Source organism: Stegostoma tigrinum, chromosome 23 (genome assembly GCF_030684315.1).
Source record: "Stegostoma tigrinum isolate sSteTig4 chromosome 23, sSteTig4.hap1, whole genome shotgun sequence".
Taxonomy (NCBI): Eukaryota; Metazoa; Chordata; class Chondrichthyes; order Orectolobiformes; family Stegostomatidae; genus Stegostoma; species Stegostoma tigrinum.
Genome location: NC_081376.1, coordinates 9723456 through 9939655, shown reverse-complemented (window position 1 = coordinate 9939655; position 216200 = coordinate 9723456). Strand labels below are relative to the sequence as shown.

The 216200-nt window shown below is 42.2% G+C and overlaps 3 protein-coding genes across 9 annotated transcripts; 2 read left to right on the top strand and 1 right to left on the bottom strand.

Moving 5' to 3' along the window:
* The first annotated feature begins 63121 nt into the window (after positions 1 to 63121).
* LOC125462485 (guanine nucleotide-binding protein G(I)/G(S)/G(O) subunit gamma-13) lies at positions 63122 to 81130 on the top strand. 4 transcript variants are annotated; one of them, XM_048552557.2, is made up of 3 exons: positions 63122 to 63343; positions 73141 to 73290; positions 80790 to 81130. In XM_048552557.2, exons 2-3 carry the CDS (start codon positions 73193 to 73195, stop codon positions 80893 to 80895), a joined length of 204 nt encoding a protein of 67 aa, XP_048408514.1. In that variant the 5' UTR covers positions 63122 to 63343; positions 73141 to 73192; the 3' UTR covers positions 80896 to 81130. The 4 variants fall into 4 exon arrangements, with proteins under 4 accessions (XP_048408514.1, XP_048408513.1, XP_048408515.1 ...); XM_048552556.2 differs by lacking the exon at positions 63122 to 63343 and adding an exon at positions 63703 to 64069; XM_048552558.1 differs by lacking the exon at positions 63122 to 63343 and adding an exon at positions 65112 to 65234.
* On the bottom strand, positions 81118 to 184283 carry chtf18 (CTF18, chromosome transmission fidelity factor 18 homolog (S. cerevisiae)). Of its 2 annotated transcripts, none has more exons than XM_048552554.2 (22): positions 184125 to 184283; positions 169920 to 170174; positions 169414 to 169561; positions 166854 to 167049; positions 165814 to 165900; positions 162131 to 162183; positions 159809 to 159956; positions 156904 to 157119; positions 150070 to 150167; positions 148960 to 149083; positions 147081 to 147220; positions 144992 to 145085; positions 143379 to 143477; positions 135337 to 135467; positions 135046 to 135211; positions 133345 to 133569; positions 129451 to 129600; positions 118437 to 118567; positions 97430 to 97577; positions 93468 to 93584; positions 84966 to 85026; positions 81118 to 81771 (listed from the first exon to the last, which is right to left on the bottom strand). In XM_048552554.2, exons 1-22 carry the CDS (start codon positions 184243 to 184245, stop codon positions 81629 to 81631), a joined length of 3051 nt encoding a protein of 1016 aa, XP_048408511.2. In that variant the 5' UTR covers positions 184246 to 184283; the 3' UTR covers positions 81118 to 81628. The 2 variants fall into 2 exon arrangements, with proteins under 2 accessions (XP_048408511.2, XP_048408512.2); XM_048552555.2 differs by having other exon boundaries at positions 166854 to 167046.
* Positions 184284 to 184425: 142 nt separating this feature from the next.
* On the top strand, positions 184426 to 213328 carry rpusd1 (RNA pseudouridine synthase domain containing 1). Of its 3 annotated transcripts, none has more exons than XM_048552615.2 (6): positions 184426 to 184540; positions 191272 to 191477; positions 193873 to 193996; positions 195765 to 195867; positions 197459 to 197560; positions 210977 to 213328. In XM_048552615.2, exons 2-6 carry the CDS (start codon positions 191296 to 191298, stop codon positions 211366 to 211368), a joined length of 903 nt encoding a protein of 300 aa, XP_048408572.1. In that variant the 5' UTR covers positions 184426 to 184540; positions 191272 to 191295; the 3' UTR covers positions 211369 to 213328. The 3 variants fall into 3 exon arrangements, with proteins under 3 accessions (XP_048408572.1, XP_048408574.1, XP_048408573.1); XM_048552617.2 differs by having other exon boundaries at positions 195765 to 195876; XM_048552616.2 differs by lacking the exon at positions 191272 to 191477 and having other exon boundaries at positions 195765 to 195876.
* The last annotated feature ends 2872 nt before the right edge of the window (positions 213329 to 216200 follow it).

The following is a 216200-nucleotide window of genomic DNA, read 5'->3' as shown; positions in this document are numbered from 1 at the left end:
GGAAAACTTAGCTTCATTTAATCACTCCACTTTGTCTTTTGACCTTGGTAGTCTCATGCATAGTGGACCCTAGCTTTTCACTTAAACTTGTCTATTTTACTTGTAAATTTAATTATTTAAGGTATAAGAGAGAGCCACAAATCTGTCTTGGGAAGGAACCAAATGAGATGAATGATGCAAGAAGTAAAAACCGAGGAATGGTATTTGTAGTGGAGTATTACAGTTCAACTCTGATGTAATGTCTTAGTGGTATTATTGCTGGGCTATTAATCTAGAGACCCAAGTAGTGTTACGGGGACCTGAGGTTCAAATCCCACCATGGCCGATGGCAGAATTTGAATTCAATAAAAAACTGGAGTTAAGAATCTACTGATGACCATTTGTTGCAGGGTTGGGAAACCATCTGGTTTACTAATGTGCTTTAGGGAAGGAAATTGTCACCCTTAACCTGGTTTGGTCTCCATGTGACTCCAGACCCACAGCAATGTGGTAGATTCTTTGCTGCCCTCTGGGCAATAAATGCAGGCTTAGCTAACAATGCCTCCTCCAGTTATGTGCACTTCCAGAGGTAGGTTGTCTGGAGCTATGGATAGTGATGGTAGAGGGTCTGACATTCTTATCACATGACTGACCTGAAATCTTTCCCATTCTACTTGTCTTTGGCAAGTTTTAAAGGATTTTCAGGTCAGTGTATGGTTTGTTGAACTGTTTTTACGAACACTGTGTCCTTGGTCATCCTGGAGTGGGTCTTGAACACAGCTTCTGACCCAGCCAGCGACATTATTCGCTACACCTCAAGACCAGTGGGATAAGTAGAATCAAAGTGAAATGAAGATAATTGATAGTGATTGTAAGACAGAAATTAAGGAGGATTCCAAAGGTATCTGAGCTGTCTGATTTGGCTTAAATACAATTACACAGAGAATCTTTTAATTTTGTGGGGTAGGAAGCTATTGCATTAGCAATTTCCCAGAGAATCATGAAATCAAGGTTTGATAAATAATTTCTTAATAAACCATTCTTCCCCAAAGTTAGGCTTGAGGCATATATTTTGAATCCAGTCAGAAGAACTGAAAAGATTCAAGGAAGTAGTTATCCAGTCAGATGGAATCATCCCAAAAGTGGTTAATCAGGGATGGGTGGAAAGCAAAAAGTATGAACCCTGGGTGTAAAAAGGATATATTAGAAAAGAAAATGGTTATTGTAGTTTGGGTTTTCAAGTGGAACAGCTGTATTTTACTCCTTGGAACTGAAAGTAAAGCTCCATTGACACTGGCCCCACCAAACACTCCCAGGATGTAGACAGCACAGTATTAGAGACACAGCAAAGCTTCCTGTACTCCTTTAAACTGAATGTAAAGCTCCTGCCCTCCTTCAAGCACAGTAACAAAATGTAAAGTAATGCTCAGGAAAACTTAGTAAAAGAATGTTGTCCAGGGTGATGCACCCCACTGTGCCCATTTCTACGCGCAAAGTATCAATGTCTAACCCTAATAGTGTCATGAGTGCTGTAAAAAAAAACTGGACACCAATGCTAGGGCAAAAAAAAATGCATGCACCTAGCAGACGGGCCTTGAGGAATAATCAAGGTTTTTTAAACTTTTAGAGGCTATGCTTTGGACCTAGATGGAATTCCAATGGGAGGTCTCCCTATTTATAATTACCTAATGAGAACAAAGTATCAAATTTGAAGGAAAAAAATTGTATAATTGCACAAATGTGGCAGGTCAGACTATTGGACTATATGTATAATTTTAAAAAGAAGGGAAACATTAAGGAGGTAAGTACAGGAGAAAGCTAGATATTCAGAAACAGTCAGTGTTCCTATGGATATGTAAAAAAGGGAAAGGTTTAATTAAATGAACATTGGCCCGATAGAGAGTGGGTAGGGAATTAATAATTGGAAATAAGATGTCAGGTGAATTAAATAAGTTTAAATTTGAGGTTGTAGTCCTCAAAGTTGCAATCTTAAGTGAAAAGTCTTTAAGATATAGCATGGAGTTGTCTGGTACAGAGAGGTTGACGAAAATGGTTTCAATCAGGCCTGGAAACTTAGCACAGTAAGTAACGTTAATTTCCAAATTTTCATGACACTCAATATTTCTGGTCCTGGTAACAATCTTAAAGTGAAACCATGCTGACAGGATAAATATTAAGAGTGGGCTCCCTGTATCTTGCACCTGTCTTCACTGTATGGGATACAAAGGGAATCCCAAAACCAAGTTTATTAGAACAGTGATCATGGGAACTGCAGATGCTGGAGAATCCAAGATAATAAAACGTGAGGCTGGATGAACACAGCAGGCCCAGCAGCATCTCAGGAGCACAAAAGCTGACGTTTCAGGCCTAGACCCTTCATCAGAGAGGGGGATGGGGTGAGGGTTCTGGAATAAATAGGGAGAGAGGGGGAGGCGGACTGAAGATGGAGAGAAAAGATGATAGGTGGGGAGGGGATAGGTCAGTCCAGGGAAGACTGACGGGTCAAGGAGGTGGGATGAGGTTAGTAGGTAGGAAATGGAGGTGTGGCTTGGGGTGGGAGGAAGGGATGGGTGAGAGGAAGAACGGGTTAGGGGGACAGAGACAGGCTGGACTGGTTTTGGGATGCAGTGGGTGGAGGGGAAGAGCTGGGCTGGTTGTGTGGTGCAGTGGGGGGAGGGGACAAACTGGGCTGGTTTAGGGATGCGGTGGGGGAAGGGGAGATTTTGAAGCTGGTGAAATCCACATTGATACCATTGGGCTGCAGGGTTCCCAAGCGGAATGAGTTGCTGTTCCTGCAACCTTCGGGTGGCATCATTTGTGGCACTGCAGGAGGCCCATGATGGACATGTCATCTAAAGAATGGGAGGGGGAGTGGAAATGGTTCGTGACTGGGAGGTGCAGTTGTTTATTGTGGAATTTATTAGAACATAGAGGAAGGAACTTGAGCAACTTCCAGTCAGTAGAAAGTGGAACTGAGCAAATTGTTGGGGTTGCAGGCTGACTAATCCTCGATTACACAGACATTGTTGTCGGGTCTTAAAAGAAATGGCTAGTGAGTTGGTTAATGCAGTGATTTTAATTTTTCAAAAGTCACTACATTTGGGGAAGTTTCCATTAGAATAGAAAACAATATATGTGACTCCTTTAGTCGAAAAGGGAGTCAGGGAAACCAGAAACTACAATGTAACTGATCACAGGGAAATTGTTAAAAACTATTAATAAAGATGTTATAGCAGGTCGCTTTTTTAAAAATGCTCCCAAGTGATCAGGCAGAGTCAACTTGATTTTGTGAAAGGATTATCATGCTTAATATATTGGATTTTGAAATGAAAGTGAATTACTATGGATAAAGGCGAACTGCTGGATGTGCTGTACTTAAATTTCCAGCAGGCATTTGCTAACATGCTGCATCAAAGATTTTTGAGGAAAATAATAGTGTAAGTGGTAGCATATCTGAATATGTAGAAGATTGGCTAGCTAAAAGGGAATCAAGTATTCATAAGTGGGTGAATTTTCTGGTTAAATGTTAATCAGAGTCACAAACTGGTAAGATATGACTGCTGTGCCACATGGATCAGTGCTGGACTTTTTTTTACAATTTATACAAGTGACTTGGATAAAAGGACAGAGGGTATGGCTGCTAAATTTGGTGATGGCACATTGGTGAGAAAGTAAGTTTGTGTATAGATATAAGGAGGCTGCAAAAGGATGTAAACTGGTTGTGAGTGGACAAAGATCTGTCAAATAGAAGTTAATGTGGAAAATGTGAAGGGTGTTTTTATATGGGAAGAATTTAAAAAATATATCTAAATGTTGAAATATTGCAGAACTCTAAGATGTTTTCAAAGCTGGGTGTCCCATTGCATAAATTGCACCAGTTAGTATGCAGTAATTAGGAAAGCTAATGAAATATTACCACTTATTGAAAGGGGAGTTTAATACAGAAGTAGAGGGGTTAGGCTTCTTTAAAGTTTTAGCAATTATCTGTAGCTCGGGTTGTGGGTGAGGTTGTTGACTTGCTTGCTGAGCTGGCTTGTTCTCGTTCATACATTTTGTCACCATGCTAGATAACATCTTCAGTGAGGCCTCCGATGAAGCGATGTTATTCTACTCTGCTCAGAATTTACACTGTCTGGTAAATTTATGGTGAGGTCTGTTATTTCTGGTTTTGATCTGTATGGGTTTGAATATGGGGTCCAATTCTATATGTTTGTTGATTAAATTTTATGTGGATAGAATTGTACCCCATGTACAAACCCATACAGATCAAAACCGGAAATAACAGCCCTCACCATAACTGGACAGTATAAATTCCACTAAAAATCCAGAATGAAAAGTTTTTAATGTTACCGTGCAAACATTGTTGGTTGTCACAAAAAATGGATGAGCACATGAAGTACCATAACATTCAAGACTATGGACCGAGTGCAGGAAAGCAGGATGAGCATAGATAGTAAGATACTTATGGAGGTACAGATTTGATGGGCTGAAGGGCCAATCCTGTACTGTATGAATCTGTACTGGCTTAGTCATTGACCTGTACAGCATGGAAACAAACTCTTCTGTCCAATTTGTCCAGACTGACCAAATATTCTTAATTCATCTATTCCCATTTGCTTGCATTTGGCCGATATCCCTCTTAAACACTTTCTATTCGTATACCCATCCAGGTGCCTTTGAAATGTTGTAATTGTACCAGCCTCCACCACTTCCTCTCATTCCATGCACCACTTTGTGTTGAAAAGTTGCCCCTTAAGTCCCTTTTAAATCTGGCCCCTCTCATCTTAAACTTATGCCACCTAGTTTTTGCCCCCTGCCAATCCTGAGGAAAAGACCTTGACTATTCACCCTGTCCATGTCCCTCATGATTTCATAAACTTCTGTAAGGTCATCCCCTCAGCCCCCTGCACTCGGGGAACTAACCCCAGCCTGGCCCTAAAGCTCAAACCCTCCAAACTTGGCAATATCCTTGTAAGTCTTTGTTGAACCCTTGCAACTTTCACAAATAAGGTCTTCCTGCTGTAGGAAGGATTTATCCCTATTCAACCCAGAATGACACCATCAGATCGAGTAGAGAGTTCAATGCAGTGTCCAACATTAACCATTTCATAACCATTGACTATTTTACCACCAGTGTTATATTAGATATTCAGTGTGTAATCAAAAATAAAACAAAAAATGTCAAAGGCAAAAGGAGTCTGCCACGTTCAATCTCTCTGATCAATAATCAACAAAAGATGCCCATTCAATGGACTTGGTAAAAACAGCTTAAAATAAAGAACAACCTTCCGAAATGCAGGATGTTGGTAAAATCAGTTCTGGCCTGATACGTGTTCTGCATCTCAAAAAAGCATTGATTAGGAATTAACTTCCAGACAATTTAATGCAAAATTTCACTTACCATTAGATGATCAGCTCACTGCTGCCAGTAGAATACAAAATCAACAACCATTGATATCTTCATTATCTTTTTTACAAGAAGGTATTTTTCTTCTTCAAATAATCTTTCATCATAAGCAGAATCTGTAACTTTTCTTAGTTTACTGATGTTATGTATTTATTTTTAGTTCTGTCTTCTGTGCTGAGTTAAACTATGAAATGCTTCAGTTATATTAATTAATCTTCCTGAAGATCCTTCCCAGTTACAATTGGAACTGCAGACTTCAATATGATAAAGTACAATCTACGTAAAATTTACAGCAATAAACAAGGTGTTCAGACTGCTAGTTATTATCAATAGTAAAACAAAGAAAATGCTGGAGAAAATTCAGCAGATCTGGGCAGCATCTGTGGTCAGAGGGAGAATTAACATTCTGAAAACCAATATGATGACTCCTCAGAACAGAAGCTCTGCTGCCCTCATTCAAAACTGAAGACTAGTTGAGCTTCTCCAGCATTGTGTGGCTTTTTAATTTGACATTTGCAGCATCTGTAGTATTGTGCTTTTATAAGAGACTTAGGGTCCATATTGTACTCCCAGAAGTGAGATTATGCCACATTTTGATGATCATTTTAACCCATACAATCTTATTTGAACCTACTTCTAATACATCATTCCTATCACAGCTATAAATATTCTTTGGCCAATATTGTACCCAATGCTGTCAATTTATACTCTTTCTATTCATGCAGGACTGGCACGGTGGCTCAGAGGTTAGCACTGCTGCCTCACAGTGCCAGGGACCTGGTTCGATTCCAGTCCTGTGCATCTATCTGTGTGGAGCTTGCACGTTCTCCCTGTGTCTGTGTGGGTTTCCTCCCACAGCCCAAGGATGTGGAGGTTAGTTGGATTGGCCATGTTAAATTGCCCGTAGTGTTTGATGAAATGCAGGGTTATAGGGTAGGGGGTGGGTATAGGTGAGATGCTCTTTCTAAGTTGATGGGCCATATGGCCTACCTCCACACTGTAGGGATTCGATGTTGTTTGACATTCTAGTAAACAAGGACAGTTCGTGTCAATTCTTGCAATCCCACAAAGCCATGTTTTGCAAATAATGCTAATGTCTTATTTGCAAGTATCTACATGTAGAATTAGTAGGAAAGCTAACATTTTATGATTGATTTAGTTTAGTTATTTTCACACAAAGTATATTCATTGATTAATGTTTTAGAGGTACAGACATGGCCAAGAGGCCTCTGCTCATTCCCGACTCATGATTGTGAGAAGATAAAAACCTTAAGGCACAGTAAGAACAAATGCACTGTCCCAGGTCATTAGCCCCTTAACAGTCAAAAGAAAATCCCTGGGGGGGGAAAAACAAAAATGAAGGTCACAGCTGAGCTCGCTGTCATTCAAAAATGTTTTTAGAAGTGAGGTAATTATGGACAATTAATCTTTTAACTAAGTTTACCTTTGTATTCGAGTTAACTTTGTAGCAATCTATGTTCAACAGTTATAACTGTATAATCTTTTAAACTTTCATCAGTCAAAACTATGTATTTGAGTATCGGCTTTGGCAGGTTATGTTGTGGTTGAGAAGGACATTGTTGAGGCCACTTTTGGAATACTGCATCCACTTTTGTGCGCCCTGCTATAGGAAGGATATTATTAGATTAAAGAAGGTTCAGAAAACATTACTGGGACTGGAGGGCTTGAGTTATAAGAAGAGGCTGAATAGGATGGGACTTCTTTCCCTGGAGTGTCAGAGGCTGAGCGGTAACCTTATAGAGGTTTATGTGATCATGAGGAGCATGGGTAGGGTGAATGGCAAAGGTCTTTTCCCAGGATAGGGGAGTTCAAAACTAGAGGGTGTAATTTTAAGGGAAGCGGAGAAAGATTTGAAAGAGACAAGAGGGGCAACCTTTTCACACAGAGTGATTCAGATATGGAATGAATTGCCAAAGGAAGAGGGAGATGCAGGTACAACTACAACATTGAAAAGACATTTGGACAGATGCATGAATAGGGAAAGTCCGGAGGCATAAGCCAAATGCAAGCAAATGGGATGAGTTTAGTTTGGGGAATGTGGTTAGTATGGACGAGTTGGACCAAAGGGTCTGTTTCCGTGCTGTAAGACTCTATGACTGAATAATTCATAGTTCACTTTACTTATTTTAAATAAAGATGTATAACAATTTCTTTCAATTAGTACTTTGATCATTTGTATTAGTTCTATATAGATTTCGGGTTACAAGCAACTTTATACTTTGTATCTTTTGTCTTTAAATAAAATGGCGGGGGGAGGGGGACAATAAAAACTCTACCAGGTGTTCAAATATTTCAAAGGCTGGAACAAAAGACCATCTAGCAAATGGTCAGGGACAAATATCTGAGTTAATGGGAACTTCACCAATTAAGCAAGAATGGAGGCGAGACTCAAGAACAATCAATCAATGTGTTTGAAACATAACACTTTCTGAAAATCAAATGGCTGAAAAAAACTTTCATAACTTATGAGTTCTGAGAAAGGGACACTGGGCTCAAAACATTAACCCTGATTTCTCTCCACAGATGCTGCTGGACCTGCTGAGCTTTTCCAGCAATTTCTGGTTTTGTTTCTGATTTACAGCATCCGCAATTCTTTCTATTTTTTTCATAAATCATTCTCATATCTTATCAAAAAGCAATAAAATGTCACTAACCAAGCTTAATGAACTAGTTGTATCAGAGATAATGGGACCTGCAGATGCTGGAGAATTCCAAGATAATAAAATGTGAGGCTGGATGAACACAGCAGGCCAAGCAGCATCTCTCTCTGATGAAGGGTCTAGGCCCGAAACGTCAGCTTTTGTGCTCCTGAGATGCTGCTTGGCCTGCTGTGTTCATCCAGCCTCACATTTTATTATCTATTATTAATGAACTAGTTCCTTGGATAGTTAACAACTTCAGTCAAGAGATAGTGGTCAATGACGTTACTCAAAGCGTATCACCCTTAACAGCTAATTAAAAATTGATGGTGCACCCCTTAAACCAATTAGCTGCAAGCTTCGCTTCAATTAGGCCAATCAGAATGTAATTCTGTCATTTTTATATTTTTATTTTGTTTGTTCATTCATGGGAAGTGGGTGTTGCTGACTGGGCCAGAATTTAATGCTCATTTTTGGTGAGCTGCCTTCTTGCACTGCTGCAGTCTGTGGTCTGTTGGTAGACCCACATTCCAACATTTTGTCCCAGTGACAGTGAAGGAGCAGTAATATGTTACAGAGTCAAGACAGTGAGTGGCTTGGATGGCAACTTGCAGGGGGTGGTGTTCCCATGTATCTGCTGCACTTGTTCTTCTCGTTGAAAGTGGTTGTGGGTTTGGAAGGTGCTGTCTAAGGAGCCAAAGTGAATATTTGCAATAATGCATGTTGTAGATAATGCAGACTGCTGTTTCAGTGCATTTGAGGCAGAGAGGGTTTAAGTTTTCAATGTGGTTCCAATCAAGTGGGCTGCTTTGACCTGTCTTATGCCTTGTAGATAATGGTCAGGTTTTGGGGAAAATGGAGGTAAATTCCTCACTACAGGAGACCTAGCCTTGGAAGTCCACTTGTTGCCACTGTACGTATGTGGTTAGTCCAGTTCACCTCAGTTTCTGGTCCATGGTAAACCCACATATTGATAGTGGACGAGTTCAGTGACGGTAATGCCATTGAGTACCAATGAATGATGGTTAGATTCTCACTCATAGGAGATGGTCGTTGCCTGTCATTTGATGTGAATTTTACTTGCCACTTTTCAAACCAAGCAGTATCTGGCAATGGACACATCCAGTATCTGAAGGGCTGTGAATGGTGCTGGGCATTGTAAGATCATTGGCAAACATCCACACTTCTGGCCTTATGATGGAGGGAAGGTCGATGATGAAGCAGCTGAAGATGGTTGGGCCTAGGACACTACCCTGAGGATCTCCTGCAGAGATGCCCTGGAACTGAGATGACTGAACTCTAGCAATCACAACTATCTTGCTTTGTGCTGGGAAAGAGTCCTACCAGTGGAGAGTTCCCATTGAATCCCAATGCTCTAGAATTGCTCAGGCTCCTTAGTACCACCCTTAGTCAAGTATCACACTTTGTGCATAGCAGCTTGAAAAGAATTAATAAGCAGCTTTTACAGCAACAAGACATGCATCAAGTTAGAAAATGAAGTTATTCCATTATCCAGTTGGAAGCAAAAGGTATTGGAGAGAGACAAGAGATTGAATGCTAACTCTGCACCCTAAACGGAACTAAACTAAATTACAAAGCAGTGGTATTGCTACACCTACAAAACTATTGCCCTGCTTTGATGAGTGTTAACTAAAAAATGGTTACTCTCTCGCTCTCAACCTCTCCCCATCACCTCAGGCATATTTATGTAATGTTTCCTGATTTACTGTACCAGACTGCCTCCTGTTGGCTAAAATCTCAAATGAACAAATTAGTATTGGGATTTTAGCTTAAACTGTGACTCAGAACTCAGAGCCCTCTATTCAGTAGGCTGCTTGTGTGTATGTGTCATTAGTGCATGTGCCATGAATCATTTTAACTGCTCCTTTGTTGTCTATTTCCTGACCTTTATTTTCCCACTTATAAATTTTCAGCATTCTACTACCCACTTTGCTTCTGATTGTTCTAAATCCACACCTCACACCCTGGTCCACCCTGCCAATCTACTTTCACCTTTCCTCAACAATAAAGGCCTTTGAACCTGGAGGATGTAAGTGCATTGACTGAAAGACAAATTGCTCTTGGTCCTTGAGTTTACATTGAATTTCAGTGGAATAGTGTAGGAGCTTGAGGAGAGAGGGGCGAGAATGGGAGTGCAACGGCGAATTTAAATTTTATTTAATAATGCTTCAGGCAAAGTTTAAGTCTTGCTCTTTCTGTAGTTAGTAGTGGATGGCTTTGGTACAAGGGGTGGAAGTTAAAATACCTATCGGGCTTCAAGTGCAGATATAATTTGTTAACCTGGCACGTGTGGGGAAGACAAAGTAGACGAACGAGAGGCTGGACGGACGCAGAAGACCAGGCAGCATCTGGAGGAAAGGAGCAGTCAACATTTTGGGTATTACCCTCCTTCAGGACCTGTTTGAGGAAGGTTGGACTTGAACCCAGACCTCATTGCAAGAACTTCCTGAGTGCCAGTGTATAATTGGTAACTCCTGTTTAAAATGTACATTTGCAGAGATCTGTGGAACTGTACAGTAGGAAGGATCTGGCAGGAGGAAATTAGGAAAAATGTCATTAGCATTTCAAAACAGTAAAATGATTTTTAAACATCAAAGTGAAGTGGATGTCAGACAATTAATTTGCATTTCAAATGATTTGGTTCTTACAGCACTGGATCGTCAGTCAGAACTCCAGGACAACGTGATTCGGCAATTAACCCTGCTTTGTGCTTTGCATAACGCAAAGAGGAGTTTGGAAACTATCTCAATTTGCATGACTTAAAGCAATATCCTTTCGCATGTAAATAGATTGCAAGGGCAGAATATATTTGCTGTTTTTGCCTGGCATGTTTTCTATTCCATCCCTACATTTGATCACAACAACTTTGCATGTTTCAAATAAAGTCTGAGAAATGTATTTGCTGAACTGGACCTAGTAATGCATTGTCCTACAGTCCTATTGGTTTCTGCTTATTTTATCCCCCTCTACTTCTTAATGCTTTTGAATAGTACAATTCACTTTCCAGCTCACCAGCATAACCCTTTCGCTCGCTCATCATACCGGTGCAGCCATTATAATTATTTCTTTGTGCCATGCAGTTTGTTGACAGCTTTCACAATTGTTTTAAGTAGAGTGAGGATTAGAGAGCAGCCCTAGTTCTTGATAAGCATCAACGGTTTAATTGCAGAGCAACTTGTAAAATGTCACTCTAACCCAAATCGGCAAAGATAAACCTGATGAAGTGTCTAGGCCTGAAACGTCAACTTTCCTGCTCCTCGAATGCTGCCTGACCTGCTGTGTTCCTCCAGCTCCACCCTGTATCGACAAAGATAAACTTATCACCTTGCTGTGGTGAGAAAGTGGAGATTTAGCATTTTAAAAAGCCAGGGAATGGGTAGAAATAGAAATGAGTACTGTGAATCTTTAATAACAATCTCCCAGATTTTCATAAAGTTTTCCACATGTCCACTTAGGTGGGCTAGTTTGATGTCCCAAATGTTAATTGCGGTCAACAAGTATTAGAAGGTAGAAGAGGGTAATAGAAAGTGTGAATTTGGATAAACTGTGAGAAATCTAAAGATAATAACATCTACACAATGTTGTTTTTAGATTAGAATTTGTAGCCTGCCAATATTTAGTAAATTGGTTGTTCAAAGTCCTTTCTAAAGACGGCAACATGAAACCTGTTCTGAGGAAGGTCTCTGGGCCCGGAATGTTAACTCTGTTTCCTCTCCACAGAAGCTGCCAGACCCGCTGAGTTTCTCCAGCAATTTGTTTTTTGTCTCGAATCTGAGGGTGCCACTGAAATTGTCAGTGAACTATATGCCTGCCTCTTGACTACACCTTCCCCTCATCAGAGATGTGATGACACACCTCTGGAGCAGATGGGAATTGAACTCTGACCTCCTGGCTCAGAGGCCCACTGCTTTCATCACTCAGGTCATTAAGTGTACGAATTGGGACATCATGCACTTGACACTGGTGAGGCTACCTTTGGAGTACAGTGTACAATTCTGGTCACACTGTTATAGGGAGGATATTATTAAATTGGACAAGGTGCAGAAAAGATTTACAAGAACATTACTGGCAACTGTAGGGTTTGATTTATAAGAATAGACTGGGGCTTTTCTCACTGGAGCGTAGGAGGTTGAGGGGTGACCTTTTAGAGATTTATAAAATCATGAAGGGCACAGACCCAGGGAAGGGGACTTCAAAACTAAACTGCATAATTTTAAGGTGAGAGGAGAAAGATTTAAAAGGGGACCTGACAGGTAACTTTTTCACACAGAGGGTATTTCGTGTGTGGAATGAACTGCCAGAGGACGTGGTAGATGCTGTACAGTTACAACATTTAAAAGACATTTGGATAGTTAAATGAATAGGAAAGGTTTAGAGGGATATGCAGGCAAATGGGACTAGTTTAGCTTAGGAAACTTGGTCGGCATGGACAAGTTGGACTGAAGGGTCTGTTTCTGTGTAGTATAATTTCTTGACTGTGACCCTGGCTAAGCTGAACATCACTACATCACAACAGTCCTCTCTGTAATCCCTGCAAACTGTCTGTTTTCAGGTCAGATTATAACACCAGGCAAAACCGGCCTGCAATATGTCAATATATTTAAGGGTGGCACAGATTAAGGAATGACCTCCCCCCCCGCCCCCCCAACACAGGCTGCACTATTGAAATAAGCTTTGCTTTATTAAAAACCTGTATCAGTATTAACACCACCCCACAGTGTTTTACACATCTGGTCTAGGACCAACAATATTTGGCTGACTCTGCAAGAGTTAATAGATGTGATACCTGATCAAATATCGAACTAATCAAACTATACTATCTTACTCACTAGCCTGTTGATGACCTCTTCTCTAAGTTATTTCTGATGTCTTTGGAATCTATTGATCTCTGCAATGCCCATCAGTTATGAAATTTTCTGATAACTCAGCGTTCCTCCATCACTTACCTCTCGTGTAATCTTCACTTTCTTCACCATCAAAGAGGCTCTCCCTTCAATCATACAGGCCCCAAGATCCGGGATTTTCTCCACAATTTCTTTATCTCACCAGGATTCTTGTTTCACGTGAAATGCTCCTCTAAACACCCCCATTCATTGAAGAAGAATTTGTTCACCTGTCCTGATGTCTCCTTCTTTTGTCTGGTTATTTATTTCTGTTTGATTTAATTTAACTTGGGAAGTTTTACTACTACCCACTTTTGTTTTGGACAGTGGACCAAAAACGGAAAGATACTGCTTCAAACTAAGGAAACGGTGTGAGGTGTTTGCAGTTTTAAAAGCACGTTACTGGTAATTGTACATGCAACATTACCTTTTGTGGAAACCATCAAAACCCTACAGTGTGGAAAGAGGTCGTTCGGCCCATCAAGTCTGCACCAACCCTCCAAAGAACATCCCAGCCACCCTCATACCTCAGCATCTCTCACAGCTAACCCACTCAGCCCACACGCTATTTAGCATGACCAATCTGTCTAACCTGCACATCTTTGGACTGGGGGAGGAAACCAGGATCACTTGGAGGACACCAGCAGAGACGCAGGGAGAATGTGCAAACTCCATGGTGACAGTCACCCAAGGGTGAAATCAAACACAGATCCCTGGAATTTTGAGGCAGCTGTGCTAGGCACTGAGCCACCTTATTGGAGAACTGAGGGAGAAATCCAGGCAAATCAGTATTAGCTGGATTCAGTTTAACAGAGACTTTGTAAAGTGTCTGTGGCAGAAGTCATATGGTACTTTCCTTACTTTTGTGCCAGGGGACCTGGATTCAAGTCTCATCTGCTCCAAAGGCATGTGAGAAATCTCTGAATAGTGTGATTTAAATGTATCCAAAAAAAGTATTACAAGGCAATGGACTGGTCATTATCGCTGGGCTATCCAGAGACCCAGGTCATACTCTATGGGGCCAGGTCGGAATGAATCTCCCATGACAGATGGTGGAATTTGAACACAATACAAATCTATGAAGTACCTCTGATTAAGAGCTCTTGCGGTAGTGTCCGTGCCTCTGAGCCAGACGCCTGTGCTCAAAACCCATCCACTCCAGAGGCCGGTGATAATATCCCTGAACATGTTGATTAGAAAATGAATATAAAGTGTTTCTAACCCCAGCTGCTTTCAGCTCCTGTCATTCGGTTTCAGACCATTTCAGTGAAATGCTGGAGTATGTTTGCCAGACACTGCAGGGTCCAGATGCACAACAACATAATCGCTTTTGGGCTGTAATCTGCCACTTTCTAAGACCAAAAATGTAGTTATTTAGCTTTATTAATGCAGCATGTTTTAGAAATGCAAACTATTTATAGTGCTGGCTAAAAATAAACAGTTTTACCAATATGGATTAACTTTGATAGTCTTGTAGCTGCCCTGAACATTTAAAGCATGCAGGTCAATAATTATAGTATTTATACTGCGACCAACTGAATGTAATCTTGGAATTAGTTGTTCTGCTCCAGTGTGGATGTTTGCAGACTCGTCTTTTGAACCTTCTGGAAATTCTTGAAAATGTGAAACACCTACCCTTGAGCTTCAACAACTTTACCATCACTGAATCCCCCACGTTAGAAATCCTAGATATTACCATTGACCAGATCACTGTATAAACTGGGTAGCTACAAAAGACAGCCAGGGACTAAGAATTCTGAGACGAGTAACTCACCTAATGAATCCCCAAAATATCCGTGCGATACCCTTCAGGAATGTGATAGAATACTTTCTACTTGCCTGGATGTGTGCAGCTCCAAAAACACTCGAGATGCTTAGCACCCAATCCACCACCTTAAATATACACGCTCTCCAGTACTGATGCACAGCAGCATGTACCAACTACAAGATGCATTGTAATCATTCAGTAAGCCTCCATCAACTACACCTTCTAAGTCTGTGATCTCTGTTACCGAGAAAAACAAAGGTGGTAGATATATAGGAACGCCTCCAGCTGCACTTTCTCTTCCAAAGCACACACCATTCGGATTTGGAAATATATTCACTGTGGGATGGTCAAATTCCTCAAACTCCCTTCTTGGCAGCACAATGAGTATCCCTAAATCAGGCGGATATCAGTGGTTCAGGAGGCAGCTGATCATCACGTTCTCAAGAAGATTAGAAATGCAACCTGAGACTTGAACAGCCAAAGGTCATGAAGCAGGATTCTTTATTCCAAATGCATCAAATCTTTCTAAACATGAAGGGAAATTAATCTATACAAGGATGACACACCACATTTACATGGTATTACACCTATGGGTTATATCTGGTTGAGGAAATCCTAATCCTACACTCCATGAGGCCACCAAGCCCCAGAGCCACACTTTCCAGCAGAGAGGGTTCCCTAGACAGGCCAGCTATCCTGCTGGGTGGTGCTGTTACTGTGGCCACCTGTCTGTGGAGGTCCTCACCCAAAGCTCAAACTGTCCCACTCACAGCCCTAACTCACTATTGCCACCTACTGCTGAAGGTGCCACAGCGGGCAGCATGCTGGCTCAGCGGTTCGCACTGCTGCCTCACAGCACCAGGGACCTGGGTTTGATTCCGCGCTCGGGTGACTGTCTGTATGGAGTTTGCACATTGTCTGTGTGGGTTTCCTCCAACAGTCCAAAGATGTGCAGACTAGGTGGATCAGCCATGCTAAGTTACCCGTAGTGTTGAGGGATGTGTAGATTAGATGGGTTATGGGGAATGGGTCTGGCCAGGATGCTCTGGGGCTTGGTGTGGACTTTTGCACTGAAGGGATTCTATGATGATGCCCCTGCTTGGAATTTGCCACCCTACAACTACACAATGTTTTTCTTACACACTGATAATTGCAAGTAAGGCATCACCATCATTACTGAAGTGCAAGTGTACATAGAGGGAAATAAACATGATCCACTACTCATAATGGTGTGCTGGCTGCATGTCAAGGATTGGGTATTGAGGGGTAGATGAGCATTCAGGGAGAATAGAAGCTAGGAAAAGGTGGAGGGACAACAGTGTTAATTATGTTTACAACACTCAGAGATGACCTTAGTTTAAGAGATCAGGATGTAGAATCGGTTTGGATGGAGATGAGGAGTAGCAGTGGAAAGAAGCCACGATGAGGAGCGGTGTTCTGCCCTTTAGAGTAACTACAAGTGGGAACATGCAATTTGAAACATAAGCAGATGGTCTTATTGATGTAAAGATTGTGTTGAATGACATGATCTCACTGAATGACACAGCAGCTACTAATGTGCATCAGCTATCCTTCGATTCGAGGCTAATATCTCCTTGTGGTTGTCAGATTCTGCCATAGTTCTTCATGGGGCTATAGCGACAAAATCTCAACCCCCAGGCCGAATTATAGACTTGCCTTTATGAGTTAGTGCATCAAGATTATGAGTTGGGATGTCAAGTTATGGCGTACAGAATATTGGTGAGGCCACTTTTGGAATATTGCATTCAGTTCTGGTCTCCCTGCTATAGGAAAGATGTTGTTAAACTTGAAAGGGTGCAGAAAGGGTTTACAAGGATGTTTCCATGATTGGAATGTTTGAGCCATAGGGAGAGGCTGAATAGGCTGCAGCTATTTTCCCTGGAGTGTCGGGGGCTGAGAGGTGGCCTAGTAGATGTTTATAAAATCATGAGAGGCTTGGGCAGGGTCAATAGCCAAGATCTTTTTTCCAAGGTAGGGAATCCAAAGCCAGTGAGTATAGGTTTCAGGTCAAAAGGGAAAGATTTAAAAGGGACCTTAGGGGCAATGTTTTCACACAGAGGGTGGTGCATGTATGGAATGAGCTGCCAGAGGAAGTTGTAGAGATGGGTACAATTATAATATTTAAAAGGCATCTGAAAGGGTATATGCACACAAAGGGTTTAGAGGGATATGGGCCAAATGCTGGCAACTGGGACTAGATTAATTTAAGATTTCTGGTTGGCATGGACGAGTTGGACTGAAGAGTCTATTTCTGTGGTGTGCCAACCTCTGACTCTAAATAGGGCAGGCTGTTCAACAGAGTAATCCGATCGGAAGTTGAGGACTTAACTCTTAATTTCTCCCTTCCCTACCACTAGTCTGCCTCATCATTGTGTAACTGAAAACATGATGCTGTTTGATCAAAAAGCTTATGATGAATGAACCTTTGATGACAAGTCTCTCGCAGTCATTAAGTTCAATGTTGCTGCATGCAAGGACAGCTTGTGTGTGTGTGTGTGTGTGTGTGTGTGTGTGTGTGTGTGTGTGTGTGTGTGTGTGTGTGTGTGTGTGAAGTGTTTTTTGTTTGTCCTCCCCAGGCCTCTGCCCACTTGAGAGTTTAAATTTTAGATTCTGGGTTAGGTTTTTGAGAAAACAAAGTGTGGAGCTGGATGAACACAGCAGGCCAAGCAGCTTCTCAGGAGCGCAAAAGCTGACGTTTCGGGCCTAGACCCTTCATCGGAAATGGGGTGGGGGAGAGGGTTGTGAAATAAATAGTGAGAGAGGGGGAGGTGGACCGAAGATGGATAGAGGAGAAGATAGGTGGAGAGGAGAGTATGGATGGGGAGGTGGGGAGAGGATAGGTCAGTCCAGGGAGGACAGACAGATCAAGGAGGCGGGATGAGGTTGGTAGGTGGGAAATGGAGGTGCAGCTTGAGGTGGGAGGAGGGGATAGGTGAGAGGAAGAACAGGTTAGAGAGGCAGGGACGAGCTGGGCTGGTTTTGGGATGCAGTGGGGAAGGGGAGATTTTGAAGCATGTGAAGTCCACATTGATACCATTGGGCTGCAGGGTTCCCAAGCGGAATATGAGGTGCTGTTCCTGCAACCTTTGGGTGGCATCATTGTGGCACTGCAGGAGGCCCAGGATGGACAAGTCGTCTAAGGAACGGGAGGGGGAGAAAACACTCAACCATTTCAACTCTCCCTATTTATTCCAGAACCCTCACCCCATCCCCCTCTCTGATGAAGGGTCTAGGCCCGAAACGTCAGCTTTTGTGCTCCTGAGATGCCGCTTGGCCTGTTGTGTTCATCCAGCTCCACACTTTGTTATCTTGGATTCTCCAGCATCTGCAGTTCCCATTATCTTTGGTTTTTGAGAAGTTGGGTTGCACAATTAGTGCGTTCATTCACCTCTCACTTATTGGTGTGATCAGGTCTTTGTACCATGGGACTGTCTGACTGATTATAGTATTAACTATTCCGGAGACTATTTCCTTTAGACATTTAAAAGAAAAACTACAGGGTTCTTTAGGTGTTTGCTTTACAAGTAATTAACTCTTCAAGCAATTTTTGTGTTAGGACTCTGTCTTTTACCAGCATCTTGCTACCGGACACCATTTTCCTGATCTCTCTATTTCCTGTTATCTGGACGTAGTACTCTCATACAATGATGAGAAGTAAGACTGTTTGAAGACTGGCTCAATAGCAGCAAGAATTTGTACTTATAAAAGGCCTTTTAAGCAGTAAAATGCCTCAAGGTGTTTCCCAGGAGTATCATCAGCTGCAAAATCTGTCAAAGAACATGATACTCGCAACTACCTCCACCTTGCTCCTTAAAACATATCTCTTAAACAAAGCTGGTGATCATGTTTCTAAAAGCCTTCACACATGGCTCAGTGTTAAATTTTGCTTGATAATGTGACTTTGCAGTATCTTGAAACATTTTACCGAAGCATGCTGCTGTTTAAATGCAAGGTCTTATTGAAAGTTTTTCTCACTAAGTCAATACTATTTCCCAACAGCAGAGGGCACCCTCCCTGGTACTGGGCTTCTGCTCTAAAGCCCATAAAGTTGCTTCAATAATTTATGCAGTAATTGGCTTCTGACACCAGGGTGCTATGCAGCACACTCTGCCAACATTTTGAGAGATGTATGACAAGAAACTGATGATGGGACTGGCTAATGACGGGTAGATTAAATCTTTCAAAAGGGATTTTTTTCAGTAGCGCGAGGGTGAGAATGAGTGGTGCTCTGCATTGACAAATTTTAATTTTTAATTTATTGCTCCCTGATTACACCACAGCAATGCTTCCAGCTTCCCACAACCCAAACTTTTCATCTGTAGCACTTTTGTCCATGCAAGCCTGAACAACCCGAATACAGTGGATGTTGGGAAGATGTTTCCATTTGGAGGAGGGACCAGGGCATGAGGGCACAGCCTTAGAGCAAAGGGAAGACCTTTTACAATGGAGATGAGGAGAAACTTCTTCAGCCAGAGAGTGGTGAATCTATGGAATTCACTGTCACAGAAGGCTGTGGGGGCCAGGTCATTGGGTACGTTTAAGACTGAGATAGATAGGTTCTTGATTGTCAAGGAGATCAGGGTTCATGGGGAGAAAGCAGGAAAAGGGGGTTGAGAATCTTATCAGAGTGAATGGCGGAGCTGACTCAAAGGGTGAATGGCCTAATTTTTGCTCCTATATCTCATGGTCTTATAATCTTATCCCCTCTGAAAATACATTTTAAAAAACATTCTTGGAATGAGGCCGTTGCTGGCAAGACTAACGTTTGGTGCCCATTGCTAATTGCCCTTGAGAATCATAGAATCTCTATAGTGTGGAAGCAGGCCATTTGGCCCATCAAGTCCACACCAACCCTCTGAACAGCGTCCCACCCAGACCCGCCCTAACCCTGTATTTCCCATGGCCAATTGACTATCTTTTGACTGTGGGAGGAAACCCACACCAACACAGGGGGATTGTGCAAACTCCACACAGACAGTCACCTGAGGGGGGAATCGAACCGGGTCCCTGGCGCTGTGAGGCTACCCGCTGAGCCACCGTGCCGCCAAAGTTGTGATGAGCTACCTTTTTGACCCACAGCAGTCAGTCTGTTGTGAGTACTACAAGAAGTGAACATGCTTTTCTATTTGAAAAGTAAACAGGACAATGGTTGTTGGAATTATTCGTAGCTGTTTTCCTAGAAGGAGACATGGAATTCTCTGGTGTTCCTTTGCTGGGACTGGTTTTGACACTTTTTAACTGGCACCAAGTTTCTTTGAGAAGTAACTGCTCAGCAATAGGATTGGGATTGGTTTAGAATAGCAGCTGGACACTGGACTGAGAGGAGAGAAAGAAATTGGAGCACAGATCTCCAAAAAGCCTGTGAGCAAAGCACATCCCACATGCTCTCTTTTTCATTGGAAAATAGATAATACCTAAAGACTTTGCAAAAATAAAGAGAATACCTAATTCAAGAAATGACCTAGGTCCAACTGATTTGAGGACGGTTGCAGTTGACAACAATGTGATATAATTGCCAAAATACAAAAAACCATTTGCAAGGAAATCACCTCATTTCCCCATTTTGGTCTGAATTCAGATCCACTGACCTAATGTCTTTTGGTCTATATTTTTCACTCATGACATTCTGGAAAATGTGTCATCCTTCTATCCATTCTAGGTGTGAAAGAACATATGTGTGTGTTTAGATTGAAAGGAGATAAAATTTGCATCAGTAATAATCTGTTTTTGGCACATGTTAGAGGCTACACATTATAATAAATACTTTTTTTGTTTTCTGTTCATTGATGAAACCTTAGATTGTGGTGACAGTCAGGCATGAACCCTCCTCAAGATTAAATTAGCCATAGTTCAGAATGGTGACAACTTGTGGAACATCAGAGATTGAGTTATGTAGCGCTTTACCAACACTGCTATTGAGTGGGAGGTTTCAGGATTTTGTAGAGATGAAGTGACAATGATAATTTCCAAGTTAGGATGGTGAGTGACTTGTAGGTGGTGCTGTACCCATGTATTTGCTGCCCTTGTTCGTTAAGATGGTAGAGATCACTGGTTGGGGATGGTACTATCAGCCAAGGAGTTTTGGTGGGTTACTGCAGTGCACGTTGTAAATGGTACACACTGTGTGTGTCAATGTGGAGGGGGTGAATGTTTAAGGTGGTGAATTGGGTACCAATGAAGGAGTTACACTGTCCTGGATAATACTGCAGCTCCTTCTAGCTCCTCCAGCAAGGAGACTGTTGTCATGTATCCCACTAACCTACCTTACTCTATCCTCACATATCGACTGTCGCTCAGCTGCAACCATTCTGTGATATCAATCTTCCATCTAGACTTCAGTTGCCCCCTCTTTCTGCTTCCTTCCATTTTGCCTTCTAAAAGAGATTTTTATAGCTTTTAGGCTCTGCTGAAATGATAGAAATATTGACATTTTCTTTTCACAGTACCACTTTCTAAGAGTGCTTTTTTCTCTTGTAATTTCAGGTACCTCTTTATCTGTCTTATCCTCTTATTATTTGCAATTTCTCACATTTCAAAGGCCTGTATTTTTTCCCACAGATCCTTACTTGCTGTCCAGTGTTTTGAGACAAACAGAAAATGTACAGAATGTAGATTCTTACGAATTTTCTTTTCCTGGATTCAAACATGAATTTTCTTGTTGTTAACACATTATTCATCTTTGCAAACCTCCTTCTGGCTATCTCTATCCTTCTTCTGACTTCTGCATCACATCTGCTATCATCTGTTAGCATTTCTCTGAAATAGACAAACTAATCAACTAGTTCCTGTGGAATACCGTCCATTTCAATCTCCACTCTAATGTGTCTCATCTAACTACCATTATTTTTGTGATTTTGCTTTTCACACTGAATCATAAACTAGGCTTCTGGATTCTACTTGACCTAAAATTTTTTACAGGGCCTCTGCAATGTGGTGCTGTGTCATCATTGAAATGGAACTTTGTACTGCTCTTGCTGAATACTTGCTCCGTTTACAGATTGAATGAGTTTGAAGACAGTAATGTCATACTCTCCTTTTCAATTGAAACATTCCCAACGGTCCCTGTTCCAGCCTGATGCTCGGTATCTGACATCAGAAAAGGCTCCAGACAAATCTCATGTCTTTGCTGTCGATGTTACATTTCAGCAAGTATTTCATCACACTTCTGACTTGTGCCTTGTGGTTAGTGGACCGATTCTGGGAGTCTCCAAAGTCCGAGTCACTGACCGGCTCTAAAGCCACAATATTTATAGAGCTGAAACAACTTGCATTCTGAAGAGGGGAGTGGAGAAAGTCACATCGAGTCATACAGCACAGAAATAGACCCTTCGGTCCACCCAGTCCATGCTGAACATAATCCCAAACTAAACCAGTCCCACTTACCCGCTCCTGGTCCATATCCCTCCAAATCTTTCCTGTTCGTGTCCCTATCCAAATGTCTTTTAAATGTTCTAACTGTGCCCACATCCATCATCACTTCCACAGCAGGTTCATTCCACACGCGAACAACCCTCTGTGTAAAAAAAATTGCCTCTCATATCTTTTTCAAACCTCGCTCCCCTCACCTTAAAAATGTGCCCCCAGTCTTGAAATCCCCCATCTTAGCAAAAAGATACCTACAATTTACTATATGTTTACCCCTCGTGATTTTATAAACTCCCATAAAGTTGCCTCTCAACCTCCGACACTCTAGTGAAAAAAATCCCAGCCTATCTAACCTTTCTTCATAATTCAAACCTTCCTTAACCAGCCCCATCCTGGTAAATCTCTTCTGAACTCTCTCCAAATCGATAATATCCATCCTAGGTAAGACTGACCCATCTCCAATTACAGGGATACTGGCTCAGTTTCACGCATGTGTGCTAAACATCGCAGCCCTCCCTCTGATTGCCGTGACCTCCCACTCATCTTTCACCATCTCCCTCATCCCCTCTATACCCCCATGCCCATCCTTACTACCATATTTTATCTTATTCCTCCATTCCTCATCATATCCTATCATTGCCCCTCCAAATGCCATGTTCTCGCCATACCCTCATATCCACCATGCTCCCACTATTTCTGTCTTCATTAACCTAGTGTTGACAACAGACAGAATTATTAAGTTCTTTTAAAAAAACTGGGCAGTTCTTAAGATGCTTGTGGTACTGTCAAAGAAATTTGCTTGTCAATTTCGTGGTTATGTTAAATTTCTAAGCAAATCCTTATAATTAATCGTTGTGTTAGAACATATTTAACCAACGACACACCTTTCTATTATGACCTGTGATTTCATAAACACTTTTTGAACTGACCGGGAAAGATTACTGGCTCCAGAACGCAGTTTCACAACTTCCCTCAGAGGCTGTGAGCTGTATAACCGACCATAGAAATACTAGGGGATCTAAAATGCCCATCTCCACAGTAAAGTAGACAACGGCAGGATTGATGGGCATGGGGCTTGCTGGCTGCACTCTAATCCTGTTTTGTTAAAAATTCCATGGTATGGAAATAGAGGTTGGAAGCCCAGAGGAAGGGATGGGTGAGAGGAAGAACAGGTTAGGGTGGCAGAGACAGGTTGGACTGGTTTTGGGATGCAGTGGGTGGAGGGGAAGAGCTGGGCTGGTTGTGTGGTGCAGTGGGGGGAGGGGTCGAACTGGGCTAGTTTAGGGATGCGGTGGGGGAAGGGGAGATTTTGAAGCTGGTGAAGTCCACATTGATACCATTAGGCTGCAGGGTTCCCAGGCAGAATATGAGTTGCTGTTCCTGCAACCTTCGGGTGGCATCATTGTGGCACTGCAGGAGGCCCATGATGGACATGTCATTTAAAGAATGGGAGGGGGAGTGGAAATGGTTTGCGACTGGGAGATGCAGTTATTTATTGCGAACCGAGCGGAGGTGTTCTGCAAAGCGGTCCCCAAGCCTCTGCTTGGTTTCCCCAATGCCGAGGAAGCCACATCGGGTACAGTGGATGCAGTATACCACGTTGGCAGATGTGCAGGTGAACCTCTGCTTAATGTGGAAAGTCATCTTGGGGCCTGGGATAGGGGTGAGGGGGGAGGTGTGGGGGCAAGTGTAGCATTTCCTGCGGTTGCAGGGGAAGGTGCCGGGTGTGGTGGGGTTGGAGGGCAGTGTGGAGCGAACAAGGGAGTCACGGAGAGAGTGGTCTCTCCGGAAAGCAGACAGGGGTGGGTATGGAAAAATGTCTTGGGTGGTGGGGTCGGATTGTAGATGGCGGAAGTGTCGGAGGATGATGCGTTGTATCCAGAGGTTGGTGGAGTGGTGTGTGAGAACGAGGGGGATCCTGTTGTGGCGGGGGCGGGGTGTGAGGGATGTGTTGCGGGAAATGCGGGAGACGCGGTCAAGGGCGTTCTCGACCACTGTGACCGCGGCTTTCCCCAATGATGCCACAATGATGCCACCCGAAGGTTGCAGGAACAGCAACTCATATTCCGCTTGGGAACCCTGCAGCCCAATGGTATCAATGTGGACTTCACCAGCTTCAAGTTCTCCCCTTCCCCCACCGCATCCCAAAACCAGCCCAGTTCGTCCCCTCCCCCCACTGCACCACACAACCAGCACAGCTCTTCCCCTCCACCCACTGCATCCCAAAACCAGTCCAACCTGTCTCTGCCTCCCTAACCTGTTCTTCCTCTCACCCATCCCTTCCTCCCACCCCAAGCCGCACCTCCATCTCCTACCTACTAACCTCATCCCACCTCCTTGACCTGTCCGTCTTCCCTGGATTGACCTATCCCCTCCCTACCTCCCCACCTATACTCTCCTCTCCACCTATCTTCTTTTCCCTCCATCTTTGGTCCGCATCCCCCTCTCTCCCTATTTATTCCAGAACCCTCACCCCATCCCCCTCTCTGATGAAGGGTCTAGGCCCGAAACGTCAGCTTTTGTGCTCCTGAGATGCTGCTGGGCCTGCTGTGTTCATCCAGCCTCACATTTTATTATCTTGGATTCTCCAGCATCTGCAGTTCCCATTATCACAGCAACTGAAGTTAAACAGCTTTTCCACTTCCCACTTACGTTTTATTTTAAAGAACTAAGACACTGGTCCCCAAGTCTGTTTAAATCTGCCGGGACCTTTCGTACCCTAAATTTGTTCAAACCTGTCTGGATCTGTTCAAATCTGCCCAAATCCCAGACCCGATTTAAACGCCTATTATCTTCGTAAAAACTTCAGCTTGGCCTGCTAACAGTACAGCCTTTCGATACAAATTTTCAACTCAGGTGCTCGCCTGTGTACTTGCAAATTTTCAAGCTGCTTCTCACAGACATCTTTTTTCAACCTCTAATCACAGAAAAAACACGTCATCTTTTAAAGGAACCATGCTACTTTCTCCCCCATAGCATTTTACAAACAATTACCTTCCAGTCCACAAGTGCACTACCCAACTTTGCAAAAGAAAGTAGTAGCTTACTTAATAACAAAGTGTGGAGCTGGATGAACACAGCAGGCCAAGCAGCATCTCAGGAGCACAAAAGCTGACGTTTCGGGCCGAGAACAGCTTTTGTGCTCTTGAGATGCTGCTTGGCCTGCTGTGTTCATCCAGCTTTACACTTTGTTATCTTGGATTCTCCAGCATCTGCAGTTCCCATTATTTCTAGTAGCGTACTTAAGTGTGAGTTAGGGTTTGAACTATAGGGAGAGGCTGAATGTCCTGGGGCAATGTTCCCTGGAGAGCTGGAAGCTGAGGGCTGACCTTATAGAGGCTTAATAAATCATAAGTAGCATGGATAGGGTGAATGAACAAGAACTTTTCCCCATGGTGGGGGAGTCCAAAACTTGAGGGCATAGTTTTATGGTGAGAGGGGTAATATTTAAAAGGGGCCCAAGGGGCAACTTTTTCATACAGAATTTAGTGTGTGTATGGAATGAGGTGCCAGAAGAAACGGTGGAGACTGGTTACAATTACAACATTTAAAAGGCATCTGGATGGGTATATGAATAGGAAGGGCTTACAGGGGTATGGGCCAAATGCTGGCAAATGGGACTAGATTAATTTAGGATATCTGGTCGGCATGGACGAGTTGGACCGAAAGATCTGTTCCTGTGCTGTGCACCTGTATGACTCTATGACTGCATGACTTAAGCCATGGGGACATGATAAAATGAATCTGAAGATACTGAGTGAAATAAGGTAGAACGTAAAACGTAGAACATTACAGCACAGTAGAACTGCCATAGTATTCCAGTCCTGCTTTACTGTCTGTGTCCCTGTGCTGGAACATTGCAAGATTGTCTTTTCTGTTTGTAATATGTTTACATCCAGATGGAGGTGCCAGGGGACTGAAGAATTGCAAATATTATAGCCTTGACCAAAAAAAATTAAAGATAAACCATGCAACTCTAGTCAATCAGTTTAACCGTAGAGATGTGAAAGCGTTCGGGAACAATAAACTGAGGTAACATTAACAGTCACTTGTATAAGGACGGATTAATTAAGGAAACCCAGCACAAATTTGTTGAAGGAAAATTGTATTTAACTGACCTGATTGCATTTTTGATGAGCCAGCAGGAAGGGTTGATGAGGGTAATATGGTTGATGTGGTGCACATAGTCTTCGGAAATGCATTTGACAAAGGGCCACATCATCACTTGTCAGCCATAATCGAAGCCCATGAAAGGAACAGTAGCACCATGGAAACACAAAGTAGTGGTAAGCTGTTGTTCTGCACACAAGAGGAGGATCTGTACTCAGGCAGTGCCCTGATCATTCAGAGTCAAACTTCCTGTTATAAAATTTAAACAAAGCCTAGTAGTTAATCAGCTGTCGTTAATTAGTACATTCTCCCTGATAATGCCTCTATCCATCAAAATCTGCTGACTTACTTCTCAACACTCTCATCTCATGTAGTATTAATGTTGATTTTTCCCCTTGGATTGATATTCTTGCAAATTATCCTGATAAGTGCAAACAGCTTTGATAAAATTGTGTATTTTCTCAGTCATACGCAAATTCTGCACTACCAAGTATCTACTTGAAATGATTTTATAAAATGCACCAAACTGGATGGTTCTTGACGAGGCTGTGTGAGGACAGAGGGAAATATTTCCATTCCCCAGTATCGCACGAGACTTTCCTAATGCCATTTGCGTGAAAGGAAATATTTTTGTTCAGTAGGTGAATGCACTCAGTGGCTCAACCTGCAGGTATATTGATTGGTAGACCACAGAGGCCTTGCAGGTCTCTAACTATATTACCCATCTTTACTTATTTGATCTCTGGTGGGACCGAAAGCACATCGTAGAAAAGGTAAATAACAATCTCTGTAGTTAATATGTTTCATGTAATCTTCTGGACTCATTTAATTCTCATTGGGAATCAGAGAGGGAATATTCCTAAGGATTTTTCCTCTGTATTTTGTTTCCTCTATTTGTATTTTGAGTCCTTTCTTTGCCCTGGAAATTACAGTTCCTGTGAAGGAGGTGGGTGGTGGAGTAAGAAGTAGAAAGAGGTGACTAATCATGATACTCTGGCCATTGCTACACTGTTTGTGTCGCTGTGCTGGGATATTGCAAGATTCTCTTTTCTGTTTGTAATATTTTTACATCGCAAGTAAGGAGAGCTCTTCAAGATCTTTCTCTGGCCGCAGGACATGCAGTGTAAGATTGTTGAGACAGAGAGAGCATATTTATCATAATAATGTAAAGAAATTGGGGTGGCTCAGCGGTTAGCACTGCTGCCTCACCGCACCAGGGACCTGTGTTTGATTTCACCCTCGGCCGACTGTGTGGAGTTTGCACATTCTCCCCGTATCTGCATGAGTTTCCTCCAGGTGCTCCGGTTTCCTTCCATAGTTCAAAGATGCACAGGTTAGGTCAGGTTGGCCATGCTAAATTGCCCACAGTGTTCAAGGATGTGCAGGCTCAGTGGATTGGCCATGGGAAATGCAGGGTTACAGGGATAAGGTAGGCAGGGATGGTCTTTGATGGGTCAATGGGCCAAATGGCCTGCTTCCACACTGTAGGGGATTCTATGAAATGTATTAATTTACAGGATGCATTTTCTAGAATATAAAGAATGAGACCCGATTGGTAAACATCAAAATAAAAGGACATAGCTGAATAGATCTGAATATAATCTTGAAAACTACAGGTGAATATCAGAGAGAGACAGAGAGAGAGAGAGAAAGGGGTGATGCCAAATGGTTAATGATTTCCCAGCCATGAAATGAAAGGTCAACCCAAGGTGCCTAACATTAATAGTCTTCAGCCTCCCAGTTGCATTACTTCCTGCGGGACTATTGAATCTGTTTTGAACTCACAAACCATATATTTAACTGGGAGGTTATCTTTGATTTAGCATTGATATAATTTATTGATCATTCACCAAAGCATTCCAGTTCAGGGAAAGGAATCTCGTGAGAATTGTTGACTGTATTTCTCTGCTGCAGCTTTTGATATGATTACTAATGTTGCCATCTATAATTTATAGTTATGTACCAGAGATTGCAGAGAGCAGTGGTTCTATAAAAGTGAGCTTATGCCAAATCAACAGATGGTCTTTAATTATTATTATTACAATACTGGCCAGGTCAGTGACTGCCTCCAAACAAAGTCAGCACAGATAATACACAGTTCAGCAGCCGCTGAGCTTAGGACAGAGGCTTAACTCCTGTGATGAGCAGCACAGGAGGACACAGCATAGTGCTTGCCATTAAAATTAGTTCTGGCGGTGGGCTAGGGTTTGGCTAACAGATTGCACAGTACAGACTCTCTGGCAAGACAGAAGTGTTAGTGATCTGAAGCAGTTGCTGGGCTGCAGGTGCTGAGGAAATTCATGATGCTTTGTAATAATAAAGACTCAACCGTTGGAGTGGTTCATTAACCAAGCTCATCCCCGACATAAGAGAGAAAGTACTTGCATTTATGTGGCAGCTTTCAAACCCTCCGGATGTCCCAAAAGATTTAGCAGCCACTGATGCACTTTTGAAATGCTGCCACTTTTGTACTGGAGGGAACATGGCATCCGCTTAATGCACAGCAAGCTCCCACTACAGCAATGTAATAATGAATGGATAATCTGCGATGGAAATCGCAGGATGTATATTGTCCAGGACTTTGGGGAGAATTCCGCTGAGCTCCTTCAATGCAGTGCTGAGGGACTTTTGGCCAGATTTCTTTCACAAAGCCTCAGTTCCACATCTTACCCGACAGATGGCACCTCTGACAGTGCAACGGCCCCTCTGCGCTGCCGGAAACGTCAGCCTGAGTTATGTGTTCAAATCTCTTGTGCTTGGATCAGCAACCGAAGCGCTACACAGAAGCAGCTTTGTGACTCATGAGCCAACATTGACCCTTGTCAAACATTTCTGTACTTCATCAGATAAGGTCTTGGTGTTGGCATGAAGGGTATGGGACATATACGGCACCATTAAGTGAATTTAACAAAGACCTTTATATTCCTACAGAGCTTTGATGTCTAATTTTATACCCAGCGGCCTGAGGAGAGTCAGCTTCAGAAGCAATGTCCTTTTTCTTGTTTCTCAGACATACTGTTCTCCTTGAGATGTGACTTCCCTTGTAGCTGCCAGAAGGTGGTAATGTTTTTTTCCAGAAATGAACCAGAGAGCTCCCATACTGGCCCAGCTACAAAACGGTTGGATATTTTGTTGATTAAATCGAAGAGGGTGTAAATTATATTCTTGCAGAGACTCAGCGCGAGATTTCACTGCTGTCCTTGTTATGTTATTGTCCAGCTGACATTGGCTTAACAATTTGGGATTCACAACTGAGGTGTATTATATTCAAAAGACTTTGAAATGAAAAAGAGGAAGGAAAACAACAGTGAAATAGTTTCATGTATTTCTGTCACCTCTTACAATCTTGCCATATTGATGAGCACTTGACAAGAATAGAATTAACTGAAATTCGGCTGCTTTCTTTGACAAAGAAGTGCATTTAGGAAAGCACTGACTGTAACACTACCTAGCGATGGTGCCAGCGGGTGGCGATGGTGTGAGAGAATGCTGAGCAGGGCAGCTCGAGCAGGCCCACCTGGGTCTCCAGCAAGAAGTGGTAATGGTAGGCAGGAGCACTTTGCAGGGAGCTGAAACAGTCAAAGCAACTTTTGATAAGGTGCCTCACGGGAGGCTGCTGAGCAAGGTGAGGGCCCATGGTGTTCGAGATGAGCTACTGGCTTGGATTGAGGATTGGCTGTCCGACAGAAGGCAGAGAGTTGGGATAAAAGGCTCCTTTTCGGAATGGCAACCGGTGACAAGTGGTGTCCCACAGGGTTCGGTGTTGGGTCCGCAGCTGTTCACCTTATACACTTAATGATCTGGATGAAGGGACTGGGGGCATTCTGGTGAAGTTTGCTGATGATATGAAGTTAGGTGGACAGGCAGGTAGTACTGAGGAGGAGGGGAAGCTGCAGAAGTATTTAGACAATTTAGAAGAGTGTTCCAGGAAATGCCTGATGAAATTCAATGTGAGTAAATGTGAGGTTTTGCACTTTGGAAAAAAGAATACAGGCATGGACTATTTTCTAAACAGTGAGAAAATTAGTAAAGCAGAAGTACAAAGGGATCTGGGAGGGTTGGTCCAGGATTCCCTAAAGGTTTACTTGCAGGTAGAGTCCATAATTAAGAAAGCAAATGTAATGTTGTCGTTTATCTCAAGAGGGTTGGAATATAAAAGCAGCGATGTGCTTCTGAGGCTTTATAAAGCTCTAGTTAGGCCCCATTTAGAATACTGTGTCCAATTTTGGGCCCCACACCTCAGGAAGGACATACTGGCCCTGGAGAATGTCCAACGGAGATTCACACGGATGATCCCTGGAATGGTAGGTTTAACGTACAATGAACGGCTGAGGATCCTAGGATTGTATTCATTAGAGTTTGGAAAGTTGAGGGGAGATCTAATAGAAACTTACAAGATAATGTATGGCTTAGAAAGGGTGGACACTGGGAAGTTGTTTCCGTTAGGCGGGGAGACTAGGACCCGTGGGCACAGCCTTAGAATTAGAGGGGGTAAATTTAAAATGGAAATGAGGAGACATTTCTTCAGCCAGAGAGTGGTGGGCCTGTGGAAGTCATTGCCACGGAGCACAGGGGAGGCCGGGACATTAAATGTCTTCAAGGCAGAGATTGATAAATTCTTGATCTCGCGAGGAATCAAGGGCTACGGGGAGAGTGCAGGGAAGTGGAGTTGAAATGCCCATCAGCCATGATTAAATGGCAGAGTGGACTCGATGGGCCAAATGGCCTTACTTCCACTCCTACGTCTTATGGTCTTAACTGTTTTCTCTGGAGGGAAGGGACCCTTGGGAGAAAGGAAAGGGAGAGATCAGACTGACAAAGGAGCTCTTCAACCTAATGTAAACCCTGTGGAGATTGAAAGTTACCTGGGGTCGAAATGATGCAGATGGGGGTTGGGAGAGATACTGAAGGTACCTCTGTATCATTGGAGGCGATAAAACTGAATCTTTAGGTTAAACCCAAGTGGGTGTTCCCCATTTGAGCTCCCTTGATGCCCACCATCAGCAGTACTCCCGGTCAGATATTCTACTTGCCAATAGGCAGAAAGCTGCACAAATGTAGGGGAAGGCCAGCAATACCCATGGATCCAACTATTGCATACTGCATTGAGGACACACAGTGAGTTATGGCATCCAGGGGACACTATGTGAGTCAGCAGGGGGTCACTGGCATAGGAATGTTGACGTGGGAAAGCCCATCAGGAAGGAAGTCTGCAGGGGATCTTTGAGGTACCAACAAGGGCTTGTGGACAGCAGTAACCTGTGGAGGCATTAGGAGCAAAAAGTAGGTGGAAGGGAAGGAGCTGGTTTCCATATCCCTAGAATCGATGAAATAGTTCAGCTGCATTGTCCTCCTGGATCTTTCCTTCAAATGGAATTAGCAACTGAAGGATGGCCCAGCAGGAACAGTGACAGAAACAGACCTCCGAATGGAGTCGAGAAGACCAAATACTGACAAACCTCAGCCTTGTCTGACCACCCACCCCAAAAATCCAAAGCCTTCACCCTCAAATCAAATGGTATCCCAAAGATTTGCCAGCCCTATTTCCAGTCGTCCAACCTTCCCAGATCTGGCCTCCTCTCTCATATGGTATACCCACCGTTTCACAAGCCCCTCTCTATTCATTCATTGGGGGAGCAAAAAGTTCTAAATGTGCACCCCAGTCAATACAGCTATTGTTCAGTGGGCAACACACTCACATGTTAGAAGATTGTGCATTCAAATTCCAATGCAGCACAAAATGGAGGTTGACAGTTTCAGAATCATGCAGGAAACCTTGGATTGGCTGCCCAATTGCAACAGCACATTGTAACATTAACCCCATCTCCCAAGGACTTCACTGATTTGATGTTCAATTTCTCAATCTTGTTTTGATTTTTCTCTGTGCTCTTCCTGACCCAGTCTCTGTACATCTTGGTGTTCCTCCTAATCCAGCCTTATGCACAACACTGATTTCCTTCGAACTATCATTGGTGACCTTCCCCTTTGTATTCTGAGCCCACTGCTGTGGAATCCTCTCCCTGAGTTCTTCACCTCTCCGTCTCATTTTCCTCCCTTTAAGATATTGCATGAAAAAGACTTCTTCAATTCGTTCACTGAACCTAATATCTCCCTATGGCTTGCTGTTAAATTCTGTCTGACAGTTCATTGTGTGAAACATTGTATGACATTTTCATAGGTGAAAATGCTGTTTAATGCAAACTGTATCATTGCAGACCAGTTTGGATGTTGTTGTGAAAAGCGCTAGGCAAATGCAAGACCTTCTTGAAACAACATTAGAAAGCTCTGGCACATTTCGTTTGTCTATCAACTGCTTGTCTCCTCCTTTCAATGTGCTGCCCTGCGCTTGGTCCTGTGTCGTGTGGATGTTCCAGCTGACCACGCTGTCATGAACTGATGCTCATCCTGTAGGTCACTGCCCCCTTCCACTTACAGGAAACCTCAGGGGCTACTTACTCTAATGTGGGGTGGGGGAGAAAAAATACATCCTGGTCCAACTAGAAGAGTGTGTCATAGCTAACAAAGTATGTTTCGTTGTACATTAGCACCTAGTTCGCAGAGATTTAATGGAGGTGTATTAGATGCTCAAGTCAATTGATCAAGGAAGATGCAGAGAGGATGTTTCCCCTTATGGGCCAATCTAGAACGAGAGAGCTTCCAATAAAGGGGTGCCAGATGAGGGGGAATTACTTCTCTGAATGGATCTGTGCAGTTCACTACCTCAGAGTGCAGTGGATGTCAGGGCACTGAATGAATTTGAGGATTTTTAATTAGCAACGGTGTTAATTAGTAATTATTTATGAAGCACAGACAGGAAGTGGAGTTGAGGCTGAGATGACATCGGCCATGATTGTATGATATGGGAGAACAGGCTTGAAGGGATAATCTTAATTCTCAGTCAGGTTGATAAAACAGACTTAGTGACAGGAAGTTCAAGCAGGGCCTGAGGTTAGATTTAATTTCTTCAGGATCCTGAGCTGTACTGCCCACATTTTTTTATTCATTCACGGGATGAAAGCATCGCTGGCCAGGCAGCATTAATTGCCCCATCCCTAATTGCCCAGACGGCAGTTAAAAGTCATCCAACATGCTGCGAGTCGGAGTCACATGTAAAGCAGACCAGGTAAGGATGGCAGTTTCCTTCCCTAAAGGACGCTAGTGAACCAGGTGGGTTGACCCACAATGCCCTTCGGCAGAGAATTCCAGGAATTTGACCCAGTGACAGTGAAGGAACGGCGATATATTTCCATGTCAGGACGATGAGCGAGTTGGAGGGGAACTTGGAGGTGGTGGTGTTCCCATGTGTCTGCTGCCCTTGTCCTTCTAGATGCTAGTGGTTGTGGGTTTGGAAGGTGCTGTGTGAGGATCTTTGGTGAATTTCTGCCGTGCAGATCTTGTAGATAGCACACACTGCTGCTGCTGAGCTTCAGTGATGGAGGGAGTGGATGCTTTTGGATCTAGTGCCAATCAAGTGGGTTGCTTTGTCCTGGATATTGTCAAACTTCTTGAGTGTTGTTGGGGCTGCACTCATCCAGTCAAGTAGGGAGTATTCCGAGTATTCCATCACACTCCTGACTTGTGCCTTGTAGATGGCAAACATGCTTTGGGGAGTCAGGAGATGAGTTACTTGTTGCAGTATTCCTAGCTTCTGGGCTGCTCTTGTAGCCACTATATTTATGTGGTGAGTCCAGTTGAGTTTCTGGTCATTGATAATCCCCAGGATGTTGATACTGGGGGGGTTCAATGATGGTGCCACCATTGAATGTCAAGACATAGTGGTAAGATTGTCTCTAATTGGTGATGGTCATAGCCTGGCATTTGTGTGGCCTGAATGTTACTTGCCTTTTGTCAGCCCAAGCCTGGATATTATCCAGATCTTGTTGCATTTGAACACAGACTGCTTTGGCATCTGAGGAGTCATGAGTGGTGCTGAACATGTGCAATCATCGGCGAACATCCCCACTTCTGACGTTATGATGAAGGGAAGGTCATTGATGAAGCAGCTGAAGATGGTTGGGCCTGGGACACTACCCTGAGGAACTCCTGTCATGCCGCCCCTCAGCCTCCAATGCTCTCTTGAAAACAATTCAAGTTTGTCCAACATCTCCTTATAGCTAATACACCCCTATCTAGGCAACTTCCTCTTCTGCACCCTCTCCAAAACCTCCGCATCCTTCCTACAGTGCGGGGACCAGAACTGCACACAACATTCCAAATGTGGGCAATGTCTTCTATCGCTGCAACATGACTTTTAACCTTTAATACTCAATGCCCCGACTGATGAAGGTAAGCATGCCCTTTCCCCTCTTTACCACCTTATCCTCTTGTGTTGCTGCCTTCAAAATTCCCAGCCTCTGGCCTAGTCTTCTTGCCACCATATTCACAAGTGAAGGTTTTGTTTAATAGTGGCTGCCAGTATGTAGCTGGTGGGGGATTCAGAGACGATAATGCGACTGAAAGTCAAGGGAACACAGTCAGGCTCCCTTTTGCTGGAGGTGGTCCTTGTCTAGCTCTTGTATAGCACAAATGTTCCCAGCCACTTATAAACGCAAGCCTGAATGCTGTTGAGGTCTTGCTGCACCCAGGCACGGACTGCTCCATTATCTGAGGAGGTATGAATGGAAGGGAACAAGATGGAATCATCAGCAAGCATCACCATATCGACTTTGGATAGCCACTAATAAACCCAAAAGGCAATTCAGGAGAAATCCAAAGAGTTGGAAGGAGTATGGACTGCCTGTTACAATGTGAGCTACAGTGTGAATGCATTTAGGAGATTGTTGATAAGCACGTGAGAGAGGAATTGGCAGAATGGATACGCTGAGATAACAAGGTGTAGAGCTGGATGAATACAGAGAAGGGTCTAGGCCCGAAATGTCAGCTTTTCTGCTCCTCTGATGCTGCTTGGCCTGCTGTGTTCATCCAGCTCCACACCTTGTTATCTCAGATTCTCCAGCATCGGCAGTTCCCACTATCTCTGAATGGATATGCTGTTGGGTGGCATTTGAGGAAGCTCATGTTCTGCATAAATACCAGCATGTGCTGAATAGCCTATTCCAGTCATGTAGACACTATGTAACTCTGAGAATAAGGATGGCAAGAGAACAAATGTAAAGCCAATGCAATGTGGGATTTGAAATGTGAAAGAAGCGGTTGGATGTGAGCTGTGAATTCTGCTCATAAATGTGCTCCATGACACCAGGCCACCATATATCCAGAAGCTGATGTCACTGATGATGCTGACCGGCTATTGGTACACAACGACATCATCAAGATAAAGAATGTTAGCATCACTATTTCCACATTGTCAAACTCTTTAGGAGGATGGTGGGTAGTGGGACATAGGTGCTGGACAGAACTGATTATTGTAGCAAGATCAGGTGTGCATTCAGGTAAATAAACATTAACTGATATTTTTTAAGCATCGGTTAGCTCAGTTGTCTGGATGGCTGGTTCTCACTGCAGAGTGATGTCGACTGCATGGATTTGATGGCTAATGTTACCATGAAAGACCCTCCTTCCTAACCTCTCCCCTCCCCCGAAATGTAGTGACCCTAAGGATAAACTTATCACTACTTGAGTGTGTTTCTCTCAGATGGGAGAGCAGAGCCATGGTGACTTTATGTATCCCAGAGAAGGTTGAAGGAAACCTTCTCCTTCACTGATGCTGCCGGACCTGCTGAGCTTTTCCAGCAATTTTGCTTTTGCCCCTGCAATTATACGCTTAAATACAGAGTTATGCACGGGCCTCCTAGCAGCAGTTCAGGTTGTGGGCAGGAAATGAATCAGATGATCAAAAAGGTAGATAAGAAAGGTGCCATAACATGATATTTGGGGGACTTTTCAATGTGCAGATAGACTGGGAAAAGCAGGTTGTTAATAGATCTGAAGAAAATGAATTTGTGGAATGTCCACAAGATGGCTTTGTGGAGCACCTTGCAGTCGAGTCCACTAAGGGACTGGCAATTCTGGGTTTGTTGGTATAATGATGCAGATTGGATAAGAAAGCCCAAGGTGAAGGAATCCTTCAGGTGGTGATCATAATTCCATACAATTCACCCAGCAGTTTGAGAACGCGGACTTTGAATTAGATGTAACTTAGATCTCACTTGGAATATTGTGCACAGTTCTCGTCTCACTTGGAATATTGCATATAGTTCTGGTCACCCCATTACAGGAAGGATGTGGAAGCATTGGAAAAGGTGCAGGGGAGATTTACCAGGATGTTGCCTTGTCTGGAGCGAAGGTCTTATGAGGAAAGGCTGAGGGACTTGGCTCTGTTCTCATTGAAGAGAAGAAGGCTGAGGGGATTTAATACAGACACACAAGATGATCAGAGGATTAGATAGGGTGGACAGTGAGAGTCTTTTTCCTAGGATGATGACGTTGGCTTGTACGAGGGGGCATAGCTACAAATTGAGGGGTGATAGATTTAAGACAGATGTCAAAGGCAAATTCTTTACTCAGAGAGTGGTAAGGGTGTGGAACACCCTGCCTGCCAATGTAGTTAACTCAGCCACACTAGGGGCATTTAAACCGTCCTTGGATAAGCATATGGATGATGAAGGGATAGTGTAGGGGATGGGCTCTGATTAGTTCTCAGGTTGGTCCAACATCAAGGGCCGAAGGGCCTGTTCTGCACTGTATTGTTCTATGTTCTATATTCCTAAGACCCAACATCCTCAGGTCCAGATTCTATCTTATTATGATATCACTGATGACATAGTTCATAATTACTGAAATGAACCATCATACTACAACTACCTGATGGAGATATAGAGGAGGAAATCAGTCTCACTTTAGGAATCGCTAATGATTTTATGTGATTATAAATGCCAGTATTCAAGTTACGAAATGATGTTCTTGCAACTGAACTTGTTTTCATTTCAGATTACATCTAATGAATGCAGAACTAGATCAGCAGAAAATTAACAAACCTCACATTACACTGAAGATTTAAGTATAGCTTTTCCCCTCAGTAATCTTTATCTGGCTGTGAAAGTTTCAATTTACAATACCATTTTCTATCCATTCTATTCTCTGGTTCCTTCCATAGTAATTAATTGCTAGTACAGCGCATTGATAAACGTTTAAAAATCAAAGCATTATCTTAGCTCATGCATCAGAATAATGTATTTGTGAAGGGTCCAGCAAGCTAGTTAAACATGGCAGGGAGAACTTTCTAATAGCTCATCTCAGTAGCTGGCAATGCAACCTGGGAATTCCTTCTTATTCTGTAAATCCATAATATATATCCTTTAATGAGAGCTGCCTTTTTAGTTTATTGGCCCCAATTTAATTGTCAAAATAATGATGAGGATAATGATACTCACTAATACTTAACTAATTAGTACAGCAACATCTGGTGAAGGATAATTACATAATCAAATTCCAATACACAAAATGGACCATTATGCACTTAACTTCATAAAAATGAACCCTCACTGTTTGGCTCACCTTTGAAATGTATTGAATGATATGAAGTTGCTCTAAGTATGAGCTAAACTCATCATGTACCCATAATTCTCATCATGACATGCACAAGTACCTTTCTGTTCACATGATTTAGTTGTTGCCAATCACCGTCCCTGGAATAATAATTAACTATTGCAAGCATGGAGTCTCATTCCTTCAGAGATTAATTGTTAAACATGTACAAATTTTAAATTTTTATTTTCCTTTTTGTCCCCTCGCTTCCTTTATCTCTGAATACAGTATTCCTTTCCGTCTTTGTTTATCTTTCTGCATTTAAGCCAACATTGAATTCACCCATTCTCATTTACGCTGCTTACTCAGTCCCTTACAGATCCATTTACGCTCCTGCAGTCTATTTTTCAGATGACATTCACAGTGATGCTGCTTGTTCGAAACCCAGATGTCTAATTTCTCTGGTTGCTTCATTATCTACTCACAAGTTCAGCAACTTGTCAATAAGACAATTATGGAGCCTAAATTTGCAAGGACAAGTCTAACTAATGGCAGACTCAGTTGGATGCCCTGGTGCAGCAAATTCTAAGTGATTAAAACCTACTTTTTGACCAAGCCTTCAGTTTTCTGTACTAAAATCTCATTGTGCAGTTCAATGTCATTCTTGTTTTATAACCCTCCCGCAAAGCAGCTGGGGACATTTTCATACATTACGTTGCTATAGAAACATATGTTGTTGCTGTACCACTATCTTTCTTTGTTTCTGTATATGCTTACAATCCACCCATTTACCTGCTGATAGATCATAGAGTCCCAACAGTGTGGAAACAGGCCCTTTGGCCCAACAGGTCCACACTGGCCCCCAGAGCATCCCACCCAGGCCCATCCCCCTATAACTCATCTAATCTACACATCCCTGAAAACTATGGGCAATTTAGCATGGCCAATCCACCTAGCCTGCACGTCTTTGGACTGTGGGAGGAAACCGGAGCACCCGGAGGAAACCCACGCAGACACGGGGAGAATGTGTAAACTCCACACAGACACCTGAGTCTGGAATTAAACCTGGGTCCCTGGCACTCTGAAGCAGCAGCACTAACCACTGAGCCACCGTGCCATCCGTCACTTATAGTTGTGGTTGTGCTCTTGAAAATAATAACTATAAGTGAAATTGGCTCTTGTAGGAACTTAAGCCTAGATTTTTAAAACGCAAATCATGAATAAATAAAGCAATTCTAATGTGTGAACAATTCTAAACCTCCCAATGGTAGCAGAACAGTGTCTCAATTTTAACTTTCCCCTTTCTGTAAAATTTACTCAGAATTACAAGGTCTGGAGGACAACATTCAAGTTGTAAGTAAATCAAATAATGTTGATTTTTAACTTTTTTTCATATAGCAAAGCATTAACTTGATTTAGCAGCCTCTCAACTTTATACTTTGATAGGTCAGTGTGGTCAAACACCAAAGAATTAGTTTCTCTGCCTCTCTTTCACAGAATCTCTACAGTGTGGAAGTAAGCCATGAGGCCCATCGAGTCCACATTGACTCTCCGAAGATCATCCCATCCAGACCTACCCAACCCTCCCCCTCACGCTATCCCTGTAACCCTGCATTCCCCATAGCTAATCCACGTAACCTGTACATCCCTGGTCATTATGATGCAATTTCCCATGGCTAGTCCACCCTAACCTGCACATCTTTCGACTGTGGGAGGAAACTGGAGCACCCGATGGAAACCCACACAGGGAGAATGTGCAAACTCCACACAGACAGTCACCCGAGGGTGGAATCAAACCTTGTACTGTGAGGCAGAAGTGCTAACCACTTACACACCTTTCTTGCAATAAATCTTTATACTCACACCTGAATCTGTAGGACAACAGCAGACCCAGATTCCCCCTTTCACTCTTCCCAAGCTATCTAAAACCTTCAATGTGAGCAATTGACTTCACTCGTCCCTAACATGGACCGTATTGCCTTATGCATTCCCCTGAGATTCTATAATAATCTCCTCAGTTTCCAATGAATGCCTGGACGCAGATCATTATTTCATAAAAGCTGCTGTCTTTACATTTGTTGACATCTAACTGTGCATAAATCGGAACTTCCTCAAACAAATATTTGCAAAACTCTGAAAACACTCCGATGTGTTCCCACTGGAATACCACACCTTCATTGGCTCAAGGTTGATTGTCATGTCAATCATGCCACTGTGTAATATCTTGAAAAGTTTTCCTACATTCCAGGGTCTATATAAATGCAAGCTGTTCTTTCTGAAAAATTCCTGCCGAGTATCTGTTCCCCACCACCAGGGAAGTATCTTGGGATGTTTTATCACATTCTCTCCCTTCATGCTGTGTCCGCTGCTCTCCAAAGGTTGCTAATCTTAGTTCTCCACACATCTCTATATCAAGCAGTCTCTCCAGACTGTAATCAGCAGAGGCAGATTCCTAGAACTAGCTCAGTCAGCTGTCAATGTGCATGTGCGTATGTGTGTGCTGTTCTCATCCACTGCTGGTGTAGTTGATGGGTTGCTATGGACCCCTTGGTCTGACGTTTGCTGTGTGATCTGTGCAAATGGCATGTTCACCTCCTTCTGATCAGCCACCTACAGATGAGGAACAGCTTCTCCAGCTGGACTTATATATGTGTGTGCTATTGTCAGTTTATCTGGTTGTTCACTTCCACAATCTGCAAACGACAACTACTCCACACAGATTCATAACTGCCCCTTAGGCTGGCTTCCATTGATAATGTTGAATGTTTCAAGTTGCTGTAGCCTTACCAGATGTACAGCTGCCCTCTAATTAGAGAGAGACGGTGGTGGTTTAACGTGAGAGCCGCCACACCTCAGGCGAGGGGAGAGGTTGAGAAGAAGAGTCCCATTATGGTAACCTCAGCTGGTGCAGGGATTGAACCCATGCTGTTAGCATTACACTACTTCACAAACCAATGGTGTAGCCAACTGACTAAACCGATCATGGTTAAAACTTGTCCAGCACTCCAATGTTCAACTCTGGCAATAGTTCAGCAAGGGCAAAATAAAATTAGGCTTTCTGCCATTTTGCCTTAATTTTGTCATTCCCACCTATTACTACTCCTGGTTCCAGTCTTTTTTTTTAGCTCTTGGAAGAATAACATATGTGCAGAATGACATTAATCTTTGGTCTGGACTATTTTCAATGCAACCATGTATTTCTTTGCTTAGGGATTCCATTGAATACAACAATTTGAGATTTGTTCGATTTCTTTCTTCATTCTCAGGATGAGGGCATCTCTGGCTAGGCAGCATTTATTGCCCAGAGGGCAGATTAGAGTCAACCACATTGCTGTGGGTCTGGACTCACATGTGGGCCAGACTAGGTAAAGAGGGCAGTTTCCTTCCCTAAAGGGGATTACTGAAAGTTTTTATGACAATCAATGATGGATTCACAATCATTGTTAGACTCTTAATTCCAGATATTAATTGAATGCAAATTCCACCATCTGCTGTGGCAGGATTCAAACCCAGCTCCCCAGAATGTTATCTGGGTCTCTGGATTAACAGAGCAGCAATAATACCACTAGGCCATTGACTCTGCCTGCTAATGGCCTAGTGGTATTTTAGTGATCTCTATCGTCGCCTCAGCTTTTCCATTTGACTGAGGTAGCGTGAAGGTGACGTATGGTGTTGAATTTCTCAGTTGTTTGTGAAGCAACTGAATTCTTCTCAAAACGTGGGCTGTTGTCTCTCATGACGATGTCAGGAATTTGTTAACAACTGAAATGTGCTTTTGGGCATTTGACCATCTCAGAGGTAGTCATTGACATTAGCTGGTCTACCTCCCAGTAGCCAGAATACTATTTTATGACAATAAGATAATCAGTTCCTGTGATTGTGGAAAGGTCTACTCCCTGCTTCAACCATGGTCTGTCCAGGATGTCATGCATCATCCCGGGCTCTCTAGCTTAGTCCTCATTCCAATACTGAACTGGCTGATGTGCTCCATGATGTTGTTGCCACTTGCCTTCCTCAATCCCTTGCCAGTTTGCGTGGATACCATGTCTCCTCACAACTCTTGAGGGACAATGACTCAATGTTCTTTCCACAAAATGCCATCTAGGGCTGTCAACCTATTTCTCAATAGGCACTGAGAGCAACTTGACTGAATGCTTTCGGGCCAGCCTTTCCTCACTGTAATTTGCAAGCCTTGAAGGTTTACATGTTATATTGAGCTGATGTAGCCTTTATTGTCACGTGCATCCGAATGAGCGCAGCGAAAAGTTTATAATGTTGTCACTTTGGTGCCATCTTAGGTATGGGGTACCCAGGTACAGAATACTTAAGCATGCGCCACAGACTTGAAAGAATCATAAATAAAAATTCAGCATAAGAGTAAAGAATGAAGAAGTTTTCTTTTTAAAAAGTACTTTTTTTTGGCCTTTTCACCAAGTCCATGCCACACCGAGCCTTCAGACTATGCTGAGCTTCCAGCCTCAAGGCCTCAATTCCAGTACCGAAAGGCTTCACCTCTGCTTCAGAACTTGCTGGAGAGTGGCTTGTTGGGGAGCTTACTTGATTTGAGCAAGGCACTTGTCTGTTATATTCAGTAGGTTCTGGTGACTTCCACAAGATGCTGCTTCCCCTGAAATCTAGAAGGATCTCACGCTGTTTTGTAGTGTCCTGTAGTTTCTTCACTGGGAAGTCTGTTCTCAATGGCATGTCTGCAAAATGCCTTTGTTTCCGTTCCTTGTATGTCACAGCTAGATAGTTTCACTGTAACTGGAGTAGCATTATTTGAAGACTTTGTCTAGGAGCAGATAGTAGCAGATGTGGTTTTGAAGTGGTTTGTGATTTGACTCAACAGTCACATTGTCTCTTCCAAGTAGATATTGATGGGGAAGTGCTGACAATCTGGGTATATTGTCTTTCTGACTGTGCTAGTGTCCTTGTTCCAAATGCAAAGTTGATCTTGCTCCAAGCCCTGCCTGATTGGCATCACACTGCAGGGAAACATCATCAGTGGCAGCATCCTATTTCAGCACTGACAGTGCCATCTCTAATTGCTAGATTTTGATGAACAATGTTCCATGCCCTTGGACCACTGTATTTCCTTGGCCATAGATGGTGCAATGGTTCGCACTACAAATTGGGCAAGAATTTTGCCAAATAGCTGATGAATTAAGATAACAAAGTATGGAGCCGGATGAATACAGCAGGCCAAGCAGCATCTCCGGAGCAGAAAAGCTGACGTTTCGGGCCGAGACCCTTTATCAGAGAGGGGGATGGGGAGAGGGTTCTGGAATAAATAGGGAGAGGGGGGAGGCGGACCGAAGATGGAGAGAAAAGAAGATAGGTGGAGAGGAGAGTGTAGGTGGGGAGTTAGGGAGGGGATAGGTCAGTTCAGGGAAGACGGACAGGTCAAGGAGGTGGGATGAGGTTAGTAGATAGGAAATGGAGGTGCGGCTTGAGCTGGGAGGAAGAGATGCGTGAGAGGAAGAACAGGTTAGGGAGGCAGAGACAGGCTGGGCTGGTTTTGGGATGCAGTGGGGGGAGGGGATGAGCTGGGCTGGTTGTGTGATGCAGTGGGGGGAGTGGACGAACTGGGCTGGTTTTGGGATGCGGTGGGAGAAGGGGAGATTTTGAAGCTGGTGAAGTCCACATTGATACCATTGGGCTGCAGGGTTCCCAAGTGGAATATGAGTTGCTGTTCCTGCAACCTTCCGGTGGGATCCTTGTGGCACTGCAGGAGGCCCATGATGGACATGTCGTCTGAAGAATGGGAGGGGGAGTGGAAATGGTTTGCGACTGGGAGGTGCAGTTGTTTATTGCGAACCGAGCGGAGGTGTTCTGCATAGCAGTCCCCAAGCCTCCTCTTGGTTTCCCCAATGTAGAGGAAGCCACATCGGGTACGATGGATACAATATACCACATTGGCAGATGTGCAGGTGAACCTCTGCTTAATGTGGAAAGTCATCTTGGGGCCTGGGATGGGTGTGAGGGAGGAGGTGTGGGGGCAAGTGTAGCACTTCCTGCGGTTGCAGGGGAAGGTGCCGGGTGTGGTGGGGTTGGAGGGCAGTGTGGAGCGAACAAGGGAGTCACAGAGAGAGTGGTCTCTCCGGAAAGCAGACAAGGGTGGGGATGGAAAAATGTCTTGGGTGGTGGGTTCGGATTGTAGATGGCGGAAGTGTCGGAGGATGGTGCGTTGTATCCGGAGGTTGGTGGGGTGGTGTGTGAGAGCGAGGGGGATCCTCTTTGGGCGGTTGTGGCGGGGGCGGGGTGTGAGGGATGTGTTGCGGGAAATGCGGGAGACGCGGTCCAGGGCGTTCTCAATCCCTGTAGGGGGTAAGTTGCGGTCCTTGAAGAACTTGGACATCTGGGATGCGCGGGAGTGGAATGCCTCATCCTGGGAGCAGATGCGGCGGAGACAGAGGAATTGGGAATAGGGGATGGAATTTTTGCAGGAGGGTGGGTGGGAGGAGGTGTATTCTAGGTAGCTGTGGGAGTCGGTGGGCTTGAAATGGACATCAGTTACAAGCTGGTTGCCTGAGATGGAGACTGAGAGTTCCAGGAAGGTGAGGGACGTGCTGGAGATGGCCCAGGTGAACTGAAGGTTGGGGTGGAAGGTGTTGGTGAGGTGGATGAACTGTTCGAGCTCCTCTGGGGAGCAAGAGGCGGCGCCGATACAGTCATCAATGTAATGGAGGAAGAGGTGGGGTTTGGGGCCTGTGTAGGTGTGGAAGAGGGACTGTTCCACGTAACCTACAAAGAGGCAGGCATGGCTGGGGCCCATGCGGGTGCCCATGGCAACCCCCTTGGTCTGTAGGAAGTGGGAGGAATCGAAAGAGAAGTTGTTGAGGGTGAGGACGAGTTCGGCTAGGCGGATGAGGGTGTCGGTGGAGGCTGATGAATTAATACTGCTTTTGCATGGATTGGCTACTGCATTACTGCCACAGGCTGTTATCTTTTTGGGATCCAGGTGAAGACATGTTGCCATCAGCTCCCTGATTATGTACAAAATTTTGGGCATTTTTAATCATTTTTTTCTTCTTGTTGAGCTTCACATTCTTCTGAGGAACTGTGTCAAGCACTAGATTTTGATCATGGTCAGCAATGGCTTCTTCCACTGTGTGTCCATAACCATAAACTAGTAGAGCATTCAATATAGCTTCCACTCTAAGATCATAATTTCATTTTTGTCTGTGTTGATATTCTTCTGGAACAGTGGAAATGCCAAACAGCATGCACAATGCTTTGCAGACCCAAACAGTGTCCAGAATGTGGTTAAAAAGCTACTGCTTTCATCCAGGCTCACATGCCAGTGGTCATCCATCACATTTAGGCTGGTGAAGATTTTTGCCTTTGCACATTGTGGAAAAGTTCCTTATTTGTTGACATGGGATTTCTTCAAGGTTTTACTCAGATCCTTTCGAGATTGCAATGCTGCTGTCCACTCTATAGTAGCCATCACTTTCTTGATTGTTCCCTTCCTTTACTATCTTCCCTTCCTATCTTGTCTTTCAGGCTGGCCTTCAGTGACTCTGGTCAGCAGATGCTGAGTTGGGTTTGCATTCCCACCTGCTTCGCGAAGAGATTCTCCTGGATGACATCCAACCCTTTAACACATCGTTATACTCTTCTAGGGTCTGTTCCATGGTCAGTGGTTTAATGTACTGTGGTACAATGTGATGTTTTGGCACAATGAAGATAAACAATCCAAGTTTTATGCTTGGCCCAGCTGAGAAGAGTAGCATTTGTTTCACATCTATGATTTGGAACTCCAGATCCTCACTCATGTTATTGCAATGGGCTTGCAGAGTAATCTGTCCCTTTGTGGGTGCCAAAGTGTTAACCGTACTTTTGAGGTTTGGATTGCCTGAAGGAGATAGATGAGTAGTTAGTGGAGGCTTTAGTGGTAATCTTTCAGGAATCACTAGAGTCAAGGAGGGTCCCAGAGGACTGGAAAATCACCAATGGTACGCCCTGTTTAAGAAGGGAGTAGGCCAAAAGACAGGAAATTACAGGCTGATTAGCCTGGCCTTGGTCATTGGTAAGATTTTGGAGTCCATTGTGAAAGATGAGATTTCTGAATACTTGGAAGAGCATGGTAAAATGGGGCAAAGTCAGCACAGCTTCATCAAGGGAAGATCATGTCTGATAAATCTTCTGGAATTCTTTGAGGAGATAATGAGCAGGGTAGACAAAGGAGAGTCAATGGATGTTAACTACTTGGACTTCAAGAAGGCCTTTGACAAGGTGCTGTACAGGAGGCTGCTGAATAAGAATAGAGTCCATGGTGTTAGAGGCAAGTGCTAGCATGGATAGAAGATTGGCTGTCTGGCAGGAAGCAGACAGTGGGGATAAAGGGTCTTTCTCAGGATGGCAGCTGGTGACTAGTGGTGTTCCAGAAGGGTTAGTGTTGGGACCACAACTTTTGACTTTGTACACTAATGATCTGGATGAAGAAAATGAGGGCATCCTGGCTAAGTTAGCAGATGATACGAAGACAGGAGGAGGGACAGGTAGTATTGAGGAGGCAGGAAAGCTGCAGAAGAAATTAGACAGATTAGGAGAGTGGGTGAAGAGTGGCAGATGGAATAGAATGTGGGAAAGTGTGAGGTCATGCACTTTGGTGAGAAGAATAGAGACGCAGGCTATTTTCTAAATGGAGAAAATTTCAGAAATCTGAAGTGCAAAGGGTCTTGGGAGTTCTAGTTCAGGTTTCTCTTTGGGTAAACTTGCAGGTTGAATCAGTAGTCAGGAAGGCAAATGCAATGTTGGCATTTATTTCAAGAAGACTAGAATATAAAAGTAGGTAAGTACTTCTGAGGATTTATAAGGCTCTGGTGAGACTACATTTAGAGTATTGGGAGCAATTTTGCACCCCAAACCTCAGGAAGAATGTACTGACCCTGGAGCAGCCTAGAGGAGGTTCACTAGAATGATCACAGGAATGAAAGGCTTAACATATGAGGAATGTTTGAAGACTCTGGATCCATACTTGATGGAGTTTCGATGGATGAAGGGGATCTAATTGAAATTTATGGGTTACTGAATGGCCTGGAAAGAGTGGATGTTGGGAAGATGTTTCCATTGGCATGAAAGAGTAGGACCTGAGGGCACAGATTTAGAGTAAAGGAAAAATCCTTTCGAACAGAGATAAGGAGAAACGTCTTCAGCCAGAGAGTGGTGAATCTATGGAATTCATTGCCACAGAAGGCTGTGGAGGCCAGGGCATTGAGTATATTTAAGACTGAGACAGATAGGTTCTTGACTGTCAAGGGGATCAAGGGTTACGGGGAGAAAGCAGGAGAATGGAGTTGAGGAACTTAACTGAATGGCAGAGCAGACTCAATGGGCCAAATGGCCTAAATTCTTCTCCTATGTCTTATGGTCTTATGGTTAAGCCACTTCCCACAGGTCTGTGAAGTTCATGGTGTGCTTTGATGCACTATTTGTCCAACACTTTATATCGCCCTTGTGTTGTCCTTCTACAGACCTCATTGTCTCACCTGTTGACTTGATTGAACCAACCTCTCATATGGTGTATAATGAGTTATCAGAACCTTCAGTCAATATCCCTCCAGTGGCCTATCTATACCTGCTGGCTGTTCTTTCCTTCAGCCAGACACGTGTATGCAGAATGATTCAGGTTCTTGCTGTGAGGTAACTGCTTTTCCCATGGTGAACATTCTTCCCCTTTACATGTTGTCCTCTGCAGCGTTTGCATCCTCTTTCTCTGTGATCATTCTGCCTGTGTGCCTGGAGAATCTGTCAGCATGCTACAGTACCTGGTCTTTCTGCCCTGGTATAGCACTGATTCACAACCTCAGCCCTACTGCACATGTCACTTGCCCTGCCGAGATTAAGTTTCTCCCCCTTCATGAATTTTCTTTCACTTCAGTGTCTCTTATGCCTAATATAATCCTGTCATTAATTATATCATCCTTTAATTGCACAAATTCACAGGTTTCTGCAAGCAGTGTTACATATTGATAAATGTTTTCTCACCTTAACATTAAATATGTACTGCTCATATGTAATATTCACTTGGGTGCAAGAAACATCTTAAAAGCTGTTCAAATTTCTGCTAGAGATAGTAAGAACTGCCCATGCTGGAGTCTGAGATAACAAGGTGTAAAACTGGATGAACACAGCAGGCCAAGCAGCATCAGGGGAGCAGGAAAGCTGACATTTTGAGTCTGGACCCTTCTACAGAAATTTCTGCTACATTTTATTCCAATCTTCAAGGTTATTTGAAGTGGAATATATTTTAAAACAGCGGTAATGAAAGTGTAGTGACTTGTAAATATTCTAGCTTGCTAAATAAATGTGTTGCTAATTTGTAATTCTGCCAGCCTGCTTGAATACATTTTCTAGTTTTCTTTCATAGCCCCTGGAATTTGAATGGGAATTGGTAAGGGAAAAGGTGCAGCAATTCTCCCTGAACCACTGTTTTAATTGTGGTTTAGCTTCTTTGATTTCATGTTTGTTTCTTAGTGGCAATTCATAGTCTGCACATGTCTGTGTCTCTCAGTCAGTAGCTGTGCTTTCTTATATTGTTGCAACAATCATATCCGTCACTTCTGACACCATGTTTGTGTGTACAATGTGACAATGTTCAACACAAAGTCTTGATTCAAGTGAGCTGAAGATATCTGCCAGCAGTATGACAGCCTCGTGGAGTCATACAGCACTGAAACAACACTTTGGCCCAACCAGGCCAAACATAATCCCAAACTAAACTAGTCCCACCCGCCTGCTCCTGGCCCATATCCCTCCAAACCTTTCCTAGTCACGCACCTATCGAAATGGCTTTAAAACAATGTAACCATGTCCACATCCAGCACTTCCTCAGCAAGTTCATTCCACACATGAACCACCCTCTGTGTAAAAAAAATTGTCCCTCATGTCTTTATAAGTCTGTCTCCCTTCACCTTAAAAATATGCCCCTAGTCTTGAAATTGCCCATCCTCGGGAAAAACTAGCATTAACCCTATCCATACCATATTAAAGGTCACATGGTGGCTCAGTGGTTAGCACTGCAGCCTCACAGCGCCAGGGACCCAGGTTCAATTCCAGCCTCAGGCCACTGTCTGTATGGAGTTTGCACATTCTCCCCACGTCTGTGTGGGTTTCCTCCGGGTGCTCCGGTTTCCTCCCACAGTCCAAAGATGTGCAGGCTAGGTGGATTGGCCATGCTAAATTGCCCGTAGTGTTCAGGGGAGGGTGGGTTATAGGGGGATGGGTCTGAGTGGGATGCTCCAAGATGCGGTGTGGACTTGTTGGGCCAAAGGGCCTGTTTCCACACTGTAGGGAATCTAATCTAATTATGGCAAAAATGGAAGGACGTGGAAGAATTGGTTGTACATGATTGCATTTCAATGAAAAAAATACTTTATCTCGAGACTAAACCCTCAAGTTCTAGAATGTCCAGCCACAAAAAACAACCTCCTTATGTCTACCCTATCGGGTCCCTTCAGAAGCTTGTATGCTTTAATGAGATCCCCCTCGTTCTTCTAAACCCCAGAGAGTACAGGCCCAATTAACTTAATTTCTCATTGTAGGTCAACCTTCTAACCTCAGGGAAAAAAAACTAAGCACATCAAGGCGTCTTCAGAATTAGCATAAACCTTCTTCTGCTTTCTACACTCCTATAATTTTATAGTTAAATAAGGAAATGAGTCACTTTGAACAAAAGTACTGCCACTCAATTGTATCTCACCCAGACTTTTGTTATAACTCTTTGTGTTGTAATTACTATGTTAGGTAACTGATGAAAAGATAGCACAGCTTGTAAGTCTGTGCAAATTGCTGCTTGCTCTTTACATGGATCATAATATATGGTGTAACAGCAGATATCTGAAAAATACTCAACAAGTCTAGCAGTATCTGTGGAGACAAACACTGAACTAATGTTTCAGAGCGATGACCTTTCGTTAGAACTGGCAGATGTCGGACATGAATAGCTTTGAAAGAAGTGCAGAGTCAGGGAAAGAATTAATAGCAACATCTGTGTTCAGGTGAAGGGTGGAGCCATTAAGTAAACAGATCACATTGGCAGACTGAAAGGAAGTGCTCAGGAAAGCAAATAGCTAAAGGATATTAAGTCTCCACTTCGCAAATGTTCCTATAGCACAGTGAATTCTGCTGTTCTGCTCTGTCCATTTAACCATGCTTTAAACCGAGCTTTTATTTCAAGCATTGTAATCTGTCATTTTACGTGTGTTTTGTCATTTATCGCAAGAATCTCTTTCTTTTGTTCACCTCTGTACCCTTAATCTCAAATGATGCTGGTGAACCATCATTGCATTATAGAAAGCATATAGTACAGAAAGAGGTCATTTTCAAATCTCTCTACAGCAGCAACACTCACACAGTCCCATTTACCTGCCTTTTCCCCCAAAGTCCTGCAATCTCTTTCTCTTTCCCCAGTTCCCACTTGAATGTCTGGATTGAATCTGCGTCTGTTACTCTCTCAAGAAGGGGCATCTCAGAACGTCACTGTACAAAATAAAATGAGGTTTTCCTTTGTCAGTCACTGGTGTCCCTTGGACCTGAGACATTCAGCAACAGGAAGTGTTTCTCACTGTCCACTCTGCCCAGACCCCCTCGTAACTTTCAGTGATCAGCTCAATTCAGTAAATCCAACATTTTCTGTGTTTGTTCGTTTTCCCAGTGTCTGCAATATGTCTTTGTTACGATTGTTTTTCACGATACCCACAGGTGTGTATATATCTATTATGCATGTTGCCCTATACTCCTTTTGCCTTGCAACAGTGTTACAAAGAGAAAGCTTTATTTAATCAGTGGGGCTGTCAGGTAACAAGGGTGTTGATGTCTGTGAGAGTCACCTGAAAGAGTTTGACGAGACTTTAGACTTAGATTTATTTATTTGTCGCATGTACTAAGTAAAGGAATACATAAGTACAGTAAAAAGTGCACAAAGTCGCCATTCACTGGCACCCAGAATTAAAGGATTTAACAGAGCCAAAGCGTCGGCAAGAAACTAAGTTCTAGATCTCAGAGTCGTAAGTCCCATCTCCACAATAGTACAGGCACCACTCCAATTGCGAGGACACTATCGCCGTCTCCCTGGCCTGTTCTCACTGCCGACGTCGCTCAGCCCACACTCCATCCACTGTCACCATAGGACATGGCCCATACATTCGGCTTCCACCACGCGGTACCCGGTGGTGGCACAGCTCCTTCTCAAACTCCTTAGGTAGGTAGTTAAAAGGGCTGGCTGTTGGGGGTGGGGGAAAGAATTACTACAGAGAGGAGAGAAGGGAGAAGAAGAAGGAAAAAGGAAAAGGAGAGGGAACTGGTGAGCAGAGTGAGACTCTGAATGGAGCAACTTTCACCAACAACAGGCTTCTGCATTGACGTAGATGGAGATTTCCTGCTTGCTTTTTTTTGTCTGTCACCCTTGTTTGGGGTGCCATGGTGGTTTAGTGGCTAGCGTTGCTGCCTCACAATGCCAGGAGCACAGGTTTGATTCCACCTTCAGGTGACTGCCTATATAGAGTTTACACATTGTCCCCGTGTCTGTGTGGGTTGCCTCCCACAGTCCAAAGATGTGCAGGCTAAGTGGATTGGCCAGGCTAAAGTGTCCAGAGATGTGCAGGCTGTGTGGTTGGCCATGCTCAATTGCCTGTGGTGTTCAGGGATGGGGAATGGGGGATGGCGGATGGGGGGGTCTCAGCAGGATGTTTTGAGGTTAGTTGTAGACTTGTTGGGCCAAAGGGCCTCTTTCTACACTACAGGGATTCTACGATCTATGAACTTAGTCTGCTGCCACCTTACATTTCCAGAGTTTGTGAGTGATAATGAGGTCAGTCATCTTTAACTCAGATAGTGATTAGAAAATAAAAGTAGAAATGAGCACCCAATTGTGTGGGTGCTATCGTATCATGTTTGCGATACTAGACACTGGGCTTTGTTTACATCAGAGTCCGAGAGGCAAATACTCATGTTGCAACTAACAACAACTTATATAGTGCCTTTAAGGGAGGGAATGGCCAAATGTCCTTCGCAGGAATATTATTAAACCAAGCCATCTAAGAGAAAATGAGGGTACATGATTTAAAACCTAAAGAGATGTTTTAAGGACTGATTTAATAGAGGTAACTAAGGTAGAGGGAAGGGGCGCCAGAGAGTAACACTGAGGTAAGTGAAAGTAGGGAACCCAATCATGGAAGTATAAAAATGGATGAGTAAAAAGCAAGAATTGGGGAAGTGCGGATGTGAGGCCGGAGTGGGTTACAGAGAGAGGATGGTCAAGGCCACAAAGGGATTTGAAATGAGAATTTTTAAAGTCGGTACGATGTTGCAACAGTACCAATGAAATCAGTGCGTACAGGGGGATACGCAGGGCTTGGTGGGCATTAGGACGTCGGCAGCACCTATCTTGGATAGGTTTAAATTTATGGCAAGGTAGAAGGCTGGAAGGCCAACCAGAACAGCATTGGAGAAGCAAAAGTAGAAATTGCTGTAAAAACTCAGGCAGCCTCTGTGGAGAGACCTGCTGCGTTTCTTTAGCAACTTCTGTTTTTGTTTCAGATGCCCAGCATTCGTGATTCCTTGTTTTATTTCAGCACTGGAGTAATCCCGTCTGGGGGTAGCACAGAACGAAGTTTTCATTATAATTTCCTCCAACCTCTTCTGTCAGACAGAAGATAACACAAGCTTAAACACATAGAACATAGAACATAGAACATAGAACATAGAACAGTACAGCACAGAACAGGCCCTTCAGCCCACAATGTTGTGCCGACCATTGATCCTCATGGATGCACCCTCAAATTTCTGTGACCATATGCATGTCCAGCAGTCTCTTAAATGACCCCAATGACCTTGCTTCCACAACTGCTGCTGGCAACGCATTCCATGCTCTCACAACTCTCTGCGTAAAGAACCTGCCTCTGACATCCCCTCTATACTTTCCACCAACCAGCTTAAAACTATGACCCCTCGTGCTAGCCATTTCTGCCCTGGGAAATAGTCTCTGGCTATCGACTCTATCTATGCCTCTCATTATCTTGTATACCTCAATTAGGTCCCCTCTCCTCCTCCTTTTCTCCAATGAAAAGAGACCGAGCTCAGTCAACCTCTCTTCATAAGATAAGCCCTCCAGTCCAGGCAGCATCCTGGTAAACCTCCTCTGAACCCTCTCCAAAGCATCCACATCTTTCCTATAATAGGGCGCCCAGAACTGGACGCAGTATTCCAAGTGCGGCCTAACCAAAGTTTTATAGAGCTGCAACAAGATCTCACGACTCTTAAACTCAATCCCCCTGTTAATGAAAGCCAAAACACCATATGCTTTCTTAACAACCCTGTCCACTTGGGTGGCCATTTTAAGGGATCTATGTATCTGCACACCAAGATCCCTCTGTTCCTCCACGCTGCCAAGAATCCTATCCTTAATCCTGTACTCAGCTTTCAAATTCGACCTTCCAAAATGCATCACCTCGCATTTATCCAGGTTGAACTCCATCTGCCACCTCTCAGCCCATCTCTGCATCCTGTCAATGTCCCGCTGCAGCCTACAACAGCCCTCTACACTGTCAACGACACCTCCGACCTTTGTGTCGTCTGCAAACTTGCTGACCCATCCTTCAATTCCCTCGTCCAAGTCATTAATAAAAATTACAAACAGTAGAGGCCCAAGGACAGAGCCCTGTGGAACCCCACTCACCACTGACTTCCAGGCAGAATATTTTCCTTCTACTACCACTCGCTGTCTTCTGTTGGCCAGCCAATTCTGTATCCAAGCAGCTAAGTTCCCCTGTATCCCATTCCTCCTGACCTTCTGAATGAGCCTTCCATGGGGAACCTTATCAAATGCCTTACTGAAGTCCATATACACCACATCCACAGCTTGACCCTCATCAACCTTACTAGTCACATCCTCAAAAAACTCGATAAGGTTTGTAAGGCATGACCTACCCCTCACAAAGCCGTGTTGACTGTATTTGATCAAGCCATGCTCTTCCAGATGGTCATAAATCTTATCCCTCAGAATCCTTTCTAACACCTTGCAGACGACAGACGTGAGACTTACCGGTCTTACATGTACTATTAGATTCAAAAACAGTTTCTTCTCTGCTGTTATTAGACTTCTGAGTGGACCTCTCAAATTTTAAATGTTGATCTCATTCTTTGTGCCTTATTTGTAACCATAACACTGTATTCTTCGTCTATTACCCTAATGCACTTTGTGTATGATATGATCTGCCTGTACTGCTCACATCTAGGTGTATCTAGGTACATGTACCAATAATAAATCTAATCAAAATATCAGAGGTGGAAGTGGACAATGGCAGAGAGAGAGGTGGATGTAGGCTGTCTTAGTGATGAAGGATAAGGTTTGTTCAGAAGTTTAGCACAGCTAATGGAAGAATTTGCATTTATGAAGCTTTTGAGACGTGAACATGCCCCTTATCTTACAAAATACAGCAGCCAAATTGCACGCAGCAATTTCCCCAACAACCATCGATGACTGGATCATCTGATGCTGGTCGAGGTACAAATAATCGGCAGCATTTTCTCGAAAGTCCTAACTCTCCCACAGAATGTCAACACTATCGAACCCATCTGCTTTTTCCCGGGTCCAGACCGACAGAGCAGGGTTTTGTTTTTCAGGTCTGCCCCTGGGCTAAGCAAGTTGGATTGAGAGTATGAACAGCTGGAGGCAGGTCAGAACCGAGACAAAGGGTTAAGCTTCATTTCAATGGAGACTGCAACACAAAGAGCCTGTGTTCCAAACTACCCTGCACACCTACAGTTTTTTTCACGTAGCTACCTCCTATATGTGACCAGTGAGCATTTTCGAATGTATAGCTGACAACCCATTTCCAGTTTAAGAAGGATTACACTTCTGGAGCGCGACAGCTGCTAAATAAACACTAAATCGACTGTAATCAGAACAATTTCTGTTGTACTTGGCATTGGTTGGAGATGATGACCTGTCCAATATATGATCGCAGCCTGCACAACCGCTTCGCTGATTTAAAGTTTGGGAATTTAAATAAACAACATTCCCATCGCCCCTCCTCCTTATTAGGGTTTGGCTCAGCCAGAAAAACAAAGTTCAATGAGGTTTATGGGATCAGGATGCTATAAATAATCACATGTTTGTTCCCTTATTAAACATTTCTCATTGTCTTTGCAATTTTTTTGTATAGGACTGAGGGTGAGTTTCTCGTAAAACAAAGTGTAGAATATCCAAGTTTTCACATCATTTTGTATTCAGTGTATAATTAATTCTAAGACAAAATGTGGAGAAACAACAATCCTCCAGCTGCAGCTCTGTGTCAGCCGCACACAGCCAGCCCCCCGGGTTGAAAGTTAACGGAGATAATGGGAACTGCAGATGCTGGAGAATCCAAGATAACAAAGTGTGGAGCTGGATGAACACAGCAGGCCCAGCAGCGTCTCAGGAGCACAAACGCTGACGTTTCGGGCCTAGACCCTCCTTCAGAGCTCTCTGATGAAGGGTCTAGGCCCGAAATGTCGGCTTTTGTGCTCCTGAGATGCCGCTTGGCCTGCTGTGTTCATCCAGCTTCACACTTTATTATCTTGAAAGTTAACGGGTCTGTTTTCTCGGTTGAGGGTTCAATCTGAATCTTGCAGCAAGAATCGATTTGTTGGCGCCTGCAGCACTTAGCCTGCCGCCGCTGGCTGGCTGACAGACATTAAAACTGGGAATCTACCCCCCTGACAGCCTGAACAGGAAATGTGTCTGTTTGCTTTGCTTTGCTTGGTTATAATGAAACTGTTGGCCCTTTTAATTGTTTAAGCCTCTCTGCTGTTAGCTAAACCGGTTCCATTAACCGTTTGCCTCTCCACTGCACTGATCATCATTGGTTGGCTGGTAGCAGGCACAACAGTGAGGCCTCTCCTGGATTGTGTGTGTGTGTATGGGGTTAGTGTATGTGCATATAACAGTAAATATGGTCTTCTATGCGTAAGAGAGGCCTTTGGTTTGTTTGGATTGAGTCAAATCCCAAGTTTGTTCATTTCCTTGGCATGCTACTGTACAGAACCGAACCTCGTCTGTATACACAAGGATACTTTTATGAATAAAGCATATTTTTGAAGTTAAGAATGCACATAACAAAAAAATTCTTGCATTCATTTAGCACCTTTCACAACCTTGAGACATCCTAACATGCTTCGCAGCACATCTAAATACTTAGTCACACTGGCTGCATTATGGCTGTTACTCTATGGATGCAAGGATTTGAATTAAATGCACAGCCTGGTGTATAAACAGTAAGTATCTAATAAACAGATCTGTGCACGTGCACACACACGCACACACACACAAACACACACATACACACACACACACACACACACACATATATATATGCGCTGCATAAACTGTATGGCACATTCTTTTGCTTTCTTCTGATCATGGGATGTGAGGACATCACAGGGCAGACAGGGAGAACCTGTTCTTATTGGTGGAGAGAGTGAGATTGAGAATGAGAGAGCACAGATTTAGAGAAATTAGTAAAGGAAGCAGTAAAGACAAGAGGGAAATCTTTCTCACAAAGCAAGCAGTTAAGGTTTGGGACACACTGCCTGAGGCTGTGGTTGAGGCAGATTCAACTGACGCATTGAAAGGCAAATTGGATTGTTCTAAAAAGAAGTTGGTGTGGAATTACAGGAGAAGGCAGGAGAATGGAACGTGGCGAATTGCTCCTTTAGATAGCCAGTGCAGGGGGCTGAATGACCTCCTTCAGTGGTGTAAGAATTCTGTGATCTCAACCAGAGCCATGTGGTTACACCCGCCAGGCCAATGTGGTAATGTTAATGGGATAATACATTTTTCAGCACCATTAACCACACTACGTCAAACACTAGAGATTACAAAGTGTAGAGCTGGATGAACACAGCAGGCCAAGCAGCATCAGAGGATCAGGAAAGCTGATGTTTCAGGCCTAGACCCTTCTTCAGAAATGGGGGAGGGGAAGCAATTCTGAAGAAGGGTCTAGGCCCGAGACGTCAGCCTTCCTGCTCCTCTGATGCTGCTTGGCCTGCTGTGTTCATCCAGCTCTGCACATAGTTGTCTCAGATTCTCCAACATCTGTAGTTCCTACTATCTCTACAATCAACACTAACCTCTCACGTGGCAAATAAACTGTTTGACACACGTGTATGCATGTAGTCAATAATTTTATAGGGCACTAGATGGTTTGATGCAAATCATGCATTGATGACAAAATAACTGTGCTTGTGATCTTGTGCTTTTTCAAATATGGAAAATGTTGCATGGGTTATTAACATCCATGCATTTGTATATGTTTTATATATGTTTGGGCAATTCTCTGTACATGTACTTCTGTGCATATGCAGATTTTTATCTGTGCAGAGGCACGTATGGTATATATGTGCATGTGTATGGTATATATGTGCATGTGTATGGTATATATGTGCATGTGTATGGGTATGAGCGTATTTGTATGCAGAGATAATAGGAACTGCCAATGCTGGAGTCTGAGATAACAAGGTGTGGAGATGTATTTATATGTATATGTGTGTGTATTTCTTAAAGTCCACACAGACAGTATCCATTACATTCTGCCCTGTACAGTTCATAAAAATTAAAATTGCTTAATCAGACAGAGAAAAACCACACTGTTTCTCTTTGATCTGTTCAAAGGAAGCTAAGTGCCAATTCACCCTGTCTTTCATGATAAATTAACACAGCTTGTCCCCCAGTGACATTATATTGACAGATCTGCAGTCAATTCGTTTTCTTTCTCCATCTTTGTTTCATAATTGAGAGACATTTGCAATTTTCCAACCAATGGTGCATTGCTCACATAAATAGAGGCTGTGTATATACGCATTTGTTTGAATATACAAAACATAGTTGTGTACATTTGACTATTTCTACAAGCTGTAGATGTAAGAATGCATTGTTTTTGTTCTCCGGTCCAAGCTCCACTCCCTAAATACCAAATCCATCCCTCCTCCTGTCAACAGTTTGAGGTTAAGCCAGTCTGGTTAGAAGCCTCGTGTGACACTTGATCCTGAGATGAACTTTCAAACTCATATTCATGAAATCCACCAAATCCCCTTCATAACACACTTGTCTTAGCCCTTGTCTCAGATCAGCTGAGTGCTGAGACCCTTATTCACACCTTTGTTATCTGTAAACTTGATAATTTCAATGCACTCATGGTTGCTTTCTCACCTCCATAAACTTGAATTAATTCAAAGATCTGCTGCCTGTCTCTTAATTTACAGCAAGTGTCCTTCCCCTGTTGTGCTCATTGACCTACATCTACATCCAGTAACTCATGTCGTGATTTTAAAATTCTCGAGATAACAAGGTGTAGAGCTGGAGGCCAGGGTACACAGCAGGCCAGGCAGCATCAGAGGAACAGGAAGCTGACTTTTCAGGGCTGGACCCGGCTTCAGAAATGGGGGAGGGGAAGAGGATTCTGAAATAAATAGGGAGAGAAGGAGAGGCGGATAGAAGATGGACAGAGGAGAAAACAGGTGGAGAGGAGACAGACAGTTCAAAGAGGTGGAGATGGAGCCAATAAAGGTGAGTGTAGGTGGGGCGTTAGGGTGGGGATAGGTCAGTCCAGGAAAGATGGACAGGTCAAGGGGGTGGTATGAGGCTGGTATGTAGGAGGTGGGGGTGGAGCTTGAGGTGGGAGGACTGGATAGGTGGAAGGAAGGACAGGTTAGGGAGCCTGGGACGAGCTGAACTGGTTTTGGGATGTGGTAAGGGGAAGGGGAGATTTTGAATCTTGTGAAATCCACATTGATACCATTAGGCTGCAGGGTTCCCAAGCAGAATATGAGTTGCTGTTCTTGCAACCTTCAGGTGGCATCATTGTGGCACTGCAGGAGGCCCATGATGGACATGTCGTCTAAGGAATGGGAGGGGGAGTTGAAATGGTTCGCGGCTGGGAGAAGCAGTCATTTGTTGCGAACTGAGAGTAGGTGTTCCGCAATACTGAAGGGTCTCAGCCCAAAACGTTTCCTGCTCCTGAGATGCTGCTTGGCCTGCGGTGTTCATCCAGCTTCACACTTTGTTATTTACGATTGTGGTCTTGGTATTTCAACAAATTGCAATTCAAAATGTGGTTTACTTTCTGCAATCAGAGCGGAACTATTAAAGCTATTCATGTGATGAAAGTGCTTCTCCTTCCTTCCTTTGACACATGTTATAACATTGTTATTAATAACTCAGTTTAGGCCATTGTTAGGCCTTTAATCATTTTTAGGCTTACATATTACAATTCACTTTGTACAGCTACAGCCTTATGGGTGGCACAGTGGCTCAGTGGTTAGTACTGCTGCCTCACAGTGCTAGGGACCTGGGTTTGATTCCAGTCTTGGGTGACTGTCTGTGTGGAGTTTACACATTCTCCCCATATCTTTAAGGGTTTCTCCCGCAGCCAAAGATGTGCAAGGTAGGTAGATTAGTGATGGGCAATTCAGGGATAGGGTTGGTAGGTGGGATGCTCTTCAGATGGTTGGTGTGGATTTGATGGGCTGAACAGCCTGCTGCCATGCTGTCGGGATTCTAGTTATACTATATTGCAACTCAGTAAATTTACAAATCTTCCAGTACTTTCAGTTTCTCAAAGATTCTGCCACCCGTACAATGATAATGGGAGAAAGAAGTAGGAAGAATGACTTAAACTCATTGAATTGTGTAACGATTAAGAGTAAAAGAAAAGTTGAATGAATGCAAGATATAATGGGAATTCCAGATGCTGGAGAATCCAAGATAACAAAGTGTGAGGCTGGATGAACACAGCAGGCCAAGCAGCATCTCAGGAGCACAAAAGCTGACGTTTCAGGCCTAGACCCTTCATCAGAGAGGGGGATGGGGTGAGGGAACTGGAATAAATAGGGAGAGAGGGGGAGGGGGACCAAAGATGGAGAGAAAAGAAGATAGGTAGAGAGGAGAGTATAGGTGGGGAGGTAGGGAGGGGATAGGTCAGTCCAGGGAAGATGGACAGGTCAAGGGGGCGGGATGAGGTTAGTAGGTAGGAAATGGAGGTGCGGCTTGAGGTGGGAGGAAGGGATGGGTGAGAGGAAGAACACGTTAGGGAAACGGAGACAGGGGAGACAGGCTGGGCTGGTTTTGGGATGCAGTGGGGGTAGAGGATGAGCCGGGCTGGTTGTGTGATGCAGTGGGGGGAGAGGATGAGCTGGGCTGGTTTTGGGATGCAGTGGGGGAAGGGGAGATTTTGAAGCTTGTGAAGTCCATCAATGGTATCAATGTGGACTTCACAAGCTTCAAAATCTCCCCTTCCCCCATTGCATCCCAAAACCAGTCCAGCCTGTCTCCACTTCCCTAACCTGCTCTTCCTCTCACCCATCCCTTCCTCCCACCTCAAGCCGCACATCCATTTCCTACCTACCACCTCATCCCACCTCCTTGACCTGTCCGTTTTCCCTGAACTGACCTATCCCCTCCCTACCTCCTCACCTATACTCTCCTTTCCACCTATCTTCTTTTCTCTCCATCTTCGGTCCGCCTCCCCCTCTCTCCCTATTTATCCCAGTTCCCTCTCCCCATCCCCCTCTCTGATGAAGGGTCTTGGCCCAAAACATCAGCTTTTGTGCTCCTGAGATGCTGTTTGGCCTGCTATGTTCATCCAGCTCCACACTTTGTTATCTTGAATGAATCCAAATTCGTAGCATTGACAACCAGGCCTTTTGAGAGATCTTTTCTCCTCCATTTGCACTGACATAGTGGTTAGTCTGACATGGCGAGAAGCTTGGCTGTTGTTTGGTCAGGAGCCTTAGGCATATTTGGATGTATGCTTCAGTTGATAACCCTCCCATCTCTGAATCAGTAGATTGTGGGTTAATTGGATTTGCACTTCAATGCAGTAAGGAAGGGCTGATACACTTGGTAGAGTCTTTTTTGAAGAATTCCCTCTCAGACAAGCATATATAACTGCATTTTGAAAGAAAATTGTTCTAGGTGTCCTGGCTAACATTTATTTTCCGTCCAAAAGTACAGCTAAGTGAACCAGCAATGTATTTCATTGCTGTTTATGTATTTTGTGCCACATTTCATACATTTCAACAGTGATTGCAGAATTATTTCACTGGCTGTAAAGTGCATCTTGAGGTTAGGAAAGGTGACACGCTAATTCAAAGCCTTTACACTACTGACCTGTTGTAGCAGCCAACAAAAAGAAACCAACTGTTCTCCAGTTGCTTTTTGTTCTGGCTTTCCTCAGCCATTATTTTAGGCATCATTAGGAGCTTTGTGTGACCCTATGTCAGCAATGCAGAACAGAGAATACAATGCTGCAGTCCAACTTTAATTAAAAGGTCTATGTTCCCAATTTGTTTGGGTATTGGTGTGCAGGTTCATATGAGGCACTAATTTTTCTTAACTTCTCCGATTTCCTGAGATGTTTTGTTCACAACTTACAAACTGCTTGGGACAGAACTGCATATTAAATTGTGAGCAGCTGGAATGCAAACTGATGTTATGATTCTATCCCTAATAAACTGTTAACTAAGTGTGTACCAACCTGTTTCTCTGGCGCTGCCTGGCACTGGGCTGAGACATAAGATGGGTACTGTTCCCATCCACCTCCAAGAGTGAATATTACAGGTGTCATTGCTGGGGGAGGGATTCAGCCATGAGAGAAAGGAAAAGTTATTAATTTCAAAAATATACTTTATTCATAAAAATGTCTTTATATGCATACATATTTACTGAAGTAGTTTGGTTCTGTACAGTAGTATACAAAGAACCAAACAAATATTACAGCATTCATAGTTCTTTTGGTTTTAAAACAAATATTGGAGTTTGACTCTATGCAACAAATAAACCAAACGGGTTGTAGGAACTGCAGATGTTGGTTCCTAGGGTCCCAACCTGAAAAGTCAACTCTCCACTGATGCTGCCTGGCCTGCTGTGTTCCTCCAGCTCCACACTGCGTTATCTGTAAATAAACCAAAGGCTTTTGTTACTTGCACAAGGGACTGACCTGGTTCCATAGGCAGGTGCTGAGGAAGGTAATGTGGCTGTAGTGTGATAATGGGAACAGCAGATGCTGGAGAATCCAAGATAACAAAGTGTGGAGCTGGATGAACACAGCATATTTACATATAATTGAGGCACCGGGATGGTTCAATAACTGACTGGATCTCCATTTAACTTCAGCAGGAAAGTCTTAGATGGTGGTCTTTCAAGTGCTTTAATACAGCTTGTGTTTTATACAGCATCTTTCATAGCGTCAGAACAGCACCTAGCACTCTGCAGCTGGTGATTATAGTGCCTGTTGTAAAGTGGGAAATCCAGCAGACAATTTTCACACAGCAGGATCTGCATAAGCTCTTTCTCGTTGAGGGATAAATACTGAGACTGGGAATAATTCTGGATCCATCTTTAAAATGGTCCAAGGACTCTTTTACTTGATGCAGGGCTGTCATTGTCTCAGCAAGTGAGGCCAGTACTCCCCTGGTGCAGAGAATGCTGGAGAAATTCAGCAGGTCTGGCAGCATCAATGAGGTTCACTTGGTTGATTCTGGAGCTGAGAGGGTTGGATTATTGAGGAGAGATTGAGTAGACTGGGACTATACTTATTGAAATTTAGAAGAATGAGGGAGTATCTTGTAGAAAAATATAAAATTATGAAGGGAATAAATAAGATAGAAGCAAGGAGGTTGTTTCTACTGGTTGGTGAAACTAGAACTTGGGGTCATAGCCTCAAAATAAGAGGGAGCAGATTTAAGACTGAGTTGAGGAGGAATGTCTTCACTTAAAGGGCTTTGGGAATCTGTAGAATTCCCTGCCCAGTGAAGCAGTTGAGACTATCTCATTGAATGTTTTTAAGGCAAAGATAGACAGATTTTTGAACAGTAAAGGAACTAAGGGTTATGGTGAGTGGGCTGGTAAGTGGACCTGATACCTTTAAAAGATCAGCCGTGATTGTACTGAATGATGGAGCAGGCTTGAGGGGCCAGATTCTTGCTCCTACTTCTTATGAGAGAGAAGGTGAGTGAATGTTTCCAGTTTGGTATGGCAGCTTTGATTTTTGTTTTTAAGTGGGCTATGAATCTACGACCTCAGCAGAAAGGCGAGGCTGCTACACACTGAGGCGCCAATAAACTTGCAGGACAAGGCCTAACAAGTGTAGTATTGAGCCCAGTGCTAATCTTTAAAGGAAAGGCCAATGCTTACTATGGCTGATGGAACTGGAAGTGACCATTCAGCCCCCTCAAGCTACCCCTTGCCATTCAGTTTGATCAAAGCTGATTCCACAGCTTAATTCCATTTCCCCCACCTTGGTCCCATCCCCTTTAAGAGGCAAATGAAACAAACCGAGGATATGGAGGGAGGGAGGCTGTACTGTAAAAATGGTTCACTGTGTTCACGCAAAAAGGGATAGACTGCAAGAAAGCGCCTGCTTCTCTGTCGGCGTCAGCCTGATGCAGTTTCCAGTCAGTGGCCGGTCTCTGTACAAAGGAAGATGGCCCAGGCCCTCCATTCGATCCGTCGCTACCAGGATAGCAAATCCACCGCCTTGTCTCTACCTGCACAAGGCAACGTTTCATCTGCACTGTCCGATCACACCTCCCGTTTTACGAGGGCGTGAGCTTGTTGCAATCTATTTGTTGGGATTCTACGCGAGCCTGACTGTAGAGTTGAGTAGTTGCGAGCTGGGATAAAGAGGAACGCGGTGTTTTGTGCGAGAGCTTTCCAGAGGTAATCTTCATGTTTGGTCAAACCAGTGTGGGTGTGATTCTGCCGGCGGAGGGGGCAGAGTGTGCTGTAAAACGTGGCTGTATAATGGAGATTAAAGCCAGTAATATGAAACAGTGCAGCACGGACAATGATGGAGAAAACAGTCAGCTTGTTTAATTCATGTCCTGTGCACAGATAGTCACACCCCAAGGGTAATTGCAAAGCGAAATATTATTTCGTTCTATGAATTGTGGTTGTTGATGCTTCCGGTATCTGCATTTCCCGCAGTGTCTCCTTTTTTAAAAATTAGGTATTCTCCTGTGTAGCTTGATTCCAGCCCTGAGGGATTGAATTAACCAAATGGGTGCTGCCAAGGGGAGGTGGCTATGAGGTTAGGGACGACAGTCCATCCCACAGCCCCGGGATTACCTGGAATGAGGCACCAGGAAACTGTGAGCGTGTTTATGCCTTTTGCAGTTCAGCGCGGGCAGCTCTAGTGTCTGGGGAGTGGGAGCAGAGGCGAGGACAAGCGGGAGCGCTGAGTTGTGTAAATCCTCTCCCTGAGCACTACATTCTGAATGGATTGCTAGTGCCATTAATAGATTACCACGAAGGATTTGCATTTCCGAAAACGAGAGAGGGACAACATCCGTATATATTCAGCTCAAACTTGCTTTGTGGTCCATAGTGGATGCTTCTGTTTGAGTCAGGTGTCGGCTGACTGTAAAACTACCCTGACAAGTGCAGGTGAGTTAATGCTTTCCTTTACCCAGAGAGAAAACAACAGGGCGTTAGAAGCGAGGCCTGGCAATTATCGATGTCGCGAGGAAATGTTACAGATTCGTAACAAATTACAAACGTAACACCGATTTTATCAGCAGATTCCCTCTCCCACCGATTTTAACGTGGAGTCATTAAATACGAAAAGACCTGGAAAGCGCCCAGTCTCCCTCTGTGTCCCTCACTGTTACCGACGAACCGAATATCTGAAATGTTACGGTAATTCTCAAGCCCCGCTCCCCTGTGATACCCATCCCAACATTCATTTATACCTAACATCACTGTGCAATGTATACACAAACACACATATATAGATATACGTTTCTCTCTCTGTATGTGTGTATGATTCTCTATATCTATGTTTTCTCTATATAGATATGTTTATGTATACGCGTCTATATATGTTTCTTTGTAACTGTTTTTTCAATATATATGTTTATATCTGTTTTTCCGTACGTACGTTTCTGTATATGTTTCGACGTATGTTTCTGTTTGTATTTTTGTATGCTTCTGTATATTATATGTTTCTGTTTGTGTTTCTATATGTTTTCCTATATCTATATATTTCTCTTTTATGTGTTTCTCTATATTTATATGTTTCTATACCAAATAAAGACTGAACCGTTGCTCTCTGCGTTAAATTCAGATATGGCCCTCTGATTTTCTTTTTATTTATTTAAATATTTCTTGAATCAGACAAACAAAATAAAAGGAGATAAGATCCACAGGGAGGTAAACAGGCGGCCGGAAATCAGGATTCCGTAGTGTGCACGGTTAGTCTTTGTGACAATATCCCCCAGAATAAACCGGCCCCACATTGTGTTCAGTGAGAATCAGACGCGGGAGCCGGGCGGAATACATGTGGGACAAAGCAAAAAAAAACAGTAACAACAACATTTCTGCGTTGTTTTGGTAATTCCGCAAATAAATATCAAATAACAGCTGGCTCCCCGCTGTGGAGGAGTCATTGATCAGGCGCGCCTTTTCTTCTGAAGGGAGGAGGGGGAGAGAGAGGGGGGAGAGAGAGATTGACCGAGTGCCGACCTCTGTCAGGACCCAGAGAAATTGATCAGCAATTGATCAGCGCCGCGCCTCCCAGCATCTGGCCTCCAGCTTAGCCCACTAGTCATTGGTAAGCGGAAACTGAGGGAAGAAAGACAGTCAGACTCAGTTGAAATGGATTCCTTTGTTTAGTAATGTCTGCTCCCCCGATGTGAGTGAGATGTTGTGTGGATTAGAGAGGCGGCCAGGAAGAGAGTGAATGGGGTTGCGCCTGGAATGTTTTAGACATAGATGGAGACTGCGGGTGGGAGCTCCGAGAGAGAATGGCTGCGAGTGGAGAAGCGAAAGTGAGGAGGATTTCTGGTGATTGGCACTGCTTCTTCTGAGTGAACCTCAACTGAGGACAGGGTCTGTGATCAAGGCGGAAGGAAATAGCACCTTCGGAAGGAGGACAGAGATGGAGGAGGGGGAGCAGGGAAAGAAGGGAAGCCGCTGAGTTGACCCTTCTTGGTGTTCTCATTGGGTTGAGTTTGTTGAATGGCCATGGCGGTGGGGTGTTCTCTAGTTTTAGACTTTGAGTAGACGGTGCCGCACTGCCCAATATGTTTGAATGGTTGGAAACTTAAACTCGCTATGAAAGTAACGAGATGGACAATGTCGAAGCTAATTTTAAATGAGGGTTCGCTCAACAGTGTTGGAATCCGAAGAAATATTGAGAAGGTGTGCACGTTCCGAGATTGGTTTTAAATAAGGACCAGGGCGTACCAGCCCTGGCTCTTGTTGCTCCATCTCCTGCAGATTCAAGTTCTGGCAGCTCCCAGCCTCGCTTCCTTTGTCAGGATCCAGACTACAGGGGGCGACACTGGCAGCAGGCAGAGAAGGATATTATCAAACAGCATCTTCAGCCCATCTGCTTTACTTGTGCAGTGGGTTCACTCCATAAGACATGGAGACAGGAATAGGCCATTCGGCCCATTGAATCTGCTCCGTCATTCAGTGGGATCATGGCTGACCTGATCATCTCCAACTCTGCTTTCCTGCTTTTCCCCCATAACTCTCTATTTCCTCACAGATTAAAACTCTGTATATTTCTGTCACAGGCTTGCTGCAATGTCTGAGCACAGAATTGTATCATTTCATTTTCCACTTGGGGACCTCACAGCCTCTAGGACTCAATGTCAAGTTTAATAATTTTAGAGTCTGTCTCCGTCCTTCCAAATTCTTTAGCCACCCTCACCCCGGTCCTGTCATGACATGGTTGCTTTTAGCACAGCCTACCCATTCTCTCCTACTCCTGGCTCTCAACATCACTTCTTCAGCTTCTCTTCTGTCCTCATCTGTTATCAATAATCCCCTCATCTCTCATCCCTTTCATATCTCTCTCTCTGGGCTCCGTCTCCATCTATTTGCATACCACTCACCTCGCCCTCTCCAATTTTGGCTTCAGCATAAACATCGCATTTTATTGTTTACCATCAGTTCAGATGAAGAGTCACTGAACTTGAGAAGTTAACTCTGCTTTCTCCCCTCAGATGTGGCACGGGGGCTCAGTGGTTAGCACTGTTGCCCCACAGTACCAGGGACCCAGATTTGATTCCAGCCTCGGGTGACTACCTGTGTGGAGTTGCACATTCTCCCTGTGTCTGTGGGTTTTCTCCCACAGTCCAAAGATCTGCATGTTAGGTGGATTGGCCATGGGAAATTGCCTGTAGTATCCAGGGGTGTGTAAATTAGGTGGATTAGACATGGAGAGTGCCAGGTTATGGGGAAAGGGTAGGGGAACAGGTCTGGCTGGGATGCTGTTCAGAAGGGCTGTGTGGACTTGGTGGGCTGAATGGCCTGTTTCCACACTGTAGGGATTCTACGATGCCATTAGACCTGGGTTTCCCCAACAGTTTCTGTTTTTATTTCAGACCTCCAGCATTTGCAGTAATTTGTTTTGTTTTGGTACTCCAGTGACTACCTGGTACAGTTTTGACAAGAACACCCTTTTTTTTAATACTCCATTCCCGTTGAAATAAAAACGATCAGTTCATTTGCCTTCCCAATTATTTGCTGAACTTGAATGCTAGCTTTTTATGATGCATGCACAAGGACCCCCAGTGGCCTTGTTCTCTGGCTTTCTGCAGTCGTTCTCCATTTAAATTATATTCAGTTCTTCTATCCTTCCTGCCAACTTGCCTAACCTCACAGTTTCACAAATTATATTCCTTCTGCCAAGTGTTTGCCCACTTACTCAACCTGTCTATATCCCTCTATAGACTAGTTACAGGTTTCCATCCCCAAAATACCTCCTTTGTCCCAACTCACTTCCTTCAACTAGTTAGCCAATCCCATATTCTTGCTAATAAATCCCATATTCTTGCTAATAAACTGCCCACAGCACCATGGCCTCATCCTATTAAGTAGCATTGTGTGCAGTAACTGTTGAATATCTTTAGAAAATCCAAATATATTGCATCTACTGGTTTGCCTTTATCTGTCCTGTTTCCTCCTCAAAGAACTGTAATAAATTTGTCAGCCGTGATTTCCCTTTCATGAGCCATGCTGTCTCTGCTTTATTATATTAACTATATCTAAATGTTTGAGTATTAAATCCAATATAATAGGCTCTAAACTTTGCCCCAATGACAGACGTAAAGCTAACTGGCTCATTGTTAACAGTATTTTCTCTTCCTCCCTTTTTGCATAAGGGTGTTACGTTGGCAGTTCTGCACTCCCCTTTGCCTGCCTCACAATTCAACTCAAATGTGTTGGGGGGGGGGGGGTGTTTTGAAATCAAGGAGGACTGGCGCGGTGTAATGGTTGAGTTCTGATGAAAGGTCATTGACCTCAAATATTAATTGTATTTCTACAGAAGCTGGATACATTCTAGAGGCTTTGCCCAGTACCCTCCTAACACCAATCACTCATTCCAACATTACCATCACTGATGTACTAGTTTGACGTGATGTATAGGTTGCCAACTCCAATTCGAGAGCAAGCACACTCCTAATTACTTTATGGCTGGTGCTTGACTATCAGACAACCATCTTATCATACCTCTCATAATTCTTACCAGTTCCAAGAAAGTCATAGAGGATGTTTAAATTGCCAGTAATTGTTCTCCTGAGTTACACCAAGCAATGCCCAGCTTAACTTCCAATGACTGGAGACTCCAATTCAGTATCTGAGGGTTAGCAGCCCCGAGGAAGAGGCTCTTAAGACAGCAAAGTGGTTGAGATAACCTGGCTACCTTCATACCTTTAAAATTTAGAGCCGTTATTGACTCTTTTACTCTGTTCAGATTGGGTTCAAGCAATCTGCACAGAATCCTTCCTTGTGACAGGCAGCTAGAAATGGTTCAAGTGACATTTGGAGGTTGATTTCTTCAGAATAGATACAGAACTGGCATCATAGCCTGGTGACCTGATGATTGTGTTAAAGAGACAGTAAGCAACCGCTGTGGGTGGGGTTTTGGTGATACTCTTTATAAAATTGCTATCAAATCTCTTCCCTACCTCCATAACCACATATAGCCCTAAAAGTTTTAAAGCTCTGCCTTCTTCTCATTCGGGTCTTATGAACATTGCTGGTTTTCATCAGTCCATCACTGCCTTAATCTGCCAAGGCCCAAATTTTTGAACTTTTATCCGTAGACTTTCTCTTTCTTTCCTGCTTTAACAGGTTCCTTACTACTACCTCTTCGGCTAACACTTTGGTAATCTGTCATACTATGCTGTTCTGTGGCTTGGTAATACATTGTGTTTGATAACTTGCCCATGTTAAACATGCTGTAGAAGTGCTGCATTTGTTGGTGGTGTGGGTGAATTTGGAGAACCTCCTTTTGCAGCTAGCTCAGCTGAACCCAATGGTGTTATTTTTCAGGCTCACACTAGAGCCTCTTCGGTCCAACTTGTCCATACTGACCTGATATCCTAAATTAATCTAGTCCTATTTGCCGGCATTTGGCCCATATCCCGCTAAACCCTTCCTATTCATATACCCACCCAGATGTCTTTTAAATGTTGTCATTGTACCAGCCTCCACCACTTCCTCATACATGCACCACCCTCTGCATGAAAAGACTGCCTCTTAGGTCCTTTGCATATCTTTCCTTTCTCACCTTAGACCTAATCATTCTCCGCTCCGAGGACATATAATATCTGCTAGCATGGTGGGACTAGATTAATTTAGGATATCTGGTTGGCAAGGACGAGTTGGACCAAAGGACCTGTTTCTGTGCTGTACAACTCTTTGACTCTATGCTTACTTCCCACATCTCTCTTGCAGAACTCTTGCTGCCTGTCTGTTAAGTGACGATGTGAGCCTTTCAAACCAGAAACTGTAACCTTGAAGTGGTCTAGCCCCCTCAAACACTTTGTACTCCCTTGGAACTCTGGCATTACTGGATGGATAGTGCCATCTGTATTTCACTCCAAATCAACACATTTCATGTGGCCTGGGCTCAGATTCTAAACAAACAATTGGATTTACTTGGAGATATTAAATAAGTAGGATAGATGATGGGTGTGGTGTGTGTGGGTGGGTGGGGGGTCGGGGGGGCGACGCTACAGCATAATTTTATCTGTGACGACAGCAGTAAAAGTCTTACAAAATTTTTGTCAGTGGACACCGTGAGATTATTTGTTCATGGCCTGCATCAATCTCTCGGGGTTCCATTGTACCCAAGGAGCTCCCTATTTCCCACCCTTTCATATTTCAATCCCTTTCTCACTGTCTCTCACGTCAGGCATTTACAGGACCCCAACCATCCCCAGAGCCCCTGACTCGCTGGCTGAATTTAGTTGGCATGAAATAGGCACAACGATGTTGGGTGCGTGATTACTTCTCTGAAAAATTGTTCCCAGATTATATAATCCGCAGTTGGGTGTTAGTCACGTTTTCCCTGCGGAGTCATCCTGGCTCGGTTAACATAATAAGAAATAGCACTCGGGGACAAAGATAAGGAGCACTTCTGGAATCAGCTACACATGAACTGGGAGAACATTGTACAATATCTCCAGGTCTGGCTCTCCATTTATAGAGTGCACATAGAATGAAAATATGTTTTTAGATAAAAACTAGGTCTTTCTCTAATTACCTACATGCTGTAAAATGCATTATAAGTAGAAACAGGAAGTGGCTTTTATGCATTGAGAAAGGTAGGTGAACATTTAGTGCAAAGAATTTCCATTCTCATGAATGTGCATCAACAGAGTTGCCTCTGACAGAATTTCCAAGTGGCTGGTATTCACATATGAGGCCAGATGGTCAGCATTAACAGACTACCTGGTAGTGTGGGTAGGATGTGAGTGTGAAAGTGGCAACTGGGTTTAATTCTGGGTTTAACCACCTCATTAAATAAAGTACAACAACCTGTATTTATGTCACACCTTTCTCATTATAAAATATCCTGGACGCCTCATGTGGATGTTAACAAAAAATTGTAAACAGATATTGGATCCTGACATCAAAAGCTTGGCCACAGAAGTAAGTTTAATAGAAGAAGGTGAGGTAGAGAGGTGAGGTATGGAGAACTCCACACCTCTGGGCAACCAAAAGTGTGACCAGCAATGGTGGAGTGATTAAAATGGGGATTCTCAAGGAGTCAAAATTTGATGAATGCAGGGGTATTGAGGGTTGTGTGGGTCAAGGAGATTGTAGGGATAGCAAAGAGAGAAATAATTGAATTTATATAAGTGTCTTTCATTACTTCTTTTGTTACAGACAATAAAGCATTTTTGAAGTGTCGTCATTTTCACCAGGTATCAGAGCAAGATAATTTGATAATGACCAGATAATCTGTTTTGCTGATGTTAGTTCATAAGTAAGTATTGTCCACGACATTGAATAGAACTTCCCTGCCCTTTTTCAGCGAACACTTTGTGGTCTGTAATAAAGACTGGGTGGAACCTTGATTTACTACTTTGTCCAAAAGGTGAGATGACTATTTTGACAAAAACTAGAGATAGACTTTGAGGCTTCCCTGATCTGGATGATTCTGAATCATGACTGGTCTCCTGGATATTTCCTTAAAAGAGGGTAATTACATGGGAATTAGGGCAGGAGTGAACTAGGAGGAGTTTAGCATAAAAGATGCTCAATGAACAATGGCAGATGCTTAAAATAATAAGGCTCACAGTGGAAGTGTATCCCAACGAGGAAGAATGATTCTAGCAAGTGGAAAAAAACAACCATGGTCAGGCAGGGAAGTTAAGGACAGCAGAGAGGCAACAGTGAACATAGGCCCCTTAGACAACGAAAACTCTGCCAGGGAATGGCAGAGGAGTTAAATAAGTATTTCATAGCAGCCATCACAGTAAAGTATTCCAAAATTCAAGGATCAAAAGGAGGAGAGGAAATAGACATGATAACTATCACTCGAGAAAATTACTGCGGAACTAGTAGGTTTAAAGGATGTTAGGTTTCCTGGACCTGGTGGGATGTTTCTGAGGATGTTAAAGGAAGTAGCTACAGAAATAATGGACAAATTGGTGGTAATCTTGAAAGCATCTGGAAAAGTTGGATTGGAAAACTGCTGATGTAGCACCGTTTTGTTTAGAAAGGGAAGGAGACAAATAAAAGGTAACTACAGGCCAGTTAACTGAACGTTGGGAAAGCGTTAGAGCCAATTATAAGGACGTAACAGCAGAGTATTTAGAAATACATAATATAATGAAGCAGAATTGGGGTAGCTTCACAAAATGGAAATCATGCCTGACAAATTTATTACAGTTCTTTGAGGAGGGGTAGATAAGGGTGGACAGGTAGCTGTGATATATTTGGATTTCTAAAAGGCGTTTGAGAAGGTACCACTTATAAGACGACTTAATAAGAACCCATGGTGTAGAGGGTAGGATGTTGTCATGGATTAAAGATTGGCTGACTCATAGAAGCCTGAGAGTTGGGATAAAGGGGCACTCTCAGGAAGGCAACCTATAATTAGTGGCTGCAGTTAGCGTGAACCACAGTACTTACAATACATATTAATGACTTGAACAGCAGAAATGAATGGACAGTCACGAAGTTTGCAGCTGACACAAAAATAGGTGGAGGACAACTGGTGAGGATGGCACAGAGACTACAGAGGGATTAAGTGATTGGACAAAAACATGGCAAAATATGGGGAAATGTAAGATTATATACTTTGATGGGAAGAATAGAAGAATATTATTTATATAGGGAAGGACTGCAGAAAGCTGACCACAGAGGGGTTTGGGTGTCCTCATGCATTAATCATGTAAAACTAGCATATAATTCAGTAGGTGGTAAGGAAGGCAAATGAAATATTGACCTTTAATCTCAAAGTGAATGGAACATTAAAATAGAGAGACCTTGCTAAAATTGTACATGGCGCTGGTTAGGCCACACTGTGAATAACTGAAGTACCTTTGTCTAAGGAAAGGTACACTGGGCAAGGTTCACAAGGTTGATTTTGGAAGTGGATGGACTTTCTAATGCGAAGATGTTGAGTAGTTTAGACTTGTACTCACTGGAGTTCAGGAGAATGAGAGGAGATGTTATTGAAAGATATCAAAATCTTAGGGGACTTGACAGAGTAGATGTAGGAAAATTGTTTTCCCTTGTAAGAGTGTCTATGAGCAGAGGGCATAATCTTAGAAGAAGGGATTTCTCATTTAAAACAGAGATGAGGAGGAATTTCTTCTCAGAGGGCAGTGAATCTGTGGAATTCTGTGAAATGAGGAGGGCTCTCAAGGCTGGGTTAAGTGTATGCAATAGTACAATAGAGTTTTATCAGAATCAAGGGTTATGAGGATAAGTGGAGTTGAGGATTATCAGATCAGTTATGATCTCATTGAATGACGGAATATAGGCTCAATGGTTGAATACCCTACTTCTGCTCCTATGTCTTATCATCATATTATGGCTTATTTGACACGTCATATTATGCAGATGTGAAACTGGACTTAACATCTTGGTTCTGTATTGACAACACTGCAGCTAAATATTTGATGATGTTCAATCCCTAAGACTGAAACATCCTTTCCAGATTGTTCAGATTGAAACTTATTTGTTTTTGACCTGTTTTTCAGATTTCCTTACTCTCCTCTCTGTAAGGATATCAATTAAAGGCAATCGGTGGCCATGGAAGATTGGGACGTTCCACAGTTCAAGAAGGAGGTGGATAGTCTGAAGTACCAGCTGTCATATAAAAGGGAGATGTCTTCCAAAACAATCCCTGAGTAAGCTCGAAATTCTGTCTTAATGTTGTGACTAAGATGACAGATGAGAGTGAGAACGAAACACTGTCTCATTGTGTCTAATGGTGTGCTCAATTCCCTTCAAAAGGCAGCTCTATTACTGCTTTAAGGTTTTCACAGAATCACGGAAATGTAAATTTAAAGGTACTTTAAATAACAAAGAGTTTTGACAGGTTAGAAAATCTTTATGCTCATTGGGATGCCAGTAGATATAAGGTAATCTTGAGTATCTCAAACATGCTGTGCCCTGGAGAAACCTCTGCATCCAGAATGTGGATCTTACCATCACACGATATAGTTGCGTAGTACAAGTAAAAGAAAACAATTTTAATGAAGGGAGGGGAGTGAATCGATACATATGCTGGTAGGATTAGATGAAATAAGGAGGGAAGAGGCTTGAATGTAGCATACACACCAGCATAGATTTGTTGGGCAGAATGGCCTGTTTCTGAGCTGTAAAATTCTATGCAACACATTTTTGTTATCGGACGGGGTCAAACCCCCTTCCCCCAATGAATGTTTAGTATTATTCCTCCAAATCCCATACCCAAATTATTTATGTATTGTATGTATTGAGAGCAATTCAAATTTCACACCAGTAATTACATCTTGCCAATTCACACATTTTCGATATGCGTTTTTTTGAAATCTAAAAGTACCAAATTCACATTCTGCCTGTTTGACTAAATAGTTGGCAATTTTCTAGAGCATTTAATTAAATCAATTCAGCATGATTTTTCTCTTTATAAATCCATGTTGACTCTCTCTGCATACTCATTATTTTATAAGATGAATATTATCCTTTATTATTGTATTCAGCTGTATTACATTATTGAAGCGGGGTAACTGGTGTACCTGGACCTGAGTGTATAGATAGAGCTAAGATACATCTAACCACAATCTCACTGAATAGTAGAACGGGCTAAAGGGTCTGTCTGCTCCACTGCTGTTCACAAGTTCCTAAGGTTTTTGTTCGTGTCAATGCTTTTCCAGCACTAACCCCCCTCAGTGTTATGGGCCCTTGTGTCAATCAATGTCAAACCCCTCAACATTTCAAATAGTCAAAACATTTTGTGTAATGCTAATTAATCACACTTCAACCAGCCCTTTGGCCTTCCCGTATCTCTTGCTATGCCAGCCTCTGCAAGCATAGAGGCAAAAATACTGTAATATCACTGTCCTTCCTAACATCTTCCTGAAAATGAACCTGCACTTAAATAGAATGTGTGCTACAAGATCTTCTTCAAATGTTAATGACTCGATTTGTAGCCAGAACTTAAAGAAAGGTAAATCCATACGATAACGAGTGAGAAACCACTAGGAGAGTTTTCTCTGCTGCATCTCCTCAAAAATTGCACAAAATATATATTTTCCTTTCGTATAATACTGTGGTACAAATCAGCTTGGGACCTGTAGATCCTGGTTTGTTTTTAAAACCATTGGACCTTGATGGGTGAAGCTATTTAACATGTAAAGTATAAAGGGCTGGATAAGTCATGTTGTGGGGCTTGAATAGATGGTCTCACTCTCAGAGGTGACAGTGTTGTCAACAAGCAGTGCTGATCCTTGTCCCATGCTGGCTGGGCCTATACAGTGAGTAGTCCTGAATGGCATGGCTTCAATGATCTACCAACACACTTTTTGACAGCACAACAACAGGCGGGGTGATAGTACAACGCAGTGTAGTTAAGTACCTGACCAGGACCACTCTGCATTGACTGGAAAAATATCACATTCCACAACGAAGCAGGGACAGTGTGAAGGATTAGCTTCTCTAACTGCTCTCAGATTTACTAGATAAAGATCAGAATTGATTACAATCCAACAGCAGGTTAATCGCCTCCATCTCAGCTCTGAAGCATTAGTGTGATGTTTAACCGCTAATCTGGCTAAAGTCACTGCTTCAGAATTCCCTGTTGTAGGTGGATCAGTAGATCAATCGGTGTTACTTGTTGGGTTAGGGTACATAGGTTCTGAGGTATGTGCAAATTGGCAGCACTGTTTTTTTCCTTATCTTTGTGTACTCTTGGGGCTTTGAAGGGTCATTTTCACCTTCCAGCTGCAGACCATCCTGACACGGGCATATATCGCTTCCATCTTTACTGTCCCTGCATCAAAAACTTGGAACCCTCCACTAGCAGCACTGTGGTATCCCTAAACCACAAGGACTGCAGCGGTTTGAGAAGGTAGCCTCCAACCACCACCTCAAGGGCAATTATGGAACAGCAATAAAGGCTGGGCTTGCCAACAACACTTTATGCCAAGTATGAATAAAGCACCTTTGTGAGAGATAATTGCAAAGTGTTGATACAAGCTTGGGAGCAAGGGGAAGAACAATTGAATGGACAAAAATTGATTGATACCATAGAATTAGGGCTCAACACAGTCAGAAACCAAAAATAATTCTGCAGCATCCAATATTGTTTAACATTTTAATATTATATATTTAAAATGGAATTCTAATTAAAAATGTATCAATTATCAATACATATGCACCTGCTTTTCTGATATGTAATATCCAATCAGATTCTATAGTTGGAACTTATGGACCCAATTAAATAATACATTCTTCATAACCCACTACAAAGTGAAATTGCTGCAGGATATCATCATTCTACATTTTTAGCAACATTTAAGTTTTTGATTCCCAGGATGAGGTAATTTTGGAAACTCCAGTGTAATGTGGGATAGTTCATGCTTGGCTAAGTAACTGGTTCATGCAGTCTATGGCAATATTAATTCAGTGGACAGAATCTCAAGAGGTGATCACAGTATAAGTTCAGAAAAAGAAAAAGTTGCAGTGGGCGTGATTGTTGTGCACTTTAATATGGTAGGAAATCTTTTATTTATGTTAGCTTAGTCCCAGGACATTGAAGCAAGAGTGCTCAGGGTAGTGTCCTCAGTCACTGATGATTGGCACAATGACCAGTATCATTTGTAACTCCTCAGAAACTCTATTTTAAAATGTGTTGTGTCATGGGATGTGGATGTTGCTGACAGAACCAGCCCGAATTGTAAGGCCAGTTAAGAGTCAACCACATTGCTACGAGTCCTCAATCATACATAGGCCACACTCGATAAAGACAGATATCCCTCCCCAACTGAGAACCACATGGGTTTTTAAGGTGATCAATAATGGTCACTATTACTGAGCTTTGTATTCTGAAACAGTCCATGTGTGTACGCATCAAGACCTGAATAAGGTTCAGCTTGTGCTGAGAAGGGGCAAGTACCATTCATGCTACTAAAATGTCATGCAAGTCATTTCTAATAAGACAGCATCTGACTATCCTCTTGACATTCAATGTAATTTCCATTGCTGGATCCCGTACTGAATATAACTTGGTGGTTACTGTTGACCAGAAAACACAGCTGGGCCATCCCTATAAATACAGTGTCTCCAAGAGCAGGTCAGAGGCTGGGAATTCTGTGGAGAGAAACCCTCCATTTGACTCCCCAAAACCTGTTCACCATCTACAAGGCACATATCAGCAGTGTAGTAGAATATGCTACACTTGCCTGGATGAATGTAATTCCAACAACACTGAAGTTTGACAACATCCAAGAGAAAGCAATGTCTGCTTTAATCAGCTGCATCCAAAAACTGAAACATTCCCTCCCTCCACACTGAGTACAGTGGTAGCAGTGTGCTATATGCAAAATGCATCCAACTCACCAAAAATCACCTTCCAAACCAGTGATCTCTACCACATAGCAGGACAAGAGCAGCTGATGATTTGCCTAGGGACTATATCACAATTCCTGCATCGTAGTGGGGTCAAATTCCTCAAACCCCTTACATAACAACATTATGGGTGTATCCATAGCATATGAACTTCAGCAGCTCACCACCATTCTCTAGGCAATTCGGAATTGGCAACAAATGCCAGCCTAGCCACCAAAAATATCTAAATATTTTCTTCAAAATTAGCAAGTTTCTATTCTCCCAACTTTCTTGAGTACTGACTGATGCTGAGGTTCCAATCTACAAATATTAGTAGACTTCACACCCCAACCAAATGGCCATTCTTCCAGTTAAGTGTTAATAAGTGCAATAAACCGATAGGAATATAGTTTGTGTATGGGAGTATTGTCTTGAAAGGGTGGATGAGTTGGGTGTTGGTGAGGCAGAGGTGATTCGGAATGAAAACATTGCTTCCTATTCAAGGGGGCAAGTGGGGGCTGAAGGGGATGTCAAAGGCAGTGGGGGGGGGGGGGGGGGGCGAAAATCACAGACTGGGGAAATGTGGACTGTAGGATTCCAGGGAAGGGCAGTGCAGTTCAGTCTAGGTGGGAGCGGGTTAAGTGGAAGTCTTTGGGCTGAGGGAGTTGGGAGGCTGGTGGGAGATTGGGCTCAGAGGCCTCGGTTCAGATAATGGGGTGCAGACTTGATTACAGAAGACGCAGGTGTGAAGGCACTTCCCTGAATTCATCAAAGCTTACCCCATAAAAGCTTCTGGGTTAAATTCCAAAAGCAGGATGACAGTTAGGCTCACAATTATGATTATATCATATTATTTGTATCATGTTATGTTTATATTATATGATTATATCATATTCAATGCTGCAGTTCATTTGCTTGGAGTGGGTTTGTCTCTGCCTATATATCAAGGCAGCATGGTTGAAGCAATGTGATTGTAATTCTAACCCCACTGGACTGGCAGCAACGTATTATGGGATAAGGGAGAACAGTAATCGGTGGTCTAGTTTTATTGTTCCTTGCTACCATTGCAACTAGAGTAAAATTACATCACTCGGCAAAAGCAAAAAACTGCGAACTTTGAAACAAACAAAGACAAAGTGCTGCAGAAATTCAGCAGGTGTGGCAACATTTTTGGAGAGAGAAACAGAATAATCATTGCAAGTCCAATATGATTCTTCTTTAGAATGTTTGGCCTGCTGTAAATATTTTGAATCAACCTGTTCAGGCATTTTTGACACACTCTTGGGGCAGGTGGGACTTGAGCCCAGGCCTCCTGATCCAGTGTTTGGGACATTACCACTGCACTACAAGAATCCTATCCTGGCCTGCTGTATGACAACAGGAGCTGTTCCTGACTCTAGGACTCATCAATCAAACTGAAATCTGTCATCACAGGTTAAACACGTATAAATGAAAACCATAGGTTCTGTTCAAAGTTCCTGTAGTTGAGAACTTGATAATGGATTGTTTTAATACCAACTCCCATAAAAGTAGTAACTCCAGTCAAAATAAATTAGGAAAACCCATTAGTGTAAGAAGCAGAACAAAAACAATGTGCCAATAAACTGTACAAGGCTCAACAGGCTTTTTTTGAATTTCTGTCTTCCAGTTCCAAAAATTGCCTATAAATTGCAGCCATTTAGTTACAGAAGCAGACAATGCAACACAACTGATCTACATTTGTGTTTATCTTCCACATAAGCCTCCTTCCAGCCAAACAAAAATTAAGCTCTAATACTTGTACAGCATTTTCAAGCATTGCCCTTAAAAACATTAAAGGTCGGAAGAAAACAGAAAAGGAACAAAATTAGCTTTGAAATTATATAAAAGTTCAGTCCATTCTCCATCACTGAATGGATTTTCCGTATGCCATCACTAAGCAGTATGCTGGCAAACTCTCTTTTTTATTTAACACAAGCCATTGTCTCCATTTCACTTGGTTCCTCCTGTCACTCCCCCGTGTGCATTCTTGAGCTCAACGGGAATCCATTTGTAGCGTCTAGCATTGTCAATGTTAAGTACCTTCAACAAAAACAGCTAAAAGCTGCTCTGAATCAAGCCTTTGTTCACTGGTCTGTATTTCATCCAAATGCAGTTGCTCAGAACAGGAGATTTCAGCTCCATGTTTTTGTTTGCACCTGGCTTTAAACTTTGAGAAATACTCCTGTTCAATGAATCAGTGGGGCTGAGCCAGTTGTATTGTGCTGTACAACCAGAGTATCTTTGTTCAACTGCATTTGTCTGACGTACATGCGTTGCTAGAAGAATGAAAAAAAACCTTGCTTTTAGATAACATTGTTCATGAAATGAGGACATCCTAAAGTGCTAACAGTCAATTAAACACTAATGAAGTGTTGTCACTTTCCTCGTGTAGGAAATGCAAAAAGTTAATTTAAGCAATGTGAACTCCCACAAGCAGCAATGTAAAAATCAAATCTCCTGCTCTTCAGTGGTGTTCATTGAGGTATAAATATTAGCCAAAACACCAGGAAGTGTGCACTACTCCTCTTCAAAATACTGTCCCTTGCAAGATCTTTCATGTCAGTCAGAGAAGCTCAGACTTGTTTAATAACTCACATGGAAATTGGCATTGCTAACAGTACAGAATTCCCTCAGTATTGCAGTGGTTTTTTCTGTGCTGAATTTCACAACTGAACCCAAATCTTGTACTTGCCACTCTCCCACGTTTACTTCTTCAGAGGGGGTTAGCAATCAAGAGCACAACCCAAAATGTTACCTGTGTTTTTCCTTCGCAGATACTGCCTGACCTGCTGAGCTTTTCCCAGCAACTTTGTTTTTGTTCGTTGTTTAAATCCTATTGTGTACCCTCTGTCCTGGAGACTGGAGGCTAAGTGCCCTCCCTAGTCAAGACCCTGGCTAAAAATGAAGAACTCAGTGCAAATTGAGGATAGAAAACCAGAAACTGTCTTGTTCTATGGCTCATTTGAGCCATTCATATAAATCGAGTAAGCCATTGTTCCTTATTCTGATCTACATCACCTCATTCTGTAGTTAGAAATATCCTTTATTTGGCCTAAGCTATCTCAGTGTGTGGAGGCAGGTATGGGGCTGAGGAGTGAAGTACAAGTTTCCAACACTTGATGCCATGGTGCGAGGAGATAAAGAGGGAAAGTCCGGCAAAGATATTTTGAATATTTAAATACAAAATATTGCAAATTCTGGAACAGTAGAGATTCTATGAAAAACCGTTGTGCTGGAAAAAACTCAAATCTGGCACCATCTGCGGAAAGAGGAGTAGTTAATGGTTTGAGTAATATCCAACTCATCTTCAAACTTACTGCAGTTTCACTGAAGAGTCTTATTTTATTTCAAACTAGTTCTTCCTCTGAAGATACTTTGCAGCTGACCCCAGAAGGCTCCTATCCATGGAAATCTGCAGCCAATCAATGCTCTCTTGTGCATTAAATATGTTTGGCCTCAGGGAGATCAGATGAAAGGTCTTTGAGAAAAACTAAAAGATTAAAGTTGACATCTATCTCTGAGAATGAAAAGGGGTAAGAGTGACCTGAAGGGTCATCAGGAGGGTCCAGGCCCAAAACGTCAGCTTTCCTGCTCCTAAGATGCTGCTTGGCCTGCTGTGTTCATCCAGCTCCACGCTTAAAGAAGAGGTTGCGAAAATAGGGACATACCAAAGCAACTATTATCTATTCTGAAAATTAACACAAGTTGAAATAAATAATTTTTATCATTTATTGTTTCTATGAGCAAAATGTTGAACTACTAACCACCTCTCTTTTCTTTTATTCCATTGCCTAAGCTTTGTGAAGTGGATAGAAGAGGGAGTGCCAAACGACCCATTCTTAAACCCAGAGTTAATGAAGAACAACCCCTGGGTAGAGAAGGGCAAATGTGCTATACTTTGACATTTTCAAACTGCTCTGCGTAAGGCAATTTATTTGTAAAGAAAGAGACTCTGGAGGAGAATTTTGTTGGCACAGTCTTCTAAATTCTTAAAACATATGCATTACATTTTTTGTACATTTTATGGTAATTCTAGGCAAAATCATTGTAATGAGTGATCAATCAATTTCTTTGTACAACTAGAAAGGAACAATGTCAAAGAAAGATAAATAATAAAGCAATAATTAATATTGGCAAGACTTTATTCATACTTTCACAATGGAATTCCAGGTTGCTTGAAACAAAAACCATTTAAATAAATGTTCCAAAAGGAATTGGATTCAAACTGTTGGCTAGGCTTATCAATGGGCTTCTTGGTTATGCCAATCTACCACTGGCATTAGGCTCCTGGCAAGTTCGTCCAGGTTAGGCCGATTGCACTTCACAGTAAACGCTCAATTTTGCCCATATTTTGTGGAAATAACTAGATTCCAAACCTACTTAGATGCGAACTCAGCAGCAATTTTAGATTCATGTCACACTGCTGTTGCTCAAACCTCACAATGTTCAACAGTTTTGTCACTTGGTGGCCCAATAATCAGACTGAATGTCATCTCCTACTGCAGCTTTGGGCACAGGCAAGTTTGCACTGTAGACCCAAAACTGACAGTTCCATTCTGCGCTTTGTAGGAGAACGTATAGGCTCTTTTCAGATTTTTAAACAGCAGTTACTTCTTCCAATGGCCAGCCATGTTCTTACAGCAGGTCTTTTATGTAAACATTGCGTCTAACAGCATTTGAAACTCCTTCGTTAAATTGGAACCAAACATCACTATTTCCAACTGCTTTTCCAATAAATCTTTCAGCTGTTTCCTTCGTAGGCTCAGCAGCTCCAGTCACTGATGGGCAGAAAAAGACAGAAATATCAATCAATATACTGTACGAGGTATGCATTGTAAAAGTGTTTAAGTAAGGGCTGATTGATTTCCAGATGTGGTATTACAGTATAAACAAATTTTGCCCCTGAAAACACTTGCCTGCCCTGGCCAAAGGAAGAGATTACAGGGCTTTTATTCCTAGATTTCTGCCAAATCATAATTGGCTGTTGGCAGCTTATAAAAGGGAGATCCACATTTATATCTTTCACAACTTCAGAATGCTCCAAAGTACAAAGCATTGTTCACTGCTGTAATGTAGGAAGTATTGAATTCTGAATGGACCTCTTTAAAGTTAATGTTGATGTCTCGCTGCACTTTCTTGGCAGCTGTAACATTATATCCAGCACCCGACTTTGTTACCCTGATGCACATGTGTACACAATCTGCCTATAAAGCATGTAAAGACAACACTTTTCATTGTACCTCAGTACATGTGACAGTGATAAATCAAATATATTGAAAGGACGGATTATGTACAATAGTTCACAAAGGCACATATGTTCACCATCTACTTAGACTCGAAAGCACACAGGTACTTTCTAAACTCAAATTCAATTTTCCCGTGACACAACAGCCCACAGTAACATAATGGATTAAGCCACTAGGTGAATGCAATATGAACCTCAGAGTCCATGCCAAATGAGGGGGAGGGGGACCTGGAGGTGCATTCATTGTGTTATTGCTCCAGCACGCCATCTGATCCACATGAGAGAAACCGGCAAGACAAATGGCTGGAAGTCTTCTTATTCTATTGGACATTTTGAAGATGATTGGAAAACTTGGAGAATCTCAACTCTGGTCTTGTTGGGCACATATCTGTGGCACAAAACCACTCAAACTGGCACAATTTAGGAGTTATAAATGATGGTACCATGAAAATTATTCTAAGTTTAAGGTGGAGAGGGGCCATAGGTTAGGAAATGGATAAGACACTGTCCATTCTCTACTTGGATTATCTTTAATCTTCATTGATTCATGATCACATGGACCTGAGAAGAATCATAAGTCTATCTAACCTGCTCCACACACAACTGCAATGTCAACTTCTGCGCCATAATAGACACGTTCCCTGGATTACCCAATGCCAGGTTATCTCCTGGGAGAGATGCATAAAAAGCAAAATCCCAGTCTACACAATATGTGAGATGTAAAATAAAAATTTGGTCATAATTGACTCCTACCACACTCATGACACAACGTGTCCCAAATTTATGACTATGTAGAAACATGGCAAAGAGAGGTGCTTTTTAACATTGAGAAACTTAAATGAAAGTCTTTTTAAGAAAAAAAAAATCATTCATGGGATGTGGGCATTTAAACAAGATTTAAGAGTCAGCCACATTGCTGTGGGTCTGGAGTCATAGGTAGGCCAGATCAGGTGAGAATGGCAGATTTCCTTCCTTAATGGACAACAGTGAGCCAGATGGGTTTTTATACCATTGACATTGACAAAAGTCAATGAGTATTTAGTTTTTTTCACTCTGACAAAAATTTGTTTGGACATTTTATGATTACTTTTTTCATGTCCTTGCACCAATCTCTCCTTACCTCCACCTGACATTGGTTACATGGTCACCATTAGGTTAGCTTTATATCTATGATATTTTGTTGAATTCAAATTTTACCATCTGCCAAGGTGGGATTCAAACCCTTAGGGCTCTGGATTACTAGTTCACTGACATTACCACCGACTGCCTTCACGATCCATAATAATAGTGGACTAAGGTGAGAAGAATCGGTAATTAGAGGCTGGAAGACATCAAAATAATCTTAAACACCTGTGGATTTTCTGGGAATGGTGAGGGGAGTTATAGCTTTTAGTTGGAATGAGCAAATTGACAGTCTTCAGCGAGTATACAGTGAAGACAATATACTTTGGACACAATTTTGGAGCTCAGGAGGAACATTCGGCAGAGCAATGGTCCTTCCTTGCACACTGTCAATGCAAGTATAAGCTCAGCTTGAATCTGAACCAGGAACAAACCCACTGAGGTCAGCTATTTAAGCAGCTGGCATTGTGTAAGCCAAACAAATGATAACTTTGGATGGAAATCTATGAATAATGTGCTGGGAAATTTATTTGGAAAAAAAATCACCCAGGTGCTTAACAGCAGATCAGAAAATGTATTAACTGATGGTAATATAACCCTGTCTTATGAAGCTAACAGCAAAATACAATTCAGAGATTATTTCAAAAAAGAGAACCAGCATGCTGCTATGGAGAGTCACAATGGGCGAATTGGCCCCTCTTGCACTCTGATTACGTGTCCCTTTTTGTGGTATCACTTCCTGGAATTGTAGTCAAATGACAACCATATGAACAGGAGTTAATGGAACAGCAGCCAGAAAGGCAGTTAGGTATGGAGTAGAAAACTACTATATTCTAATATTCATTAGGGCAGGATGGTGGCTCTGTGGTTAGCACTGCAGCCTCACAGCACCAGGGGCCTGGGTTCGATTCCCGCCTCGGGTGACTGTCTGTGTGGAGTCTGCACATTCTCCCGGTGTCTGTGTGGGTTTCCTCTGGGTGCTCCGGTTTCCTCCCACAGTCCAAAGATGTGCAGGCTAGGTGGATTGGCCATGCTAAATTGCCCGTAGTATTCAGGAGTGTGTAGTTTATAGGGGGATGGGTCTGGGTGGGATGTTTCAAGGGGTGGTGTGGACTTGTTGGGCTGAAGGGCCTGTTTCCACACTGTAGGGAATCTAATCTAATCTAATCAAAACTGAGCGCTGGAAAATAGGCTCCTGATCCTAATTTCCTTACAGACTTTTTAAACACAAACGATGGCAGAAGTTACAAGGTTGGGATGAGCACCCCAAATGACTGCATTTTTGGAAGTTTTATACTGGAAGTTTTGCTTCCAACAGTTGCAGTCAAACAGACTTCCTTCTCACACGCATTTTGACAATAAAGTAAAAGCACTAAAAGAAAACGAAGACAAGAAATTTTTTTTTAATGTGCCAATGACAATTCTCAAGTTGCTGGCAGTAGCACTGAAGAGATTAATCATTAATTCCTTGAGACCCCAGAACGATCCTGGAGGGTTGGCAACATTCCACCAAATGGCAGCAGGGAGAGAGACATGCAGACAGATAGTCAGACAGCGAAACTGACTGCAAGACACAGACAGTAAGTAAGTATCTGTTTAAAATACCTGTTGAGGTTGTCACTATGTTAATTCTGTCCATTTTCCGGCCAAAGAAGTCGAGCTCCACCTGAAAATTAGAAGAAATTGCTCAGATGCATTTGAGCGGAGACCAACAGAAAGTGAAATTAAAAGACGACTCAGTTCTGGTATCTGTATATAGCTAACAACAGTAAACCAAAGCACAGGCAACTTTGACTGCAAAGAAATTGAGTTAATTGTGCAAATACTTTTGCCTGCAGTTAAGTTTTAGACCCTACTATATATACACCTATTAGGCATATAGTTTTGGATTATTTGTTACTTTGGTTAGACCCAAAGCATGCAACTCTAATACCTACCATTCCAGCCATTTGGTTTGTCTCCAGAACCACCTTATTTTTAATATTTTTTGTAATTATCTCTCTGCCTCATTTAGTCAGATTATAGGTCATCCTTTCACTTGTTATTCAGCCTGTCAACACTCCACTCACATCATTTAAATGATCGTTTGATTTTTCAACCTATAAATTCTGTGCCTGTGTCCTTTTCTTCATATAAGCTGAGAAAGCAGCAGCCCTCGAAAGCTCATGATTTCAATGGACCCACTGGACTATAACCTGGTGTCATGTGACTTCTGACCTTATCCATCCCAGTCTAACACCAGCACCTCCACATCATAAATGCATGAAGTGGGGCTTAGTAACTCCTGATGGGAACTCAGGATGCATTGATTATCAGATACTAGATTTCATTTTCCTTTGCAGACGGCTACATGATAACAATGCAATGCTAAGACAACAGTGCAGTACAGAGAAAAACAACAGGGAACTGAGGGACGTGGGGAGCAAGCTGGACAACAGTTTAAAACAGAAACATTTGCACAGAATACAGAAGCAGACTTTGAAAGACTGCACTTCCAACAATGCAGCCTTGACTCTGTGCTAATGCCACTGGTGAGAGACAGGAATTCACAACCTTCTGACTCGAAGGCAAAAATGCAGTCTCCGAGACACGGCTGAACTAATAGGAGGATGATTCTAGCCATCCTACCTTGATGGCTTATGTAACTTTGCTGTTGATGCTATTTGAAATGTCTTTGCAATTTGTTCAGTTGTGCAAACAAATGCTAGTATCTCAAGGTGTCAGTATCTTTTCAGAATAACGAGGGACGGTCAATAAATGCAGCACTGCTGATGAGAATCTCAAGAATGAATTTTAATAGAAAAAGCTCTCAACACAAGTGTTCTGCAACAGTTTTTTTTGCATCCTTTCTGAACACAGAATTAATCGTAGGTGAAGCCGACTTATTTACCAAATTGATTGAACTAAAATTCAAGTGATTACTCAAAGAATGAGAGATTAAGTGCAAATTGTTGTACGTGAGAGAGAATTTCCTTACATGTCGCAGAATACTAGATACAAGAGCATTAGTGGCCAGCTTTCAAATGCATGGTTGCTATAATGGGAGAGGAAGGTTACTAGAGGTGCTATAATTGTAATTAGTCTTTCTTCATCTTCAATTTGTAATCAGTATCTCACAATGGCACACAGTCTCCTGGGAAAGAATGCACACCCAGGGTCCTTTGTACCAACATGTTTAAAATCCTGTTCAGCAAGTTCCAACTTGCTCTAGTTACTGAGATAATGGGAACTGCAGATGCTGGAGAATTCCAAGATAACAAAATGCGAGGCTGCATGAACACAGCAGGCCATGCAGCATCTCAGGAGCACAAAAGCTGACGTTTCGGGCCTAGACCCAAGGGTCTAGGCCCGAAACGTCAGCTTTTGTGCTCCTGAGATGCTGCATGGCCTGCTGTGTTCATCCAGCCTCGCATTTTATTATCTTGCTCTAGTTACTGTTTCTTTTGATACAGTACTTTTGACAGGAAACTTATGATTATCCTGAAAAATATTGTGGGACTATATTTTGATCACAAGAGCTGCACACTGCATGTAGCAAAACAAGAGTTAAATGTCCTCAGCAGAGGCACTGTATAGTCAGGCACAGCTTCGGATTCAAATAATCAGAAATAACCAGGGGTCAATTTACCTCAGGGTCACCAATAGTATTAAATTTGTTTCCAGGTAGGATCATCAGTGGATGGTTGTAAACTTCCTAAGTAGGAAGTGGGATGAATAGTACAGTTTTCAAAGGGAAAAAAGGAGTGACAATGGACCATCTCCTCTTGTGCTGCATGGTTACTTACCCGTTTATAAGAAAGTGTGTTTTCCTAGTGTCACTTTCTATGGGCTGTAGTCAAAAGTGGCAACCAACTGAGATGGAGAAGCAGCCAGATAGAAATATCATTGCAGAATGATCGTCTCAAATTTAACTTTTAAACTCCAATTTCAGGCTTAATATCAATGAACTTAAAAGCAGGTGAAAACTGGAAGAAGATACTCATTAAACTGCAGTGGAAAAATTAGGAAGAGACACAGCTCAGTATTCAGAACAAAAATGCTGTAAAAACTAACAAATAAAATCACAATTTTATGAATTGTGAACCAGCACAAGTTAGCAGTATGGATAGGGAGGTCACGACAAGCTGGTTACCATAACACAATCAAATAACTGGTTTAAAAGGATAGACTGCCATAGTCAGCAACAGACTTCACTCAGTCTGCCTCCAGGAGGCCTCAGTGGAATTTTTATGAAACAAGACTACTTTTGCAAAAATCACCATGAATTGTTGGATTGCTGTAAAAATTCTAATAGCTCAGTAATGTTCTTTCAAGAAAACTGCTCTCTTCATTTGGCCTAGCCCTTGTTTGACTCTGGCCCTATAACTTCTGAATTGTCCAGCCAGATATATCAAATGCTGTTAAACAGGGAGTGCAGGGGCGAAAGAAGGACCACTTCTTCTCAGGGAAATGGGCTACGGGCAGTCGGTTTGTGACACTTGCAGCCCAGGAATGAATTTTTAAAAATAACTGTTTCCAGCGTCAGGTTGAAACCATTCAATTATTATTTGAGTTTACTCAGTCATGCAGTTTAAGAAACGTCCACTCCATGATGGACCTAAATGTCATGAATTTAAATAGGACACTTACAAATGTTTACAAGGCTGTGCACTCAGCACATTTTCAATGCGAATCACAGGGATAAACGAATAGGGCACAAAACACAGCTGCTGTGCTTTAGTAATTACGAGATTATTAAAGTAATGAAGGCCTAAATCTGCCAACAAAGCCTGTGCTGTAATACATGATTCATATTCTGCTGTTCTACACCTGTGTACACTGAACACCACAGTATGCTTAATAATGTGATAAACATTTTGCATCAAAATATTCCCCATGAGCTCAGGGCAAGTGCCTTAAAACAAAGAGGAGAGAGGGCACAGTGCAAGTAGTTCAGGCTGATGTTGCAGTTCAGTACTGAGGGAATGGTGCACTGTCAGATGTACCATCCTTTTAACGGGCATGTAAACTGAGATCTAGTCTGTTAGATATTAAAGATCGCAGAACAATACTCAAAGAAAGGGTCAATACTCAAAGGGTTCTGAAGATGAGTACAGACCTGAAACGTCAGCTTTCCTGCTCGACCTGCTGTGTTCATGCAGCTCTATACCTTGTTATCTCAGATTCTCCAGCATCTGCAGTTCCTACTACCTCCCAATACTCATACAAAAAGCAGGGTTTCTCATTTCTCTGTTCAGAACATCCTGGGCTAATATTCCTCCCTCAAACCCAGTTTTTCAAAGATACATCTACTCATTAGTCATCGTGCTAATCTTTGTGGGATCCTTCTCTGCGCAACTGGCAACTGTGTCTTCCCACATTACATTCACAGACCTTCAAAGCAAGTCAATGCATCACATGCTTTGGGAGAGGTTCAATAAGTTCATATAAATGCAAGCCTCTCCAAGAGAAAAAGGAGATACATATTTTAACAGCACGAGAAGCTAGGAAAATCCTTAAAAATAGACAATAGGTCAGTCAACAGATGACAGAAAAATCTATTAGCATTTCCTGTTTGTAGTTAAGATTTGTTACACTCACTCAATCATTCAATGTCCCCCTGCACACCCCACCACTCCATACCTCGCTGTAGAAAAAAAAGAGTTGAATGACATACCAATTTATGCTTAAAATACAGAAAATGCTTGCATTGTGGATTCAAATCCTTGAATATATCAGTGTCTTCCAGACAGGAGAGAAAGAATTTTGGATGATGCATACCCCAGAGAAATTTGGGGAAATATGAAGTGATCAGATCGTTTCCACAAGATGGATAATGAGTACATAATAGTGGGGTAGGACAGCAGGAGGAAAGCAAGAGTGTAGTGTTACAACATCATCAGTAGATATGCAGTACAGACAACAAAACAAGAATAATTCAAATGTAGTAATGGGCTTTGCTCCATCTCCAATATAGCTAGAAATGGGGCATGATCTACCTATTACCTCAGCCAAGATAAGGAATGTGGAAACAGAACTCCATCTTTATGAACACAGTCATAGTTTCCCATGACCAAAGGTCTTTGGCAGAGGCTAATCTTATACAGTGGCCCTTGAGCAACAGGGGAAGCTGGGGCTAAATCAGGCACCAACCTTTGAAGTAACAGGGCATTTTGAAAGAGATCATTTGGAATGTTCAAATTCATAAACAGAGGCACTGAGACTACAAGCAGTGAAGGTAAGCTTGATCTATATGAAACTCTGGTTAGAACAAACTTGAGTATTGTGCCCAGTTGGAGAATCAGTTACACATAACAGAAAAGGCCCTTTGGGCAATCAAGTCTGCACTGATTTATCTACACTAGCTTCCCAGTGTTTTGCCATTCACTGAGTACTATCAGTAATCAGTTCTGGGTCATTATTCCAGGAAAGCTGGGAAGGTCGTTAAGTGTGGAGGGAATTTATCAGAATGGTTCCAGGAGTGGGAGAGCTTTAAGCTACATGGTAAGGTTGGAAAGGCTGGGGATTTCCTCTTGGAGCAAATAGGATTGAGTGGATATTTGGTAGAGGTGTACAAGGCAACGATAGGCTTAGGAGAAACTGTTCCCATTAGTTGATGGTATTCAAGGATTAAGATTTAGATTTAAGATTTTGGTTAAGGGATGAAGGTGAACATTTTTACACATTGAGTGGGAATGACCTGGAAATTGCTGCCCACGAGGGTTAAGCAGAACAATTTCAAAAGGAAACTAGGTGGGTACTTCAAGAAAATAAAATTACACGGCCATATAAATGGAAACGGGGGTGGGGTTAGAAGTGAGAAATGCCACTGACTAGATGTTCAGTGGCAAGCTGGCATGGATCCAATGGACCAAAATAGCTTCCTTCCACAACATAAATAACAATGATTGTAATGGAAAAAAAACATGGTTTTTGTTTTATTAGAAAAAAGAAAGCTGACTAAAGGGACTGCAGCAAGACACCACCATTCAGGCAAAAGCAAACAAACAGGCTGGATTAGAAGGTGACAGATTTAGATAATTTAAACTAAGGAAGCTCAAATTTCGAACTGACACATACAGCAGTGGCTGAAAAAGGAATTGGAGGTTTCAAGCCACGTTTACTTGCAGGCAGATCAATGCCTTCACTCCTCAAGGGCATGTATTAAGCTGTCTTTTCCTGGAAAGTACCACATGTAGAGGCATAGCCATATACATATACAAAAGAGTGGTGAGATTAGAGACCAGCTGAGGGCTAAGTCCATTCCAGCAGAAGAAAAGAGGGTAGCAAGATTCATATCAATAAACATACACATGGGGGTGACAAATTGCCGCAGCAATGGACATGTGGATACGTCAATGTGCTTAGCCTAAGGCAAATTGGTCAGCGGAGGGAGATAGCACAGAGTGCGCTGTTGAGCAATAAATTCAATCCTCTCACTTTAAATGGAGCAACAGGAATACAATTATTGGCCGTCATTAATAAACATCCAGGTCTTCAGTAATGCTGGCATTTCCACAATGATATCTAGCCCAGTACTGAAGTTAAATCAAAAGGAAGCATTTTCAAATGTTGACTGAAACCCATGTGACCATGCACTGAAACCCAGTTGTTTTGCCTGCAGCTGTTGCCATTGAGCAGGCCCCTACTGTGTCCTGTGTGCTCTCCAGAGTATCTCTCCATTACCACTACTATGTTGATAGAAAGCAGCTGTTGTTAGTTACTCTGCTGTTAGCTCTAGCAACGCTTGAAACAGCTGGCAGCCAATTTCCATCTCTGGAGGTAAAGACTTCCTTCCTTGGCAAGCTACATCAAACCACTATGGACCTCCATACTCTATCACACTAACTACCCATTTACCCCCCAAAAAAATAGGTAATGCTACCACTGAGGTTTCACTGAGATTTCAAGCAACAAGAAAGACAATTTTCCACTGGATTGAACTTGGTCACATGCAATGTCCACGTGGCTGGAAAACCAATTCTGATGAAAGTTTATAGACCCAAAATATTAAATTTGTTTATCTCTATAAAGATACTATTAGACTTGTTGAGTACCTCAAGCAATTTCAGCTATTATTTCAGATTTACAATAACAACGTCAACAATGATCCTTTCATTGTGTCTAGATTCTATGTTTCTGTGGAGGCATCACATAGCCCATTATTCACTACTGAGAAAACCTTTATCTTGCTTTTTAATTATAACAGAAGTCACACACAAAACCAGGAGGGATAGAGTTTATAGAGTTGATAGCCAGAGACTATTTCCCAGGGCAGAAATGGCTAGCACGAGGGGTCATAGTTTTAAGCTGGTTGGTGGAAAGTATAGAGGGGATGTCAGAGGCGGGTTCTTTACACAGAGAGTTGTGAGAGCATGGAATGCGTTGCCAGCAGCAGTTGTGGAAGCAAGGTCATTGGGATCATTTAAGAGACTGCTGGACATGCATATGGTCACAGAAATTTGAGGGTGCAAACATGAGGATTAATGGTCGGCACAACATCGTGGGCTGAAGGGCCTGTTCTGTGCTGTACTGTTCTATGTTCTATAGTCAGGGCTAATAGCATTCAGTGTTATGTAAAGATTATAGCAGTACCAAAGTGGATAGCTCTGCTTAATTCGACAATCACCCCCTCTTCTACACCCCTTATGAAGGTCTTGATTTGTTTACTTGAGCAGGCTGTTACGACTTCTAGCACCTCAGCCAGACAGGATTCAGTTATGAGCCTTATCTGTGAAGACTCGCAGTATTCCCAACTGCGTAGATAACAGGACAGCTCAAATGATGCATGCATCCAGTGTCTAAACAAACTGGATTCTGTTTAACAAATTACCAGTCAACTGATGCCCAGGCCAAGAACAATGAACCGAGGACCTTCCTGGTGAGAGACATTCCAGATTCAGAATTTCACCCTGAAGTTAATAAGGGTGAACTTCAACTTGGGACTAGCAATAAGAAACAGACAAATTCGTCAGCCATTGATTTTACAGCCAGTCCATTTTCGTTCCCATTAACCTGCATTTTGTGGTGCTTCAAAGGTGAATTTCACTTCCCAGTGAGATAGCTTGATTTCTCAGTGACAGAGACACTGCCAGCAAGAGGATATCTTGTTTCCATGAGTGCTATTATTCTGACCACTGACTTCTATTTAAAGCCCAGTGATACAAGAAGCTGTGTTTTAGTCATTAAAAATTGTAGGCTACAGGAATACTAGTTATCTCAGCATTTTGGAGGCAAACAGGATACATTCTTGAAAGAAAGCATGGGTGCCATTGCTAGTTTACATTGCCTCTCGCTGCCCTGGGCCTGCTTACGGGTGATGGATAGCAATGGCCTCAGTACGGTAAATTTAAAAGATCTATAGACCTAAGTAATGTGTTTGACTATACACAGGGGCTAAATCTCATTCAGAGATAGTAAGAAATGCAAATGGTGGAGTCAGAGATAACACCGTGTGGAGCTGGACGAGCACAGTAGGCTAGGCAGCAGAGGAGCAGGAAAGTCGACGTCTCAGGTTGGGACCCTCCTTCAGAAGGGTCTAGACCCAAAACATCAACTTTCCTGCTCTGATGTTGCCTGGTGGGCTAAATATCATTCATAGTGTTGACCAGGGATGCAATTCCTAATAGCTCCTCTGGTGACAATGCATTATGGCTCGTACATAGAAAACTGAAAGTGTGATCTAATGGACCTATTTAAGATTACAGAAGACTTTGATGGGGGAAGGTGTGAAGAAGGTACTTTCTCCTGCAGGCAAATCCAAAACATAAGTTATTCAGAAGAAATATCCTTATTTACAGAGCAGTTAGAACGTATAACTCGCTGTCACAGGGAGGAAGAAGAAGAGGGAGGAGATTTTAGGACAGGGGTCCAAAAACCTGGTCAAGGAGGTACACTTTAGGACTCTTGGAGGGATGCAGGAAGAGTAAGCCAGAGCTAGGGGACCTGACAGCTAAATGAACAGTCACTTGTGGGGGAGAAATTAAAATTGGCAATGCACAAGAGGACAAAACTGAAGCAACATAGACATTTTTTTTTGGCGGGGTGGTAGGAGTTACAGAAATTCAAGATTTAATGCTTAAAGGTTGATGATGCTGTCCATTGTGAGTTACTTTTGATGAACCTTACCTTTTCTTTCACAGACACAGACTTGAGAACATTTTTCAACGTTTGTTCATGATTCTTCACACATGGTTTTGAACTTTTATTGCTTTCACTTGTTTTACTTTTGAGTTCAACAGCTTCCTGAAACAGAAAATGAAAAGAACAAACAATGCAAGGTTAAGTAACATGGTCAGAACCCTCAGCTCCCCCTAAGGTTATCCTCGTTTTGCAGAGTCTAAAGATTTGGAGAAGAAAGGAATGAATGAAGACAAAAACTGAAAACTGAAGGTTTAGCAAGCATCTTTAATATAGAAAAACAAACTTCTGCTCTAGGGAAACTGGGCAGTGAGCCAAATCTATCTGGGAGTAACAAAAAAAGCCAAAGTGTTACAGAGAGGGAAATGGAAGCAGAAGAATTCTGAATCCTGATAGGGAATTCTAGACAATGAGCTCTCAGTAGTTGCTGTAAAAGCAGTTGGGGGTGTAGAAGAGAGAGCAAGATTGGGGGAGCTTTAGGAGATGCGCGCTTCAGACTGTAGCCACTGCAATCAGTTTTGTTGGTAGTAGGTAAAGTTGGAAGAGGTTACAGAAATGAAGGGGGAATTAGGTCATGGAGCGATTTCAAAAGTAAGGATGGGAATTCTAAATTTGATGCACTTGAGAAATGGGTTTGCATATAAGCAGCAGTTCTCAACTGGAGTTTGATAATAATAGGATGGGAGGTTGCAGAGAGAGCACTCAATTGTCAGCTAAGCTTAGGTAAGGTGGAGGGTGGATGGTGTTTCAGAGGTGAAATCAGTAATCTGGGTGCAGAGAGGTTAATAGGAACATGGTTTCCTCAAACATTTTAAACACTAAATAGCCTACAGGGTGGCCAAGATGAGGTCTTGAGCTGCAATGCTGGTTTAATCTGTGCTTAGCACAACATGGCATTTTGGTACAGGTACTGAAGCTTGCACTAGGATTTTAAGGGGCTGACTGCTAATTAAATTGCCTGACAGAGCTGACTAGAGAGCCGCCACCACTATTTGGTGGCTAGTGGTTCAACAAATGGCCTCTAAAGCTGGCTGATGGTAGAGGGATAAACAAGTCATGGCTTCTTAAAATCCATGTTAATCTTTGGGTCCATTACAATTGGAAGTTTGAGGAGGATTTTAGAGGCTTGTCAGGAAACTTCTTGGGAAGGTGTGTCAAGACCTCAATATGTTTTTGGAAATTCTCCAAGGAGTTCACTTCAAAAAGTGAAGTCTTACTGGATACCTTAAAGAAGACATCAGAGAAACAGAAGGAGAGAGAGAAAGCCTGGTCATGATCATCTTAAATCGCAGGCCCAACTATCTGGTCTGGGTTAGGAATGGCAAGAGGATATGAGCCCATACACTGCGATGCTATCTGCCCTGAGAGGGGAGACGGGACAAAGGTTCTTCCCAGCCACTGGAAATAGTTCAGTGCATCCCACCTCATCTGAACCTGCTGCATCAGAACCTCCAGTGGTACATCCAAGAACATATATACCTTCTAACATGGGATCACTTAACTATCTTAAACCCTAGTGTGAGAGAGATCTGTCTTAACACATCCATGCAAGTTAAATTTTTGTAAAACAGCAACCGGGCTAAATACTACATGCTCAAACCAAATTTACAAACAAGTGTGCCTCATTAGCACAATACACTTTTAGTGCCTCTTTTTACTGTTTCATTATCATCCTTTGGGGAAAGAATTCTGCCACTCCTAACTGGTCTGGCCTACATGTGACTTCAGACCACAGCAATGTGGTGGACTCTTAATTGCTATCAGGACAATTGGGGTTGGGCAATAACTGCTGGCTGAGCTAGTGATGCCCACATCCTATGAAAAAATATTAAAAAAACACCTTGGTTTCTTAACTTGCTGTATCAATATTGTGCTTTGGGCGGGGGGGGGGGGGGCGGGCGGGCGGGCGGGGAGAGAACAGTCTGATTCAGGTGGAGACAGCAGCAAAGGATTTAGTGAATCTGAAACAGGAGCAGAGTTTGTGATGGGGCGTTATAAGTAAAAGCTTTGAACTTTTTAGTGTTTAGCACAAATTGTTTATGGACTCTGTTTACTCTTAGGTAGACAGATATACTTTATCATGATGACAACAGTTAGCTAATTAACAGGACTTGTTTTTCCCAGATCAACAAACAAGGATTCTTCAGGGAGTTACAGCTCACCTTCTCTCATCTAACTTTAAATCCACAACTCATGACTTCAGGTACTAATCCCCAAAGACTTCATTAATCAGGCACAGCATATCCACGGAGACTGCCGTAAGTCACTAAAGACCTGTGTGCTGTTCAGAAGGTTGACCCTTAATGTGACAAAAAACAAAGCTCTACAACACAAGCACAAAGAATGCAAACTTCTTTTCATGTGTAATGAAGCTAAAACATAGGCAAGAATACACAAAACATTGCTTTATTTTAACCTTCAAACTAACTTTCCTCTTTTTTGTTGGACCTAGTTTTCATCGAATCTTAGATTCGCAAAACTCTTACTTCTTCCCCTTTTTGTTAACATTGCTTCTACTCTTTAAAGTTCACACAGTTCTTTGAATTAGAGAATGAGATGATCTCACTGAACTACAATAATTTAAAGGGGTTATAGGATAGATAGATTTCTTCTCCCACTGGCTGGAGAATCTAGAACAGAGGCACACTGTCTCAGGATTAAGGGGTCACTAATTTAAAATCAAGATGAGGAGAAATTTCTTCACCCAGAGGGTGCAGAATCTCTGGAAATCCATACCCAAAGGGTTGCACACGCTTCAATGTTGTTCAAGGGCACGATAGACAGATTTCTGCTCTTTCAGGAAATTAAAGGATATGGACAGCAAACAAAAGTGCAGCTGAAGGAGATTAGTCTTGACTACATTTAATGATGAAACAAGTTTGAGTGTCTTTATGCTTTGCTCCTGCTCTTACTTCCTATATTCTCAAAAATGTCAACATTTTCCATAATTTTCTTTAAGTAACTGTAATTATAAAGCAAGAACACTCGCTAAGACACAGTAATATCTGAATTGCTTTTTAATGTTTGTAGCTTTATTAATTCACCTCTTCCAAATTTATTGTTGATGTAGAGGTGCTGGTATTGGACTGGGGTGGACAAAGTTAGAAGTCACAAGACATTAAATTATAATCCAACAGGTTTATTTGAAATCACAAGGTGGTCACCCTCACCTGACACAGAAGCAGCACTCTAAGAGCTTGTGATTTCAAATAAACCTGTTGGACTATAACTTGTATTCATGTGATTTCTGACGTTTAATGTCAACCCAGGCCATCATTAATGCAGAATGTTTTCTCATTTCCTTCACGTGCATTTGTTAATTTAGCCCACTTCTACTGTCACCTGCCTGGATTATAACTGATATGGAATTTTGAAATACCCCATCAATTATATTTTTAAAATAGTGAAATCAACTTGTTAGGTTTTACAATCAATACTCTCGGCACTGTATTCTAGAGATTTTAAAAAAATTCCCAAGTAATGTTAAGTGGTGTCATTTGATAAAATGAAGGACAAATTCCATTGTAAGAACATAACTAATTGGCAATTTCAAACCTCCAGATTACCCAGACTGGAGACTTGGGCTAGTTTTGAACTGTGCCCGGATGTCATGATCAACAGTAATTACCACTCCATAAAATATGTTATGAACAAACCAAAATATCATGAAAGTGAGCATTAGTTCTTTGTATTTGATTCTTAACAAGGTTATAGACCAGGATGGGGTAAATGCCTACTTGTTACCAGCTTTATTTCTACAAGTGGGTGAAAAGGTTTGATGATGATTGTTACAAATCTGTGCCTTATATTCTCTTGGGCTTAAATCAGTGGTACAATTGTACGTATTCCAAGCATGATCTTTATTAAAGGATGTTCCTCCTCTTTCTCTCGAATTCATATTCTGATTCATCATGTCATGTGTTGGCAGCAGAGCTCTCAATCCTTCTTACCTTCTTTTCCATGTTGCGGGCATTCAGCAAAGCTTCCACGCGTCTCATCTTTTCCAGCTCAATCTCACGGGCAATCAACTGCTTAGCCTGGTAGGTCATCGGCCTTCGAGCAGGAAGGTCTGGAAAGCGGCAAACATCTTCTATGTTACTGTAATTGGGGAAGGCAAAGACAAAGACAAACACAACAATTATAACTTTATAATGAATATAAGCAGCGAAAATCCTATAGGGCAACAATTATCATGTCACTGTACATTTTATGCAACATGTTCCTGTGACGACTGCTAAGTTTTTCAAGATTTAATCTGAGTATCCCCAATTTCCTTCACTAAAGCAATGGCACCACACCCTCCCTAATCTCTCTTTATCTTTTGTCAAAGAAACTCCTTAAAATCTACACATTTAGTCATGTTTCCTAACATTACATTCCCTCAAGTAGTTGTCATTTTATTGTCAGATTACACTCACGCAAAGTATCTTTGAATGCTTTACAAAGTTAAAGGTACTACATATTAATGTGAACTTCATTGCTTGGATCTGACTTTAACAACAGATGGATTGACACAATGCCAAAAACAAAGGCCTGCAGTGAAATGTTAAATGTCACACAATTCATGTCTTTGCATAACCTTGACATTGCACCAGTAATGTTTTAACCCAGTAAATCATAAGACTAGAGGTTTTGGAAACGCAGTAGCTGGATCATGGACACTGCAGACACGTTGCCGTTACATCATAAGCTCATTTTCCACTAATATTCTGGCCCTTGATATCTACGAATGGAAAATCATGGTCAAAGTCCTTCAAACTTTTCTGATCAAGTGTAAGCTGTGCACTTCGGCGGTTGTGGCAGTCAAGGAGCATGCAAATGGAGAGATGGGATCATAATAAATTAATTAACATGTTTTAAAGACAGCTTTGTATTGCTTGCTAAATAAGAAGACCTTATTATTCTTCACGTTGTGAATCCACAGCACTGCAACAACCTTGCAATATTAAAGCTGCAGTCTTATTGCGCAGTGAGTTTAATGTTCCAGATATTGTTGGTTTATGCATGGACACAATGTCATGCAGACCTTTGACATGTCTGGTACTGATCCACAGTACTTTCACACTAGACAGTTGTACCAATAGTCCTTCTTGAACCCTCAAGGTAACATTTCAACTGCACAGGCACACTCTAAATAAAATCAGGATTACTAGCAAAATTCACAACCCATAAAACATTCCTGAAGTGTGCCACTATTGTAGAGTAAGAAATGTGGAAGATTTATTTGCACAGAGCAAGCTTGCACAAATAGCAATCACAATGAGATAATCTGTTCCAGTGCTGTTTGTTGAAGTATGAACATTGGACAAGACATTAGAGATAATTCTACTTTTCTTCAAATGCTATGGGATCTTCTACATCCATCCAACAGGGCAAGCCAATAGGTCATCCATAGGGCCATACTTATAATATAAAAACAACAGAGTAGCAAGACACAGCCAAGTGGAAATTATATACCACCCTCTGTTCACAGTCAAAGTGACTCTGGGCTCTGACAGCACTTCCTCTCAATTTTTGGACAAGGCAGCACCACTAAATTATCTGGTCCACATCACACTGTTGTTTCTTGAAATTTGCTATGTGCAAATAAGCTGCCATTTTTTTCCTTCATATTACAACACTGACTACAATTCAAAAGTAACTAATTGACTTTAAAAGGGTTTTGGAATTTCCTAAGTTTGCAAACTACAGAGGGTTGTGTGCAGAGCTCAGAGCATCATGGAAACCAACTTCCCATCCATGGACTCCATTTACTCTTCTTGTTGCTGGGGAAAGGCTGCCAACATCATCAAATTCTTGCAATGTTGATCTTGCTTTGCACAGCTCCTGTGGAGTTGTAACCCGTATGCCTTGCTCTGTCTAGGCACCCTATGATCTTTATGTTCATGTTTGGTATGATCTGCGTGTACTGCTCACAAAACAAAGCTTTTCACTGTACTTAGGTACATGTGACTCCAAATCAAACAAAATGCTACTATGTAAATACAAAACCTATCATTTGAGTGAAAATCATCTAAAATAGCCGGTATTTTTAATAGTGGTCTCTATTAATAAATGCCACGCCCAATCTCCAAGCCAGTCATGTGCTTTGCTTCATCTGAGAGTGACAAATGGGAGAAATATTGAGATTTTGCAGCCGCATTGGTATGCGTGCAATTTCACAATCTTAGCAAGAGAATTGCTTGGTCTGCTTACAACACCCAAAAAAAAAACTTGGACTTGTTTTCCTTTCCATGCCCAGGGCAAATAGAAATTGTCACATTCTTGAGAACAGAAGATGAATGGATGTGGTCTCACTGAAGAGATTTCAAATGATTACAAATGATCAAACAGGTGAGAAACTATCCCCTCCGGCTTGGGAAGTGTCAAATAAGGAATAATAACCTTGAAAGTTCAGAGTCAGTCATTTACAGCATAGAAGGAAGACATTTAGCCCATCACGTTCACATTGGTCAACATGAATCCAACTACATTAATCCCATTTTCCAGCTCTTGGCCCATAGCCCTGGATGTTATGGAACACAGATGGATATCCATATACTGCTTAAATGTTACAAGAATTTTGGACTCAACCTCCCTTTCAGGTAATGAGTTCCGAATCCCACTACTCTTAATTAAAAAAAAACTCTTAACTCTCCTCTTAATCTTCTACCTCTAGCCTTAAATCTATGCCCCACGGTTAATGAACCTTCTACTATTGGAAAGAGTGCCTTCACATCCACTCTATTTCCGTTTGTCACGATTTTACACAGCTCTTAGTCCCGTCTTTACCTTCAACTCAAACAGAAATTGCAGGACAACCTCAGTAGGTCTGACAGTGTCTGTGGACAGAAAGCAGAGTTAATGCTTTGAGTCCAGTGATGACTCTTCAGAACAATTTGCCATCTACTTCTGTTTTTGTTTCAGATTTCCAGCATCGGCAGTTCTTAGTTTTGTTTTAGTAATGAGTTCACTTCTGCCTTACTTTTCCAAGGAAAACAAACCCAAGTCTATCCAATCTTTCCTCGTATCTCAGAACTTCCAGCCCAAGTAAAGCTCCTCTGCAACCTCTCTATTTCAATCACAACCCTCTAGTAATGTCGTGGCCATAAGTGCATGCAGCAGCTCAGCTGTGGCCTAATCAGCTTTCTATTCAATTCCAGAAGACTGTCCTAGCTCTTACATTCTATTCTTTGGCTACTGAAGGTAAATATCCATATGTCTTCAACAGATGGCCTACCTACCCTGCTACTTCAGAGACCCACTGATAAGCATTTCAAGGTCACTCTTGAACTTCACCACTTTCCAGAATCCTACTACTCATTATGCAAATCTCTTGCCGCTTTAGACCTTCCCAAATTTATTAGTTCACATTTTCCAGGTTGAATTTCAGTTTTTACTTTTCTGCTGAGCTGACCAGTCCATTGATAATCTCTTAACTACTTACCACTCGACTAATTTGCATGTCTTCTCCAGATTTATTGATCATTACGCTACATTTGAGTCCAAATCATTAATGTACATCACAAACAGCAAGGGTCACAACAGCAAGTCCTGCAGAACTCCACCGGAAATAACGTCTAGTCACCCCCTGGACCCAACCGACCTCTGTTTCCTGCCTCTCAAACAATTTTGCATCCAGTGTGCTGCTTTGCTTTCGATCCTGTAAGTTCCTGCTTTCTTGACCAGTTAGCTATGTGGGATCTTATCACGAGCCTTGGTAAAAGCATCAAATGCATTACATTGATCAACTGTCCTGATTTCCACCTCAAAAAATTCAATCTTAAACCTGCACTGTGTGCTAGCAGATTACATGGCAACTTGACAGCAACATGTTTCCAACATGTGCAATGTTCCAAAATATAAGCATAGTCATCCTTAGTGAAATCCCAGAAGATACTAGTCAGGCAGGGGTTCTTGGCACACAGTCAGTCAAAGCCAGCCTGATATCATCCAGGGCTTGGACATGTTCAGTTGGCTGCTTAGGATGGTCAGGATCAGAATCCCCTTGTAAAGGGTGGAAAGCCAAATGTCAGGTGCCCAACTACTCGTTTCATTCCGCTCTATAGTGGCATTTTGCTTTTTGGAATGAGGTAAAAGACAGGGATTGAGTGAGAAGGAAGTGCTGCTGGTACAGTTTTTGGTGGATTAGCAGTGGGTAGGATTAGCAGTGAAATGTCCTGAGTACACAGCACAGAGGCCTTGCAGGATTGGAAGTGTGGGGGAACGTGGGTGATGAGAGTGGTAAGGTTGCATGTAATAGTGAGAGTGGTACAGCATGAGCCTTGCTGGAAGGTGGGTACAACAGTAGAGGCACTTAGCCTGGTGCAGCAAAGGATGTCATTAATCTTCTTCTCATGGTACTGGGATTTCCACCAGATGGTTGAGACCAGGTGAGACTCTGGAACAGGTTGTCAGGATCTGGTGTTGTAGCGTCCTTTGCTGGTCCTATGTGAAGAGGACTGCCTTTCTCTGCACCACCAGGTCCTGCTTGCAAGATGGCACCACTGCCAGGGATACTTGGATCTCCTGGCGGTGGTGACTAATTCTGGCTTCAGAGGGAGGGAGAAGCAGGCTAGCATTGGACAAAACAGTTGCTGTAGGAGTGTGGTAGGTAGTTAATGAGTCACGTTTGGGGTGATTGTATGAGAAAACATGCTTTACCTCATGAAGTGAAACCTCCCATGAAATTTTATGAACGTGGTGCTTTGCCAAAATTTGATAGGATTCATTTTAATGAAGCAAGTTGGTAAGTTTTCCAATTCTTCTACAAGTGTTCAATCATTTTCTCTTGCATGAAAATACTTAGCACGGTTAACTGCATTGAAGACACTATGCAGCACAAAGTCTTCCACTAATACTGCATGATCTTCTCAGGATGGCATAATATTGGAAATGGGGAGTTGGAATGCTGTCAGAAGCCATGAGCATTACAGCCAACAACAAGTATCAAAGGAGAATCTGTAACGTTCACTCAGTGTGGGGGCAATTCTAAGGTATCTCACCCAAGTAGCATCCAAGCAAAATGATAGCCATCACCAACTCAATTGAATACTTGAAACGTTCGGACTGAATAAAATACATCCAGTGCATCAACGCTCAAAAAGTCTGTTCTGAATGTCTGAGAGTTAATGCCAGAAGTTTACAGGAGACAGGATGGAATGATAAAGGGAGTGAACTTCAGAGCTTAGGACTAAGGCAGCTTCCAGTATGGCTACCAGTGGATAAGTGATTGAAATTAAGGATGCTCAAGAAGTAAGGGACATTGGTATCACACAGAATTGTAGAACAGGTCGATGATTAGCAAGTAGATTATGAAATGCCAAAGATATAAAGATCAGTGTAAAGCCCTACAAAGGAAGTCTAAAAGCAGCACATTACAGATTCACAAAGGTCAGTAGACAAAATTGACATCTGGTGGATTAGAAAGTAATTCATTTCAATGCATCAGAGTACAAATGAGGCTCATAGAAAGCACGAAAGGATTGACTGACGTTTTGTGGAATAAGAAATGGCAACTCTTGCCATAACACGACTAATTGTGGCAGTTATTAACCATAGTTAAAGTTGCTCAAATTCTTTCCACATCAGGCAGAGCGGGGGACCTGTCAGTCTACAAATCTTGCATGGATTCAAACCCTGCCACCAATGAAAAATAGCACTGTTTACTCAGTCGTTCATGAATCACCTTTCCTGATTCAAGGTACTCGAGACAAAATAGAAATTTAATGCTGCCATATAGAAATTTCCCAATGTTGAGGTTAACTGCATAAGTCAATCAGCAACTTGGGGAAGTTTGTGACCTATTCTCTTCTTTGCTACATATTGCTCGATGATCTTTACAATAACAAGCATAATTTAACTCAATATTTTCCAAATCAGCTTAGCCCATCCACAATGTTAAAAAAAAGGATATAATTTTATGCAAAATGAGTTTCTGGAGTTTGCAAAAAAATAGTTGCTCACAGGATTGGTAAGAGCCATCAGATTTTGGCTAGTGAAACCTGGGACAAGAACCACTTCCAAAGTTAGTTGCAAAGCATTAAAAGACTAATAGTTGTTGTAGAATTTGAGTATTACTGAAATGAGGCATTTTGTCTAAGCTCTTAACTTTGTATTTACCGGTGCAATTCATCCACACAAGATGAAAAGCTTAAAAAAATGCATCTTATTTCAGCAATACTTCTGTAAAAGGCTGGTGCCGCTGACAAATGCGAGCAGTGTCTTGGGGCTTTGCAGTTGTAAGCTAATCACGACCAGCCACGTGTTTAACTTGTTTTTTTAAACATTGGACAGTGCATCATTTCAAACAGACTGAAAATGTAAAGGCAAATTTGTCAAGCGCTAACAGGGTCATTATGCAAAGGTTAAGACCTCGAACTATAACTGTGGGGAGTGAAACCATCACAGCCTAATGTGATTAAAAGTAGCTGTTAGCTTCAGCCTCTTCTCTTAAGCACTTTTCAAACATTACTTCAGATTTGCACAGAGTGGGGGTGCAATGTTCAAACATTAAAAAGAAACTGTTTAACAAGATGACCAGTGTGATCTCTTGGCAGGAGAAAAGAAATCAACTTCTTGTCAGTAAACAATAAAATGGTTTTCCATTAGGAGCTCAGAACCCTTCCATAAAATGCTACCTGGTTAGGCTAGAAGACCATGAAATTACTTTGTATGCTCAAGGAAATTATTTTCAGTATTTTTATTGTCTTTCCAAAACTGATTCATCCAATTGTTCAAGATAAAGAGACAGTATTCCAAAACAAAATAGTACACAGGAAATCATTTAATAGTTATATCAAGTTAACATTTCTGGAACAGTATTATTGCATTAAGCTTGGTGACAGTGCATTGAAGATAATCATGTATTCATAGCTTCCGTGTCTCTTAAATTACTGACTGTTTGATAAGTAACTATTCTTCAAATTTGAGTCTTGATACCGAAGACTAACCATGTTAAAATCCGATCTTATGCGCAATGAATCCTCTATGGCTCTGAAGTTTCGAGCAAGGGTAGATGATAGACCTTGATTGATTCTCCTTTCTACACCACAAGTGCATCACTTCTCAAGATAGGAGTACTGAGATCAACTAAGTTTGTTCACTGAAGAACTAACAGTTATTTCCTCAATAATAATAAAATGTGAGGCTGGATGAACACAGCAGGCCAAGCAGCATCTCAGGAGCACAAAAGCTGACGTTTCGGGCCGAGACCCTTCATCAGAGAGGGGGATGGGGTGAGGGTTCTGGAACCCTCACCCCATCCCCCTCTCTGATTCCAGAACCCTCACCCCATCCCCCTCTCTGATGAAGGGTCTAGGCCCGAAACGTCAGCTTTTGTGCTCCCGAGATGCTGCTTGGCCTGCTGTGTTCATCCAGCCTCACATTTTATTATCTTGGATTCTCCAGCATCTGCAGTCCCCATTACCTCTGAAGTTATTTCCTCAATATTGGTTTACCGTCTTTGCCCACTAGGGTGTTAGAAAGAACTTGCAGTTATATAGTGCATAAGATATCAACAGCACTTCACTACCAAAGATGGTGCTGAGGAGTTAATTATGTTCAAGGGGAAACAGTGATTAAGTTATTAGGAGAGCTCCCCAATCTCTACTGAATACTGTCACAGGGTCTTTAACACTGATCTCAACAGGTGGAAATCTGAACTGAAAAAGAGAAGATCCACTGTGCAACAATACTGCACTGGAACCTCAAAGCTGTTCTCTAGGTCCAGCAGTTGGCTAAAACCGATGACAATACTTGCTTTCATAGGTCAATGCATTGAGCACTGGAGATGGGAGATCATGTTGCAGCTGTACAGAACACTGGTTAGGCTACTTTTGGAATACTGCATTCAATTCTGTTCTCCCTGGTATAGGAAGGATGTTGTGAAACTTGAAAGTGTTTAGAAAAGATTTACAAGGAAGTTGTCAGGGTTGGAAGGTTTGAGCTATATAGAGAGAAGTTGAATAGGCTGGGGCTATTTTCCCTGGAGCGTCACAGGCTGAGGGGTGACCTTATAGAAGTTTATAAAATCATGAGGGGCACTGATCGGGTGAATAGTCAAGGTCTTTTTCACCAGGGTGCAGGTGTATAAAACTAGAGGACATGGGTTTAAGATGAGAGAAGAAAGATTTAAAAGGGACCTAAAAGGCAACATTTTCATGCAGAGGGTGATGCATGCATGGAATGAGCTGCAAGAGGAACTGGAGGAGGCTGGTACTATAACATTTAAAAGACATCTGGATGGTTATATAAACAGAGTTTAGAGGGAAATGGACCAAATGCTGGCAAATGGGACTACACTAATTTAGGATATCTAGTGGGTGTGGACCAGTTGGACTGATGGGGCCTGTTTCCTTGCTGTACAACTTCAGTGACAAAAGCATGGATAACCAAGTCAAAATGACAATATGCTGATCAAACACTGAAGATTAATATATTTACAGAATGTCAAAAAAGTGCCCCTATAAAAGAGAATTACAGAGTTTTGTTTTAAATCCTAAATTATTTTATATCAATTTCCATAGGGTTCATAAACATGGTGAGATAATGGTTAAATTACAACTCGTGTATATATTTAAGTCAGGACAACACAAAGGTATATAAAATCCATAAAGATCCTCCCGAAACACAAGTATCAATCATTGGGAGCTATATACAACATATACATTTAGATTCTACATCTAGGCCCACCCAGCTCAAAAAAGCTCTGCGGAATAGTATTGGGGTATCACTCAAGCTCCCACCCCAAACAACATCATGTGCCATGCAAAATGTAAAATTAGCTAACATTTGAAAATAATGGAACTCCCACAACTGAAAACTCAAATCTCTGTTAGTGTTTAAAATCACTATCATATGTACATATGTTCAACTCCTGCCCCTTTTATCATTCACCGGTTCCATGGTGCAAGGGAATAAGGATCATTTTTCAATTTCCATTTCTCTGCTAAATCCACTGAATCCACATTAGTAATACACCAGGGCCAGTGACTTTCTCAATTAAAAATGATTGTTCTTCTGCAAACATTTGCACTGTCACTTCCTCTTCATTGACAAGAAGGGAGAATGTTGGAAAGGTCAGGATCAAAGCAGACAGAATATCTAATACTATATAGCACCAGTCAGGATCTGAATGAAGAAACTGCATTCTGATTGAAGTAGTCAGTATGGTTTCCATTGTTCAGCCCACATCCTGGATTGTCTTGGACTTTAAGCTTCTAATTTGGGTTAGGACGGCCAGTGGTTTCATACTTGAAGTCCTGCGTGAAGTTTTTTGCTGTGCTCTCGACCATCGAACGATGCACCATAGCCGGCAGGTATATGAAAGCATAGGTGAGCCAGAGCAGAAACAGAGCCACAGCCAGTGGCAGTCCCCAGTTAGTAATCAGTATAGTCTTCTCACATCGTGCTTGAAACGTGGGCTGGTTGGTTGGAACCGAAGACTCGCTCTCTGCCTGCGATGCAGAGGAATACATCTTCCTCTCTTGCTTGGCCTGTTTCCCCCCACACGACACTCCCGTGAACTGGATTCCAAAGCAGGATCAAAGAGACTCTGGTGATCCTGCTTTGGAGTAGATTAAATGAAAGTGCTTATTTCTGTATTCCAGATGCCAGTACTGCCTGTCATCCTGTTCAGCTGGCCGTGTGTTGAGAATAGCTTCTCACGTGCTAGGATTTTAAACAGATGTCAGAGGATTTTCTCTTCTGTTCTTTGAGAATTGAAGATTTGTAAATGCAAAGAAATCAAATACAAGACAAATTTCTCTGTGCAACACCACTAAGCCCACAAGGAGGGATTTTCAGCTACAAGCAGATGAATTTGACCTCTGGAGTAATTAACCTTTAGAACTGCATGGTATTGAAATTACACGAATGCAAACACGCACGCACAGAAACTGCACTAACATAATTAAAACAACAGAAAGATTGATATAGCTAGGGTAAAAGAGATTCAATGAGCAAAATGGACTTCACCTATTCCTTGGCTCTTGTGGTCTTTACCCATCCCGTGGCTCTCGTAGCTTTTACCTGTCCCTCCTCAATCAATTTTGCTGAAACCATCTCTAAGTATAGTAGTTATGGGTAACACTCTTGCCTCTGTATCAAAGGCTTGAGCACAAAATCCAGGCAGATATTCTAATGTTCCATCACCAAAGGTTTCAGCTTTCAGATGCGACGCTAGACCAAGCCACCACTTCCCTCTCAAGTGGGTGGAAAAAGATTCCATGACATTATTGTGAAGGAAAGCATGTAAAGTCTGGCCAAGATTTACCCTTCAACCAACGAATAACTACTATCGTATCATCTACATAATCCAGTTTGAGAGATTTATGCTTTGCAAATTGGCAGCTGCATTCCCTACTTTACAAAAATGACTAAAACTGAAAACACTGCTTTGGCATGTTCTGAAAGGAAGTATGCAAATATAAAAATTACTTTACACCATAATTTGTTAAGCAAACCGTAAGAATATTAATTTGGTCAGCAGTTTCGGAGAAGACACAAACAGGAAGTCCACTGTTGTTATAAGAGCATTCTTATTCCTATGATAATGACCAACTTAAGGTTACTTTATTTAAATATTGTTGCTTCAGGAAGTGGAAAATTACACATTGTGCATTGGTGATGGGAGAGGACTGTTGCCCTTGTAAAGTACCTAAAAGCATGTTGACAAGCTCAAAGAGGTAAAACTAAAAGTTCATCTCGAGTTAAACCAACTCAAACCTGCAGGTGACCAACAGTGATTAACTGTCCCGTGCTTCCTTTTTCCTTAACTTGCCTCTACCCAGCTAAGATCAAACAGCCTGTTAAATGTCAGCTTTGCTCCGGGCCAAAGAGATTTCTTACTGAATCAGATAGCTGTGGATTCAAGTACCACTCTATAGACTTGAGCAGAAATTGTCAAAATGCAGCCCTTCTCTGCCTTCTTAGGTGGATGCTAAGCTCCCTGATACTCTTTGAAGAGGAGGAAGTAATTTTTCCAAATAGCATAGGCAATGCCAAAACCAACATCCAAAACAGACAATCTTGCAAACACCTTACTGCTGTTTCATGGAGCTTGCTGTGTGGAAGTCACTCCCAATTTTCCATAAATGGATTGTCAAGCACCAGACTGCATAGGGTGAATCACAGGCCCAGAAATTGGTCTAACGCTTGAACTTTTATTAGTTGGCTGCTCAATCATCAGCACAACCAGAAACTATGGGCAACATGCTTTGATCAGGCATCAGACTGTCAAGCCTACTGTAAAACTTAGACTCAATATTAATCTTTCACCAACGGGCACTTCTGAAATTAAAAAAAAACACTAAAGAAAGCCGGCTTCATCCTCCTCAGGATGCCTGTCAGTTATTAGATAACAGACAAGCGCAGGTTGGAGTCCTCTCTGACCATTCAACAAGAATTCTTGGAGTAAGTCATTGAATAGGACAACGTATCACAAAATGAGAGAGTATATTGCCACCTTCTTATTCATCACAAACGTGAAGAATGTGTGTGCATTATTTAACTAGGCATCCAGATAAGGGCTTTTGGTCAGTCTGCTGCTTGGTAAATAAAACAAACATATGCTTTTCAAAACAATACATGAGTATAATTTTGCTGACATTATTTAGACAACAGCTGTTCATTATAAAGACCCAAGGACAATTCTGTCCTATAACAATATATAATATGGTGGCTTTTCATTTTGGTGGGCAGCATAGTTAAATAATGGCAAGAATGGATTATACACACAAAGAGGATCAGTCTTCAAATATGATTAGTACAGGTTACGCTATTGCCGAGAACCGATTGCAAATAGTACTTGTTAGCACGCGTCAACATCACCCGGATGACGTGACATGGGTCATCACTCAATATCATTTTCGGACAAGCTCTCAAGTATTTGCTTTGCTCAATGTTTAAAACTAAAAACACTGGATCTGCCTGGAATTCAATCCTGTTTATTATTTGCATGTTAATAGGAAGTGGGTCTCAGCAGCAGGCATACTGCAGCTACTTTAAGCTTGGCTCCCACTTTATTGGCCACATTATTTGGCTCTGGGCCAGTGATGTTTAAACATGTTTAATTTAATAAACGTTACAACTAGTTTTGTTCCATTCCTGATTTTTTTCTGAAATATATTCTAAGATGGAGCCAGTTTTGTTTAATGGAAGATCTTGTTTAACTGCTTGTGGGATTTTCTTGTACACAAATTTGGTGGTGTTTTTCCCATTTTTACAACTCTAAAGTATTTCACTGGCAGCAATATGGACTTTCTGAGGCTATAGAAAGAGCAATATAAATCCAAAAGTTTTCTTTTAACAAGTGGCAGAGGCAAACAATCCACTTTATTGAGTAAAAAAGTCTAGAGTATGGAAACAGACCTTCGGTCCAACCAGTCCATGCTGAATATAATTGCAAACTAAACTAATCCCACATGCCTGATCCTGGACCATAACACTCCAAACGTTTCCTATTCATGTACCTATCCAAACGTCTTTTAAATGCTATAATTGTAGCTGCATCCACTATTTCCTCTAGAGGTTCATTCCAAATGCGAACCACCTTCTATGGAAAACATTTGGCTCTCATGTCTTTATTAAATCTCTCTCCTCATGTTAAAAATGTGTCCCCTAGGCTTGAAATCCCCCATCTTAGGGAAAGGGCAACTACCATTAGCTCTATCTATACCCCTCATTATTTTGTAAACTTCTATTGGGTCACCTTGCAACCTCCTACACTCCAGTAAAAAAAATGTCCCAGCCTATTTCTTTAGAACTCAAACTCATACCTGGCAACATCCTGGTAAATCTCTTTTGAGCCCTCTCCAGCTTAAGATCCCTCCCTAAAACTGGACAACCGGAAGTGGGCACAATACTCTAGAAGAGGCCTCATCAATGTCCTATACAACCTCAACATGACTTCCCAACTCCTATACTCAAAGGACTGAGCAATGCATGCCAAAGGCCTTCCTATCCATCCTGTCTATATGTGGCGTAAACTTCAGAGAATTATGTACCTGCACTCCTAGGTTCCCTCTATTCTACACCACTACCCACGGCCCTACCATTAACTGTATAAGCCGTACCTTTGTTTGTTGTATCAAAATGCAATACCTCACATTTCTCCAGATTGAAGTCCATCTGCTATATTTCAGCCCACTGACCCATTTGATCAAGATCCTGTTGTAATCTTATAAAGCCTTCTTCATTGTTTACCGTCCCACCAATTTTGGTGTCATCTTCAAACTTACTAACCATGTCTTCTATATTCTCATCCAAATCATTTATATAAATGACAAACAAAAAGAGGACCCAGAACTGTGGAAGGCGGAATTTTTTATACTTATGATGTATTCCACTTTTGTTGTACCATGTCTTTGGTGGAAGACCAGATGATGGATTTTTCTTAGTACAGGGTCCTGTTTGATAGTACAGCTGTGTTGACCACTGGCTTGACAGACTGCTGAGGAAACTAACTCTCTACTATTTGCCTTACATGTTTTATTCCAGTCCATCCCCTTGCTGTACTGTTGTAAGGATTGAACTTGGCAAAGGGCTACACATCCCACATAAGAAATAGATGGATCAGAGTCACCCCCTGTACTATTATTAAACCAATTCCATCTCTTCTGAAGGGACTGACAGTGCATCAACATGACTAACTTGGTTCAGAAGTAGCACTACTTACCAGAATTCAGAGGATTTAAGCTCCAACCGAGAGATTTCAATACAAATTTTAGGCTGACACCAAGTGCAGCACTTAAGGAATGATGCATACAGAAGTGTGGTTTTGGATGAAAATACAAAATTAAATTCTGTCTTCCCATCAGGTGACGGTTCAGAAATCCATACTACTATCTGAAGAGGAACTGGGAAGTTCTCCTGATGTCTTAGTCAAAACTCATTCCCTAATCAATATCTAAAAAGAAAACTTGATCATTATTCAACCTGGTATGTGTGGGGCTTGCTGTGGACAAATTGGCTGATCCTACATTACAATACTAAATGGTGGCAACAGTGTTTGAAATGTTCTAAGACAGGAAAGTGACTATTTAAATGCAAGCCTTTTCTTTTCCTTGCTGGGCTATTAAGCCCGAAATGCTAAACACATTCAGGTACCCATTCAAGAGAACAATTTGGGGTTCATATGATGCGTTGACTCACTGACAATTAAACCTTTGCTTAATTCACCCAATGCTAGGCGTTATCGGTATCAAATCTCCCATAATTACCAGCGAACAGAAATAAATTCCATTCTGAAGTACACATTGGCTCCACAGAGACTATTCGGAGATGCACAACCTCTTCATCTTCTTGGCCTATTGATCATCACTCCAAGATGCACAAGTGTAGGCCCTTACACAGATTGGATACTGCAGGGTCAAAGCATGCAGCCCAACAGCGTTATACTGGTATTTATGCTGCATGCGAGCTACCCCTCATTCATCAGAACAACCTTCTCTCCACTGTGTCTTGTACACTTACCTAGCCTCCCCATACATGTGTCTATGCTATTGACTTTGCCTCAGTGACTCCTTGTAGCCATAAGTTTGACTTTTTCACAAATTCCTTTTTTGATTTATTAGCGAATATCCTACATAAACGACTCCCAGTTTTGAATTCTCCCAGTATGAAACGTCATCTCTACATCCACTCTAGAGAATGACTTGATACTTTTTAAAGTCCTCTTCCTGATCACCCCTCAGCCTTTACAGTTCTACAGAGAAATGCCCAGTGTGTTCAAGCTTTCCATTCAGGTTGAGTATTATTCCTGTAATTTTCTTTTTTACAATACAATTAGTTCATGAATAAGCCTGGGACCCATTCAGAGGTAAGTACTTCTCAGTCAGTTACCAACTCCTTTAAGGGTTGGATAAACCTGAAATAAGGATATATTCTCTGTGGTTTTAATTAAACTGATCTGACAGGCTGCAAAACCATTCCACCTAAAGGGAGTTTCATTTTCCGTTTAATTAGCAGAGAAGTAACAGTGAAGGAATTGCAAAAGGGAGCATGCAGGTGGAACAACCTCAAACCAACAATGAAAACATGCTGTTTTTTAAAAAAAAATCACCTATGGTGAATGAAAATCAAAAACAGCATATTTTTATTTTTGGTATGACGTTGTGTTTCCGGCCTAATCCTTCTTACAATGTTCCGAAGTAGTTTGGAGCTCTAGATCTGAACAGTGTCGTGATCCCAGCTGATAGCAACATAGGGCATGTCTAATTCTAGAATGAAATCTGACTTAGGAGATCATGCATTTAGTTTTTGCAGTTAGTCACTTTAAGATGCATTTTTAAAAATTCAGTCATAGGATGCCCGTGATGTTGGTTTGACTAGCACTTATTGCCCATCCCTAATTCAAAAAGCTGGTGGTCTCCCACTTTCTTCAATTGCTACGGTCCAATAGGATCACTTAGACCCACAAATGTTGTTAAGAAGGGAGTTCCTGGATTTTGACCCAGTGACATTTAAGAGAATATATTTTCAAGTTAAAACAGTGAATGACTTGGAGGAGAATGTTCAGGTGGTATTGGTGTTCCCATGCAACTGCTGCCTTTATCCTTCTGGATTATTAATTGTCCCGAGTTTGTTCAAAGGACCTTTGGTGAATTTCTGCTGTGGACCTTGTAGATGGTACACACTGCTGCGACTGAACATCAGTGGCAGAGGGAGTGCATGTTTGCAGATGTAGTGCCAACCAAGCGGGCTACTTTGTCCTGGATGGTATTAAACTGGAGTTGCAAGTATTCCATTACTCTCTCGACTTGTACTTTATAGATGGCAGACTGACTTTGGGGAGTCAGGAGAGGAGTTACTCGCTGCAGTATTACTAGCCTCTGACTTATTCTAGTAGCCACAATATTGGTGTGGCTGGTTCAGTTCAGTTTCTGGTCAATGGTAACCTTCAAGCTGTTGATGGTGGAAAATTCAGCGACAGTGATGCCATTGAGTGTAATGGTGGAGACTGAATCTGCACTTGGAGATGATCAAACCAGAATGTTATCCAGGTCTTGGTGCATTTGGACAGCTTCAAATTTCTGGGGAGTTGCAAAAGGTGCACATTGCTTCTGATTGCGCATTCTCATTTCATGTAATGCCATCGAATGGATAGATTCTCACTTGTTGGAGATGGTCACTGCCTGGCAATTAAGTGCCATGAATGTTACTGGTCACTTATCAATTTGAACAAATCCAAGCTTAGTCCTGCTGCAATAAGGCCATGGATTGTTTCAGAATTTGAGGAGATGACTTCATGATGAAAGAAGGTCATTGATGAAGCAGCTAAGATGGGTGAGTCGATGACACCATACTTCAGTGCTGCCCTGGAGCTAATATGACAGACATCCCACAACCACAACAATCTCCCTTTGTGCCAGGTATGACTCCAGCCAGCAGAGTGTTTTCCCCTGGATTCCCATAGACTCCAGCTTGCCTGGGCACCTTGATGCAACACTCTGTCAAATGTGGCCTTGAATAGTCACTCTCACTTCACCTATAGAATTCAGTTCCTTTGTCCATGTTTCAACTCAGCTGTAATGAGGTCAGGAACTGAGTCACCCTGATGAAAGCTAAACTGGCTATCTATAGGCAGGTTATTGCCAAGCAAAAGCAGTCTGACAGCACTATTGACAACCCCTTCCATCATTTCACTGATGACTGATGAGGCAGTAATTGGCCAAGTTGGATTTGTTCTGCTTTTTTTGTGAATAGGACACACCTGGGAAATTTTCCATTTAATCTGGTAGATGCCAGAATTGCAGCTACACAGAAACAGCGTGGCCAGGAATATGTCAAGTTTTAGAGCACACGTCTGTAGTACTACTGCAGGATTATTGTCAGTGGTCATAGCCTTTGCAGTATTCAGTACCTCCAACCATTTCTTCATATCGTGTTGAGTGAATCAATTTAGGTGAAAATTGGCATCAGAGATCCTGGGAACCCTTGGCCACCAGAGATAAGTAAATGATCTACCTTAGCTTCCTCCAATGTTTCAGCTTTATCTTTTGCACTGATGCGCTGAGTTTTCCCAATACTGAGGATAGGAATACTTGTGGAGCTTCCTCCGCCAGTGAGTCACTAACAACTACATGCAGCAGTATTGTAGATCTTAGATCTGATCATTTAGTTGTGAAATCCCTATCATGCTGTTTGATAGGCAAGTAATGCTGCTTTGTAACTATACCAGGTTGAAACCTCATTTTCAGATATGCCTGGCATTGCTTCCAGAATTTCCTCCCGCACTCTTCATTGTAACAGGATTGATCCCCAGCTTAATGCTAATTGTAGTGTGAGGGATATGTTGGACCATGAGATTGCAGGTTGTGTTGCTGTACAATTCTGCCATTAACCGCTCATATTGCCATTTTGGAGGGTAGTTAAGAGTCAATATGTTGCTTTTAATGAACATATGGGCCAGACTAAGTAAGGAGGCCAGTTTCCTTTCCTGAAGGACATTAGTGAGCCAGAAGAGTTTTTTTTTTTACTTCAATCAACAACCATTGTATGATCATCATTGGACTTTTAACTCCAGAATTATATGAAATTCTAATTCCAACATCTACACAAGGTCCCCAGAACATAATCTGGGCTTCTGGAGTACACTGCGATAATAGACCGTGGTCTCCCTCTTTCGCGAACAACAGAGATTAAGTTTATTACACAAACTAAAAACAAAGCTATATATCTGTAACAGCAAAATAAAGTTACATTTCGTTTCTCAACACTATCCTTTTACAGATACTCATTTTAGAGAAATACAATTTCAATCTCAACTAAGTTCTTAATTAATGCTTTGCAGCTTCTTTTCCTTGGATTTCTGGCAGTCTTACAACTCCCTTCAGAGACTGCTGGCATTGAACCTTTTTCAATACGGATAGCCTAGATCCCTCTCAGTTCAGACAGCTGGAACATTTCCACACACTCTCAGCCTGGATGATTCAGACTAAGAAAGCAACTTTGTCAAGTTGCCTTCGCTGAGTTGAAACTTGATTCTCTTGACAGGAGGAACCGGTTTTCCCTTCTGAAAGGAGTTCCTGATCCCTATGAACTAAAGTCAAAAGCCTCTGCTCTGTTATAAATTCAGTACTTGAAACATTCCACCACAAATCAGATTTAACTGAAATTATATGCCATCTTGGAAATGATGTACTTGAGTCACTGTTCTAAATGGCTTTCTGAACTTTTTGAAACAAAATACCTTCACAGAACTGACTAAAATCCATTTGCCCCTATTTTTAAATCCAAACTTTGGTAGTCAATAATTCAAGCAGAAGAGTGGAGTAAGGAAGAAAAGAAAATGAAAGTAGCCATCAATCTAACCAAGAACATCAAAGTACTGGTGTAGAGACGACCTTAAACATTCATACCTTTCACGAGCAACACAGAATAGCGACAATGTGTACCATGTACAAGATGCAATGCAGTAACTCACCTCATCAACAGCACCTTCCAAAGACATGGCTTCTACACCAAGAAAGACAAGGGCAACAGATGCCTGGAACATCACCTTCTGTCAGCTCCCCTCCAAGCCATACACCTATATTTTCATTCCTTCCGTGTCACTAGATCAAAATCCTTGACCTCACATCCTAATGAAATTGTGGGAGCACCTCCGTCACAACAACTACCACGATTCAAGAAAGCAGTTCACATGGACCTTCATGTGGAGAATGGCAACAAATTTTGGCCTAGTCAGTCAGCGACACCTACATCACATGAAAAGAACAATAAAATCAAGCTGAGGCACACTACATGCTGTGGCTCTGATCTGGTCAATGGAGGAAAACAAACAAGAGTTGGATTTTAATTTAATGGTTGGGAAAGTGAATTGTCAGTCAATTTGAAACACTGAAAAGATCTTACAGAAAAAGAAACATTACAGGTTCAGATCAAACTCTAGGCCTCTAAGATCTCAAAAGAGTAGCACAGCAAATGCAGATGGTGGTACTCCTTTGCAAGTTCCAAGGCACACATCATTCTGACTTGGAACTGTACTGCTGTCCTTCACTGTCATTGGGTCAAAATCCTGGAACTCCATTTCCTAACTACACTGTGAATGTCCCTACACAACAAGATTTCAACAGTCTGAAATGGCAGCTTTTTTTCAAACATCTTCCCAAGAACAAATGAATGCTGTCTTGGCCAGTGATGCAAGACATCCCAGGAACTAATAAAACAGAAAAGCTGTGTTGTGTAAGGAAGAACAAGAGGAACTATGTCAGGTGATGATCAGGTCTAATTTCGATGTTCTCTGCAACTCAATTAGAAACATTCATAAGGATAGATCACTTCAGTGAAATGGTTGTAAGATGCCTCATCATGACCTTCAGTAGAAGAAAGAATAAAACTAGTCCAATGCGGTGATTCAACCAAGAAATAATTTTAGTGTTCTTCTGCACACTTCAGGAGATAATTTGTTTTCTGACTTCCTATCACTCACTGTGCAATCATCAACTCCTACCAAAACAGCTCCCAATTTTTAGTGAAGGCAGCCAGGGTTTCTGATGCATTCACAACCATGATAGGATGGTCTTCCAAACACGAGCACAACTGAGATTTAGATGACATTGATAAACAGTTTGTACCTTCTCTCACTGTTGATATTATCTAACAGCTCTTGAAAGGTTGCTCAGTATTGCACTCTTGACAACATCTTATTTGGATTGATCAAGCTGTCTCAAAAAACTGAAAAGTTTAGGTCCTATGCATTAGTTACTAATATTATTGCCGAAGGTAACCAAGCACAATGTGGCCTCTGCAAACTCCCCCAAAGCTTACACTACAACTTTAACCAAACTCTCCATAAAAATCGAGCACGTTCACTTTCTGTCAGTTTCTCAGAGTTACAAACCGAATATATCAATGACGTGTCAGGTTCTCCCCTTCCGTGTTTCCGTTATGACCCCTCTTCTGGGTGGCATTGCGCTTGCGATCACTTTGACAATTCATTCTCACACAAAGCTGAACAAATAAATTCCCCTCACCTTAAACCCATGCCTTCTAGTTTTGGATTGTCCCCCCCCACTGGGCAGAACTACAGGATTTAGTATACAGTCCAACCATCTTCAGTTGCTTCATCAATGACCTTCCCTCCATAAGGTGAGAAGTGGAAATGTTTGCTGACATTTGCACAGTACTAAGTACCATTCAAATTCTCAGGTACTGACGTAGTCAGCTTTCATATGCAGCGAGACTTAGATAGCATTCAGTCTTGGGCTAATAAGTGGCAATTAACAGTCACATCACACAAGTGCTGAGCATTGACCATATTCAGAGAACTTCACCATCTTCCTTTGACATTGAATGGGATTATCACCACCAAATCTGACAGTATCAAAATCGTGGGAGTTACCATCGACAAGAAATGGAACTGGACCAGCCAAATAAATGTAGCTCTGATAGCAGCTTAAACAAAGAGAATTCTGAGGCAAATACTTCACCTTGTGTCTTCAAAGCCTGTCCACCATCTACAGAGCACATATCAGGACTGTGATGAAGTACACTTTACTGGTCGAGATGAGTACAGCTCCAACAACACACAAGAATGTGAACACTGTCCAAGAATAAGGGCCCAGTTTATTAGCACCTACTCACCATCATAAACATTCACTCCCTCAATCAACAATGTCCAGTAGAAGGATTTACAGTTGACAATGCAAACTGCAGCAACTCGCCAAGATGAAATGGATCAAATTCCAGCAATGCTGAGCGAGTGTATTGCACAAGATGCTCACTACAATCTTAAGGACAGTTAGAGATGGGCAAGAAATGCTAGAATTGCTGGCAAAATGCTCATCATATGAAAAAATGAAAGGAAACACGTAACTTAAGAGAAACATTTAAACTCCAGGTTTTCTCATGGAACAAATCCAATTTTAGATCAGCCTTACTAGTATACTCAGGGTATATACAAAAGAATTGGAGTTTTTAATCTCTACAATATAAACAAAGGAACATTAAGAAGAAATTAGAAACAGCACTTACGGGTCCAGCAGGTAGACATATTGCCCGTCTGGAGTCCGCTCCTGGTGATAAGTGAGGTTGTAGGACAGCATGGCACCAATCAGGTCAGCTAGCTGTTGCTTCTCCTTGGCACTGTACAGCTGGGTGTTTACCTGTAATAAATGGTTTACAATTCCTGTCATTATGAGGTTCTTAGCTATTGAAGAAAAAAATTATTGAAAACTTGTCATTTGAAACTTTTGACTACAACCAAATAACCCAGAATAACTGCTTACAGCAAGTGCACTCCCTTAGGTGATTTCCGAATAATACATCACATTTATCTGGAAGTTCGTCCTTCGTACTATCATTAGTCTCTGCATTATTTGTTATTCCTACATATCTCATTGTATCCAACTCCGCCCGCCTCTTTATTCATTAATAGGCATTTTCAAACTGTAACAACAACGAATACACCTAGAATGTTACATTCTAATCAGCTTATGGTACTTATCCTTCAATAGCATCAGCTCAAAAACCTTCAGCAAATCATTCTTTGTCAATTTTTTTTTGTTTGCCGATTTGTAGCAAACATCTACATGTTTTCTTACTTCAGGTTTCAAGATGGCTTTTGAACATTTCTTACAATGTTGTTTGACCAGTGACAGCAAATATTCTACTCATAAGCCCAATAACATTATGGCATTTCCATCTGGAGATTTAATGGCTTTTCTCCCCCCAACCGATATTGAAATAATTCCACAGAAGCCAGTGTCCTGTCACCAAGTCACGCTTTATGTGCAGTACAGTACACAGTACGTGTAATCTGACCGACTAGCTTAGGGCCAGTCCCAAGAGTAAGCAGAATCTCTGAGATTCCAGTCTATATCTGTCAGTCAGGGTTCCCTGGCCCAGGTTAATAGCCCAAATCAGGGATCTCATACTCAATGACATCCAATCTTGTTCCAATCATTGTTAACAAAGAAGACACTTGCAATCACTTCATATTATGAGACTATACAAAAATCAAAACTACAGTACTACCTTAATTTCCGTATTAATTCTGCTAGACATTTTTTTGCCAAACCTCTAGTCAGTGATTCCAAAAATTGGCACCATTGGCACACAAGCCAGAAATTCTGCTTTGCCCGGAGCAGAGAAAATACTCTGATGTTAAATCTTCCAGTCAATAAAGAGCAGACAGGTCCTGTTTAAACAGTTTGCATTACAATCAAAGAATTAAGCCTGCAGCCACAATGTTGCCCCAAGAGACACTAAATGGATCTACACACTAGTCTTCAGTTATTCATCTCTTTCTTCTTTTTTCTTAGAATTATTTTCTTTAAATAAAATGTTCTTTGAGAAAAAATACTAAGAGCTTTAGAGGGTAACTTTCAGAAATAGTGTTAAGCACACACAGAGTGGCATCGCAAAATACCAGACATTTAAATGAGAGTTTTCTCTTCAGCCCTTGGGGTCAAATAGGTTTAAATGGAGTTTTTAACAGTTTTGCTTTTGTTACCCTTCTCAGTTTTGGGATGAACTTGTACTTGGAGATATTTTTAGTTTGAAGGTCGTAGCTACTGTCTCAATAGATTCCATTTTGTACTTGCCCACTGACATTTTCTGCAAAATCACCCCATGACACCAGCGAAGGAGCAGGTAAACAACCTCGCTCAAATGTTCTAATTTAAAATGAGCAGCAGCTTAGATCAGCGAAAACACTTTGAAACTTGCACCACCAATTTCAACATCGCTGAGTATAGTGTCTTTAGTGCTTGCTTATGTGGGGCAGAAACAACTCTTGTCGCTCAAAGAACCTTGAAATAGTAGGTGGGCTTATCAAGAGGTTTCAGTTATAATTCCCAAAGCGATTTTTAAGTGTCAACTGTGCATTATTAAAAAAAAAAGAGTTCAGCACTGGCAGTATGATCAAAGAACAATGCGACACAGGAACAGGCTGTTTGGCCCTCCAAATCTGCACAGGCTTATTTTGCTCTTTCATACTAAAACTGTCTTCACTTACAGGATCGATATCCCTCTACTCCCTTTCTATTCATGAATTCAGCCATGTGCTATTTTGAATGCTGCTACTCTGTCTGCGTGCACCACTACCTCTGGTAGTGTGTTCCAGGCACTCACCACACTATGAAAAACCTGCCTCATACATCTCTTAAACTGCACTCCCCCACCCGACTCCCACTCCAACACCTTGAACCCGTATCTTCTAGTAATTGAATCCTCCACCCACAGAAAAAGCCTCTCAATTTCCACTGTATTCAACCATTCACAATCTTATAACCTTCTATCAGGTCACCCCTCTATCTCTCTGTGTTTTAGTGAAAACAAACCAAGTCTATTCAGAGATAATGGGAACTGCAGATGCTGGACAATTCCAAGATAATAAAATGTGAGGCTGGATGAACACAGCAGGCCAAGCAGCATCTCAGGAGCTCAAAAGCTGACGTTTCGGGCCTAGACCCTTCATCAGAGAGGGGGATGGGGAGAGGGAACTGGAATAAATAGGGAGAGAGGGGGAGGCGGACCGAAGATGGAGAGTAAAGAAGATAGGTGGGGAGAGTATAGGTGGGGAGGTAGGGAGGGGATAGGTCAGTCCAGGGAAGACGGACAGGTCAAGGAGGTGGGATGAGGTTAGTAGGTAGATGGGGGTGTGGCTTGGGGTGGGAGGAAGGGATGGGTGAGAGGAAGAACCGGTTAGGGAGGCAGAGACAGGTTGGACTGGTTTTGGGATGCAGTGGTTGGAGGAACAGCAACTCATACCTTGGTTGCAGGAACAGCAACTCATATTCCGCCTGGGAACCCTGCAGCCATATGGTATCAATGTGGACTTCACCAGTTTCAAAATCTCCCCTTCCCCTACTGCATCCCAGCCCAGTTCGTCCCCTCCCCACACTGCACCACACAACCAGCCCAGCTCTTTCCCCCCTCCACCCACTGCATCCAGTCCAACCTGTCTCTGCCTCCCTAACCGGTTCTTCCTCTCACCCATCCCTTCCTCCCACCCCAAGCCGCACCCCCATCTACCTACTAACCTCATCCCACCTCCTTGACCTGTCCGTCTTCCCTGGACTGACCTATCCCCTCCCTACCTCCCCACCTATACTCTCTCCACCTATCTTCTTTACTCTCCATCTTCGGTCCGCCTCCCCCTCTCTCCCAATTTATTCCAGAACCCTCACCCCATCCCCCTCTCTGATGAAGGGTCTAGGCCCGAAACGTCAGCTTTTGTGCTCCTGAGATGCTGCTTGGCCTGCTGTGTTCATCCAGCCTCACATTTTATTATCTTGCAAGTCTATTCAGCCTTCCTTCATATCCCCGAAACCAGGCAACATCCTGGTAAACTGTTTTGGTACCCTATCCAAAGCAGTCACATCCTTCTGGTAATGGGCCAGCTTTTAGATGAAATATGAAACTGAGGCTCCACTTGCGGTTTCAGGAGAATACAAGAGATTCCAAGGCACTAATTCAAAGAACTGGGGCCTTTCTGCCTTGCAACCACCATCACTTAAAACAGGTTATCTACTCATTATCGTATTGCTGTTATGGGATTTGTGTGCATGCAAACTAAACAAAACAGTTTCTACACTTATAACAGTGGACACTCTTCAAAAGCAATCCAATGGCTCTGAGAGCTATGAGTTTTCATGAAAGACACTGCATAGATCAAGGTTGTTTTCTGAACTATGTTTAATGCTGATACACAGCACATAGGAAACCTGACTATGACTAATTTTCCAAAAAGGTACTTGTGAAATTCTAGAATATTTCATCCCACATTGATGCGAGTTGTGGAGGAGTTCAAGAAACTCAGTAAAGGACTGGCAGGAAACAAACATTGAGAAGGTCTGATCAAAAATGATCAATGAATGTAAAAGAAAGGAATCTGGGTTTATTTTCAGAGAACGTAGTCACAAAAATACTACAAAAACATTTCTCTCCTAAATTAGCACAAGGATACAGTTGGCGTTAATCATTTATCATATTCCCAGTCACTTCAAGGAAGAAACAAGTTTAAGAGTTTTGGTATCAAGATGGTTGAACAAAATGGTTTTTAAAAAACAGAGGAGATAAGGAAAATAGTGAGTAAAAAGGAAAGCACAGATGCACAACTGCAGAGAAAATAAGTAGGCCCAAGAAACAAAAACGTCAGCTACAAAAAACATGAGATTAAAGAAAAGGCCAGAAGTTAAGAGGGAGAGTGGCAGACAAAGACAAACATACAGGGAAGTCTAGATTTTTGAAAGATTTTCAAATTTTTGGGGAAATCTCAATTAAATGTATGTCAATTCAAACCTATTTTGGAAATATATTAGGTTAGAAATTTAGTGCTGCGTGAATCTTGCCACGAGCAGCTCTACCCATTTTATTTTTATTAAGTTAGTTAATTTCCTGACTTCACTGCTGCAGTTTGCAACCATCTTGCACCATTCGCAAAGTCATTTGGGGTGACCCAATTATGGGATTTTTCTAGGATGCTCCCAGTAAATCTATCGGTTAGTTTCCAGGTAATTCTAAAAAGCTTGCCTTCTCTCCCAGATCTTATCCACATGTATGGAATTCTTCATTTCTAAACTGTTAAAATGTCTCAAACGTGTTTGAGCATCAGCCCTTCTTTATTCCGCTCAACTTTATTTTTTTCCTGTCTACTTGTATTTTCAATGTCTATGGTTCTGTGTATACATCCTCCATGTCACTGCTCCCCATCTCAAAATTTTACAACCCCACAATCCTCCAAAATCATGGAATGGTGACATAAAGGAAGCCAAAACAGTTATAAAATTGCCCAAATTTTTCTCGGTGATTTCACAAAGCATATTAAATATATTTGAAATTCTTCCTTACTGAATTTACCTACTAAAATGATCAAATCCAACCAGAAGTTAAAGCTGACACATTGTCATGTCAAGTCTGCTCGCTACTTGCTGTTCACAGAATCAAAGCATTACTCTGTCAAGATGAAATTTCATTGCATTTTTATTCCCGTCTGAAATTCATTCATCCTTTCTCATTTTTCATTTCTCTTTGAAAACCAAGATCAGATTTTCACATTTCTCGATCTTTTTCCTCTTTTGAATTAAAGTCTTTCCATTTTCCCTGTTAGAATTCCATAAAATGCTGTTAATTAAATCATCTTTGGAGAAGCAAAGCATTTAAAATGAATCTGTAAATGTTATCTGTTACATAGATTAGATTTTGATCTGTATCAAATCAACTTGATCAGTCCTTGAAATACTGCAGCAGTATGAGTGGAAGTTTTTTGATGTCAGGACATAAAACAAATCCAGAGGATTTGAATAATCATTTACGACAAATTTGAGCATTAGAAAATGCTACAAAAGAATGCTACAATTCATACTGAATTAAGCTATTTGAGTATTTCTGAAAGAATTACAATAATGGAGAGAACACCAAACATTTGCCATCACCTTGAAAAGATGAGTCACATTCCAGTGTAATTCAGGGAAGAACACAGCAATTGTGTGTCTGCACAGAACCAATTTATGTGCATTCTTTAAGAATACCATTTAGTAACACGCACAGTGCTCAAGACATTTAAAAATGAACAGAAACTCCTTTCAGCATATCAGACTATGTAACAGCATAGCATACCTCTGAATTCAGAGGCTGAACAACAGATTAAGTGATTTTAAAGGCAAAAAGGCACTAATCATTTCGGTGACCCACAATCGCAGCAGAATGGTTCTACAAGTGATGAAAATCTATAATAAATCAGGAGTTGCCTTCATCAGAATTCATTTTATTTTTCGTTCAAGTCATAAATGATTCCCCAAGCTAAACAACAGAAAACAACAGCCAGAGTTCCTTTCTCATGACTATCATCAACTCATGCATAAAAATATAAGAGCAAGACACCCCACAAATAGTTGACTGATGCTCACTTCCCAGGCTCATACATGCACCCATGAGCTTGTCAATTTATACCATGTATGAGTGCAGACTTCATCATATGTATGTGTCATCTGGAAAAAGGTGGCGGTGGGGTAAATTTAGGAGATGAGGAGCTGAAAATCAAGGATCACAGTAACCTCAATCACTTCAAAAGGTATTAATGTCTGCTGAAACCACTGAAGAGAATCAAGGAGCAATTAAAAGAAAGCATATACATTTATGAGTGACAGAGCTTGCAGCACCACTTACTGGATAATAGAATACATCATGATCATATGCATGTCTTTTGAAATTTAAGATAATGAAAGGACCACCGTACTGGAGAGTTGTGGGGGAGAGCAGTAGAACAGGGATGGGGTAAAGCAAAAGCAGCTGTAATCAGGTCACAATAATTAGAAAATTTAAACCACTGCATTCACCTCCTCTCCAGAGGACCAGAATAATGTCCATTTCTTGTGCTTTACTTCCAGCTGGTAAAATGTAACTACACTGTTAAAAGCTGTAAATTATAGTTAGCTTTAAATTAGGGATCCAGATCAACAGAGATACCACTCTAATCCTGGGATACAGCAGTATGAGTGTTCCGTTGAAAAGACAGTAGTTCTTCTGTTGATAAACATACTAAGTAATTACTCCCCATTCTACAAAAGCCATTTCTTTCATAAAAACATTTGTCACTTTGTGCTTAAAGGAATATTTGTAACATGGTGAATATTTGGAGGAAGTAAGGAAGTAACTACTAGTGATCCCGACCTAGCAAGACACACAGGTCAAGCAGCTTATGACACAATGACCCTGAGTGTTAAATTGTATGCAGGATTACTACATTGGAAAGTATCCTCCGTTGGTAATACATGTCTGTGGTTTTAGATTGCTTCTTGTATATTACATCATGAAAGCTATTTAAGTCTTTCAATAAATTTCTGATTTTGACAGTGTTTCTTTGGGAGTACCATTTATACAGGTTTCAATGCAATTGTACTTAGAAACATAGCAAATAGGAGTAGATCACTCAGCCGATCAAACCTGCTCTGCCGTTTGATGGGATAGTTAACCTTCTACCTCAACACTATGTACACGTACTTGTGAAATCTCCATATTCCTTGACAGCTTTAATATCTGGACACAATAACATTTGGTGTTTGATGATTTCCTTCAATAAGTGCATGTTGTGAGCTTGAAGACCGTTTAAAGGTGAAACAGTGTGGCTTATTGTGTACCTAGCAAACACAGCCCACTGTACCTTTATATTCACTGATTTCATTCCATCAAATCCTATGCAATGAGTACCTATAGTCAGCCAGCACAGACAGCACCAGTAAAATGCACTGCAGTCAGTCCCTATGGAAATTTGAGATCTGCTGATAGCGTGGTGCAGAGAATCATTAACAGATTTGATGAAGACAGCAGGCATTCATTTTTATTGGAGCCTTTATGTACTGTGTAGAATGCTCCAAATTCTGGATGTCAGATGAATAGAGTCTAGTATAAGGCTGGTGGCCTTGTGTCACAGAGCATTGTGTCCTGAGTGAGAAGCTCAGAAGTGAGAAGTTGAGCCCCACCCCAAAGTTCACTGGTCAAGGAAGATATAATCAATCTGTTCGGTAGGTATGAGTGTCAATCTGCAAATCCTCCAACATGTACTAATGAGTGGGAGAGATTCTTGGTCACCTATGTGATGGAAAGAAAGCTGGAGCCTCGATCACCCACAGTCCTGTGCCACATGTAAGTGACGCATTTAACACTACATGTTGCCACAGCAACTCGGACTCAGTGATCTGTAAAACGTCATTATCACCAGTAAGGATTAGGGAAGTAGACACCTTTATAAAAACGTCCACTGTTTGTACATTATGAAATCAGGCAACCTCAGTTAATTAATATGTCAATCTTCCATCCCTCAAATCATTCATTCATTTATCCATGCCCATTCACTCTCAATTTCTGAAGTGCTTGATTCTTGTTGAGATTTAGGGGCAGCACGGTGGCTCAGTGGTTAGCACTGCAGCCTCACAGCGCCAGGGACCCGGGTTCGATTCCAGCCTCGGGTAACCGTCTGTGCGGAGTTTGCACATTCTCCCAGTGTCTGCGTGGGTTTTCTCCAGGTGCTTCGGTTTCCTCCCACAGTCCAAAGATGTGCAAGCTAGGTGGATCAGCCATGCTAAATTGTCGAAGTGTTCAGGGGTGTGTGGGTTATAGGGGGAATGGGCGTGAGTGGGATGCTCCAGGGCGGTATGGACCTGTTGGGCCGAAGGGCCTGTTTCCACACTGTAGGGAATCTAATCTAAATTTATTTTTAATACCAACTTGTTGGTATTCTCACTCCAATTGACCAGGAAGGGATAGCAGCAGTTAGCAGCATCATTGATATAAATGATGAGGTATGGTAAGTTTGCAGATGACATCAAAATAGGTGGTGTAGAGGTCCAGGTGCATAGTTCCTTGAAAGTGGAGTCGCCGGCGGAGTGGTAAAGGAAGTGTTTGGCGTGCTTGCCTTCATTGGTCAGAACAGTGAATATAGGAATTGGGGTGTCATGTTGCAGCTATACAAGGCATTGTTGAGGCCACTTTGAACACTGATTACAAATTCTGGTCGACTTTCTACAGAAAGAATGTTGTTAAACTCGAGAAGGTACAGAAAAGATTTAAGGAGGTTACTAGGATTGGAGCGTTTGAGTTATTACGAGAGGCGGAATAGGCTGAGGCTTCTTCCCCTGGAGTGTTGGATGCGGAAGGGTGACCTTAGAGGTTTATAAAATTATGGGGCGCATAGTTAGAGTGAATAGCCAAGGTCTTTTTCCTAGGGTAAGGAAGGCTAAAACTAAAGGGTTTAAAGGTTTAACTAAAGGTTTAAGGTGAGAATGGACCTGAGGTGTAGTTTTTTGATGTAGAAGGCGGTGTGTGTATGGAATGAAGTGCCAGAGAAAGTGGTGTAGGCAGGTACAATTACAGTATTTAAAAAGGCATCTGAATGGGTATATGAATAGAAAGTGTTTCAAGGGACATGGGCCAAATGCTGGCAAATAGGATTAGGTCAGATTGGGTTGTTTGGTCAGTGTGGACAAGTTAGACCAAAAGGGTCCATTTCCATGCTGTATAGCTCTATAACAGATTATTTGGCTAGCTGTTCTGTTCTTGTCTTCACACACAATGCTGAACATGGGACAGCACTCAGGAGTAAGAATCCAGCCTAATGTTATTACATGCGCTTTTCCTTGTCTTTAGCTAAAAATGAATGTGGGTTCATCCCTTGGCATTTTTCTTTAGAACAGGAATGTATTTTGGAATATTCCCATAAATATGTCATTGCTTCTGTATTGATCTATCCCATAACTTAGTTTCCCAGTGTATTTCAGCCAACTCAACTATTGCCTATTTTAGCTTAAGATACTAGTCAGAGAACCATTCCTCTCACTTTGAAATGGAATGCAAACTTCAGTCAAAATATGGACACTGCTACCTAGGGGTGTCTTTACTCAGATCATTAATTAGTTCTCTCACATCACACAATACCAAGTCTGGTATAACCTGCTCCTGGGTTAACTGCTTCGAACAGCATGTTCTGGAACCATCTCAAAAGCATTTTTCGAACTTGTCACCCAATCTGATTTCACCAGGTTATTTGTAGATTAAAATCACCAACAATTATTGCTGTTAAAGTAGGTGCAAAAGCAGCAAGCCAATGGTAATGATTGCTCAAAAGATTTGGGCATTAGATTCCCAACAAGTTTCTATCAGCAACAAAGAAATTATCAGAATTGAAGTCATATTTCCGTTGGTGCTTTTTAGTTTAGCTTTAGGCTTTACAGCAAAACTCAAGCATAACAGAACTAGAGCATCTGGTCTATATTACTGTTTATGTTCCACATAAATCTCCTCCTATCGTTTGACATCCTGCCCTATTTACCAACGTTCTAAACTTTTCCTCCCTTGTGTACCTAGCTAACTTTCCTTTAAATAATTCTAGTCAAGTAAACTACTCCATGTGATAATAAGTTCCACAACTGAACCACGCCCTGGATAAATATTTATCTCCTGACTTCTTTATTGTATCATCAGTGAATCTTTTACATTTATGACCTCTTGCTTTGGACACTTCTACAGGCAATATCTTCTCTGCATTTAGCATATCAAACAACTGCATTATTTTAAAGGGAACCTCTCAAACTTCTTAAAAAGAATTTTGCAAATGACAGTGACAAACTCACTCCAATATGATAAATGATGTTTGCCAACATCCAAGAAATGAACAACAATGTCCACATATGCATAACCACATTTACATAATAGCTCTTCTTTTATGTAAAATATACTTCTGTTATTCGGTAGCTTTGATCAACTGAACCAAATCAGGAATGAAACAGTTTGTAAGGCATCAGTGGCTGATCCAGACCTATTTGGTCCAGTGGTTAAGTACTGCTGCCTCACAGCACCAAAGGCCTGGGTTCAATTCCAGCCTTGGGTTGTGCAATCCCCCCCCACAGACATTCTCCCTGTGTCTGTTTGGGTTTCCTCTGGGTGCTCCACTTTGCTCCCACAGGCCAAAGATGTACAAGTTGGGAGGATTGGCTATGCTTATAAAAAAAATTGCCCTGTAGTGTTCCAAGGATGTGCAGGTCGGATGGGTTAGCCATGGTTAAAAACTCCTATAGGGGGATGGGAGGAGGGATGCTCTTCAGAGGGTGAGCACAGACTTAATAGGCCACTTTCTGCACTACAGGGATTCTACAATTGTATACCTAAAATTGGAAAAAGCAAGTCATAACATAGACTAATAAATCCTTACCACAACCAAAGTTTAAAAATACACCATGAACAGTTAATGAAGAACTGTTGGCTTGTTCAAAACTACCATTAAATTTAAACATGAGGGCAAATAGTTAAGAACAATTGTTCTTAAAATTACACTTCACCAGCTGGAACCAGAGAATCATGTAGCTTAAATGAAGCTCATGTGCCCAAATACACCGGCGTCAGTTTTTGAAAATACTACTCAATTAGTTCACTCAAGAGATGCCGTTCTCCATTGCCAGCAAATCTCTTCCTTCCAGACATTTGTGTGAAGGTTTGGTTCCCACCCAACTCAGGGACCATCTGAGAACATGTGCTATGTCTAGTAACTCACTGGTCGCAGTTTCGGAGAAAGGATGTCGAGCAGAAGACAGAGGATTTCTGACACGAGTGCTTGCAAAGTGATACGGCTGCGGATCGCCGGGCTGATTTCACCCACCATAGATGTCAGCAAGTTGTTCATGTGGGCAATCTTAGTTTGTGCCTGTACAACAGGAAACAAAACTGTGATTAAAAGTATACAATACATTACGCACTTACATAGAAAACAGTGAACAAGAGAGTGCCATTGTTCTAAAGTGGTGTAAAGATTGAATTACAAGAAAATTAAAAGGCTTTTGCACAGAAATTATAAAAACTTGACCCTCCCTGGCTAACTAAATGAGGCTTTCTTTTCAGAAAGCCAGGCTAAACGGTCCATGTTCATAAATAACTTATATGCTAGAGAAATGCACGAAAGCATATGTCACACATTAATAAAGGAAAATAAGCAGGGATTCTGTATTTCATTTCATGAACAGTTTGCCTCATCAATTTGAGGTACAGGCCCGCACTATGAACGTTCTCCATTGGAATAAAGTTTGTTCAGCACATGTGATTCTCTCTTTGCCAAGAAATGCTCGTACAATGAAGTGTACGGAACAGCTTCCAAAACTCAACTCCAAAGTATTCACAGGGCAAATCCCACTGAGGTTGTCAATCAGGTAGCAATGCTTTCTTCGTTAGTTTAGCTGACCTCTTGCCTATTTGTTTGCTTGTCTCAAACTCTAGGAAACAGAAACCCAGCCTAACAGCCATGCAGCTTTGCTCTGTGCTAGGTGACGAGGGTTGTTCTTTTAAACTCAATTTGGAACCTTTGCTCTCTGGCAAACAAGAGCAAAGTAATAAACTACTTCCAAAGATGAACCAGTTTCTCTGTATATAAATTTACATCTTTTGCCGACTCCTCCCTGTCTGTTCCGTCCTATTTTTCTTCCCTTGCTTACTTAGAACATAGAACAGTACAGCACAGAACAGGCCCTTCAGCCCACGATGTTGTGCCGACCATTGATCCTCATGTATGCACCCTCAAATTTCTGTGACCATATGCATGTCCAGCAGTCTCTTAAATGTCCCCAATGACCTTGCTTCCACAACTGCTGCTGGCAACGCATTCCATGCTCTCTCAACTCTCTGTGTAAAGAACCCGCCTCTGACATCCCCTCTATACTTTCCTCCAACCAGCTTAAAACTATGACCCCTCGTGTTAGCCTTTTCTGCCCTGAGAAATAGTCTCTGGCTATCAACTCTATCTATGCCACTCATTATCTTGTATATCTCAATTAGGTCCCCTCTCCTCCTCCTTTTCTCCAATGAAAAGAGTCTGAGCTCAGTCAACCTCTCTTCATAAGATAAGCCCTCCAGTCCAGGCAGCATCCTGGTAAACCTTCTCTGAACCCTCTCCAAAGCATCCACATCTTTCCTATAATAGGGTGACCAGAACTCGACGCAGTATTCCAAGTGCGGTCTAACCAAAGTTTTATAGAGCTGCAACAAGATCGCACGACTCTTAAACTCAATCCCCCTGTTAATGAAAGCCAAAACACCATAGGCTTTCTTAACAACCCTGTCCACTTGGGTGGCCATTTTAAGGGATCTATGTCTCTGCACACCAAGATCCCTCTGTTCCTCCACACTGCCAAGAATCCCATCCTTAATCCGGTACTCAGCTTTCAAATTCGACCTTCCAAAATGCATCACCTCGCATTTATCCAGGTTGAACTCCATCTGCCATCTCTCAGCCCATCTCTGCATCCTGTCAATGTCCCGCTGCAGCCTACAACAGCCCTCTATACTGTCAACGACACCTCCAACCTTCGTGTCATCTGCAAACTTGCTCACCCATCCTTCAATCCCCTCATCCAAGTCATTAATAAAAATTACAAACAGTAGAGGCCCAAGGAAAGAGCCCTGTGGAACACCACTCACCACTGACTTCCAGGCGGAATATTTTCCTTCTACTACCACTCGCTGTCTTCTGTTGGCCAGCCAATTCTATATGCAGACAACTAAGTTCCCCTGTATCCCATTCCTCCTGACCTTCTGAATGAGCCTACCATGGGGAACCTTATCAAATGCCTTGCTGAAGTCCATATACACCACATCCACAGCTCGACCCTCATCAACTTTTCTAGTCACATCCTCAAAGAACTCGAAAAGGTTTGTGAGGCATGACCTGCCCCCCTCAAAGCCGTGCTGACTGCATTTAATCAAGCCATGCTCTTCCAGGTGGTCATAAATCCTATCCCTCAGAATCCTTTCTAACACCTTGCAGACGACAGACGTGAGACTTACTGGTCTGTAATTGCCGGGGATTTCCCTATTTCCATTCTTGAAGGGAGGAATTACATTTGCCTCTCTCCAGTCCTCAGGTACGACTCCAGTGGAGAGCGAGGATGCAAAGATCTTCGCAAAAGGCGAAGCAATTGCATTTCTCATTTCCCAAAGCAGCCGAGGACAAATCTGGTCCGGGCCTGGCGACTTGTCAATCTTAATGTTTGACAAAATTTTCAGCACATCACCTTCCTCTATCTCTATCCATTCCAGCATGCACACCTGCTCTTCAAAGGTTTCATTCACTACAAAGTTTGTTTCTTTCGTAAAGACAGAAGCAAAAAAACTCATTTAGGGCTTCCCCTACCTCCTCAGACTCCACACACAAGTTCCCTATGTTATCCCTGATTAGCCCTACTCTTTCTTTGACCATTCTCTTATTCCTCACATAAGAGTGTAAAATGCCTTTGTGATCTCCCTAATCCGTTCTGCCAAGCCTTTCTCGTGCCCCCTCCTGGGTCTCCTCAGGCCATTTTTGAGCTCCTTTCTCGCCTGCCTGCAATCCTCCTAATTGGTTCTGTCATATATTTAATGGCTTAACATAGGATAGTGGCAGCACTTATAACAAGAGATAAGTTCAGTCTTGGTGGTTGCTGGGAATACAGTGACTAATAAATCTATATGTTCTGGTTTTATTTCCCTGTCCACATGAAGGTGATGTTTGCTTCTGAGTTATGGCTCCCAGAGAGGGCAATTGCCCTCCAGAAACAATGTTCACATGTACATTTGGGACACCAAGCATTCATGTGGTTTTATGGTGAGGCAAATGAAGCCTTACTTGCACATAATACCTGCACATCCACACTGCAACAGGAATCGGGGGCCCAAACCATTTGTAACATCTCCTTAGCTCATTAACAACCATTACAGCCCTGGAGTGCATTCAGCTTCTTCAGCACAAAGGCTGAATGTGTGACACTCCCAAAGTGAAATGCCTTCCCTGGGAAGGTATTTAGCCTAAAATAAAACACAGAACTTCAGATGCTGAAGATCAGAAACAAAACAGAACTTCCTGGAGAAACTCAGTGGGTTGTGCAGGATGGGTGGGCAGAAAGCAGAGTTAACAGAGTCCAGCAATCCTTCTTCAGTGACTAGTCTCAAATCTCAAAACGTTAACTCTGCTTTCTCACCACAGTTGCTGCTAGATCTGTTGTGTTTCTCCAGCAATTTCAGTTTTTAAGATATTGATCCTGTTAGGTATCAGAATATATTTAAAATCAGCTTTAGCAATGAGGCTCATATTAAAAAAAATTACATTTAGATAAAATGATGGCTAAAAAGTGTTCCATGGACCCTATATTTGGCAATTTAACCTTTTAGCCTGGTCTTATGCAGAAATGTCCAAATTATTGCAATCCACTTAATGATTTGAATTTGCTCAGTTAGGGAGTTGTGGATCACTGAATACATTTAATTCTGGGATTGACAGAATTTGGTGTCTCAGAATCAATGGATTTGTGGAGCTGGCCGTGAGGTGAAATTGAAGCCGTCAATCGATCATGATTTCTGTACGGTGGGTAGTATTGACTACCGGTACTCATTTTCATTTACTTTTCTACAGGAGGGTTTCCCTTACCTCATATTGACTGTTTGGATAGGAAATCCTTGGGACACTGGATGCTGCAAACAGCATGTGAAAGGTGACTGGAAGGAAGGGCAGGTATCGCATCAGCTGGAAGTTCTGTACGCTCATCATCCTCTTGTTTAGGATGTCTGTGAACTCCAACCACTCCAGTGCCAGGCAGACGCCAGTGAAAGTGGGATCTTTGAACTTCATTAGCAGGAAGTTGTCAAACAAGCCCTGCAGTACGGAGTATTACAGGATTAGAAAGAACGTTTGACCAATTCTCTCAATGGATGTTAGCCCAAGCTGTATTTTTCAAACCATTACTCCCACAACTCTTCAGGGCTGCATAGCTGTCGACACAAGAATTCGACACAGAGTGATGCATTTTTGTGCTCATATATTCATAAAAAACACTCACAAGAAACAGACAAGGTAACTCAATTTGTGTAAAATGATTTTTCTTCAGAAAATGAGTTTAAATTGACATGACAGTTTTCAAGGATAATTCGTAGGGCTCAAAATATTCTCCCACACCTGCATTCTCACCCTACTGAGCACTCCCTTTTGGTTTTCAGGGGATTCTCCAATATTTTTTCATGAGGTGATAATGTCACAGAGTGACAACACCTTTGGTATTAGCACTGATATGTACAGATTTGGATAACAAAGAAGCAGAATTAGAAGAATTTATCAACATCTCCATCAATCAATCACCCCTCCATTCATCTTAGTATTTTTCTTGTGTGCTGTAGCTTTAGTTTCCAAGATTCCACAGTATTTAAACTGCTATAAAGAAAACATGTATAACTGAGTAACAAATGCCTTCATCAAAAACATCCTAAAATATGTAGACTTAAAAAGCCACCGCCCAAACCATGCCATCCACAGAATGGTTATATCTCAAAAGACAAACATACAATGGTATGGCTAACATAGTCACTGCATCTTAAGTAATTTTAGTGACTGGTTACTTTAAAATGTGATTAAACATAGCTGTAAATCATTATGAAATAAAACTGCTTGACCTTAAATTATACAATTGAGAGAGTGCAATAGCATATATATAATTTTCCCACAATACTAACTCCTGAATTCCTGCAGGTTTAATCTACAAGAAATCTAATATCCCAAACTTCCTTTTGCCAGTTAGGCAAGCACTCCTTTGTTGAAAAGTTTACAACCGTTTTCTCCACTTAGTAAGCCCTCTCTCCCATTTGCAGACTTCAAACCCAACCCAACTGCAACCCTTCACACCCCACACTCTCTTGCAGCTCCTCCCTCCCCACTTTGCAGCCTCAGCCCCCAATACCCGTGCCTGTTCCTCCCATCCTACCCTCGCGGACTTTGCTCCGCAGGATTAATCCTCTTATCTGCAGCCTCGTTTCCTGATCCTGCTGACTACTACCACTCATCTCATACCTCCAATTACTTCTGCTTCTCTCTCGTGTTTGCTTCTGGCAAGTTCACCAAAGAACCTATTAGCAGCAAGAACAGAAAACTAGCCTGTGACTGGAGGAGTGGCTCACCAGTTCCTACCAATCTACTTAATGGCATTGCCTTTTCTTGGATTGACCATTCTCTTGAATGGATCTACACGGCAATTGAGGATTTCAGTTCGGGATTCACCCACTGCTGCGGTGCATTTTGAGCCGTGATAATTTAGAACTCACCAATAAAATAGATATTGTCAATTTCTGAAAAGTTATTTACCTGAGTGATCTTTTCATAATCTCCTGTTGAGGTGGAGAGATGAAGAATATAATTGAATCTCTGTGCTGCTGTGCTTAATGTGGTCTTCATAATGCCATCCAAGGCGCTTTGGTTATCACTGCTCTTCAATTCATACTGCAAACTGCTATCCTGGCCAATTCGCTTTCTAAAAAGCACAAAGTCAAGATTGCATTCATTGCTAATACAATGACTTTACTGCCACAGGAGATTTAATAGAAGTCTGTAGTGCTAATGCAAAATGATGCTTTATGCCAGATGCATCTTCAGTACCTTTGAACCTTCGGGAGTTGAAAGATCTCTTTCCAGACGGAGAACAGGCTTTTGTTTAAATCCTTGAGGCCTACGTTTGCAGTCTGAATTATTCTCATGCTTAGATTCTTTTTCCCTCTTCCATGGAGGAACTAAAAATGCAATTCAAACATTGACAGAATATAACAAGGTCAGAGATTTCAATGATGTAGAGAAATTCTACATGTGAAGTCTGCAATGATTTAGTTGTCAAGGATTGAGTTCATGAAGATTTCACCGTGCTAATTAAAAGACAGAATTTAGAAGCTTCACCAACCACTAGACACCCCAAATTGCTTTGTAGACAATTAAGTATTTGGTAGCTGTGTAACATAGAAAATAGGGGCAGTCAACTCACACACAGCAAGATCTGACAAAGAGTAAGTAATGACAAATGTGTTTTGTCAAATGGTTTTCACTGCACTTAGGTGTGCTTTCCATTGTTTCAATATAACATGACACTATATGGTCCACAAGGAAAAAAAACTGCAAAACAAAGCATCATTTTAGGCCACAGTAGTGAGCGCAGGTTTGCGCAGCCCATTATAGGAATGATAAATTGGAGCAGCCTGTAATTCACCAACAAAATGTCAGGAATGCAAAACTCTACCTATGATGAGAAACTTTAGATAACAGAACAAATTCAATGTATCAAATTCTCTGCTATGATTTGGCAGTGATGCTCACAATTCTGGAAAAAATTTTAAAAAGTACGTATGACATACTGTTTTATTTTGTTACAAAATCAATAACGAGGCAGTCGACAATTTGAAATGGTTATATGGGTGAGGACAGATTAACAGAAATTTCTTTATCCTGAGATTTGCTTGAGCTTGGAATGCTGGAAAACTGGACAAACATTAAAACAAAGGAAGCTATAAGGCAGCAATGGGACATTGGGATTAATACTGAATTGCTATACAAAAGTGCTGAAATGGCAAGCAAGGCTTGAAGCCCTCTTTCTGGGTTGCAAGACACCAATGATTCAGATATAACTCAGCTGGAATTTAATTAATCTGCGTAAAAATTAAATTTCCTTTATCAATGCAGTTAACTAAATAAATTTCAGTTTTAGGTGGTAGTTATCAAAAAGTCTGCAGATCTCAAACTAAAAGCCATTTCTATTTTACTTCGCAGGGCACCAGTTCTAATTTTCAGAATGTCTCCTAAGACAAATTATAACCTCCAAGTACAGACAGCAGTAAGGAAAAAGCTGTCCCATATCCAATTGTTTTTGAGAGCAAAATGACTCTGAAGCATTAAAGAGGTCTAAATATAGGAAAACGTGCTTCACGTCCTTATTGACATTCATTGGTCCCTGTGGCATGGCAATGCCTAGATTTTAACACTGCCATCCTAGATTTCAAATCCCTGCCAGCTCCTTGCCTCTCCATTTCTCTGTAAATTCCCAAAGCCTACAAACCTCTGGGATATGCATTCCTCCAATTCTGGTCTTTTATACTTGCTTATTTATATCACTCCAGCACTGTCTGCCATACTTTGAGTTGCTTGGCCCAGGGGGTCTACAAGCTTTATTAAAAAAAACTAAAGGGTCTTTAAGAAAAATGCTCAAAATAAAAACCAGTGGGAGCTGTTAGCTGAAAATTCAGCATTTTCAAACCAAACACTTGGCAAGTTGCACAACAGATTTAGTAGAAGTCTGTAGTGCTAATGCAAAATGATGCTCTATGCCACGTGCATCTTCAGTACCTTTGAACATATAAAATATATTTACTGAATTTAGACAGCAATAGAACAAAAAAACTGATAATAAAACAATCCCAACTCTAAATTATCCCCTGCTTTTTAAACATTTTAACATTGTCAGTAAAATATTGAAAACAAACTTTAATTCAAGTATCACAGAACTAAAACTACTTTTTCAGCCAGTAATTCTTGAAATTAAAACAAAAGCCTTTAATACTACAAATCACCAGAGCTACATTAGAACCAAAAATAGTCTAATAAATACAACCTATTCCTTGAATCAAAGCTATCAATGACCATGATGCAGCTAAGCCACTTGAAAAAGTTTATTTAGAGCATAACATCTTTTTCATTAAAATAATCAATTGAAGCCATTTGTGATGTGCAGTGTAATGATTAACATTTTATTCTCACAATAAAAACACATCTCTTCCTTTGACTGATGTTTTCAGGGCTTTTCTTCTTATTAAGATGAACTTAAAGGGAAAGATTGGGAATTACAAATGGGATGCTAAAGAGCCAAATGCAGCTCTGGCATTCCAGGTAGCCTACTCTTGATTGATGCCACAAGCGATAACAGTTCTTCCTGAACACACATTTCCTCCTTAAAGATGGTCTGTAAACTTCACCTCCTTGACCAATCTTCTAGACAACTATTCAAATTAAGTTATTTTTGACAATATACCAGTAAAACATTTTAGCATAATTTATCAAATACACCGTATAAGTGTTATTTTCACAATAGTCTGACAACTTGACAGCCAGACACTGAAAATAAAATCAATTTTAAATGCCTTGGGATGGATCGGCTGTGTTTGGTGGCGGCAGGGTTAGTATACAGGCACAGAGGCCCATATCCAGATCCAGACACGAGGCCAAAAATCTTCAGGAGCTTCTTCCTTTTTCTGGTCTGTCCGATAATTTATAGATTGGCTACAAATCAGAATCAGACAATATTTTCCCCAAAGTGCTTGGCATTGGTCTCTGCATGTTCAATAGCAGGATGTATGCACATCACTTACGGTATATCCTTTTAAATATCAATTTGATGTGCAAAGATCAATAGAAAGTGCTTCCTCTCCATACTTAAGGGCTTCTAACACTGCATTGTTCCTAAAGGTGAACACTGATGTAGCAAGATTTATGTAAAGAATGATAACATAATCAATATCATAGCTCCGATATTAGTAAGAGAGAAGACACCAAGCTAGATTGAGCATGTGAACAGAAGTCTTTGAGAGATATTTTTGATAACCTATTTTGTGTACATACATGTAAATAAGGGTTTGATACAATACGTAAGAAATTAGATAGCCTTACTTCGAGATATAAATAAAATCAGCTTAAGTGAATCATCAATAATGGGGCAATCAATGGGACTGAACAGTGACCTTATGGTTTTCATCCACAGGTGTTAATGCAGGTTGGACAGCCCTAACGATGCCCTAACCATAATCTTTCAGTGCTCTCTGGAATAAGGAATTGCACTTCTGGATTGGAAAAATTGCTCTGCAACTCCACTCTAAGGAGGGTGACAAAAGGAATGCAGAGGATTACATACCAGTTTGAATGACAACTGTTGTGGGGATCTTGCTGGAACCTATAATCAAGGATGGGTTAACTTGTCACCTTGAAAAATTTCACTTAATCAGGGAGAGTCAGCATGGATTCATGAAGAGTAGGTCATGTCTTAAAAATCTCAGTTTTTTGAAGAGGTGACAAAGGTGGAGGACAGAGCTAAGATGACTGAGGTTGTTTATACGGACTTTATCAAAAATATTGTGAAGTCCTATGCAAGAGACTGCTAACTAAAGATGGAAGCCCGGAGACAGAGGGCAAACTACTGACAATAATAGGAAATTAGTTGAGTGGCAGGAAAAGGAGAACTGGAATAATGGGCAAGTACACAAAATGGCAGGCCATGACTGGTGGTGTCCTGCAGGGATCTGTTTTGGGTCATCAATTATTCACTCGGGCAGTGGCGTGGCATAGGCTGGTGTAGCCCGGAGCGGGATTCTGGCGGCAGCATGGTGAGGACTGTAATAGTGGAGAAGGAAAAATTGAACTATGCTTCTTTTTTCTTTTAAAACTCTATATTTATAATGTGAATGGTGCCTATGCATGGTGACAGTACAAAATTTTCATTGCATTTTGTACTGAATATACATGACAATAAATGATTCAAATCAATTCAATAACGGCACAAAAAGTCAAATATCCAAATTTGCTGACAACACAAAATTGGGTAGCATTTTAGATAGTGTTGACGACAGCCTATAATTAGGACAGCATATTGATAGATTCAGCAAATGGGCAAAGCTGTGATAGATGGATTTTAATTTAAGCAAGACCGAGGTTATCCATTTCGGGCCTAAAAAGGATAGATCGGGCGCTTTTTTAAGAAGGTACGAAGTTAAATACAGTGGATGCCCAACAATGTTGGAGGTTCAGGTGCACAGATCTCTAAAATGCCACGAACCGATGCAGAAAACAGTCAAGATCATAAGACATAGGAGTGGAAGTAAGGCCATTTGGCCCATCGAGTCCACTCCACCATTTAATCATGGCTGATGGGCATTTCAACTCCACTTATCCGCACTTTCCCCGTAGCCCTTAATTCCTTGAGAGATCAAGAAATTATCACTCTGCCTTGAAGACATCTAATATCCTGGCCTCCGCTGTGCTCCGTGGCAATGAATTCTACAGGCCCACCACTCTCTGGCTGAAGAAATGTCTCCTCATTTCCGTTTTAAATTTATGCCCTCTAATTCTAAGGCTGTACCCACAGGTCCTAGTCTCCCTGCCTAACGAAAACAACTTCCCAGCGTCCACCCTTCCTAAGCCATGCATTATCTTGTATGCTTCTATTAGATATCCCCTCAACCTTCTAAGATCTAATGAGTACAATCCCAGGATCCTCAGCCATTCAACATATGTTAGGCCTACCATTCCAGGGATCATCCATGAGAATCTCCGCTGGATACCCTCCAGTGCCAGTGTGTCCTTCCAGAGGTGTGGGGCCCAAAAATTGGACACAGTGTTCTAAATGGGGCCTAACTAGTGCTTTATAAAGTCTCAAAAGCACATTGCTGCTTTTATATTCTAACCCTCTTGAGCTAAGTGACAACATTACATTTGCTTTCTTAATCACAGACTCAACCTGCAAGTTAACGTTTAGAGAATCCTGGACCAACACTCCCAGATCCCTTTGTACTTCGGCTTTATGAATTGTCTCACCATTTAGAAAATAGTCCATGCCTGTATTCTTTTTGCCAAAGTGAAAAACCTTACATTTGCTCATGTTGAATTTCATCAGCCATTTCATGGACCACTCTCCTAATCTTTCTGCAGCCTCCCCACCTCCTCAGTGCTACCTGCCTGTCCACCTAACTTTGTATCATGGGCAAACTTTGCCAGAATGCCCCCAGTCCCTTCATCCAGATCATTTATATATAAAAAGTGAACAGCTGCGGCCCCAACACCGAACCCTGTGAGACACCACTTGTCACTGGTTGCCATTCCGAAAAAGAGCCTTTTATCCCAACTCTGTCTTCTGTCAGACAGCCAATCCTCAATCCATGCCAGTTGCTCACCTCGAACACCATGGGCCCTCACCTTACTCAGCAGCCTCCCGTGAGGCACCTTATCAAAGGCCTTTTGGAAGTCTAGATAGGTAACATCCACCAGGTTTCCCTGGTCTAACCTACTTGTTATCTCCTCAAAGAATTCCAACAGGTATGTCAGGCACGACCTCCCCTTACTAAATCCATGCTGACTTGTTCTAATCCAACCCTGCACTTCCAAGAATTAGGAAATCTCATCCTTAACGATGGCTTCTAGAATTTTACCAACAACCAAGGCTGGGCTAACTGGCCTATAATTTTCCATCTTTTGTCTTGATCCTTTCTTAAGGGGGTTATAACAGCAGTTTTCCAGATGGCAAATGGAATACAGGACTTCATCTCTAAAGGGCTATTGAATACGAAGATGGAGATGCTATGCTGGAGTTATACAAAATCCTAGATTGACCCAACTTGACTAAGGTGAGCAGATATAGGCATCACACCTTGTAATGGATGTGTTGGCCCTGAAGGGGGGTTCAATGCAGATTTATAGGGAAGACAGCTGGACTTTAAGGGCTAACTTTAAGGAGAGATTAGACAAATTAGGTCTTTATTCTATAGAATTTTAGAAGGTGAAGGGGCGATCTAATCAAGATTTTCAGGATATAGACAGGGTAGATAAACTATTCCCATGGTTGAAGATTCTGGAACTGGGGGCACTATCAAAGAATTAGGGCCAGGTCATTCAGGAGAGAGGTGAGAAAGCAATTCTACACAGAAAGAGTAGTGGAGGTTTAGAACTCTCTCCAGTAAACAGCCGTTGATGCAATGCAATTGTCAGATTTAAATTTTACCAAGTATATGGATTTAGGCCACAGATTAGCTATGATCTTATGTAACGGTGGAGCAGGCTTGTAGGGCTGAATGGCTTATAATAGCCTCAGCAGCAGTCTAGGTGCAGACAGCCACAGCGTGAAATACTCCTGACTAGTATCTCAATTGGCTTAAAGCACAAGGTAAAGCCTGGTGACAGCTGGGGAAATACTTCCAGAGCCAGGAGTTGAAATTAAAATGGAGTCCAAGAGACACAAAAGAGAAGATAACAAAAAGGTGGATCAGACCTGGAAGGAGTTGAGAGAAGAAATGCAGGAAAGGAGAGGACACTGAAGGAAGGAGAAAAAGACCTTGGAAGATTTTGATTACAGGACTAGACAGCATGAAGATTCCAAAGGGTAGGAAGAAGAACTTCAGAAGACTGAAGCCGGACTATGAACCAATGAAACTCTGGTGAGGGAGAAAGCAGAATCAGAACACTTGCAGTGAGGAGTAAATGTCTGAGTACATGCAATGATCAGCCAGGCACTATAGTTCATAAGGAAGGCACACATTAAAAAGGACCAATACATCCTTACTTTAAAAAAAAAAGGCCCTTTGGGACCTCTCAAATGGCCACTGATTGATGTTTAATAGAGTGCTGCAGCTAACAGGCACTGTATTACAGACAAACCTGCACCCATTACAACGGGACAACTTCACTGTAGGCTCTCAGCTCCCTAAGGATCAGCAAAAAGCTGTCACGATATCTGGTAAATGAACAACATTTAAGAAAAGAATCTTCTAAAACTCCCATTCTGAGAGCGGTGTGAAACATAGGAACTTAAGACTGATCACTACTGGTGTCAGTGGTGCCCTGTTTAGTTAAGAACATGGACTTGAAATAGGCTATATTTCTTTTCTTAACCTAGTTCCAAAATCATGATTTAATACAGTGCTCTGTTGCAGGTTGGACTCATATGCTGCTGCCACTGATATTGAAGTTGGGAGACTCCAGTTTACCCTCTTCTCCCCCATATTCAATTGTGATAGTAACAGAAGGCTCTTCACCTAACAGGCCTTGCTGACCCCAATCATAGCACAGCCATGGAATTTGATGAGTATTCCATGAAATAGTGAATAAAGATATAATCAAAATATCAATCTCGCTCTTTAGCCAGTTGACTGCACCTTCTCTTAGTTGTTTGTTATAGATTAGTTCCACATATGCCGCTGGTCAAACTGTTCAATGTGGTCGCCACCAAGATCTCAGGCTCCCACATTCTGGTCCTAGATCTATTACTTACTAGTAGTATGCTGCTCATGAAAACTTTTAACATTGAGAGGTGAGCCCAAAGCAGAGGCATACATTACAGATGCAAACTATTTTTGTGTGTGCATGCTAATTGCTAACTCGATGGCTGCGGGTATTCTTCAGAAGCAAAGGTCAAAAGCTCCTGTCTTTTGCTACACATAGTCCCCACAGACCCCTGGAAATTTCTCCAAAAGCCTGGATAATAATTATCAGTGGAACAATCAATCCAACTTGACCTCACTCCTATTTGATACTTAAAATCAGATATGAGAAGGCACAAATGTGCACATGTAGACACACTCGTATGCTCTTGTACACAGGGACACAACAGAAAGAAACAATGTAAGGCCTATTTTTGCCTACTTGCTATTGTTAGCAAATCACTTGAGCTGACAATTGAGCAACCTGGTTTCATTTTAAGGTTGGCTTTTTGTTCTCCCATGGTCTCACTCAGCACGAATCCAAAATAGTAAAAGTTATAATGAGCACTAATAGCAGTGGTGACATTTAACCAGAACACACTGTTTGAATATTCAAAAACAGTGAACAATTAAACGAAGTGAATCACTTCCCTAAATCTGATGTATAATCCTAAAGTACAATGAAAGGTCAGTTGTTCAATTTACCTGTAAAGTGTTCACACAAGAGCGGATATCATTCTCTGCTTTTTCACATAAACTCATAAGAATGCCCATGTCTGCGTTCATCCCTGTTTGAATGGTGATCTAAGTGAACATGGAGAAAGGGAATAAACAGTCCTTAATTTTGAACTGAACCTCCATCATAAAATCAAAGACACGCACGCACAGCCAAGTGAGGCTCCAGGGAATAAGAGATTTGCCTCATTTCAGGTACCTTACGCCAGCATCTACATGAGGCATTGGATGGTTGGTTACAGAAGAAAACCTGTACCTCAGCCACAAATCAATGTGATATTGTTGTTTATCTCACATTCACTCACATTTAGACCTTGAGGGAGTTTCCCAAATCCATTCCACATTATCAGCAGGCACTGAATTTCACCTCTTGAATTTGGGCTGGATTTGAAACTAGAGAATTCCAGCACAAAGGCCAGTGCGTGACTTTTTATCTCAACCAGACCCCTTGGATCAATCTATTTCAATACACTTTGGTTACTATTTCCTATGTCAAAGATAGCGAGCAACATTGTGTAACCAAAGAAGCTCCAGTAAACCTCAAACATTTTCCACTACTTCATGCATTTTCACCCTGAATCCACAATCTTTCCCCACTAAAGCTCTCTCCCACTTTCAGCAGAGATCTTTTCACTCAACAACTCCTCAACTGGGTAAGTAAACAACACTCTTCATGCTGAAAATAAAAGCAAACTGTTCAATGCACCTCAGTAGGTCTGGCAGTGTCTGCTGAATATTTCCAGCAGTCTCTATTGTTTTAGCTTCTCAACTTTGTAACAGCCAGCCTGAAAACCAAAGACAAAAATTCAATTGAGGAGATAATGGGAACTGCAGATGCTGGAGAATCCAAGGTAACAAAATGTGAAGCTGGATGAACACAGCAGGCCAAGCAGCATCTCAGGAGCACAAAAGCCGACATTTCGGGCCCAGACCCTTCATCAGAGAGGGTGAAGGAGGGTCTGGGCCCGAAACGTCAGCTTTTGTGCTCCTGAGATGCTGCTTGGCCTGCTGTGTTCATCCAGCTTCACAATTCAATTGAGGATCTTGGTTGTACTAGAGATAGTCTCTTATCTGCATTTTTCACTGCCCAGAAATACTGGGACTATAGTTCACTAATTTTCATGTTGCTAGTTGATGGGATCTAACGTCAAACAGCAAACTACAATATATAGTTGTGCTTATATAAGTCAGTAATAATAACAGAGCAAGATTGCATTTTATATTTTTTAAAACAACAGAAAGATCGAAGCTCTGTAAATCACCTCACACCAAACATATAGAAGATTAAGTAATACTGTTAGAACTAGTGCTTCACTCAGCATGTTTTACTCATTAGAGGTACTTCACGTTAGAGGCGTTCTTGTATGACCTTGCGCCATAGAAAATTGTGTTATCGGGAAATCACTATAGCAATATGGCAAGAAGTTTGCATTATCCAAACAGCATCCACTGTTCATTAATTATGTTACAGCCAATTCGGGTTAACGAAACATATATTATAGAAGAACTACCTGTATTCACAAATGTCTGGTAGCTTTCAAACTGTCCTGACACGTTGGCTTAGTCTTAGCCTTCATACTAACCTCATGCAGCCTTTGAACAAGCCGGGATGGCAAGGTTGGAGGGAATATTAATGTGAAGGCCTGTTGCCTTAGCTGTCTCAATGATGGCACATACCTGTCAACAGAGTGAGTTCATGAGAACTACATCAGAACAACATTCCAATTTCACACAAACTAATTTCTATAATGCAAAATTTTACAGCAAAACCATGAAGAACTGCATTGTTTATTAAACGTAAAATTAATGAAAGGTTCGCATTTATATAGCACCTTTAACTTATTATTGAAGTCCAATTGTTGTGTGCACTGCAAAAATAGAGCAAAGCTATCAATTCATATGTAGTAAGCTCCTCCAGGCAAGGTGATACAAATCATGCTCACATTGTTGATTGAGGGACAATTATTCACCAGGGCAACATGCATAACCTTCCCAGCTCTTCTTCAAAATTATGCCATAGGATCTTTAACAAGAGGGTAGGTGTGGCATCGGTTTAAGACTTTCGACAAATATTCCCTCAGAACTGTACTGGATTGCCATTGAAGATAAGTTTTTGTGCATATGTGCCAGAGTAGGATTTGAACCTACAACCTTCTGGTTCCAAGGTAAGTGCTAGCAGAAGCACAACATTGCCTCTGAACATGCTAACTCTTGTGGTCTAAGATTCAGAGCACCAGCTGGTCTTTTTTTACTTCACCGATCAGACATTAACTGTGCGCAACTGGTAACGGCAAGGCAACTAGTTAGAAGGATACTCAATAAGCTTGACCTTGGCCTCGCCTAACACCACCTGAATGTACAGGCAGGTTTACAATAGCAAGACTGTGAACTGCTCTTCACCCAGATGTCTTGTGGAAATCAATTTTACTGTTACTCTCAGCTGAGATTAGCTAACAGCGTTTGCTGGGGGGAAAATCAGACTGGAGAGAGATTCCAAGCCAATCGTCACAGCATTCTGATTGCAGGAGGGTGGAAGTACATTGGGAATGGGTGTAGGAAATCACAACTGGACAGACAGAGCTACTGTATTCAGAGACACACAACAAAGCAGACATGCTGTGCACTGACTGCACCTATGATACACCCATGTACCACTCTAGGTGCATACACCTCAGCATGATCCCACTCCTTCCCAATTCCCCATTTAATGGCCTCTTTTAAATCCAAGTGTTGTTAGCAAGATTTGGCATAAAAATGAAATGCTTGCTAGTTCTCATTTTAGTCTTTTGATTATATGATTTTAGGAAGCAGCAATCAGTAATTCAGTTATTAACAGAAATGTTGGCTCGCCAAGCTGGTTCGTTGTTCCCCAGACATTTCAGTACCCTGCTGGGTAACATCATCAGTGCAGCCTGATGAGGTTATTCAGTTGTTTGGGTATCCATTGTCCTTGAATAATTGGAAGTGGTACTGGATCAGAAGATGCCTATTACACAAACAACACCAGGAAGATAATGCACGCCCTGAAACACTCATCACACTACCTTACATCAAGAACATATCTGAACTGACCACAAGATTCCTATGACCATTGGGCATCAGAGTAGCACACAAACTCATTAACGTTACGGCAACTGCTAACCTGAACCAAAGACCTGTTACCCACTATGGACAGGACCAACGCCATATATAAGATCCCCTGCAAAGACTGTGACAAACATTATATTGGACAGACAGGAAGAAAACTAGCCACAACAGTACACAAACATCAACTGGCAACAAAAGGACATGACCAATACTCACTCATCTCCATCCACATGGATAAGGAAAACCACCAGTTTGATTGGGACAACACCAGTATCCTAGGACAGGCTAAGAAGAGACAGCACAGGAATTCCTAGTGGAGAACCAGGCCTCTAAAAAAGCCATCAACAAACACAGAACTAGGCCCAATATATACTCCACTGCAAAGGAAATCTGGAAGTGAGGTAACCCAGCTCAGCGGACACCAGAGTTTAAACAACTGGCGGGAAAACACAACGGCACCTCATCGGAGGCTGCATTGATGATGTTACCCAGCAGGGTAATGAAACCTCTGCGGAACAATGAACCAGCTTGGTGACCACAACAACCACAACCTGAGCGAAAAACCTCATTAACAGAAATACTAACTGATCATTACAGATGCAGATGATGGGTCTTTGTAAAATTCCTCCGTCTTTTTTCCTCTTCTTCTTTCCACCAACTGCTGCTGCCTCATCTTCCTTCACATCTTTACGATTGATGATGTTCATGAGTGTATTTATTGCGGCCTGAAAATGAGGGGTGGGGTAGAGAGAGATTGAGAGAGAGAGAGAGAGAAAAAAAAAAACGGGACGGAGAGAGGGAGGTAGAGGGTGCGGGTAGGATAAGCAATACAAAGATGTCACTTGTTGAGGTGGTAAATTTGCTAGCCTATGGAACAACTTGGATCAATCTTTCAAAGAAATAACCAAAGCATGATTGGCTAAATGGCTACCTTCTCTGCATGTATCTTTCTCATTCTAAATTGAGTGAAACTGAAGAGTTCTGACACTGTGAAGTCACCCAAAGATAGACCTGCAGGGAAAAGGTTGAGGCTGAATTTTGAATCTCAAGATGTGGAATTTAACAGAAAGGTAGGTTTTAAACAGTACCTTAAATGGACAGAGGAGTGGGGGTAAGAGACAGAGACAAAGAGAGAGAGAGAGAGAGAGAGAGAGAGAGAGTGAATTTCATACCTTTTTTGTTCTACTTGACCTACTCACTGGAGCAGATGGGACTGGAACTTGGGCCAAGCTCAGAAATAGGGCATTTCATAGCTTAAGGCCTAAGCAGTCAAGATATAACCACCAGTTCTAGAGTGATGAAAAATAAGGGATGTCAGGAAACCAGAAACGAAGGACTTGCGGGTCCGAAGGTGGTTACAAAGTTAAGGAGGGCTGAGGCCTTGAAGAGATTTGAAAATAAGCATTAGCATTTTAAAATCCATCAGAACCATGCAAGTCAGTAAAATCCTGAGGCAAACTATAAAAGTGAGATTTCTTGCAGACTTCATTTTTAAGAAGTTGCATAAGTATTTTACTCTTGACAAATTGGATATGGAGCAACATTTTGTTTACTTACTGTAATATCTACATGAGGAGCCTATATTTTTGATCTGAAGTCAAATCTGAATTGGTTTGTTGTTAATCAATCTCCCAAGGAAGTAACGGCAAGTGCACTTATCAGATTCATACAAGCTAATACGTAAATTGTTTATAGTTTCTAATATGCAGTGCTTTGGGCCATTGGGACCTGGTGAAAGTTAGGAAACAGGCAGCAGCATTACATGAGCTTAGGTTAATGGTGTTTTTCTATGTGCTTTCAAAATGTTTCTGCTTTTCAGAGTTGATTTCTTACAATAACATTTTTTCAGCAGACTGAAAATGTTTTTCAACGCATACTGTCCTTTTCTGACTAGATTAGTTGGTGTTATTATCCCTTTCATCCTGTTTCAACTAAAAAACATGTTTGGCTTTCAGTTTTACCTGAAGGATTAATGACCCTTCTCTTTTCATATCATTGCTGCTTTTTAGATTTACAGCATTTGTAGGCTTGCGCAAATAATTGCCCAAATAAGATTTCTGCCCCCTTCCACAGCAGAACAAGCAGCAACACACAGCACTCCTACTTGACTATTTTTTTTTCATGTAGAGATGACTTTAATACCTGTTTTGAAGGGAAAAATAAAAATACTGAAAACCTTCACTATTTTGAGAAACTAGTGCCTGTAGGTCAGATTGGGAGGTTGCATTCATTCATGATGTTGAGCTCAAGTGTTGAAACTGTCCTGATAAAAATCTAGTCCATGCTCAACAAGATAAACGGTTTAAGATAGATAAATGTAATATTCTTATCTTCAGTTAATCTTTTAATTGAGGGTATGACTCCGCATTTATATTTATATAATTTCTCTGTGGTAGTCATCACAAACGCTAAAAACTGTTCCAGCTTCTTTAACTATGAGATTGAATTCAGAACACAGACTCACACTGGGAGCGCCATCAATCTCATCAATGATCAGGCAATTTGGTTTCTCGTTAGCTCCAAGCACAGATTTCATCTGGGTGGCATTTTCAATCCTGGTCTTGAAGATCTCAGGGCTGCGATCATCACTAAATAGGAGTTGAACAGCATTATTCCACATTTGAACATATACAGTTGCCTATTTGATACACTACTTTCATTTTTCTGGCCCTTGTCCCGGTAACTCCCTTTCTCACCAGACTGACTTCTCCCCCCTCCTGAGGGTGTGGGCTCCAGCTTCATCAGCACAACTATCCCTGCACAATCCGACTCACATCAGGAGAATATCTCCCATTCCTTGAAAAATGCCACAGGGTCTTTACACCCACCTCAGGGCACTTTGCTTTAAGGTTTCATCTGCAACTCCAGAAGGGAAGAGGTCCCCTTACATTGCACAGCAGTGGCTACCTAGGCAATGGGCTCACATGTCCTTAATAGGCCTCCTATCCACAACCTAGCTGACTCAAAGTAAGATTGGCACCCACTGAGCTGCAGCAACCGGCTGAAACAAAACACACTGGATCTATGACGTGGATCTGAAAGGACAAAAGGTGTCTTTTTGTGCCATAGTGATTCTGTAGCTCTAATTCCTTCTGCTATTTTTCCTACATGAGGATGTCAAGGATTTTGTCAGACTGTTTGCAAAGTGTGGCGAGAGAACGGATTATGCTTTGAGAAATATTAGCAGTATTGACGCGACAAGTAATTAAGGAATTCAAAAAAGTGAGTGCACATATGCCTCGCTTGTAAAACTAAATTTTCATGACAACAGCACAAATACTACAATCGCCCTCTTGAAATGCATTAGAAGTCACCTGAAATGGGCTAGAAATGAAAGATATTGGAAAATAGGTAACTGTTGACATGCACAACAGCCCTCGCCTCCCTTTACACACAACAGAAAACTCAATGCAGCAATTAAAAGTTTAATTCATAATGAATTTGTAGCATTTTGCTGAATGCTACAAATGCAATTTGGTGAGAAATAACCAAAGTAAGGGTTTCCTTAACAAATCAATACAAATTGGGTTCAAAGGCGAGTTTTTGAGTGGTATGTTAAATTTCATGTGCTCACCTTGCATTGATTTCCACAACATTGTATCCTGCATGTTTTGCAATGACATGGGCCAGTGTTGTTTTCCCCAGACCTGGAGGGCCACTCAACAGTGCCACCTAAAGATAGGGGAAAGAATGAAGCAACAAATTTACATTCATATTGCACTCAAAATAATAGTATAATCTGTTCCAGTAACTGTTCAATACAGAATGGCCAGGAGACTCACGTCTCACTTCAAATAATGCTACGGGATATTCTGAATCCATTTAAAGGGGCTAATATCTCATCTGTCAAACAGGAGCCTACAGCAGTGCAGCCTTCATTAACCATGTTGCAGGGGTGCCTATTCAAACAACTGGAACAAAGCTTTAAACCACAACCTTAACAGGCAACTTGGAGACAACTATGCAACCCACTAAAACTGCAACTGACACCTGAAGCAAAACACAAGCAGTTAGTCATTTTATCAGGCTGCAAACTGTCAAAAAATAGAGCAGTAATTTGTTCAGAACTCTGATGACTTCGCACAGTTTTAATAAAGGGGGAGGCAATGGTCTAGTCTGGCCTACAAGTGACTCCAAAGCCACAGTAATGTGACTGACTCTCAACTGGCCTCTGAAATGGCTGAGCAATTCACTCAGTTGTAACAATCACCAAAGTCTCAATACATAAGTGACCTACAAGATGGTGTCAACCTAGGCACCAGAAACGACAACAGCAAAACCAGCACTGCCAACTATGCAGAGTCCTTCTTACTAATATCTGGGGCCTAGTACCAAAATTGACATGAGCCTGACATTGAGGTGTGATTCCATGAGTACAGCAATGTCCCAGGCACCACAATCATCACCCCAGGGCATGGACTATCCAACCAGCAGGACAGACCCAGCAGAGCTGGAAACATAGTGGTATATGGTCAGGCGGGAGTTGCCCTGGGGAGTTCTCAACATTGACTCCAGACCTCATGAAGTCTCATGGCTTCAGGTTAAATATGGACAAGGCTATCTCTTGCTGATTAGCAAATAGTGTGCCCCTTCAACTGCTGAACTCCTCTATATTGAACAGCATTTGGAAGAAGCACAGAGGATGTCTTGGGCAAAAAAAATGCACTCTGGGTGAGGGATTTTAGTGTCCACCAGCTAGAGTGGGGTGTCAGCAGAACTACTGATCAAGCTGGTTGTGTCCTAAAGGATACAGGTGCTAGACTGGGTCTGTGGCAGTTGAAGGAACCAAGGGGGAAAAGATAGATTTGACCTCATCCTTACCAATCTGCTGGTTGCAGATGTATCTGTCCATGACAGTATCGTTACGAGAGACCACCGCACAGTCTTTGGGCAGTCGAAGTCTCACCTCACATTGAGAATACTCTCCATCATGTTGTATGATACTATCATTGTGCTAAATGGGAAGACGTCAAACAGGTCGAGCAACTCAATGCTGGGCATCCATGAGGCGCTTTGGGCCATCAATGGCAGAATTGTACTCCAACACAAATCGACAACCTCATGGCCTGGGATATTCCCCACTCAACCATTATCATCAAGTCAGGGGTCAGCCCTGATTCAACGGAGAGTGCAGGAGGACAAACCTAAAAATGAAGTGTTACCTGGTGTAGCTACCAAACAGGACAACATGCATGCCAAACAGCATAAGCAGCAAGCGATAGACAGAGCTGAGCAATCCCACAACCAATGGATCATAACTAAGCTATGCAGTCCTGCAATTTCCAGTCGTAAATGGCAGTGGCCAATTAAACAACTCACTGAAGGAGGAGGAGCCTCCACAAACAGCTCCATCCTCAGTGATGGCAGAGCCCAGCACATCAGTGCAAAAGATAAGGCGGAAGCTTTCACTGCAATCTTCAACCAAAAGTGGCCCGTGGATGATCCATCACAGCCTCCTCCAGTGATCCCAGTTCACAGGCACTAGTTTTTGGTTAATTCGATTCACTCCTCATGATATCAAGAAACATTTGGGGGCAATGAATATTCTAAAAAGTATGAGCTCTGACAACATTATAGCAATAATACTGAAGGGTTGTGGTCCAGAAGGCGACAATCTTCTAGGCAAGTTGTTCCAACACAGTTACAAAACTGGCAGCTACCCAAAATGTGGAAAAGTGCCCAGGTATGCCTTGCTCACAAAAGGCAGGACAAATCCAACTGAGTGAATAACCGCCTCATCAATCGACTCTCGGTCATCAATAAGGTGATGGAAGATGTCATCAAGCAGCACCTTCTTAGCAGTAACCTGCTAAGTGGTAACCAGTTTGGATTTCACCAGGTCCCTTCAGCTCCTGACCTCCTTGCAACCTTGGTTCAAACATGGACAAAAAAAAGATGAGTTCCAGATGTGAGGTGACAGTGATAGCCATTGACATCACGGCTGCATTTAACTGAATGTTCCAGCAAAACTGGAATCGATAGGAATTAGGGGGTAACCTCTCTGCTTGTTGGAGTCATACATGGCACATAGAAAAATGTTTATGGATGTTGGAGGTCAGTCATCTCAGCTCCAGGATATGTCTGCAGGAGTTCCTCAGGGTAGAGCCCAACCATCTTTAGAGATTCATCAATGACCTCCCCTCCATACTAAGGTCAGAAGTGGGGATGTTCGCTAATGACTGTACAATATTCAGCACCATTCACAACTCCTCAGATACTGAGGCAGTCCATGTTCAAATGCGACATGGTCTTGACAACATCAGACTTGGACTGACAAGTGGCAAGTAATATCCGTGCCAGACAAATGCCAAGCCATGATCATTTCTGATAAGGGACAATATAACCATTTGAATTTCATTAGTGTTACCATCACTGAATCCCGCAACATCACCACCCTGGGGTTACCACTCACCGGAAGCTCAACTGGGCTCACCACATAAACAGAGTGGCTACAAGAACAGATTGGAGGCTAGGAGTACAATTGCAAGTAACTCACCTCCTGACTTCCCAAAGCCTGTCCATCATCTACAAGGAACAAGTCAGGAGTGTGATGGAATACTCTCCACTTGCCTGGATGGGTGCAGCTTCAACAACCATCATGAAGCTTGACACCATCCAGGACAAAGCAGCCCACTTGATTGGCACCACATCCACAAGCAACCACTGCTTCCACCATTAATACTCAGTAGCTGCAGTGTGTACTATTTAGAAGATGCACTGAAGAAATTCACCAACCATCCAGCACCTTCCAAACCCATGTTCACTTCCAACGAGAAGGACAACGGTAGCAGATACATGGGAACATCATCCCTTATACATTCTCTCCAAGCCACTCACCATCCTCACCTGGAACAAAATCGCAATTCCTTCAGTACTGTTGGGTTGAAATCCTAGAATTTCATCCATGACGGAATTGTTGATCTACCTACATCAAATGGATCACAACAGTTCATGAACGCAGCTCACCACCACCACCACCTTCTCAAGGACAAAGGACAGGTAATAGATGCTGGTCAGTCAGCAACACCCACATCCCACGAGTGGAAAAAAAAATGCAAGCTATTTTCAGTCAATATAATGAATTCCAAATTAGCTCAATGTGAAGATGTTTACATGGCCTGCAGTTCGCACTCATGAGCAATGCTCATTTGCAGTGACACAATGGAAAAAGGAATGCTTACATCAACAATGACAATGAACTCTAGACCAGCTAATTTGACATTTCTTGAAATATAGAGATCATATTCCAGCTTTTATTTAGATGCAGATATATTTCACAAACTTCGAAATTGTGAAAGCACTCCACAGGTTAAAGAAAAGCCCAATAATAACTCAAGATCTAAAAATGAATAGACCCTGTTTAAGCAATTGTATAAATAAATAAGAATTGAGACTGGTGAGGTATCCGAGAAACAACAGGGATACAAATGAGAGGGATGGCGTCACAGCAATTTAGCAATATTGGCCTTTTACTTTTGTATCATGGTTCCAGGCTGGGCCAGCTTATTGGAATACAATGTTCTTTAGTCTGTTGAGAGAGAATGTGGATAACAAAGTCCATCATTCCAACTATAGTTTCAGGGTGTAGAGCTGAACTTTTTCAACATTGTTCCTTGTTACTGATCAACGAATTCACAGATGATACAAAAATTAGGTATAATGGTAAACTGAGGGGTAAGGATAGTTATAAATTCTCGAAGTCATCATCAGACTAGCCAGCTCAGAGGATCAGTGGCAAACAGAATTCAACACAGTAAAATGTGGTGCGGTGCACCGGGGGAGAGTTAACATGGCAAGGGATTAAACGATCAATGGTTGTACTCTGGAAAATACTGAAGATCAGCAGAACCTTGGTGTACATACCTCAAGGTCCCTAAAGGTAGCAGGGCAGTTAGGTATGCGGTTAAGAAGAGAAACAGGATACTCGTCTTTATTAGCTGAGGCACAGAAAATAGGAGCAAGGAGATTATGCAGGAACTGTCCAAAAAGCTGATTAGGCCACAAGTAGAGTAGAGTGTACAGTTCTAGTCACTGCGTTATGAAGTCAGAAGTCAAACTACACTAGGTTGTAGGCTTATTTAAAAATCACAAGCTTTTCTGAACGCTACTCCTTCATCAGCTGAAATGGAGGGAAGTGCACAGGCACAGAATATATAGGTGGAGAGGTAATGGCAAGATAATTCCAGGTAATTAACAGTGTCAGGAAATAAATATGAATGATTGAGTGGAGTGTCAACTGGCTGAATAATTAGTCTTTGCAAGTGATCAAAAGTGTCAACAGCTGAATAGCAAGCGAAGGGATGATCTATGAATGGATTAACGAAGGCAGATAGAGAATTATAAATAATCAAAAATAAGACGGTGCTAGAGACAAACCAAATGGCTGGAATAACATGAGTAGGTATTGATCCATCTGCATATTCTGTGCCTGTGCACTTCCCTCCTGTTCACCTGATGAAGGAGCAGTGCTGTGAAAGCTTGGTCATTTTAAACAAACCTGCTGGGCTCTAACCTGGTGTTGTGTGACTTCAACTTTGTCCATCTCAGTCCAACACCAGCACCTCCACATCATAAAATTTACCAGGATGCTGCCTGGGCTGGAGGGTTTGAGTTATGAAGGTAAGGTGGATAAGCTTGGGTTGTGTTCCTTGCAGCACCAGAGGTTGAGCAGAGACTTGATAGCAGTGTATAAGATCATCAGGCACATAAATACAGTGGAAAGGAAGACACTTTTCCTATTAGCAGAAGGGTAACCAATAGGCTTAGAATTAAAGGTAAGAAGTAGAACGAGGTGGGTGCAGCAAACTATCTTCACGTGGGCATCTTGGGAGTTTGGAACTCACTGACCAGAAGGGTGGTTGAGGAAGAAACGCATGTAACATTTAAGCAGTATTTAGGTATTTGCTTGTGTTTATTGATGCACCATAGAAAGCACTATCTGGATGCATCACAGATTGGTATGCAATTTCTCTGCCCAGGACTGCAAGAAACTACAGAAAATTGTGAACACGGCCCAGGCCATTATATAAGGCAATCTTTCATCCATTGACTCCATCTACATTTCTCGATGCCTCAGAAAGGCAACCAACATCATCAAAGACCCTTCCCATCCCAGTTATAATGTCTTCCAACCCCTTCCATCAGACAGAAGATACCAACTCTTAAACATGTGTATGGACAAGGTCAAGAACAGCTTCTTCTCCGCTGATATTAGATTTCTAAATTTCAAATCTAGTGTTGATCCTGCTTTTTGTCCATCTTCTTTGTATTCTTAATATTGTATCCCTCACTTTGTTCTATCCCCCAGTGAGCTTTGTATGGTTATGATCTGCCTGTACTGCTTGTAAGACAAAACTTTTCACCGTATTTAGGTAAACGTGGTAATGATAAATCAAATCAAATCCAAGGCTATTGGCCAAGTGTTGGAAAATTGAATTAGTACAGTCAAAACTTTGTTGATATCATGAACTAAATGACCTCCTTCTGTACTGCAAACGTCTGAGTCTATTGTGAAGTTCAACTCACTGACTTTATGATTTGGGCAAGTCTATCTATAATCTATTGGCCCTTTCTGTGTTTGGAGCAGCAGAGCTTCATGACATTGAACAACATGGCTGCCCCCACATGACTTCTAATCAGATGGGATGGAGCACTAATGATAATTGTGCAGATAAAAGCCTGCATCAACATAGCATTTTCACAACAACAGAGATGTCCAAAGGTGTTTTATAGTTAACGACCCACCTGTGAATTGAATTTCCAGTTGTAGTGTATCTATTTTGCTGTAATGCATTTAAGATTTTAAGGATGTGATTTCACTGGAGGGGGAACAAAGGAGAGTCACCAGAATGTTACCTAGGATGGAGCAGTCTAGCTATGAAGGGAGACTGGATAAACTTGGGTTGTTTTCTTTAGAGCAAAGGCTGTGCGAGGGACCTGATTGTGGTGTTTAAGATTTTTGAGAGGCACATACAGTTCCCTTAGGTGAAGGTTGAATATGATGAGGCATAATTTTAAGGTTGGAGATTTACAATGGATTTGAGGAAATATTTTGTCATCCAGAGGCTAGTGGGAATCTGGAATGCATTGCCTGGGAAGGTAAGAGAGGTAGGAAACCTCACAACCTTTAAGAGGTATGTGGCTCAGCACTTGAAGTGTCATAATCTTCAAGGCTAGCAGCCAAGTGCTGGAAACTGGGATTAGTGGAGATAGGTCAGCACAAACTTGATAAGGAGAAGGCTTTTTCTGTTACGAATGACACTGCGACTAAGATTATGGGCCAGTTCAATAGAATGCGCAGCCTCTTATCAACATTCAACAAATACAATTAATCTCACAACTGCTTTGAATCTCTTTATGGTCACCTTCAGCACAGCTGCTGAAAGAACTTGCTTTGGCACCCAGTTACCTTGTACTTTGGTCTGTTATGTGCATCAAGTTCTGCATCTAGGATCTCTTCAGTAATTTGAGTCTTGTTCTTCCATTTGTTCTGCTGCAGCTGCTGTGATTGTTTGAAGGACGGGTGCTTTTCTACCAGCTGCTTGCTTTTCTTCACGGGTTTCTCCTGGCCAAAGACTACTGTGTCCCACATTTTCAACCACTTCAGTAGGCAGCGATTAGTGTACTGGAATGAGAAACAGTCCTTAGAACATGCATAGGCAAGTTGACATACATGACTGTACAGAGCAAATAATTATCTGTTCAACACTGGAGTGATTTAAGTGGTTAAGTTTAAAATTGATCCAGAGAATTGCTTTATCATTTGATAGAATATATCTAACAGATGTAACTGATATAGTATTGCGCTCATCGAAACAATATTCTCTTTGCATTAATGCAATTACATTCTAGCTCTCATTAAAAACGGACACCAACATAAGAAAGCACTCCAACACCTCTAATTTCTCAGAAGGCTAAGGATATTCAGCATGTCCTCAATGGCTCTTACAAATTTTTAGATGCACTGCAGAAGGCATCCTGTCCCGTGCATCAGTGTGGTACGGCAACTGCTTTGCCCAAGACCGCAAGAAATTATAGAGATAAATGCAGGGTGAATGCAGCCCAGTCCATCACAATAACCAGCCTTCCATCCAGTGACTCCATCTATACTTCCCACTGCCTTGGAAAGCTGCCAACATAATCAAAGACACCTCCCACCCTGGTTATACTCTCTTCCATTTGGCAGAAAGCACAAGGGTTTGAAAGCACATACCGGCAAATTTAAGAACAGCTTCTTCCCCACTGTTATGAGACTTATGAATGGACCTCTCACACTAGAGTTGATGCACCTTCTATTCTTCATTCTGTTCTATTACACTGGTGTATTCACATAAGGCATGACTTGTTTGGACAGTATGCAAAATAATACCATTTGCTGCATCTTGGTACATATGACAATAATAAATCAAATCAAATCAAATAATGAACTATCTTAATTGCATTACAAGGCAGTTGAAACAAATAATCACAGAAAATAAAACTCAAATGATTACAATGCTGCTAATAAAAACTGACCAAGGTACAAAAGCTAGCAAACCACAGTGATAACCATTGTCAGGATTGGCTATAAGAGAAACTGAATTTCTGATGAAGCTGTTCAATTCCCTTTTGAAGTAGAGAATGTAGTCAACCTTTGATAGCATTTCCATTTAGATGATTACATTGGGATGTGATTAAAGTCTAGCTCATTTCATACTCTTTAAACACGGGTATCTTAAACATTACAAACACTCTGAGGAATGTTACATTGTCCAGATTGACATTTCAATCTGCAGGTATTTTGAGAGAGATGGTGATACCGATCTTTGTAAAATCTAAGGTCAACAAAGTTGTTTGAGAAGTGAAGCATAATGATTCCCAAACCATGGCCAAAATATAGTTATACATACGATGTCGTCATCAATGGAATAATCTATGTCAGCATTCTCTTCAATGTTAATTTAGAAAAATTGATCGTTTGTACACTTGCAAGATCACGGAGGACATGAAGTGAAGAATGTTGCCTAATTTAGGTCTCATGTTACACCGAAGTTATTATTGCTGATTCCCGGTAAGAGTGTTAAAAAATTAAATAGTTCATTTTGGAGACTTTAGTGCGTATTCTAGGTTGATGTTGCAGCTCATTATTCAGGAATTGCTGCACTATCAAAGGTGCTATCTTTTAGGCAAAAGGTTAAACTGAGGTTCTGGCTGTTCTTTTAGATGGACACAAGCAATCGCAAGGCACTATTTGAAGAAGAATCAGTGTTCTCCTCACCTTTCTAGAATCAAAGAATGATATTGCACAGGAACAGGCTATTCAGCCTGATTGTGCCCGTGAGACATGTATTTTGTCATTCCATTAGTATGGTTAATATTGATCTCTGAAGCAACATCACTAAAACAGATTATTTAGTTAATACGCATACTGTTGTTTTATGTAATGGATTGCTGCACTTCCTACATTTCAACTATACCATTGGATGCAAGAGAGCTTCGGTTGTAATGAGGATCTCCTTAGTTTTCTTTAATATAGTCAACTAAAATGAGCAGTTTGTCTTCAATTTTCCTTGCCTTTTTGCCAAAGATCTGACCGAACTTCCTCGGACAAATGCTTACTGACATTGGTTTCTCTGCATTGTCTAGCATTGACCCTCCTTCCTTTAAGATCAAATCATGACGTGTTGAAGTTCTTGAGCGGCATATCTTTCTTAATTCTCTGCAGCTGCGAGCTGATCTCCACTCATCCTATTCATGGAACATCATGTCACATCAGTAAATTACCACATCTTGAGATTCTTTCTTTTTGGAGGTGGGGGGGATGGTGAAGTGGGGATTTTTGGCTGGGATGCTCTTCAGAGGATTGGTGCAGGCACAACGAGCTGAATGGCCTCTTCCCGCATTGTACAGATTCCAAGATTCTACGGAAAACATCGCTGGACCAGTAATCAAGAACCCCAGGGTAATGCACTGGAGTCATGAGTTTGAATCACACTTTGGCAGATGGTAAAATGTGAACTCATCACAACGATCTGGAATATAAAGCTGGTCTAACTGTGACTACAAAGAACTGACTATTACTGTAAAGCTCATTGGTTCACTATTGTCCTTTTGCAAAGAAAAGTTGTCATCTTCGCCTGGTCAGGCCTACATATTATTCCAAATCCACAGTAATGCAGTTCAACTTCGAAGGCCTGTTTTCACATTTTTAAATTCCTCTCCTCACCCAACCTCATATTTTCATAGAAAGAACATAGAATTGCTTGGCTCAGATTTAACTATTTCTTTATTGTACAACAAGCAAACCAGATGAGAATTTTGATGATATTACTTACATCATCACTGAGCAGCTGGGTATACTGTCTGGGAGTGAATCTATCAACCCATAGGGTGCTGGAGCTACATTCATCAGTTTCGTCATCAATTTCATCTGCTGCCTCTTCTTCCTGTTTCTCAACTACGCCAAACTCTTCATCAATCTGGCTTTAAAAGGAAAGGAAAGCAACAAGTAGCAAACAAGATCCAACATCCAGTACTGGACAGCAGAAATTTTTACCAATTAGACATTAGGAAGATATTGAAGCTATTGTTTTTGGTGCTAACACTAACAACAGTCTGACATGAATCCAGTCTGTCTGTAACCTTATTTGTTCACATTTGAGCACTTACTCAACACTTGAATTGAGCATCCTGCTTTATAGTCATGCCACCCACCAATTTCCACCTCCACAACACTGCTTGATTTTTCTCACCTCAGCTCATCTGCTGCTGCAACCATCATTTGTGCATTTGTTACTCCTATTATGGACCCGACCCCCTCAAAATAGAATTAGAAGATAACCTAGACCCTCACTTTTTCTTATTTTAAAGGGAGATGTAAGGTTTTGCATTCCAGATGCCACTTGATTGATCAAACTACTTGACATTATGCAAAACACACTATTTTTTTACACCACAGTTAAAATACAGACAAAATTAAAAAAAATTGGCTTAGCTGTAACTATCAAAAAGCTTAACAAAATAATACATATATATTAATTATGACTAATTAACTGTTCCAATTTACTAACACTCCAATAATAGATTGTTGCACGTGCAATTCTAACAAGAGGACGACAACCCCAGCTTTCAGCTATAACACAGAGGAATAAAAGCTTCCACACCCAGCTCCAACACTCTAGCACAGCAGAGAGCTAAAACTGAAAATCCTGGTTCTTGACCCAGGAGCTTGACCCCACCCATTCAGGCTACTTCTATTGTTCCAAGTTTAAAAAACAACCTAGGCCCCACAAGCCGTTTACTCTATTGCTTTTGAGCAGACCACTCAATACCTCTGCCTCCGTCTTTCTTCATTTAAGAAAAATGGACAAAATACACTTCTTAAAGTCATAGTATCATCACATTTCTACACTCCTGCCTGGCCTCACATTTTGTACACTTCATAAGTTTGAGGATAAAGAAAACTCTGCCACCTGTGGAAAATCCAACACTCCCATAAGGCCTGTGCCCAATGATCTACACCGGCCTCCAGTGAAGCTATGTCTTGATTTTAATACCCTGTTTCTCTGTGGTATTGTCCTACCTTCAGTCTATAATTGCCAACCTCACAACCCTCCATGATACCTGCAAGTTTCTAACTTTGGCTTCTTGAGAATTCATAATCATAACCCCCTCCATCACTGGTGGCACTGCTTTCATTGTCCAGCACTAGAATTTCTTCCCTAAACCTCTCCACACCTCTAACTCACTGTCCCCTTTTAATTCATTTCTTAGTACCTGCGGTTTTGCTCAAGTTTTTAGTCAAATGATTTAACATCTCATATGGTTTGGTATCATACTCTGTTATGGTGCGCCTATGAAGCACCCTGGGATGTTTCATTATATTAAAGGCACTAATAAACAAGTTTCTGTTCTGAAAGGAAACACAGAGAAAAAAAAAGTCTTCAAATCAGCAATATCAATACTGGCTCATAGTCCTTAAAAATCTTTAACTGATATCTGCATTCTATTCCAGAAAGCTATTTGGTGAAGCATTGAACTGGAGCTAACTTCTACAGATTTAAACTTCCAGAATTTTGCATTATAAAAGCACATCTCTCAACTAAACATACATGGCTTTTGCTTGTATTTTAAATGAGGGAGCAAGTGAATCATCAGTAAAGGCCCACCATCTGCATACAAGAAAACAATGCTAATATACTCTTAACATTTGTGTTAAAGTGTTCCATTTTGATTCATTGTGTTTCACACCATTCAAGATTGAATTTCACTGCTGAATCAAACCTCTTGCTTTTCCTTAGCAAGGAATATATGTTCATTGGTATTCACAGGCTGCATTTCAAAGCTGAGTGCATCTAAAGACTCTCAACATGCCGAATGCCATCCACCTCCACCAGGCAATTTTATTTATCCAGAATTTCCCAGTTACTGTGGCCTATTCTAATGTGGAGATGAAGGATAAATGAATGCGCATTGTGTTTATTGGGAGCTCCAATACAAGAGAGGTCATTTTGCATTGCTGCAAGACAGTAAATCAACAATTTGCAGTTTTCGCTTTAATCTCAAAGCTGTAATGTTGAGCTCTTGATAAAAGCAGACATTTCCTAAAATTGGTTTAATGTAAGCTTAGCTGTCCTGAGTTGCAGCCTCGGACTTACCTATTCAGCATTTCACTCAACTTCTGGGATTCTTCCAACAACTGTCTGCGATACTATATAAAACAGAATTATAAGGAAATATGTTTAGACATATGAAGAAACAAGTGCTAAAGGAAACACTCATACAGAATAACCTCAGAAGAAGACTCATTACCAAACTCAGTCAAAATGAATGATGTGAGGGATGGGGCGAGGGGGAGGGGGAGAGAGAACAAAGGAGGAGGCCATTCAGCCCTTTGAACCTGCCGCACCATTCTTCACAATCATGGCTGATCATCCAACTCGACAACTTAATCCTGCTTCCTCTCCATAAACTTTGATCCCAATCGCCCCAAGTACCAAATCTAGTCACGTCTCGAATATATTCGATGTTTTGGCATCAACTACTTCCTGTGGTAATGAATCCCACAGGCTCACCACTCTGTGAAGAAATATCTCTGTACTTCAGTCCTAAATGATCTACCCCGAATCCTCATACTGTGACCTCTGGTTGTGGACACACTTACCAACGGGAATATCCTCCCTGCATCTACCCTGTCCAGTCCTGTTACAATTTTATAAGTCTTTATGACATTACCCCCTCTCATTTGTCTGAACTCCAGTGTAAACAATCCTAACCTAGTCAATCTCTCCTCATACGTCAGACCCACCATCCCTGGAATCAGCCTGGTAAACCTTTGCTGCTCTCTCTCAATAGCGAGAGCATCCTTCCCTCGGAAAAGGAGGCCAAAACTACACGCAATATTCCAGGTGTGGTCTCACCAAGGCCCTGTACAACTGCAACAACACATCCCTGCTCCTGTACTTGAAACCTCTCGCAATGAAGGCCAACATACCATTTGCCTTCTTTATTGCCTGCTGCACCTGCATGCTTACCTTCAGCGACTGGTACACAACGATACCCAGGTCCCACTGCACACTCCCCTATACCAAATTACAGCCATTCAGGTATTAATGTGCGTTCTTGTTTTTGCTTCCAAAGTGAATAACTTCAGTTATTCAAATTATACTGCATCTGCCATTGATTTACACACTCACCCAACCTGTCGAGATCAATGCTGAAGAATCTCTGGATCCAGAGGACAGACAGAGGGAGAGTGCTGCAGGGAGAATGTATTCAGGGAAATGAGTGCACAGGTGAAGATAAACAATAGGCTGAGGGTAACTGGACAGATGAAGAGGAAAGTAAAAGGCATACAAAGGAGAATGGAGTAAGTTGAACCCAAGATAGGGAGGAAATGAAGAATGACTACGTAAGAGAGCAGCGGCTAGAACAGAGATAGTAGGAGCTGCAGATGCTGGAGAATCTGAGATAACAAGGTGTACAGCTGAATGAACACATCAGGCCAAGCAGCAGAGGAGCAGGAAGGCTGACATTTCAGGGCTGAAAAGGGCAGATGCCAGGAAACTCACTCAAATTGAGTGTCAGCCTGGCCTGACGAAGGATGAGAGGTGACTTCATAGAGGTGTACAAAATGATCAGAGGTATAGATAGAGTGGACAGCCAGAGACTTTTTCCTAGGGTGGAGGTAGCTATTACAAGGGGGTACAGTTTTAAATTGAGTGGAGATGGATATAGGGGAGTTGGCAGAGGTAGATTCTTTACTCAGAGTGGTCGGGGCGTGGAATGCATTGCTGAAGAGGGTGATGGAGTCAGCCTCATTAGGGGCATTTAGGCGGCAATTAGATAGGCATATGGATGATAGTATAAGGTGGGGTGGAGGTTAGATAGACCTTAGGTTTAGGGTAAAAGTTTGGCACAACATTGTGGGCTGAAGGACCTGTACTGTGCTGTACTGTTCTATGTTCACCCAATGACCAATGAGCAAGTAAAGATTTTCAATGAAAACAAATAGTCAATTATTTTAGTGCAAAAGTTTTATGATTGATAATAATCAGCTCAACACTATACAATATGGGAAAATCTACAACAAACAACTGTGATGGCATCTAATGCTCTTGGTGAAGAAACATTGAGATGGGACAAGGAGGTTTTGCACCAACTGCTTCCATGAACATACAATATAGTGTTAACTTCAGACAAAACATATACAGGTTAAAACTTCCAAATGTTTGCCATGACAGCAACTGATAATTAGTACCTTTGATAGGAAATATATATAACACTTAGTACCCTAAAATTTGCACTTCACAGTTCAGGGCTTCACTTCAAAATATTTGATGCAGAGTAAATGCTGAATGCAGACTGTCCTGTTTTACTGGTGACTACATGCTGTGACTTACATTCTTCTGAAGATAAGCTAGAAATAATCACTGGGAACTAGTACAATTGCAGAAATATACATTGAAGAAGAACGCGTTTCTGAAAAGATTTGGCAATGATCAGGCAAAAACCTGCATTAACAGCCTCTCTAAAAAGAAAGACATCAAATAAAGGCAGAAATTGACATCAAGATAAAGGAGGAGGTATTAGAAGCAATGAACAAAAGGCTTGGTCGAATTAATAGTAGGTGCATTTTAAAAGAAATTTTCCCAGAAAGAACAGTTACATGGAAGAAATTTCAGTGAGAATTTCAGGTCATTAGTCTCACCCACCTAACAGCATAGCGAAGGGTGGTGAATGCAACAGGGATATGTACAAGTCGTCGGGAATAGAGGTACATCGAATTTTGTAGAGTTGGGACGTAGATGCCAGAGGCAGGAACGTACAAGATTATGAAAGCATTTTAATAAAAGGACGAGAATTTTTAAGTTTAGACTTTGGTAGGTTGGAAGCAAATATTGGTCAGCAAGAATGGAGCTATAAGGTGAGTGTGACTTGGTGTAGGATAGAATACAGGTAGCAGGTTTTTGGATGAAAAATTTACACAAGGTGGAGGTCACAAGGACAGCAGAATCTGGAGGTGACAAAAGCAGGTGATGTGACAAAGGTAGTCAAAGAATTGGATGGAATTGGTGGCAAGTGTTGAAGATGATGGTTTCTATTTTCCTAATGGCCAAGGGGAAAGAAATTTGTATCTTACCCACGTGTTGTTGAACAAAAAAACAAACAAAAACAGTCTGTAAACACAAGGGGTCTAATATATGGGGACTAGATTTGTATCCATGGGTGCATATTGAAATGGTAAATCTCGCTAATGCAGAGGGATTCACATTTCTTTACATATATTGCAGAAGAAATCTACTCAGCATTGTGCTACACAAATGAGACACCAAATGCATGCAACACTAAATGAAAGGCACTACTTACACATTACAATACATTTCCATAATAAGCTTCCAAACTATTATACTGTACAGCAAATAGGGTCTCTGAACACCCTTATATATTTCAACATTAGCAGCAATACAATTAAGTACAAGATTGACAAGACTAAAGAGGGAGGTAATTGGTATTAAGACAACATTCGGCCGCTCAATTCAGACAACTATCAATCATTGCTGAAAGAGTACAGCAAGTGCTCAGGACTCATCACTCAGAAACTGCCATTCTCACTGCTCAATTAGTAACCATGAAATCAGTGGCCACAAGCAGTGAGCATAGGAACCCAGAGGATTGATATCAGAATATCACACTGCACTCCACCACTGTCCCTGCCCATCAGAAATACTCTGAAATGCTTCTATATGTATCTAAATAGTTCAGGGTTCGATATATTAGTGGTGGCAAATCATGTCAATTCAGATTTCTAACATTACTAAAATAGTAATCGATCCATTACCTCTTCAGCAACTTGTTCCTTCAAATCAGAAAAAGGTACTCCCAGCAAATGTAGCTGCCTTTGTCCACTCCAGTGCAGTTTATCAAACTAAGAAAATGGAACATTGCTTTGTGAGTACTGCATTATTTTAAGTCAAGACACAAAATACTTGAAGTTCTCGAATTTTGCATGGCTGGTCCATGTTGGTGTTTTACGCTCAAAAAATGTCTTCGTCATCCTGCATCAACTAACTCTCCTCTATTGCCAGTGATACTTTGGATTAGACGTGGAGTCCTAAACCGAGCTAGGCGCAGTGTTAATTTCTTACAATTACAGTTATAGCACAAAATGTTTGGCATGGACTGGTTGGACCAAAGGGTCTGTTTCCATCTGGTATGACTGTAAAAGGATGCCATTCACCCCATATTGCCTATACTAGCTCTTCAAATGTGCCTTCCCCATAACACTGCACACTGATTCTGTACAAATAATATTCGAAAGCACTCTTGAATGCACCGGTTTAATGTGATTCCATCATAGCTCCAGTCTATGCAACCCAGACTAACTGTTCACTGTAGGACAATTTCTTTTCCTCGCATCACATTTGCTTATTTTAACAAATTCTTGAAATCAACATCCTCTCATTCTCAACCTTTTTACAAGTTGACTCTGACCAGTTCCATCATGATTTCAAAAGCTATCAAATGCTCTCTTTTTTTCCCATTCCCAAAATACACCAGCATCCTGGAGTATGTAACTTCTTGGGAACGGGGCTGGACCCTTGGTTGAAGGAATTGCTTTTGTTGACTGTCTGAATGCTACATACCTAGATAGTCAGTCTGAATAGATTATTATTGAATCAATCTGTTCAGAGATGTTACAACTCTGGAACAGGCTGGGACTTGAATACAAGTCTGCTGGCTCAGAGGCAAGGAAACTACCACTGCAGCACAACAGCTTAAAGTCAGTCTGAATGTCACGTTATTCTCATCAGAAAACATTCCAAGAAAAGTCATGTGATTTCACAAAGTGCTGTTTAATGGGCAGTCCAAAGCTTTCACCTTGAGCCCTGGTGATGAGTCTTCATCCTGTAGTACCATGTATACCCGTGTTCCATCAGATGATGTCACATTGATATAATCTTCCAAAACTGGAGGTCGCTTAAGAACTCTCTTCGTCACTTTCTGAGAGGGAATGTCTTCCATGGGAGCCATGCCACTTAAATCAGCAATGTCCCGTTTAGATATCTTTGGGCTTCTGAAAAGAGATTGTAATTTATTATACAATTTATACTGCAGTAGCTGCACTGGTCCCGCATTTTCTCATGTTTAAGCATCTCACAGCCCTTCAACAAAACCAATTGTCATACAGCTCTTCCAATATAGTAAAAGTCCACGGTTCTTCACATCAGCATCATAAACAAAGGTAGCTCTGTAAACACACAAGTACACAATAGGTCAGATGATCAAAGGATTCGTCAGGCAGGTATGGTATTAAGGAAAATCATAAAGATGAAAGCAAGGAAGTGGGGTGCAGGAAGGCTACCTAGAATTTTGGAACTAAACAGCTAAAGGAACAGTCACCTAGGGCCGAGAAATTAAAATTTTGGATGCTCAAGGGCCCAGGTGACAAGTGTGCAAATATCTGAGAGGGCCGTGGGGCTGCAGGAGATCACCAAAAAGGGACTGATAAAAGGATACTTGCCTGATAGCGAAATGGACACTGAAAACACACACTGCCTAGGCCTGATATGGCCAAATTGGCCTGGCTCAGGAGCAGACCCATGAGGAGGTCCTCCGATTCGCCCATGCCCCTCTGCACTAGGTTCCCAAACAGCAGGAGCTTGGGTTGAAGACCAACCATAAAATTCAGAAGCTGCTCTGGCAAATACTGAAAAAGGAATTTCATTCTGGTACAACCTGTGTACACATGGAATACAGACACTTCAAAGCTGCAGAAAACAGAAGCAACCTGGGAGTCCATGAGTCATCTTGACCTTCTACGCAGGCGAGTGCTTGAATAAGCAATCCACTGATGACTAAGGCATACTTGAAGATTTTAGCAGCAACGGCAAGGTTGAGAGATGTTAGAAATAAACAGCCCTGGTAATGTCTTGGATGCAAGTTTAAAAACTGATATTGGGATCAGAAATGACTTGAAGTGTTGCAAACAAGCCGTCATTCTCAGGCTGTTGCTAGGAAGCAGAATGGAGATTGCAGTGGGGACCAAAAACAATAGCTTCAGTCTTTCTAATAATTACTTGAATGAAATTTTTGCTTACCCCAGTACTGAATGTTGGAGAATCAGTCTAAGAAATTAGCGACAGTACATGAGTTGAATGAGGTGGTGGTTAAATAGAATTAGGTATCAGAGTACACGTATAAATGCTTTGTTGTGTCATACAATTTATGCATTTCAATATGCAGTTAATTTAGTTCTGAAGTTTAACATTCTCTGCAAATCACAGCAACTTCACCAGTAACATTGCCTTGTCAATGTATCACTCCATTCTTCATAACATAAAATAGATTGTGCATATGACAGCAGAGGAAAAAAATGGATAGCTTCCCAATCTTGCAACAAAAGTGGAAGGATTCACTTTGAATTTAAGCCAATCCACTTTCTGGGGGTGGGGATAAGGTTGTGGTGGGAGGAAAAGTTAATTTGGTGGTGGCGGCTGAGTGGTTAAAGTTTATTTTAGATCAGATGCAAAAAAAAGTGTTTGAAGCCAAACACATGAGACAAACCCACCAATTAAATACAGTCCCGCACTTGGCCTCACAGCAATTGTGAATCCTAAAACAGGTAATTACCACATACAACATTATCCTCACATTTATATTTCACTTATATTACACCCACCTATATGTGGTCATAAGTGTTATAGGCCTACTACACTTCTGGTAAACATGCAGTATACAGCTTCAGGTGGCACAATATCAGTGGAGTGGCACCCTGTCTGATTTTACTTACCTACTTGCCCACTGTGCACATGGATAAGCAGCAGAAAATTCAAGGCTGAGATTTTTCTTATAGATTGATTTATGGGTGGTATGCACCTCTGGCAAAGCCAATACTTATCACTGAAAAGGCTGCCTTCATGAGGTGTTGCAGTTTATGCAATGTCCGCAGGCCCACTGGGATTTAAAACTGAGTGTCCCAGATTTTGGGCAAGTAATAGAGTAGTGATTGTGTTATTTAGGTAAGTGAATGGGAGTGCCAACACATGAGCCCTTCATTTTCTAGGTCACACAGGTAAACAGGTTTAGAATGTCCCACTGAAGGAGCTCTGCTGAGTTGCAGCAGTGCACCTTGTAAATGACACACCATGCATGGGCGCCCAGTTTTGTGTTAGTGCACAGAACACAATGCAGAGTGTCAACACGGAGATGAGATTTTGTCTTTGTAAGGACTGTGCAATAGTCACTGCTACCAATACTGTCATGGATAGCTACGTTTTGTGCAGACGGGTAGTGTCAAGCTGTGATGAAATGGTCTAGACTAGCCTCAGAAACTGTGAAAACATAGGAAAAAGATGGAATATGGTTGTACAAAGTTGGAGGGGAGAGGGAACAAAAGAAGACAACAGTGTGCTATAGTAGCCATTCATCCACAGCCTACCTGGGGTGTTGGCTCTGAGGGTGGTCATCCGGTGATGAGGGCGGTGTGATGTCATCATCTGGCACAGGAAGTTCACCTGAGCTGAGCTGTGACATAAAATTTAGTCTTTTCATGGCACCCAGCCTGGGCTTCTTGTGCCTGGGAGTTGCTGTGATTAAAGAAGTTATGGACAAATGAGATGTGCAGAATTCCCCATTCCAAACTACAGAAATCCACCATATGGTAGAAATTCCTTGTCAGTGCACCTGCTGGATTTCCAGTAAATGGAAAATCCTATTGGACCCACTGATCTCTTGTAACAGACTCCTGAAATGTAGTCCCAAAGCAGATGATTTTCTGCAGGGAGCACAACTTTGTTAAGTCTACCTTTTCACATGAATGCCTGCTGATTAATTCTGCACTCATGAATGTAATTAATATTATTTATTGTGAGCACAAATCAAGTGACTGTGGAGGGAATTATGAGCATTTTGCTGTTCCTTGCTTCATATAGCTAGTTTACATACTTATTCCTTGCTCTTGATTCTGGTCCAGCAGATGATCAAGGAATTCCTTTTCCACAGCAGAGTGGAGGGCATCAAGATCTCGTTTCCTAGCAGAGCTGCCCAAGACCACTGCGTCCTGTTGCTTTGTGTGTTCCTGAGCCTGGGTCTTGACATTTTGGCCATTCCTGGCAAAGTTGTCCCCTGCTGCAAGGGCTTCTTCAAAAGTCTGTTCAATGTGACGAAACCTGGACTGCTTCAATGCAGACTTGAAATTATCTATGGGTAAGAAACAGAGAAATTCAGTAATATAAAACATCGAGCATAGCAAACATGTGAACTAACAGCAGGAACAGGAACTGGAACTCAGTTCCCTGAGTCTGCTCTGCCATTGAATAAGATCATGGCTGATCTAAGTACTCCATCTTCTCATCTATCCACAATAAGCTCACATGCCCCACCCTTATCAAGAATTGACCCATCTCCGCCTTGAAAACATTCACTCTGCTTCTACTGCCTTTTGAGGAAGTGGGTTCCGAAGAAACACAGCCCTCAGAAAAAAAATTGAAGATAACAAAATGTGTAGCTGGATGAACACAGCAGGCCAAGCAGCATCTCAGGAGCACAAAAGCTGACGTTTTGGGCCTAGACCCATCAGAGAGGGGGATGGGGAGAGGGTTGAGAAATAAATAGGGAGAGAAGGGGAGGTGGACCGAAGATGGATAGAGGAGAAGATAGGTGGAGAGGAGAGTATACGTGGCGAGGTGGGGAGGGGATAGGTCAGTCCGGGGAGGACGGACAGGTCAAGGAGGCGGGATGAGATTGGTGGGTGGGAAATGGAAGTGCGCTCGAGGTGGGAGGAGGGGATAGGTGTGAGGAGGAACAGGTTAGGGAGGCAGAGACGAGCTGGGCTGGTTTTGCGATGCAGTGGAAGGAGGGGACGAGCTGGGCTGGTTTTGTGATGCAGTGGGAGGAGGGGGCGAGCTGGGCTGGTTTTGGAATGCAGTGGGGGAGGGGGAGATTTTGAAGCTTGTGAAATCCACATTGATACCATTGGGCTGCAGGGTTCCCAAGCGGAATAGGAGTTGCTGTTCCTGCAACCTTCGGGTGGGGCCTCCCCACCTATACTCTCCTCTCCACCTATCATCTTCTCTATCCATCTTCGGTCCACCTCCCCCTCTCTCCTTATTTATTTCAGAGCCTTCTCCCCATCCCCCTCTCTGAAGGAGGGTCTAGGCCCGAAACGTCAGCTTTTGTGCTCCTGAGATGCTGCTTGGCCTGCTGTGTTCATCCAGCTCCACACTTTGTTATCTTGGATTCTCCAGCATCTGCAGTTCCCATTATCTCAGAAAAAAATTGTCTTGTCTTTAATGGATGATCCCTTATTTTTACAAAGTAACTCTGGTTTTAGAATGTCCCACAAAAAAAAACGCCCTTTCTACCTGCACTCCAAGAACCCTTAGGATCTTATATATTCCAATCATCGCTTACCCTTCTAAAGTGCAGCAGGTACAAACCAAGACTGTTTAACCTTTGCTCTTTTATTGCACAGTAGATTTTTTGTGAACTACTTCCAACCTATATACGTCCTTCTTAAATAAGGAGACTCAAACTACACAGAACCCTGTATAACAGAAGCATTACCTGGCTACTTCTGCATTCAACTCTCATTTTGTTAGTTTTCTTAATTGCTTCCTGTACCTACTTTTGTGACCTCTATGCATCTCAGCTTCAATCTCCGATCATTTAGATATACACTTTTTATTCTTCCTAACAAAATTGAAATTCCACATTTTTCTACATTATTCTCCATTTGCCAGATCTTTGCCCATTCACTTAACAAATCTACAACCCTTACTAGCCTGCTCCTGTCCTCATTACCACTTACCTTCCTACTTATCTTGAGTCACGAGCAAAGTTAGCAGCCATACTTTCAGTCTCTTTGTTAGAGTTGTTCGTATTGTAAAGCGTTGGGGTCCAGCATGGATTTTTAAAAAAAATTCACTAACAGGATGAAGGCATCACGAGTGAGGTAGCATTTATTGCCCACCCCTAATTCAGAGTCAACCACAATGCAGTTGGTCTGGAGTCACATGTAGGCAGTCTCCTTCCCCACAGGACATTCGGGAACCAGATGAGTTTTTCCGACAATCAAAAATGGATTCATGGTTATCATTAAAATTATCTGGAATTAAGGATCTAATGAACTCAAATTCTAGCATTTGCCGTGGCAGGATTCAAACCCAGGGCCCTAAAATGTTATCTGGGTCTCTGGATTAACAGTCCAGCAATAATACCACTAGGCCATCGCCTCCGCTGATCCTCATGGCTCAGCACTCATTATAACATAACAATCAAAAGCACCCAATTATGCATATTTCCCAATAGCTAGTCAATCTTTTATCCACGTGAATATCTCATTCCTCATACTATGAGCTTTTATTTTCACAATAGCTTATTATATGGGCCTTATCAATTGCCTTCTGGAAATTCAAGTATGATACACCTATTGACTCCCCTTTATCCATTGAAAATACTTCCTCAAACAAGTACAGTTAAGCATCATTTCCTTTGATAAACACTTATTTCTGATTATTTTGAATTTTTCAAAGTGCTCTGCTATCCACTTGCTGAGTGCAGTTAGCTCAATTGGCTGGACAGCTGGTTTGAAATGCAGAACAAGGCCAGCAGCATGTATTCTATTCTTGGAGAGGTGGACACTGCAGGTGTTACAGTGCTTTAGTTCCTACTCCAATTCCAAATTGATTTAGTGTCCTCTCTCTCCCCTTTCCTTCCCTCCCCCCTCACTTTTTAATGTTAGTGTTGCCTTTATTGGGCTTTCCTTGTAAATATTAAATTTACTGTAATGGAGTTTTCCTGACAGTGAAGAAAAAAAAAGTGTGTGCTGGGATGGTTACTATTGAAGTTCAATACCTGGTCTGTGTGTGGGGGTTTTTGGTGTATTTTCGTTTGCAGTTTCCCATTTGTCTTGCACTCTACCACGATGTCCAGGAATGGGAGTTGTTTGTTCTTCTCCTCCACTCTGGTGAATTTTATTCTAGTGAGGGTGTTGTTTATGAGTTTGTGTCTCTCTAATTTGGTCCGTTTAATGATGACAGATGTCGTCTCTGCAGCATATCCATAGTTTAAGTTGGGTTTGCAGAAGGACAGTCCTTTCCAGTCTTTGCATCGCTGCCTCTGCTACGAGTCCAGAGATAGGTGATCCCATAGATCCCATCTCATATGTCTGGGTGAAGGTGAAGTGGGTGATCAGGCATAGGTCCAGTAGTTTAAGCATTGTGTCCTTGGAGATGGTTTCACTGGGGTCATGTTCTTGTTCAAGTAGCGTCGTCATTGCTTCCCTTGCTAGTGGTATGTCTACTGATGTGACTAGGGCAGTGACATCAAATGATATCATGGTCTCTTTGTCCTCTATCTTTATGTCTTTGATGGAGTTGAAGAATTCTTGGCTGAGTGGATGGAGTGGGGTGATTTGTTGACTAGGTGCTTGAGACTTCTTTGCAGTTCTCTGGCTAATTTGTGCGAATGGAGTGTCTGGAAGGGAGACTATGGGTCTGGTGGTGGTGGTGGTGGTGGGGGTCCCTTGTTGGCTCCAGATTGCCAAAACTCCCTATGAACTCGGGTAGACTAACTTTATCCATCTGATTTTTCTGGTCTACATGTGGATTAAAGTCTCCCATGATTATTGTTGTATCTTTCTGACAGATTCCCATTATTTCTTCCCTTATACTCCATCCTCTCGTGTGGCTACTGTTAGATGGCCTGTCAACATTTCCTACAAGGGAGTTGTTGCCTTTACAGTTTCTCATCTCTAACCATGCCATTTTTGCTTCCTGCTCTCATGAACTTAGGATCGTCTACCCTATTGCGTTAGGACCATAATTAAGAATTGCCCCTACACAACTTCCTAGCTTCATGTCTTTCCTAAATCCTGGTAATCTCAATTAACCAAGTTAGACTCCAATTGTAATTTTTTTTTCTTTCCTTCTACTACAACACCTGTGTATTTTTTTAATATATTAGAGGGTGGTGGAGGCTAGTGCCCTTGAGAACTTAAGAAGCATGAATATTTCAAATGCCAGGGGAAAGTTGACTATGGGCCATGCACAGATGGGATTTGTATAGTTTGATGTTTGTTAATTGGCATAGACATGGTGGGCCAAAGGGTCTGTTTCTGTGCTGTATAACTCCGAGTTAGGGCGGCATGGTGGCTGACTGGTTAGCACTGCTGCCTTACAGCGCCAGAGACCTGGGTTCGATTCCACCTTTGGGCGACTGTCTGTTGGAGTTTGCACATTCTCCCTGTGTCTGCGTGGGTTTCCTCCCACAGTCCAAAGATGTGCAGGGTAGGTGGATTGGCCATGAAAAATTTCCCATAGTGTTCAGGGGTGTGTAGATTTGGTAGGTTATAGGGGCCTGGGTCTGGGTGGGATGCTCTGAGGGTTGGTATGGACTTGTTGGGCCGAAGAGTCTGTTTACATACTGCAGGGATTCTACGATTAAATTCTATGATACAGTAAGGAAGGGTGAGAGAGACAGGGGGAGAAGTACAAAGGGATCTGGGAGTGTTGGTCCAGGATTCTCTAAAGGTTAACTTGCAGGTAGAGTCGGTAATTAAGAAAGCGAACGTAATGTTGTCGTTTATCTCAAGAGGGTTGGAATATAAAAGCAGTGATGTGCTTCTGAGGCTTTATAAAGCTCTAGTTAGGCCCCATTTAGAATACGGTGTCCAATTTTGGGCCCCACACCTCAGGAAGGACCTGGAGTGTGTCCAGCAGAGATTCACACGGATGATCCCTGGAATGGTAGGTTTAATGTACGATGAACGGCTAAGGATCCTGGGATTGTACTCATTACAGTTTAGAAGGTTGAGGAGCGATCTAATAGAAACTTACAAGATAATGTATGGTTTAGAAGGGGTGGACGCTAGGAAGTTGTTTCCGTTAGGCGGGGAGACTAGGACACGTGGGCACAGCCTTAAAATTAGAGGGGTTAAATTTAAAACTGAAATGAGACGAAATTTCTTCAGCCAGAGTGTGGTGGGCTTGCGGAATTCATTGCCACGGAGTGCAGTAGAGGCCGGGACGTTGGATGCCTTCAAGGAAGGGATCGACAAATTCTTGATCTCAAAAGGAATCAAGGGCTATGGGGAGAGTGCAGGGAAGTGGAGTTGAAATGCCCATCAGCCATGATTTAAATGGTGGAGTGGACTTGATGGGTCGAATGGCTTTACTTCCACTCCTATGTCTTATGGTCTCATGGGGCTAAATGCCAGTAATTGCCAATATGAAACAAAGTGATTAGGCGAAACAGAGGAAAAAATTATGTACTTCCTCTCTAGGATGGAAGAGTAAAGAAATTAGAAATAGTGCTTTGTTTAGCGGCTCTTCTCATATCTCCCAATTGCTTCAATCACCATGTTGGCCTCCACAAGATCTATATTTATGAGGTCTGTCCTATGTCCATGCATCAGTAAGATTAGTTCAAGTATTAGCTGACTTTCTAAGTGGTAGGAAAAAAATAAAATGTCAAGATATTTTTCACGAAAGAACAATCTTTTCATCTCACTGTGTTTCGTAAAGCCAGTCTTATTTTACCTACTTATCTTCACTTTTTTTGATCAGGACACAATAGACATATTGGAAAACTTGTGGGCTTTTGGCCTTCATTCTTTTTCTTGAGTGTTTCAAAGCAGAGAAGCTAGCATAATCCTCTTCATCTATCATGTTATAAATTCAGTTTGTGAAAACTTTCCTCAGCATGCAAATGACATTTTAAAATGAGGTAACGAACTGACCCACTAGCAAAGAATTTCTGAAACATCATGTGGATGTTTATACACCAACTGTGCATTGTGATTTGTGTTCAATTAGCAGCTACTTGGCTACAAGCCTGGGATTTCCATAACTTTGCAAAAACGGATCCACTTCCCAATCTTAATCAAGATGACCCAAAATAGGTCAGGTATTTCGATCACCTGTGCACAAATGGCCAGTAATCATGTCTGGGTTCAGACTTCACAGCATTGACAGAGGAGATATTGAGCTAAGCCCAATCTTGGCCTCACTTAACAACATATCAATTTCCAGGGGAAGTTTTAAGATTGAAATCAAGAACAACCAATACCCTCAGTTGTTGATTTCCAATCCCCACCACTCCTCTCCACCAGCACTACTGCCCCTCCAATCAGCTTTTTAAATTGACTTTTTTTGAACAGCTAGTAACAATGCTGCTAAATCATCATCTAGTACAATATCACGGTCCCTCAGTATCAAACTGACTGGACCATCCGTTCTACCCTCAGTATTGGAGAATCTGTATTCTGTACAAATGATGGAGCAGACCCATTTTAACGAGACCAAGGACTTTTCCACTAAACATGCTGCCCAGAAGGTTGGAGCAAAATGAAAGTGTAGAATAATTCAAGAATCAAGAGAAACCAACAAATGTGCAAAAGGAATAATGGAATTGTTACAGTGCATGAGGTCATTCAGCCTATTTAGATCTGTTCCCTTGTATCAATCTTAGTGTCAACCTTGTGCCTTCCGCAAACACACCAGTTATATCCAAATAATCATCCAATACCCCCTCAGATGAATATGCGTCCAGCACAGACCCAGGCATTGCATTCCAGACCATAACTACTTGCTGTGTGAAAAATTTTATTCTATAGGCAAAATGGGAGGATATTTAATTGGGGAAGAGGAAACTATGATGCGATTAGACATGAGTTAGGAAGCATGGACTGGGAGCAATTGTTCTATGGTAAAGGCACTATAGACATGTGGAGACTGTTTAAGGAACAGTTGTTGCGAGTGATGAATAAATATGTCCCTCTGAGACAGGCAAGAAGGGGTAAGATAAAAGAACCTTGGATGACGAGAGCGGTGGAGCTTCTCATCAAAAGGAAGAAGGTAGCTTACATAAGGTGGAGGAAGCTAGGGTCAAGCTCAGCTCTACAGGATTACAGGCAGGCGAGGTAAGAGCTCAAAAATGGTCTGAGGAGAGCCAGGAGGGGGCACGAGAAAGGCTTGGCAGAACGGATTAGGGAGAACACAAAGGCATTTTACACTTACGTGAGGAATAAGAGAATGGTCAAAGAGTAGGGCTAATCAGGGATAGCAGAGAGAACTTGTGTGTGGAGTCTGAGGAGGTAGGGGAAGCCCTAAATGAGTTTTTTGCTTTTGTCTTTACGAAAGAAACAAACTTTGTAGTGAATGAAACCTTTGAAGAGCAGGTGTGCATGCTGGAATGGATAGAGATAGAGGAAGGTGATGTGCTGAAAATTTTGTCAAACATTAAGATTGACAAGTCGCCAGGCCTGGACCAGATTTGTCCTTGGCTGCTTTGGGAAATGAGAAATGCAATTGCTTCGCCACTTGTGAAGATCTTTGCATCCTCGCTCTCCACTGGAGTCGTACCCGAGGACCGGAGAGAGGCAAATGTAATTTCTCTCTTCAAGAAAGGAAATAGGGAAATCCCCGGCAATTACAGACCAGTAAGTCTCACGTCTGTCGTCTGCAAGGTGTTAGAAAGGATTCTGAGGGATAGGATTTATGATCATCTGGAAGAGCATGGCTTGATTAAATGCAGTCAGCACGGCTTTGAGGGGGGCAGGTCATGCCTCACAAACCTTTGAGTTCTTTGAGGATGTGACTAGAAAAGTTGATGAGGGTCGAGCTGTGAATGTGGTGTATATGGACTTCAGGAAGGCATCTGATAAGGTTCCCCATGGTAGGCTCATTCAGAAGGTCAGGAGGAATGGGATACAGGGGAAATTAGTTGTCTGCATACAGAATTGGCTGGCCAACAGAAGACAGCGAGTGGTAGTAGAAGGAAAATATTCCGCCTGGAAGTCAGTGGTGAGTGGTGTTCCACAAGGCGCTGTCCTTGGGCCTCTACTGTTTGTAATTTTTATTAATGACTTGGATGAGGGGATTGAAGGATGGGTGAGCAAGTTTGCAGACGACACGAAAGTTGGAGGTGTCGTTGACAGTATAGAGGGCTGTTGTAGGCTGCAGTGGGACATTGACAGGATGCAGAGATGGGCTGAGATATGGCAGATGGAGTTCAACCTGGATAAATGCGAGGTGATGCATTTTGGAAGGTCGAATTTAAAAGTTGAGTACAGGATTAAGGATAGGATTCTTGGCAGTGTAGGGGAACAGAGGGATCTTGGTGTGCAGAGACATAGATCCCTTAAAATGGCCACCCAAGTGGACAGGGTTGTTAAGAAAGCATATGGTGTTTTGGCTTTCATTAACAGGGGGATTGAGTTTAAGAGTTGTGAGATCTTGTTGCAGCTTTATAAAACTTTGGTTAGACCGCACTTGGAATACTGCGTCTAGTTCTGGTCACCCTATTATAGGAAAGATGTGGGTGCTTTGGAGACGGTTCAGAGGAGGTTCACCACGATGCTGCCTGGACTGGAGGGCTTATCTTATGAAGAGAGGTTGACTGAGCTCGGACTCTTTTCATTGGAGAAAAGGAGGAGGAGAGGGGACCTAATTGAGGTATACAAGATAATGAGAGGCGTAGATAGAGTTGATAGCCAGAGACTATTTCCCAGGGCAGAAAAGGCTAACACAAGGGGCCATAGTTTTAAGCTGGTTGGAGGAAAGTATAGAGGGGATGTCAGAAGCGGGTTCTTTACACAGAGTTGAGAGAGCATGGAATGCGTTGCCAGCAGCAGTTGTGGAAGCAAGGTCATTGGGGACATTTAAGAGACTGCTGGACATGCATATGGTCACAGAAATTTGAGGGTGCATACATGAGGATCAATGGTTGGCACAACATCGTGGGCTGAAGGGCCTGTTCTGTGCTGTACTGTTCTATGTTCTATTATCGCCCTTACTTCTTTTGCACATCAGTTTAAATCTGTGCTCTCGTTTTTAGTTCTTTACAAGCTGCAAACAGCTTCTTCCTTTCTACTCTATCCAGCCTGCTCAGAAAATGTTGGAAATTTCAGTTAGCATCAGTAAAAGTCATGGACTCACACAGCATAAAACCAGGCCTGTCAGTCCACCACAAACAAACACCAAACTACATTAATCCCATTGAACTGCACTTGACCCCAGCATTTTATGTACTCATCCAGATGCTTCTTAAAATGTTGCGAGAGTACCCGTCTCCATCACCCTCTCAGACATAACTTCCCAAATTTCGACTACCTTCTGGATGAAATTTTCTTTTCCTCAGGTCTCCTCTAATCAACTTATTCCTCACCTTAAATCTATGCCCTCTGGTCTTGGCCACGTCTGCCATGGGGTAAAGATTTTCATGATCTACTCTGTCTGTGCCTTTCATAATTTTGTATATCTCAACCAGATACCCACCTCAGCCTTCTCTCCTCCAAGGAGGACAAACCCTGCCTATCCTCTCTGTTCCAACTGAGACAGTTCACCCCAGGGCAACATCCTGATGAATCTGCTCTGCACACTCTCCAGCATAATCACATCTTTCTGATAGTTGATGACCAGAACTGTACACAGTATTGCACCTGTGGCCTAACCAGTATTCTGTAAAGTTGTAATGAGACTTTCTTGTTCGTATATTCTAAGCCCAGTTAATGAAGGTAAGCATCCCATTTGCCTTCTTCACCACCTCGTCTACCTGCGCTGACACTTTCAGGGATCTACAGATTTGCACACCAATGTCCCTTCGTTCCTCATTACTCTTTACAGACCTAATATTCGTTGTGTTTATCCTTCCCTTAATAGTCCTCCCAAAATGCATCACCTCACATTTATTAGGATAAAATTCCAACTGTCACTGCTTTGCACAATTTACCAGCTGATCGATATCAGACTGTAGCCTGAGACCATCCTCCTCAACATCACGTCCAATTTTCTTGTCATATGCAGATTTATTAATTAATTCTACATTCACACCCAAGTCATTAATGTACATAACAAATAGCAAGGGTCCCAGCAACAATTCCTGTGATACACTGCTGGTCACAGGCTTCTAATTACAAAAATACTGCTACATCATCATCCCTTGCCTCCTATTGAAAGCCAATTTTAGATCCACTTTGCCAATCTGTCTTGAATCCCAAAGGATCAAAAAGGTTCTTAATGTTTGAACGAGCCATCTATTTGGGACCTTGTCAAAGGACTTACTGAAATCCACGTAAACCACATCAACTGCACTTTCCTCATCAGTTTAGTCACCTTTTCAAAAATCTCAACTAAATCAGCCAGACAGGATCCCCGTCCGACAAATCCATGCTGACTATCCCCGATCAGTCCTGCCTTTCCAAGTATTAATTAATTCTGTCTTTCAGAACTTTTTCCAATAATTTCCCTACCAGTGACGTCAGACTAATTAGTCTGCAATTAGCTGGCCCATTTCTTCTGCTCTTCTTGAACAAAAGGGACCATATTAGCTATTGTCCAGTCAACTGGCTCTAAATTTTTTTTACTATTTTGCCAGGGCCCCAAAAATCTCCTCCTTTTCCTTACAAAGCAGCCTGTGATCCATGTCATCAGGTCCTGGGGATTTGTGCACCTGTATGCCAACTAAAACATCTAATAAAGCCTTCTTATTAATCTTAAGGAACCTCACAATCCTAATTGATATCCCTGGCTACAATGCCCTTCTCCTCCGAATACAGATGAGAAATTTTCTTTTAAGACCTCATCCACAACCATTGGCTGCACGCACAGGTCCCCACTTTGGTCTGTAACAGGTTCCACTATCTCCTTGGTAATCCTCTTACTCTTAAATATACTTATACACTTAGCCTTGGGTCTTCTTGGGTCCATCCGCCAAAGATATTTTGTGGCCCCTCTTTGCCCTCCTAATTTCTTTTATAAACAAACTCCTACACACACTGTATTTTGAAGGTCTTTTCTGGTTTTAACCTGCTGTACCTTACGTATGTTTCCTTCTTACTCTTTATCAAACTTTCAATACCTCTTGGCATTCAGGGTTGCCCAGACTTGTGGCCCTTGCTCTTCACTCTTGGAGAAACTCGCTGGCCCTGAATTTGCACTATCGAAGTTTATAAAATCATGAGGGGCACAGATAAGGTGAATAGCAAAGGTTTCGTCCCTAGAGTACAGGAATTCAAAACTAGAGGGTATCGGAAAGGGAAATGTTTAAAAGGGATCTGGGGAGCAACTTCTTCAAAACAGAGGGTGGTGCGTATATGGAATGAACTGCCAGAGGAAGTGGTAGATGTTGATACAGTTACAACATTTAAAAGACATTAAGACAAGTACATGAATAAGAATGGTTTAGAGGGATTCGGGCCAATCGCTGGCAAATAGGACTAGTTTAGTTTGGGAAACACAGTTGGCACGGATGAGTTGGACCGATGGGTCTGTTTCTGTGTCGCATTACCTAAAAGACTCCTACTTTCCAAACGTAAGCTTACCTGCAAGTCGCTGCACAGTCTATGTTTGCCGGGTTATGACTAAAGTTATTAAAATCAGCCTCCCCCCAATTCTGACACCTAACTTCATCACTATTCTTATCCCTTTCCTTAATGATTTTGAAACTTAGAATTATGGTCACTATCCCCAAAATACTCACCAACTGAAACGTCAAACACTTGATTGGCTTCATTCCCTACGAGTAAGTCTAGTACTGCCCCATCTCTTGTAGGGCTATCTAAGTAGTGGTACAAAAAAAAATCCCTCTTGGATGCATTTTAAAAATTCCACTATAAATAAACTGGTTGAGTTAACGTTTCAGGTTCAAAGCCTTAGTGAGAACAACTACATCAATATTTCCTAATAGTTTTTTGTTAGATTTATTCTAACTCATTCTATGTGGCACAAATGAGCAAATACCTCTACAGAGAGGAACAGATACAACATGGTCATAACATTCACTTCTCACCATTATTAGCATAGTAGATAGACTGAAAATAGGGAAATCTTGCTCTGGGCAAATTGAACGTATGCTCATTGGATTCTGGAAGAATGAGGAAACATGTATTTTCTTAACAGGGCTTCAATCTTTGAATTCTCTAACTCTAGTGAAGTTGGGGCAGAGTGATTGAAATATTTATGGCAGGCTTAGATAGATGTCTGGTGCCTGTTAGCTGGATATCACTTGGATCAGAAGAACTCAAACAGTGCAGGTTCAATTCCAATTCTGGCTAAGATAGACTTGGACCTGCTTCCTTCCCTTGCCTGGACAGTTAAGTCAATAGCAAACCACTGAAAAAAAAAATTGCCAAGGAACCAGCTCGTTGAAACAAAAGCACAACTTTAGGCAGAGTACACATGGAATGATACTCAAGTTAGTTGATATCTCATTGAATGGCAGAGCAGTCTTGAAAGCCAGATGGCCTATTCCTGCTCCTATTTGTTATAATCTTAATGAATAGAAACAAATCAAAAATGCAAGAATGGAACATGAAACAGCTGCCAGTGAAATGACTAAAATATGGCTTAAAATATTATGAGCAATTGTTTTGAAAGGAGTTGAAATTTAGATTGACAGAATCTTGAGGAGGTAAACTTGTATACAGGGTACAGGGCTAATAAGTGTAATCAAATCTTCATACTAGGATACAGGTAGTCTGCTGTGGTTTACTTGAGGACAGTGAGCAAGCCTCTGGACTTCACTGAAGAAGTTCCTCAGCCGAAACAAGTCAGAAGTGTGGTTGTTCAATTATAACTGCACAACATTCAATACCATCCACAACTCCCCAGGTACCTAAATAGTATAGGTCTGCAAACAACAAAGCATAAACAACATTCAGATTTGGTTTGACAAGTGGTAAGTAACCTGCATGCCATGCAATGACCATTTCCTACAGAAGACAATCTAACCAACAATCCTTAACGTTCAACAGCATTGCCGTCACCAAAATGTACATCCATACACTTTGAGGTTACTATTTGGAAACCATTCAGAAAATTGACCATAAAATCAGCCATAAAAATATTGTGACTGCCAAAGTAGGTCAGAGACGATGAATTCTGCACTGAGAACTTCCTCCAATCTCCCAAAACCGTCCATTAACTAAGAGGCACAGTGTTAGATAATGACAATGTCTGACAAGAGAAAATCTAACCATTGCTCTGAATTCCATACATCATCATCATCTTGGGGGCTATCATTGTCTGGAAACTGAGCTGAACCACAGACATTTAAATTCTGTAGCTACAATAACAGGTCAAAGGCTAGGAAACCTAAGGTGAATTATTTCTCTCTCAGTCCCCAAAGCTAGACCGCCATCTACAAGGCACAAGTCTGGGGCGTGATGGGATACTTTGCACTTCACAACAGCTCCAACAACACATGAAGCTTGGCATCTTCCAGTACAAAACACCTCACCTGATCGCCACCCCATGCATCAACTTAAAACATTCACTTCCTCCACCAAAGATGCACAGTGGTGGCAGAGTACTTGCCAAATGCACCAAGGGCCTTTTGTAAACACTGTCAAAATCCACAACTGCTTTGGGGGAGGGCTCAGTGGTTACCACTGCTACCTCACAGAGCCAGACATGGGATCAATTCCACTCTCCAGCAACTGTCTGCATGGAGTCTGCACAATCTCCCTGTGCCTGCATGAGCTTTCTCTGGGTGCTTTTGTATGGCCCCCTTGTCCAAAGACATGCAGATTAGATAGATCAACTGTGCTAATTTGCCCAAAGTGTTCAGGGATGTGCAACGATAAATGAGTTAACTATAGAAAACATAGGGTGATAGGGGTAGGTCGATGTCAACACGATGGGCCAAATGGTCTACTTCTACACCGTAGAGATTCTATGAGAAGGACGAAGGCAGCAGGTACATGCATTCCCCACACCATCCTGACTTGGAAATATAGCACACAGAGATAATGGGAACTGCAGATGGTGGAGAATCCAAGATAACAAAGTGTGAAGCTGGATGAACACAGCAGGCCAAGCAGCATCTAGGCCCGGAACGTCAACTTTTGTGCTTCTGAGATGCTGCTTGGCCTGCTGTGTTCATCCAGCTTCACACTTTGTTATCTTGGAAATATAGCGCTGCTCCTTCACTGTCACTGGGTCACAACCCTAGAAGAATCCCCCCCAACCGTCAACACAGTGGGTGCTGATACCGAACACGGGCTACACGTAGCGCAGACAGCTCCTCCACACCAGAGTAAACCAGTGGTGGCCAGTAAACACCGGCCCAGGCAGCCTCAGGACAAGCCGCATCAATGGACTGGGGCAGTGAACGGGGGCCAAATCCAGGCTCGGGACGGGCTCACTTTACCGTGACTCTGTTGATTAATTTCGGACACAACCTCCAGTTCGTCTGCGAACTGTCTCTCGAAGCGATCGTCGTCACCCTCCTCCTGCTCCCGCTCCCATTCCCAATCCCACTCTCCGTCCATCTTCGCCCAGCACAAACTTGCCGCCAAATCGATCCGTAACCATGTCCGGGTGAGAGGCCAGCCTCTACGTCATGGAACCCCACCCTCTTCCCGTTTATTGGCTTAAGTGGCCGTCCATTATAGGCAGTGGAGTAGGGAACCTTTTCTGATTGGCCTTCCCTTCCCATGGGGGTGGGTCATGTGAAGCTCAGGGTCGCAATGTTGTGCAGGAGGCCGCTGTCAGACGGAGGGGCACCTTGGGCCCAGGGCATTATATTTCAGACTTGAGTGGGATCTGCAGGTGGATGTCTTGGAGGTAGGTTTTATATTATAGAGTAGTTCGTGGGGAGAACTCGAGCGACTGAGTTACAACTCAAAGCAAAACACTGGATGTTGGAAATCTGCAGGGAAAGCAAAAGGTGCTGGAGAAACTCAGCATCTGTGGAGAGGAAAGAAAACAGCAGACATAGCATTTCGAGTCCGCTGTGACTGTTCCTCAGAACTCAGTAGCTGGGAGCGTGGCCACTGATACTGGGGCGGGGGCAGTTGCAGCCCTGGACAGTCAACAGGCCAGACGTGAAGGAGAGCAGGAAGTACAATGAAGAGGGGTTCGCAAATCTAAAAAATCGCGCCTCTATATCACTGGTAGTCAGTGTAGGTGCCTGTGCAAGGATTTTACATGATATAGAATCTAAACAATACAATTTTAGATTAAACAAAAACAAATTGCTGGAAAAGCTCAGCAGGCCTGGTAGTTTCTGTCAAGAAATATCAGGGTTAATGTTTCAGCTTCAGTGACCCTTCTTCAGAACAGAAGAACAGTAGATGCTGCGAGGCAGAAACAAAAGCAGAAATTGCTGGAAGATCTAAGGAGGTGTGGCAGCATCTGTGGAAAGAAATCAAAGTTAACGTTTCAGATTGAGTGACCTGAAGTTCTGAGGAAGGATCATCTGACCCAAAATGTTAACTTAGATTTCTGTACACAGATGCTGCCAGACATGCTCTACTTTTCCAGCCATCTCTGTTTTTGTTTCTTATTCAGAATAGTTTTAGATAAGTCATGTGGACTCTATTCAATGTAGAAGCAGAAGTATGCCACTCAACCCTTACTGATTAAAAGTCTCTCACACTCAACCTTGAATATACCCAAAGACCCAGTTCTGACAGCTTTTTGTGGTAAACAAGTCCCCAAATTCACAACCTTGTTAGAGAAGAAATGCTTCCCTATTTCTGTCCCAAATGTGCAACCCCTTACTCTGAGACTATGCCCTCTTGTCCTCGACTCTCCCACAAGGGGAAACGTTATCTCTGCGTTTACCCGGAGAATCTTGTATATTTCAATAAAGTTGCCTCTTACTTTTCTAAACGCTTGGGTGAACATGTGCAGAACCTGGAGGGCACTGGTTAGCTTCTACCAGGATTGCTGCTTTATATCCCAAAGGATGGATTTATCTCTGGATTTCATTTAACCCTTTCACGGCAGGAACTGCCCTAAACAGCATACACACTCAAAATAGGCTCACACGTTGTGAGCAGTTTAGATCTTTGAGGTATTGATTTCCTCCCACAGTCCAAAGGCATGCAGGTTAGGTGGAGTGGCCATGCTAAACTGCCTGTAGTGTTCAGGGAGATGTAGATTAGGTGACTTATTGGGGAATAGATCTGGGTGGGATGCTCTGAGGTTCGGTGTGGACTAGTTGGGCTGAAGGGCCTATTTCCACACTGTAGGGATTCTATGAATAGATTGCCCCAACATATGGACCTGTGAACCCTATAACAACAAAGTTGAATTCTGATCACCAAACTTCAGAAAAGATGCCTGGAGAAGGGAGTAAAATGGGATTATGATGAGGGAAGCATTTGGAGCAGCCAACTGTAGATATAGCAGATGAGCTGAGGAAGGATTGGAGTGACACTATGGAGGTGGATTGTTCGTGATGTTGAGAAAGGATGTGGGGTCAGAAACTTGGCTCAGGGCCCACTTAAGTGTGCGTCATTGGCTGGGGACAGGATGGAATCATTTGAAATGCTGTACATTGTGTTGGGTGCAAAGACAATGCCTGAATCCTACTCAGTATGTACTTGGAGAAAATTTCAACTCCTCCAGTTGTCAGTACACCAACACTAGGTGCCAAAGCTGCACAGCAACCTAGAATGTCCATGTAGGGGTCAAACAGGCCACTCATAGGTGGCATTCCCTTCAAGATGCATGCACCATTTAGTACTTTAGGGTGACTGGATTTTCAAGAGTCAAAACCAAGCCACATTGAAAACCATGGAAAAGTGGGGTTGTCTGATGATTGAGTGACCACTGGCAGTAGACTCGTCAAAGTATCACATGAATGACATCTCCCATCAGTTATCCAGCCAGATTTGTTAACCCTATCCATACATTGTTTGATAGGCAATGTGGGGAGGGATAAGATTTGTTGCGTGCAATGCAATGTCATGGCTATTCACAGAATGAAAGATGAAATTTCATACAGATTGCCTCCCACAAGCCCATTAAACAGATATAGGAGTTGGCCCATCAATGCTCCACCATTCAACTAGACCATGGCTGATTTATTTTCTAAATAAAAAAACCAAAAGAAATGTGGATGCTGTAAATCAGGAACAAAAATAGCAGGTCTGGCAGCATCTGCGAAGGCAAAAACAGAGTTAGCGCTTTGGGTCCGGTGACGCTTCCTCAGAACTGATGGTAGTTGGGAAAATGTTAGTTTATATGCAGAAAAAATGGGAGGGTGATGGGGATAGGATAGAGCCTAAAGAGAGAGAAGAGCAGTTGGAAAGGCAAAATGTTGATAACAGTTAGGCTGGGAAGTTGCGTAGGTCAAACCAGCATAAGGAGGGGAGAAGTGTTGGGTATTCTGAAAGGCATTAGGGTGGACAAGTCCCCAGGTCCGGATGGGATCTATCCCAGGTTACTGAGGGAAGTGAGAGAGGAAATAGTTGGGGCCTTAACACACATCTTTGCAGCATCCTTCAGCACTGGTGAGGTCTTGGAGGATTGGAGAATTGCTAATGTTGTCCCCTTATTGAAAAAAGGGTAGCAAGTATAATCCAGGTAATTATAGATCAGTGAGCCTGACGTCAACGGTGGGGATGCTGCTGGAGAAGATCCTGAAGGATAGGATTTATTTACATTTGGAAGAAAATGGGCTTATTAGTGATAGGTAGCATGGTTTTGTGCAGGGAACATCATGTCTTACTAATTTGATAGAATTCTTTGAGGAAGTGATAAAGTTGATAGATGAGGGAAGGGCTGTAAATGTCATATACATGGACTTCAGTAAGGCTTTTGATTAGGTTCCTGTGGTAAGCTGATGGAGAAGGTGAAGTCGCCAGGGGTCCAGGGTGTACTAGCCAGATGGATAGAGAACTGGCTGGGCAACAGGACAGAGTTTTAGTGGAAAGGAGTTTCTCAAAATGGAGAACTGTGACTAGTAGTGTTCCACAGGGATCTGTGTTGGGACCTTGGCTGTTTAGATATACATAAATGATCTGGAGGAAGGTATAGATGGTCTGATCAGCAAGTTTGCAGATGACACTAAGATTGATGGAGTAGCAGATAGTGAAGGGGACTGTCGGAGAATGCAGCAGAATATAGATAGATTGGAGAGTTGCGCGGAAAAATGACAGATGGCGTTCAATCCAGGTAAATGAGAGGTGATGCATTTTGGAAGATCCAATTCAAGAGTGAACTATACGGTAAATGGAAAAGCCCTGGGGAAAATTGATGCACAGAGAGATCTGGGTGTTCAGGTCCATTATATTCAGCAGGTGGACAGAGTGGTCAAGAAGGCATACGGCATGCTTTCATTCATCAGACGTGGTATTGAGTACAAGAGTTGGCAGGTCATGTTACAATTGTATAGGACTTTGGTTCAACCACATTTGGAATACTGCGTACAATTCTGATCGCCACATTAACAAAAGGATGTGGATGCTTTGGAGAGGGTGCAGAGGAGGTTCACCAGGATATTACCTGGTAAGGAGGGGGCTAGCTATGAAGAGAGGTTGAGTAGATTGGGATTATTTATATTGGAAAGACAGAGTTTGAAAGGGGACCTGAGTGAGGTCTACAAAATCATGAGGGGGTCAATTACTAGGGGGTCACGATTTCAAGGTGAGAGGGGAAAAGTTTAAGGGAGATATATGTGGAAAGTTCTTTACACAGAGGGTAGTGTGTGCCTGGAACGCGTTGCCACGGAGGTGGTGGAGGCAGGCACGGTAGCATCCTTTAGGATGTATCAAGACAGATATATGAATGGGCAGGGAGCAGAGGGAAGCAGGTCCTTGGTAAATAGGCAACAGATTTAGATAGAGGATCTGAATCAGCGTACGCTTGGAGGGCCGAAGGGCCTGTTACTGCACTGTAATTTTCTTTGTTCTTTGTTCTAATTGTTAATGGGGACTGAGTGACTAATAACAACAGGCAGTATGTGATAGCAGCCTATGTGGTAACAAGACCTGGTGTGTGGGGTAAGGGGCTGGCACGTGGGAGAGTTTAGGCCCTAAAATTATTGAACTGAATATTGAGTCTGGAGGGCTGCAGGGCCTCCAAGTGAAAATGAGGTATTGTTCTTCTAGCCTGCGTTCGGCTTCACTGGAACACTGCAGCAAGCCAGAGACAGACATGTTTGTCAGGGAGCAGTGTGCTGCGTTGAAGTGGCAGGCAACAGGTAGTTCAGGGTCTTTTTTGCGAGCAGAACATAGATGTTCTACGAAGCGGTTACCTAGCATATGCTTTGTCTTCCCAATGTAGAGGAGCTCACGTTGGTGAGCAGCGAATGCAGTAGACTAGATTCTGGGAAGTGCAGGTGAAGTGTTGCTTCACCTGGAAGGTATGTTTTGGATCCTTGGATACTGGCGAGTGAGGAGGTAAATGGACAGGTGTTGCACCTTCGCCAGTTACAGGGGAAGGTGCCGTGGGGGTGTTGTGGGTTAAAGAAGTATGGACCAGGGTGTGCTGAAGGCACTGGTCCCTGCAGAAGGCAGACAAGAGAGGGGAGGGGAATATGTGTTTGATGGTGGCATCTTGCTGGAGGTGGTGGAAATGGCGTCTGATGATCTTCAGGATGTGAATGCTGGTAGGCTGAAAGGTAGGGACTAGGGCAACCCTGTCGCTGATGGGGGAGGGATGAAAAGGGGTGAGGGTGGAAGTGTGGGAGATCGGGCGAACCTGGTTGAGGGCCCTGTTGACAACGGTGCTGGAGTATCCTCGGTTGAGGAAGAAGGTTGACATTTTAGAGGCTCCCTTGTTGAAGTTGGCCTCATCTGAACATATGTGATGGAGACAGAAGAACTGAGAGAATGGGATGGAGTCCTTAGAGGAAGTGGGGTGTGAGGATGTATGGTCCAGGTAGCTGTGGGAGTCAGTGGGTTTGTAGTGGATTTTAGAGGCCAGTCTGTCCCCAGAAATGAAACAGAAATGTCGAGGAAGGGAAGAGTCAGAGATAGATCAGGTGAAAGTGAGGACAGGGTGGAAATTGGAGGCGAAATTGATTAACTCGATGAATTTCCAATTCCAGATGGGAGAGGGAAGCAGCACCGATGATATCATCAGTGTATCGGAGAAAGAGGTGTGGGTGGGGGCCAGAATAAGACTGGATCAAGGAATGTTCCACGTACTTCACAAAGAGACTGGCGTAACTGGAGCCCATGCTCGTACCTACGGCCACTCCTCTTTACCTGAAGAAAATGAGAGGCATTAAAAGAGTAGTTGTTGAGGGTGAGGACAAGCTCAGCCAAGTGACGGAGGGTGGTGATGGTTAAGGTCTTTGCTGCAGGAAGAAGCAGAGAGCCCTGAGACCAACCTGGTGGGGAATGGGTGTGTACAGGGATTGCACGTCCATGGTAAAGAGGAGGTGGCTGGAACCGGAAAGCTGGAAGATGTGAAACCAGCTTAAGGTGTCAGAGGAATGATGGACATAAGTGGGCAGGGATTGGATGCGGGGGCGGGGGGAGAGAAGAGACAAGACCGAGTCAAGAAAGGAAGAGATGAGTTCTGTGGGGCAGGAGCAGGCTGAAACTTTGGGTCTGCCTGGACAGTCCTGTTTGTGGGTTTTTGGGAGGAGGTAGAAGCAAGCTGTGCAGGGTGAGGATCTATCAGCTTGGAAGCAGAAGCGGGGAGATCACCAGATGAAATGAGATCAGTTATTATAGTAGATACAATGGCCTGATGTGTTATGGTGGGGTCATGGTCCGGGGAAGGTATGAGGAGCTATGAGAGTTGGCGCTCAGCCTCTGCAAGGAAGAGGTCAATATGCCAGACAACAACAGCACTACCCATATCAGCAGACTTAAGGACAAAGTCTGGGTTAGATCTGAGTGCACGGAGTTTAGATCAGTTTGGAGGGAGTTAGGTTGGGTTTGGTGTCACATTGTGCTCGAAATTCGTTAAGGCGGGGACGCAGAGGAATAAAACTGAGGCCTTTGAGTACAGAATGCTCAGTGTTGGACAGTGGAAGGTTACGAGGGACAGTGAATACCTGACAGGAGGTGGGGCTGGGAGAGAGGATGGAGCCAGAGAGAAGGGGAGGAGAGGAAGGTTCCAGAGTGCCATGGATATCTTTGAGTTGTTGCATCTTGTGGGCCTTGATGCCTGAAAGGAAAAGAAAAAGCTTTTTGTCAGCATGACGAATGAGTCAGAGAATGAAGTGGAACTGCAGAGTGGTGCAACCCTGATCCAGCGTGTTGCGATGCTGTTGGAGAGAAAAGTTGAGTCTGCATGTGCATTGCATGGCACTGAGTGTGGATCTTAGGATACAGCGAGTGCAGCTATCCTTGAAATGTTGAACGTCACAGAGGTATCTGTGATCCTGGGATGACTCAGCATAAGGGATTAAACTTCAGTTGGGGTGAGTCTGAGCTGGAGGCAGTCACTGAGGAATGTGAAATAGCTGTGGAAATGAGTTTTAGCAAATTTATGATTTTTTTTTCCTGATTTCTTAACATCTGCAGTCTTTTATTTCTGCATTAAAGTTAACAGGCCCCTTGCATAAAAGTAGTGGAGCCCATCTTCAATTTTTTGACTTCCTTTAGATAGCTGTGGCATGGCTCGGTGATATGGACGCTGCCAGAATAGACAACCTGTGTATTCTGTACCAGAGCTTAGATTTCTTGGTGGTGAACAAGCACTGGGATATTCGCATTGATAGCAAGATGTGGTATGAGAAGCTGACCGTCCAGTCTCAATTGAAGCACCGGTTTCCTGAGCTTGTTGACCCAGATACATACTATGGGTTTAGGTGAGTACTCTGTCACTTAAATTATGGCATCTGAGTTTACTATGGTTCCACTGTTCTGAATTGATCCCGTCAGGGATCCTTAAACTCATGAATTCATGTAGTAACTGTGGGGCACCGGCACCATATTCGGGAAAAAGAGAGCTGTTTTATTGGGAGCAGCTTCACTTAAGCCAAACTGAGGCCACTGTTCGAACAAATCATATAACCAGGGCACTTTTTATTAACCAGCACCTATGGCACTAAGTGTGCCAGCTGATCAGATTTTCGGATAACCAAAAGGTACGCATAACCACAGTAAAATCTGAGCAAGCGAAACTTCAAGATGTTAAATCACTCAAAAAATCCATGTAAAAACATCATCACATCTCCTAAAACCAATGTAAAAGCACACAGTAAGTAACAGAAACATAATGTAGGATCTATGCACATCTCTGTTGTACTTTATTTACAGTATAAATACTTGATCATCGCATAGAATGCGGTATTCAAGATATATAACTTTAAAGTTTTGGCCAAGATCTGTAGCTCGGGTTGTGGGTGAGGTTGTTGACTTGCTCGCTGAGCTGGCTTGTTCTTGTTCAGATGTTTTGTCACCATGGTAGGTGACATCATCAGTGGAGCCGTCGATGAAGCGATGTTATTCCATTATTAGTATTCTGCTTTATTAGTAGAATAACGTAGCTACATTGGAGGCTCCACTGATGATGTCACCTAGCATGCTGATGAGATGTGTCAGTTCGAGAACAAGCCAGTTCAGCGAGCATGTCAACAACCGCAAGGTAGATAACTTTTATCAAGAATGCTGGCCGACATGATGCCAGTTAATTCATATGGACTTGAAACTTGGGTTTGTAGGGCTTCAGATAAGATGATGTCTCCTACCATCCTCTGTTGGTAGTTATGTTCAATAAAGCCTGATGCTGTTCAAACAGAAGAATATATATCTCTTTACTGCAATTGCTGGCAGGCCAGAAACACTAGCTCCCCCAAGTCTTTTGTAATATGTTCTGCCAAAACAGGACTATAATTACGATAATGTTACTTGGCGGGGGGGGAAAACAATTATCTATGTTCATTAGATCAAGAGTTTGAAAGCCAGACTCTCAGTTACTTTACACTTGGTATTTATTTTAAACCTGAAACTTCTTTCAGGATTTCAACAAGACCTGGAATTTCTATATTAACATGTAGTAATCAAATGTGTGTAATTTCATCGAATGTTGGGAATGCATTAGAGAAACGGAGAAGTCCGATTTGATATGAAGCGTCAGGGAACATTCTACTACTTTAAAGGTGCGAGTTTTTGTAGTAGTACATGCTATCAAGGCAAATGTTTGCTTAGTTGGGACAGCACAAACCAACAAATATTCTTTGCTAGATGCCATTCACTAGCCTTGAAACAGCAACTTGAGATTTCCTGAATTTATCCAGTGAGTCATTCGGACTGGAAATTTATGCCATGCTGAGGAAGCCCCATCTCATTAGAAACACAATATTTGGTCCCAATAACGGTGGAGTGTATTTCATCTATATTGCTGACTTTAAAGGGGATGAAAAGGAAGCGGGGTAGGGGAATCTTAGCATCCTTGCTGTTAGCAATCCATTTTCTTTTTTTTTCCCTTCCTTGCTTTACCAAGCAGCTCCTGAAATTGGTCATATGTCTGGCTGCTCTGTCTTTCTAAGCTGGATGGTTGCAGGAAACAGTTCAAAATGTGCAACTTACCACACACTGCAGTTTAAGACCAGAAGTATGAGTTTGCCCTGATAGCACCGACTAATTTCAATATTTTTAGATAATTTGACTTTAGACAATTTTGGTTTTCCTGAACTTGCCTTAATCAAAGATGAATTGTTTGTTGCAGCCAATTTAGGTCCATGCTTTTTCACTTTTAAACTGTTTTGATCCATGAAGGACAGAGGTATTAAAGTTAGTTGATGACAATGGATAGTCCATACATTACCATTGTTATGACAGTACCTTTGCATAAGAGAGGCTTGGGATGGAATTAGTACCGACTAATCAAAAACTCTAGCTGTAAACTGATATGGCAAGGTTTGGTTATGATAATTAATTTCATATTTTCTTGGTCGTTATGTGTAATGTAAGAGGCCCATATTGAATTAGATATTTAGTTGACAAAGAATTTCTTATTAACAGCAGTGGCATTGCCTTTTCACCAGGTCTTTTGTCACACATCAGAAACAACAGAGTTGTACTTTGTAACCATGATGGTACTCTGGTCTTCAGCTTATACCCAGAAAGGCATGCCATATACCATTTGCACAACATGTAACCTTAACGTGGTTTTGAAGAATTTCAGGTGCCATCTGATGTCTGGTTAATTCAGGCAATCAAGGTGCTGTGATTCCCATCATTTTGTTTTATGTTTGACAGATTTTGCCATCAGCTGGACTTTTCCACCAGCGGGGCTCTGTGTATTGCTTTCAGTAAGCTGGCAGCTGCTAAGGCCTATCGGTGTTTCAGAGACCGTCTGGTTACCAAGGTTTACCTGGCTCTGGTATGCTTTTCTTCAACTTGTTTAAGTGATTGTGTGCATATACAGTTTGTGCAACATTTCTGTGCAGTACCAATCAAACCCTACAATGTCCTGAAGTCATTGGGGTAGAAATTTCTTTGAGGCCATCACATTATAAGATGATAATTCTGCTGCATATCCACACCCAATATTCACTTCAAAATATTCATTATGTTTGGTAGAACTGAATGTTGAGCAGGCCACGTAAGCAGAAGCCTAGTATCCGAATGCCCAAAACACGTTTCTAGTCCAATTTGACTAATCCTTTATTTAAACTTAAGTGATTTTATATTTTGTTTTTGAATTGACTGAAAATGACTGTACCTTGCTCCTTTTAACCAGTCACCACATCATCCCATTTCAATTTTAAGGGCACAGAAGTAAAGTATGCTGCTATTTCATCTCAGTTCCCAGCAAGAATTTATTATATGTGGCTCCACCTAGAAATTACAGGTGCTGAATGTTAGGATGAGTACAGGGATATCCCTCTTCCATTTCCTCGTGATGTCCACCCACACTGGAATAGTCCAGCCTTGTAGTTGAAATAGAGTCAGAGTTATACAGCACAAAAATGAACCCTTTGGTCCAACTTGTCCGTGCCCACCAAGTTTCCTCAACTGACCTAGCCCCATTTGCCAGCATTTGGTCCATCTCCGTCTAAACCCTTCCTATTAATAAACCTATCCTAATGCCTTTTTAAATGTTGTAATTGTTCAGTTTCCAGCATCTCTTCTGGCAGCTCGTTCCATACATGTACCACCCACCGTGTAAAATGCTACCTCTCAGGTTCGTTTTAAATCTTTCCCCTCTCACTTTAAACCTATGCTCTTTAGTTTTGGACTCCACTACCATGGGGGATAAATGTCTTGGCTATTCACCCCATCCATGCTCTTCATGACTTTATAAATGCCTTTAAGGTCACCCTTCAGCATGATTCTCGTTAGGAACACTGAATAAGACAAAATGATAATGGGAGTTAATTTTCTCTGGTTCCTGTGTGTTGATGGTATTGTAATTAAAATGACAGCTAATTGTGTTGGAATTATGAAGTACTCAATCCCTGCCACTAGGTGGCTGGGTACCATTAGAGTTACAGCTGGGGAGCTCAAAGTAACATTAAGGGCTTGAGGCTAGTTCTAACGTTTCAAGAAATAAATTGTTTTATCACTGACATTGTTCCCTCTTACACTTCCTAACCTCAAATCATAAATCTGCCTTTGTTGCACACTCTAAAGCTGAAGGGAAGGAGGAATGATTTTTTTCTTCTGTCATACTACTTCCCTTCAATTTTTCAATGACGCTAACAGATGCCACAGCATGTTTAAATTTAGTATGTGAGGAATTATCCTTTGTTAGGATTCATAATCTACTAATCACTTATAATTTAAAAACCTTTTAAGTGTTTTGAAGGTAGTATTATCCAAAATTAGTTAATTAGTGTCCAATAAATTTCATGAATATCCTCAGAGGCCACAATTAGCTCACTTGGCTGGATGGCTGGTTTGTGATGCAGTATGATGCCAACAGCTTGGGTTCAATGCCTGCATTGGCTGAGGTTACCATGAAGGACCAAGCCTATGATTAGTTAGGACTATGACGATTTTACTATTAGTTTGTATTATTGTGGTTTTAAGCCATTTGAGGGCAGCAGTGAGACATTTAGAAAGTTTAAAATGAAACTGAGTCTGAATAAGACAGGTTTCCACATAGAGTAAGATTGTTGACACAAGTGTTAAACCTAATGTCACAGGTCAGAGGTCATGTTGCTGTGAAGAGGATGCTGATTGAACACGCAATTGGTAAAAATACAAACGAAGGACAGACGCACATGATGTGTACTGAAGAAACCCAAGGTAAAGTAGGTAATTACAGCTTCTCCAGAATGAATTAGCTGCTGATAAACACTGAACATAATAAATAGGTAAGGCTGTAAAGATGTGAGAGAAAGATGTATTGTCATAGACTTTAAAGGGTAGCAATAACTATGGGACAGATTCTCGCAGGTCTTTCTTTGGACATAAATTTAGAGAGATAAAAGCCAAAGCTTTATGATTAACTTAGCATCACTACCCCCCCCTCCCCGAGGTTTCACATGTAATGCTCCAATGCTTCTTTTTTTGCATTAACTCATGCTGCCCTGCAACATTGACCAGATGGTACGCTATTGCAGCTAAGGGGGCCCAACCATGCAGCCTTGCTTGTGTCATCCGTTGCTAGGATGGGAGTGGTGGGTTGGGGGGGGGTGGTTTCATTCTATATGATCTATTGGAAGTCAGCGATAACATCGACAGAATGCCATAGTTGTAATTTAATGCTTAATAACTGATTATTTGTCTGCAACAAAAAGTGAAAAACCGAAGGCCATAACGCAGGAAAGTTCCCATGATCTAAAAAGGAGAAACTGAAGCAAGAGTGGAAGGAGTGATTAAATTTCATGGGTTTTAAAATATTGCAGAAAAACTGATTGTGGGAAGATTGAGTTAGAATCTGGCAGGTTTCACTGAAGGTTTGTTTTAATGTGACAGGCTAAATTGAAGGAATAAAGAAATATACTGAGAAAAACACAGCATCAGGGTATCAATAATGTAAGCAGACAGTACCATTGTGCTAACATCGTAACTGCAGATTTATACCATTTGGCTCTTCATGCCTGTGCCATAATTCAATAAAATTATTGCTGATCTTCTACTTCAGTTCCACCTTCCTGCATTATCCCTGTATACACAAGACCATGAGAAATAGGAACAGGAGTTGACCATATAACCTATTGAGCCAGCTTCACCATTTCATACCATCATGCAACTCCACTTTCTGGCCTACTGCCCATATTCCTTGATTCACGGAGAGACCAAAACACTCTCACCCCATAAAATTTATTCACCATTGGAGCATTTTCAACCTTCTGCGGTAGACAATTCCATAAATTCACAACTGTTTGAATGAAATAATTTCTCCTAATCTTAGTCCTAAATGACTGTTCCCTTATCGTAAAATTTTGTGCACATTTTAGATTCTATAACCAACAGAAACAACCTCTCAGTCTGTATCCTATCTAGTCCACTTCAATGAAATCAGCTGTAAATCTTCTAAAATCCAGAGAATGGACACCCAATTTACTCAACACCCTTCTCATGGGATAATTTCCTCACCCCAGTGAACAATTTAGTAGAGATGGTGGTGGAGAGAGAAGCCAGAGACATGAAGAAAGAGAGTTTGCTTCTTGGACAATAGAATTAGGAGTGAAATCTGTAAATTGATTTCCAAAATATGCACAGCCAGTTTTCAGAATATAAATAACTGGGGCTTTGCTGTTTTGTTTGGAATTAGGTATTTGCCAATTCAAATTAATTCATAAGGATAAGTAAATTAAACTTTTAAATTAAAAGGTATCTAACTTATCCAGAGGAACCTAATATATTTTTCTCCTGTCTGATTATTATAAAGGTTGTCAAAACCCCAAACCATCTCAGACAGAGATGATTGTCCTTGCAAAAGGTTTTTACAGTGGAGATCCAGTTACTAAAGTACTCCTGCAGCCTTTAACAGGTGAGTCAAACTCTAAAACCCTAAATTAAAAACTAAAAGAACTTCGGATGCTGTAAATCAGAAACAAAAACAAATTGCTGGAGAAGCTCAACAGTTCTGGCAGCAAAAATGATTAATTTGACCCAGTTATAGCAATATCACCTCTCAGCCAGTAGGTTACGGGCTCACCTTTTTGTACAGTAATTTGCACTTGGTTTCAACTACCATGTCAGTACAGTGTTGCATTGTTGGATCTGCTGTCCTTTTACATGGGATGTTAAACAAATCTAAGGGGGTGGAATTTAATGTATATTTTTGAGGCAGGAGGACTGTTCAAATGGGTAGAGCATGCAGGGAAATATCCTTGCATCCCTCCAAATACATCCAGCTGGGAGAACTCGTGGGCTTCCTTCCTGACAAGGGGCCAATTCAGGCCATTCCATGGGCAATTAATACTCACTTCCCACGTGCCACTAAAATTACTGCAGTAGGTGGATGATTGCCATGCAGGGAGACCAGTTAGGTTTGCTTGAAACCCTCTGCAGAGGCTACAGCCGCCCAGTAGTTGATTGAGGGATGCCTCAATTGAGGCACCAAGGAGGTGGCGCGCACTGTGAGCCAATCCCTGCCCTTGCTGCTGACCCTACTCTCTTCTATCCACAACAACTGTCGAACCAGTCCACATGTCTCCTCTTCCTACCCTTGCTTACTTTTCATTGGTGGGTAGCCAAGAGAGTTAAAATAGCAAATGCCACAGCTCATGAGGGACTTGCAAACGTCACTGTTGGAGCCACGTGTCCCATTGGCAGGGGTTCTACTGCTAATGAAGTACTTGATTGCTTCAAAGCCTCCTGGAGATTGGATCGGCAGTAGTGCCACCAGTTTTGCTGGTCGAGGTCAGGTCACCCCACCACCTCATTAAATTCGGCTCAAAGCATTCAGGTAGGTCTAAATAATCCTTTGGCACAGTCTGGCATTTCTCCCAATGTCCTGTCCAATGTCAGCTCCTCCAAAAATGAATAGCCTAATAATTATCACAATGCTACTTTGGTGACAGCTCCCTGTACAAATTGACCGCCACAACATTAGTAATAATTCCAAAACAATTAATTAGTTGTCAAGTGCTGTGATGATGAACAGAGTCACCATTTAAATCTTAAGTTCCAGTTGTATGAAGAAACAAGTTTTTATATTGCTTTACTTCTGGAACATGCATTTGAACTAATCACAAATGCTGATGAATAAAGTATTCTCAGATGTGTGCAAATCTTTCTTAGTTTCCTTTTTTTGCAGCCTCTGTTGTCCATGGTCTAACACTTCATTCTGCTGGCTCAATCATTCAGAGATGTCTATTGGTATACGAGCTGGAAATGTTAACTTGCTGTTGGAAGTATGTTGTTCTGGAGGTGCAATTTTTGGAAAGTGTTTGATGTGTGGCATAAAACTCTTAACAAATCTCCAAGAAATAAGTTTTACATTATAAGATCAATAAGAATGGGTAGGTACATTCATCTTGTGTTAATTCTAATATTACCATTACTTGTTTGTTTTCTGAACAAATTATAGATCAATCTATTTTTATTTGACAAATAAGCTTCCTTTTCATTGCGTTTCCATTTCCTCTTTTGTTGCTCTGTTCCATTTTTAAATGCAGTTCAACCTGAAACATTTTGAAGAATTTAGTTCCCTCCTTGGCCAATTTGGTAGAGGCTTCTGTTTAATAAGATGGGAAAACTCTGAGCACGTGGTCCTCACCGCAATCACTCAAATGTCTGAAGTAGAAGTGCTGGTGAGCAGTTTTCCCACCCTGTTATCATTAAGGCCTAATTAAAAGCCTTCCTTAACTCAACAGTGGCTGGCATATTACCACATGGGGAGCATGACAAACAAAATGTTGGACTGTCGCCGAAGGGTCTAGGCCCGAACCGTCAACTTTCTGCCTCCTAAGATGCTCCTCGGCCTGCCGTGTTCATCCAGCGACACACCTTGTTATCTCTAGCCTTAGGTGGTACAGTGTTTATGTTCAAATATATATTTTGCTTGTAAATATTTTGCATTCCTTGCATTATTCACATGCACATCATTGTTATTTGTTGAGACTATTATTGCCAAGGAGTCAGGAACATGTTTTATACAGAGTAAACCACGTGCAGAATCTAAAGCGCTTTGGGAAGTGGTGAGAAATCTGGGAAAATTGCGCGAGAAGTCTAGTGAGGCTCTTCTCAAAGTCTAGACCAACGAGCTGCATTTTTCCAACAGAATTCCAGGTATCTGGATGAGATTCTCAATATTAATGAGGATTTTGCTTGTTGTCAATCTCAACAGTTGCACGTCTGACCTTGTTAGTATACAGCTTCCTATCCTACCACCCACCGTGAGGCTAGTCTTGAGAAGGAAGTTAGTGGGTACCTGGTGATTGTAGCTCACCGCTTGTTCCTCTGGATCCGTTTTGGAAACCCAACACCAATGATTCAGGACATCTTCTTGTTATCTGCCAACAGCACGAACCTCCACTGGTATCTAACATCCCCTCAAAATCCTCATGCCGCCTCTTCAATTGACTTACAGGACACTCCTGATGTAAAATCAACTAGCATTGAAATGCTCCTCCAAGTATGCTTTGCCTATTTGGCCAGACTTCCGACTCTCAAACTGGGCCAGACTGCAGCTCGTGGCTGCTTGCTTGCTTGCTCTTGGGGCCCAATTCACTCATTTTGTGCCTATTTCAATGCTGTCAGTGTCCATGCCCTGCCTCTCCATGACTCTTTGCGCTTTGTCCCCACCCAGCTGAAGTTACCAGACTCACAGCATCCCTGCCATGTCATGACTTACCAAGCCAGGAAGCTTGACGTGGGCATCAGCAGTTCTCCAAGTCAAGGGAGACAACCTACAAACCAGTTTTTCCACTAAGTAAGTCAAGGACAAATTCCAATCTCAGCCCAGAGGCTAGGCACGGTCACTCAGCCAAGGGAGATGGGGCTGGGGGTAGGGGTGGTGGTCAGGGTGAGGATTCTCTCCTCTTTTATTTAAATGAAGAGCCAGATTTGAGCAGTTCACCAGTGGTGGTCAATCTTGCAGCCCCTATTGTGGGCTTTCCTTTTCCCTACACACAGAGAAATGGAGGGACCAAGTGATATCGAAGTGGGCAGCACAGCTATTAGTGCTGGTGTAGGTGGGGGAAACATGGGGAAATTTCTTGAAAATGAGTAGATGAGTCATCAATGCAATGGCCAAGGAGGAATAGGAGACTAGGGTGTAGTTAAGGAGGGTAAGTATGAGTGAGGGAAGGTCCTGTGTGCACTAGTGAGAGTGGTAGAGCATGAGGTTTGGTGGGAGGTGGATGCAGCAGCTGAGTGAGTGAGGGAAAGGGACCAGAGAAAATATGGTAGCACTTAGCCTGGCCAAGCATAGTAGGTCATTGACACTCTTTCTACACTACTGGGCATTCCTCCAGGCAGCTGAGACCACAATGACCTAAGTGGCAACCTTTGATCAAGCTGGCAGAGTCTGATGGCATGGCCTACTCTTGTAGCCCTGGGTGAAAAGAATGTCCCACCTCTGTGCCACATTCTCCACCAGGTCCTCCTGGTGCCTGCATTGCAATGCAAGGCAAGCCACATCTGAGGTAAATGTCCTTTACTGTGCAGCACTGGACTGACAGTGTTTGTCCACACGCACAGTGGCCATTTTAGAAATGGCGTGGGCACCAGGGATCCTGATTTATTCTGGGATATCTGGGCATTGGTGAGTTCTTCCCACTGTGGCAAGGGATAGAATCAAGTTAGTGCTCTAGGGTGGGAGAGATAGTTTATGAAGCTTCTTTGGTAAAATGGTGTGAGAGAAACTTACTAGGTTTCATGGAGAGAAGCCCTACATGAAACTCCATGAAACTGTCACTTGGCTGAATAATTGGAAGATTCAAATTTGGTGTATTCTTGCATTTTTTTTATTGAATGTTCATGTTAGGGTCCAGATTTGGTTGAACTTGCAAGCTCAGATGGCCCTCCTTTCTACTGCATTGTAGCAGAGGTTGTGCTCCCCATGAATACTTAAGATATTGTAGGTAAGTTGAAAGCACTGTAAGGACGACATTAGCTAACAGCCTGAGGTACACCCACGCTTGGCCAGTACTGCCCCTGCCCTTTAAACCTGTCATTTTCTTACATTGACTGACTGTACCCACAATATCCTACTGCCAGGAACTTCTCAACTCAGTCCTCCAAGCTTCTGATGTGTCCTCACTCTCGATTTACACTTCATGGTCCCGAACCTGTTTGCAAACTGCCTGTACACTGGCTCCCTTTGCTTATGCTGCAGTGTTCAACAAGGAAAACCACTGGCCATAGAGCACAACTGGCGCACCCCACCTTTAAACAAATGGGTGCTACCAGATTCTTTTGTATTCATCACTAATGATAAAGATAGGGTCAACTTACGTAAAACGATGAATCTTCATTGCATGCAAAAACATTAGAAGTAGGAGCTTGCCACAAAATGATGTATAGCCCATCTCACTACAAACATGCTAATAGCGTAATCTCTAAATCTGTATTCACTGTCAGGAAAGTGAAAGTTCAGCTCCAACCTAATTAAGTCGCTAGTCTGCCCATGTTTGTCACTCTTGCAAGCCCTCTAAAACTCTCCCCATGGTCTACAGGTTGTGACTTAAGAGCAACTTCAATTTATTCAACTTACCAAAATGTACTATTGCACCCCACAAGAACATTATCAAAGATACATTGACACTAAGACCTGAGGAGATAGTGACCAGCTTCGTCAGTCGTCGGTTTTAAGGAGCACCTTTAAAGCAGGAGAGCAAGGTGGAGACGGTAGGAAGGAAATTCTGGGGCGGAGGGTTCAGTGCTGTTTGGGCAGGCTACTGTTCCATTTTTTATATTGCTGAGTAAAACCACTACCCACCTCAAAATTTAGAATTCAGTTGAAAAGTATTAATTCAGCTGTGTTTCCTACATTACAGCAGTAGCTGTACTTGTGCAAGCTGCAGAACAGTATCTCATTTTCCACTCGGGGACCCTGCAACCTGCAGGACATTGCATTGAATTCAATATATTTGGAGCCTGAACCTTCCATGTCCTCTACCCATCTCCACGTCCTAGGCCCTGTCACGACATGGGTTGCTTTCATCTACTTATGGTCCCCATTACCATCCTATGTACCATAACAAAGGCTCCTTTAATCCACTTGACCCTGCTAAACCATCTCTTTATCTGCCTAATTTTCACTCCTTGGGCTCCAGCTCCACTTATCCACACTAAACTGCGTCTCCCATCATCAGTGTAAATGCTTCAGAGATAGTAGGAACTGCTGATGCTGGAGAATCTGTGATAACAAGCTGTGGAGCTGGATGAATACAGCAGGCCAAGCAGCATCAGAGGAGCTTCAGAAAGTAAAGGGTCTAGGCCCGAAACATCAGCTTTCCTGCTCCTCTGCTGCTTGGCCTGCTGTGTTCATCCAGCTCTGCCCCATGTTATCTGCATAAATGCCACTTCTTCTGAGTTACAGTCAGTGCTGAAGAAGGGTCACTGTACTTGAAATGTTAACTGCTTTCTCAATAAATGCTGCCAGACCTGCTGAGTTTCACCAGCAATTTATGTTTTTGTTTCGAAAGTACTTAATTGACCTCAACATCCTGAATGCTGGAAAGAGGCTATATAACTGTTCTTTGTTCCTTTAAGCTGAATAAAACTTCCATTGTTTTGGATGATCGTAATCAGATCATTAAATTGAGAGCTACCCTGACTCTGTTTTTGTCCTCTGTGTGAAGTAACGTGTACTTACTTTTTTTGAAAACATCTGCAACAGAACTTTTTTATTTCTCCCCTTTGCTGCATAAATGAGCTTGTGCACAAATATACTATTGCACATAATACATGCTGTTTTATAATACTGTGGACATGCACCATGTTCTCAAGGGAAATTACAAATGAGAAATAAATGCCAGTGGCACTCACATACCAGAAATGAATATTTAAAAAAAACACACAAACAGGTTAGCATAACATTTATGTCACAGACCTAGTTATCCAGAACCTTGGTCTGGTAAAATTATAAATAAATTTGGAATGAAAAGTTGATATGATGACGGTAAAGCTATTGTTTATTGTGAAACAGCGAATTGATTTAGTAATGTCCTTTCAGGAAGGAAATTTACTTTTATGTACATGTTGTTGATCTGAAGTGTGATTGACTTTGAAATGGCCCAGCAGACCACTAAGTTACATCAAGTAAATTTTTTATAAAGTACATTAATATAACTGGACAGAGCACCTGACATTGGCCTAAGTATTGGATTTGTACAGAGCAAAGGCACATTTAGTTCTGCATGGTCCTGCTAAGCCCTCTGGGCCTTTTCAAAATTGGGAGAGCTGCCCAGAGACTAGTCAAATCTGAATTAAATAGAATCAGAGATAATGGGAACTGCAGATGCTGGAGAATCCAAGATAATAAAATGTGAGGCCGGATGAACACAGCAGGCCAAGCAGCATCTCAGGAGCACAAAAGCTGACGTTTCGGGCCTAGACCCTTCATCAGAGAGGGGGATGGGGTGAGGGTTCTGGAATAAATAGGGAGCGAGGGGGAGGCGGACCGAAGATGGAGAGAAAAGAAGATAGGTGGAGAGAGTATAGGTGGGGGGGGAGAGGTGGGTGGGGGGGGGAGAGGAGGTGGGGGGGGGGGGGTGGGGGGGGTGGGTGGGTAGGGGGGGGGGTGGGGGGGGGGGGTAGGGAGGGGATAGGTCAGTCCAGGGAAGACGGACAGGTCAAGGAGGTGGGATGAGGTTAGTAGGTAGATTGGGGTGCGGCTTGGGGTGGGAGGAAAGGATGGGTGAGAGGAAGAACAGGTTAGGGAGGCAGAGACAGGTTGGACTGGTTTTGGGATGCAGTGGGTGGAGGGGAAGAGCTGGGCTGGTTGTGTGGTGCAGTGGGGGGAGGGGACAAACTGGGCTGGTTTTGGGATGTGGTGGGGGAAGGGGAGATATTGAAACCGGTGAAGTCCACATTGATACCATTAGGCTGCAGGGTTCCCAGGCGGAATATGAGTTGCTGTTCCTGCAACCTTCGGGTGGCATCATTGTGGCACTGCAGGAGGCCCATGATGGACATGTCATCTAAAGAATGGGAGGGGGAGTGGAAATGGTTTGCAACTGGGAGGTGCAGTTGTTTGTTGCGAACCGCAGGAAATGCCACACTTGCCCCCACACCTCCTCCCTCACCCCTATCCCAGGCCCCAAGATGACATTCCACATTAAGCAGAGGTTCACCTGCACATCTGCCAATGTGGTATACTGCATCCACTGTACCCGGTGTGGCTTCCTCTACATTGGGGAAACCAAGCGGAGGCTTGGGAACCGCTTTGCAGAACACCTCCGCTCAGTTTGCAACAAACAACTGCACCTCCCAGTCGCAAACCATTTCCACTCCCCCTCCCATTCTTTAGATGACACGTCCATCATGGGCCTCCTGCAGTGCCACAATGATGCCACCCGAAGGTTGCAGGAACAGCAACTCATATTCTGCCTGGGAACCCTGCAGCCTAATGGTATCAATGTGGACTTCACCAGCTTCAAAATCTCCCCTTCCCCCACCACATCCCTAAACTAGCCCAGTTCGACCCCTCCCCCCACTGCACCACACAACCAGCCCAGCTCTTCCCCTCCACCCACTGCATCCCAAAACCAGTCCAACCTGTCTCTGCCTCCCTAACCTGTTCTTCCCCTCACCCATCCCTTCCTCCCACCCCAAGCCGCACCCCCATCTACCTACTAACCTCATCCCACCTCCTTGACCTGTCCGTCTTCCCTGGACTGACCTATCCCCTCCCTGCCTTCCCACCTATACTGACCCCACCTATCTTCTTTTCCCTCCATCTTCGGTCCGCCTCCCCCTCTCTCCCTATTTATTCCAGAACCCTCACCCCATCCCCCTCTCTGATGAAGGGTCTAGGCCCGAAACGTCAGCTTTTGTGCTCCTGAGATGCTTTTTGGCCTGCTGTGTTCATCCAGCCTCACATTTTATTATCTTAAATAGAATGCTGTTTGTATGCCTATCAGCCAACTTTCCAGATTCCTTTGTTACGCACGAGCAGGGCAAACCCATATGAGGTGGTGACACAGTGGCACACAGCCAAGAGCAGGGTGGTCCCATTGAAGTCTCATTGAATCAGGTAAAAAGAGACAAGGAAACTTCCTGCGTATTGTCTGTCCTTATTCCTCAGCTAATGAAGCAGTATTGTTCCATGTTGGACATCGCTTGGAAGAAGTTCTGGGTAGTCAAGATTTATTACAGTAACTCATTAAGCATTTTTTGACAATGTCTAAGTTTGCAGCTTTTATTACCTGGAAGGAAAAAGGGCAGCTAATGCTTGAAAACACCACCATCTACACATTCCCCAGCAAGTTGTATACCATCTTGACTTGGAACTCTTATTACCTGCCACTCTTCACTGTCAAGGAGTCAAAAGTTTTGAACTCCCACCCTAACAGCACTGTCAATGTGCCCATGGCACATGGACTACAGAGATGTAATAGGCAGTTTACCACTTTCTCAAGGGAAATTAGGAACAAGCAAAAAATAATAACTTTATAGTGATGTCTATAGCCTGTGATAAATAAGAATGAAAAATATGTTTATTGCAAATTTTCACACAATAGGCATAATCATCAGACCCACACAAGCATAGTCAGAAGTCACATAACACTGGGTTATATATCACTTCACCTGAAAGGACCAGCACTCAAAAAGCTTGTGCTTTCAAATAAATCTGTTGGACTATAACCTGGTGTCATGTGACTTCTGACTTTGTCCACCCCAGTCCAACACCAGCACCGCCACATCTGAAAAACATAAATAGACATCAATTGTTTCAAAAGATATAGAATCACAGAACTGTACGGCATGAAAACAGACCCTTTGGCCCAACTTGTCTGTGCCAACCAGATACTCCAAATAAATCTAGCCCTGTTTGGTAGCATTTGGCCCATAACCCTCCAAACCTTTCCTATATATACCCATCCAGATGCCTTTTCAATGTAATTGTACCAGCCTGTACCACTTCCTCTGGCAGCTCGTCCCCATACATACACACACCATCCTCTCTATGAAAACACTGCCCCTTATGTCCCTTTTAAATCATTCCCCTCACTTTAAACTCATGCCTTCTAGCTTGGGACTGCCCTATTCTGGAGGTATTTACCCTATCCACGCCCCTCGTGATTTTATAAACCTCTATAAAGTCACCTCTCAGCGGCCAAAAATAGCCCCAGCTTATTCAGCCTCCCCGTAAAGCTCAAACCCTTCAACCCCGGCAACATTCTTGTAAACCTTTTCTGAACCCTTTAAAATTTGATAACCCGCCCTATAGCAGGGAGACCTGAATTGCATACAGCTTTCCAAAAGTGGCCTAAGCAGTGTCCTGTACAGTTGCGATAGGGTTAGGGTTGCCTCCCAACTCCTGTATTCAATGCTCTGTCCAGTAAAGGCAAGGATATCAAATGCCTTCTTCACTATCCTGTTTACCTATGACTCTACTTACAAGAAACTATGAACCTGCATGCCAGGTCTCTTTGTTCAGCAGTACTCCCCAGGATCTGCTCTTTAAGTATATGAGTCCTGCCCTGATTTGCTTTTCCAAAATGCAGCACTTCACATTTATCTAAATTATATTCTATCTGCCACTTATTGGCCCACCAAGATTCAATTGTACTTTGAGGTAACTTTCTTTGCTGTCCACTGCACATCCACTTTTGGTGTCATTCACAAACTTACTAACCATGCCTTCTATGTTCACATTCAAATCATTTGTATAACTGATGAAAACCAGTGGTACCAGCACTGATCCTTGTGGCACACCACAGGACTCTAGTCTGAAAAGCAGCCCTCCACCACTCCCCTCTGTCTTCCCTTTGAGTCAGTTCTGTCTTCAAATGGTAGGTTCTCCCTTTCTTTTCCCATGTGATCAAACCTTGCTAACTAGTCTACCATGAGGAACCTTGTCAAATGCCTTCTTAAATTCCATATAGATCATATCCACCACTCTGCCCTCATCAGTCTTCTTCACTATTTCTTCAAAATACTCAGTTAAGTTAGTGACACATGATTTCCCAAGCACAAAGCCATGTTGACTATCCTTAATCATTCCTTGCCTTTCTAAATATGCATAAATCCTGTCCCTTGGGATTTTCTCTAACAACTTGCTGATCCCCCAAGGCCAGGCTCACCAGTCTATAGTTCCCTGGCTTTTCCTTACCACCTTTCTTAAATAGTGACATCATATTAAATTTCCAAATGGACATCCTGGGATTAAACATAAGCTTGTAAACTAAAGTGAAGCATCCTTAATGGACTTTTCATACGGTCAGTCTCATGATTCAAGTTAACTAAACTTTTGCAAGGGTGCAATCAGCAAGTACGAGGAAGGAGATCAGAAACAGCCCCCTCCTGGAATCTCTCCCCTTCCATGGCTGGTCATTACAGTCAAACCAACACAAAAGAACAGTAGACAAGATATATCCCCAGCAGGATCTGGTAACCAACAGGGAGCTAACGAAATATAGCCGAAGTGATGCTCACGACCCAACAGTTATCTTATAAAATGAACACTGGTTTTTGATCAAAGACATAGAAACTGCCACGTAAAATAACATGAAGCATTCGCATCAGATGAAAACTCCTGGTCCTTGAAGAAACGTACAATTGGTCAATTTTAAACCATTGTTTCAGACTGATTAAAAAAAACTAGCCCACTGTTCCTCATCATCAACATCAAGATCCTTGACAGAAAATCAGATTCCAGACTGAGATAAGCCTGCCTTGAGTTCACAACTTCCTTGAAGTTTAGTTCTCTAGATGATTTTTATGAGCTTTGGAAAAATGGTCCAAGTTCGTAAACTAACATTGTTTTACTGTGCCGTTGTCACATTGAAAAGGAATTCTTAAACTTCAGCCAAATGCACCCTACTGTCTACTGTTCTTTTGTGTTAGTTTGACTGCAATGGCCAGCCGTGGAAAGTGAGAGATTCCAGAGGGTTCAAGATCATAAAATGTGAGGCTGGATGAACACAGCAGGCCCAGCAGCATCTCAGGAGCACAAGAGCTGACGTTTCGGGCCTAGACCCTTCATCAGAGAGGGGGATGGGGTGAGGGTTCTGGAATAAATAGGGAGAGAGGGGGAGGCGGACCGAAGATGGAGAGAAAAGAAGATCGGTGGAGAGGAGAGTATAGGTGGGGAGGTAGGGAGGGGATAGGTCAGTCCAGGGAAGACGGACAGGTCAAGGAGGTGGGATGAGGTTAGTAGGTAGGAGATGGAGGTGCAGCTTGGGGTGAGAGGAAGAACAGGTTAGGGAGGCAGAGACAGGTTGGACTGGTTTTGGGATGCAGTGGGTGGAGGGAAAGAGCTGGGCTGGTTGTGTGGTGCAGTGGGGGGAGGGGACGAACTGGGCTGTTTTGGGATGCGGTGGGGGAAGGGGAGATTTTGAAGCTGGTGAAGTCCACATTGATACCATTGGGCTGCAGGGTTCCCAAGCGGAATATGAGTTGCTGTTCCTGCAACCTTCGGGTGGCATCATTGTGGCACTGCAGGAGGCCCATGATGGACATGTCACCTAAAGAATGGGAGGGGGAGTGGAAATGGTTTGCGACTGGGAGGTGCAGTTGTTTATTGCGAACCGAGCAGAGGTGTTCTGCAAAGCGGTCCCCAAGCCTCCGCTTGGTTTCCCCAATGTAGAGGAAGCCACACCAGGTACAGTGGATGCAGTATACCACATTGGCAGATGTGCAGGTGAACCTCTGCTTAATGTGGAAAGTCATCTTGGGGCCTGGGATAGGGGTGAGGGAGGAGGTGTGGGGGCAAGTGTAGCATTTCCTGCGGTTGCAGGGGAAGGTGTGGTGGGGTTGGACGGCAGTGTGGAGCGAACAAGGGAGTCACGGAGAGAGTGGTCTCTCCGGAAAGCAGACAGGGGTGGGTATGGAAAAATGTCTTGGGTGGTGGGGTCGGATTGTAGATGGCAGAAGTGTCGGAAGAAGATGCGTTGTATCCGGAGGTTGGTGGGGTGGTGTGTGAGAATGAGGGGGATCCTCTTTGGGCGGTTGTGGCGGGGGCGGGGTGTGAGGGATGTGTTGCGGGAAATGCGGAAGACGCGGTCAAGGGCGTTCTCGACCACTGTGGGGGGAAAGTTGCGGTCCTTGAAGAACTTGGACATCTGGGATGTGCGGGAGTGGAATGCCTCATTGTGGAAGCAGATGCGGCGAAGGCAACTCATATTCCGCTTGGGAACCCTGCAGCCCAATGATATCAATGTGGACTTCACCAGCTTCAAAATCTCCCCTTCCCCCACCGCATCCCAAAACCAGCCCAGTTCGTCCCCTCCCCCCACTGCACCACACAACCAGCCCAGCTCTTCCCCTCCACTCACTGCATCCCAAAACCAGTCCAACCTGTCTCTGCCTCCCTAACCTGTTCTTCCTCTCACCCATCCTTTCCTCCCACCCCAAGCCCCACCTCCATCTCCTACCTACTAACCTCATCCCACCTCCTTGACCTGCCGTCTTCCCTGGACTGACATATCCCCTCCCTACCTCCCCACCTATACTCTCCTCTCCACCTATTTTCTTTTCTCTCCATCTTCGGTCCGCCTCCCCCTCTCTCCCTATTTATTCCAGTTCCCTCACCCCATCCCCCTCTCTGATGAAGGGTCTAGGCCCGAAACGTCAGCTTTTGTGCTCGTGAGATGCTGCTGGGCCTGCTGTGTTCATCCAGCCTCACATTTTATTATCTTGGATTCTCCAGAATCTGCAGTTCCCATTATCACTGATTCCAGAGGGTTGTTGTTTCTGATATCTTTCTGAATTGCTGGATGCTGACTTTCTGCACTCAGATAAAAACCACATGATTTAATGCCAATTTCTTTGATTTGTCAGTCATTCGTAGTTGTAGTTTCTCGTGGTTTTCTTTCATTCCTCTTTGCATTTTTCTGTGTATATAAGCATTGCAACAATCACACCCAACTTCCCTCTTAATCCCCCTCAACCTGCCCAATAAAAGTTTGAATAAACCACACTTCTGGTTTAAAACCTAAAGCCAGTTGCAAGCCAGTTTTAAAAAATGGACTTCAAAATAAAATGGTTTGGAGAAAACACTCCACAGCCGATTTTGAAAAGGAAGGAATATTTAATACAGGTTTACTTATGGACAGAAAAGGAAAAAAAAACAAAAGCTTTCAAATTATTGCTCTGCATAACCATGATGCTTATAAAAAATACCAGAGAAATAAAAAATTCAGAGACACAAGTGGTCTGGTCCAATTGCCATACTTAGTTTTATCATTAACGTTCTTTATTTAGATTCCTGTAACCAACAAAGATGGCTTCTTCTCGGTTGCTGTAGAGATGTCTCACTTTAGCATGTCTTCTTTTATTTCCTTAGGCCGCACACACCAGCTGAGGGTCCACTGCATGGCTGTGGGGCATCCCATAGTTGGTGACTTCACCTACAGTTTGAAGACTGACAGCAACCCTTATCGTATGATGCTACATGCCTATTACCTGCGTATCCCCATGGAGGGGGAGCTCATAGAGGTGACCACAGCTGACCTATTTACACACATGGTAGACAGCAACTTGGAACTGGGCTCGTGGGTCAACAACTTGCATGATATAATCGAGAGACTGAAAGGCAAGTCTGTGATGGAGCAATGTAACAGGGACAGCATTCTTGAGATTCAAGCAGAGAAAACACAGGTGAAGAAAGCAAGTGAAGAGACAGAGGAAGAGAAAGAAAAGTGCTTGCAGTGGTTAAATGAATGGACAATGAATTAATGTTGGAATGACTGGAAGCTACATATTTGCATTTTCTATGGAGTGTGGAGAGCCTGTGGTCAGTTAGGTGTCCAGTTACATCCTCACTTTTGATTAACTGATGTTTTTAACTTGTTGGTGAGTCCAATGAAATCTGTTTCCCCTCCCCAGCTAAATATTGTCTTACTCCAGCCCAGCTTTTGCGATCCGATAACTTCACACATTGACGCAGGTGAACAGATTTTAAATTAACTACATTTGCATTTAAAATTAATTATCCAGTTCTGACCAGACTTCAAGAAAATACAATAGAAGCCACTGAAATACTACACTCACTTTATCGGGACTGCTTACTGCAAACCCATTTCTCTCAAATGATTCCCTGTAGAACAATCCATTGGTTTAACGGAACAGATAGCTCCTGTCCATCCAGTGAGATGGAACAGCTGCTGTTGACAGATGAGCATCAGTTTTGTTTGTGTGATAACAGAATGGATGATTTTTCTATGAATTGAAATGTTGGATTGACTCATCAGTGTACAGATAAAAATCATTTATGACCAACTGGTCACTTGATGGGAAAGGGTTTATGGTCTGTACTTTTCGACAGCCTGCTGATGAAATGCCTTTGCTTCTCTAATATATTTCAAGTTACTTCTAAAAATATTCATCACGAACATTCCATCCGTAAGCAGCAGTGAAACAAATTATCTGCTTTTCTGTCCACTTGAATTTTGAAGAAAAATTGCTATGGTTAAAACAAACACTCAAAGAAATGTTCATTGTATATCAATTTTCTAGCCGGTGGAATAGATTTTCACTATTGAAACCTGGAGCTTGAATCAGGAAATTTCCCATCTTGGCAGATCTACTCTAGTTTAAAGGGCCCTGTTTCACTTCAGGAGAACAGGGTCAAGATTATTTTGGGCCTTTCAAGCTCAGAAGGTGATCTGAGGCAATCGCAAGGCTGACTTAGTGCTGAGATGGACAGGCTAAAAAGTGGTCTTGGTTGGTTTAAGGGCCGCTAATCCTTCCAGTCCCAGTCCTGCCTATCTCTCCACCCACTGACCTTTTCAATGCTAAATCATGTCCCCTACATGCTCTTCAGAACTACTGCAGTCTTTGTACTTTCTCCTGCATACTGTCAAGGTGCTTGGGTATTGTTGGAGCTGTACTCATCCATGCAAGTGGGGAGTTTTCCATCACAGACGTGACTTGTGCCTTACAGATGGTAGATAGGCTTTGGGAATCAAGCAGTAAGTTATTTGCTGCAAACTTTCTAGCCATTGCCTTGCTCTTATATCCACCATGTTTTATTTGTAGCTGGATGTGTAAGACAGTTGGTCCTAAAGAAGAGAATTAATTTAGAACTGTTAAAATTAGCTTACCTTAATGAAAAGAGTTTAGTTCTAAATTTCCAGACCAGAAGTGTTTGGTTGAAACCCTGAAAGGTTTACTTGAAGCTGAGAAAGTCGAAGTTCTTGCAACCTCTTCCGTCAGGCAGAAGATACAAGAGCTTAAAGACACGTAACAACAGGTTCAAGTACAGCCTCTTCCTCATAATTACTGGATGGCTGAATGGACCTCTCAAATTTCAAATCTAATGTTGACTTTGCTTTTGTGCATCTCCTGTGCAACAGTAACCTTCTATGCCTCTCTCTGCTTAAACACCCTTTTCACTGTATTTAAGTACATGTGATAACAATAAATCAAATCAAGCCAAATAAAAAGTCCAAAAGAGGCTATTAAATTCTTAAGACTGGGAATTGGAGTCAGATGTAAATTAAGGCCTGTTGATATGATAGAGAAGGGAATTCTCTCTGGTGTGAGTACAATAACGGACTGTGGTTAGGATTAATTGAATTGTATTAGACTGTGTGTTTCAAAATCTTTAAATTATATATGTAAAGTGTATTCTATTTTATCAGTCTTAATTTCTTTTGTGTAATAAAGTCCAGCTTTGTTGTTAAAACCCCATGTCTGGAACATTGTCTGCCATATTTTAAAGTAAAACCACCTCGTTAGAACTAAATAAAGAACAAAATATGATCTATCGAGTCAGATTACAGACGCAGATCTGATTTGTTTAATAATAACATTAGCTGGAATCATAATACTTGCCACTTGTTGGCAAAAGCCTGGATGTTTTCTTGAACTTGCTGAATTTGCTTCAGTATCTGAGGAGTCATGAATTGTGATGAACTCTGTCCAATCATCAGAGAACATGCCGTTCCAGTCTTATGATGAAGGGATAGTGATTGGTGAAGAAATTGGAAATGGTTAGGCCTAGATCATGACCTTGAGAAACTCTTGAAGCGATATCCTGGAGTTGAGATGACTGACCTCCAACAACTATAAACATCTTCCTTTATGCCAGGTTTGACATCAACCAGTGGAGAGTTTTCCTCTTGATTCTCATTGACACATTCAGTCAAATGCTGCTTTGATGTTGAGGGCAGTCACTGTCAGCTCAACTGTGGACTTCAGCTCTTTTGCCCTTGTTCGAAAGAAGAGTTGAGTGGCCTTAGCAGAACCCAAACTAAGCATCAGTGAGCAGGTTATTAGTTAACAAGTGTTGTTTGATAGCCCTTTGAGGGTACCTTTCATGTCTTTATGGATGAAAGACAGTAGATCAATAGGTTGGTAATAGGATGGGTTCGATTTGTCCGAATTTTTGTATATAGGACAACCTGGAAAATTTCCACTTTGTCAGGTAGATGCCAGTGTTGTAGCTGCACTAGAACTGCTTGGTTAGGGGTACAGCACATTCTGTACAGAAGTCATCAGTATTAGCGCTGGAATGTTGTTGGGGCCTATCCAGTGACTTAACATCACATGGAGTGAATCAAGTTGGCTGAAGACTGGCATCTGGGTGCTTGGCGCATCCAGAGATAGGTAGAGATGGATCATCCACTGAGCACATCTCTTTATTCCTATTGACTTTCTCTCTCCTTCAAACCAAAGATAAAAAATACCTACAATGTTGAGACAATGAGACAAAACAGGATATAAAAAATCAACAAGTTAAATGAAAAAAGTTAGTTGAGGGAGTGTTAATCAGCACTGTGTTACTAATGTAATTATAACGTTGATGAAAATTATGAGTGATAGTAGCTAGTGGCCTGGACTAATCCACTGTACTGAGCTAATGCCCTAGAGGTATGAATTCAAATCCCACTATGGCATCTGGCAGAATTTAACTTCAACTGTATAAATTATAACAGTATTAAAAAGCCTGTATCATAAAGCTATCAGATTTTTATTTCAAACAAAGACAATGATTTATGTCCTTATTGGAAGAAAATCTGCCATCCTGCTAGATCTGGCTTACACATGACTTGAGACCCGCAAGAATGTGGTGAACTCTTAATTGCCCCCTTAATAGGCTGAGCAAGCTACTCAGCTTTTTCATTCTGTAGGAGGTTTTAGAAAGCCACCATCTCAAGGGCAATTATGGATTGACAGTAAATGCTGGAATTGCCAGCAACACACATCCGAAGAACAAATAATGAATAAAAACACGAGTCAAATACCCTTATTACCGGCAGGTACTAACAGAAGACTATGGAGTCACATTTAGAACAGCTATGAAGATGGGTGACTAAAGAGCTGGAAATGCCAGAATGACTCAACAAGTCAGGGAGAGCGTATGGGGAAAATAAAAGAAAGTTTATATTTTAGCTTTGGCAGAATTGAAAGCATCTGTTATGTGAAATGGAAAACTTTGCACCATACAATGGAGGGTGTGCCTTTCAAACATGACTAAGAGAAGGCTTCATTCTGAATGGGTAGCACTACACCTGTGAGCTCACAATTCACACATTAATGCCAAAAGATCAAAATAGATTGCATTTTTTTCGGTATTTCAGTTTCAAAGGCAGGCCAATGACACTCTGATTTAAATGCATTCCCGTGTTCAATGGGAAGTAGCGATACGAATATTCAATTCTTTTTGTAGTATTTTACTTTTACTCCCTGCATTGAGTTGGTTCACAACCTCCATAGGAATATAACATTGCATGTGTTATCTAAAGTGCTCAAAATTGGGATCCTCGAGAGGTGGAATTGGAGGAGCTTGGATATCTCAGGGTTATGGTGCGTGAGGAGATTATAGGGATAGGCTGTGAGATGGGTCGCATAATACAATGTCTTCTTTAATCATGTCAGATCTTGACTGACCCTAGACTTTAACTTTAATGAAGTCTTCTATAAATAAAAGGGACACTATACTGGAATTATTCACAACGTGCTCTTCTGAAGGAATGCCTGCTTCAAAAGGAGCCTCCAACGACAGTAATTTATTGATTTTTTTTGGTGGTTGTTTTGTGTATACGAATCTTTCTTGTTTAATATTTCAGATAAAGTATTCAGACATATTCCTTTGTCCCTGTCTAAATTTTAGAATGTAGTAATTAAAAAAAAATCCCAAGCCTGTAACTTCCACTTTTGGAAGGACAAAGACAACAGATGTATGGGACCACCAGGTATCTTCATGCACCACTATAACTCAGAAACATATACCTGTTAATTCATTATTGCTTGGTCAAGTCCTGGTACAGCCAGGCTAACTGCACTGTAAATATACCTTCGTGAAGTGCATAGCAGCAAATTAAAAGTGACAGCCCATTGCCTTTTCAACAGGATAAATCAAAACTTACAGTAGGCAGAATGTCGTAATTCCCAACCAGTCACGGGCGTTCACTGCCTGGATGGCATTTATGTTATGTTCAAAAGAGTATTTGTGTTTCTACTTTTAGAGTTTAACCTTTAGAGAACTACATAGCAATTCAACAATGTGCCAAATCAACCGTCCTGTGTCTGAGCCACCAAAGTCATGATGAGCTGACCTGTTC

Coding starts and splice junctions, on each gene's coding strand:
- LOC125462485 (XM_048552557.2), top strand. CDS start 73,193: ATGGAAGATTGGGACGTTCCACAGTTCAAGAAGGAGGTGGATAGTCTG. Junction 73,291..80,789: donor TCTTCCAAAACAATCCCTGA/GTAAGCTCGAAA, acceptor CCATTGCCTAAG/CTTTGTGAAGTGGATAGAAG.
- chtf18 (XM_048552554.2), bottom strand. CDS start 184,245: ATGGACGGAGAGTGGGATTGGGAATGGGAGCGGGAGCAGGAGGAGGGT. Junction 147,221..148,959: donor AGATTGATGGCGCTCCCAGT/GTGAGTCTGTGT, acceptor CCTCATTTTCAG/GCCGCAATAAATACACTCAT. Junction 143,478..144,991: donor TTGTTCAAAGGCTGCATGAG/GTTAGTATGAAG, acceptor ATGTTCACTTAG/ATCACCATTCAAACAGGGAT.
- rpusd1 (XM_048552617.2), top strand. CDS start 191,296: ATGGACGCTGCCAGAATAGACAACCTGTGTATTCTGTACCAGAGCTTA. Junction 193,997..195,764: donor CCAAGGTTTACCTGGCTCTG/GTATGCTTTTCT, acceptor CTAATGTCACAG/GTCAGAGGTCATGTTGCTGT. Junction 197,561..210,976: donor ACTCCTGCAGCCTTTAACAG/GTGAGTCAAACT, acceptor TTATTTCCTTAG/GCCGCACACACCAGCTGAGG.